The 224,532-nt window shown below is 41.8% G+C and overlaps 3 protein-coding genes across 7 annotated transcripts in view; 2 read left to right on the plus strand and 1 right to left on the minus strand.

The window, feature by feature from the left end:
- The first annotated feature begins 10,594 nt into the window (after nucleotides 1-10,594).
- SNX24 (sorting nexin 24) lies at nucleotides 10,595-160,171 on the plus strand. Of its 3 annotated transcripts, none has more exons than XM_084627712.1 (7): nucleotides 10,595-10,841; nucleotides 93,582-93,665; nucleotides 106,329-106,433; nucleotides 149,072-149,166; nucleotides 151,097-151,129; nucleotides 152,366-152,430; nucleotides 157,429-157,653. In XM_084627712.1, the coding sequence occupies exons 1-7, from the start codon at nucleotides 10,677-10,679 to the stop codon at nucleotides 157,440-157,442; spliced, it is 561 nt and encodes a 186-aa protein (XP_084483838.1). In that variant the 5' UTR covers nucleotides 10,595-10,676; the 3' UTR covers nucleotides 157,443-157,653. The 3 variants fall into 3 exon arrangements, with proteins under 3 accessions (XP_084483838.1, XP_084483839.1, XP_084483837.1); XM_084627711.1 differs by lacking the exon at nucleotides 157,429-157,653 and adding an exon at nucleotides 159,797-160,171 and having other exon boundaries at nucleotides 10,601-10,841; XM_084627713.1 differs by lacking the exons at nucleotides 93,582-93,665; nucleotides 157,429-157,653 and adding an exon at nucleotides 159,797-160,171 and having other exon boundaries at nucleotides 10,598-10,841.
- A 3,205-nt stretch (nucleotides 160,172-163,376) lies between these two features.
- PPIC (peptidylprolyl isomerase C) lies at nucleotides 163,377-174,200 on the minus strand. Its single transcript, XM_084628088.1, has 5 exons — nucleotides 173,982-174,200; nucleotides 170,165-170,278; nucleotides 169,388-169,481; nucleotides 166,976-167,160; nucleotides 163,377-164,515 (listed from the first exon to the last, which is right to left on the minus strand). The coding sequence occupies exons 1-5, from the start codon at nucleotides 174,129-174,131 to the stop codon at nucleotides 164,390-164,392; spliced, it is 669 nt and encodes a 222-aa protein (XP_084484214.1). The 5' UTR covers nucleotides 174,132-174,200; the 3' UTR covers nucleotides 163,377-164,389.
- A 46,539-nt stretch (nucleotides 174,201-220,739) lies between these two features.
- The window catches only part of PRDM6 (PR/SET domain 6), a 94,993-nt gene continuing 91,200 nt past the window's right edge, over nucleotides 220,740-224,532 (plus strand). For all 3 annotated transcript variants that reach the window (XM_084629446.1, XM_084629447.1, XM_084629448.1), the window contains exons 1-2: nucleotides 220,740-220,922; nucleotides 221,684-222,206. In XM_084629446.1, coding sequence (XP_084485572.1) covers nucleotides 221,693-222,206 — 514 coding nt within the window. In that variant the 5' untranslated portion in view covers nucleotides 220,740-220,922; nucleotides 221,684-221,692. The remainder of the gene's footprint in view (nucleotides 220,923-221,683; nucleotides 222,207-224,532) is intronic.

Raw genomic sequence — 224,532 nt, forward strand, 5'->3', positions numbered from 1 at the left:
GTTACTGTTCCAATTTATAATTCAGACTGTATTTTTTATCTAGTTATATCTCATTTGGCTTTTATATAGCAGCATATCATGTTTGGTGGTGGTGTCCATGTAGTAATTTTCATCCTGATAATAGACTGCACTTCTCTTGCACCACTGAATAATTCCCCTGTACTCTGCCCACTAATCTACCTTTCCCACAGTTGACACTAAAACTTTCTAAATGTATTGGTTGTATGCATTAGAGGGCCAGCATTGTCTTCCTTCTGTGTTTGTACAACACCCATCAGAATGGGGCCCCTGCCTTATTAGGGCATTTAGGCACTACCACATCATAAATATTTAGTAATATAAAAGAGGTAGTAGAAATTTTATTTAACACTCACTTAGGATGACTTTGACTTTGCCAAACCTGAATAATCTAGTCATTCCAAACAGATGCTGATCAAGCCTTTATAACAAATTACTCATAATATTCTCATGTTACAGGAATGTGATAGAAAATAGTTTATTAAATTGTTGACTGTATCAAGTTAATAGAAAAGTTTAGTGTGCCAAACTTTTGTTGTCAGGTTAAATCCTTATTAAGTACTCTAATATCCTGCCTAGAATACTTTCCTTCCTCTTCTTTCCTGTTTTTTAAAAGCTCTCTATTCCGTCTGTATCTGCCCAGACACTTGAGTAAAGTTCCTTTGTCTTCAGATGGAAATAAAATAATGAACTTCTTAGTATAGTTACCCAGTATGTAATGAATTTGATGGCTCAGAAATACACTGGTTTGTCTCCAGCTCTGACAGGAATCGGCTTCCTCATCTGCTAGCTGGGATAGAAGAACCTATTTCAAAGACTTGGACTATCCATGGTGCGCAGCTGCTGCCCAGTTAACTGAGACATCTGCAACCCAAGTGTTCCTCCTTTCACATAATATCTGATGTGGAGCTGGTTGAAAACTTTCCAACCAAACATTTTCCATTGGAAAATGCCGGTTTGACGGAACCCAGGCTGGGGAATGGTGGGCTCCCTAGCTATATTTTTCTTTTATTATACCAATTTCAATAGGAAATTGCTGGTTACCGAAACAATTAGCAAACCAATTTTGATAGTAATGGCCAATTATCAGAATACCAATCATCGATTTTATGTAACAAAATATGAAATAACCTAAAATAATAAATAAGTCAGAATGCTTTGTCATGTCATAATATATTAGCTGAAATATTTCAACATTTATTGTAAACTGATATATAAAAACACAAGTCACAGATAGTAAAATCTAAACTGTTTTAGTAAAAACAAAACTTCAGACTTTCCTGTAGAACAGGCATTCTAGTTTCCAGCCAGCTCTAGCCTGACATAATATCTGGCATATGAAGTTCTGCTTTCACTGTACAGGATTGCACTAGAGTAGACCTCAGCCTTTCATTAATCCAAATTTAACTGCAAAAAAATCCAACTCCAAATCAGATGACCTATGGGTCCATAAGGAAGCCTCTACTTTGATTTTTAATAAAGGAAATAGTTATTCTTAGCCCTAGCGCTTCAGGTGTAATTCAGGAGACCAAAGGATAGTTCTGGGTCCAAATTAGAGCCTCATTTCTTTGCTGAATACAAACTTGTATTGTCATCCCAAAGTATAAGGAAGCAGCTAGTTAGTTGTTTTCTTAATTTCTTAATGAAAATCAGGATTGGACCAATAAACATACCTTTGAATTACTTGTGGCCACGACTCATCGAAAGATAGGGGTGAACCAGTACAATACAGTTTGCAGATATGCCAACTGGAACACTAGGTCAGTCCTGTGCTTGAATGAGGTCCGTAATATTGACTTCATTAGCACAGCCAGTTTGGCTAAATTTCTTACTTCCCAGGGCCAAGAACTCCCAAAAGAATTTTTTTTAAATTTGGTTTAAATTCCAAGACATGACTAGGAGTCTAAGGAATCTTGCAGAAGGTCAGGAGGAGAATGTCCTCTGACATCAAAGGGTGAAGGTTGTAAACCATTATTTGATCTTTTTAATTATTTTCCAAATGTTCAGACAACTTTATGTGAAAATCTGACATGTCCATTAACCAGCTGCTGCTTGTTATGGTATTTTGCTATAATTTGTTTCCCAGCCTTAAAGTTTGGCACAAAATTCTGTGATGTTGTCCAGGGAAAATAAATTGAGACTTAAATTTTTGGTTAAGTCAAAGCCATTTTATTTTGTTTGTTTGTAATGCTTGGAAATAACACATAAAGGAGTTGCAAATGGGACACGTTTCAAACAGCCAAAGACATCAGCTTTTTGAATGCTGTCTGACAAGACAGCACTTTAACGATTGTTTGGATACCTGCCAATTTTTTTTTTAAAGTCCTTTAAGACAAATTGTCAGGATAGACTTGAGACAGTTATCCTGCTGGTTACATATAAATCTCTCATGACCAGAAATAAAATACTGAAAATTGTATGAGGCAAAGAACATCTAGAATTTCATATACCCAGATTATACTTCAGTACAGAAGAATTTTTGTGGTGGTTTTGCAGGCAGCAGGGATTATAGTCATCCATCCGTGTGGTCCCTGCTACTGTGCACTAAAAGTTCCATGGTGTATTTTGACATCAGTTGGACCTGCTGGGTCAGAACAGTTGATCAAAATACTGGGCCTTGTGGGAGTGCACTCAGAGACACCAGAATGGAGACAGAGATGCAACTAGTCTGTAACAGTGACAGAACTTACTCTACTCCAAGCCAAAAGTTTGTTTGAACTGTTGAGAATAGCTGAGTATTCAGTGCTGTGAATCAGTCATTATTATGAACCTATGACCAAGGGATGTTTCTACTTGGCATGATGTCTGAAACAGATTTATCAGCAAGGGATTTCAGTTATCCAGACAAAAGATCTGGCCAATATCTTTCTGCTGCTTTGCTTCAAGGCTGAAAAAAGACATGCGTATTCCTAGCCCACTGCAGTTTATTTCAAGGGCTGTGAGGCTAAGATTGCCATACTTGAAAGGCTAGCAAAGAAATGCTAGCATTGGCTTTGCACACAGTCTTAAGAAAAACTGTAGCTGTAAAAACATATCCTATCATCTAGCTGTAAATATATGTATATTGCCAACTATTTAAAAATATTAATAAAGAGAGGGAACCTGCCATCTTGCTTCCAGATCATGGTGAAATCTGTGTAATTTAAAGTTTTAATGTTCTGAGCAAACAGTTCCTCATATCCTATATGAAAAAATTCTGGGTCATGGCAGGAGGAATTGAACTAACTTTCTTTACTGCAAATAGCATATGATTTACTACTTCTCCCTTCCCGAGATTAAGGTTAGTGGGACCTGATCCTCAGTGGTCCAGAGTGCCCTCAGCTCCAGGAGCTGAAGATGATGGAGCTCAGCAAAATTGAGCCCTGGTAAATCTGTTCTTCTCTGAGCGCCTCTGTGCATTCCAAGTAATGGGATTCAGCCCCTTTAGCATTGAGCTGCAAATGTCAAGAGGGATTTTATTAATACTATCATTGCTGTGGACAGACCATAAAGGATGATAGTGAAGTGATTTGATCCCACACAGAACTGGAGGTATTTTGGAGTGGGCAGGTTTTACTGCTACATGAAAGCAAGCATCCTTTAAGACACAAGCTGCATACCAGTCTCTTATGGACAGGGATGGGTTAATGTACCCTGATGACAACATTCTGAACTTGAAAGTTTTTATATATCTGTTGTGGTTTCTGCTGTCCAGGATGGGTCTCAGACCATCTCCTTGCTTGGGTATTAGGAAATATCTGGAGTAAAACCCCTCCTTGGTGCTGCACTGGAACTTCATCTATAGCACCTTTGTGAAGAAGGGAGCTTAGCCCTCCAATAGGAGTTTCTTGTGAGAGGGGGTCCCCAGAGGACAGGGAAAGTGAGGGGGCCTGGTATCTAATATCCAGTACTCTGCAGGAATCTTGAACAAACAATGAAGAAGAAAGATGAGGCCCAAACCATAGGGGGAGAAGTTTCAGCTCTTGAGCATCCCATTAAAACAGATGCTTGGGAGCTGGTGGCTGGGATGATGTACAGCAAAGGATTCTGCTTCTGTGTTGTGTTCTTTTTACAGGAGCCATTTTAGAAAAGGCCAGAGGTTGATATCGCCTCTGAAGTAGGGTACTCTGCTGTTACTGAGCAGCTGGAGATTGGCTTTAGAAAGCCTGTGTAATACGGCTTTTTTTTTTTTTGCTTTTTTTTTTTTTAAAGCAGCAGATGCAAATGAAGAGAGTCCCAGAGATGGAGCTACACTCTCAGACTTGATCTTTTCCAGAGTGTTATCTGACTTCTAACAAAAAAGTTCAGTACCCTCAAAGGGTAGGTCCTCAATTAGCTTCTAAGAGTCTGGCACAAGGCCCAATGTTCAGAGCCAGGAGTATCTTCTCAGAGCTATACCAGTGGTCATAACATTGAACCTGAGGTGTCCTAAGCTGCCCTCCGAGCATACCTGGCTAATGTCCTTCCCTCAGTAACTAGTCACTTTGCAGCTTCTCTTTGCTCTTCAGGTAAATAATCCAAAATGGTGTTAAATAGAGTCCCATAAATTGCAGATGTATCATGACATATAACTACTAGACATTTTGCTACACAGGAGCCTAAGGTGGTAGTGGAATATATCTTTCTTCCATCTGCATCCAATCTATACTCTTCCCTATGCAATGGAGCAGACAGGGATGCTCTGCTATTTTCAGACACTTCCTGAGCTGCAAAATAAACTTACATGGAGTTGGTCCACAGAAGAAGAAAGAGAGGTTACGTACTGGTAACTGTTCTTCAAGAGTGGTCTCCCACTACCTGCCTGCTATCCCCTGTTTTAGAATTTTTTGTATTACAGCCTTGAGAAAAGGAACTGAAGAGGCCTGGCGGGTGAGTTTTCTTATATAGACACATCCAGTTATGCCATCCTAGTGCAAAACCTTATTGCTGTCCCCACCCGCAGCAGACACAGCTTCTCTATACAGCAACTTGTGCGGTGCTGAATCCTATTAGTGTGAATGCCCAAAGACAACTTTCAGAAAACAACTGTTACCAGTAAGTAAACCTCTTTATCTTCTTTCTTAAAATCAATAAATATGCAGTTTTAAAGTGCTGTTCTGCTCTGAAAACTGCCTGTAAAAATGGCACCTTCTGGCCCAACCAACTGGGTATTCAAAGTCTAGCTTGCTTTACTGACTAAAATAAGAGAGAGCTCTTAATTACTCCTATTAGCATAGCTAATAAGGGTATGGATGACTGAACTGACATCTGTGAGTCATGTATCAACAACATTGATGAGTAAATTCAGTTTGCAGAATCTATATTGTTAGGCTCTGAATTAGCAGGCTCATACTTGACTTTCAGATTCTAGGCCTAGTTTGTAGGGCTAGCAGCTACAGAAGGTGGAAATAAATCTTTGTGCTAAAATCGGCAGCTTTGATCCAGAACCCAATGCAAAACATTGACTATTGAATTACCCAATGCCATTTTTAATTAAGAGTAGAAACTAATTCTTAAAAGGGCCTGCTCATTCTCAACGGATGACCACTGGAAAGCTGTTACCTTGTTTCTGGTTCAAAAATTTTGGTGTCCCATCAGTCCTTCATCCTTTTAACAATTTTGCTTTTAAAAATCACTAGTGGGACTTATATATTAATATAGGAATAGCCAAAATTCAATTTTTTGCTTTGGGGTACTTTTTTTTTTTGTCTGCAGACTGACCACAACCAGGTAGGGTGACTCCACTGGATAGGCTAGAATCATCCAGAAATAGGGTGTGGCAGGCACTAGGTGTGCTCATCGGTTGTTTGAAACTACTTAGGCAACTTCCATTGTAGGCAAGTTGCTTGACAATGCAAATCCAGAAAATGGAACTAATGAGAACTCAAGAGGTGGCAAAGGAGTTTATAATAAGAGTGCGAGCCTGCTAAATTGGTGGATTCAGCAATACAGCAGTTCAAGGATCAGAAGGGTCTCCTGTAATGATTGTGTTCCAGGGACTTTCAGTTTTGTTGGATTAAACTGCAGGCTCCCAGTGGAGAAGAGGAGAATGACTAGAATTTGCTCTGGGCTGTGCAAATTGCAGACTGTTGTTGCAAAGACTCAAGGGAAGTTTTGTAGGAGGCTGTGGCACTATCATTTGTTTACCAACTTTGACGAGTTAGAATGCCCTGACGTGGACTTGGACACCATTCCACAGAAATTGAGAAGGGTAAACCCTCCCAGAGAAGAGCGCTAGGAGAGCACCCATAATTATGCTTTTGCATTTGAACTTGTGATAATAACAAGTACTAAAACTTGGAAGAACATCCTCAACCCCAAAAGTGTTGTCTGTAAACAAGTTATTGACAATATTCACAATTGTTTCAAGGGTAATAAATAAATTGTTATGTATGCAAATTATTTAGTAAATATTTTCCTGTAGAAATTTTTGTGTTGCTCTGCTTCTATGAGAGGTTTAACTCTGTATTGTAGATATAGATATATAACAGAGTCCTGAAAAGACTAAATTTCTGGACTGTGCCATAGCAGAGAGATAAGCTGAGGTACAGGAAAGGGTAAAGAAACATACCCAACATTAGCATAGTGCTTTCTCCACGTCTGTTACATGTACTCATTTCTAAAGTAAACATAGATAATTTCATATGTGCAGGTCAACGCCACAAAGATTAATACACTGCTCAAATTATCTAAGATGTTACCATGCTTTTTGGTTCATGAGGATCTTACATTGAATGAAGACTCTCTCAAGTGAAGAAATAAGAATCCCAGAGTGCATCTCCATTCACTCCAGGCTCTCCATGATTTGTATTCTGTAAGTTTTAGTAGGGCAGGTCATATAAATTATGTCCTTTTGGCTTCTTGTTCCCCAAACGTGTTGCTAGTAGTAAACCAAGACAATTTCAGGTCTATCAGTCATGCAGAGAAACGCTGATTTCTATGTTAAATTAGAATTTTAAAGCTTCACATGCTAATGATATACTGTGAAAATTGAATAATATTACAAAATATATTAATGCCTCTTGCTCAAATTCTGCTCACCATATAATTTTCCTTCATCCTCTTGGTTGATTATATATCATCGAATTTTCAACTGGATTAATGTCTCAAAAACTCTTTTCTCATTAGTGAACTGTATTGCTCTTGGGAGGAAAAAACAGACTTTCTGTTGCTTTTAGGAAGAAGAAAGGTAGCCCTTCTAAATTATCAATAAATGACTGACAAACCATAATAATGCCACACAACAAAACTCTTGCACTAGTTTCACACTGATGTAATAACTCTGACTTCAATTGAATCATTTCTGGTGTACATCATGTGAGATCAGAATAAAACTTAGAAGTCAGTTATAGGACTCTCAGGGCTTAACATTTCTGAAGAATCCTGGATACCATAAAAATTATTCTCATTAAGGTATCTTATAGTGCTAAACTAGACAGTTCAGATTTGTTACATAGCTTACCTTTTCCACTGCTGTGAGTTTAATGTCTGAGGCTGGAAAAAATTGGATGAAATTACCTGCAATATAAATCCTCCCAAATACCTCACTAGCAGGTAGCCCATTGTGGATGGGAATGGATTTCTGTCAGCCTGCACCTCCACCATCATGGAGCAGCACCAGAGTTGCTCTAACCACTACTACAGCTTCTAGTCTACAGTCCAGTACATAGTTCAGGTACTGCCTTTGTGCACAGGGGAATGGCGAATGAATTTGCCAGCCCTCATTTCAGGTGAGTGCTTACTGTGTATTGTTATATTGTGTAGATATTTAATGTGTAATATTTAAATGTTTTTATTCTGGTTTTGTCTTTGACTCTCTTGGCCACAGATCTTTCCTGACAGAGCAAAATGTAAAACACGCTTCAGTTAGCTTTTCCACAACAAGGGAAAGATAGAGGGGATAAATAAAGAAGTGGCTTACTACGTCATCTTACTAAGGAAACTTCACACTTGATAATCTTGGCGCTGAGATATGGGGATAGATGTGGTATGAATACTTAGATCATTTACTTAGGTTTGTTTGAAAGTTAATAAGGGGGGGGTTGGTGGGTTTTTTTTTGTTTTTGTTTTTTTGCAACAATGTTGTTGTATTTCGTTTTTATTTCATTATATAGAAACCAGAGCCCTGCAGGGGCATAGTGTTAACATTCTATATAAATACAACGATTACAGGAAAACTCCAAAGATAAATGAGAACAGTGAGGAAAATGACCAAACTGACCACTTTAATAATGAAAAACTTGGAAACAAAAGTGTGTGCGTGTGTGTGCGCGCGCACTCAAGTCTGTTAAGTTGTCATAATTGTAAAGAGGAAAGGTAATATAGACTGTCATCTGCATCTATGATTCCTGTGATGTTGTGGGGTGGTTGTTGTCTTCTATTGCCCCAAGATGGATGGCTGATGTTTGGGGCTAGTAAGCTTTGCATAAGGGAGAGAAAAGTGCTATATAAACTGTTAGTTACAAAGCAGCCTGGGGATACATCAAATGCATCTAATATTTCACTTAGATCTTACCTCCAAAATTTACTTTGTGATCAATTCAGATATTTGCTTTTGGGCTAAATTTTGTTTGTATGAAATTAATCTCGCAAACGAATAAACATCTGCTCCTTCCTTTGTATTTTGTTCAGTAGAGCAAAACTGACATTTTAATGGAAGTTTCATCAGACAGGCGAATTGATTATTCAAAATGTTTCAGAACACAATCCACTTTTTCCTCATCTGTACAAAACAATCATAATTTAATGGATCTGTTAAAGCAGACACTTGGTGTCAGTTTACAAATGAAATGCACTAAATTATTTTGGTTTTGTGTATTTTAGTGACTACAAATCCTGACATTCACTGAAGTCAACAGGAAAGCTCCTGGCCACAATTTTTTCTGGACTCAAAGTTCTACACCAGCAGCTAAGATCGAGAATGTTCAGGCAGATGCTCTCTAGGTTTGTTAGACTGGTGAAAAGGGTGTTCTGAAGAGACTTTGCTCCCTTCTTCCCTCCTGATTAGTGCAACAGAGTTAAAAAACGATTATCTTCATTGCATGTTGCAAGGCCTATCTATTTTCTGAAGCCATGGTTTGAATAGATGACTTTTTTCTCCTATGGAAGACAGAGGTGGAGGAGAGATTCCTTATTGTTAATTGATGTTAGTTCAGTGTACAGTATGTGATTTTATAGTTCTTGTACCTAGGCCTAGAAACCAATATACTCACACTTTATAAACCAAAATAAGCTGTCTGTTGTATGCTTAAAAATAATTAAAAAATTAAATTAAAATTAATTTAAATTAAATTAAAAAATTTATCAAGAGCCTATCCAGCCAAAAATGACCTTTTCTACTCAAAGCAGAATGTGAATTGTAAACAATTTCAAAGTCAAAGATTGTAACTGTTACCCTGACTTGATTCTTTAATAGAGTGTTAAAACTCCAACCATTCACTGATTTGCTTGTCACCTTTTATGTTTGGGTAACCATATTGGGTGACCTTGATGTAGAGTCAACAGTAAACTGAAAATAGTGCCAGGAGATAGTATGACTAGTGAAAGATTTAACAGGATACAGGAGTATTGTTCTGGCCTGGGATAATAGCTACTATCTGCTACCTTCTATTTATCAAATAGTTACTGATGCCTCCTCAGAAACTCTTGTACTTGCTTTTCATAGTCCATCCTACTTGTGACTTTCTGTATTTCTCTTTACTGTTTCTCTTGCAAGTTGTGCCTGGATTTGCTCAACATGAAAGTGTATCGGTGAGAATGAGACATTAAAGATGAATTTAATGTCTACTAATTTGAGGTAGATATTAAAAAAACCTCTCTGGTGCTACATTTGATACTATGCTACAGCTGTTTTTGTTTGGGTTTCTTTGCTATTACTAAAGCAGGTGCATAAAACAATATTGTTTGTTTAGAAAGTGATTTGTTTGTTCCTCTACACCGACATCACAACCAGTAGCTACAGCAATTATGCCAACCAGCACTGGATTTGAGAGCAAATAGCAGAAACGGATGATCAGCAGCAGTGCACAACTGTGACTTCAACGGCAGCAGTTGCCAAAAACCACTTTTGCACATTTCAGTGTTAGGCGGTAACAACGCTGTTTCCGTGGCTGGTTTACAAAGGAGAGGATCTCTAGGAGCGTTGAGGGGACGGAGAAGGAACAAGAATGCAACTATAAGGGGGGGGGGGGGGAACAGCCCTTGAGCTATTTAAGGGAAAAGCCATCGTCATGTTTATCCTAAGGACAGCACGAGGAGAACTGAGTGAGCCACAGGCTTTTAACCAGCACACCATGCTGACCCGGCTGGAGAAGCTACAGGCCGAGCGCGCCCATTTGCGCACACAGAGGAGAAGCCGCAGGAGCTGAGGGCCTGGCACGAGGGTGGATACCGCCGGCTGTGGCCGCCCGGCAGGTACCTTCTCTGCGGGCCGCGCCGCTACCCGGCCGGGACCCCGTGTGGCGGAGCGGAGAGTTTCGGACAGGGAACGAGCACGCCGAGGGGCCAATCGCAGCGCGCCGGCTGCCGCGGCCACGGGCTGGGTGAGCCCAGGGGCCGGCTCCAGCCCCAGCTCCCTGGCTGGGCAGCTCGCGAGCTGCCCTGGGCTGCCTGGCTCGCGCGCCCGAGGCCCCGCGCCGCCTCGGTCCCAGGCCGGCTGCTGCGCTGGGGGCCTTGCCCGCCCCCCGCCGCGTACTGGCGTCATGTGGGCTCCCCGCGCGTCACGTGACGCGCTCGCAGCTGGCTCGGTCCCGGGGAGCTGCTGCTGCCCTGGAGCGCTGCGGTGCCCGGCCCGGCCCGCGCGCGCCATGGAGCTGTACATCCCGTCCTTCCGCTACGAGGAGAGCGAGCTGGAGCGAGGGTACACGGTGAGGGGCTGGCGCGGGGCCGAGCGGAGGCCCGGTGGGGCGGGCTGCGTGCGGCTGGTGCCCTGCACCGTCACCCCGAGGCGGTCCCGAAGGGGCCGGGGGCCCCATCCCCACCGGTGGCGGGTCTCTGCCTCCCTGGGCTGCTGGAGGACGTGCAGCCAGGGAACTGGCTGGCATCGCCGTTGGGGGCGTAGACAGCCAGTGCATGGCTGGCACCCACTCACCAGGAGGCCCGTGGCCAGGCAGCTCGCAGCTGTCCTTTCCATATGCTGGCTCTCTTCATAGACGCGTAGGGCCGGCCCCTTGGAGTGAGGCAGGGCACTGCACCCTGGTGCCATTTGACATCCACGTGCGGTGTGGCTGCTCAGGTCAGTGGATTGCTGAGACCTGTTGGATAAGAGGAGATGGAGCATGGTAGGTTGGAGCCTGTCTTCATGCCCCACCCTACCAACAGTGCAGACAACTGCAATCTGCTCCGTTTTATTGTGACTGTTATTTATTCATTAATTGTAATACAGTAGCACCTATGAGCACTAAGTGGGGACCAGGACCCCGATGCAGTAGGTGCTGTACAAACACAGAACAAAAAGATGGTCCCTGCCCTAAATAGCTTACAATCTAAGTATAAGACAAGTGACAACAGATGGATCCGTACAGATGGGGGAATACAAAGAAACAGTGCGGCAGTATTGGACAACACGCTAGGCTATGGTCCAACAATGGCTGTTAGCCAGGATAGGCAGGGATGGTGTCCCTAGCCTCTCTTTGCCAGAAGCTGGGAATGAGCGACAGGGGATGGATCACTTGATGATTACCTGTTCTGTTCATTTTCTCTGGGGCACCTGGCATTGGCCACTGTCAGAAGACAGGATACTGGACTAGATGAACCTTTGGTCTGACCTGGTATGGCCATTCTTATGTTCTTATGTATGATCTCAGGTTTCAGAGTAACAGCCGTGTTAGTCTGTATTCACAAAAAGAAAAGGAGTACTTGTGGCACCTTAGAGACTAACCAATTTATTTGAGCATAAGCTTTCGTGAGCCACAGCTCGCTTCATTGGATGCATGCTGTGGAAACTGCTGAAGACATTATATACACAGAGACCATGAAACAATACCTCCTCCCACCCCACTCTCCTGCTGGTAATAGCTTATCTAAAGTGATCACTCTCCTTACAATGACAGGTTTCAGAGTAGCAGCCGTGTTAGTCTGTATTCGCAAAAAGAAAAGGAGGACTTGTGGCACCTTAGAGACTAACCAATTTATTAGAGCATAAGCTTTCGTGAGCTACAGCTCACTTCCTCAGATGCATATCGTGGAAACTGCAGCAGGCTTTATATATACACAGAGAATATGAAACAATACCTATTCCCACCCCACTGTCCTGCTGGTAATAGCTTATCTAAAGTGATTTCCAGCACAAATCCAGGCCCTCTCACCCTCCACCCCCCCACACAAACTCACTCTCCTGCTGGTGATAGCCCATCCAAAGTGACAACTCTTTACACAATGTGCATGACAATCAAGCTGGGCCATTTCCTGCACAAATCCAGGTTCTCACATCCCCCCCACCCCCATACACACACAAACTCACTCTCCTGCTGGCAATAGCCCATCCAAACTGACCACTCTTCAAGTTAAAATCCAAGTTAAACCAGAACATCTGGGGGGGGGGGGTAGGAAAAAACAAGAGGAAACAGGCTACCTTGCATAATGACTTAGCCACTCCAAGTCTCTATTTAAGCCTAAATTAATAGTATCCAATTTGCAAATGAATTCCAATTCAGCAGTTTCTCGCTGGAGTCTGGATTTGAAGTTTTTTTGTTTTAAGATAGCGACCTTCATGTCTGTGATCGCGTGACCAGAGAGATTGAAGTGTTCTCCGACTGGTTTATGAATGTTACAATTCTTGACATCTGATTTGTGTCCATTTATTCTTTTACGTAGAGACTGTCCAGTTTGACCAATGTACATGGCAGAGGGGCATTGCTGGCACATGATGGCATATATCACATTGGTGGATGTGCAGGTGAACGAGCCTCTGATAGTGTGGCTGATGTTATTAGGCCCTGTGATGGTGTCCCCTGAATAGATATGTGGGCACAGTTGGCAACGGGCTTTGTTGCAAGGATAAGTTCCTGGGTTAGTGGTTCTGTTGTGTGGTATGTGGTTGTTGGTGAGTATTTGCTTCAGGTTGCGGGGCTGTCTGTAGGCAAGGACTGGCCTGTCTCCCAAGATTTGTGAGAGTGTTGGGTCATCCTTTAGGATAGGTTGTAGATCCTTAATAATGCGTTGGAGGGGTTTTAGTTGGGGGCTGAAGGTGACGGCTAGTGGCGTTCTGTTATTTTCTTTGTTAGGCCTGTCCTGTAGTAGGTAACTTCTGGGAACTCTTCTGGCTCTATCAATCTGTTTCTTTACTTCTGCAGGTGGGTATTGTAGTTGTAAGAAAGCTTGACACTACCCAAGATCCATAAACCTGGAAATCCTGGGCGCCCCATCATCTCAGGCATTGGCACCCTGACAGCAGGATTGTCTGGCTATGTAGACTCCCTCCTCAGGCCCTACGCTACCAGCACTCCCAGCTACCTTCGAGACACCACTGACTTCCTGAGGAAACTACAATCCATCGGTGATCTTCCTGATAACACCATCCTGGCCACTATGGATGTAGAAGCCCTCTACACCAACATTCCACACAAAGATGGACTACAAGCCGTCAAGAACACTATCCCCGATAATGTCACGGCTAACCTGGTGGCTGAACTTTGTGACTTTGTCCTTACCCATAACTACTTCACATTTGGGGACAATGTATACCTTCAGATCAGCGGCACTGCTATGGGTACCCGCATGGCCCCACAGTATGCCAACATTTTTATGGCTGATTTAGAGCAACGCTTCCTCAGCTCTCGTCCCCTAAAGCCCCTACTCTACTTGCGCTATATTGATGACATCTTCATCATCTGGACCCATGGAAAAGAAGCCCTTGAGGAATTCCACCATGATTTCAACAATTTCCATCCCACCACCAACCTCAGCCTGGTCCAGTCCACACAAGAGATCCACTTCCTGGACACTACAGTGCTAATAAACAATGGTCACATAAACACCACCCTATACCGGAAACCTACTGACCGCTATTCCTACCTGCATGCCTCCAGCTTTCACCCTGACCACACCACACGATCCATCGTCTACAGCCAAGCTCTACGATACAACCGCATTTGCTCCAACCCCTCAGACAGAGACAAACACCTACAAGATCTCTGTCAAGCTTTCTTACAACTACAATACCCACCTGCAGAAGTAAAGAAACAGATTGATAGAGCCAGAAGAGTTCCCAGAAGTTACCTACTACAGGACAGGCCTAACAAAGAAAATAACAGAACGCCACTAGCCGTCACCTTCAGCCCCCAACTAAAACCCCTCCAACGCATTATTAAGGATCTACAACCTATCCTAAAGGATGACCCAACACTCTCACAAATCTTGGGAGACAGGCCAGTCCTTGCCTACAGACAGCCCCGCAACCTGAAGCAAATACTCACCAACAACCACATACCACACAACAGAACCACTAACCCAGGAACTTATCCTTGCAACAAAGCCCGTTGCCAACTGTGCCCACATATCTATTCAGGGGACACCATCACAGGGCCTAATAACATCAGCCACACTATCAGAGGCTCGTTCACCTGCACATCCACCAATGTGATATATGCCATCATGTGCCAGCAATGCCCCTCTGCCATGTACATTGGTCAAACTGGACAGTCTCTACGTAAAAGAATAAATGGACACAAATCAGATGTCAAGAATTGTAACATTCATAAACCAGTCGGAGAACACTTCAATCTCTCTGGTCACGCGATCACAGACATGAAGGTCGCTATCTTAAAACAAAAAAACTTCAAATCCAGACTCCAGCGAGAAACTGCTGAATTGGAATTCATTTGCAAATTGGATACTATTAATTTAGGCTTAAATAGAGACTTGGAGTGGCTAAGTCATTATGCAAGGTAGCCTGTTTCCTCTTGTTTTTTCCTACCCCCCCCCCCCAGATGTTCTGGTTTAACTTGGATTTTAACTTGAAGAGTGGTCAGTTTGGATGGGCTATTGCCAGCAGGAGAGTGAGTTTGTGTGTGTATGGGGGTGGGGGGGATGTGAGAACCTGGATTTGTGCAGGAAATGGCCCAGCTTGATTGTCATGCACATTGTGTAAAGAGTTGTCACTTTGGATGGGCTATCACCAGCAGGAGAGTGAGTTTGTGTGGGGGGGTGGAGGGTGAGAGGGCCTGGATTTGTGCTGGAAATCACTTTAGATAAGCTATTACCAGCAGGACAGTGGGGTGGGAATAGGTATTGTTTCATATTCTCTGTGTATATATAAAGCCTGCTGCAGTTTCCACGATATGCATCTGAGGAAGTGAGCTGTAGCTCACGAAAGCTTATGCTCTAATAAATTGGTTAGTCTCTAAGGTGCCACAAGTCCTCCTTTTCTTTCTCCTTACAATGTGTATGATAATCAAGTTGGGCCATTTCCAGCACAAATCCGGGTTTTCTCACCCTTCTCCCCCCCCCCCCCCCACAAGCTTACTCTCCTGCTGGTAATAGCCCATCCAAAGTGACCACTCTCTTTACAATGTGCATGATAAATAAGGTGGGCCATTTCCAGCACAAATCCAGGTTTTCTCACCCCCCCACCCCCACACAAACTCACTCTCCTGCTGGTAATAGCTCATCCAAACTGACCACTCTTCTTACAATGTGCATGATAATCAAGGTGGGCCATTTCCAGCATAAATCCAAGTTTAACCAGAACGTCTGAGGGGGCAGGGGGGTTTAGGAAAAAACAAGGGGAAATAGGCTACCTTGCATAATGACTTAGCCACTCCCAGTCTCTATTTAAGCCTAAATTAATAGTATCCAATTTGCAAATGAATTCCAATTCAGCAGTTTCTCGCTGGAGTCTGGATTTGAAGTTTTTTTGTTGTAAGATAGCGACCTTCATGTCTGTAATTGCGTGACCAGAGGGATTGAAGTGTTCTCCGACTGGTTTATGAATGTTATAATTCTTGACATCTGATTTGTGTCCATTTATTCTTTTACGTAGAGACTGTCCAGTTTGACCAATGTACATGGCAGAGGGGCATTGCTGGCATATGATGGCATATATCACATTGGTGGATATGCAGGTGAACGAGCTTCTGATAGTGTGGCTGATGTTATTAGGCCCTGTGATGGTGTCCCCTGAATAGATATGTGGGCACAGTTGGCAACGGGCTTTGTTGCAAGGATAGGTTCCTAGGTTAGAGTTAGGTTCCTAGTGGTTCTGTTGTGTGGTATGTGGTTGTTGGTGAATATTTGCTTCAGGTTGGGGGGCTGTCTGTAGGCAAGGAGAGTGGTCACTTTGGATGAGCTATTACCAGCAGGAGAGTGAGTTTGTGTGTGTATGGGGCTGGGGGGGGGGTGAGAAAACCTAGATTTATGCTGGAAATGGCCCACCTTGATTATCATACACACTGTAAAGAGAGTGGTCACTTTGGATGGGTTATTACCAGCAGGAGAGTGAGTTGGTGTGTGTGTGTTTTTGGGGCGGGGGGTGTGTGTGTGTGTGAGAGAACCTGGATTTGTGCTAGAAATGGCCCACCTTGATTTTCATACACATTGTAAGGAGAGTGGTCACTTTGGATAAGCTATTACTAGCAGGAGAGTGGGGTGGGAGGAGGTATTGTTTCATGGTCTCTGTGTATATAATGTCTGCTGCAGTTTCCACAGTATGCATCCGATGAAGTCAGCTGTAGCTCACAAAAGCTTATGCTCAAATAAATTGGTTAGTCTCTAAGGTGCCACAAGTACTCCTTTTCTTTTTGTATGATCTCAGTACACCAGAGGCCCATCCACTGTCAAATTTCTTGTAGGCATTGTGGGAAAAAAAAATTTAATAGGGGATTTGAAAGAGGATAATGAGGTCGCTTTGTGGATGTTTATGGAGAGCTCCTACCAAGCATAAGGGGCAAGAAGGAATAGCACAAAAGTGCTTGTTTGAAAATTTAACAAGTGGCTGATGGAGGCTGGCAGCAGCATCATCATCATCATGATTATTATGCCAATTAGTTTCAGCTCTTGGACTCCTAATGATTTATTTCCCAATAATGCCACCTCATTTTGCAACGTTTAGACTTCCATTGTCTGTTACAAGATTACCGTTGATTTTCTCACTTTTGTCAGAGAATCTATATTCTCATCTTTCTTGGGCCTGCTAAATGTCATGTATTTTGTGTGTTGGTGGCACATGCTGTAGGCTTGTCTCTCATTCCTACACAATTGGTAAAATAGAGATAGATTCCTCCAAGTAGTACTCTGTAGCTTAGGGGTAAATACCCTGAGCTACAAACCAAGCCATCTTGGGTTCAAATCTCAGCAATTTTGCTCACTGTTCTTAGTATTTCTGTGCACCTCACACCGATTATTAATGAAGGTCTCATACACCTACCTTAGGGGTGGCAAGCATCTTTGCTCATTTTACAGCTAAGGTAACTGAAAAATTGCACAAGGTCGCTGGAAGCATAGCTGGGGGGGAATAAGTCTCATCTATTTTCAACACTGGCTTTCAGATGAACTGGGCCAAATTATATGCTTATTTAACCCATATCAACACAGTATGAATTTGTGCCCCGGCGTGGCTAGACCATATACAAAGGTTTGAGTCTACTAATACTTGCATGATAATTGGTATAGTAGCAGATCACATGATAGAAGTCCATGGTTTTCGATCCAGAGATCCCAGGTTCAGTCCCAACAGGTGACCCAGATAGGAGTAGTGTTACACTTCGCCACATTGTCTCTAACCACTAGAACATACTCTGCTCTTAGACCCAGGAATAGAACCAATGAATCCTGGCACCCATCATTCTAGTGCTAATTGACAAAAATAGTTGGATAACCAGTGGTGAAATGTGTGTTGTCTCGCACTCTCTGGGCTGCTTATTGAGGATAACAACACACTTTCTGTAGATGAAGTGGTAGAGTTCTGTGTTATGAATTCGGCTCTGGCTGATTAGCCTCACAGTAGCTTTATATAATTGTTGAAATGATTTTATGTCGCAAAACATGTAGAGATGATTTTGGACATTATGTTAGTATTTGTTTTATTGTTGTAGCTAGATACCGATCCGGGTGATGCTTGATCTGCAAGGAGGCTGTGTCTTGCCTTTGGGATTTGCCTTGATGATGATGATTATGGCTGCAGGTTTGTCACAGTGGGAAGATGTCACAGCATGATTTTCCTGTTTTGTCTGTGTCTCATCCTGCAGCAGAGGTTCCTGCAGCTCCTGTCCCATAGGTCTGGACGCTGTGCCGCAAGGCAGGCATTGCAACCTGGTGCATGGAGTAGCAGTGCTTGGCTTGGCTCACCTGCCCCTCTGTCATGACAGGAGCATGGGGGGAATCAAACCTGAGTGGTGCTGTGACCCTATGCACTAGGTCACAATGCCCAAAGTGGGACACTGGGCCTGACCCCAGCCTAGCCCCATGGAACAGGTGCTGCAGGAGCCACCGCTACCAGGAATGAGTGTGGGATGGGCTCTCTCCCCAGGCCCTCCTCACCGGATTGGTCTTCAGGTTGTTGTGCTGGGGCAGAGGTACTGCTGAGGGTGGTCAGTGCCCCCTTAGTCAGGCAACAGGGAAGGCATTTTCTATCAAAAATCGCACAGATGTCATAGTAATTTAGTAAGCTGTGACTGTTCCATGGTTTTTGGTTTAAAAAAAAAAATGTTGTGGCAAATCTGCAACCCTAATGATGATGTATTTTTAGTAACAACATGAGATAGTCTTCTTCAAACAAATCCTATAATATCTGAGAGCAGTGTGCAGAGATGTTCTTGCATATGCATAGACTGGAAGACCCTATCTTGTGTAAGCTCCAAAAAAGTCAGAACTTATTATAATGACTTATCTTTCTAGAAAACAAACCTCAATCTTAAAAGTATAAAATTAGCACTTACTAAGGCACTGGCTGCCTGAGGACATAGGTAATGAACGTCATTGCATTTTGCCTGTCATTCACCAGTAGGAATCCAGCTCAACGCAATGGGGTTTAAAAGTTTTTCCCATCAAATGGATGTTGGTTGCCCCTTTATTATCTTTGATTCACCTCCAAAAATCATCAGACTTTGCACTAACTGGTAGACTTATTAGAGAGGCCATGAACTTCATAGGCCATGGAGACTAAACTATCCCTGTTACCTGTAGGTGAAGTTCTACTTCCCCTCCCCCAACCCACACAAGATCAGGCATACTGCCAGGGCAGTGTGTTGTGTGGGGAGCTTGCCCTGATGCTGCCTGGAGATAAACAGGAGGCTTCATTTTCCAAGGTTGCATGAGCATTAAAGCCAGAATTTGTTGTTATATACAAATTATTTACATCTTTACAACTATGCAAACTAGCATATTAAATAATTTGTGTAAATGCCACACATGGAGCTGCACAAAATTTAGCAGCTATGTTTCCTGCTTATTCTGTTTCTTCAGTGTTCTTTCATTCACCTGAAAACAGATGGATGTGGGGAGAAATATTAATTATTTTGGCCTTTAAGTTCATGACTTGACTCCTGCAGCCCTACCAGGACTCTTAGATTGGGAGGAAGACTCTCTCCTCTTTGGATTCGTTTTAAGACAGTTAATTTTGGACAATGAACATTCTTAAAGAAATTTATACATTAGCAAAAAGTACTAGACTGTTTCAGTTACAAAAGAAAACAAAACAGAACTCCACAACAACATGTCTCAAAGCCAGGAAATTATAACTTGGTGTTTTAAGGTCCCAGGTTCAAATTCCTTATGACAACAAAGTTGTTTCTGTATGCACGATTATTGTTTGTTAAACTTTGGGTAGTGGATCCCAGCCCCAGGGAGTAATTTTGAGAGCGAGGGGCAAACTGCCATATTGATCTCAATGCGATGGTAACGTCAGGACCTACTGTTCTGGGGGTGGGAAGGAAAGCCAAAACCATTCCAACAGAGGTCTCTGTGTATGGCAGGAGGAGAAGAGTGCAGCAGGCCTTGCCCACGCACCCAAGCAGATACACTCTGCCTGCTGGGGTAAGTACTGGCCTACCCCACCCCATTCTCCATGGGAAAGAGGGAATCCCAACTGCTATCCCTGTTGCTCCCAAGAGAAGAGAGTCCCTATTGCTACACCTAGGAGGGAGGGGGAGAGTTTAAGCAAAATATAGCGTTGAGATATATAGTGTGCTTAGGGATCCAGGTTACCTTGATTTGGCCCTAGTTTTTGAGCGCTCAGTTGAAAATCAGGATCTGTTTCAGTAGCAGTGGTATAAGAATCCTTAAGAATTTGCATACACTTTTACCAATTTAGAAGCATTTTTAGCAAAGGATAGAATTTATTACTTCTTTGTACAAAGTTCAGTTTCAGAGCATTTGACATATGTGACCTGTCATCTGTGTCTCTTTCCCCATCAGGAATAATAATAGTTCTCAACCCCACTGAGGTGTTCTATGGCTTAATACAGCCTGTAAAACATATTGGAATTCTTGGATGGGAGATGCTGTATAAGAAAGTACAAAGTAGTAGTAGTATAATCTACACTTCTGTTTGTAATAAATTGTCGGGTTTCCCTTCACATTTCCTCGCCTCCTGGCTAACTGTTCACAAAGTGCACAACTGGTTCTTGCTCTGTTGTAGTTGGCAAATGCTGTATCCATTTGCACCAATCCATTAGGTTCCTCAGAGATCCAACCAGATGCTTAGACACCAAAATCATTTTGATCGCTGGTTTAAAAAAAAAAACCTGTAAGAGAAAACAAACTTAAATCTAGCCTTATTGGTGGGACATGCGGTAGGTGTCTGTTTGCCTTATGTTTTTGCATGATGGAGCCAATTCTTTATCCACGGTTCATCAAAGAGTGGTCCAGAATGGATGAGTCTCCCTAAAGCTTCACAGTATGAGAGATTTTCCTGCTGATATGACTACATGACCCTGGTATATAGCCATGTATAGCTGGAAGCTTCAGGAATGGGGCCAATGGCTAAGTAATGGTCGGTGTGACAATGGGGAGCGGCAGAATTGTCTGGAAATCTTATAGGTTAGTAGACAGTGATAGATATCATGGCTACAAGGTGCAACAGAAAGCGCTTTTCTTTAATAGACAGAATAATGGATCCTGAAGAAGAGGGCTGTCCCATAGGAAACAATTTCACTTTCTGCAATGACAGGTGATAATCAGTTACTACAGAAGTTTATTTAAAAGTCAAGCAACATGAATAGGATCATTGATCCAGGAAGCCACAGTTTGCTGAACTGCTGAATATAAAAGTGTCAGTGTCCAAGTCATGTCTACTTCCATTCTTTTGGATCTTATTGCAAAAAAAAAAAAAAAAAAGGCAAATGCAATTTTAGGTAGCCTTAACAAAGGCATAGCATGCAAGTCATGGGAAGACTCTACTCAGGGCGGGTTAGGCCTCAGCTGGAGTACTGTGTCTAGTTTTGGCCACCAATGTATAGAAAGGATGTAGAGAGACTGGAAAGGATCCAGAAGTGAATGACAAAGATGATCAGAGGGATGGAATGCAAACCATATGAGCAAAGGCTGAAGGAACTGGTATGTTGAATTTGGAAAAGAGGAGATGCGGGGGGGTGGGGGGGGAAGAAGGGAGGACGGGTAGATGTGCCCACGGTCTTCAAATACTTGAAAGGCTGTCATTAAAAGATGGAGAAAAGTTGTTCTCTCTCTCCACAAAGGGCAGGACAAGAGGCAGTAGGTTCAAACTACAGCATAATAGATTTAGGTTAAATCTCAGGAGAAATTTCTGAACTTTAAGAACAGTAGGATAGTGGAACAGACTGTCTAGGGAGGTTGTGGAAACTCCTTCACTGGAGGTTTTCAAAAGGAGACTGGATAGGCATCTGGATGCATCCGATGAAGTGAGCTGTAGCTCACGAAAGCTCATGCTCAAATAAACTGGTTAGTCTCTAAGGTGCCACAAGTACTCCTTTTGGTTTAGACACAACAAATCCTGCATTTTGGCAGGGGGTTAAATCTTGCAGTCCCATCTGACCCTATGGTTTTATGGTTCTATTACATGAGAATCAAGGGTCACATTGAATCTGTAGGTTATAAAAGGGACCAATATGAAATTTGGGATACTGAATGGGATGGAGATGCTGGAATTTGGGGTGAAGTGGCTTTTTACCAGTTACAAGATAGCTGAATATGCTGAGTTGGAAAAAGTTATGGCAGAGTCAGGAGTTGATGAGGTTGAAGCAGGTGGAAAATGAGAAATGGGCTAAAACAGTGAAGAGGGATAGAGATTTGGGTGTCACAACCAAGGTTAAGTTTGGAAAGGAGATGTTCAAGGGGACCCATCTGGACAAACAGGAGTGGAACCCAACAATGAACAAAAACCAGTTACGAAATGATCTGAGACAAAGTGTGATTCAGTCAGGGATGCTGGAAGCTGGAGTGGACAGAATTATTTCTCAGGTGGTGGATCCAAAACTAAACCACATCTTCAGGCCGCAAAAGAAAGAGGAAACTGTGCCAGCTCTTCCATCAGAGCCTGAGAATCAGGATCCTCCTGCTCCATCCCAATATGCCTCGTAAGTGTGTTCCTGGTACTAAAAACAGCTGCAGTTGCAAAATACAAGTTTGGTTAGTTTGGGATTGGATAGATATAATAAGGGATAGAAGCCTAGATTATGTCAAAATTAATATCTCCTTTGCTGTGCTATCAGCTGATGCCGCAACTGATCTGGATGTACTGTGTGTATTAGTGTGAAAGTAGACAAGGTGCTGGAAGTTTTACTTCTATTTTATTCCTCTTGTGTTGCCAGTCTTAAGTAAATTCCTGTGTTAATTTTTTCATTAAAAATCTAAGATACAAAACATAACGGTGAAATCTCTTGTTATGGGACTACTCGTTACCAGACTCTCCCCCTTCCCTGTAAACAATAACTTTTGGATTGGTAGGAGCCCAATCAAAAGAGAAGGATTCTCATAACTCCAGTGAACTGTGTCAGGCAGTTGAGAGAGATGTGACCAATAGTGTCACCTTCAACACCTGGGCGAAGGAGAAGAAGGCTATAATGTGGATCAGAAAAAAGGAAAACTAGTGTGAGAACCATGAGGTTAGTGTGGCATGGAAGGCAGGCCAGACCTTTTTGAGGAGGTTCTGTGGAGAAAGGGCAGATTTCTAGCTGCTGTGAGGAAACTAGATTGAGAAAATTTTTTTTGAGAAGTGCAGTGGTGGTGACAGTCTTGATGGCATCAGAAAAGATGCTAGTGAACAGTGATATTGGTTGATCACTGATGTGAAGTGAGAGGAAGGGAGGAGTGTAAGACCCACCCTCCGGCAGCTCCATACGGCTCACAATATAGATAGAGCACACAGCAAACTGCACTCTTTCCCCTTCTTCCTAATTCCCCCTCTTTCAGAGGGGAGGTTGTCTTTTGGCATTTGCGGAGAATAACCCCAATCCCTCTTTTCTTAATCCCTCCACAGTTTGTTCTCATTGAAGGAGAGAGGTGGGAAGAGCTCTTGACCTTAGCTGTGTGAGCTCTGTTTTCTGCCTTCAGGGCTGCTTTCTGTCTCCTTTGCAAGCAGCTACTGCTCAGTGTTTCCATCTCCTTCCTTTGCTACTATTCTCTGAATCTGTCAGCAATAGAAGGAAGACGTAGACAATGATCTGTGTGGTGCCAGTTGGCTACAGAGGCATAAAGTAACCTTGGAGGGCAGGGACAGAACTAAATCACCACAGAAGCTAGAAACTTCCTCTCTTTTTCACTCTTTCCCAGTCTGAGAGAGGAAACTGAGAAGGGAGGGATGAAGAAGAACTTGCAGGAATGATGATGAAAAGCTTGATGCAGGGAAAGTAAGGCGATTGGGAAAGGAAAATGAAGGCAGAGGCTATAATACAGCACCTATAATTTTAGAATCCCCTCACATCTGTCAGCAAGAATACTGGGAGAATCCACCCCCCTTCCAACTCCACAAACTAAAATTTAGCTCTTGAAACATATGACCTGTTCTCTCTGATGTATCTTTTAAAACAATTCTCAAAAAAATTATAATTAAGCAATGGCTTTGATGTGTCCCAATTTTGTCAGGGGGCCATCTTTCCAAAATACTTCAGTAAATTGAAAATCTACCCCAGATGGTGAAAAAACTTATGGAAAATGTCTGAGTTCCTCATTTAATACTAGAGGACAATTAAACTTCATTGTCAGTTTGAATTGATGACTGTAGCTTCCAAACTATTGAGCCTGTGCTAATAAATGCAACAGTTGTTCATAATTTGGCAGTGAATGACCTTTAAATGTAGATGTTTGCTGAGGATATCCTTAGGGAACAATTTAACTTCAAAATGACGCCCATGAGTACTTGTTATCATTTAAATATGCTTCCTTTGTCAATAACAGAATAACAAATACTAGTTAGATTTCTAATGTTGATTCAGATACTGGGAAACCTGCTGAATAAATTAGTGCTCATTTGATTTATATTGACCAAAAAATTTTACATTGGTATGTTGCAGGTCAAGATGACATCCATTTAAACACATTGTAGAGCAGAGAGGTCATGTTTGGCTGACATATATGCTTACAGTGTTTTTAATTAACTTTTTTAACACTATTCTCCAAATTCCTTTTAAGTAACAGATTTTCTGGAAACAAGATAGATATGAATATATAATGCCTTCAAATATTGTGATGGTTGAAAAAGAAATCCGGAGCCTTTATCTTGCCTATAAAATTATTGATGAGTTGGCTGAGCATTACTCTAACATTTTTGAAACTACTACCGTGATAAATATGCTTTAGATTGTGTATTTGTACTCTTACTCCTTCATTTAAAAGACTGAATGAGAATTAAAGAAGCAAAGACCTGAACATTCCTCTGCATTTAGACTGACTATAGAGAAGCCAAGCTAGCAAATACTTGCTTACATGATTGTATCCTCTGTATTTTTTTCAAACATGGAAGGCTCTAGTGGTTTTGTAAGCATAGGTGATTTCTATGGGAGTGATTATACTAATTAGTTTATGTAAAAGTAGCATTCTAACACTTGTATTAAGCCTCTGAGCTGTGTGAACAAAATATTGCCATAAGCCTGAGCAGACTGAGTCTGACTTGAGTGTTCATTAAATTAATAAGTGCTGGGACTTCTTCTCCACCAACCTATCTTCTGAGAGCTCCCTAAATATGACATTGTGTTACAAGTTATAGTGAATCAGCAATGGAGAAGTTACTTGCACAATTCCATTGGATTTTCAAGAAAATGACACAAATATGGAGTCCATCTTAAACAACAGTTGGCATTTTTTCTCATAGGCACAGCTGCAAAGAAAGCATCTGAATGTCATAGAGTACAATTTCTCCATCTGGCAGTCTCAACAGCACTGTAGGTACATTATATTTGGGAAGAGGAAGAAGATAAACAGGATTTGGCACATCAATGTCAAAGTAATGTAAAGCCAGAAGAATACTATTTACGAAACGCAATTGTTTAATTTCTAATTTCTAAAGACAATATGAATCAGTTGATCTGTATATAACTGACTTAGAGACAGTTTATACCAAAGATGACTGACTGAAAGAGATTTCAGAAAGTGTGTGTGTGTGTGTGTGGGTATTTATACAAAAATAATATTTTCTCTCTTTCCTCCTCTTTTTTTTTTTTTACTTTGGATACTTGGCAGCAGTTTCAGTATAGCTAGTTAAACTCTTTCTTCTGCTTAGTCAGTTTTCTCTCATGTTTGTTCGTAGATTTTAAGGCCAAAAGGGATCATTATGATCAGCTAGTCTGTTAAAGATAGAATAGATAACATTTTAATTTGGGCAAGGGACCTTAAAGAATGCCATGGAAAATTTGCCGAAGACCCCTATCACTGAACGTGGGGAAATGAAAGCAAAAACAATACAAAATCTGTTTGAAAATATTATCTATGTATACATAGCAATCAGTTAAAGACCAAGAGAGATTTTTTTCTGACCTGGGATGAGTGCTCAAATAATAGACATTAGCTCACTAGGATATCTGTAATCACTTGTGAAAGGCTTACAAACAAAGCTGATGCAATGCCATGAAATTGTAGTGAAAAAGCTAGGAGGGTGTTCTGTTTGAATTTGTTTAGGAAACCACTGTGAATTGATTACTTCTGTGAGTTCTTGGAGATTTCAGAACAGGTATACACAAGCAGCAGACTATGACTAACTGTATCAAGTGCGGTGCTGGAACAATTTTGACAGTGAGGGTGCTGAGAGCCATTGAACCAAACTGTAAACCCTGTATACAATGGAAACCACTTCAAGCCAAGGGGTGCAGCAGCACCCCTAGTTCCAGCATCTCTGCAAAGTCACAGTTTGGAAGGCCCTGAATTCCAGATGTTCTGACAATGGATCACAATTGTTAATTGTAGAATCTGAGGAATATTCTTCAGAAATAGCTGTTGGTATTTTGGAGAAAAAATGATATGCTCAGAGAATTAAACAATAGAGCTATTCAGTGTGCATGACAGCAAAAATACATAAATCCATGTTGTGTTGCAGGCTTTGTCTGTATTTGTAGTATGAACTGGTAAAAGTACTGTTGGCATGGTGCCATCAAAAAACTATTTTGGCAGAATGTGTTCAGACTGAGATACTTGTGTCAGCATGTTTTGTCCACACAACATCAAGTAGAAATACAAGAATAAAATGACTGGCTTCTTCACACAGATGCTAGTAAACAGCCAGTTAAGGACTTTACTTCCCCAAAAGAACTGAGAAAATAGCAGTCTTAGGCCTGGTCTACACTAGAAAATTGTCTGCTTAACTGCATTGTTCAAAAGTGTTAAAACTCCATACCCCTGAGCAGCATAGTTAAGCTGACCTAACTCCCAATGTAGACGGTGCTAGGTCAATGGAAGAATTCTACCATTGACCTAGCTACTGCCTCTTGGGGAGGTGGTTTACCTGTGTCAAGGGAGAACCCATCTCATGGGCTTAGGTAGTGTCTACACTGAAGTGCTACAGTGGCACAGCTGTGCTGCTGTAGGGTTTTTTTTTACAGTAGACATACCCTTACAAATACAACCGGAAGAGAAACAAATGATCCATTTTTTTAAAATTATGACTGACATAAAAAACAGAGTCCTGCTTGCCAGCTAAGCTTATGTCAAGGTTCCTCCCCCACTCTGAACTCTAGGGTACAGATGTGGGGACCTGCATGAAAAACCTCCTAAGCTTATCTTTACCAGCTTAGGTCAAAACTTCCCCAAGGTACAAAATATTCCACCCGTCGTCCTTGGATTGGCCGCTACCACCACCAAACTAATACTGGTTACTGGGGAAGAGCTGTTTGGACGCGTCTTTCCCCCCAAAATACTTCCCAAAACCTTGCACCCCACTTCCTGGACAAGGTTTGGTAAAAAGCCTCACCAATTTGCCTAGGTGACTACAGACCCAAACCCTTGGATCTGAGAACAATGAAAAAAGCATTCAGTTTTCTTACAAGAAGACTTTTAATAAAAATAGAAGTAAATAGAAATAAAGAAATCCCCCCTGTAAAATCGGGATGGTAGATAGCTTACAGGGTAATTAGATTCAAAAACATAGAGAACCCCTCTAGGCAAACCTTAAGTTACAAAAAAGATACACAGACAGAAATAGTTATTCTATTCAGCACAATTCTTTTCTCAGCCATTTAAAGAAATCATAATCTAACACATACCTAGCTAGATTACTTACTAAAAGTTCTAAGACTCCATTCCTGGTCTGTCCCCGGCAGAAACCAGCATATAGACAGACCCACAGACCCTTTGTTTCTCTCCTTCCTCCCAGCTTTTGAAAGTATCTTGTCTCCTCATTGGTCATTTTGGTCAGGTGCCAGCGAGGTTACCTTTAGCTTCTTAACCCTTTACAGGTGAGAGGAGCTTTCCCCTGGCCAGGAGGGATTTTTCAAAGGGGTTTACCCTTCCCTTTATATTTATGACCGCTTATTAGTCCTAAGAACAGATGATGTTAATTGAGCTTTGAACTTTTTGTAGTAGTCTGCACTGAACCCGATTTGCTGGTGGAATGAGCACTCCCCCTCCTATTTCAATCAACTTTAACCACTCGAGACTTGTAAATGGAAAAGACTTTCAATGCGATAGTCATCACTAGTCTACTTTGGAATAGGTACTGAATGAGAAGTGACACCAGAACTCTGTCATAGACACAGTGTATGTTTTCAAATATTATTTATTTGTATAACAGTACTACCGACAAGTCCCACTTAAGACAGAGGCCTCTAGATGAGAATCACATAAGTCTCCTTTTCCTTGGCATAGGAGTTCTAAAGATCGCTTTTAAAATATGATCATCTGTTGCTGGGGTTGATACTTGTCTTCCTCACCATGGAAGTTGTGACGATTGGTTAATGTTCGTAAATATCACTTCCCATGTGGTAGCTCCGGCTATATCAGGAGACTGACCTAACATACTTTGCTTTGGCTTATTGTAGAGGTGAAGATGGTATGGAACTTGACTGTAGATGATTTTTTTTCTCCCATCAAAGTAGCATGAAAATTGTGTAAAGATTAATGAAATTAATTATTCTATTTTTTCTGTTTTTGTCTCAGTCTAATTGATTCGCTCTTTAAAGGGATTCAGTTTTTAAACCTGTGCAGAAAATATTCATACACTGCAGTGTATTCAGTTTGGAGAATAATGAAATTTAAAGCTTTCCCCGTCATCTTGTATATAAGCACAAATTAAGAATCTTGATTATGTGGTAAAACAATCAATTGGGTGGCAGTGAGTATTTATTGATTACAGAGAAGCTGCTTTTATGAAATGTGATCAGATGCATTTCAGCTGACTGGCTTTACTCCTGGTCTTCCACAGATCTCTGTTGTTTTTTTTTGTTTGTTTGTTTGTTTTCCTCCCTCCCCCACACCCCCCTTTTTCTGACATCAGAATCTCTCCAGGAGCTGGAAGAAGCATGCTTGGCCACTCCTGAAGCCAAGCTATGGTGATTGCTGCAATCTGACTTGACTTTCTTGATGCTTTGAGGTGGGAAGAAGAATGGACATGTTAATTTTATTTAGATTTTAGGTTAATGGATTAATAGCTGTATTGTAATGTCATTCAGTTTTCCAAAAATATTGCAGTTGCTTACAAGTTGTAAACAAACTCATCTCATAAAGACCAAAGTAAAGTAAATTTGGATGTTGTAGGCCAAGTTATTGTGGAATTAAACAGAAAAGAGGAATGAGATGTTTCCCTAACCCCCATAATATTTTTCCTCTCAATTTATCTTCTTGCTTGAGTGTCAAAGCATCCAGACAAAATATTTTCATGTTTACTTCTTCTCCCAAGTCTCTCCTGGCTCAGCAGTATTCCTGTGGATTCGAATATCCCCATCTTCTTTCTTGATCTATTCTTCAGTAGTTCTAGAGGTCTCAAATCTTTGTCTATGTCAGATCTTCCATGCAGGTTTTCAGTATTTTTGTTTAAACATCACTGATGTCTATGGCCCAGACTTTCAATAATCTTCCTGCAAAGCCAGGTTTTCCAGCAAAATGAATTAATTGCCTCTCATTCCAAACATCATACATCGCAAACTAAAATGACTTCTTAGTTTTTCTACTGCTTTGCATTTGCCACCGGTGCCCAGTCTAAAGAACTAAACAAAAGTGGCACAGATAGGAAGTTCTAGGCAGTTTTTCTTCTTTGGAATATATATTTTTAAATTTGCTGATGTCATATCACTCAGTTTTGACAAATTACCTGTGGGTAAGCAGGAAGGAAAACTTTAAAAGAGTTTCAGTGCGCATTTCAATGATACAGCAGTGGTTGAAGAAATTAGGTATAGCTGCAGAATTTTCAAAAGAGTGAGGAAAAAGCCCTAATATGCTATGATTAAATAACAAGAGCCAAAAATGGTCAGGTCAAAAATATCCTTTTAACAAAAAGAATTCCAAACCAAGTGATACTAAAAATAGAATTTTAAAAATATAAAAAGATCTGACACTTCAATAATCTTTGCTGGTTTATATGTACATTCCTGGTTTATTTTAAATTCAGCCGCCTTGTTCTCTTCATTGATCATCGATGCATCTTAAAAACATTTTATCATTCCTATGTAAACTCTGGACTGTGAACTTAGATTTCTGGAGGAACACGTATTTTTATGGTAACATTAAATTGACTTCATTATTGAAGTGTCAGACAGAAGATTTCTTGAAGCAGTTTTGTGTTCACGTGACAGCCTCCAGTACGTAAAGAAGCTTTCATGTGTTGCTACCTATTTTGATCACATAGTTCTTCTGTGGCTTTTAAATATACATGAAATGGATGATTCCTAATAGTGCATTTTTACATTTATCTGTTGCATAAACACCTGTGACTTAACAAGGCAGTCGTTTCATGGTGGAAGTTGTTTCAAATTTCTTATTTCAGAACACTGAATTACAATATTATTTCAGAATGCTTTCATGACCACAATTAGATCATTTTCTTACGTTATGTATTTACAAAGTCCACATAATTCTATGTAGGTCACCATACAAAGTGTGCTGGGAGAGTTTATTATGGAAATATTATATTTCAAGCTTCAAAGGGGCTGGAGTGAAGTGTGTGGGTCCATGTAGGTGTGTAAAACAAGGCTGGCCATTTCCAGAGTAATAGTTGTTTGTTTATTTTAGAAGATAAAACAGTCTTCATGCTGGGATTACTCGGACATGTGAGGAATATATTGTATAGTAGTAAGACAACTATTTTTTTCTTTCCTCTTGGTACCAGCTTGCTATAATATGTATTTATGGAAGATAAATATGGAGGATACTTCTGATCATTGTTAATCTGTGTTTTAAAAGAGATTTTCCCTTACCATTTCTGTTATCCCTTTATTTTGGGATAATATTATTTAATGGTAAAGTTAAGTTCTTAATTTCAACATTAATAACATTCTAAATATAGTTTTAACTGCTAGAAAGGAATGGCCATGTGAGGTCTCTTTATTAATTGGTAAAAATTTACTTCCTTGAGTTTCCTTGGTTTTTATTAGGTGTTATTAAAGGAATTGTGTCTCCCTCTTCCGATGGGCTGGAGCTAAATATGTGTAGAACCAAATAAAGGCAGCTTGCTGTTTTCTTGATCGAGGGTAAGGAATTTTGACAGGAACCTTTGAGTTTGATGTCAGTTAATACAGTGTAGCTCAAAACCAAACGTTCATCTTCTGTAAGTTAGTCACATGGGTAAACCTGCAAGCGCTACCCTTATTCTTATGCTCTTTCTTTTTCCATTCAAATAAATGACATTTTTAATTTAATTGGTTTCCAGTTTTTTAAATACTTGGTAATGATCAACATAACATGTACCAGAGCAAAACACTCTCCTGAGCTGCTTCAAGGTTGGAGTAGTAGATTTTATAATGCTTCATAAAATATACAGTGACTTTGATTGTGAAGAATACCTTGAGCCTAAGAAGGCTACCAACAACATGCAGCAGATTCAAAACTATTTTCTGATAGTTGTACACTGAATTGCCAAAACTTGTTCATTTGAAGGGGGGTGGGGGGAAGTAATGACAGATGTAACCATTATCTTTTAGGGGCTAAAAACTTAATGGCCCATTTCTCAAATGAGTTTTTACAATAAGTAGATAGCTGTATCACACCCTTAAGTGAAGAGCTCATGGACTTTCCTGCATGGTTATTTCCAACCGCAACTCTTCTAACAAGCTCCCAGCGTTGTTTTTGCTTATAAAAGTGGAAATGGACCTGATAAAAATGTTTAGTCTGCAGGACAGTGTTTTATTTATCATATCTCAAAAGAACAATGTTTTGTTGCATTGTGGTCAAAATAGAAGTGACCTTGCTTGTTCACGAGTGTTTGAAGCCTAGAGATAAGAGGCACAGAATAATAGAGTACAATGGAAAGAGTGTAGTGTAATTATTTGTGGCTTGTCAAGTGAAGCCCTTTCGGGCCCCAAGTGATTCAAATCTGGGAACTCTGCACAATTCTGTAAACTAACCATAGCCAGCATCAGAGAAATCTCGCCCAGCTTCTCCGACAGTACTGAAATTGCATCAGTTTGTCATGCACTGAGCATGCCAGCTCCACACAATATCATTTGCTTGCAAATGGGCCTAGCCCTAAAGCCCTGAGACACATTCTTTGGTATCTGACTCTTGGCCTGTGATTTGTCATGTCTCTGGTGCTATCAGCATGAAGTAATTTTAATAGATTCTGATGGTTTGCTTTTGGAAGGCAAAGAATGCACTGTAGATTGTGTCAGGTAACTTTCTGTGGCATGTAACATGGTAGAGGCTCTCATGCTGGTGATAGCCAAACAAAAAGAGTATGGAGAAAAAAGGAAGCTATTTTGTGTGGTATTATTAAAAACTGGTATGGACAGCTTTGGTAACTCTTCTCAGCATTTTCAATTACTTTGTTGCATAAGTCTTGCTCATGTGTAAATAAGAACCCTTTTTCTGTTAATGGTTTGTCATCTTCAGTTGCAAACTGTAAAAATGAATCAGTGATATTGTCTCTTGCCACACAAGCAGAACAACTGCTGAAGTCTGAGATGTAGAAAATAAAAATTTCCAAAGACTGAAACTGTATATGTTGGTACATAATGTAAGGCAAAAATCTTTGTTAAAGTCAATATTAACAATGTAAAGGTTTGGGATTTTTTGAGTGAGCCATATATTCACTAGCATATTAGTACCAGGCTTCCCCTTGCAGTAACTTTTTATGCTGCAATACCCCCTATTTGCATCGCATAAAACTGAGATTTCATTAACCCACTGTAGTGCAGAGATTATATGGAGTTAATCACTTAATAGATTCTGGATATAGTAATTATGGAAATTGTTCCAGAAATTGGATCTTTTAACTTATTTAGAACAATTCAGCCACTTAATGAAATAAGTAAATGGCATATTTTGTGCTCATCTTTGAAACCACTAAAATGAAATTATTTTGCCATTGACAACTCTGCTCTTTGCATCATTTTTTTTCAACTGACTGCCTTAATTGATTACTTCTATGATGTTAGAGTCTGCAGCATAGATCTCCAGAATTCTGCTGACACCAATTTATTACCGTAAAAGTGCTGATGTTAGTGATTTCATCCAAGAAACATTCAAAACTGTGTCAGTAATCTGTTGCTAAAAACTGTCAGATCATTGACTCCTGTTGTTTTGGACATGCAAGTATTGATTAACAGGGACTTCTCTGGAGAGCAAAACACATTTCTTTGAGTCCTGTGGAAAGAACATTTTTCTGTTTTCGTGCTGTACATTAGTGTGGAGTACATACACACACTTTAATTTTTATCTGATGGTTTTAAAAATGTTTTTATTAATATTCATTGTATCTCTGTGGAATTCACACAAGGAGTGCTCAGACACAGACCATTTCTTCTGACTTTTCCCTAGGGGATGTCTGACAGGAGAGTAACTCTGAGCTGCCCTGCAGCAAAGCAAGTCTGCGTGAGTCTTTGTTAATTCCTTACCCGCCTCACCCTCTACAGGGGTTTAGCAGCTTGCCTTATCTAAGTGAATGTTAAAATGAGGTTGGATTTTCCTGTCTTTAGTATTTACTCTGAATATATTTAGAATACTGTACTGTATTATAAAGCCCCTGGGAAGTATTTTGGATTGCGATCTGAATTAGTGATCAGTAACATAAAAGTAAAAGATGAAGGAAGTGTTTGGTCTTTAAGTTTGAGGTAGGATGTGCAGGGAGAATTCCATGTCTTTCATTTCTATTGCATTTCCATGAATGTTTTGAGGGATAGTATACTTTTCCTAAATTACTCTGCAGGTTGTTATAGTATGACGTGTATTGAGAGTGTGTGTTAATAGATACATAAATAAAACAAGTTCTTCCTTGTTCCCTAATACCAAACCAGAGTACCAAGTTATACTGTCAACTAGTGGTGGGAGGCACAGCATGGAAGATCCCCTTATAAATCGTGTGTAATAATACTACATCTGTTTCATCAGAGACAGAATAACAGGAAGCAGCAAAAGAACCAATTAATTCAGCCAGTTTAATCTCCTGATAAGTGTATGGGGGAAAAGTGTGTATGAGCATGTCGGACCTGGCTACATTGGCAGACCGAAAAAATTGCGTGAAATGTATGTATGGAAACTTTATGGAAGTTTTAAAGACCCAAAGTGGGAGTCCCACTGCATCATCTCCCTAATCCAGTGTTTATCTCCACACAATCCTCCCCTCATAGGCCAACAATTCTTTTTCCTTCCCCACTTCGTTAATTCTCTTCCTCATTAACCCTATCCCTTCCTGCAGCCTATTAGGTCTGCTACATGGTAGTTGTATTCCCTCCTCTCTGCACTCAGCCTATGCTTCACATAAACATTGAGCTGGGCTCCCTGTTCCTCCTCTTGCTGCTGTTCCTATTGCTGCCACTCTCACCATCTCTTCTCCTCCTGTTGGGTTCTCAGGACTTCGAGCCCACAGCTCTGTCTGAGTCTGACTGAAGGACAAGGGAAAGCTGATGTCAAGGAGGCAGGCTAGGGTGACCAGATAGCAAGTGTGAAAAATTGGGATGGGGGTGGGGTGTAATAGGCGCCTGTATAAGAAAAAGCCTTGAATATTGGGACTGTCCCTATAAAATCGGGATAGCTGGTCACCCTAAGGCAGGCTGATTGACTCTGGAAGGAAGGCAGAGTAGCCAGCCATGGGAAGCTGAATAGTAGGGGAGAGTAGGGAACAGACCAAAACCTTCCTCATGCATTGATTGTACTCTTCTGGGAAGAGTTCATATCTCGTGGGTTATGTTCAGTCTGGGGAAATGGAGTGGAGAATTACTTCCCCTTCCCCCTTTTTTTAAACCTGAAAGCTCCTTTTACAGGAATTTTTGCTGCACCAACCATCTCTTCAGTGTCTCTAGCTCGATGTAGGAGAATGGATGCTTCCTCTTTTGCTCTTTGCAAGAATCCTTTTGCTAATGGATTCCTTTTCCCTGGAAAATGAGTATTCTTTTATTTTTTCTCAGTAATTTTGCATTGGGAACTGAGAGCAGTGCTTGGAGCAAATTTGCCTAGCATCAAAGAATTTCCTCTATTCCTTGAACTCCACCAGCCGTATTCAGCAGCTCTTCACTTGCTCTTGCAGTGAAGGGTTTAGCTGCCTCCACCTTTGGTGCCCAATGGGTGAGGGCACCAAGATAGTTTTAACACTTGCCACTGGCCGGCCTGCCTCTCTTTGAGGTACAACACCTTGGAGACAGCAGCAAGGCAGTTTTGAAACAACTCTCTGTCTGGTCCCCACTTGTACCAAGCCACAAAGCCTGCAGTCAAGTTCGGGAAAGAGGAGGAAAGCTCCCTCAATGGAAACCAGTGCAGAGACAATTACCATAAGTCTCCCTTTGTGCTCAGGACTATTGCAGCAACACCTGCTGCGTTCTCTCCCAACCAGTGCTAGCTCCTCTGAAACAGTTACACTCTTACACCATGTGCTCTCTGTGCTAGATTAGTAGTCGCTCACTATCTGGTTATAAGCAGTGTTGTTGTAGCCATGTTGGTCCCAGGATATGAGAGAGAGAGAAGGTAGGTGAGGTAATGTCTTAAGTAACCTCTAAGTGGTTGTAATGCAGTCAGCAGAGGGCAGAAGGAAATTATGTGGCTGTGCTTGTGTGTGGGTGAGAAATTGCTCTAAAATTCCCTTGAACAGAGGATTCTGGTTCTCAAATCACAAGTTCTCCCAGACCTGCATGGCCATAGGCTCAAAGCCCTGTTTTCTTTACAAAGTGCCAGTGACCAAGCCTTTTTGTAGCCTCTCACTTCTACCATATTCACTACCAGTTGCCTCAGTTTTTCTAAACAAGATGGCTTGCAGAGGCAGGAGTTTTAGATGGCAAGTGGGAGTCTGCAGGCTGATACAATTGCCATCTCATTTTGTCTGCTATGAGTAAGGGACTAAGTTAATACCTGCAGTCTTTCTCCTTAGCCCCCTTGTGCCTTTTTAAAACAAAATAATTTGTTCCTCCAGCATGGTTCAGAATTGGATTTATAACAGCAAAAAACAGTAGAAAATCTGAAGAACTAAAACAGGAAGGGAAACTTTCCTTATTTTTCCCTTTGATAGTATAGATACCTTTTATACTTCTTATTTTAAAAAAAGTGACCTGTGCATCTCTAAATGTCAATGCAGCAAATCAAAAACTCCTTCCTTTTTTGAAATCTGATTGCTAATAATAATTAAGAGTTGAAATCCATGAAGTGTTGAGCCTCTCTAACTCCCATCACTTAAGTGGGTGTTTAGGTGCTCAGTGCCTTGCCCAATTTTAACCTAAGGTCAGGGAGCGAGCTTTGCTGGCCTGAGCCAAATGCATTATTCCTGTGATTACAATGGTATTCCGGTTGACAAAAAAATAAAGCCGCCTTATCCTCAAAGAATGCCAGTTATCTTTTAAAATATTAGTTTATGCTTGGTATGTTGGCCAAATGAAAAATGAGTCTGACAGCAGATCAAAGTCCCTACTGCTGGAGGGGTAGAGGAGATTACAATGAAGATATAAAAGTATTCTATGTTTGTTTGCCTTTGAGTAATCCCACGTTTTCACCTGATGAAATAAAAATCACGTGGCATTGGGAAAGAAGATGCTGGATTGCGGAAATGACTTAACCGTGCAAAGATTGTAGGATACTCTCAATTGTTGGATGTATGTTCAGTTTCCCATTCAGGTCCATCCAACTCCTGCAAAACAAAGCAAAATCCAAGCAAATGTCCAGAGGCAAGGAGGTACTGTTGACATGTCTTGATCTTCCAATGCTTCCACTGCCCCTTTCACCAATGCAGGATATTGGTTCAGTATATACAAACTGCATATGTGCACACTGTCTCAAGACATGCGTGGTGAAGTGATCAATATCCTCCCTTGACCATGATGAGCTGCAGAAATATAAAGAGTTATGATTTGGCCAAATTTGAGCCAAATTTTCACAGGCATGGTATCCCAGAGAACTTCATGGCATCCCAGAGAACTTCATATATATAAAATCTCCGTATGCATCTGCTCCGTAGAGGCTTGTTAGAGTTTGGCAGCTAAATTCTTTGAAGATTGCCACTGGACTGTGCATGTGCCATCTGCACAGAGCAACGGAGCATGTTCCATCCTGGGGATTCAGAACTAGATAAACTCATGGAGGATAGGTGAATCAATGTGTATCACCAGGATGGGCAGGAATGGTGTCCTTAGCCTCTGTTTGCCAGAAGCTGGGAATGAGCGACAGTGGATGGATCACTTGATGATTACCAGTTCTGTTCATTCCCTCTGAAGCACCTGGCATTGGCTGGCCACTGTCCGAAGACGGGATACTGGGCTAGATGGACCTTTGGTCTGACCCAGTAGGGCTGTTCTTATGTTCTCTTCTGTAAGCAAATAGCTGGGGAACTCACTCTCACTCTTGTGGTGAATCCACCTAGAGGGTAACGGCCTACTACTATTACTCTCTATGTAAAACAGCCAGTTGCTGTATTAGTCCAAGTGGTAGAGGACTGTGCTGTGGATCTAAAAGTTTAAACCCTGTTGATGACACAAGTTTGGACGTAATATGATGTGTTTTCTGGTTTATATTGTTTTTCAGTTTTTTGTTTTAATTAGGCAATTACACACAGCAACAACAAAAACTATGTTAAAAAAATTAAGGTTGCAAAGTCAAGTATTCCAAAGTTAGGAAATTTCAGAATTAAAGAACCCTGTGTGACCTTAATTCGGCCTCCTTGTGTACACATTATGATAATTTTTAATTACACAATCACATGTTATTTTTGGACTGGACTCCGGCCTCAGTCAGTGCACAGGATGGATGGTGATCTGAAAATGAATCATGACTGCAAAGTGAGGGATGCTAGTGTCTGTGGGACCCCTTCCTTATTTGTTGCAGAAGTGGGAAGGTGTGTTGTAAATGAGGCAGGGCATTACAGAAAGAGAATGTCTTCTGGTTCAAGAAGTTGACGGTCACCCAAGAGAAATTAATTCCATCCCTTCCTCTGCCAAAGTTTCTTTGTGATGTTGAGTATGTCGCATAAACCAAAATGTTCACAGTTGCCTACTAATTGTGTGTTCCTAATTTTATGGATGCCATATTTGCAGAAGTGCTGAGCACTCTTAACTGCAATTGCTGTCAATAGGAGATGTGCTTTATATGTCCCTTAAAAATGCCAAGTATTCTGAAAAATCAGATCATAGGTATTTCCAAAATGAGTAGATAGATGCTTTTTGGTAATTTTGGCCTTAATATAGCTGTGTGTTAGTTCTCCAGCTGTAAAATGGGGTGGTAATGCCACCTAATCTCAGTGGAATTGTGAGGATAAATTAATTAATGTTTGTGAAGTACTTGGAGGCTATGGTGAGACCACCATAGAAATGCCCAGGAGGAAGTTACTAGTTTTGTATTCAGTGTAAGGTTTGGATAGTGTGTGTTCAATGTGTGGCCCCAAGCCTTCTTTAAGGAGGAGGATAAAAAGAAGTATTGAATAAGTATCTATTTGCTGAATGAGGCAGGAGTCCTGTGGAAAAGCTAGTATATGATGATGTAATTAAAGACTGAATTGTAATAGACACACAAGGGGGCTGAATTAACGTTGCCTTGCAATCTTAATTCTGACATTTCCTATCTTTTGAGTACTTGACTTTGCAACTTTAACACTGTCTTATTGTAGGTTTTTGGATGTATAAAAATTTGTATTTAACAGTTAATATTGTGGTACACAGAAGATTTGAGTGCAATCAATAATGAGTTTCACTGAGTTATCCTGACAAATGATGTCAGATAAACTGCAACAGGCTTTTTAAATGTTTTATAACGTGTCACTGTTTTTCTGTTTTCTTCTTTGCTGTAACTTTGTAAATATTTAAATATGAATACCTAAAATAAAATCTTTATAAATGTTCAGCTGCTGTTGAAGACACAAGGGAGTTGGTGCACTGGCTTAGAATCGTACTGCTGCACTTCAAAAAAAAAAATATTTTTGTTTCCACAGTCCATGCAGTTTGCTTCACAGATCTGACTAGTGGTCAAACGGTAGGATGTAGGCCCAACTACTGTTAGTTTTTTGGTAAAGGTCAGAGGTCCAGATTCTGCATCCCTTACATTGAGTACTTGCATTGACATCATTGGTGGGACTACTCATAAGTTACCTAACATGGATCATAGTGACTGCTTGTGGCTTACTATTTGCAGTTGGACTGACTAAATTTAAGCAGTGTATATCTGTGGAAACAATGCAAATGTCAGTAATTATAATTTATTATTATTATTTACTTCTTAGTTTTTAGGAATTTGGGAGGGGGGGGCAGGCTGTGAAAAATGAAGGGGGAGGGGAGGTAAGCTCCCTTTTATGGACACCCAGCCAGCCAGTTAGCTACAAAATCCCTGTTAGTAGCTATTCTCTACTTGCTTTACCTGTAAAGGGTAAAAAAAAACCCAACATAGATAAAAGGAAGGGAATGGGCACGTGACCAAAAGAGCCAATGGGAGGGCTACAACTTTTTTAAATTGTGGGGAAAAACTTTCCCTTTGTCTGTCTGTGGTTGTTCTCCTGGAGAACAGGAACAGGGCTGGACTATGCTGTAAGAAGCTTTAAGCCAGTTATAAAAAAAAAACATCAAATCATACCTAGAAACTACTTCTTTGAAACCCCAGATATATAAGTAGATCAGGAAATGTGTAAAAAGACATAATTAGGTTTATCTCTTTTATTTCTGTAAGGCTTGTGGGCTCCTCTATGCTAACCTCCAAATGCTTTTGTTTTGCTTGTAACTGTTAAGCTGGACCTCAAGAAAACCATTTTTGATGCTTAATTATTATATTTACTCTTTTTAAATCTAGCAATAGCCTAAGTTCCAGATGTATTTTCTTTCTTTTTGTTTTTAATAAAATTTACCTTTTTTAAGAACAGGATTGGGTTTTTTGTGTCCTAAGAGGTTTGTGCATAGGTTGTTTAATTAGCTGGTGACAACAGCTGATTTCCTTTGTTTTCTTTCTCAGCTCTTCCTCAGAGAGGGGGGTGGAAGTGCTTGAGGGTACCCCACAGGGAGAAATTCCCAAGGTGCGCCTTCCTGGAATCAAAGGGGTTTTTTGCATTTGGGTGGTGGCAGCATCTATCCATCCAAGGGCAGAGAGAAGCTGTAACCGTGGGAGTTTAATACAAGCCTGGAGTGGCCTGTATTAATTTTTAGAATATTTGTGGGCCCCCACCTTCTGCACTCGAAGTGCCAGCGTGGGGAATCAGCCTTGACACGGGCTGATTCTAAACTAGTATTGTAACCCCTGCAAGCACACTACCACTAGAGATTGAAACAAAAACAAAAAAACCCTCTTGTGACAGTTTATAGCCACATCTTGAAGAACAGAACAGTTTTTAAAACTGGGGGGTAAAAGTCTGAGTCTGATTTTTGCTGTATGCAAATACTGTTCAATCCTTATACTCCTCTCTCTCTCCTAAAGTACAGTAGGAAAGTTGCCTATGGTTTTCAAGACTGAGATTTAACATTGCTTTCTCCCACTAGACACTTGGGTCCATGTTGTCCTGTTTTCTTCAGTGAGGCAGGATTTCACCCTCAGATTTATTTGGTGGCTTGTTTCCCTCCATCTTCCCTTCACACTTGCATGGTAAACTATACACATGCATGCTTTTGAAGAGAGGCTGATGGTAGAAGTAGCGCCCTCAGAAGACTTGGATAGTAGAAAACTTTGTTTTCTTTGCGTTAACCATGGATTGGGGAATTGTTTTTTAATGAAAAACAATATTTAGCATTTTAAATAACCAGCCATGCTCTGTTTCCTGTCTAGATTGTGTGATTTCTTGAAACAGTTTATTATAGTGTAGCTCTTATTTATTTTATGAGTGGTTTGATGGGCTGTAATAATGGATATTGCATTAAAAGCAAATGTCAAACACTTGACGACTTCAGACTTTAGAAATGACTACGTTTATATCTAGCAATTTTTAATTAATACTTTGCTTTTAAACTAGTAAGAGAGCATAATGGGTTGTGAAGTAAGTGTGTGACAACATTTTATTATTCATTTGGCTCAATAACAAATTTGTATACTAAAACAGATAGGTTAATATTTATACACAATCTTAACCCTAATTTATTTGCATAGCATGGACAATAGAAATCTTAATATGATTCACTGGGTAGATTTTGGTAATAACTGTTCATATTTAATTGGGTGAATACATTACATGCAGCTAAAACTCATTTTAAAATGGCTTTTATTAAATTAACATGACATTTATTTCCATTAAATCATTTTTAAGAAAAGTTCAGTTGTTATTAGTTTAAGATCTATGTGATAACATGCATGATATCTTAACTGTAAATACTGGTATATGGTGTACAGGAACTAAAAGTAAGAGAAGTGTTATGTTCATTATCTAGTTTAATCTTCCAGAAGATTATTAAAATTAGTGATTTTTCTATAACATAATTCTAGGTCTAATCACGTGGAACAATCAGAGCATTATTTATAACTGACCAAGTTACATAAGATACATAAATAAAATCTTTATGTGGAAACTGTCCCTACAAATTAACTGTGTGCTATACAGAATGACTGTACTGTGTTGTGCCATTACTCACATGTCTGACTAACAGACCAGTAGGGGTCACTGTGTGCATAGATTTAAGTCAGCTAAGTAATTTAAATTAATTTTTAAAATTACATGTTCAATTACATTTTAAAATAAAATAAAAGGGAGGGAAAATCCTAGAGGTTGTCAGAAAATGATGTGAACTTTTTGATCAGAAAAAGGCAGCTATCTGATTAATTGGTTTTCTTCTTTTATTTGTTTGTATTTTTCTGTTGTCTTTTAACTTGGGGTGTCTACAAATAGTATATACAACAGTATGTATGGCCAAGATTTTACAAGATGACTACGGAGTTTGGTTTCAGTGTTCCAGCCGTATTAGTCTGTATCCGCAAAAAGAACAGGAGTACTTGTGGCACCTTAGAGACTAACCAATTTATTTGAGCATAAGCCTTCATGGGCTCCAGCCCACTTCATCAGATGCATGGAATGGAACATATAGTAAGAATATATATATACATTCAGAGAACGTGTGTGTGTGTGTATATATATCTCATACAGAGAACATGAAAAGCTGGAAGTTGCCATACCAACTCTAAGAGGCTAATTAATCAAGATAAGCTATTATCATCAGGAGAAAAAAAAATTATAGTGATAATCAAGATGGCCCATTTCAGACAGTTGGCAAGAAGGTGTGAGAAGGATACTTAACATGGGGAAATAGATTCAATTTGTGTAATGACCCAGCCACTCCCAGTCTCTATTCAAGCCCAAGTTAATGGTATGTATCTAGTTCAAAAATTAATTCCAGTTCAGCAGTTTCTCGTTGGAGTCTGTTTTTGAAGATTTTCTGTTGCAAAATTGCCACCTTTAAGTCTGTTACTGAATGACCAGAGGGGTTGAAGTGTTTTCCGACTGGTTTTTGAATGTTATGATTCCTGATGTCAGATTTGCGTCCATTTATTCTTTTGTGTAGAGACTGTCCGGTTTGGACAATGTACATGGCAGAGGGGCATTGCTGGCGCATGATGGCATATATCACATTGGTAGATGTGCAGGTGATCGAGCCCCTGATGGCGTGGCTAATGTGATTAGATCCTGTGATGGTGTCACTTGAATAAATATGTGGACAGAGTTGGCAACGGGATTTGTTGCAAGGATAGGTTCCTGGGTTAGTGTTTTTGTTATGTGGTGTGTGGTTGCTGGTGAGTATTTGCTTCAGGTTGGTCAGCTGTCTGTAAGCAAGGACTGGTCTGTCTCCCAAGATCTGCAAGAGTGAGGGATCCCCTTTCAGGATAGGTTGTAAATCTTTGACGATGCACTGGAGAGGTTTTAGTTGGGGGCTGAAGGTGACGGCGAGTGGCGATCCGTTATTTTCTTTGTTGGGCCTGTCCTGTAGTAGGTGACTTCTGGGTACTCTTCTGGCTTTATCAATCTGTTTCTTCACTTCAGCAGGTGGGTATTGTAGTTGTAAGAATGCTTGATAGAGATCTTGTAGGTATTTGTCTCTGAGGGATTGGAGCAAATGTGGTTGTATCTTAGAACTTGGCTGTAGACAATGGGTCATGTGGTGTGTCCTGGATGGAAGCTGGAGGTATGTAGGAAAGTATAGCAGTCAGTAGGTTTCCGGTATAGGGTGGTGTTTATGTGACCATCGCTTATTAGCGCAGTAGTGTCCAGGAAATGGACCACTTGTATGGATTGGTCTAGACTGAGGTTGATGGTGGGATGAAAATTGTTGAAATCATGGTGGAATTCCTCAAGGGCTTCTTTTCCATGGGTCCATCATCAGTGTAGCCATGGTCACATACAATAATAGCTCATCTTAATTAATTAGCCTCTTAGAGTTGGTATGGCAACTTCCAGCTTTTCATGTTCTCTGATGTATGTATATTTTCTTACTATATGTTCCATTCTATGCATCTGATGAAGTGGGCTGTAGCCCACAAAAGCTTATGCTCAAATAAATTTGTTAGTCTCTAAGGTGCCACAAGTACTCCTGTTCTTTTTACAGAGTTTGGGTGTCTCAATGTTTGGGTGCCCAACTTGAATCAACTAAAAGGTGACTGATTTTTAGAGAGTGAATTTACTCAGCACTTGCTGAAAATCAAGTGCTTTTAAGGTGTGTCTGGGCACTCAAAGTCACTGATAATTTTGTAAAATCTTAGCCATATATGTTTAGGCTCAAGCAGAGTCAAATGCTGAGTGTGGGAGGAGAGAGAGAGAGGGAGAGATTCAAAACAAATGGTTCAGTGCTGTTTTTCTCCTTCCTCTTCCCTTCCGTAAACCAAAACTTAAAATTTTGTTTAACAAACCAGAGTGAACACACTAAACACACTTTTCCTTTTAAAATAAGCATATGGGTTTAATTTTTGGCCAACATGGACTGCCAGTGAAAAAGGGAACACAGTTTAGGAAAGGATATAACAATCCAGAGCAGTATTCTGTCCTTTAAGGCCAAGTGGATGGGTATTGGGAAAACATGGAAAGTCTTTACTCCCTTAATGCTGATCATGAAGTGGAAATCAAGATGACTCTGAATCATGTCAGAGCAAAATGTGAGACCCGTCTGTTTGCAGAGTTTTTCTATAACAGTAACACTTGAAGAATGTCCCAGAAAAAATTTCTGATGATAAACATTAGAATTAATTTCTGTGTGAAACACCCTCTATGTTTATGTGCGTAGGCATTTGCGTGTGTGTGCATGTGCACACACATATACACCCATCTATTAATGGCTATTTCTGAGGGAGATATGAAGAATTGTTCATCAGACCACATGTTACTTAATGTAATATTTTAGGCACCCTGATCTCTAGTGAGCATTAGGAATTCATAGACAATTCACTAAGTTGTTTAGCACTCCAGGATCTGTATTGGTTGTTCCTATTTCTGTTTTTATCCCTTGGACATTCATCTCTTCCACCCTTACTGCCACAGTTTTTGTATATGCACTGTTCTGTCCGGCAATAATGTATTGTGGAGTTCACATATACACCTTGGGTCTGATCCAAAACTTACTGAAGTCTATTTGAGTCTTTCCCTTGATGTCAGTGGGTTTTGGATCAGGCCCCTTTTGCATGGCAAGAGAGAATGGATAGTCTTATGGTTAAAGCAAAAGGATGAGAGTTGGGAGATGTCAGTTCAGTTTCTGGCTCTGGTAAGTCATTTGAGGTGGGATCCATGAAGGGACTTGTGCTTTGCAACTCTGAGTGTCCTAGAGCCTAACTTTTAGGCATCCAGAAAATCACAGGAACCACACTGTGATTCACAAAGTCTGAATTACATGCCTAGGCTACCTATACAATGAATGGAACCTAAAAATGCAATCCACAAAAGCCAGCATGTTAGGTGCAAAGCCACCTAAGCCAGCTAGTGGGCGATGTTGACAAGAGAGGTGTGTGCACAGAGATAGGTGCCTAAGTCCAGGTTGCTGGGAGGTGCCCATTGCAAGCCTAGATAGGAAGATGACAGGAACCCAGCACCTGGAGTTGGATGGCTTAGGCACCTAAGCTGCCACTTGTGGAAATGAGTTAGGCTCGTGCCTTGCTTTACACAAAACAGCAGCAGCAGAAGGAGGTCGTGCTACACACCTTATAACTTTTAGCATGGTGGTTAAAGTACTCACCTGAGATATGGGAGAAGAAGGTTCAATTCCCCGCCTGCCTGAAGGGAAGAAAAGAATTTGAACAGGGATCTCCCACCCCAGAGTGCTCTAACCACTGAGCTATGGCATATTTTAATGTGGGGCTCCCTCAGTCTCTCCTATTGAAGCTATTGCACTGTGGGCAGGAAACTGGACTTGGGGTCTTCCACTTCCCAGGTGGGTGCCCTAACCACTGGGTACCCCTGCTCCAATCACTCATTATTTATCCACAGTGGAACAGCTTCAACAGGAGGGACTGAGGTAGTCCCATATCAGGCTGTCCCATAGCTTGGTGGGTAAAGCAGTGATCCTTGGACTGCAGCTCATGAGCTGCAAGTGGTTCTTTAATGTGTCTCCTGCAGCTCTTTGCAGCACATATTAAAACACTGTGTGATTTAATTATTAACCGATCTAAGTTAACCAATCAGGATGCTTTTACTATGTTATTAACCAATTAACTTACACAAAGTTATTAATTTACGCGATGTGAGAATTTTTTATTTATATATATATATATATATATATGTACACACACACACACACAATATTTCCCCTGTCATACTGTTTAAATATGAATAGTGCTATAGTAAACAAAACAGTGAATTCACACTACTATGGTTCTTCTAGGTAATGTTGGTCTCTAATTTGGCTCCTGAACTACTGAGGCCTGAGTATCACTGAGGTAGAGCATTCTCCCAAGATGTGGGAGACCCCTGTTCAAATCTTTTCTTGCCCACTGGCAGCTAAACGTTATAAGGTGGGCATCACCGCTGCCTCATGCTACTACTCTGGAGATATTTTGACTGGACCCAGTCTGGTAGGTGTGCTTAGAGGCTGCTACACACAACTTAGGTAGGCGAATGCTTATCTTCCCCCTGTTTGTGAATTGCTCTGGGACTTAGGCAGGAAATAGGTGCTCAGATGCCTAGAATACAGCAGCATTACATATGTTTCGGGGTCTAAAACTTAGGTTGCAAGTGAGTTTACATGCCAACAGGTTAATTAGCAGCCAGGCGGGAGTTTCTTGGATCATAGTTGTCAAGGTTCCTTCCACACTGTGAACTCTAGGGTACAGATGTGGGGACCCGCAAGAAACCCCCCTAAGCTTATTTTTACCAGCTTAGGTTAAAACTTCCCCAAGGCGCAAACTATTTTACCTTTTTTCCTTGGATTTTATTGCTGCCACCACCAAGCATCTAACAGATATATAACAGGAAAAGAGCCTGCTTGGAAACATCTTTCCCCCCAAAATCCTCCCCAAACCCTACACCCCCTTTCCTGGGGAAGGCTTGATAAAAATCCTCACCAATTTGCATAGGTGAACACAGACCCAAACCCTTGGATCTTAAGAACAATGAAAAAGCAATCAGGTTCTTAAAAGAAGAATTTTAATTGTAGAAAAAAAGTAAAAGAATCACCTCTGTAAAATCAGGGTGGTAAATACCTTACAGGGTAATCAGATTCAAAACATAGAGAATCCCTCTAGGCAAAACCTTAAGTGACAAAAAGACACAAAAACAGGAATATACATCCCATTCAGCACAGCTATTTTATCAGCCATTTAAACAAAACAGAATCTAATGCATATCTAGCTAGATTACTTACTAAGTTCTAAGACTCCATTCCTGTTCTGTTCCCGGCAAAAGCATCACACAGACAGAGCAAACCTTTGTTTCTCCCCCCCTTCAGCTTTGAAAGTATCCTGTCTCCTCATTGGTCATTTTGGTCAGGTGCCAGCGAGGTTATCCTAGCTTCTTAACCCTTTACAGGTGAAAGGGTTTTTCCTCTGGCCGGGAGGGATTTTAAAGGTGTTTAACCTTCCCTTTATACTTATGATAACAGTGGTGCCACATGCAGGATTTAGGTGCCTACTTCTGGGGTTTAGCAAAAACAACGAGGAGTCCTTGTGGCACTTTAGAGACTAATAAATTTATTTGGGCATAAGCTTTCGTGGGCTAAAACCCACTTCATCAGATGCCACAAGGACTCCTTGTTTTTTTTTTGCTGATACAGACTAACATGGCTACCACTCTGAAATCTGGGGTTTAGGTGTCTGTTGCTTTGTGGATCCCACCTTTAGTGCCTGGTCCTGCAATTGACTCAATAAGGAAACAAGTATCCACCAATATAGAGTCAATTGAAGGATTGGGGCCTTAATCTCTGCCTCAGTTCCTCTTCTGAAAAATAGTAATAATCCTTTCGTATGTCTCTGTGTTGTTACAAGAGTAAAATCATTAATGTTTGTGAGGCTCTCATATATTGCAATGTTTGGGAGCAGAGAAAGCAGTATATAAATGCCTAGATAGAGAGGTACTAGGCAAGTATTTTTCCTATTTTTCTGCGGCTGCTCTGAACCTTCTGGATTTGGCTCATGGTCAATAACTATAAATTTGTGCTTATCCATTCTGACTACACAAAAATGTCTCACAAGATTATCTCTATGGCTTTTTCTGTTCATATAAATTTGTTAAAATTTTAGGTGTATTTGGGTAATTTTGTTTTTGTTTTTCATTTAATTTTGTTTTTTCATTTAAAATGTATCTGTCGGTAACTTTGGAGGTGGTAACTTATACGCAGAGAGATGAATATAGGGAGAGGAGTCCAAGAAATTGATGGCAAAATCATAGGTGCTGGAACTACGGGTGCTAGGGTTGCTGCCGCACCCTCTGGCTTGAAGTGGTTTTCTTTATATACAGGGTTTACAGCTTGCTTCAGTGGGTCTCAGCAGCCCCCCTATAAATTGTTCCAGCACCCCTTGGCAAAATCCACTTAAGCAGGAAAAAAATCCAGTTCCCTCCTCCTTGCCAAACATCCCCAGGACTGCACGGGAGCAAGAAGGTTGACTGGCATAAAACTGAGCCCCTCTTTTTATTATAGTTCATGTTTTATTTTTTACTTGGTAAGTTTTTCAAGAAAAGGTGATAATTTCTGTGCTTGCAAAATGTACCACCTTCAAATGGTTAGTGGTAAATTTTGATAGGAATATAACAACTCTGGCATGCTTTTTACCAGATGCTATGAACAGCTGTCAAGTTTGTTGTGCCATCTCAATGCATTTACAAACAATTTTAATTCGGTGGACGTGAACCTTACAGCATCATGGTGTTGGGTTTTTGTTTCTTTGTTTTTCCTCTTCTGTTTGATGTCTGCATTGTCTGTGGAGTTCTATTTAAATCATAGTTTTCCCTTTTTTCCCCCCTCCGTGTCTGATGGTTGCTCTTGTTTTAGTCTTTTAAAAAAAAATCACATTTCTTGACACTGTTGCTTTAATCTCTATGGCGCTGTTCTTCAAAATGAACACCATACTCAAGTGTTCATTTATGAGACACTAGTAGTCAAAACCCTCTTTGTGTGCGCTGCTATAGCAACAAAAATAAACAGGAAATTAAATTTTATTTGTAAATATTTTTAAACTATAACTGCTGGTACAGTAGACACGAAGCTATTTGCAGAATTCTCTATTGGCCCACATTAATGGTCTCATATTGACATGCCAGAAAACTATCAAGAAAAAATTCATACAGGTAGCTGGTAATACTGATGGTTTATAATCGCACATAGTATATTCCACTAAGTTAGAACAATTAAGTTATTTACTCTGATAGTTAATGTTAATTATTTCTGCTTAGTTAGGATATTATTAGCACCTTCTGCTAAATGGAGGCACATTTAGCTGGTGCCAAGTAATTAAATAGTGTTTAACCAGATGTTATTAAATGTTAAATTTTGAGGCCTAGTGGTTTTTTAAAAGAGAAACTGTGTTCCAGTGTATTTGTTTAGACTGAAATAATAAAAGACATCTATACAAGGCTCTAGACACCCTAACATATCATTAGTAATACAGCAAAATCCCAGCATCATTAAAATATAAATTCAAATAGGATCTCAGCCAAACAGCTACAGGAGAGGAGTGGGAAAGGGAATCCTTTCCAGGCCTTCATCTTTGATGGAAGCATACCCACAGCCCTCTCCAAAAGGCAGATGTCTTTTGCAGCATTCCCAGAAGGTCACCAAATTTGGGCTATTTTGGACCAAGTTGAGGGAACAAGTTCCGTGGTCCCAGAGGAGATATAAGTATAAGTATTGTATTCAGTATAGTATTTTATGATTTCGAGAGCTTTCAGTTTTAAATGACCTCTTAAGAGTGATAAGAGTTGAACAGGTGGTCCACTAGGAAGTCCCAATTCTTTCTGTCTTTCTTTCTCAGTTTCAAGAATAGATCTGCTTCACTTTAAAGTACAGCAGTGGGTAAAGCTGGGCTCTGAGCAACTGCAGCATGTAAATCCTATCTCTGAAGGAGCTGTCCTTCCTGGGTGCTCCCAGAACACGATGCCAAGAACCTGGCTGCAGGTTAAGATGCTGAGGCAGGGAAGAAGAGTTGCTACATCCTGGAGCTGCTCTAAGATGCTAAGCCTCTCGAGGTAGTGGGGTCAGTGTGTAATTGAACCAGGGCAATGGCTGAATATTCTGGGTCTCCCAGATGAGTAGAGTAGGTGGTCTTGCCAGGGAGAGGCATGAGATGGTTGTGAAGATGGGCAAAGGGGCATAATATGGAAGGAAGGTACTAGAGTTGAGTCATGGGGCCCCCTCTTGGAAGTTGTGGTTGGAGATGCTCCGAGTTATCATGCTCCTGCCCTGCTTACTACAGAGTAGCAGTTAAGCAATGAAAACATAATGCTGAACAGTTTGAGCCACCTGAATAGTCATTCCAAACATTACCAGGTTTTAAGTAATATTTTGATGGCCTTTCCCACAGATAACTTACATGTGCTAATAGTACCAGTATAGCTAAAAAGCAATAGTTTAGATGGTCAGGGGGGTCACTATTTATGTCTCTATTAAAAGTTCCTTTCAAACAGAAGTCAAAGTAGTGCAGAACACTTGTGTTTTAGTAAACCTGTCATAACACATCAGCCAACTATGGCACTAAAATCTATTCCTTTCCAATACCAAAGCAAGAAGCCTTTCATGCATAATGAATTGAAATATTAGTTTTTCTTTTGACTTTGACTTAAACTCCATAGAGTTTAACTAGGAAAACAGAAAAGTCATTACTTCAGCTCGTGTGCCTTTCTGGAAAGAAGTAATGATAATGCTGCAGGCGTGCTTTGAGCAATGATCCAGGCATTTACTCAGTTCATATATCCCTGTCATGAAGAGTCAGTTCTGTTCTTTTGAAGTCATATCCAGTGATGTGGGCTTCCTGTGAATCATTTAGTAAGTACAAAAGTCTTCTGTCTCCTTTAAAAAAAAATGTCTGTGGTGTTTGGTTTTTTTACAATGAAATCAAAGAGTGTTGAGATCATGTCATAAATGCAAACAAGTAACTTTGATTGTCATTATGCAGTTAGTACTTGGTAAATGCTGTAGGTAATTGAAGCAGAACATACAATGAATAAAACTGGAAAACTGGGCTAGATTCACAAAGGGACTTAAGTGCCTTATTGCCACTTTTAGCCCCTTAGTCCCAGATTTAGGAGCCATTGGTATTGACAGTACCCCTGATCAGCTGCCGCTGAACCCCATAGGCACCTAAACTTGCTTGGCATCTAAGTGTTTGCAGAAAAATATTCTGGGTGTTACTGCCTCTGAGCATGCACACTGCTGCCTCTCTTTAGCTGCCTGCCTGCGCCCAATAGGGTTTCATGAGCCAGGTGAAGATAGGCGTTCCTTCACCTAACCCTCCTGCAGGGCCTGATGTGGTAGGCGTGTTCAGAGCATGCCCAGCTCCACACAGAATGGCTAGTAGAGGGGGGAAGGCAAAGTCCTTTCTCATAACTTTTAGCTTAGTGGTTACTGTATTCACCTGGAATATTGGACACCCCTAGTTCAAGTCACCCCTTATACCTGAGGAGGAACAAGGAATTTGAACAGGGATCTGCCAGCTCGCAGATGAGCGCGATAACCACTGGACTATGAGATATTTTGAGTGGCGCTACCTCAGTCTCTCCTGTTGAAGCTGTTCCATTTTGGATTAAATAATTAGAGAGTAGTTGGCTGAGAAAAAAACGTGCATGCATGAGAATGACCTAGGATGTGAGAGACCTAGGATCCAGTCCCCCTGATCTGGTGACTTGTTATGCAAAGTGGAACTGTGTCAAGAGGAGAGACAGAGGGAACTTCCTCCTCCAGTCTCTTGAAAGAAACTGTTAGGCGCTGACTCCAGGACAGGGTTTTCAGCTGAGAATCCCAAGCAAAAGAAGTTGCCTTCCCCGCAACTTGGACTTACGCACCGAACTCCCTTAACACACCACTCCCCCTGCTCCTCAGCATCTCTCATTAGCTGGCTTAGGCAAGGAGCCACCTAGCATGCTGGATTTTGTGAACCCTATTCATCTCTTCCATTCAGTGTAGGAAGCCTGAGCACCGAACTCAGGCTTTGTGAATCTCAGTGATGACCTCAATGCCTAAAAGTTAGATGTTATGACACAAAACTAGTCCATTTTATTTTTTCATTTAGCCCTAGTCTACACTACGAGTTTAGGTCGAGTTTAGCAGTGTTAGATCGATTTAACTCTGCACCCGTCCACACAATGAAGCCATTTTTGTTGACTCAATGGGCTCTTAAAATCGATTTTTGTACCCCTCCCCAACGAGGGGATTAGCGCTGAAATCGACATCGCCAGGTTGAATTTGGGGTAGTGTGGACGCAATTCGACGGTATTGGCCTCCGGGAGCTATCCCAGGATGCTCCATTGTGACTGCTCTACACAGCAGTCTCAACTTGGCTGCACTGGGCAGATAGACAGGAAAAGCCCCGCAAACTTTTGAATTTCATTTTCTGTTTGGCCACCGCGGTAAGCTGATCAGCACAGGTGACCGTGCAGATCTCATCAGCAGAGGTGACCATGGAGTCCCAGAGTCGCAAAAGAGCTCCAGCATGGACCGAACAGGAGGTCCTGGATCTGATTGCTGTATGGGGAGATGAATCCGTTCTATCAGAACTCCGTTCCAAAAGATGAAATGCCAAAATATTTGAAAAGAATCTCCAAGGACATGAAGGACAGAGGTTGTAACAGGGACCCGCAGCAGTGCCGCTTGAAACTTAAGGAGCTTAGGCAAGCCTACCAAAAAACGCAAGAGGCAAACGCCCGCTCGGGGTCAGAGCCCCAGACATGCCGCTTCTGTGATGAGCTGCCTGCAATTCTACAACTACCCCACACCTGTACGTGGACTTCTGCAAGGGAGTTTCACGCAACAGGGATTAAGATTTTGGGGATGAGGAAGATGATAGCGCACAGCAGGCAAGCAGAGAAACCATTCTCCCTGACAGCTGGGAACTGTTTATCACCCTGTTTATTACCCTCCCAAGCCGGGCTCCTGGACCTTGAAGGTGGAGAAGGCACCTCTGGTGAGTGTACCTTTGTAAATATAATACAAGATTTAAAAGCAAGCGTGTTTAATGATTAATTTGCCATGAAGACTTGGGATGCATTTGTGGCCAGTACAGCTACTGGAAAAATCTGTTAACATGTCTGGGGATGGAGTGGAAATCCCCCAGGGACATCTCAATGAAGCTCTCCTTGAGGTACTCCCAAAGCCTTTGCAAAAGGTTTCTGGGGAGGGCAGCCTTATGGCGTCCTCCATGGTAGGACACTTTACCACACCAGAGCAGTAGCACGTAGTCTGGAATCATTGCATAAGAAAGCATGGCAACGTGTAGTCCTGGTGTTTTCTGGCATTCAAGCAACATCCATTCTTTATCTCTCTGTGTTATCCTCAGGAGAGTGATATCACTCATGGTCACCTGGTTGAAATAGGGGAATTTTATTCAGGGGACATCAGAGGTGGCCATTCCTGCTGGGCTGTTTGCCTGTGGCTGAAAAGAAATAATTCCTGCTGTTAGCCACGCGGTGGGGGGAGGGGTGAAGCGATCATCCCAGAATATTGGGTGTTGGGGGGGGGGGGTTAGTTGGGTTTGTGCTGCACATTAACCCGAAAATATCAGCCCCTCCTTTTAAATGGACGATGTGTCTTTTTCAATTTTACTCTCCCTTTTTTTCCTCCCATTCCTGCAACTGTTTCAACGCTGCCACTAGTATCTCCATCCCAGAGGCTAGCGCAGATAAGAAGGTGAAAAAAACGCACTCACGATGAAATGTTCTCTGAGCTCATGCAGTCCTGCCGCACTGCAAGAGCCCAGCAGAATGCGTGGAGGCAGAAAATACCGGAGTCCAGGAAAGCACAAAATGAACGTGAGGACAGATGGCTGGAGCAACAGGAGAGGTGGCGGCAGCGTGATGAAAGGAGGCAGGATGCAATGCTGAGGCTACTAAAGGATCAAACTGATATGCTCCAGCGTATGGTGGAGCTGCAGGAAAGGCACGGACTGCCACTGCCGCCCCTGTGTAATCAACCGCCCTCCTCCCCAAGTTCCATAGTCTCCTCACCCAGATGCCCAAGAATGCGGGGGGTGGGAGAGTCTCTGGGCACCCAATCACTCCACCCCAGAGGACTGCCCAAGCAACAGAAGGCTGGCATTCAATAAGTTTTGAAGTGCAGTGTGGCCTTGTCCTTCCCTCCTCTCCCACCCCTCCCTGGGCTACCTTGGCAGTTATCCCCCTATTTGTGTGACAAATTAATAAAGAATGCATGAATTTGAAACAACAATGACTTTATTGCTTCTGCAAGTGGTGATAGAAAGGGGGAGGGCGTTTGGCTTACAGGGAAGTAGAGTGAACCAAGAGGGTGGGTTTTCATCAAGGAGGAACAAACAGAACTGTCACACCATAGCCTGGTCAGCCATGAAACTGGTTTTCAAAGCTTCTCTGATGTTCAGCAAGCCCTGCTGTGCTCTTGTAACCGCCCTGGTGTCTGGCTGCACATAATCAGCGGCCAGGCGATTTGCCTCAACTTCCCACCCTGCCATAAACATCTCCCCCTTACTCTCACAGATATTGTGGAGCACACAACAAGCAGTAATAACAATGGGAATATTGGCTTCGCTGAGGTCTAAGCGAGTCAGTAAACTGCGCCAGCGCACCTTTAAACGCCCAAATGCACATTCTACCACCATTCTGCACTTGCTCAGCCTATAGTTGAACAGCTCCTGACTACTGTCCAGGGTGCCTGTGTATGGCCTGTGTATTAAAGGGTAGGCTGGGTCCCCAAGGATAACTATAGGCATTTCACCATCCCCAACAGTTATTTTCTGGTCTGGAAAGTAGGTCCCTTGCTGCAGCTGTTCATACAGACCAGAGTTCCTGAAGAAGCGAGCGTCATGTACCTTTCCTGGCCATCCCACGTTGATGTTGGTGAAACGTCCCTTGTGATCCACCAGTGCTTGCAGCACCATTGAAAAGTACCCCTTGCGGTTTATGTACTGGCTGCCTTGGTGGTCCGCTCCCAATTTAGTGATATGCATTCCGTCTATTGCCCCACCACAGTTAGGGAATCCCATTGCAGCAAAGCCATCCACTGTAACCTGCACATTTCCCAGAGTCACTACCCTTGATAGTAGCAGCTCAGTGATTACGTTAGCTGCTTGGATCACAGCAGCTCCCACGGTAGATTTGCCCACTCCAAATTGATTCCCGAATGACAGGTAGCTGTCTGGCGTTGCAAGCTTCCAGAGGTCTATCACCACTCACTTGTGAACTGTGAGGGCTGCTCTCATCTTGGTATTCTTGCGCTTCAGGGCAGGGGAAAGCAAGTCACAAAGTTCCATGAAAATGCCCTTATACATGCGAAAGTTTTGCAGCCACTGGGAATCGTCCCAGACCTGCAACACTATGTGGTCCCACCAGTCTGTGCTTGTTTCCCAGGCCCAGAATCGGCATTCCATGGCATGAGCCCGCCCCATTCCCATTCCATGGCATGAGCCCACCCATGAGCCCCATGGCATGAGCCCAGGATGTCCAAATTGCCAGGGCCCGTGCTTTGAGAGAAGTCTGTGTCTATGTCCTCATCACTCTCGTCACCATGCTGCCGTCACCTCCTCGCCTGCTTTTGCAGGTTCTGGTTCTGCATATACTGCATGATAATGCATGAGGTGTTTACAATGCTCATAGCTGCTGCTGTGATCCGAGCGGGCTCCATGCTTGCCGTGGTGTGGCATCTGCAGGAGAGCAGAGTTGCAGGGGAAGCGGTGGTTGGATGACCAGTTTTGCAGACCTACTGCACCGTCTGCTGCAAGGACACAACAGCTGAGTGGGCTGCACGCTTGCCGTGGTATGGCGAGAGAAGAGCAGCCGAGCAGAGTTGCTGTGGAAGAGGCGGATGATGACGGTCATATAGAGGACCTGTGAGACCACCAGGAGAGCAGAGTGGCAGCGGAAGCGGTCGTTCAATGATGACGGTTTGCAGACCTACTGCACCGTCTGCTGAAAGCCATATGGCGCCCGCCCATAAAAAAAGGCGTGAAACGATTGTCTGCTGTTGCTTTCACGGAGGGAGGGGCGACTGACAACATGTACCCAAAACCCACCCGTGACAATGTTTTTGCCCCATCAGGTGTTGGGAGGTCAACCCAGAATTCCAATGGGCAGCGGAGACTGTGGGAACTGTGGGATAGCTACCCACAGTGCAACGCTCCGAAAGTAGACGCTAGCTTCGCTATTGTGGGTGCACTTCGCCAACTTAATGCGCTTAGTGGGGACACACACAATGGACTGTATAAAACCGCTTTCTAAAAATCGACTTCTATAAATTCAACCTAATTTCGTAGTGTAGACATACCCTTAGAGTAGTCACCAGATGTGACTAACTTTTGATAATGTGAATTATCCTAAAAAATTAAAAAAGCAAAGTAAACTTTATTATAATTATATGGGAATGAAATTCACATTCAGATTCCCCACTTCCTTTTTCCACACCATCTCTCTCTCACAGAATCCCTGTTTTCTGATTGGAACTCCCTAACTACTCCTCCGTATTAACAGTTGGTTTCTTGCTTTCTTTATGAGCATTGAATCCAGAGTATGTCCATCAGTAATTAGGACACTGTATACTAAATAGTGGAACATTCTTCAGTTTCAGTATGGGTGAGGATGAATCAGCTTTGTACAGAAATAGAAGAGACCTCCCACTTTGGATTAACTACTCCACCTCACTCCAGGTAGAAGAAATGTCTCTAGTTCCATCATAAATTTTTTTAACAAACCAGAGTGAACCCATTTCTCATAGTCATTGTTATCAGTTGCCATCACCATCATCTATATCAGGGGTTCTCAAACTGGGGGTTGGGACCCCTCAGGGGGTTGCAAGGTTCTTACATGGGGGGTTGGAAGCTGTCAGCCTCCATCCCAAACCCTGCTTTGCCTCCAGCATTTATAATGGTGTTAAATATATTAAAAAAGCATTTTTAATTGGTTGGGGGGGTTTCACTCAGAGGCTTGCTATGTGAAAGTGGTCACCAGTAAAAAAAAGTTTGAGAATCAGTGATTTATGTCAATGCCAAAGCTCTGTGCCCAGTTGATTATGCATATTAGATAGCTAAGAGGATTTTCCTGTTTCCTCTATAAGCACTAAGGGCAAGATTCAGACTTAGAAAGGGCAAAATATAATTTTTCTGCAACTTCTTGTCTAATGCAAATTTTTCTGATAAATTTTAGTTCTCATGAATAAGGAACTAACTAGTGAAGGGTTTTTAATGCAGAAATGAAAAACATATCTGTATACTTTTGATTCCTTTTTAAAGGAAGATCACTGCTAAATGCATGTCTTATCTATCCACAAATGTGCTGGCCAAGCTTGCTTTTCATATTCTGAAGACTTCCACTCTCTCATCGCCTTTAATTAGTCTCATAAGTATGCTAATTTTTCATATTTCGGGAGTCATACAAATTGAGAGAGGACCAAAGCCTTTAATAAATCACTGTTTTAGTCCTCTTGATTTTTTTGCTTTAAAAAACCCTAATAAGACTGTACATATTTAAAATAAATCTGTGCATACATACACTTACAAATGTCTACGGTGGCTGCCATGAAAAAGTCAGCATTCAACAATAATTATCACTCCACGGCATAGTTATTTCCAATTATAGGCAGAGCTGCCAATGGTGCTTATAGTTAGGGTTGCCTAATACTTTCCATTATAAGACTCTGTTTTCAGTTTCTCCTAACTTCTCAATTTTAACTGTTTGGGCTGAAATTTTTCATGCCAAATGATTGCCTTAGGCTGATTTTTTTTTTAAAAGTAAAACGTTTTGCCATTTCTAAGCAAAAGGTTAGGGAAAAACATTGTTTTGCTAATGTAAAAAATTGTGACAATCATTTTGTTGAGAAGCATCTTTGTGCTTTGGAGCAGGGAGTTGAAATTTGGAATGGGAGGAGTTTGTTTTGCTGTCCCTGTGAAAACAGACCCAAATTTTGTCTCTGAAGCTGTAAGACTGAAAATCACACTTTGCGTTTGCTCAATCCAGGTTATATGGAGGCAGGCAGCGAAATTCTCCTAAGATTCTGAAGATTTTTTTGCATTGAGGGCTCCAGGAACGGAGCAGGATTCTGTTAGGAGCTACTGTGGTGCCAGACTGTCTCACCCATATTCTCGATGCTCTCCCTGCTTATTCTGTACTGTTATGTAAGGAAGGTCTGAGTTCTTCCCAGCAAGAGAGAGGAGAGGGATGTGTTCTGGTTGTTTTAAGAGACTCTTTATTTGTCTCTCATTGATATTCTTGAGGTTTCATCTTTCTGGATGTGTATGACTCAGACACAGTAAGTTCTACTGAAGGTCTGGTCTCTCCCTGGAGGTTTAGACCAAGGTTTAGTAGAAGCCCTCTCTGAAAGCTGAGTCTTCTGCCTCACCTAAATGTAAAGAATCCTCTGAACTTTTGGAGGCCCAGACATCTTAATTCTGAGTCTGAAAACTGTTCTAGGTTACAAACGGGTAGCCTGAACTTTCAGCTTAGCTTGGGAAGAGGTGGGTAATAGGTGGTTATCAGTAGTCAGAAGTGATCCAGGTATTAACAGCTGCAACTTTGTTTTTCTTCTGGAGTTTCTTTGTTTTTGTTTTTGTTTTTTCAAATAATGACCATGTTAATCCCTGCTTAGTATGAGATCTCATGAGACCTTAGATGAAACTTTGGCACTTCTTACACAGTCAGCAGTGTTCCTGATGTTCTGTAGGAAGATCCTGAGTTATGTTGGTCCTCAGGGGCGGATTAAGGTTTTGTGGGCTCTGAGGCCAGAGCAAATGGGGGCCCCGCCTCGCCCCTTCCACCTTCAGTCCCCCCTCCCCTCTCCCAGCGTTCGTGCTGGGGAAATGGGGCCAGGGCGTGGGGGCTTGCCCCATCCACCCACCCGGCACTCCTGCTGGGGAGCAGAGTCGGGGCCCGGGGGCTGCCTGACTGGAGCACACTGCCAGCTGGAGCACCGGGCAGGCGGAGCAGGTCGAGCACAGAGGTGCCCATTTTTCTGGGGTCTCCCAATTGGCCGGGGCTCTTGGGCATGGGCCCCATTGGCCCAGTGGCTAATCAACCATTGCTGGTTCTTGTTTCCAAAAGACAGGATGCTCACAGTCAATTACAATTCCCTTTGTGTTAGTGCCATGATCAATTCTTTAGTTAGATTATGAACATAAGCAACTACTTCTTTTTAGTACCTTAACTACTTATTATGCAAATAACCTGTAATTGTTTGCATATACAGAATTATGTAATTACAGGTTTCTGTTTGTGGTGAAAACTAATATACATTTACATAATTGTCTTCATGCTAAAATAATCAAAAGTTATAAAGAAAATTTAAGAACAGATATAAGATAGTTTGTGTTGGGACCCTGTACCAAATAGCAATTTTGCATTTAAATCAACACTGTTGGAGGGACTCTTCTGGAATAATATAATAACCTAAGTGATCAGTTATCACCACCAGTCGCAAGCATAAAAATGGCCTTTTAAAACATCTTTACTACAGAAGTTCTAAAGGAACCCTCCTGAGTAGCCGTTGGTCATGAAATGGTAATTCCATTTTTTTTAAAAGGTCAACTCAATTAGATTTTGGCAAGATTGAGACTTCAGTGTCTCTTGGTATATTCATCAGGACACACTGGCTGGTAGTTTGCAGGTATTCATGAGCAAATCGGGTTAGTAATACGTTGATACCAGTACAAATAGATTGTCCTCATTGCCACGTAGACAAAACAGTCATGAAATCTGTGCAATGCCTTAAGCACCAGTGGCATGATATAATGAAGTTGTATTCCATTAAGCAGTCGTATACAGGGGAGCAAAATGTCATCACCTGAGTGTGGCTGCATTTCTTTGATACAACCTCATCTGTTCCGTCAACTAGTTTTGCTCTGATCAATAAGCAGTTTTCTGTGGCCTTTCACTACTGTCAGATGTCATTGAGTGATGTAAATACACGTCAGAAACTAGAAACTTGACAGCTCACCCAGATTAAGCAGGGAAGGGAGGAGGGGGAAAACCAGTGGAATGGACAGAAATGACAGCTGATGTCTGCTGTGTATAAATGATCCGATCGTGCTACAGATGAGACTTTTTTTTCATCTTCTGTAAACCTGCAGTAAAATTATCATGGCCCATAGACAATACAGAATAAACATTGAAAAAAGCAGAGAAAGATATTTTTTGTGTTTTGGAAGCACAGTGACCTTTATGTGTTAAACTAATTTTTTTATCTCTTCAAATTATCACTGTGGGGGAAGATACGAAAATAATCAATGTAGTTAGTCTGAATATTGGAGAAGAACAAAAGTGTGTAAAACCAGGAAGTATTTTTGCTTGTTTTTTTCCCCTAATTTAAAAATAGCTGAATTGATTTAAGTCAAGATTTGTGGTTAAGCGCTTGGGGGAAACTCCTGCTGAAGTGAAAACTTTTATATTGAGGATTAACCAAAAAGTGAATTTTTTGGGAGAGTGATAAACTTATGAAAACATAACGTAAGTTTTCTGGAGACAACCAGTACACAACAAAAGACCCCCATAAAACTCTCTAAAATTAGTTTCCCTTTAGTCCAAGCAAGTTTGGTTGTAAGATGACTTTCAAAATTACACCTTCCCCCTTTTTAATATTAAACCGGAAACCCTGTTTGCTGCTCACTTTCACACAAATCAGATGAATACTTAAACATTTTCCTGGGCAATGTACCGAATATGGATCAATATTATGAGCCAACAGGCCATTCTGGTATACTCTTTCAAAGGACTGCTGAACTTATTAGTTTAATAATTAATCATGGGATCAAACTGAGTAAATGGTATTTTTTAAACCTTGTAAAATTGTTTAAAACTAGTAACTGTCAAAGCTCACAAGTGCATGTGGGAAACGAGTAGCAGGAAGAATTATTTGCTTTTCAGCAACTGAAAGCTAGATGAAATATGTAACTTTTGTTTGACTAATTTGTTTTTATTTGGTTGGACTTGATATTGCAAAGTGCTGAATGCCTTCAGTTGTCATGGATGTTGGTGGGAACAGAGGACGCTGAGTAGATTTCAGGATTGGATTTATAGGTGGTCGATGGCAGGCATTCCACTGTGGAACAGAAAGGCTCTTCTTGTCCTTACAGAAACACCGAGTACAGTCTGGTCCCAGATTAAGTTGCTGGGAGTTGTCTTGGAGTGGGTGGTTTAATCTAAATAAATTTCATGTAAACAGTTCTAATAATATTGTCATGATTTTGTTTGTTTGTTGCTGCTGTTTTGGATAGAGGTGTGGATTTAGTCATTCCTTTGCAGTGCTTGCAACCTATCTTTTATAACATTGTGCTAGCACCTGAGATCGGAAAAAGTAGAAACTTGACTCAAAACAAAAAATGAAACTGACAAAAGAGGTCTAGTTTCACTGTACAGCTGTCGAAAATGAAAAAGTAAAGGTAAGTTGTAAAATAAAATTTAGAATTTTAAAATCCTTTGTTTTAATAATCTAGTGATGTCAAGAGAGAATACTGGATTAGGAATCAGACCTGTGCTCTGTTCCCAGCCCTGCCACTGACCTGCTCTGTCACCTTAGTCAAGTCACCGCTCCGGTTTCCCCTCCTACCCTTGTTTTGTCTATTTAATGTGTAAACTCTTTGGAGCAGGGACTCTCTGTTACTCTGAGCTTGTATTGTGCTTGTATTAGCTCCATTGTTGGTTTAGACTTCTTCTAAACGCTGCCTTAATATAAAAATAAATAATAATCCATCAGAACAGCCACAGTAGGTATATTATTTTAAAATGTAATTTTTTTAAGGACCACTTGTCTTTTAAAGGGTACTTTTTTTTTTTTTTTTTTTAAAGATTTTTATGTATCTATCATGTGGCCATTGTTCAATGCTTTGTTTGTACTTTTCAGGCCATTCTTTGAGCTGCCCCCTATTCATGGAATTGACCTGACAATCCTAGGGCCTGATTCAAAACCTATTGAAGTCAAGACTTCTATTGACTTCAGTGGGATTTGGATTAGGTTGTGAGTCCAACAGGTATTCAGCATCTACTCACTACTTCCTCATGGCCCACACACCCTACCCCTCGCCTTCTCCATTGCAACTTTTAAGAGAAGAGGGAGGAACATACACAAAAACAACCCATTCAAAATATGCCAAATTAATCACTTTCTCCATTTCCCTGTGCATCTGGTCTTATCTGCATCTGTATTTTAGATGCTGAATTCTTCAGGTAGCTACTGCTTTTAGCTTTGTCTCGTGCAGTGACAAGCACCTGGTCAGCACTTAACTACCATTAATATTATTAATAATTAATTATATGTGCTACAGAAACTAGATTAGTGCTTTAAATCTATAATTGAACAAAGTAATGACGCCTATACTTTTCAGATTCAAATTCATTTACTGTTTGGGGAGAGGTGAGACTGAACATGGGTATGTTTTATGATGGATAAAAAGAACCTCAATGGAAAACTTAAAAGTAGAGACTTTTTTAAAATCAGAAAATTGCTTTCCAATTAGTGGGTCATTGACACAAAATGTGACAGATAGCGCTGCTATTCGTTTACAAATAAGATAGCGTTCTTCTCCCAATAAATAAACTGACGAGTTATTTGACACACACAAGGTGGCTAAGCTCGAAAGCTTGTCTCTCTCACCAACAAAAGTTTGTCCAGTGAAAAGTATTACTTCACCCACCTTGTCTCCCTAAATACTGGGACCAACATGGCTACAACAACACTGCATACAAAAAAATATATTTAAATCATGATAGAGTCTGTTTAGGGAAACCATTCCTAAACATCTAAAGTGAAATCCTGGCCTCATTGAAGTCAGTGTGAGTTTTGCCATTGACTTCAGTGTGGCCAGGATTTCACTCACAGGTTTCTTTCGAAGGCTAAATACACAAATTCCATAATTTGGACATGATTATCCTGCCAAGCTGCACTCCAGGTCAAGTATGAGGGGCACTATGGCTGGTGCAGCAGCTGGGAAGGGGCTGTGTTGTAGCTTCTTTTGCTTGCCTGTGGTGCAGGCTACTTTTTGCCAGAGAAGTGTTTCCTGTGGAATTTTCCTCACAGTTACATTGGTCTGATGCCCAGTATTTGCCTATGAATCAGTGACAAGTGAAGTTCAGATATCTCACAGTTCATCATGTTCTCATAAAATACTCCAACTCCCCAAAATACCCTACCAAACCTCTCCAAACAAAACACGCCACTTCTTCCCCCCAAAGTCCCAGTCTTATTAAAATATAATTTTTTTAAACACGTCTTTAGGACTGTATCTAAAGTAAAATGTGGCATATAATGTATACATTCAGGTGTGGTGTAGATTAACACTTGTTTGGAATGGTGTGTGCGTCCACTTGTAAGTGATGTGACCATCCCAAATACGTGCTGGTTATTCCTCTATTCTACACTACTTCATGGTGTATTCTCTTTTTGTATATCTAAGATATATATATATAATATAATCACCTGCTCTAGTTTAAAAAAATTGCACTGTTTCTGTCACTACAACTTCTTTTTGTTTATTAACACTTCAGAGATACAAACCAGTAGTTCAGTAATTGCTTTCTTGAATCTGCCTTTAATAATTACATTTAGTAAAGCTGTATCGAAAATTAGAAAGGTACAGACTAATGGAAAACTAGATTTTTCACTGAATTAGAAAGCAAGACAATCCATATATTGACAACATTTCAAGTTGAAACAGATCAAGAAAACTGTTTTGGACTGTCTGTGCAAAGAGGCAAACATAGGCCTGATGTGCAATGGCATCTGCATTTTCTAGAAGCAGAGAAACTGTAAGAGATTTCATGTAAATAGGTATCTTGAGAAGGGACAATACAAATCTGATTTGGATACAAGTCATTTGAATTTTTTAAGTCTGAATTTTGTCTTTGTCACTAACAAAGAAGCTAGAAAGTAAAGAATTGTGTTAATGAAGTGGAAATAGCTTTAAATAAAAAAACACATTTGGGGCCAGATGTTGGACTGAACAAAAACATCCAGAAAAATCAGTAGGAAAAATGTTGGCTCGGACTGGCCTCACAGTGATTCCATCGTGACAGAAGTGTAAGACAATCTACACTAGATAGGTGAAATAGAAAAGAATATTTGGGTATTGGTTCAGTTATTACCGTGACACAATGCTTCTTTCCCCCCCCCAAATGTTTTAGGGACTCTTAAACAAAAAAACACCTGAAGATTTTCAGATGTATATGTCATTATTTCCCTAATGAAATGTTTTACATATATATTTCATAAGGTGTTAAATATCTACATTCTTCTTGGTACATGCAAACAATCTCACTCGCGACTGAGTGTTAACCACTTAGTATATGGATACTCATAGCAGTTGTGTCTTGTAGTGATTTGAAGTGTAAGGTGTAAACAGATCCTCCAAGTATTTGTGCACAGTGGTTGAAGTCACTTCTTGAGGTGATTTGCTTGTCCTTATAAAATTACTGTTTAGTTTCTTAATTAGTTTGTTTTCAGGGACAATATAAAGGCATTTAATACTTTAAAATATATTTTGATGTGGGTTTTTTGTTAATTCTGCTTATTCATGAATATTATTTTGCATTTGAAGTAGCTATCTTTATCTGCCTTTCTTTTTTATTTAAGAGTGAACTGCTGTGATGATGATGGAATTGTCTTTGATGTATTTAAATGGAGACTCAGGTTTATCTAAAAAAGCAACTACAATGCAGGAGGCAGCAGTGTCAGTTTCTCCACATTGCCCTTGGCTTGGAGGACCATATGTCACTAGAGCGTTTACTCTCCTTGCTCTCTTTGGTCTCTGATAAGGCTATCAACCAGTGTGCCAGTTGTGGTGGTGGTCTTTGTGATGTCCTTATTTTTCCACAGAGAAATAGATTGAAGCTGGGGCAGGTCAAAAATTTTCCATGAGTTCTTTCTTTCTCAAAAATATTTTCGTTTTTGACTTTCAAATTTTTTGTGTGTGGAAAGTGGCCTTGTTTTCTCAAAAAAATTCTCAGCCAAAATGGTTTTGGCTTTTGACAGTTTTTGGTCAAAAAACTAAGTTTTCATTTTAATGGGTGTCTATTTTTGGATGAAAAATTGGAAACTTTCTGCTAAAAATTTTGATTAAAAGTATATATTTGTTTTCATCAGCATTTTCTATGGGAGGAGAAAACAGTTTTCCAACCATCTTTAATTGAGACCACTCATCTCCTCTTAGACACTAAACATCTGTTGAATGGTAACAGTTTGTCACTGCTGAACCTTGCTGGATTTGACCCACTGATCTAGAAATGAAAGGCTCTACAATCCATTGCCAGTCCACTGCAACATCTACCTGCTATTAAAATAGGTTTTTACAAACTACATATTTTGTGGAGTGTTGTATTGATGTAGATGGAGAAGACACTTTATAGTCCCACTATGTTAAGAGATAATTAGAGATTAACAACTCTCTAAAGCCAAACCAGTCCTATCTTTTCTCAAACCCTTTTGTTAACAGTATTCTCATGTCACAGTAGTTGCAACCACAGAGAAGTGTTATACCTTCCCCCAAGACCATTTAAACAGGATACAAATTACTGTTAGAGTTGTTATTTTCATCTCTACTGCTCTACTGTGGTTTAGCGTGGAGAGAGATAACTGGCAAGTTTTTAGAAAAAAGTCAGGAGCTGAAAAAGTTAACTTGTAATGTAGAAATGAAAAAAAAATCTGCAGTGTGGTTTCTTTTAGTTTTTCATCCATACAGTGTACTAAATTGGGTCATTTTATTTCTTCTGACCTTACAGAATAATGGGAGAAATTAATTCCAATTGGATATCTAGTAAAAGTACAGATACATTCAGTATTACCCTGTAAATGCAGTGACAAAAAAGTTATGACCAAAATGACATTTTTTTCTCCTTGTACAAAATTTTAAGAATGCCTTAAATATAAATAGTATTGATTTTCAATAGTGTAGCGTCTGAACATATGTCATCACATCTTGGAAAACAGTAGTTAAAATAACCACCTTGGAAGTGGTTCATGATTTTGCAAGTCAACACCTTTTCTTGAGACCATTGTTCTTCTGTTATAGCAGAGGTACAAATTACCTGATTATGATACATCATGTAACGTAGAGTCTCTTAGTTTGTGGGAGAGTCAATACAAAATCTGTTGGAACAGCTCTTTTTCTCCCTTTTAACGTGCCCGAAAAGAAGAGATTGGAAAATGCTGAATCCACGTGTAGAACGACAGTAATTCATGCTGTAGAGCTGTTTTGTCAGGGCTCTAACTTCAAACCTGCAAGGCTCTAGCACTGACACATCTGTCCAGCTTTGGAAGAGATAATAATGATATGGGTTCTTTGAACCTAGGATATATATAGGAAAGGAGATTATGCCTTTCTTTTTAATAGAAATTACATAAAAAACACCTACGTGGCAGTGTCAGACAGAAGGTAGGAAATGCCAATATTAAGGATGCACATAGTATCTGATTGTTTCACAAACGTTAATTAATTAATCTTTACAGTTCTTCTGTGAATTATGTGGTGGCATTATCCCTGTTTTACAGATAAGGATCTGGGACACAGAGGTTAAGGCCAAAATTTTCAAGTGCCCCCTAATTTTGGGTGTCCATCTTAAGACACAAAGGGCTTGATTTTACTTAGCATTTTCATAGCTCTTAGTTCCAAGCATAGTGTATTCAGCACTTCTTCAGATCAGGCCCTAGCTGTCTCAAGTTGGTCACATAGAAAATGAGGAACACACACAGTGACCACTTATGAAAAGATTGGGATAAGTGATTGCCTAGTATAAAATAGAACTTTTGTGGTAAATTCAGGGGCTGAATCCAGTTCTCCAGTTTGACATTCAGTTGCCTTAGTCATGAGATCATTCTTTCTCTACCTGCAGTCCCCTGCCTTGTTCACTGTGCACCTTTCAACTTCTGCAACAACTGAGACAAGGTCTTGCAGACAGAAGCCTCCTTAATTGCACAGTGCTGAGCACCATCCTGTGCACTGAATGAGGCAGAGATCCTGTGGAAAAAATAGTGTGTGATCAAGTAATTAAATAAATATTGTGTAATAATGTATATGCACAAGGGAGGGCTGCATTAAGGTTGCACAGGCAACTTTAATTCTGATATTTCCTAACCTTTGAGTGCTTGAATTTGAAACCATAATGTTCTTTTAATATTTTATGAATGTAATCTCCTAAAAAAAATTAAAAGGCAAACTGAAAAAAATAGAAATTCTATCATGTGGAATCATGTTGACCCCGACACAGGTCATCAGCAGGATTGAAGCTTTTTAGATCCACAGCATAGACATCTATCACTTGATTTAACAGGATTACGGATAGCAATAGTAGGCTATCATCTTCCAGCCTGCCCTCTGCTACTCTTCTCCTGTAGTGTCACTCCCATATGTCCCCAAGTGTGTCACTCTTTCTTCTCTGTTTGTATTCTCCCACAGTCTATACCTCCTACCCTGTTCCTGTCCTCCTCTTCCTATTCCTTGCTCCTTGGTGTTCAAGAAAGTTAGGCTACTTTCTCCTCCTCCTCCCTGCCAAGGTGGCAGAGGAAGGAGCATGTACTGGGAGCACATAAGAGACGGTTTCTTTACTCTCAGTTCTGGTGCCTAGCATCTGAGCGGCTCCTGGTGTCCAGATGATGCAGTTACTGGGAAAAGTGCTACTCCCATACTCAGCTGCTTTGTGAGGACAGCATATGCTCAGTCCAGTCAGCATGTGGGAGCTGTACTGTGGGGATGGATCATACTTAGTGCAGACAGAATCTTTGGAGAACAATGCTACCAGCGTCTAACAAACCTCTACTGAGCATATGCAAACTGTGATTTTTCAGAGGCTTATGCTGTGGCTAAATTTGGGTGGATTTTCACGCAAAAAGCACATCCCTAACACCAGGGTAATTCCACCCTTCCACCCCCAAAGTCTCTGCTCCAAAGCATGGTCTTGAGAACATAGTTGTAAGAATTTTTTAACATGGGCAAAACAATGTATTTATCTCTAACTGTGTTCTTAGGAATGGCTGAACTGTTTTAGCAGAAACTTTCCAAAAATGTTTAAGTCTGAGTCAGTCAGCCAGCATGGAAAATTTAAGCCCAAATTGTTAAAGCTTGGAAAAGTTACAAGCAACTGAAAATAGGGTCTTATAATGGAAAATGTTATATAATCTCAATTATATACAATACTACCAGCCCCACATGTAATACATTTTATTAAATTAACTCAGTATTTCAAATGTAATGATCAAGATGTCTAAGTTAGTTAAAAATAGCAATACCATGTTTGGACTGGACCAGACCCAGGTGTCAAGGGAATGAAGTGACAGAGAAGGAGAATGTGATGGGTAGGAGACTGTGAGGGATAAGGGAGGGAAATACGGACATATGAACATAGTGGAGTGGCAAGAGACTGCTTGAGTTGGAGCAGCTGCCTATCCTGTCTGTGGAGGAAGAGGAATAGTGGGGGGATAGAATGGCAGCTCCCTTCTCTCCAGGGGATAACACAAGGCAAGTTGAGTTCCCACCAAGCAGTAAACAGCTTTTGTGTGTGTATTCAAAGTTGATTCATCTAAACAGCACAACTGCTGTGTGGACTTGATACTCCTGCTTACTCAGAAGGAGATTGTTATATCTCAATAATAAGACCTTTGTCATTACAAAGACAATATCTTTTTATTAATTCATGGCAAAGTTTCATGAAGATAAAAGTTAGAAAAGCTTGTCTTTTTCTACAAAAGCCAAGAGAAAGACGAAAACATTGAAAACATTCAAATGTGGTTTGTGTAGATGGGATGTTGTTTTCCATGAAGTTAATGAGCCAGATGAGAGAGACCCATGAAACTTGGAAGTATGGGAAAGAGGGCAGAACAGCTGTTCATGTTATTTGTCCTTATTTCTGTTCCTAGAAATGCTGGCCAACATTTTCAAATATGGGTGCCTAAAGTTTTGAGCCTAAATCCATATTTATGCATCTAAAGAAGTGATCTAATATCTGGAGGTATTGAGCATCCTCATCTCTCAAAGGAAGTTGCTCAGAACCTCCCAAAACCAGGTCACTTCTTTAAATCCTTAAAGATTAATTTAGGAACCTAACTTTAGGAACTTAATTTTGAACGTTTTGGATGTTGTCTTCTCACAAGGCCTTCCTTTGAAATTTTCTAGTTTTTATTTTTCTCATTACTATTTTTAGAGAACTCAAGCCATATTGAAAGAAGCAATCTTATTTTTTTAATTTGTTTTCCTGTAGTTTATACCTATGATAGAGTAGTGTCTTTTGGTTTTTGTTATTTTGAGAATGTGGCAGGTGAAGATTTTATGCTTATGACTGATATCTTTTGACTTTGACACTTCCAGTTTGCATTTGAAGAGACGGGTGTGTTTTATTATCTGCAATTCCAGCGACAGGCAGCAATAAAACATACAGCAGAGTTTTTCATTCATCTGTTGCTTGTCACTTGGGCCAGCTGTGTGCACATTTTTCTTTGATTTCAACAGTGATTCAGCATCAGAGCTGATCATAACATATTTAAAACTACATGTTGAAATGTGGTGGTGGTGCAATACTTAACATGATTTAATTTACATCTTTGCATGTAGTTACACAGTACTTGCCTTTGTAGCTGAGTCACCAAGGGTACATCTACACTGCAATATGACTGGCCCGGGTCAGCTGACTTGGGTTTGTGGGGCTTGGACTGCAGGGCTAAAAATTGCTTTGTAGAGTTTTTGGCTGGGGCTGCAGACCCTGAGACCTGGCCTGAACATGTCCACAGCAATTTTACACTCCCACAGCCCAAGTCCCACAAGCCTGAATCAGCTGACTTGGGCCAGCTGCAGGTCTTTAATTGCTGTGTAGAGGTACCTCAGGAGGGCAGTTACAAATTAAAGTAATTTTCACTAAATCAGTTTTAGCAGTCTTCAAAATTATAAAGTGTGCACCAGTCTCTGATGGGTCATACCTCTGATAGGGCATTCATTCCCACACCATAGAATTGCTGAAATGACACTTGAATTGCACATCCTGTAGTGCAAAGTCATTATTTTAATATTTCAGCTGATTTTGAAAATATGGCCTTATTATAACTGCACTCACTGGAATCCTGACAAGCCATTCACATTTTCCATTTTTCTAGGAGATTGGTGTGTGTGTGTGTACACCACATTCTCAGCTGGCATTAACTCCACTAAAGTCAATGGTGTTATGCCAGAAGAGAGTTTGGTCCATCTATTTAATATGCCTTGTATTTTGGCTCTATACCTTATTCATAAGAAAATGTTTTCCCTCTCCTCCCTCCTAACTTTCCACCACATTCACATTTTGTGGAACCAAATCAGTCTTCATTTGTACTTGGATCGGAATCCTTATTCTCCACTAACATGGAGTTCATCTTGCACTCTTAGGCCAGTTCTACGCTATGTATGACAGTCTGCCAGCATGCCTGTGTTGGTGAGGGGTGTGAAGAGGTGATCCCTGACAGACATAGCTATGCTGGCAAAAACCCTTAGTGTAGTTATAATGACTCAAGTGAGCTTATACCAGTATAGTTTATCTCACTCAGTGGGGGTTGGAGTAAGTGCTTTACTGGTATAGTATACTGGTATTCCTGTGCCAGGAAAGTGCTCCCAGTGTAAACCTGGCCTTAGTCACAAATGACAGGTGGTTATATAGTTTGGGCCCATTCCCCAATTAGAAGTTATATAGTTTGGGCCCATTTCCCTGCTACTCTCCTTGCTATTTATGCAACTTCCGGTGTTTCTTCTGCCTTGACAAAAGACTGTCATGGAAATGAGTGTTTATTCAATTTATTCTATTCCCTGAAATCCGCTCCCTCTCCCCTCCCCCCCCCCCAAAAAAAAGAAAAGAAATACTTAGTTTACCATAGTGGGGGCTTTCTCTCTTCACTGTGCCAGTAATCTGTTTCAGGACCTTCCCTCAGTAGAGGTGGGTTCCTTTCCAAGTATTGGGAGTAAGAATGAGACTGTCTGGCCCCTAACAACAGAACAGCACTTTGCAGCCATTTCTTTATCCCGCTCTGGGTTGCTCAGAAGTGATTAACCTGACAAATTGAACCTTTTTGTGGGGTGCAGGGCTTTACTCAATTGATGTAAAGACGCCTCGTTCAAAAATCAGATAACAGTGCTTGAACGGTGATATCTGATGGAGGAGAGAGGAATGGAGATATTATCTAGTAGCAGAGATTATTCATTCCATAATTACAAAGTGCAGACCAACATTTAAGTAAATAATACAGAGAGCCTGTACAAGTTAATTGCTTAAAAAGAAAGTGCCTAAAAACAACAGTGTGCCTCCTGTCTGCTCTTTTGTCCTACTGATGAAAGGGAGACTTATGAGTCTTCCACTCTGGAAGCTAAGAGCCCAGACTGCTCCCAATATGTTATTGCTGAAGGTTTTCCAAACCCACAAAAGCATTTTAAAAAAAAGCCCCTCCACTAGTCAGATCCTGAGTGTTAAGAAAGAATCTGGGGAAACTTCCTATGCTGGAAGATGAAGAGGAGTTAGAGAAGGCACTACTGGTATGTCCTAGAGCATCACATAGTCTTTTAGATAACCTGGGCCCAGGCAATGGGACATCTTGGTTAGGAACCAAGACCTTGATTCAGTGTGCTGTGGGAAGCCAGTGTAGAGAGCAGCGAACAAGTTTAATGTTCTGAGTAGCCTGTATTGCTGAAGAGACATGATGCAGCATCCTGTACCAGAAGGAATGTCCTAAGAACAGAAAGCTTTGTGTTCAGGTGCATGGCATTGCTGTGATCCAACCAAGAGGTGACAAAGGCCTAAATAACTGAGGCCAGGTCGTCATCCACAAGCATGGGAAGGAGTCTCCTAGCCAACTGGAGATGACAGAAAGCACTACTTGTAGGTGTTGCTATGTGAGGTAATCCTTGCTTCAGGATATATAATAGAATCATCTGCAGAGAAACTGACTGCAATGTGGAATAAGTGCAGTACTCTTGTACGTCTTGTTTGAAATAAACCTGCAGTACCTGTAGCTTCCAGCTTGCTCACCCAATGATTCTGAAGAAGTAAAAACACTCAAGGAAAAACTACAGTTAGCATAGGTTTGTTAGCATTCAGACTGTAGAGTATTAATGAAGAAGTCTGGGAAATATATTATGTACATACGCATCTAAGAGTATAACACAAGTGTTTATTTTGGGCATAATAAAGAAAAAATGCTATTCCTTTATAGGAGTGCTGGGATCTGAAAATACACTTTGTCTAAGGTTTTCAAAAATGATTCCAAAAGTAAAGCGCCTCAATTAATATTTAGATGCCTGTATATTGATTTAGGAGTCTGACATTAGGCACTCATTTTAAAAAAATCTTTCCCAGTTTGATTTTTGGTACTGTCATAACCAATTCCTGCAGATCCCAAAGTTGACTGCAATGAGGGAATTTCATGTTTTATTTTTGGAGGACACATTACAAATTAACTATACTGCCATCAAATGACCCTTATTTTGTTTGTGTTGTCTTTAGTCAGCTCGTTCTTTTACCTTTCTCTCTTACCATCATGTCAGCAAGTCAGAACAATCACCAACCCCTCCATTGTGGCTTCCAGGTCCAGAATGAATTGGGAAAGCATTTAAGCTCATGCCAAACGATGCTTGGAACGTTCATGCATGGGTGCATCCATGAAGCTGTCTTGAACATCTCTTAAGGTTCTAGTGCACACAGAACGCCGCTCTCAGTGTTCAGTTAGACAGGAATATGGAGGGTTGACACCCGCACTTTTTCTTGGCAGGCTGACATACCACTCTAGCACAGCTCAAACACAAGAAGAATTGCTGCACCACCTGTATGGTGATTTGGCCAGCAAAGTTCACCACACATGGAAAGGCAACAGGGGGGGCTATGGGCTGGTGGTATAAGGGAGAACACAGTGAAGCAGCAATTTCCCTCTACACCTGATTGGGTTCTCTTGCTCCTGGCTGTGTTTGCTGGAGGTGATTGAAAAGCTGGATAAACCGCCAAATGGTTCCCCTGCTCCTGCACAGAGGAAAAAAGAGGAAGCCCATTTCCTCCCACTTTCATGCGGAAAGGAGAGCCATTCTTTCCCTTCCTGACAACCTCACAGCCACCCCTTGGCCAGAGAATGGCAGAAGGGAAAGGATAGAAAATGGGGGAAGAGGAAGAAAGAGAATCAGAGAGGAACTAAGGGAAAAATTCGAAGAGGAAAGGAGCAAAATGTTGATGAGAAGGAAAACAAAGGAAAGATTGAACGGCAGAGGGAAGATGGACAGATGAAAGAAAAAAACTAATGAAGAGGAAAAGAGGCAAAAAAATGGTTTGAAGTGCAAGATGGAAGGTGAGAATGAGAAGGGAATTTTTAAAAAATGTACAAAATCAGTGAGTCACAACAGATGCATCTTTAAGGTTAGTTCACTTTATTTATTTAAGTTTTTGTATTTATTGTGTTTCACAAATGGAAAGAGGAAGGCTTATGTTCCGGGAGGAGACAGAGAACCTTCTAGTCAACTGCAAGCCTATTGGTTATGAAATCAGGTAGCGGGCTTACTGTGTTAACCATAAGGCCTATGAATTAAAATAGATATAATGACCAATTCACTATCGACTCTGCTCAAGCTAGTCTGGAGCTCATATGAGCCAGTTGTTCAAGAGCGGGAGACGGAAAATCCCTTCTTTCTGCAAAACATTTGTCTCTACCATCTTTATCTTTTAAATGCTCTAGTTCCACATGCAAGCCAAAAGAGCTAGGCACAACGTTATAGATGAAGGGCAGACCCCAGTGGAAACATCAAGTATTTTAATTACACAGATTCACAGAAGCATAGAGGTAAGAGCACTGTAAATCCACTGAGGTGGTAAAGATTCTGGGATTTACTGATTTTTTTAAAAAATTGCTGTCTGTGCAGACTTTGCCCAGAAGCGTCAAGAATGGATTTAGCTAATGGAGTTCAAGTACTGGTTGAGCTCCTCCAGATTTCTGGGCACTGAAGTCAAAACAATTCCCTTGAAATATTTCTAAAGATGGCAGCAAAGCTAGCACTCTAATGGCCAGAAGATGCAGTACCACGTAAAGTACTGCTTTCTGCTTTCCTTCGTCTATGAAAAGAGAGGATGGTACCGTTACTGGAAGAAGTTCCTAAAACACATCTTAATATCCTTTGTGAATTACATACATGAACCCGCCTGTGACTTTCATCTGCTGTGCACTGAATCACTTGGACCTGAACTTTACTTGAGGGCTCTGACTTGGTCAGAAGCCTATCATGATATATGTAGAATGTTCTTGATCTTCTTCCTCTCTAATAGAGGAAACTAATTGTTGTTTAGTTCAGCAGGATTTAAAACACATGATGAGAACACTGCACTTACATAAACTCTAGTAAAGGAATGTAAAGTTGATGCAATTCAGAATTTTTTGTTGAAAAAAACTGAGCACCCTTGCTTAGCAAAATCCTTGACAGTCTAATCTAGAGAGTTTCCAAAAAGTCATCAAACTGTCCAAAGTGAGGAAAAGACAAGTCAGATGGTCTGGAAACAAAAGAGTACTTCTGACTACAATGAGAGTACCCATACTTCACCCAGCTAGCTTCAGGGAATCCCATTTTGCATCATGGAGTCACTAATTGGACCAGAGCAAGTGTTTTTCTTATACTTGACTGCTGGAAATCTCCTAGACATTCCAAAAGTTCCCTAGTGGCACAGAAACTGGAAGTTTGTAAACAGCAAGGTCAGGTGATGTTGCCAGGGTCTCATTTAGAAAAATGCAACATAGCCGCTCATAGCCTTCAAAAAGGTCATCAGTAGGTACCATTGAATCTACCATGGCAGATTTTGAGTAAATGAAATAACATGAGTGTCTTAGTTGCAGGGCGAGTCTGCTGCACATTTGACTCCTCTCTGGTCTCTCTAAGTGCACCCATCCTGGTGGTAGGCCTCTTGCCTTCACCTGTTGTGGGGTGGAATCCCATGCCCAGGGCAACAGCGCCCTGGGTATCAACCATAAATACTCAGCAGGCCTGACTGGGTTTGATGCCCGGAAGTCTTTCTTCAACTCTTTACAATAAGGGTAAATCTCATCTGTGTAGGAAATGGAACTTCCTTGGGGTTTTGTTCTGAAACCATGGAATGAACTCCCCAAGGAACTAAGGATAATCACAGATCTCACCACCTTGCACTCCAAGCGCAAGATGCACTTCTTTGATCTTGGCTTCTCTAATTACATATTAACGTATATTAAAAAACAAGCTAACAAAATACAGAGCAAAATAAAAACAAACAAAAACACCTCCCATCTTACTAAAACAAGATACTCCACTGCACACATTTCTCCTCTTAGGGAGGGAGGGAGGGAGGGAGAGAACCAATATAGGACAATTGTTAATCACATCATTTAATGCACTACTGGAAAATGTTCAGCTACCACAGTAATCAGCACTGAGAATAGAATAGAATAGAATAGAATAGAATAGAATAGTAGTGGCCAACAAGAGAGTGTATCTGAAATCTGTGTAACTCACTTTCAGGGGTCTGCCTAGCTGGAATTGATTTTCATAAATTGCTGTAACTGAGGTCTGATTTGGAAAAACATTTATCTGAAGTTATGATGCTATTATTTATCTTACTCATTATGTACTGAGTTTTAAGAAAAGCAAAATGCATACTGGCTAAATGGGCAGAGAAATCCCGTTTGGAAATACCTGTAATCTGTTGTTTTGAAATGGGATAACTAATAAAATCAGCACACGCATCAGAAAAGTAGAAGACCTCTCAATCTGTTAATTCAATAAACATCATCTGAAATTGGTTTCTGTACAATTTGAAATAAACCCTGCCTATCACTACTTCTGACGGACCTAAGTGAAGATTGCTGTGTCATTGTAGATCTGAGTATAGTAGGGCTTGGAAGAGGCAGAAGTGAGTAACTCTTTGAAAGGGCATTTCTTTAAATTTGAAGTTGTACTGGTTATTCATAAAGCCACAAAGGAATGAACAGATGTTTTTCTGTTCTATGTCACTTGGCTCTGAAATAGTTCATTATTTTCCACAGACATTTACATCATTTTGAAGATCATTATGAGAGTATTGCAAGATGCATACTTTTAGTATCTCTCATCAGATAGGGTTGCCAACTTTCTAATTGTACAACACTGAACACCTCTGCCCCGTCCCTTTTCTGATGCTCACTGCATCCCCCTCCCTCCATCGCTTGCTGTCTCCCACCCTCACTCATTTTCACCGGGTTGGAGGGCTCTGGTGCGGGCTCTGGGGTGGAGCTGGAGCTGAGGGGTTCAGAGTGCAGGCTCCAGCTGGGGGTGTGCATTCAGGGGTGGGGCCAGGGATGAGGGGTTTGGGGTGAAGGAGGGGACTCAGGACCAGGGCAGGTGATTGGGGTCCTAGCAGCACTTATTGCGGTTCCCAGGAAGCGGCCGCCAGGTCCCTGCAGCCCCTAAGTGCACTGGTGGCCAGAGAGGCTCCACATGTTACCCTCGTGCCTGCAGGCGCTGCCCCTGCTGCTCACATTGGTCACGGTTCCTGGCCAGTGGGAGCTGTGGAGCCAGCACCCAAGGCGGGGCAGTGCGTGGAGCCTCCCTGGCTGCCCATGTGCCTAGGGAGTGCAAGGACCTAGGAGCTGCGCGGAGCTAGAGCAGGCAGGGAGCCTGCCTTAGCCCCAGGCCCCTGCTGTGTCGTTGACCGGATTTTTAACCGCCCGGTCGGCCGTGCATTCCGATCAAAAACCAGACGCCTGGCAATCCTATCATCAGAGCAATTTAACCACAGGAATAATTTGGGAATTATTCCAAACAAGAGTTCAGTGTTTGCCTCACCTGCTCAATTTGTAATACAGAATTTAGAATCCTTACTCTAAAAGCACTTTGAGACCTATATTCTCAGCTTATTCATTATTATTGTTGTTTACATTTGGTTCTAAGGATCTTGACAAAAAGGTGACTGCAGTGTCAACTGGATTTTAAACAGAAGGCATCTGTGCAACATTTGTGCTTCTCATAAAGAAAAACAGCAAAAGTGTCAGATCTTGTAGCATCTTAGTTTGGCTGTATTTCCATAGTCTGCATTACCTTGGCAAGGAGAAGCTTTGTAATTAGGAGAGCCAAGTAAGTTATTTTTCAGGAAATGACAGAGAAGTTCCTATGGGATTTATGAAGCGTGTGTTTGAAAAAGATTGGTGAAAGTGAGTGGGGGGAAAAAAGCGTGAGTGCTGGCTCTTCTATGCCAACTGCCTTCTTCATGCAGTAACAATGGTAGTTCCACAGGAGACTCCCTACAGTTTCCTGCTTAATGAGAATTAATGTCTCTGGGATACCACAAGGAACATATATTGTTCTACCTCTTTCTCTCAAAGGCCATCTTTACAAAGATTGCCCCAGAGTCCTGTTTCTTTTGTACATAATCACTGCAGGTGCCAGTCTGTTTTGTGGATGAGGAAGTTGATATTGGAAAAAGCATGATACAAAGAATATCCATAACTATTTTATTGCACCATTGGCGTATAAGGTACTTTACAAAACACTTTTTAGACAGGTCCCTGCCTTAAAGAAATTACAGTCGAATTTAGAGTGAATACAAAATTATAGGTGAGTGTAGGAGTCTTAGATCAGTGACCTGAAGGTTAAATAAAAGAAGTGGGTTTTAAATTGAGATTTGAAGTAGAAGACATATTTGTGAATGTTTTAAATGCCAGAATATCTTAACACATTCTTATCACAGAATTTCAGTCAGGATAGCATTATGATAGTAGGATTTGTTGAGGGAATTTTAAAGACAACAAAGCCTTCTTGTTGGATTTAGAGTTAATGACAAAATTAATGTATTATATTGTTAGAAATAATAAGAATGTTCCTCCTGATCAATGTCCATGGATTGCTTCATAGACTTGGGAGCGATTTGAATATATTTATTTTCCATGAATTAACAGAACAGTTTTCTGTGATATACCTCCTTGTGTTTTGATTCTGGACAAAGCAATACCATAATAAAAATACCTAATGCAAATAGTAATAAGTATTTAACCCACCCAAAAAAACAGCTGTTGTACCTGTGTGATTATTTATTTGTATTACTGTTGTGCCTAGGAGCCCCAGTTTTGGACCAGGACCTATTGTACTGGGTGGTGTACCTATGTGCAGCTAGGTACATGCTAGAGCAGCCATGGAACTGCTGTTATTTATGCTGATGATTGGATCAGCCCTGGTTTGCTCCAGGATCAGTGAAATGCAGTCTAGATATAAAACCAACTCTGGCTCCACCCACACACCCTGGTCTTGCAGTGAGCATAGTCCAACTGAACCAGAGAAAAGGTGCCATTGTCTGAACATTAATGAAACACTAAACATGTGGAAATCCTATTAGTGCTTCATGGACCGTGGCTGCCATTTCATTTGTTCTGGAATTTCTTCCATATGGCCATGACAAAGGTTTAAGGTTGAGCTGCTTGAGAGCTGAATGCATTAGCTATTCCTCAGTCAAAAAGCCTGTCAGGCATGCTGAGACTTTTAAAGGGATGTATTTATTTCTGTAAGTCATACGTTAAATAGCATTGGTAAGCTCAGTCCTATGTTTTGTTTCTCATTTAATAGAAATATGACTTTTGTAAATTTCTCCTCAGTGCTTCTGGTTTTTGTACAACTCTCCTCATCTTGTACAAATTCTAAACCAGGATGCTACAAGTCTGTCCCTCTACTGAAAGGTTGTTTGTATAAGTTTATATAGTTTATAAAGTATTAAAGTATATATTATACAAATCATATGAAGTGTATAAATGATTCAAACTTAAAAATATTGTGCAATTTAGATATGTGTATAATACCTCTATATTTCCTTATCTTGGACAACTAAAATTTCTGTCTCAAACAGTGTATTTCCTTGCACCAAAACTAAATAGAATTTGTTATGAAACAGTAACATTTTTAATGACCTGCTAACCCCTCCAACCTGTCCATGTCTCCTCCTGTTGTGTGGAAAAGGGGGTGTCTCTGGCCGAACAAGGGATAATATGTAAATAAAACTCATGTTCACTGGTGCATAGTTAACCTGATGCAAAACCACACTTATCTCTTGTTCACTCGTATTGTAACAACCAATGATTAACAATCATTTTAGCTTTTTATTAAAGATACAGGGAAAAAAGGAAAAACAGTTAATACTTCATATTTCAAATTGTTTAAGTAAGATTAAGAATGTACTTTATTCCCTTTCCTTTAGCTGTAGAAAGTTTGTAGAGGGAAAAACCCTTGGTGGGCAATTGGTATTAACTGTCCTTTTGGGGGAAAAGAAAAGAAGTTAGTTGAGATGGTGTGCAGCTGTAGTTGCTGCTGCTGTTTTGCTGTTGTAGAAGTCCAGTCCCATTTCCTTGAAGATAAAAAGACAAACGCACACAAAACGGGAAAGAAAAGAAAATCAAAGATAGAAAATGGAGCTTCTGTCACTGTTGCAATTAAAAGTCAGCACCATCACTGCTGGAGAAACATGGGTATCGTGTTTGGTCATACCAGCCTCTATGGGGCCTGGTAAACAATCTCATGCTGTTTAGGGCAGTGGTTCTCAGCCAGGGATCCGGGTTCCCCTAGGGGGCCTCAAGCAGATTTCAGGGGAGCATCCAAGCAGGGCCAGCATTAGACTCTCTGGGGCCCAGGGCAGAAAGCCAAAGCCCTACCACATGGGTCAGAAGCCCAGGTCACTGAGCCCTGCTGCCTGGTGCTACAGCCTGAGCAATGTAGCTTCGTGTGGGCCCCCAGGGTATGGGGCCCCAGGCAAATGCCCTGCTAGCTACCTCCTAATGCCAGCCCTGGCTTTTATATGCAGAAAATCAGTTATTGTGGTACAAGCGGGCCGTGGAGCTTTTATCACATGTTTGGGTGAGGGGGCTCAGAAAGAAAATGGTTGAAAACCTCTGGTTTAGGGCATTTCTTTTAGCAGCCTCAGTGGTCACAGGCTCACAGCAGTGCTGCAAAGGATGCCGTCTTGTCTGGCTAAACCAGACTGTTGTTAGACAGAAGGCAAAAAAGAGAAAAGGAAAGAGAAGAAATATGACGGGGAAGGAAAAAGTCACAGGGGTGGGATAGGTGGGTGTAAGTACAGGAACCTAAGTTTCATTTTGCAACTATTTGACGATGTCATCAGTTTCCTCTCTCTGGCCAAGTCTGGTCAGGATGCCTTTCAGGATCAAGGATGATAAAGACCCAAAGGTGTCAAGGTAGATCCCAGGGTCCAAGAAGAGATGGAAAGGTGGCGTTTTCTCCTTCCAGTCCAGCTGTCCCCCCTGCCACTCCATTTCAGTGACACCCAAATAAACAATGTCCAAAAATGTGACAGCCATTTAGCATTAACATGAACCAATTAAAACGCTTTTTGATGCTTTCAGCTTTAAACACTTTCTCCCATTTCTGGAATCTTTTAGCTCACTGTCCTATCAACCCATTACTTGTTACCAGGAGCCTGGAAGATGTCTCATCACAGTTCTTTTAACCTATACGGTTCAGTTTGTATCAGTCCGTTTGTCTCAACTTTTGTAAACAATTTTATGTAAAAAGCTGAGTTGGATTTTTTTTTTACCTTGGACAACTTGTCCAAGGTTTAAAAAAAAAAAAGAAAAGAAAAAAGGATAGAGAATAAGATGGAGAATATCTTATTGCCATTATATAAATCCATGGTACGCCCACATCTTGAATACTGCGTATAGATGTGTTCTCCTCATCTCAAAAAACATATACTGGCATTAGAAAAGGTTCAGAGAAGGGCAACTAAAATAATTAGGGGTTTGGAACGGGTCCCATATGAGGAGAGATTAAAGATGCTAGGATTTTTCAGCTTGGAAAAGAGGAGACTAAGGGGGAATATGATAGAGGTATATAAAATCATGAGCGGTGTGGAGAAAGTGAATAAGGAAAAGTTATTTACGTGTTCCCATAATATAAGAACTAGGGGCCACCGAATGAAATTAATGGGCAGCAGGTTTAAAACAAATAAAAGAAAGCTCTTCTTCACACAGCACACAATCAACCTGTAGAACTCCTTGCCTGAGGAGGTTCTGAAGGCTAGGACTATAACAGGGTTTAAAAGAGAACTGAATAAATTCGTGGAGGTTAACTCCATTAATGGTTATTAACCAGGATGGGTAAGGAATGGTGTCCCTAGCCTTTGTTTGTCAGAGGGTGGAGATGGATGGGAGGAGAGAAATCACTTGCGCATTTCTTGTTAGGTTCACTCCCTCTGAGGCACCTGGTATTGGCCACTGTCGGTAGACAGCATACTCAGCTGGATGGACTTTTGGTCTAACCCAGCATGGCCATTCTTATATTCTTAAGTTAAAGTACAGACCTCTGATCCTTGTTCCAGTCCCATTGATTTAGATGGGAGCAGTATATAGAAGGAGTTGCTAGTATTGTGCTGTTCATCCCGCTCTTCGTTTTGCACAGATTAAAGTGTGTTGGACAATCACTCCTGCATTAAGCTCTGTGCAAACAGCTTTGGTAATGGTTGAGCAGGCTTTTGTTGTGGTACCAGAGAGAAAGGATACGTTGTATTTAGTGGCAGAATTTATGGGTTGGTAGCCTTTCACCCAGTGCATTTAATAAAGGACACAGTAACATCACTGTAAACCTACTGTACTTATTGTCCTAGCCAAGACTAAATGTGGATCATTCACTGTAAGTATAATTTCTGTCTGTTGTAAGAGCAGCATTAGTTGTCTGACTCCATGATTAATTATTACATTTTTCATTCTCAGGGCATTTAGCTGTACCGCACATATAAAAAGTGATATGTCTGTTCAGAGTTATCTGGTCAACAGAATGTGAACATTCTTACATAGAAAAGTAATTTCCTCGTACTGTTACAATTTCATCCGTAATTCTTCCTTCTTTATTTTGGCACTTTCACCTAGGTGCACCAGTTTCCTCACTTTGTTTTTCTGTCAGTGCCTGCAATTGCTCAGTTAAATTGTCAGACTTGTCTATATTCACTAGGTATTTTGTGTCTGTTAGGAGATCCCTTATACAAAGATTTCTCTCTCACACACACACACATACATCGCGAGACCCTTGTTGAAAATAGTGACACAAAACTCATCTCTGTGCTAAGATTGTGAGAAGTGATCTAGTAAATGATGATGAGATAAGATTGGAACTTCTGCAACCACAATGAAGTAATTTAACAATCAATACTCATAAGTACAATATGTTTTTCTATTAATTCAGATTCATTTCTGCTTTATGGGCTGCTTTGCTCAAACTTTATTTTACATTTAAGCAAAATATTTAACTTGTAAACATTTGGGGATTGTTAAGACATTTATGGAAGCAGGATGAAAACTTTTATATACTCCTACATTTGACTACTGTGGCAAATTGCCGGCACTACTATGATGGGTCTCACGCTTTCTCTTCTTGGGTGGGGGTTCAGGGCACTGTTTCTTGCCCCTGAACTGGGGTATTAACTGCCCCACTAGTGTCCTAGAGGAGGGGAGTGGAGAAGGAGGGGAGTGGAGAGGGAGGGACCCGGGTCTGCCCTCTCCTCCGGGTCCCAGCCCAGGGGCCTTAGGTATAGAACTAGCGGTTCCTTCCCCTGGGCTACTTCCCTCTCCTGCCCTTCAGCTTGTGGGGCTTCCAGCCCTCCCTCTGCACAAACCAGGTGTCCCTTTACCTAGGGTCTTGGTCTTCTTAGCCCACCGCAGCACTTCTCCAAACTCTTCTCTGCTTCCCTTCAAACTGCTCTCTGCTCCAACACCAATCCATTCTGTTTCAACTCCTCCGAACTGCTCTTTGCTCCAATGCCAATCCAGTTTGGAGGAGTTGAAGCAGAGTGCTCTCTGCTCCAACACCAATCCACTCTGCTTCAACTCCTCCAAACTGCTCTCTGCTCCCACACCAATCCACTCTACTTCAACTCCTCCTCTTGTCTGATTGAAGCAGGGGGGTTTTATCATGTGACTGGCTTCAGGTGCTTTAATTGGCTTCAGGTGCTTTAATTAATTTATAGCAAACTTCCTTCCCTCTACAGGGAAGAAGGTTCCCTTCTAGTCCTCTCCTGCTGCTGCCCTCTGGGCCTGGGCTTTCCTTGCTTTTTGCCCCTGCTTTCAGCTTCCCCTCCCCGACCGGGCCAGACACTCTCCCCCCTTTCTTTTCTTTTTGTTGTTTTTCTGCTGTTCCTAGAGTGTTGGCCAGCTGCCGGCTGGCTGTTACCGCCCTTCCCCGCCCTTGGACGCTGCTGCTGCTCCAGCTGAAACCCGCCCTGAGAGAGGGGGCACCTGCTGGCCCGCTCCCCGGAGTGGGGGAGTGAAGGGACCCAGCCCCCAGACCCAGCCGCTTGCTGTTTGTTTGCGGACCCATCTCTGGCCGAGAAAATTTCTTATCATCTGCTCTGGCATCCCTGGAATGTTGCAGCTGCAAAAAAGAAAGCCTGGAACAGATAGGGAAAAAGCCGTCTACCGGAGGAACACCGCCCGGGGAATCTACAAATTGCCGTGGAGGGGGCCCAAGACTGAGTAACTTTCGAACTGTGCTCTCGTGTGTGGGGAGGCCTTGACTGTGTCTTAACTGTGTTTGTAGGGACACAGGGGGTGTGGCACGGAGCTACCCCCCGATCCATCTGTGTCCTCCCAACCCCCACACTACCATCTTCACAACTGCCTCCTCCACCATCTTTGCTGGCTGTTTAACATCTGCCTCTGGACTTAGCTGCTCGCCCTGATTCCACCATGTGGGCCAGAAGCACCAGCCAACCAAACAGGACTCTCTGGACAAGCGTATGTTGGTTCATGTGCGCCTTCCCCCCCCCCCGAACTTTCCATCCCACAGCCTGTCCCTTTTTACCTGACCCCAACTCCTGTTAACCACCTGCCACCGCCCCTGCTGGGGCATCGGCAGTGGAGGGCACCGGGGTGACCTCCGCCGCTGCCATGCCCACCACCTCCCCAGACTCTAGGGGAGCCCCCCCAGCTGGCGGGAAAGGCCAGGGCAAGAAGAAGGGGAAGGGACCCGCTAAAACCACCAGGCCCTGCATGGCAGGGGCCACTCCCACTGCTGCGGCCCCGCCACCGACCACGGCATCCTTCCCTGCTGCCCCCTCCACCAGCTCTGCGGGTGTCCCTCCCTCAGCCCCCAGGATGTATGCCTGGGCGGCGGCAGCCCCCCCCGCCTGCTGCCTCATCATCTCTCCCACCCACCGCCTCCGCCACCATCAATAGTGGCCAGGGACCCTTTCCCACCATGACAAGGAAGCACGGTGTCCGATGCGTCCTGGTGCCCGCCTCACCCCATGTGGAGACCTACGTGTGGGCATTGGCGAGGGTGGTGGGGCCCTCGGCCATTGTAGTGGCCTCCAAAATGTACGGGAAGGTCGTTTTCTTCTTAGCATCATAGGCTGCCGCCCAGGAGGCAGTGGAGAGGGGCCTGGCAGTGTGTGGGGGGGTGTTTGTCCCCCTAGAGCCGCTGGAGGACCTGGGCGTCAGCCTGGTCCTGACCTCTGTCCTTCCTTTTCTCCCCAATGCTGCCCTGCTACCCGCCCTTTCCACCCTGGGGAAACCTGTTTCTGTTATCAGCCCTCTCCTGTTGGGCTGCAAGGACCGTGCCCTCCGTCACATCTTTTCCTTCCGCCGGCAAGTGCAGCTTCTACTGCCATCGGCGGCGCGTGACGGAGAGGCGCTCGAGGGATCCTTCCTAGTCCCCCACCAGGGGGCCCGTTACCGGGTGTATTTCACCACGGGAGAAGCCCGGTGCTACCTCTGTCGGGGCATGTCCGGAGGGACCGCCTCTTAGCCCGGCAAGGAGGGGCACCTGGGATCCCCGAGACCCAGCAGGACATCAGCCCCGTCATTGCCGACGCCCCTGGCCACCCGATACCCAAACCTGCCCCCCCTCCTCTTCGGACCAGCACTACTCCTGCACAGGCCCAAGGGGCACCTCCCCTACAACGCCCAGACGAGTGGGAGAGCCCTGCCCTCGCTGCTGACAATCTGGCGGGGCCTATGGAGGAGGGTGTGGCAGAGATACCACCAGGCATGGGAGAGAGCCTGCCCCAGGGAGAATCCTCCCTCCCTTATGCCGCCCCACCGTTCCCCCCCAAGTCCCTGAGCCATCGTCTTTACCCCCTGACATGACCCCTACTAACCAGCCCCCAGATGATGCCATGGAGGGCTGGGCCCTAGTCCAGGGGAAGCGAGGCAAGCGGAAGGCTCGAGCTCTGCCTCATCTACCCGAAGCGGAGGCCCCCTGGAAGACCAATGCACTGATGCCAAACCTTCCACTTTGCCCACGAGTGCATCCCATCCACCAGTGTCAGCCGGGAAAGACGTGGTAGCACTGGAAGGTAGTGTCTCCCCTCCACGGGAGACCCTCCCCTCCGAGACCCTCGAGGAAGCCCCTTCTGCCTGACACTACCCGAAGCCCACGTGAATCCCGGGGTAACAGTCGTGGCGGGTGCCAGCGGGGAGAACCCCGGGGCGGTGGAAAGTGTCCTCTCCTCCATGTTTGAGGAGATCGAGGCCCTAGATCTGACCCCGGTCACCCAGGGGGAGGACGACCTTTTGCCAGCAAACCTCAATTTGGGCGACCTCACTCCACCCCTCTTTTCCCCATGCTCCCTCCCCCTAACTGCTGCTTCTGCTCCCACCTCCGAGGAGCCTCTGGACTCCTACATCGACCCAGCCGCTGATGGCACCCCGCTGATGACCACCGAGCCTGCTCAGGTGACAGCCGGCGCCACGCGGCCGGGACACGAGTCGCCAGGGGCACCCCCCATTGGTGCGGAGCAATCGACTTCCTTCCCAGGCAGGTGCCCAACAGAAGATAATCCACCTCCTGGTGCTGTGGGTGCTAAATCTACCATAGAGCCCACACCCAGTATCACTGAGAGCTCCCTCCCCACCCCCTTAACCCTCGAGCCTGATCGGGAGGTGCCACCATCCAGCTGCTTGCCTCCCAAAACCCAGAACCTTGCCTCTGCCCTGCCCCTGCCCCTACCCCTATCCAGTCTACCTCCTGTGATGTTATTGCCACCACCAGAGCTGTCTCCTTCCCTTTTCCAACTGATGACCCCCAGGGAGCGGCCTTTGTGTTTTCCTGCCCCGACCCATTAGGGGCTGCTATTTTCCCTCCACCACCCCCTATCGCCCCAGAGCTTGAGGCGGGCTTAGAAGCTCCAGCCCATCAGGCACCCCGTCGGGGGTCCGCACCCTGCTTACCCATTTTAGTGGGCCACGGGGCGGCACCAAGGGCCCACCGGGGAACAACCGGGAAACTGTAACCCCACCCCCCCATGAGCTGCGAGGAGAACTGTGGAAGTTTTTAGAGGATGTCCATAGCTCCCGCAACAAGGTACAGCTTACTGTCCAGCGATGAGGGGACTTTTTTAAAATCCTCCGGGCCATAAGGGCCGTAAAGGGACCGGGAAGCAGGGTGCCACAGCCTACTGGCGGGTCCACGTCTTCCGTGACCAATTACTCACCTATGGGACGGGTCAAGGACTGTTGCGCGGCCCGCTGGGGGATGCGAGCGTTCCTGCCAGTGAGGATCCCCCCGGCCCTCCCCATGACACTTCTCACCATCGCAACGTTGAACACCCGGGGTTGTAGGATGGCTCCCCGCAGGTCCCAGGTGCTCTCCTTCCTTTGGGAGGGAGGGTACTCTGTGGTTTTCCTGCAGGAGACCCATGTGGATCCGACCGCCAAAGACAGTTGGCGGCTGGAGTCGGGGGACAGGGTCTACTTTAGCCATTCCACAGTTTGGCAGGCTGGAGTGGTGACCCTGTTCTCCCCCAACCTTAGGTCCGAGGTGCTAGGGGTCGCTGAGGCTGTGCCGGGTCGCCTGCTGCATCTCCGGGTCCGTATGGAGGGGCTCGTGGTTAACCTCGTTAACGACTATGCCCCGACATTGGGCCTGGAGCAGCTGCAATTCTATCAGCAGGCGTCCGCCTTCCTCGGCACCTTAGATTCACATGAGTGCCTGGTCCTGGGAGGGGATTTTAATACCACCCTCAAGGAGCGGGACTGCTCGGGGACCGAGCAGAGCCCGGCCGCCGCGGACACCCTCCGGGAGATAGTCGAACATCACTCCCTGGCATCTGGCATGATCACCACCCGGATGACACTTCCATGTTCACCTTTGTCCAGGTGGAAGCCCGTCGGTCGAGCCACTCCCGGTTGGATCGCATTTAATTTATCACGCTTCCATCTCTCACGAGCCCACTCCTCCAGCATTCGGCTGGCCCCATTTTCTGACCATCACCTAGCCACCGTGACAGCCTCCCTCCGTGTGGAAAGGCCGGGGCCAGCCTACTGGCATTTTAACAACAGCCTGTTGGAAGATGAGGGCTTCTTGACGTCCTTCCAGGAATTCTGGCTGGCCTGGCGAGGTCAGTTGCGTGCCTTTCCCTCGGCGCGGCGATGGTGGGACCTGGGGAAGGTGCGCGCCTGGCTTTTCTGCCGCGACTACACCTGAGGCACCAGCCGATGGAGAAATGCGGCAATAGAGCAGTTGGAACGGGAGGTCTTAGAGCTGGAGAGGCGTCTGGCCGCCAGCCCCGAGGACCCGCTCCTCTGCGGAGCGTGCCGGGAGAAGCAGGAGGAGCTCCGGGCCCTCGAGGACCATCGAGCCGGGGCGCCTTTGTTCGATCCCACATCCGCCTCCTTCGAGAGATGGATTACGGCTCCTGCTTCTTCTATGCCCTGGAGAAAACGAGCGGGGGCCAAAAAACACGTCACCTACCTCCTGGCAGAAGACTGCACCCCCCTCACGGAACCGGCGGAGATGTGCGGGAGAGCCAGAGCCTGGACCGAGTCTCTGCAGAGCAGGGTCCTCCCTCTTTCGTGCACGTGAGCTGTGCTCGCCTTATTGCCGAAGAAGGGGGACCTCCGCGATTTATGAAATTGGCGTCCCCTCTCGCTCCTCAGCACGGACTACAAAATCGTAGCGAAAGCAAACTCGTTGCGGCTAGGGTCTGTGCTGGCAGACGTGATCCGACCAGACCAGACCTACACTGTCCCAGACCGCAGTATCTTTGATAACCTATTTCTGGTTCGGGACCTTTTGGAATTCGGGTGTAGAGATGGTCCGTCGTTCGCCCTCCTGTCCCTAGATCAGGAGAAGTCGTTCGATAGGGTGGACCACGGGTACCTCCTGAGCACTCTGCAGGCGTTTGGCTTCAGACCCCAGTTTGTGGGTTTTCTCTGGGTGCTGTACGCTTGTGCAGAGTGTCTGGTTAAGCTCAACTGGACCCTGACCGAACCGGTCAGCTTCGGGCCAGGAGTACGGTAGGGGTGCCCCCTCTCGGGCCAGCTATACGCTCTGGCTATCGAGCCCTTCCTCTGTCTCCTCCGCAGGAGGTTGACCGGGTTGGTGCTGCGGGAGCCGGAGCTGCGGCTGGTCCTGTTGGCGTACGCTGATGACGTGCTCCTCGTGGTCCAGGACCCGGGCGACGTGGCGTGGGTGGAGGCTTGCCAGGCCATCTATTCAGCAGCCTCCTCCGCCCGAGTCAAATGGGTCAAGAGCTCTGGCTTGGCGGTAGGAGACTGGCGGCAGGCGAGCTCCCTCCCACCCGCACTTCAGACCGTCCGGTGGAGCGCAGGTCCGCTGCTCTACCTCGGCGTTTACCTTTCTGCCACGCATCCCTCTCTGCTGGAGAACTGAGAAAATTTAGAGGGCGGGGTGACAGAGCGGCTCCGGAAATGGACGGGACTACTCTGATGTCTCTCCCTCTGAGGGAAAGTGCTGGTGCTTAATCAACTAGTCCTGTCTATGCTCTGGTACCGGCTCAACACCCTGGTCCTGGCTGCGGGTTTCCTGACCAACCTCGAAACATCGATTCTGGGGTTCTTTTGGTGAGGAATGCACTGGGCCCCTGTAGGGGTTCTTCAGGCGCTGTCCTCCTTCCTTCGGGGTAGATGAAGTGTCTGCATACTCAGGTCCGCATCTTCTGCCTCCAGGCCCTACAGAGGCTCCTCTATGGTGCAGGCAGTTCGGTGTGGAGCATACTGGCACACGCCACCCTGCGCCGCATCCGAGGGCTCCGATACGACCGGCAGCTCTTTTATCTCCGTCTGGGAGGTCTTCCGCGAGACCTCTCCGGGCTGCCGGTCTTCTACCAGGACCTCCTCTGGACTAGGAAACTGTTTTTAATGACCAGGTCCGTGGCGGCCACCGAGGGGGCAGATCTCCTCGCAGAGCCCCTACACAACACCCAGTTCCGTGTGCAGGTGGCGGAGTCCCGGTCGGTGCGCCAGAGCTTGATCCTGGCAGAAGTCACGAGAGTCGGAGACCTCCTGAACTAAGACCGGGGAGACTGGCTGGACCCCCTGATGCTTGCTCAGCACATGGGGCTCTCCAGACCTCAGTATTCCCCGGCGCGTACTTCAGGAGGTGATGGCTGCTTTGCCGCCCACTGCTCGAGCTTACCTCGACCGGGTCCTGCTCAAGGGCAGGCGCGCCCACTCTCTTCCCCAGGCCCGCCAGACCTTTTAATTGGACCCCTGCCCCGCAGACCCAATCGATCCCCTCACCCCTTTACTGCGAGCCGGCTGTATGAACTGCAGCCGGTATGCTTCCAAACCGTGCCAAGGAAACATCTATACAAGCTCGTGCTCTACACCCTTCAGGCCCTCACCCTAGTGTCCTGCCCTGACACAAAGTGGCAAGACCTTCTGCCACCTCTGGAGGGTGAGCAGCCCCAGTGGGCCAGCCTATATTCCACCTTGGTTCCGAGGCCCGTCGGGGACATCAGTTGGCGGCTCCTTCATGGAGCTGTGAGCACGGGCACGTACTTGGCGCGTTTCAACCCAATCCCAGATACTTGTCCCTTTTGTGGTGTGAGGGAAACCCTGGCACACGTATATTTGGAGTGCGCCAGGCTGCAGCCCCTGTTCCGGCTCCTCACAAATCTTTTATTACGTTTCTGGTTGCATTTTTACCCTCACTTTTTTATTTATGCACTCCCCATTCGTGGCCTCACAAAGTTGCGGGATCTCCTAGTTAACCTCCTCCTGGCCCTGGCTAAAACGGCCATCTATAAAACCAGAGAGAGGAGGTTGGCCAATGGAGTTTCCTGTGACTGTGGGGCCGTTTTCCGATCCTCGGTCCGTTCACGTATCTAAGCGGAGTTCCTCTGAGCGGTGTCCACCGACTCTCTTGATGCTTTTGAGGAGTGGTGGGCACTGTCCGAGGTTCTCTGCTTGGTGTCCCCGTCCGGTTTCCTTTGTTTGACCCTTTGATGGAGAGAGAGTAAGGGGCCCCAGCCATTGCTGCTGCAAACACCACCACCTTAGAAGGGTTCTTTCACACGTGGGTGCACGTGCCCCGCCCCCGGATTGTCCACCCCACAGCCTGTCCCTCTTGTTGGGTGCTTTCAGAGGAGGGAATTGTTGGTGACACTGGGCGTGGCACCAGGTAACTCGAGGGGGTGACAGACCTTGAGAGTCGATGAAGCCCCCTCGCTCTGGGCCACCAGGTAAGTCGCAAGGGTGGAAGACCACGAGAGGGAAGGAAGCCCCCCACTCTGGGCCCAGGCTGGATGAATGCACTATAAGGTGGGTAGAAAGTTGGCTAGATTGTCGGGCTCAACGGCTCCGTGTCTAGATGGCAGCCGGTGTCAAGTGGAGTGCCCCAGGGGTCGGTCCTGGGGCCGGTTTTGTTCAATATCTTCATAAATGATCTGGAGGATGGTGTGGATTGCACCCTCAGCAAATTTGCGGATGATACTAAACTAGGAGGAGTGGTAGATACGCTAGAGGGCAGGAATAGGATACAGAGGGACCTAGACAAATTGGAGGATTGGGCCAAAAGAAATCTGATGAGGTTCAATAAGGATAAGTGCAGGGTCCTGCACTTAGGACGGAAGAACCCAATGCACAGCTACAGACTAGGGACCGAATGGCTAGGCAGCAGTTCTGCGGAAAAGGACCTAGGGGTGACAGTGGACAAGAAGCTGGATATGAGTCAGCAGTGTGCCCTTGTTGCCAAGAAGGCCAGTGGCATTTTGGGATGTATAAGTAGGGGCATAGCGAGCAGATCGAGGGACGTGATCGTTCCCCTCTATTCGACACTAGTGAGACCTCATCTGGAGTCCTATGTCCAGTTTTGGGCCCCACACTACAAGAAGGATGTGGATAAATTGGAGAGAGTCCAGCGAAGGACAACAAAAATGATTAGGGGTCTGGAACACGACTTATGAGGAGAGGCTGAGGGAACTGGGATTGTTTAGTCTGCAGAAGAGAAGAATGAGGGGGGATTTGATAGCTGCTTTCAACTACCTGAGAGGTGGTTCCAGAGAGGATGGTTCTAGACTATTCTCAGTGGTAGAAGAGGACAGGATAAGGAGTAATGGTCTCAAGTTGCAGTGGGGGAGGTTTAGGTTGAATATTAGGAAAAACTTTTTCGCTAGGAGGGTGGTGAAACACTGGAATGCGTTACCTAGGGAGGTGGTAGAATCTCCTTCCTTAGAAGTTTTTAAGGTCAGGCTTGACAAAGCCCTGGCTGGGATGATTTAATTGGGGATTGGTCCTGCTTTGAGCAGGGGGTTGGACTGGATGGCCTCCTGAGGTCCCTTCCAACCCTGATATTCTATGATTGAAGCCTGCATATTGGTGTAAGTAACAGATGATGTGAAGGCAGCAGATTTCATTGTAGTAGAAATGGCAGCAGCATCATGGACAGACACCATTGAGGCAAATCTCTTATAGCCTCTGTGAAAGCTACCAGCTACTCTGTTCTGCAACTGATGGATGCTGCCTCCTTGATTCCCAATAATTATATGCATAGTTATTAAAACGTTCCTGTTTCTTCCCTGGTGAGAAAATCTGAGCTTAAAAATGAAATACCAATTCTGGGGCCCTGGAACTATTTACATAGTTCATAAACTAGTTCTGAAACATAGATCAGTTGGCGATAAAATAGATATATGCACTGAAAAAACAGCCTGCCCAGAGCTTTTCATTTCCTTTTCGCCCCCACCTTGGGTCAAAATTTGACCTCCTGCAAGAACCATTCAACTCTACTGACTTCAAAGGGAAACAGATTTACTTCACTGAAGTTGCATGTGTGTGACTGAGGGCAAAACTTGACTTACGTGAATTTGTAATTCTCATGAAAATTGTCTGATGGACAGCCCTGGGGACTTGTAGTGCCCAGGGAGCAGCAGCTTAAACTTCCCCACCAATGTGTCTCAACCCGCACGTGGAGTGTTGTTTAGTCTTCATGTTCATTCCTTCCTTAGTTTATGTGTTGAGGCTGCTAACCAGCATGCCAAATGAGACAATATTTTGCGTGTGTGTGACATAGACATGAGTCACTCCAAACTGAATGGAGACTATCAATTAATTTTACACAGATCACCACAGCAATTAAAAGGTAATGACTTTTGATCACTACCGAACTGGTCAGGTTCATATTCCAGTATCCAGTTTTCTCAGCCACTTAATTCTCCAGAGTTCTTCAGATCTAAAGATGATTCATTTTCTGCATATTCAAAAGCATTTTGTCTCTTGTATTTCTGGAATGCTCTCTGAAAGAAATGCTACTTTGGTGAAGTGGTGCAATTAATTGAAATTGACTTACACGCACATTATATAGACAGGATTTCCCTTCCAGCTACTGCTCATTTTAAAAGTTACAGTGTTTATAGCTTAGACATTAAAAATATGTTAAATTAGCAGCTAACTTTAAGTTGATCTTTTAAAACCTTTCTCCATACATATCATTTCATTTACAGCTGTGAATTTGTAAAATATGTCTGCTGATGTCTTGAAGCTTTGCAAGGAGCAAATAATTTCTGGGGACAGAGTTTCTGGTAGCCAAAAAATGGGTTAAGCTGCTCAAAGTGACTTGGATATAGTAAAATTCCTGTTATAGTGAAATAGAATGAAATCCCAAATTGTTTCAATGGATTATATTGTACAAACTAATTCTGGTATTAATGAAGATCTGTATATAGTGAAGTTACCCTGCTAAATATTGTCTTCACTCTGGATCTATTCATATTATGGCTCAAACCAAATTAAAGCCCATGTTTAACATGGCTTCAGTAAGATTCTAACTAAATTGGTTTTTAACATGTTTGGGCAACCAGTGAAAATCATTGCATATTTGAATCATGTTTAAAAAACATGTTCTAGCAGAGAACCCACCATACACTGAAAAATGGGTTCCAACTCACTCCTGAATAGCTTAGTCTGAGCCATGCTATCTGGCCAGACTCTGGTAGAAATCATTTTATCTGGATCTGAGTGTGAACAGTGTTTCCAAACTCATTTTAAAGGACAGTAGAGTGGGCCAAAATCTGGGTCCTTATGTAATATACTGTTCTTTTGTATAGCCTCTCACCATCCTGGGAATAATTACTTCCAGTATTTCCTAAGCAAAACAGAACAAGTGTAAGAACTGCTGGAAACAGCAGACACCCCTCTTTACATTGCTTTTTGACTGATCTTGTCTTCGTTTAATAGACCATGTTTTCACAAGCATTTCAAAATATTTCTCATCACTTGCCCTCAGAACTTGATCCAGTGACCTGAGAATCAAGCAAATGTCATGTGGTCGCCACTAATTAGTGGATCGAGAGAGCTTCTTTGTCTGGCCTTTCAACCTTCCACAGGCAGCAGCAACAGCTGTCATACGTATCATGCAAAGAAAACGAGCCTTTACCACATTTTTTTCCATGGTGTAAACAGTAGAACAAGCCCAGCTGAGATTAGAGATGAATATGCAGGTTAGGAAGAAATTAACCTACAATGTACTGTTCACATTTATTTCTCTTCTGTTGTAGAAGGCATACTACTTCTGTCATGAGGAACATATTGTACATATGTGTGGCAGTTACTATGCAACATTGTATGAGAGAGAGAAACAAAATCCCTGTATCTGTTCTGTTTATGTTTTCATTGCCATTTTGTTTTCTTCTCCCTTCAGTGAAATAATTTCTATAAGGGATTATTATTGTATAATAAAAGCTAAAGATTAAAAAAAAATCCAAAGCTTAATTGCCTTTAAATGTGTTTGCTGAACAAACTTATTAGTAGAGCATTTAGTCAGAGTCCTCATTAATCAATGTTGTACTCCAGTGTCTCCTGAGTCTTCTGGATTTTGGGGGATCAGCTACTGTAATTAAAGGAATGAAATACATCATGGTCACAAAATTAATGTGTTAGATGACTGAATGTTTTGAGTGGATGAAATTAATCTCTTTTTAATTAATATTTTTACAGGTCTTTAAGATAGAGGTGCTGATGAGTGGAAGAAAACATTTTGTCGAAAAGAGGTATAGTGAATTTCATGCCCTCCATAAAAAGGTAAATTATCTCTCTCCTTTCTAGGTGTGTAACTTAGTTGATATAACTTCAGGTTACCTTAGTTGATGTTTGTTTCATTTCTTTTGAAGGTGTCTGTTAGGGTTCCCTCCCCACTCTGAACTCTTTCTCCTTGCTGAGAAACACGACAGGATGGAATTCTTGATCCGGTCCTTCCTGCATTAAAAATGCTCCCACAACACGCTTGGATGCATCTGTGGTTACCAGGAACGGATTGTCAAAATCTGGGGCCCTTAGCACAGGGTCAGACATGAGTGTCGCTTAAAGCTGGTTAAAGGCCTTCTGACACTCTTCAGTCCACTGAACTGCATTTGGCTGTTTCTTTTTGGTTAGGTCTGTCAGTGGGGTGGCAATTTGGCTGTATTGTGGTACAAATCGCCTGTAATATCCAGCCAAGCCTAAGAAGGATTGGACCTGTTTCTTTGACTTTGGGACAGGCCACTTTTGGATAGCATCCACTTTGGCCTGTACGGGGTTGATAGTTCCTTGACCCACCTGATGTCCAAGGTACGTCACTCTGTTTAGGCCTATTTGACACTTCTTAGCCTTAACAGTTAGTCTTGCCTCTTTTGTGCGCTCAAAGACTTTTCGTAGATGTTCCAGGTGTTCTGCCCAGGAATCCGAAAATACGGCCACGTCGTCAAGGTAGGCGACTGCATATTCTCCCAATCCCACGAGGAGACCATCTACAAGTTTTTGGAAGGTGGTGGGTGCATTTCGCAGCCCGAAAGGGAGCACATTAAATTCATACAGCCCGAGATGTGTGGTGAAGGCTGATCTTTCCTTGGCAGATTCATCTAGCGGTACCTGCCAGTACCCCTTGGTTAAGTCCAAGGTAGAGATGAATTGGGCCCATCCCAGTTTCTCCAATAGTTCATCTGTGCGTGGCATTGGATAGTTGTCTGGGCGAGTTACAGCATTTAGCTTACGGTAGTACATGCAAAAACGTATCTCCCCATCTGGTTTGGGAACTAGAACCACTGGAGATGCCCATGCACTGCCAGAGGGGCGGATTACACCCATCTGTAGCATATCCTGGATCTCCCGTTGTATAGCAGTTTTAGCTTGAGGAGACACCCGATAAGGTTCGGCTCTAATTGGGTGAGCGTTACCTGTGTCAATGGAGTGGTATGCCCGTTCAGTCAGTCCTGGGGTGGCTGAGAACGTCAGCACATAGCTAGTCCACAGCTCCTTGATCTGCTGTCGCTGCATACACCCAAGGGTCATGGAGAGGTTCACCTCTTTCACGCCACCATCACTTTTCCCTTCAGAGTAGACACCTTCAGACCACTCAGCATCATAGAATATCAGGGTTGGAAGGGACCTCAGGAAGTCATCTAGTCCAACCCCCTGCTCAAAGCAGGACCAATCCCCAATTTTTGCCCCAAATCCCTAAATGGCCCCCTCCAGGATTGAACTCACAACCCTGGGTTTAGCAGGCCAATGCTCAAACCACTGAGCTGTTGCTCCCCCTCATCTCCTCCCTGGGCTGTAAACTGACAAACCTTTAATTCTCTGGAATGAAAGGGCTTTAGAGAATTAATATGGTACACCTTAGGCTTTTGGTTTGAGGTGGGGAATGCTATGAGATAATTAACAGCTCCCAGATGCTCTTGGACCATGAATGGACCTTCCCACGACGCTTCCATTTTATGGGCCTGGAGCGCCTTCAAGACCATGACCTGATCTTGGAAGGATCGCTCTCTGGCATGTTTATCATACCAGGTTTTTTGCTCTTTTTGAGCATCTTTTAGGTTTTCTTTAGCAAGAACTAAAGAAGTTCGGAGGGTGTTTTGTAGGTTGGTTACAAAGTCCAGAATGTTAGTTCCTGGAGAAGGTGTAAACCCCTCCCATTGCTGCTTCACCAACTGTAATGGCCCCTTAACCTTGCAGCCATATAGAAGTTCAAATGGTGAAAACCCTAAGCTGGGATGTGGTACAGCTCTGTAGGCAAAAAGCAACTGCTGCAACACTAGGTCCCAATCATTGGAGTGCTCATTTACGAATTTACATATCATGCCCCCCAAAGTTCCATTAAACTTCTCCACCAGATTTTTTGTTTCATGGGGTAAGAGTTGGCAACCAAGTGATTCACCCCGTGAACTTCCCAAAGGCTTTCCATAGTTCCTGCCAGAAAATTAGTTCCTGCGTCTGTAAGGATGTCGGAGGGCCAACATACTCTGGCAAGAATGTCTGTTAGTGCCTGGCACACACTTTTAGCCGTGGTGTTGCTAAGAGCTATTGCTTCTGGCCATCGGGTGGCAAAATCCATGAAAGTCAGGTCATACTGCTTTCCTCTGGGTGTCTTTTTTGGAAAAGGACCCAGAATATCCACAGCTACTCACTGAAATGGAACCTTGATGATGGGGAGTGGCTGGAGAGGGTCTTTGACCTGTCTTGGGGTTTTCCTACTCTTTGGCACACCTCACAAAACCAGACGTAGGTAGAAACATCCTTTCCCATTCCCTCCCAGTGGAATGACTTTCCCAAATGGTCTTTGGTTCAGTTCACCCCAGTTTGGCCACTAGGATGATCGTGGGCTAAGCTTAAGAGCTTTACCCGGTACTTAGTTGGAACTACCGACTGTCTTTGAGAATGCCAATCTTCCTGGTGTCCACCAGAAAGAGTTTCCTTGTATAAAAGACCTCTTTCTACAACAAACCTGGATCAATTAGAAGTCCTGAGAGGTGGTGGGTTGCTCCGTGCTGCTGTCCAAGCTCTCTGGAGGCTTTCATCTGCTTCCTGTTCGGTCTGGAACTGTTCCCTTGATGCTGGAGACATCAGTTCCTCATTGGATTGTGGACCTGGGCTTGGTCCCTCTGGAAGCGATGCAGGTGATGGGGCTGTTTCTGGTGACTGTGAACCGCTCTCCGCTGGTGCACTATGTTGGGGTTCAGGCTCCGGCTGAGTCTCTTGTGTAAGGTTATCTGCTGCTGCCAGTGCAGGTTCGGTGGGGCCCTCTGGTGTTGGGGTTGCAAGCACTAGATTCAGTGCTGGCAATGGTTCTGGTGCTGGTTGTTCCGCCAGTTCCGGTTCTGGGACTGGCTCTGTCTGGGTCTCTAGGACTGGATCCACTACTGCTGTCGCAGACGTTGGCATGGGGTCCAGTTCCATCATCTCTGCCTGGGCCCTGGTAGAAGTCTCTGGAACAGAGCTAGGTGTGACAGCTTGCTTAGCTTGGCTGCAGGTGACCATTCCCACCCTCTTGGCTAGCTTCACATGACTGGCCAAGTCTTCCCCCGGCAGCATGGGAATGGGATAATCATCATAGATTGCAAAAGTCCACGTTCCTGACCAGCTCTTGTACTGGACAGGCAACTTGGCTGTAGGCAAATTGAAAGAGTTTAACTTGAAGGGTTGAATCATCAGTTGGACCTCTGGGTCGATGAATGTGGGGTCCACTAAGGATTGGTGGATAGCCACACTTGTGCTCTGGTGTCTCTCCACGTTGTAACTTTCTTCCCGCCCACACTCACAGTTTCCCTCCGCTCTGAGGGTATCTGTGAGGCATCTGGGCCTGAGGATCTTTGGTGGGACTCTGGTGCAATGAACTGTAATCTGTTGGGGTTCTTGGGGCAGTTGGCCTTTACATGGCCCAACTCGTTACATTTAAGACATCGCACAACTGACTGGTCACTGGGGCGAGGTGAGTTGCTGGAGAACAGTGTGGTGGGACGATAAGGTGTCTGGAGTTTTCCTTGGGGTGTAGTTGGGGCCTTGGGCTGCCCCCAGTAGTAGGGTGTGGTCTGAGGGTGTCCCTTCTGGTATCTGCTCAAACTGCGACCAGGGTTGTTCCTTTCTCCTCCCTCCACCCATTTTGTTCTGGTTTGCCGCGCCTCTCTGGCAGTCTGGCACTGCTCGTATTGCTGAGCATAAGAAGCAAGATTTTCTGCTGAGTCCATTTTCTTACCCATAAACACTGTTTATATCGTCATCGGACATATTCAGGAATTGTTCCTGAGCCATCAAATCACACACTCCTTCAAAGCCAGTGACACCCCTTCCTTTGACCCATTTAGCTAACAGATCCTTTATCTGGTTTACATAAGCCACATTACTTAGTCCAGGCCCTCTCTTAAGGGTTTGAAATTTTACTCTGTAAGTTTCAGGTGTAACTTGAAATTGTTTTAAAACCAAATCCTTGAATTTATCTTAGTCAGAAGCCTCCTCAACAGGCATCTTGTTGAATATGTCCAGAGCTCTTCCAGTCAATTTTGCGACCAATGTCATCTTATGAGCATCAGGAATTTTATGGAGTGTGCACAGTTTCAGTTTCTCAAAGGTGAGAAAATATTCAGCAATATCACTGGATTCATCATACTATGGACATAGTCGCTCCCATTTGTGGAATGTTGGGGAAGGAATGTTAGGGTTATTCGGTAATTCTGCTGAGCCCTTGCCTTCTTTATCTCCAGTGCATGCTTCCTCTCTTTTTCCCTCTCCTCCATTTCTTTTTCTTTTGCCTCCATGGCTCTCGTGTGGGCAGCCTCTTGGGCAGCCTCCTCTGTCTTTTCCCTGGCTTTTTCTCTGGCCATTTCTGCCTCCCTAGCAACTTTTTCTTTGGCTGCATGTGAATCAATCTTTATCTGTCCGAGTTCTTCCAGTCTTTCATGTTCCTTCTGTCTTTCCTCAGCTTCAGATCTGGCTAATTCCAGTTTCTGTTGGACATTGCTTTCTGTCATTCTAGCCTCTCTGTGTTCAACCTAGCTATACCTGAGAGTTAGAAAGAAAAAAAAATCTGCTTGTGAATTCCCAGTTCGCTGTGCTGTAACCTGATATCTTTGCCTCTGATAGCTGTTCCCAGCCTACAGAAAAATCCTTTTGTTAAAAAACTACCACCTCTGCCGCCAGGCAAAGAGACAGAAAAAGCTCTAGCTGCTTTCAGTTAAAAAACAAACAAACCTCTTCAGGTCTGTGCTTTTGGTTCAAAATGATCTCTGGTTCAAAATGATCCCACCGCTCTGCCACCATGTCAGGGTTCCCTCCCCACCCTTAACTCTAGGGTACAGATGTGGGGACCCACATGAAAGACCGCCTAAGCTTATTTTTGCCAGCTTAGGTTAAAAACTTTCCCAAGGCACAAATTTCGCCTTGTCCTTGAGCAGTATGCTGCCACCACCAAGAGATTTAGACAAAGAATAGGGAAAGGACCACTTGGAGTTCCTATTTCCCCAAAATATCCCCCCAAGCCCTTACACCCCCTTTCCTGGGGAGGCTTGAGAATAAACAAGATGAGTACAAACCAGCCTTGGATTTTTAAGACCCAAAAAACCCAATCAGATTCTTTAAAAAACCAGAACTTTATTAGAAGAACAAAAAAAGATAAGAGAACAACTCTGTAAGATCAGAATGGAAGATAATCTTACAGGCAGTCAGATTCAAAACATAGAGAATCCCCCTAGGCAAAACCTTAAGTTACAAAAAGACACAAAAACAGGAATACACATTTCCTCCAGCACAGCTAATTTCACAAGCCAAACCAAAGAAAATCTAATGCATTTTCTAGCTAGATTACTTACTAACTTTACAGGAGTTGGAGGGCTTGCATTCTTGATCTGTTCCTGGCAAAGGTATCACACAGAGAGACAAAAGCCTTTTCCCCCTCCAGATTTGAAAGTATCTTGTCCCCTCCTTGGTCATTTTGGGTCAGGTGCCAGCCAGGTTACCTGAGCTTCTTAATCCTTTACAGGTAGAAGGACTTTGCCTCTGGCCAGGAGGGATTTTATAGCACTGTATACAGAAAGTGGTTTCCCTTCCCTTTATTTTTATGACAGCGTCACTGGTAATGTCCTATCTTAACTGTACTCCTTTTCTTTTTAGTCTCTAAGGTGCCACAAGTACTCCTTTTCTTTTTGCGAATACAGACTAACACGGCTGTTACTCTGAAACCTATCTTAACTGTGTGCATTGCACGTCATCTCTCATAAAAGAGATGTCAGTATATTCCATATGTTTTGTTAAGGGAGAGGGAGGTTTCTCAGATTATTCATGCTTTCCTTTCTTTTTGGTTCTTTTGTACTGCCATATTGTTGTTAAACATCAGTAGAACCTTATGTCGGTAGATTTATTCTTGTAAAAGCATGAAATAATGCATATTTCTGTAGAAAAGGAATCTTTTGGAGGAGATCATTTATATCTAGTCAAGCATGCAATTTGTTAACGTTAGAGAGTTGGGTGGCCAAACTCCTGTATGTTGAGTTGAACATGTGGCTCATATGTACCCACAAAGTTAGAGAAGAAAAAGGCCTACTGTATTGTTGCAATATTGAATTTATCCAATACTAAATGAATACTAAGTTTGTTCTTTTCCAAAGGCTAAGAATAGTCATCTCATTTATATGTATGAGATAATACATTTTACTCACTAATTTCCCAACTTGAAATCCATTACTCTTTTTGAGTTGCTTAGAAGGGTGTTAAAGGAGAATGTGATTGTCCCCCATCCAATAGTTGGAGCTGGATGCTTCTATTTAAAATTTCTGTTCTGAAAGGCAAACGTCTTATTCCATAAGTTTCTTCTGAAACAAGAAGTCTGGAAAAGAAGCAGTTCACTGAAGGTGACAGAAAAGTGGAATGCGCCTGCTGAGCTCCTGTTTACTAGAGAGCCCTATAGGAATAAGAATATGATTTGTTGTGTAGATTTTGCACAGTAGTTACTATGTGCATGCATTTCTTAACTTTTTTCTCCTTGGTAGATAGCCTCATTGTGCAACTAGCTGCCATTTAAAATTTTTCAGTTACATTTTCTTTTCAATCCATATTTATCTCCCATATTCATTTGGGGCCTATTTTTCCCCTTGTGCTCATGCTGATTATACCTATCAAAATCAATCACACTACTCACTGAGGCTCCAGTCCTGCAAAAAATCTATATATATTCACAAGCTTAACTTTACACACACTGGAGTGGTCCCATGCCTTACATTTGTGAGTAATGTGTTTCAGGATCAGGTAGTTAGTAAGAAGAAAAGGAGTACTTGTGGCACCTTAGAGACTAACCAATTTATTAGAGCATAAGCTTTCGTGAGCTACAGCTCACTTCATCAGATGCATATCGTTTCCATATGGAAACGATATGCATCTGATGAAGTGAGCTGTAGCTCACGAAAGCTTATGCTCTAATAAATTGGTTAGTCTCTAAGGTGCCACAAGTACTCCTTTTCTTTTTGCGAATACAGACTAACACGGCTGTTACTCTGAAACCTGTAGTTAGTAAGGTACTGCTCAGTGTGGGTAATGGTGGCAGAATCAAGCTGTTGATGTGTAAGGAGTACTCTGCTAAATATAGTCATAACTGTCCTCCAGTTCTGGTTATCTAACTTCAATGTAACTTCTGTAGTTGCCCATTTATTCCCTGCACAATTTAGTTCCTCCCTACTTCTCTGTTTTTGACATCTTTTCACTTACCCATTGCCCTCTTTGCTCTGCTCAAAACTTAGGAATAACTGCAGCATTTATGTCTGTGTTCTGTTCTCAACTGCTTTCTTTCACATGTCCCCCTATGCCTGGATTTGGCATGCTGTGCCTCTACCCTCTTTTCTTCATAGTCTTCCTTAAAACACACTACTTCCAGGACGTCTGTAAATGGTCGTCCTTTTGTCACTCCCCAGAAGTGCTAGCAAAAGAAATAAACCTCCAAACCAGACACTATAATAAGACATGTTCTAGACTTCACTGCTAACAATTACTTGCTTTTCCTATCCCTGGTGTGCTCATTGCCTGTTTAGATTGTACTGTGAGGTCTTCAGGGCAGCAGCCTTGTTTCTGTATTCATTTCCTTTACAGAGTTAAAGCACACAACATACTTTTTATAGCAAGTTCTCCTTCCTCCACCACTTTTCCAGAAACCTTGGTGGAAATCTTGATCTCCTTTGGCAATAACACACTAGATGGTTTCTCAGCTAGTTTTTTCTCTTCTGTTCATAATAGAGGAATATTGGTGTCTCAAATTGGTGTACTAAATGAGTGCATTTGCCTTTTCTATACTGACACCAACAGACCGTGAACCCTTTGGCAGAGAAAGCTCAGTCAATACAGATTCTGTGGATTCTACTCTTCTTAAATATCTGCCTCCCTGTTTCCCTACTTTCCATAAATAACAAAATGTCCTCACTCCTCTTGGAGATTTTTGATAACCCTAACCTGAATAATTACTACAAATAGCTTTATTTTTAAATAACATCATAAAGATCATTTAAAGCAAAACTGAAATTTCTTCTCTTGACAGCTGTCCCATATTAAAGTTAACAACTTGTAAAGATAAAGCCATAAAGGCAGGCTGAAAACAAACTCCCATACCTACAGGTTTTGCAGTTCCCTCAGGGCAGAGCCTGTTGTCGCATTATACCGTTTGCAGTCGATTTTTGCTGTAAAGGGAATTTTTTTAAAGTAACTCCACTTGATTAGACCTGTATTTCACTGTAATGTAAACAAACTTGTTGTCATATGGTTTTCGTTGTATAATAGTGTCCATGTTTTCAGTGTGTGAATCAGTTATTCTATAGTCCAGTTTTTCCCTCTTTCCTTTGTAAAAACCATTACATATCTAGAATCTTTTAGGTACGGTATGAACTTCAGTATCTGAGATTTGTGAAAACAAGACTTCTGTGAAGGTGTCTTTTAAAGTTGTCACATAGCCCAAAGTCCTGGCTTAGATGGACTTTTCCCCAAAGGAGATGAGCCAAGTGGAAGTAAGGAGGCCTATCAGGAATGATGATTTTCTGCTTCCCTCTTTCCTAGGGTTGCCAGGCATCTGGTTTTTGACTGGAACGCCTGGTCGAAAAGGGACCCTTGTGGCTCTGGTCAGCACTGCTGACCAGGCCACTAAAAGTCCGGTTGGTGGCACAGCAGGGCTAAGACAGGCTTCCTGTGTGCCCTGGCTCTGAATGGCTCCCCAAAGTGGCCAATACGTCCGGCTCCCAGGTGCTGGGTCGGCCACGGAGGCTCTGCATGGCCAATTGGAGCTGCGGAGGCAGTGCCTGTGGGCGTAGGCTGCACGCAGAGCCCCCTGGCTGCACTGCTGCCTGGAAGCTGGACATGCTGGCTGCTTCCGGGAGCCACCTGAGGTAAGCACCGCCTGGCCGGAGTCCACACCCTGAACCCCCCTCCCGCACCCAAAGTCCCCCCCAGTGACTCGGGATGGGAGCAGGGCAGAGGGAAAGGCAAGGGTGTTTGGTTTTGTGTGATTAGAAAATAGGCAACCCTACTTCTTTCCCTTATTGTGGGTGACAGGAAAAGGCAAGAGGAGATATTGATGAAACTAGACCATACCAGCAATGTGTGAAGGAAGGACTCCAGTTCCAAGTTGGAATAGGAGATTCCTTACTCAAAACAGTAATGAATGTCCATGTTTAAAAACAAAATAAATAAAAAAGTTCTCAAGATATGTGGCTTGATTATGCTCCTGTCTGTGTCCCCCTCTTCCGACATTCCAGCTACATAAAGGAGCTGATAAATCCTGCTTCCTGTGTTGCCAAGTAAGAAAGAGAGAAGACTTACAATCTGGTGGAGTACATTTGCTCATTTACACAAGTTCTCTGTTCCCACAGGCAGGTGTTTATTATTGCTGGCTTTTCACACATCTGGCTGGCCTTGCACAGAGTAGATTTGGCCACTGTGTAAGTCAGTGGTAGATTAATGATTTTGCCACCCCTAGGTCCCGTCCCGCCGCTCCCGGCCCCCCCGCATCAGTTCACCTCAGCTCCGACTCCACCTCCTCCCCTGAGCGTGCTACCGGGTCCTGCTTCTCTCTGCCAGTGCTTTTGTGCGAAACAGCTTCGCAAAGGAGGGGGGAAGAGGGGGGAATGCGACGCACTCAGGAGAGGAGGTAGGGCCGGGGCAGGGATTTGGGGAAGGGGACCAATAGGGGCAGGGAGGGGCGGGGAATGGGGGCGGGGAAGGGGTGGAGTTGGAGCGGGGCTGGGGGTAGAGGGCGAGAACCGGCAGTAGAGGCTGCGAACCGGCACTGGAGGAAGCAGCCTCTGATGCTGTTGTAAATTTGCCGCCTCTGCAAATTTGCCACCCTAGGCCTGGGCCTTGTTGGCCTAGGCGTTAATACGCTACTGGTGTAAGTGACAAACTAGACTTTGCAGGTTTACACACCTGTAAATGCAGTATGGTATTTGTTTCTGATTAGAATCTTAATTATTTTCACCTAGTCAATCTGCAGAGGGATTGAAATGCTTTATTTTTATACATAAACATATATTAATATAAATATAAAATATAAAAATGTATGCAATTATAAAATAAAATTATGAAATATATATTATAAAAACATATAAAATGTTTAAAATATTCACTTGCTTTTCTCAGTACAAAAAAAATGTAAGGAGTAGATGTGATTACCATTACTAAACTGGAGTCCATAAAAATATGAAAATTTACATTTGGCAAAATTATCCACAAAGTTATTTTTTAATAATTTAAGATAGACAAAAATAGTCTTGATACATCATTTTGGGAAATGATTCCATACTTTTAAATTTGACCCATCTTTCATGGTTCAGGCAACAGCTCATATAGTAAAAGGACTATTAAATGACCCTGAGGTCAGTGACAGCATTAAAAAGAAATTACCCTCGGGTAAATAGTTCTTTTATTTATATGGTTGGCTTCAGACAGTATCCAACAATCTCAGGAACTATTTCATTAACATACAAACATATATGTGTATAGTACATTTACATATTATTATAAGGATCATATATATTGAAATATGTGTGTTATGATTTATATTTTGTCTCTCTGTATACAGATATAATAAATGCGCATACATACACTGCATATACTTGCACCTTTCATCTGTCTTTGTTGATTGGATGGGTTGTGTAACAGGGCCACAGAGCAAGAAGGATTGTTAATCATCAGTTGAAGTGTCAGCTGTACAGTATTTTTTATTTTGTAAGCAGCTAAGCCCTACTGGAAACTTGTACTGTTTCAGGTTTGTCTCTCTTCATCTAAAGCAATTCATTACTCACCTACAAGAGCTGTCATAGACCCCAACAGTTGTGATATTAGTTTCTTCAACACTCTTGACAAATTTAAAGAAAAAATTGGGTTTTTATACTATGACTTTAAGATCAGTAAGTAGAGGTGTTTGGTGGTTTTTTTCTGCTTGAACTTGGACACATTTGATTGTGATTTAGTATATTTGAAAAATAAGCAAGTTGCAAAATGTTTCTAGAACAACTGAGGTTTACTTATTGGACCTTCATAACTTATGATCACAGAGACAGTGATATGTTGGCACTGCATTTTGCTATAGTAACATCTCAGCAAGCTCAGAGATGAAATGTAAATTCTCAAACCCCCATGGGCGTACATGTCAAAGTCAATTTTGAGTTTCTGCCCTTGTGTTTCTCTCTTCACATTTACTCAGAGGCAATATGCAGCTGAAAAAATGTCTAGTGTCACCTTCCATTAAAATGCAGTGGAATCCATTCTAGTTATTGTTTTACCTTTTAGTACTGAAAAAAAAAAGTTAGTTGTTTTTGGAATGAGGATAATTTTTATCTTCTGTGGAAGAAGTATTGTTAGGTATAAATTATTTTTTTAAAATATTTGTGAGCTATCCTGCATAAAATCGTCACAGGAATGACAATAGAAACTTACGTAGGGATAGATTCTGTAGCAGAGTTTTGCTAGTGCTATGTATAAATTATTACAGAATTATGCTCATTTTACTATTACAGTTTTTCCCTTCATCTCTCAGGGTGCCTGCTTTCTGGAAAACCCATTAGTTAGTAAGAGGCTTGTTTTCCACCACCTTTCCCCAAATGCCTGTATGTTGAATCGGGAAGTTGTTTCAATTGCAGTCTGTCTATCTACTTACTTATATAATATTTATCAAGGTAGTATCCGAGCGCCTAGCATCCCTGTCAAGTACTATTCCCATTTTACAGATGGGGAACTGAGGTATGGGGCAGATTAAGTGACTTGCCCGAAGTCACACAGGAATTGAATCCAGATCATTAGAGTGCCAGTCTAGTGCCCCTGTCCACTAGAGATTAGACCATCTTTCCTACCCAGTCATTCTCAGCCTGATTCACAAGGATTCAATAGTAGTTCAGTAGCTCAGCCAGCCAGATTCATAGGTTTTACTGTTCTTTTGTCACTCTCCGGGGGACCCACCCTTGTAAACTGATGAAGTTAATGGGAGCTTGAGAGTACTCAGTATCTTGCAGGATCAGGCCCTAAATGAGACAGCATACACTTCAAAGAAAAGCTGTGTTAAAATATTTGTTGGTGTGTAGATTGGATTGTCCAGTGAGCAATATTCAGCTAACTGCCATGTTGTTGTGTTTAGTCCCTGGCTTGAGTTGGTATCCAGGTCTTCAAGTAGTAGAGCCATCCAGCTGCTGCAGTTTTGCTTTAAATCTTTGGATCAAATGGCATTATCAGTTGGATTCCTCATTGCCAGAAGGTTAGCTAAGTTGAAATAACTTTTAACTGTGACTTGTAGATTTGAAGAGGGATAGTAAAGTCAGTTCGTTATTCTTCAATGAGGTGTTCAGTAAATAAATTCACTGCAGTTACTGATTTTTCTAAATGGCTACCTTTCCCCCCCCTGTTCTGACTGACTTATAGCAGGAATGTTTTTACTGTAAAGAGGGGATATATTTTTATTTTTGGTTTTGTTTGCAGCTCAAAAGGTTTATTAGAACGCCGGAAATCCCTTCCAAGCACGTGAGGAACTGGGTCCCTAAGGTCCTGGAGCAGCGGCGACAAGGCTTGGAAATATACTTACAGGTAAGCTCCCTGTCAGCTCTGTGTGTGTGTGTGTCTGTGAGAAGAAGCAGCGCTCATTTTTAGAGCTGCCCTAGATGCTGGTGTAGCACTGGAGCATTTTAAAATATACCCAGAAAGAAGAGACCTGGGATTTCATTGGTGGAGTTTGGGCCCAGAGGAAAATGGTAGACCTGAATTCTTTGCAGACTATGGCCCCTCTTTGTACTTTCTGCCCTCTTGCAGGGGGAAAGAGGATAGGCTTCAGCTTGCTAGAGGTAGGCAATGGGGAGTCCACCCTGAGTTATGGGCTATATGATAGGTCCCCTGTAAGCCCCCCACTGCCCTCACTTACATGCCTGCTATGGGAAGATTGGGCCGATGACACCCCTCTCTGATGTTATGTTTAATAAAGTTTTGGTCTGCAGCTTAAAATACATTTCTGTGTCTCTCCTCATTCACTTGCATGTCTGGATCAAGAGCTTGTTTTCAGAGTTGACCTGAACACTGGTGTAGCACTGAAGTGTTTTCAAATGTTTTAACTAGATAGTTGAATCCGTTAGGTGAAATCCTGGCTCCATTGATGTCAATGGCAGAACTCCTGCTGTCTTCTATGGGGCCAGGATTTCACCCGCTGTCAGTAGCTACACTGTAATAAGTTAGGGCTGACCATTAGGGGAGCTTTTTAAGCTGGCAAAAGGGGAAAAATGCATTACATAAGTAGTGATCATTTGTGGCTTAGGTTCTTAATGAGTCTTTACCTAATCTTTGCTTAGACATTCATTAATTGTGGGAATTCCTACTGCAACCACATACCACTTGAAGCACTCACTACTTAGAAAATGAAGAGTGCTACGATTTTTGAAATTTCTCCCAGATTTCAGGGAAGGTTGGAAGCTGGGAAGGAAAAAAATCGTACTTTAATTTCAGAGTATCTCCAAAAGGGAAGAATTTTGGAACTGAGGAGGAAAATACACTTTAAATTGTTTGTTTTGATTTAATCTTAAACTAATTCAAAAACTAGGGGATGGTTTTCTGGTGTGGACATCCATATAGTAAAAATGAATGGGTGGCTGCACACAGAACTTTGGGGAATATTATGTTCTGTTTCAGATTATTTTTAAAAGAGAATAGACATTTCATTGTCAGAAGACTATTTCCTAATTTAACATTTTTTTATTGTTCTACACAAACACTCTCCTCTGTCTTTCTTCTTACTCTTTGCCATATTTGTGGTATCAGAAGTAGCTAAGGAATTTAGGTAAATTTCTTGGGTGTTTGTATGTATACAAAATTTGTGGGACTACTCTGGATACTCTTTTTAATAAATTGCTGTTCTCAAGAATGGCAAAGAGAAGTGGAGCATTTTTGATACTCTTGATTTATTTAGCCTTTCCCTACGCATATGTTTAAGGAGCCAGTTTTTGTTTTCCCCTGCATTAATGGATTATTTTGTTTTTACCAAGCTTCTGTTTTTGAAGATGTTCATATTTGTAGAACCCAGTAGAACTTTTTTGTTGATAATGAATGTGGAAAAAAGATAATACAACAATCAGTTGTAACATTATTACACTATAATTATTATGTAAGTTTTATTTTGAGGAGACACTTAGAATTTGTTCATGTATAAAAATGTGATCTGCTTAAAATTAACTGTTGCAGAATATCATTCCTGAGATTGATTGATTGATTTAGGGGTGTATATTTTTGAATAGGGTGCGATATAGATGAAATTACTACCATTATTTCATTGCTGAGAAACTACAAAGACACTATCACCCCCTACTGGAGGAGTTAATTAACTTACATTCCTACTTATATCATTAACTTTGGTTATATTGTCAGTAATTTTGATGTGCACTGATGGGGAAAGAAATTTTAGACAAGATTTTAAAAAATATAAGCTGAATTTTAGTAAAATTCATATTGCACATTGAGGCATTTAAATAAATGGCCGGATTTTCAGAAGTGCTGACTACCTGGCCATTCCCAAAGATGTCAGTCGGGCCACTTATTTAGGTGGTTAACTTTAGGCATTCATTTTTTAAGTTCTTGGCCTTTAATTTCAAACTGAATGAATCTAAAGAGTTGAAGGGAGATCTGTATAAATGTAACAGCAGGGATTTAGTGTTTGTATACTTTGGCTGTTACAATTTACACCTGCTGTATGTGTAGCTGTAGAGTGCCAGCATCTTTTTGATACTAGTAGATTGCTAGTGAATTATGATACTGTTGTAAAAAAAAGTAGTAATTTTTTCAGGCCCTTATGAGGGGATTGAGTGTTTACACAGTTGCTACTGCCAAACCATTGTCTTTATGCTCTCATGTAGTAATTTCTCAAAATATGTGTTGCACCTTTAAAACACACAAAGTTACCAAAATGGTGTTGTACCATGCAGACTGCAAACAAATATTGACCTGTTTCAGTCATTGCCTTATGTTGCTGCTTTATTTTTTTTTCTGTTGTATACTTCAGATAACCGAGTATGAGGGCCCCAGATAATAAAATTTGAATCCATGTTTAATTGCATGAAAATGGAATGTTGTTCTTTGTCTTTTGTGCAGCAAAAGAAACTATGTGTAATTCTCTTACAGTGATGGAAAATGCTGCAGCTGCCACTCCAGTGGATAAAAATGTCCCATCACCTTTACTTTATTAACCCAGCTTCTTGTATTATTTCAGAATAAATTTTAAAAATCCAGGTTCTCATTTTTTTATATTTTTGTATTTTTCTGAAGAATTTAAAAATAGTTAATTAGCACAGGTTTTTAAGAGATCATGCAATTCCAATGTTTGCATTTCTTTTAATATTTATCCCTATTTATTGTATGTTGAAAATTCATTGGATTACTTATTTGTTTCTTGATTTTGAAAGCTGTGAGAGGCTTTTTGTCTTTTCATAATGGATTGATTTTCTGCCTGGAAGTGCTAAAGGTTGAGGTATGTTTTGTTTTAAATGACTGCCACATTTTACAAGTTCAAGAATGGAAGTTACAATTTTCACTTAAAATACTATGGAACAACTGGCTAAGAAGCACCAACATGTATTCAGTAGTTTCAATGGTAATAATAAACAGCATTATATGGCATTGCCAATACTGTGCACACATTGATTGATAGGAGATAGGTTGGAATTATTAGTTCTTATTTATAAATGGGGAAACTGAGACACAACACGTAAATGGGAGTCAGTGACAAAGCCGAGACTAGAGCTCACACAGGTCTAACTCAGAGTCTGAGCACTTGATTGCTAGACTACACTGTCTCAGAAAATACTGTTGAAGGGCAGTTTATCCTGCAGTTAGATATATAAAAAGGAGATTTCATAATCAAGGAGTTTAAGGTGGGGGAAGGTCAGATATAATTTCACATGGGTCCCTTATACGGAAAGTCTCTAATTCTGAGCAGAAAGGGTGGAAGCTTAACATATTTTAAAATTTTATTAAAGCTAATGTTAAAAATATTATGTAATACATAGGTTGAGAAAAGAGTGTCTGTACATCTGAGTATAGTGCTTAGATTATTCACAAATATAAAGTTTTGTTTTTAAAAGTCATATGATACAATCAGCAATAACCCAAATTTAGGTGAATAAATTTAAGAATATAGTTTAGATATTAGCAACCAAGTATTCAGGTTGTACAACTTTTCATAAGTGATCTGAGATTTGGTTGTGGAAAGCAAAATATATCAGTGTGTGAAGATTGTCCTTCAGTAATTGAGAATTTAGGGTAGGTTGTCCATTTAGAAAATACAATCCATGAGGAAAGTAGTTCAGTTACTTTCCTGACTGCACTTCTCATTGACATATTACTAGGAATGTCTGACCTATACTGGTGAGATTGGATCAAGGTTTGTTTTAACCCCTTTACTTTCCTAAGAGCACTAGGAATTAGAAGCAGGGATGGAAATCCAGAGCACCAATTGTTAGTCCAGGGAATGAGGAATACATCTGTTGCTTCCACTTCTTTTTCTTTGATTCTACTGTGCAATCGGTGACTGGTCATTTATCCTTTACCCCAAAGAGGTATAGAAATGGAAATCTCCTTTGATGGCATATCTGCAGAAATACTGATCACTTGAGAGGTCTCCACTCCCTCCAGAGTGGACTGTATATTGGATTAGAAAGCCACTTTTTAGATAAATCTCTTCACTGATGCCAGGGTTCATTTGCCCATTAGATAAATGGTTGGGATTCCAATAATAGGTTACAATGAGGGATTCCACCTAATTGTTTATATAACCAATTACTGCCATGTTGTCAATCCTGATAAGTATTAGCTAACATATAATTCATTCTCAGAAGAGCAGTTCTTGTGACCCTCATCTCTAATGAATTGATAATGGAGAAGTTTCTCTGATTTAACCATCTGCCCTCTACTGCACATTAGATGATTCAATGTCCCGGTAAGATGACATTGGATGTTACTAGAGAGACAAAGTGGGTGAAGTTCCTCCAGGGCAGATTGGAAGAGGCCCTGGAGGTTTTTCGCCTTCCTCTGTAGCATGGGGCACAGGTCACTTGCTGGAGGATTCTCTGTTCCTTGAAGTCTTTAAACCACGATTGGAGGACTTCAATAGCTCAGACATAGGTGAGGTTTTTCTCAGGAGTGGGTGGGTGAGATTCTGTGGCCTGCATTGTGCAGGAGGTCAGACTAGATGATCATAATGGTCCCTTCTGACCTTTGTATCTATGAATCTATGAATATCTTTTATTGAGCAACTTCTGTTGGTGAAAGAGACAAGCTTTCAAGCTGCACAGAACTCTTCTTCAGGTCTGGGAAAGGTTCTCAGAGCGTCACAGCTAAATACAAGCTGGAACAGATTGTTTAGCACAGGTAGTTAACACATTTTCCAAGGGACAATTTAAGGTGAAGTGCCCATTAATACTTCTGCATTCATAGGACAAAAAAGGACAATTAGTGGATTACAGATTGTTGTAATACACCATAAATCCAATGTCTTTATTGAGATCATGACTTTTAGTGTCTAGCAAAGGTATGAATTTAAGCTCCCAGACTCGTCTTTTGAAGAAGTTGTGCAGGTTTCCTTTGAGGACAAGGAATGAGAGGTCAGCTATGGAGTGATCCTTTTGTGAAATGTTACTGTCATCCCAGTTTTACTTCCCTATAGGCTTGCCCTTCGGTAGGTTGTCTTTTAAAATTCAACAGCATAAATATTTTCTAACTCCCTTGCGCAGAAGAAATCTCATCGCTTGCTGATTTCTCCCCCTACAAGATAACAGACATATTTAGCAGAGGTTGCCTGTGGAGTTGCACCTGTAGTTCAGAATCAAAATACAAAGTCACCAATCACAGATGCAAGACGATTTAGTCAGGCAGTGGGATATTGGAGAAGCTGCATGCCTCTGGTGAACATCTGAGTAATGACTCATTTCTTGTCATGTGCGCAAGCTGAAGAAAGCTCTTCTTGCAACTGACGACAATCCAGTGTAACGGAGCACTGATAGACCTTCTGAACTTCTCCCTGTGCGTGGGCCAATACATCTGCTTTTACTTAACCTGCAGTTACTTTGTCCTTGTGCTGAGGAATAACAATTCTGACCACCATTACACTTTTTTTTTTTTAAGTAAATTCAAGGGCTGAGATATGTCTGAAAGGAAGTGCAGTGAAGTGGGTTGGTTGCTGAGGTAATGTAGGTGACCTTAAATTATGCAAACAAACTTCATGTTAAAATACACAAGTGCTGGCATTCTATTTGAGTACATTTATGGATCCCTATCACTATAGCATCTGAATGAATCAAACAATGAATGTATCAACGCAAAACCCACGAGGAAGGGAAGTACTATTAGCCTCATTTTAGTTATCCAAGGTCAGACAAGAAGTATGGGGCAGACCTGGGAACTGAACCCAAGTCTCCTGAATCCCATTTTGATGCCTTCTCTATTTCAGTGTCTGATCCATCCTTTTTCTCCCCTAGATCAGGAGTTCTTAACCACTTTCCTTGTGAGGCCCCCCCAGCATGCTAAAAAAACTCCACGGCCCACCTGTGCCACAACTCTTTTTCTGCATATAAAAGCCAGGGCCAGTATTACGGGGTAGCAAGCAGGGCAATTGTCCAGGACCCCATTCCACAGGGGGCCCAGCAAAGCTAAGTTTCTTAGGCTATGGCTTCAGCCTGGGTGGCAGGGCTTGAGGCCCCAGGCTTAAGCCCCATGCGGTAGGGCTTCGGCTATATGCCCTGGGCCCCAGCAAGTGAAATTCCGGCCCTGCTTGGCAAACCCCCTGAAACCTCACCACTCCCCCCCCCCCCCAACCCCAGTTGAGAACCACTGCCCTAGATGAACGTCATTTTGAACTTCTTGTATTCAGTGACGAAATTGGACCATTTAAAAATCTAGAATTACACTAATCCTCTGACTTTTTTCACACTGTGAAGAATGGAGAAAATCTCAATGGCCCTTAGTGAATAAAGAGCTAGTACTGCTATTCAGATTTTTATCAGGAGAGGTTGTATTCAAAGGTAATGCATCTCTTTTGATTGAGGTGAAGGAACTGATACTGTTTAAGAATGACCTACTAGTCTTTAATTTGATCTCGTGCTTCCATGAAGAGGGCAGTCATGACTCCTAGAGAAAAGACTGGGGGAACTGGATTTTAGGAGTCCAAACCCCTTGGGATTTGAAGGTTTGGTAATTAACCCTGGGCAACAGAATCAACATTTCAGAAGTTTCAGGAATCCAAATCTTCAAAACAAAGTGTGAATCTCCCCTTGAAAAGATATATTAATAAACATACAGTCTTTTCTGCAATTTATAAAGATAACATATGCCAATATTTCTGCAGCTGAAGCATTTCTGAAGCATCCAGTTTTTTCCCCATTCATTGTCTTAGAGAGTTTCTTTCATAAAAGACCTACAGGTGGAGTCAGGATCTGTAAACAGAGGATGAATTTATGAGTATCTGATTTTTTAAAAAATTATTTTAATAATTACCTTCCTTCCTATTTCAGATAGGTTTATTTTTCATTCTTTGTCATTAATATAACCCATTTTTGGGAAACAATTAAACTGCAGGTGAAAAATACAGATACACACTTTGCAAATTGCACCTGCAAAAGGGAGGCTGGAGACCCTTTTGAAAATTCAGCGCCAAATTTGATTTCAACTGATGGCTCTTTTGAGTTGTTCCAACAAACATTGCATCAGGATATTAAAGATGAAATAAAAATAAATGCTGTTTGGATAAAATGTATAGAAAATATTGTTGCATGTGAATGAAAATTTAAAAATGTCTCTGGTAGCACCAATATTAATGTGAGATGGTGAATTCTCAAGTTGTTTCACTGTCTTTTAAGTATAAGAAGAAGATTGAACTACGTGAAAATATAAAAAAAGCCTAATTAAATGTGCTAGAGGGATATTTTGACTTCTTTGGTAACTGTTTTGGATCGTAAATTTCAGTACTCTTTGAGAGTTTATATAATTTTTCAGATTCCAACAGAGTATAGAATCATAGAATATCAGGGTTGGAAGGGACATCAGGAGGTCATCTAGTCCAATCCCCTGCTCAAAGCAGGACCAATCCCCAACTAAATCATCCCAGCCAGGGCTTTGTCAAGATTTTAGATTATGATCAAGCTAAATCTGTTCTACAGTTACAAGCACAAAAATTGTAAAAAAGATTATTTCTGAAGCTTAGTGGATTCTCAGAAGTATGATGATTTGTATAAAAATCCATTTACATTTGAGTTTTAAATTTAAAAAAATTGTGATTGCCTTTTGTGTTGTATAGTAAATTTAGTCTGAATCCATCTAAAACAGCATCACTGGGTAATCTGTTTTTCAGGACATTTTGTACATTTATATCTCAAATGTCTTCCAATCCTAGACCCTTTATTTTTCTGTTGGGAAATTTGAAAACATTATTTGAAAAAAATTATAAGGATTTATACATGTTTTCTCTTATGCCAGTGTTATCAATTGATGTAAGAAATCTATTTTTAAAAATAATTCAGGGGGAACTTATAATTGGGGCCCTATCAAATTCACAGTCTATTCACAGCCATAGGATTTTTAAAATTGTATATTTCATGATTTCAGCTATTTAAATCAGAAATTTCACGGTGTTGTAATTGTAGGGGTCCTGACCCAGAAAGGAAGTGGGAGGGGGCGGGGGGGCGCAGTACTGCTACTCTTACTTCTGCGCTGCTGCTGCCGGTGGCGCTTCCTTCAGAGCTGGGCAGCTGGAGAGCAGCGGCTGCTGGCCGGGAGCCCAGCTCTAAAGGCAGAGCCACCTTCAGCAGCAGCGCAGAAGTAAGGCTGGCATGGCATGGTATTGCCACCCTTATGTCTGTGCTGCTGTTGGCGAGGTGCCGTCTTCAGAGCTGGGCGACTGGCCACCAGCCGCTGCTATCCGGCCACCCAGATCTGAAGGCAGTGCAGAAGTAAGGGCCCCCCTGCAGCTCCCTTTTGGGTCAGAACCCCCAGTTTGAGAAACGCTGGTCTACCCCATGAATCTGTATAGTATAGGGTAAAAGCACACAAAAGACCAGATTTCACAGTCCATGGCATGTTTTTCATGGCTGTGAATTTGGTAGGGCCCTACTTATAACTTGACAGATCACATCGCCAAGATAACAAGACATTATGAATGACACAGTAAGGGCAGCTTCTAGTTCATGAGAAGATAAAGCAACCTTCTCCTTTACAGACTTTTTTCTTTTTCTGTCTGAAATTTCCCCAAAAGTCTCTCAAGAAGAGAGTGTCTCAAGCAGAAGAATTAACTGTACAAAAATGTCCAGAAAAATGCTTTTACAATTTTTGCATTTTTAACTCTAAAAATGTTTAGGTTCATCATAAACAAATGTATATGTTCTTTTGCTTGTCAAAATGAATTCCACCAGTAAGAGAGCTCATTTTCTAGACATAATTAATTGTCACCCAAGGTTGCTCACACCAAGCTGAGTTGCCCAAGCCTTGTGCAGGAATGGAAGATTTGCTGATGCAAGTAGCTTTTCAAGCTCAGGACAGCACCCCAGAGATCCACCTTTATTTTCTGGAAGTTTGCATACCTTCTGTTAAAAATCTTCAGAAGAACTAGAATTTTTCAGAGCTTGTAATACCAGTTTTATTAGGAATTTCAAACTTCGATATTAATACCTTGAGTCATTCCATGAAGAAGAGAGTCACCCTTTTCAGCTTCTGAAGAAGAAGGAAGCTTTGATTTCAGTTCTTTTCTTAACTCTGTCTCTCACTGGATTTGATTGTGAAGAGGAAGAGCTCTCCAACACTCAGCCTGTTGAGGAATTTAATCGGTCCTGCATTGCTTAGCAGATCTAGTTGCTGTTGGCCATTTAGGTCAGTGCTGTGGGTCTTCTGACAGGGAAGAAAGTGGAATGCCCTGTAGTATACTATTCAGTTTGAGCGAAACCAAAAGTTGGCCTGTGCACTGCAGTAGAAAAGTCATCTTGTGCATCTCTTCCAATGCATAATTGTTCTACACTGTACCTTTCCTCGGGCTTTGTCTCTGAATAAAGAATGAGTATTTTGCTACTGCTTGTGGCTGAAATATTGCTTTATTGTCTTCTTCATTGCCGAAGGAACAGAAGATTCCTGAAAATCGAGGAATTAAGTCCTCTGTGACAAATAGAGTATTCCCTCCCCCCACCCCCGTATTTTTTTCTATTCCCTGCCTATAGTTGAGGAAAAAATATCTGTGAGGTCAACTCACAGTAGCATGTATAGGTCAACCTTGTCTCCGCCAAGGCAGAACAGAAACTGTAATTTTTGTTTCTTATATGTAGAATGGAGATGGTACTTAGTGAGTGGGGTTGTTGTACTTCTACATAGTCATATAGGACCAGAAGCAGTCCGTAAACCCGCCTCTGTAACTGGAACAGTTTGACAACTCCACCATTTGTACTTTTAATTATACTTTAAACATTTTTTTAAAAGTTGCCCATCAATATCTATAGGGATGGAAAACCTATCAACCTGTATTGTGGAGTGATGTAAATTACAGTATTGGGGAAAAAATAAAAGGAAGATGTATGTTTATTGATTCAACCCAGTAAAAAGTATCTTAAGCATCAGAAATAGGATAGACTTAGTAACAGTTCCAGAATCAGATAGTAACAAGGACATGAATACAGAAATGTTCAACCATTAGAATCTTTTCTTCTATTTCCATGAGGTAGAATTTATATCACATGTATTAACTCTGAGTGTTCATATCCATTACATTTTCCCTCCTGTGCTGAGATATATACTCCATACTGGTCCCAGTTCAGGAAACCATCCCTATTTTTCGAAACACGTAAGCATGTGATCAAGTGTAACTTTAGGCAATTTTCAGTTACATTAAACGTATACCTAAGTGTTTCTCAAAATTGGGACAGGTGTGTACAATGATCACCTCTGTAAAAAACAAAATACCAAACAGTTACCACCATTATTTCCTATTCTAAATACACAGGGAATCTGTGGAATTTCATATGCCACTGTGTGATGATGGTTGTAAATGCTGACCACTGCATAAATTCAAATGGTTTACATTATAACTCACAGATTTGGGCTAGCCACTCAAGCTCAGACCCAGAGGGTCAGATGGACTCAAGGGCCCAACTGTCACCCAAGCTGCAATGTTCACACTGCTATTTTTGGTGTGCTCGCTCAAGGCGAGCTAGCATGAGTCTGTCTACCCAGGATGGGAGGCTCACTCACAGATACTGTGTAGACATAGCTTTTGAGGCCAAGATGAATGGGATTTTGTTTTAATACTAGGTGAGTGCATGTGATAAGTGGATCTAATTTTATAAAAGGGTAGGGAATATAAAACTTTAATCTTGTGAAATACAGTTTAACTGCTATTTTATCTGGAACTCCCTCTTATCTGAAAAAAAGATTGTGTCACCCAATATCTATTAATCACATTGAAAATTCCCTCAATTATCCAAAATTAGTCAGTGTCTTCCTCCCGCAGCCCCTATTTAGTCTTCAGTAATCGAGACTGCACTCTAGCTATATAGAGCTCTAGAAGCAGTGGTATGGTAAGTGTAAAGAGAGAAAATGTTTATTGTCCTCATTAAAGATTGTAAACAGAGTGTTAAATAATATTAATGGCTGGGATTGTCAGTACTTAACAGTACTTTCCTAGTACAAGTGATTTTATTGATCGATACAGACTCAATATAACAGGGTAGATTATTCTACTGATTTTATCAAAACTTTAACTAAGTTTCTTAGTGCACCACATATCTTTAAATAGATCTAGATGATGATGTAGATTAAGAAAAGCAAACCACCATCCATCTTTTTTTGATCTGTTAATAACTTAAATCCATCATTGTTGCTACAAGCTGTTTTCAAGTTCTGTTGTGCATACCTGTTTCATTGGTGCTTGTAACAGAATCTTACAATTGTTTAGATGGCTTTTGGTTTTAAAGAATGTAGTTGGCAGATGCAGGGTCACATATATGCTAGAGATAAAAGGTAGGGTAAAAATAATGTTACTGGTAACATAAAGGACAGATATTTATAAAACATGCCTTTTGTGAAAACAGTTCCTGAAGAGACTTTCCTGGCTCTTTTTTTTTTTTGTAAAGCTGGCAGTGCTTTAAAAAAATAGCCTTATTACTTACTTTGAAAATAACAGTGCAGTTTTGAAAAATGGTATTATTAATGTGTGTTTTGCAATTCATTTATTTTTTATTTGCTGTGTATTTTAAAATAAGCAAAATGATTTGTTATTTGCTGTACAGAATTGGGCTCTGTGAAGTTTTTCTTTTATTTCCTGAGTGGTTTACTTTTTACTCATATTTCAGGCTTGTTTCAAAGCAAATTTTGTTCATTAAAAAAGCAAAATTTTAATTAAAATTCAAGACAATTTTAGAGACAAAGTTACTGATATACTTAATTCTCATTTTCTTTTCATTCTAGTATTACTAGTTGCTATACAGATACACCTCTACCCCAATATAATGCAGTCCTCGGGAGATGAAAAAAATCTCACTGCGTTATAGGTGAGACTGCATTATATTGAACTTGCTTTGGCCCCCGCTGTTCCTTGTTCCCTGACCGCCCCCTCCAGAGACCCCTGTCCCTAATCACCCCCAGGACCCTACCCCTTAGCCAATCCCCCTGCTCCCTGTCCCCTGACTGCTCTGACCCCTATCCACACCCCTTGCCCCCTGACAGACAAGCAGCGGCAGGAAGCGGAGCAGCCTGGCCTTAGCCCACTCCACTCCGCCAGCTCCCAGCCGCGGCGCTCCACTTCCTGCCGCAGGTGAGTGCGGGGAGGCGTCCTTTCCCCAACCTCCCCGCACTCACCTGCAGCGGGAAGCGGGGCGCCGCGTCTGGGAGCTGGTGGAGTGGAGCGGACGGAGGCCGGGCTGCTCCACTTCCGCCGGTGACTGTGCGGGGATCCCTTCCCCCAAGCCCTCTTCCCCCAAGCTACCTGACTGGGTCCGGGGCGAGGGAAGCGGAGCGGGCTGCTCCCGGGCCCCCGCTAATCTCCCAGGCCACTCTGGGACTGCAGGGCCCCCAAAAATGCCCCCCCAGCTTCTGCCTCCCAGACCCGGGGGGGAACCCCTGACCACCCCTGAGACCCTCTGCCCTTATCCAACCCCTCGACCCCGGCCCGGCCCCCTTAACACGCTGCTCAGAGCAGCGTGTCGGAGCTTTACCACGTTGTTTGCAAACCTGCGTTATGTAAGGTCGCGTTATATCGGGGTAGAAGTGTACATAGTAAGAAACAGTCCCTGCCCTGATGTTCTTACAGTCTAAACAGACAAGACAGAGGGTAGGAGGCAAAACAGATAAATGATCTGGTCACGCCACACAGCATGTCAGTGGTAAAGCCAGGAATAGAACCCATGTTTCCTGATTCTCAGTCCAGTTCTAAAGCCACTACAGTCTAATGTAGAGGTGGGCAAAGTATGGCCCGCAGGCCACATCTGGACCGCTGAACCGTCCTACCCAGCCCCTGAGCTCCCAGTTGGAGAGACTAGTCCCCAGCTCCTCCCCTGCTGTCCTCCCTCCCCCGCAGCCTCAGTGCACCATGCCGCCAGCGCTCTGGCCTGCCGCTTCTGCCGAGCAGGGCAGCAGTGTGGCTGCGAGCTCCTGCCTCTCTGAGCGGCGTGGTAAGGGGTCGGGGTGGGGGTTGAATAAGGGGCAGGAGGTACCGGGAGTCCAGGGATCAGGGGGACAGGGATCAGGGGGCGGTTGGATGGGGCGGAGGTTCTGAGGTGGGGGGTGGTCAGGGGATGGCGAGTGAGGGGGCTGGATAGGGGGTGAGAGTCCCGGGGGCGGGGGTGTGAATAGGGATCGGTGCAGTCAGGGGACAGGTGGGGTTGGATAGGGGGTGGGAGTCCCGGGGGGTTTGTCAGGGAGCAGAGGTGTGGATAGGGGGCAGGGCAGTCAGGGGACAGTGAGCGGAGGGGGTTGGATGGGGATGGGATCCCGGGAGGGGGCAGTCAGGGGTCAAGGAGCAAGGCGGGTTGGATGGGTCACTGGTTCTGAGGGGGGCAGTGAGGGGGCAGATAGGGGGCGGTGTCCAGGCTGTTTGGGGAGGCACAGCCTTCCCTACCCGGTCCTCCATAAAGTTTCATAACCTGGTCGTGGCCCTCGGGCCAAAAAGTTTGCATACCCCTGGTCTAATGGCTGTCAACCTTTTTCCGTACTGTGGCTCGTTCTACAATATTAAAAAGTTTTGGGATCCCGCTTCCATCTAGCTATGAAGAAAGGGTGAGATTGAGAATCCATGTACTAAACCATGCTGTCTTCCATTCATCAGTGTTTACTAGATTTGACAAATTTGCCTGGAGAAAAATGTTTTCAGGCTGTATTACTGCAGGAATTGACTAGGTTTCTCCATATCTTTTTAGACAATCTGACTATGAATGTACACATTTTAAAATACAATCAGTGTTACGGCATATATTGTCTTTTTTGATACTTACATTCCTATTGTTTGGCAAACTCAGTAGTCTTTCTTACTTTTTTGAATACTCCTTTGCAGGGGGAATTTTTAAAACTTCATTTCTTTTTCTTAGTAACTATACGGAATCATTTCTAAGTGAATTATTGGTGAATGGGGAAGTTGATTTGGTAGTGATGCAAATTTCTGCATGTACAAAACCATATATTGCATTTTAAATTAAGGGTAATGAGTAGTGTATTTCATTTTCTTCTCTGCAGCTTTAACGCTGGATATTGTACAGGTGAGGAGAACTGGGATAATTTGTGAATACGCATTATGTTGTCATCTATAATTACATAATCACATACTGTTTTTTCCACAGGACCCCTGCCTTATTTAGTGTATAGAAAGGACTTGCTATTAGGATGAGTCTGGGTCGTGTAGTGAAAGACGTTGTTGTCTGTAAGACCCCCTGCAGCATTTGTTGCAGCAGTTGGAGGGTGTGCAGTGAATGAGGCCAGGGGACAGCAGGAAAAGAAAGAATGGTCTTGTGGTTGAGGCAGATGAATGGCATCCTGTAGAATTGGATTCTATTCCTCCTCCTGCCACAGAGTTCCCATGTGATAATAGGCAAGTCACTTAAACCACAGTTTTTACGGGTGGTCAGTAATTGTTTGCTCCTCATTTTCTGGGTGCCCAACTTGAGACCCTGGGATCTGATTTGCAGAAGTGCTGAGCACTCATAGTTGCAGCTTAAGTTTGTGGGAGCTGTGCTTTGAATATATTAAGTACTGTATAGTGCCACATACTCTGAAACTCGCATCCTAGATGTCTCAGGTAGGCCTTCCAAAATTAGTTGATACTTTTGACGTTAATCTCTCTCTGCCTTAACTCCCTATCTGTAAAATGGAGATAATATTCCCCTGTCACCTCACAAATGTATTGTGAAGATAAATTTATTAATGTTTGTGAAACACTTAGATACTATAATGGTGAGTGCCACAGAAAAGTTCATGAGGAAATTAATAATTCTATCTTCAGAATGAAGTTTGAATAGTGTGCACTAAATACATCCTCAGGCCACACACTGAACACTGAGGAGGAAACAAAATATGGACTAGCTAGCTGTTAATTAAGTGCGCACCATCCACCCTGTGCATTGACTAAGTCAGGAGTTATGTAGAAAAAATAGCATGTGATTATGTAGTTACAGACTGTGTCATAATGCATATGCACAAGAGGGCTGAATTAAGGTTGCACACCTAACCTTAATTCCGGCATTTCCTAACTTTTGAGTGTTGACTTTGCAACCTTAATAATATGCATATTAAAAAAAACCACTCATGTAGTTTTTGTGTGTATAGTTTAGTGTTATTAAATAACAATAAATAATCATGTTATTGCAATATTAAATATATTGCAAGCCATGCTAAAAGACAAAATATGTAAATCACATTATAATGTAACACACGTGAAGTGTTAAATCAAGCCAGCATTAACTCTGGTGCTGCCACTCCAACAGTGGTGAATGTAAAATTGGATGAGTGACATAAAAGTGCCCTGGCAGGCCAAGAAAGGCTGCTTGAGCATGAGGTGAAAACTGTGCTGGTGGTAGTTAAATAACATGTGGGTGCGGGAAGTTGATAGCTGGAGTTGGAGATGGTGCGAAAGAAGGTAGGAATCCTGTTGTGGTCACCAGAGCCCTCTAATATAATGGGACTTCAGTTTATTAAATTATGCATTTTATCCTGAATATAATACACATGTATTTGTCTTCCTTCCTTAGCAATATATATAGCTTCTTTTGAGAAAAATGCTAAAGGCTTTAAGGATGAATTAAGGGAAGATATTCTCTTCCTCGGATGTAGGACAGGAGAATCAGAAATACTTGTTAATTTGCCATACTGTGTCTGATTCCTCAGTCTAAACCTTGAAAATCCAACGTGCAGTAGTAGCTTTTACGTTTCACTGCTTGCTTAATCCAAAAACTAGTAATTCACAATTTAGGATAACAGAATTCATTTTTTGGAGGCCTTTTGGTTTAACACATCTTAATTAAGGTAGGTTTGAATTAACCTGAATGTCAGGGAGAAATAAATACGCTTAGCTTAGTGGTGCCCAAACTTTTTCTGTCATGCCCCCCACCCCCGCTTAATAGTAATGGCATCTGTCTGTGACCCCTCCCCCCTCTATTACTGCACAGTGGCTCAGCAGAGGACCTTGGGCTGAAGGCAAAGCTGAGAGCTGAACTAGGTGTGGGGGAGGGGCTGGACTAGAGGTGGAGCTGGCCTGAGGGCGGAGAGGGAATTTGGACAGAGCTGAGTGGAGCTGTGGCTGGGTTGGAGCTGGGCTGCGGTTGGGGCCAGAGCTGGGCTGGAGGTGGAGTGGAGCTGTGGCTGGGGTCAGAGTGGGGCTGGGTGACGCTCCCTCCCTACACCGTGTGGAGGCTGGTCCAGGTCCAGCCATGTGCCCCCCTGAAGGTTCCTCTGTATCCCCTTAGGGGGGTATGCCCCACAGTTTGGGGACCACTGGCTCAGCTAAATGACTTCCATATTTATAAATTGTGGTATGGATTTTTCAAGTTATTGTTCAGTGGCCATTAACACCCATAAATGTCATGAAGTTTGTTCAGTGGTGCACGTGTAAATACTATCATCCATGCCTAACAAAATCTTCAAATAGTATAAATGTGAAAACTCTCTCACTTTTGCAACACAGTCCCCTATTTTCTACTCTCTACTACCATTGCCTAGTATATTTTTTTATCTAGTATATTTTTCTTGATCTACAGGTGAAATAAAAAGTTTGCAGAAACTAAACCAAGCATGAAGTAGAACTGGAACCTTTAATTTCATTAACTACATTGTAAGTGGTGAAGATTAATGTATATATCTCTTGCTAATTCTTTCCAATTACTTAGTTCATATAAATTCCCAAACCTTGTTAATTATGCTGAAGTCAAATGGTAATTCTTAACAGTATTTCCACAGCAAGGGAATTTTCCTGGCGTAACCTTGCCCTCTTGTAGAAACTCTCAGCCGATTAGGCACTCTGACTCTAGTCCATTCATTTTCAGCTCAAGCCTAATTGCTGCCAACTGACTGCCACAGGTACCTTGGCTTTCGTACATTTAAGGAATGCAGGTTCTTCAGAGAACAAACAAGGAAAGATTAATTGTTTGTTTTGTTTCATCCCAAGAGAAATGTGGGCGCTTAATCAAGAAAAATAATTTCTTCTGTTGATTTGGCTTATTTGGGGAATGGATAATTGTATAAGGGAAGGTATAGAACTCTGCATTTTGTAAGAAACATTGCCATTTACTTACACAGGAAGCAAAGATACAGTGAAATAAATGTAACACAACATTGAAATTGATGGGGATGGTTCACATTTCTCATAGTAAGTAATTTGGCTGTTGGGCTTTTATTTGAACCAATATCGTTAGGTGGTATTGTCATTTGTTTTGTCTGCTTCTTTGGAAATCTAATCAAGGAGACAATAGTAGGGGTAAAAAAACCACTTTTCCAAATTATCCTTAATTACTAGAGCACAAAGCAAGCTAAACACTCTAGTGTTTCCAATTAAAGAACCTGTTTCAAGTGGATACCATTAAATCTATCTTTCCCAATCTGATAAATAAGCTATCAAAGAGTGGAACAGATTAACTGGGATCAATTAGTTCAAGGCTTAGTATAAAAGAGTGAGCCAACATTATCAATGAATGCAAATTTTACATAAAACAAATAAGGACTATTTTAGTACCTACTCCCTACCCTATTCCCCTAGTTATCACAAAACAGAAATTTTGTCTGTGGCTCTAAAATTAGTCTGATTAATTTCTCTTTGAAAAGAGAGTTCTAAACCTCACCTCTTTAAGTCCTTTTCAGAATGTTAGGACATAGATTGTACAGAGAAGGCCACCATTAAGATATATCATTGATATTCCTCCCTTAACACACACTATGTGTTACGTACACAGTAAAGAAGTAAACTCCAGTAGGAAACTGGATGGCTTAGGGCAGGGGTCCCCAACTCGGTGCCCGCGGGCGCACTGGTGTGTGCCCGCAGGAAACCGTGCCACTGAAATGCCACCGAGAAGCGTTACTGTTTCTTGGTGGCATTTTGGCAGCGAGGCTTCAGTCTTCTGGGAATAGGAATATGCTATTCCCACAGAAAGGTTGGGGACCACTAGCTTAGGGGATTTGAAACAGGCAGAGGCTGCAGAAAATAACAGGCATAGAAAATGACAGATTTCACAATTTAGGTCTTGTCACAAAAGTTATTACTTCCTACAGCATTTAAGCTTTCAATAAAGCCGTGTTTAGTCTACAACTTCCAATGGAGTTTGTTGTGTTAGTGGGTGTGGCTGACTGTAAACGTGGTTTGGATCTGTGCATCACATGGTTAATTCGCTGTTAAGTAACCATATAGCTAGTCAATATTACACCCTTGCCCGGGGTCGAAAGTGGGACATGGTTTTATTTCTGTTACTTTTTTCGCACACTGGGTTTTGTTTGATCTTTTTGTTTTGTTTTGTTTCTGCAACATAAGCACAGTTAGGGAGCTCTGTTTAAGTAACCAGTTTGGCCGGTTCTCCTTCCTCCCAGCTGTATGTGCGGCAGGATATCCCAGATTGTATTGCTTTTGGTGTCACTCAGCATACATGTCCTCTGGGCGCTCAGTCCCCAGATAAATTCCCAGATTTTCCCAGAATCTACTGATATAAACATGAGTAAGAAGCATGGTGAGTGCTGATGGATAAACATAGTTGGTACATAGTTGTATTTACAGAAAAGCTGCTGACATTTGTTCTAACTAGATCAGAAGAGGTGGTCTGTTCCAAAATGTGTCTCTACTTTTAGTATAGACAAGGGCTGGAGGGAAAATGATTGTAGTTTATTCCAATTGGAAAAAAGGAGTGGAGTGTATCCATGGTCCTGTATGCACTAAAGAAACTGCTATTTCTAACCAGTTTTATAAAACTGTTTCAGCTAGCATAGTTGTACTGTCAGTGTGAATAGGGTGGAATTTTCTTATAAACAACTTTTCCGTTAGTGTCCAGAATGGATTTTTAAAATTCTCTCTCTATCTGTGGCCCATCTGTACTGGCAGCATAGCTACTTGAAACTGTTTTTCAAAACTGTTTTCCTAAAACAGCCATTTGTGTAGTGCAAACAGGACTTTTAAGGCAAATGTTCAACTGGAATCTACATATTTTTTTTTACGTGGACAAAACTCCTCTTTGCCCTGGTCTACACTAGGACTTTAGGTCGAATTTAGCAGCGTTAAATCGATTTAAACCTGCACCCGTCCACACAGTGAAGCCCTTTATTTCGACTTAAAGGGCTCTTAAAATCGATTTCCTTACTCCACCCCTGACAAGTGGATTAGCGCTTAAATCGACGTTCCCGGCTCGAATTTGGGGTACTGTGGACACAATTCGATGGTATTGGCCTCCGGGAGCTATCCCAGAGTGCTCCATTCTGACCGCTCTGGACAGAACTCTCAACTCAGATGCACTGGCCAGGTAGACAGGAAAAGAACCGCAAACTTTTGAATCTCATTTCCTGTTTGGCCAGCGTGGCAAGCTGCAGGTGACCATGCAGAGCTCATCAGCACAGGTGACCATGATGGAGTCCCAGAATCGCAAAAGAGCTCCAGCATGGACCGAACGGGAGGTACGGGATCTGATCGCTGTTTGGGGAGAGGAATCCGTGCTATCAGAACTCGATTCCAGTTTTCGAAATGCCAAAACCTTTGTGAAAATCTCCCAAGGCATGAAGGACAGAGGCCATAACAGGGACCCGAAGCAGTGCCTCATGAAACTGAAGGAGCTGAGGCAAGCCTACCAGAAAACCAGAGAGGCGAACAGCCGCTCTGGGTCAGAGCCCCAAACATGCCGCTTCTATGATGAGCTGCATGCCATTTTAGGGGGTTCAGCCACCACTACCCCAGCCGTCTTGTTTGACTCCTTCAATGGAGATGGAGGCAATACGGAAGCAGGTTTTGGGGACGAAGAAGATGAGGAGGAGGAGGAGGTTGTAGATAGCTCACAGCAAGCAAGCGGAGAAACCGGTTTTCCCGACAGCCAGGAACTGTTTCTCACCCTAGACCTGGAGCCAGTACCCCCCGAACCCACCCAAGGCTGCCTCCTGGACCCAGCAGTCGGAGAAGGGACCTCTGGTGAGTGTACCTTTTAAAATGCTATACATGGTTTAAAAGCAAGCATGTGAAAGGATTACTTTGCCCTGGCATTTGCGGTTCTCCTAGATGTAGTCCTAAAGCCTTTGCAAAAGGTTTCTGGGGAGGGCAGCCTTATTTCGTCCTTCATGGTAGGACACTTTACCACTCCAGGCCAGTAACACGTACTCGGGAATCATTGTAGAACAAAGCATTGCAGTGTATGTTTGCTGGCATTCAACCAAAATCCGTTCTTTATCTCTCTGTGTTATCCTCAGGAGAGTGAGATATAATTCATGGTCACCTGGTTGAAATAGAGTGCTTTTCTTCAGGGGACACTCAGAGGAGCCCATTCCTGCTGGGCTGTTTGCCTGTGGCTAAACAGAAATGTTCCCCGCTGTTAGCCACAGGGAGGGGGGAAGGTTGAGGGGGTAGTCACGCGGTGGGAGGAGGCAAAATGCGACCTTGTAACGAAAGCACATGTGCTATGTATGTAATGTTAACAGCAAGGTTTACCCTGAAAGAGTGTAGCGACTGTTTTATAAAATGTGTCTTTTTAAATACCGCTGTCCCTTTTTTTTTCTCCACCAGCTGCATGTGTTTCAATGATCACAGGATCTTCTCCTTCCCAGAGGCTAGTGAAGCTTAGAAAGAAAAAAAAACGCACTCGCGATGAAATGTTCTCCGAGCTCATGCTGTCCTCCCACACTGACAGAGCACAGACAAATGCGTGGAGGCAAATAATGTCAGAGTGCAGGAAAGCACAAAATGACCGGGAGGAGAGGTGGCGGGCTGAAGAGAGTAAGTGGCGGGCTGAAGACAGGGCTGAAGCTCAAATGTGGCGGCAGCGTGATGAGAGGAGGCAGGATTCAATGCTGAGGCTGCTGCAGGACCAAACCAGTATGCTCCAGTGTATGGTTGAGCTGCAGCAAAGGCAGCTGGAGCACAGACTGCCACTGCTGCCCCTCTGTAACCAACCGCCCTCCTCCCCAAGTTCCATAGCCTCCACACCCAGACGCCCAAGAACGCGATGGGGGGGCCTCTGGCCAACCAGCCACTCCACCACAGAGGATTGCCCAAAAAAAAGAAGGCTGTCATTCAATAAATTTTAAAGTTGTAAACTTTTAAAGTGCTGTGCTTAAAGTGCTGTGTGGCATTTTCCTTCCCTCCTCCACCACCCCTCCTGGGATACCTTGGTAGTCATCTCCCTATTTGTGTGATGAATGAATAACGAATGCATGACTGTGAAGCAGCAATGACTTTATTGCCTCTGCAAGCGGTGATTAAAGGGAGGAGGGGAGAGTGGTTAGCTTACAGGGAAGTAGAGTGAACCAAGGGGCGGGGAGTTTCATCAAGGAGAAACAAACAGAACTTTCACACCGTAGCCTGGCCAGTCATGAAACTGGTTTTCAAAGCTTCTCTGATGCGTACCGCGCCCTCCTGTGCTCTTCTAACCGCCCTGGTGTCTGGCTGTGCGTAACCAGCAGCTAGGCGATTTGCCTCAGCCTCCCACCCCACCATAAACGTCTCCCCCTTACTCTCACAGATATTGTGGAGCACACAGCAAGCAGTAATAACAGTGGGAATATTGGTTTCGCTGAGGTCTAAGCGAGTCAGTAAACTGCGCCAGCGCGCCTTTAAACGTCCAAATGCACATTCTACCACCATTCTGCACTTCCTCAGCCTGTAGTTGAACAGCTCCTGACTACTGTCCAGGCTGCCTGTGTACGGCTTCATGAGCCATGGCATTAAGGGGTAGGCTGGGTCCCCAAGGAAACATATAGGCATTTCAACATCCCCAACAGTTATTTTCTGGTCTGGGAATAAAGTCCCTTCCTGCAGCTTTTGAAACAGACCAGAGTTCCTGAAGATGCGAGCATCATGGACCTTTCCCGGCCATCCCACGTTGATGTTGGTGAAACGTCCCTTGTGATCCACCAGAGCTTGCAGCACTATCGAAAAGTACCCCTTGCGGTTTATGTACTCGGCGGCTTGGTGCTCTGGTGCCAAGATAGGGATATGGGTTCCGTCTATAGCCCCACCACAGTTAGGGAATCCCATTGCAGCAAAGCCATCCACTATGACCTGCACATTTCCCAGGGTCACTACCCTTCATATCAGCAGATCTTTGATTGCGTGAGCTACTTGCATAACAGCAGCCCCCACAGTAGATTTGCCCACTCCAAATTGATTCCCAACTGACCGGTAGCTGTCTGGCGTTGCAAGCTTCCACAGGGCTATCACCACTCGCTTCTCAACTGTGAGGGCTGCTCTCATCCTGGTATTCATGCGCTTCAGGGCAGGGGAAAGCAAGTCACAAAGTTCCATGAAAGTGCCCTTACGCATGCGAAAGTTTCGCAGCCACTGGGAATCGTCCCAGACCTGCAACACTATGTGGTCCCACCAGTCTGTGCTTGTTTCCCGAGCCCAGAATCAGCGTTCCACAGCATGAACCTGCCCCATTAGCACCATGATGCATGCATTGTCAGGGCCCATGCTTTCAGAGAAATCTGTGTCCATGTCCTGATCACTCACGGGACCGCGCTGACGTCGCCTCCTCGCCCGGTATCGCGTTGCCATGTTCTGGTGCTGCATATACTGCTGGATAATGCGTGTGGTGTTTAATGTGCTCCTAATTGCCAAAATGAGCTCAGCGGCCTCCATGCTTGCCTTGGTATGGCGTCCGCACAGAAAAAAGGCGCGGAACGATTGTCTGCCGTTGCTCTGACGGAGGGAGGGGCGACTGATGACACGGCTTACAGGGTTGGCTTCAGGGAGCTAAAATCAACAAAGGGTGTGCCTGTACATCAAGGAGTATTTCAGGCAGGACTGCACGGAGGGTTCCAATAAGAAATGGTGCACCTAAGTTATCGTTGTTATTGGAACAAGGAGGTTAGCCTGGCCTCTGATTGATACATGGCTAGATTTACCTCGCTGCACCTTCTCTGTGAGTGACTGCAGTGTGATCTAGACAGGGGAGGAGGCAAATGAGTACAAAACAAATCTGGTCTATTTCTTGTTCTGACCCACTCCATCTATCTTTTACATCTTTGGCTGGCAGCAGACGGTGCAGAAGGACTGCATGCCATCCACATCTCATGGCTGCTTGGCAGAAGATGGTACAGTACGACTGCTAACCATCTTCATCTCTTGCCTGCCTGGCATAAGATGGTACAATACGACTGCTAGCAATCCTCATCTCTTGCCTGCCTGGCAGAAGATGGTACAGTACGACTGCTAGCAGTCCGTATCGCCTGCCCGCTCACCATAAGACGGTTCAATAGGACTGCAGGACTAAAGAGAATGACCTGGTCAAGTCACTCCAAATTTAGTCCCTGCGCCCATGTCTGCCCAGGCGCTCCCAGCCGACATGGCCAGGAGCACCTCGGACACGACAAGGACGACTACCAGTCGTATTGCACCGTCTGCTGCCAGAAGGCAATGGGTTGCTGCTACTGTGCAGCAAAGCCGTACCGCGTCTGCCAGCACCCAGGAGACATAGGGTGACGGTTACCTGAGCGGGCTCCATGCTTGCCGTGGTATGGCGTCTGCACAGGTAACTCAGGAAAAAAGGCGCGAAATGATTGTCTGCCCTTGCTTTCACGGGGGGAGGGAGGGAACGGGGGCCTGACGATATGTACCCAGAACCACCCGCGACAATGTTTTAGCCCCATCAGGCATTGGGATCTCAACCCAGAATTCCAATGGGCAGCGGAGACTGCGGGAACTGTGGGATAGCTACCCACAGTGCAACGCTCTGGAAGTCGACGCTTGCCTCGGTACTGTGGAAGCACTCCGCCGAGTTAATGCACTTAATGCACTTAGAGCATTTTCTGTGGGGACACACACACTCGAATATATAAAACCGATTTCTAAAAAACCGACTTCTATAAATTCTACCTAATTTCGTAGTGTAGACATACCCATAGTGACACCAGTGCAACCATGTTGGTTGTATCTGTTCTAGGAAAATCAACATTACCCTCTCTGTCCACTGTGGAAAAAAGTTGTCCCAGTGATGTGCATGTGGTCAATGGAGTTCATACTCCATTCTAGAGATCCTCCTTATTTGGTGATGCAGTTCCCAGTTGCCTGTCCATAACAGAACAAGTGCTTCTGCAGCACCCCTCCCTCAGACTTCCTGTCTGAGAAGCTAAACCATTTAAGGGTATAGTTCCCCATGCCACACCATATGCAGACACAATGAAAAACAAGAAATAATAGTAAGAGATTTATAGAATTTGGGGCCAGCAGGGACCATTATGTTAATCTAGTATGATCTCCTGCATAACACAGGCCATGGAATTTCACGCAACAATTCCTTCATCAAGCTCTTCATCAAGGCCTTCTGGCTGAGCTAGGCACATGGAAAGACATATGCAGTCTTGATTTAAAGACTTCAAATGATGGAGAATCCACCACATCCCGTAGGCTAGTTATTCCAATGGTTAATTACCTTTACTGTTAAAAAATTAAGCCTTATTTCTTGAGTGAATTTGTCTAGCTTTAGCTTTCAGCCATTGGATCTCATTATGTCTCTGTTCTGCTCAATTAAAGAACCCTCTACTATTATAAATCTTCTCCCCATGTGTATTACTTGTGGACCATAATCCAATCACCTTTAAACATTCTCTTCAATAAGATAAATAGATTGAACTTCTTAGAACTCTGACTGTAAAGGCAGATTTTCCTGACCTTAAATCACTCTTGTAGCTTTCTTCTGAACCCTTTGTCAGCATCTATGTAGATACCAAAGTTGGACACAGTATTCTGGTTATTGTCTCACTAATGCTATATTTACTCTGCATTCTAGTGCTTATACATCCATGGATCATGTTAGCGTACTTACTACAGCACTGTGCTAAGACCCCATCCGTCCCGTAGAATACCAAGGAATGTAGCAAAAATAATAATTTCAGTTCAGTTTCAAATTCCAAAACCTGCTAGTAATTAAACCAGGGTCCTTAGTGGCAGAATTTTCATTGGGAAGGTTGCAGCACAAATCACTTACAAATTCCTTTGCCCGGGAAACCCACAGCCAGAAACTGTGCCTCCAGAGTGAGCGACACAGGTGGAGAAGGAGGTGTGACCAGAACAGCCAGAATCTGAGGATGTTTTAGTGAACCAGTGTTTTAGTGAATCTCAGCTTCAGCCTCCTTTGTATTACTGGTGAAGATTCAAATTTCTCTCCCCTCGCTGAGTAAAGGACATATATTGTTGCCAAATATATGGATATTGTTTACAAAAAAAACTGCTCTTTGTTTTAAATATTTAATGTCGTCTCCGTATTCACCAGAAACATGCAGCTTACTGAGAACAGCTTAGGGTATTGTAACTTTTAATGTTTGGGCAATTTGATTTAATTTTAAAAATGCTAATTATTTTATAGGATTTAACCCACAATTTGATTTCAAAATTACTCCTTGGTTGGACAGGTTACATCTCTTTAGTAATAAGAATGTGGAACCTTATAGAAAAATGAGATAAATTACTATCGAACTGCAATGAAAAATGGAGCCCTCTGACTGATGCTATTCATTTGTCATCAGCACAGAAAAGGTTAATAAGCACTTGCTGGTCAAGTTATGTTGGCCTTTTTCACCAGTAATTGCATCATTCCATGTCTTTATCAAGAAATCCCTTGCTAGCGAGTTTTGGGAGGGACAAGTGTCAAGGAACAGAAGCCACAATGAAGTACCTGTGATTGAGCAAGGATTACATTGCTCAGTTCATTCTGTAAAAACTTGTCAGCTTGCTACCCAAATAAATGCCTAGAGTGCGTAAAACATGGCGCAGAGTGACCCTTAGAAGAAAAATCAATTGTAATTCATATTTCATATGTCTATAATTGCTTGTGAAAGCATGGCAGCAGTTTGTTTATAGGGCAGCTCTCCCTTATTGTGGTTTGTTTCTTAAGGTTTTTTCTTGTTCTCAATGCTCATGTTCTTCATGTATTCTGCATTACACCGATCTGTTGCAAAAGACAAGCTTTTCTGTTTCCACATTGCCATTCTTATTACTGCTGCACTGTGCTTTTGAGCTAGTGCACTGAACTAGAGATATAAGCATACCGTGTGCTAAAAGTACAGCAATTTTGCTTTGAATACTCCTGAAGGTTTTTTCGCTCGCTCTTCTTGTTTGTTTGGTTTTGTTTTCTTGTAGACAAGGTTCTATTATCTGTGAAGTTATCAATTTGCTAGTGTTTTAACTGACTCCATTTTTGTAATGTTTGTTTTTAAACAATTTCCCAGGTAGGTAAAGAATCCTTACAGACTGATAATTTAAAGCCGAATTTTGAAAATGCCCTCCTCTTTTTTCTTTTCTTTTCTATTTTTAAAAGATGTTGCTGTAGGATTCCTATCCCCACTGTGGACTGAGATGTCATAGGGATAGAGAAAATGCCGCTCACTTTATGGATTACTGTTAGGTCAACAAAACTTTGGCAGCATTGATTAACTTGACAGTGAGTACAGCAGTACATTTATCACTTATGGCTGTGCTGTAGAAAATCTAATAAGAGGCAAACAATTCCCTTTAGAGCAGTAACAGGTTCACTGTGGCTAACGGTGCATGCACTGGAAATTTCTGCCTTTAAATTATACCCTTGCTGCTAGTTGGGTCATTGACTCAAAGCTACTGCACTTCCACAACCGTGTTCTTATATTATTAATTTGATCAAAATCATTTGGTTTATATAAATGTGGTTAAACTATAGTTTGTACCTGTGGGGTTTTTTTTAAGTTTATATTTTTAAGAAGAGACAGAGAAATTGATTCAGTCCAAGCCTTATGAAGTGAAAATCAGAGCTGACTCTTGTAATTCCTAATGTTTGAGTTCTTGCAAGATTGTAACGAAGAAAATTCTTAATTCTTGCCCCCAGAACATTTAATTCACAAAACTGGCACAGATTTCAAGAAATATAGTTTTTCATTTAATTAGTTGCATCAGTTGATCTATTGTAAGTACATTTATAAAGATACATTTATATATGTGCAAATATGAGGTTTTTATTGAATTACCAGAGGCTCATTCTAAAAAACAAAACATTCTGTACAAATTTGTTTACAATTAGCTAGATGGACACATCTCACTTCTGTGGGGGTTAGAACTGAACAAGTGAGGGACTTATTTTTCCTTGTCTCTTTGAATGTGTGATATGTTCTGCTTTTTGTAATGAAAGCAGTGTTTGAGTCTAATAATAAAGTTTATTTCTGATTATATGGCACTCTCTCTTATGTAGCACTGTTCAGTTGTCTTTTATTAAATCTTCTTTGAAAAGTTTATGGAGGCTGGATTGAGACAGTCTTTACTAATATAAAAGAAAATACTCTAGGTCTCCATTATAGAAAGGTCACTAAGATTTTTAGACTTGTTTTCCTTGATAATCCTTTGAAATAATTAGACTGCATAATTTTTTTCTTATGCACAAATGTAACTAAGGTTTATTACTGTCCAAAGAATAAACATTAATACTTCTACCCTTTACTCAACTTCTGTATACTGAGCAGAAAAGTGTAATGGAGAAAATCTAGTGTCATTTCTGACCTGAGCCTGCAGTATATGGTTAATTTTTGCTGCCTCCTTCTTTGGTAGTACATTTTTTGAAATAGCCATCTACCTATCTATTGTTAAAGTTCATTTTTGTGCAGTATTAGGATACATTGTCCACTTGAATAGGGAGCTTTTATGAGCAACAAAACTTCTGTCATTTTGAGTGCTCTGTATTATTTTAGGAAGCAGCTTAAATTGGAGGGTTTTGTTCTGCAATATGTGTAAAATGATGTAGTTTTCTTTGTTGGGAGAGAAGTATTCTACTTGAATCAATTGTCAGGAGGTTTAATGTAATAAGGCAGTTTGTGGTCTGACTAAAAGAAACACAGTGCAAAAGAAATTCCCATAGCAGTTTGTTTTTAACAGAAAAACTGACTTCACCTGAAACATGAATACATTGAAAACCAAGACTTAATAAGGCAGAGCAGGTTTAGAATGAAACTGAATGGGTTGCTGTCCAAAGCTTGTCTTTTAATGGCTATGAACTAACCAAATATTCATGTTAATGGTACTGTAGCTCTATCAACAGTATTACAGCAGGTTCTTTGTTTTAATAAAAGTACTAGACAGGCTGACACATGTACACTTTGGGTATTGGAAAATTTTACCATTAAAACATTGCAGTCAAAGTTTTGGCTAAAAGTTGGGTTTCTAACTTTCACAAAGTATTGTATTTAGAGACGGCAACACACGTTTCCTCAGATTTCGTGGGCTCATACAATAGGAGTACCCCCACTGCTTGCCTTACTGAACAGAAACCTGATATTGATTAGCTATCACACTGGCATCAGAACTACTCTTAGGATTCAATTTTTTTGTTGTTTTGCATATTTTATTGATCAAAAGTGGTAAATGAGCATCAAGCGTGCAAGAAGACGATGAATTGTTTACTTGCATAAAATAACCTTTCAATAAGAGAAGATGCATTGCTCACACTTTTGGTGCTGTTCTGCTGCCCGAAGCAGATGGCATTCAGCTGCTATTGATTTGCTCCTATAGTTACAGAGCAGCATGTAACTAGGCATGCTCATTTCACTGAAGGAGTGGTGGGGGAGAATGGGGGATGTTTTCAAAAAGGAGTTGGGAGTAAAAGAGGAAGGACTCTTTTTTTCCTCGTCCAAAAAAATAAAAACCTTACAGTGTAACTTCCTTGCTGTATATAAATGAAAAGTTAGATTTATATGTCTCAGCAGAAAGAGAGGTTCTAGCATTTCTAAAAACAGTAGAACCTCACTAATGTAAGATGCATTACAGAGATCCATTGCAGACTGAATTCATAAGTAAGCATAAGGTTTTTTTAAAAATCAAGCATGCTGCATCAGAACACCTACTTTCAGAGTAACAGCTGTGTTAGTCTGTATTTGCAAAAAGAAAAGGAGTACTTGTGGCACCTTAGAGACTAACCAATTTATTTGAGCATGAGCTTTCGCTCACAAAGTACTCCTTTTCTTTTTGAGAACACCTACTTTGTTCATTCATTTTGATCAGTGTGGTTTAGATTTTTGTTCATAGCACTGTACGGTATATTGCCAAATGCTTCACATTATATTTTGCAAAAATATTGACTCCTTGGTAGTGTCTGCAACACACTGGGCTTGATTATGCATACTGCGGACCTCAGTGGCATGGGTTCCACAGGAGCTGCTCAGTACCTCACAGAACCAAACCATTGGGTACCAAATCTCTTCTGAAATGTGAGGTGAGACTGCAGGATTTTTTTGTGAGAGTTATTAGGTTTGCTCGTTAGTGAACTGAATAAAATTCTACTTTGAAGAGGTTTTTTTTTAATCGGGTAGTTTTTCTTATCAAATATTAGTGAGAGAATGTGTCAATTGACAGCATTCAATGCAGCATAGGTAACCAAAAGACAAACTAAAATTAAGGAAGCTAATAAATATCCCATCACATGAACATAGGAGTTGATATGCTGGAGCAAAACATTTTCAGCCACCTAAGTCCAGGACCTTGCCTCTGGCTGTGTACTACACTTGATTTAGAGGAAGGAGGAACAAAAACCGGTCTGTTCCTGGCCACTATATTAACCTGGAAAGAACATTCCCTTCCAAGCTCCACTAGTGAATTATCTTATATTTAGAAGCATGAGTATTAAGAGCCCTCTGCTTCTTGACCTAATTGGTGAAGATACGTATTACTTCTGGTAACATGTGACAGTTACAGGGTAACTGCACCTGTATTCCACCTCCACCCACCATGGTCCACTTTAGGAGTGCCCAAATAGGGCTCAGGGCTCCAGCCATCACCCATCTCTGGGCAGGGACTCTTGTAGCACTTCCTTCTGACCAGAGCTGTTAAGGCTTTACAACCGGAATATACTGTGTTATGCCCAGCAAGCCAAAGGCTTTACACCTGCCATCCATTGTGTTATCCCAAGCCACTCTGCCTAGAGGCCATTCCCTGTCTCCAGGAGCTATAAACAGTGTATTGCCTGCAGTTACAAGTTACCACACAGCTCTTTCTAAGCAAGCATGTTTATTCTTCAGGCAAAAGTATTATAGAGAAAACATACGAACCCCGCCCCTCCAACAACAACAAAAAAAACAGATTTAAACACACCATCAGTCTTCTGGGTCCCTAGCAGGCCAAATCTTTCCAACACATCCACAAGAGTTAGTGCCTCCTTAGACAGAAGGTCCTGTCTATCTGCTGTATCAGAAAGAAGGCCCTGTGTCAGTTCAAGCTCATTGTTTCATACCAAAAACCCTTTCTTTGTTTGTCTCTGGAAAACCTGGCTTGAACCAGTATATGCAAACCACTCCAGGTGGTGGTATGTCTTGAGAGTCGTTTAGTCTCAGTGATCACTTCCCATTGTTTTTAGTTCTTGAGGGAGCTGTGGTGACCCTCCCCCATGGAATAAAACACAGTCATACATAAACCATTCATAGATTTAATACAATATGGTCTTCAAAGATACTGCATGTGATTACAGCACCTGTCACAACATGAATGTTTGTCTAATTTTTTTAATCTTCCTAAACTTTTGTTTTGTCTCTTAGTTCTTGCTTCAGTCACTTCCACAGTTTGACTACTGTTACATTTTTGGTCTTTATTTGAAATTGGTTGCTATGTTGTTTTGACTGTCTCTTTGCTCTTGTATTATTGGTCCTGGAGAATAAAAGCACTTGAGCAGTTACCACTAAATTGTTAGTTATTTGCTTCTATCTTATGTCCTCTTATATTCTTCTCCTTTTTAATTTAAATAATCATCAGTGTTTAAAAGCATGCCTTCTATGCTGTCCCCACAACCAGGTATTGACAAATAATTTTTCATAGCATAGTTCATTTATCAAAGAGTTTTAATCTATTACTTTTACACCGTATGTATAAACTTCCAAGTAAACTTTTTAAAACAAGGATTGCTTCATATGCTTTGACACATCTTTACATTTCTTTCTGCTCTCTGGCTGTATAATGATACCTTGTTTCAGAAGGTCCATCCCAAACAAGTTAAATGTTACTAACCTTTCATGTCAGCAATTTATTTCACAACACTTATGAGAGGTAAAGGATTGCAACCATCATAGTAAATAGAGAATATTTTAATCTTGGCTGTTAAGATGTAGTGATTAGCAGTTTTTTAAAATTTATTTTGCAGAGATTAAACCTTTTTAGTCATTCAGAAAGCAGATGCTTTTGAATCAGTGTTCGTGCTGTCAGTGTAGCATTGCTGCATTGTTGTCACTTTAATTAGATGTCACTTTCTAATGGGACAAGGAAAATGTTTTAAACATAAGAACTAATATAAACAAGAGCTAATTTAATGTGATCCAGTATATCTGGACAAATCTAAATGTTGTTAAAAGGCATTTCATGGTTACAGTTCTTTTCTACTGTAAAACTGTTTGTTTTCACCATGGAAACATTTTCACTTTATTCCTGTTATATCTCTGAGTCATAAAAATTTGTATAAAGAGAAAATAACTTCTGTTTTCCCCAAACTTGGTAGCTCCCACAGCCCTCCAGAGTTTAAAAGAGCTCCATGGACTTTCCTTCTATGAAAACAGTTTGCATAAGGAGCTCCAGAATTCAGATTGCACAAAATACTGTACGGAAGTATTGTCTGTTAAACTGTGATAAATTCCACTTTACAAAATAATAGAATTATTTGCTACTTTTGCTTAGCACAGACAGACCAATTTCTAAAGTAGCCTTTTCTGAATGCAACATGCGTGTTAGTTTGCTTTTTGAAAGATGCTGAAAACTTGAAGTAAGCTCCAGAATTTTTAAAACTGGGGGGTACACTTATTTTCTTTCAGTGGATTCCCTAACACATTACAAATGATAATGAACATCACAGACTCTGGATTCAACCAGATACTTTGTGCTGTGTGTGCTACCATTTTCCTGATAAGATACAAATATTCATACACACCTACATGTTTTTTGTTAATTGAGTGATCCCTACTTTATCTCTGCACAAATGACACAACTATTGAAGTTGTGGAGATTCAGGCTTGAAGTATGTCCTCGGGACTGAGTGTGTTAACCCCAAATGCAGTGAATTCCCTACTCTTTCTGCATACTCTTGTTCTGACTTGGTGTGGACACTTGCTGCTTAATGTAATTAGTTTCAAAGGGAATGTCACATCATTTCTCAGAAGTTTAGTCTGACCCAAAACCTCTAGTAAGGAAATATCAGGGAGACAAAACAAGAAAAGTTACTGTGGAGTTGAATTGCATCTTTGCTGCAGTGCTTTGTGGTTAGCATAGGGAACTATGTAAATGAGTGAATTAAATATTTCTGGGTCTTGTCATGTTTGTGTGCAGATGCATGAAGTTGTCAGTATTGTGGATAGTAATCTCATTTTCTTAGAAGTTGTTGTTTATAATTTTTAACCTGCCACCTGACCCTCAAGGCCCACAACCACAAAATGGATATTGTGGAGTTAAGGCTGTGGAACATCTTCCTGATGAAGTAAAAACCCATCAGAGAGAACTGCCATTTCAGGGCCACTTTTAAACTATGGTCCAGTTGAATTCACACATTTTAACACATTATTTTACTAATAATATTCGCCATGCTACAATATTTATATTTCATCTAAATACAGCTGCACTGGCAGAGGAGCCTTTGTAAGATTGGGGGAGAACTGCCTATTTCTGACTGCAGGAATGTGATTCTCCTGGATTTGGCTTCTCTCCATGCAAATAGTGACTCCTTCTGTGAACCCATTTTTTCAAACTTGGTTTTGCATATACTCTTCATTAAGGACTATTTCCATGACAAGAACGTTTGGGAAAATGGGAAAAGTGTGTTCTAGTCACATTCACAAAACTCAAATATAAGTGAGAGGATGTTGCTCAACCCTTCTGAAAAATAAATTAATCTACAGCCAGAAAGGAGCATGGAAAATTTCAACCAAAAAGTATGTACTGCAGTGTTGATGATTCAGGGTTTAACCCTGCTGAATATGTATGATGGAGGGGTTATTACAGTTGCATATTAAAAAAGCTAGGAAATTACCTACCAAAAATGCATTAAAGAACATTATTTATTCAAACTCTCGAAAGTTAGGAATGACCAGAATTAAGGTTTCTTGTACAACCTTAATTTGGTCCCTTTGTGCATATGCATTATGACACAGTCTTTAGTTACATGATCACCTGCTGGTTTTTTCCACGGGGCCCTGCCTCATTCAGTGAACACACAAGGAATCAGAATTCAGTTGCACAGACAACTGTAAATCTGGTATTGTCCAGCCACGCTGGAGGAAAGACAGGAGGCAATGGATGTGATTAAATCAGGCCACAACTTCATTTAGTTAAAATATCCAGCAATAAATTTTGCAGTGCAGGTCATCGTTTCCACACAATTCCCAACCTGGTCCCAGCCATCCCAGTCCTGGAATCCCACACTCTCCCTTCGTATGAGGGTTAATTGGGCTATAGAAGGAGGGTGGGGGGTCAGCTCCTGGCTGTACCAGATGTAGGAGCCCTGACCCCAACTTCCCCAGCTTCCTTAAGGAATGTTTTCCTCTAAATCCTATTTTATCCAATAACCATATCACTTCCTTTTTCTTTGAGTATGGGCCTCCGGACCATGGCCATGTTGGGATCCCTGGGCAACCTATTGTTGGCAATTCTCTAGGATCCTGACCCTATCCCATTGGGATGATAGGGAGACCCAAGCTTCCCCTCCCCAGCAGCAGGAGAAAACATTTGAGGAGCAGGAGTCCAGGGTGGACAAAAAAGCCACACCTCAGACCACCATCTTGTCCTCTTCTCCAGAGGAGGTCTTGTTGCCTCTTCACCCCCCCTTCACTAGCCGATGATTTTTTCAAGTTCCAGGACCTTGTGAAGTGAGTGGCAGACTCTCTACAGATATGCCTTGAGGAGATCAGAAAAACCCAATACAAGCTACTGGACATTCTGAATCTAGAGTTGCCCTCCTCATTAACAAGGCTCTACTGGAACCCACTAGAACCATCTGGCAAACCCCAGCTATAGTGACACCCACTTGTAAGAGGGCTGACAGAAAAATATTAAGTCCCCTCCAAGGACTCTAAATCCTCTTCTCACACCCAAGTCCCAATTCTCTAGTTGATATGGTGAACGAGCAGGGCAAACAACACCATTATCAATCTACCCATACAACAGAGATCAAAAGTGCCTGGGTCCCTTGGGAAGGAAGGTCTACTCATTGGGTACGCTGCAATTTCATATTGAATATTACCAAGCTTTGATGGTGAAGTACAACTTTACCAACCAAATGAAATTTGGGTCATTTATTGAGTACCTTCCCCCAGATCAGAGAGAACAATTCCAAGCCACTGTTGCTGAAAGTTCCTGGCACGATCATCTTTACTGGAGGCACACAAGGCTGCAGACACTGCGACCAATTCCATCTCTGCAGCAATGGAGTTGCATAGGGCTTCCTGGCTGCAATTGTCTGCCTTCCCCAGGGAAGTTCAAGATATGGTTGAGGATCCCCATTTGACAGACAAAAGTTGTTTGCAGAGTACACTGATGAGTCATCACGTATCCTTAAAGATTCCAGGGCCACAGTATGCTCGTTAGGCATCTGTACTCCTGCAAACAAACAGAAGTTCAGCAGATCGCGAACAGCTTAAAGATCCCCACCCTATACAATTCTCTGGATTCCAGACACCCATGGAACCCCCCTCCCCCCACCAGCAACCAGCACAGGTTCCAGAGAAACAGACTCTAACCCAACTGATGTGGCTCCACAACAGGCAATGTCATCAAAGGGACAGTTGAGGTTTTGAATTCCCACCCCTCATTAGCCTGCCAGTTTCAGTGTTTTGTCCACTTCCCCCCATTTGGAAACTAACTCTCCCACTTCCAGCATGCATGAGAGCATATTGCCTCAGACAAATTGATGCTGAAAGTTATATAATTGAACTGCAACTTCCACTTTACCTCCCTTCCTCCTCCTCATTCCCTTTCCCTGTCCCTCTTCATCAACCCCTCTCACAAGCCCCTTCTGAGGCAAAAAGTAAACACTCTTCTTCATTTAGGAGCAATAGAACAGATACCTGCTCAATGTTGGGGTAAGGGCTTCTATTCAAACTATTTCCACATCCCAAAGAAGAATGGAGGATGGAAACCATTTCTAGATCTAAGGTGCCTACACAGATTTGTGAGACCCCAGAAATTCAGGATGGTGATCCTGGCAACTGTACTTTCTTCTCTAGATTCAGGGTATTGGTTTTCCGCCCTTGAACTCCAGGGTGCATACTTCCATATAGCGATGTACCCGTCTCACAAAAGATTCCTCTAATTTGTGGTAGGCCAAGATCATTTCCAGTATTAATTGCTCCCCTTCAACCTCTTCTTAGCTCCAAGAGTATTCTCAAAGGTTCTGTTGGAAGTGGCTTCCCACTTGGGTCACCAGACTATAGTGGAATTCCCATACATCAACGATTGGCTACTCAAGAGTCGATACTCAAGGACAGTGCTTTTTTGTTTTTGGACTTGGGCCTCCAGTTTGAACATAGAAAAATCCACACTAACACCCATTCACAGTATCCAATAATCTGGATTCCCAGAGCATCTCTTCCCATGGACAGGTTCTAGACATTATTGAGCCTCATCAGAACAACTCAAGACAGCCCCCAGACCTCAGTCAGAAACTGCCTTTGACTTCTGGGTCTAATGGCCACTTGCACTTTCGTGACAGAGCATGTGAAGTTACACCTCCGCTGTTTCTGGGATGGCTCGGAACAGCTTACTCACCAAACAGGCACAGTCTAGAAAAGCAGGTGTTGGTTCCCTAGCGGGTGATGCATTCCCTTGACTGATGGAAGATTCATCGCAATGCAGGGGCAGAGGTACCCTTTAGCCAGCACTGACAGTGACTGTAACCACAGATGCATCTCTCTTGGGCTTGGGGGCACACCTCAGCTCCTTAACAGCACTGCTTCCTGCTGCTACCTGATCTGTCCAGGTAAACTTTCTCCTTCCTTCCTCTCTGCTACCAGTTGCACATGAAGCCCTTAAAGGGGCAATTACCCCTCTTCTTATGGCCAGGCGGACAAGGACCCGCATGCAGTTGCAGCAATCACATTTCCTAATTTTTTAATATTTAACTTTGCAACCTGAATAATGTTCTTTTAATGTAGTTTATTTTTATGTAACATGTATTTAGCTCTTTTAATCTTTCTTCATAAAACAGTATCTCTTATCCCTTATGTATCATTGTTGCTTTTCTTTAAATGCCCTCCAACATCTTTGATATTAAGGTGATCAGAACTGTACACACATTCTGTATATGGTCTCACCAGTGCCTTGGGGAGAGGTACTGTTACTGCGCTGTTCCACTGTGGGAAGGTTCTGTGCATTCAGCAAAAACTGCAGTGATTATTTTATTCTTTTGCCTCCATGCAATATTACAAATTTATACCTACTCTGTGTTTTTGTTTTTTTCTCACATTTCTTTTTTTAAAAGCCTGGTAAAGCATTTGTTATTTTCCCATCTAATACCTCACCCATGACTTTTCAAACATAATTACCTATTTCTTTTAACACGCTAGGATGCATATCTTCTGGATGCACTGATGCGTAAATATATATTGTTTTCTCACGTATTCCAGTACCTGCTTGTTGTCAGCAGCTGTATTGACAAGATCTTAATTACTTCTTAATTGTACATTCTTTTATTGTCAAAGGTTGACTTTTAAAACCATGTTCGCTGCTCAGGCAAAATCAGTCTTGATTTTGTCTTTCTTTATCATTAATAGCCTGCTTTCTCTACTACTTTTTCCCAGGATATATTTATAAAAGCCTTTATTAACATTAACCATTTTGAATAGCATTAATTTATTCTGCTCTTTTGCTGCCCTTATCTTTTTTCATTAGCTACTTGCTTGATTCCATCAACTTCTTAATTTCTAGGAGAGATTTGTTTTAACCCTCTAATCTTTGAGCAGTCCCTCATGAAGCCATGTTGACTACTTTGTTCCTTTCAGTTTTATTTTTCAGAGGAACTGTCTGTTGCACCTTCCCTTTTCTACCTTTTCAGACTACTCTCATATTCTTCTACACTCATAAATTTTAATATTACCTCTTGTCCATGCTGTTTCCGTAAAATAATATTGTATATTTGATTACATGTGGAGTGTACTTGGACTACTAGTTGCATGCACAGCCATTATGTAGTCACTAGCTAGACATAAAGTGGTGCCAAAAACCTATTATTAAACCTTTACATAATACAGCTATTACTGTTACTTAACTTATTTGTTTGTGTATTTAGTCTAAGTAAGTTAATTCATTTCAGTAAAGTGCTTTGAAACTAGAAAGTCTAGATAAGTGCAAAGTAATGTTATTAAGTACCTCGTGGTCACTAGCATGGAGCTTTCAGCTTACCATTACTGTAGATCCAGCAATGGTCTCACCATTATTTGGGTTCTCTTCTTTCTGGTTCAGTTCTCCTTTGCATATCCTAAGAGGGTTTTTTTACTGATGTCAGGCCATATTTGTGACCCAGCAGGTAGTTTAAGTTCTCCAAGAGTAGTCGGTTCAGGAATGTTTTCACTATCCTACAGTCCTGGGAATCTGAGTCAGTTGCCCCCTGCAGTTTATTTTTCATTTCAAAGTACAGCATATCACTGCTATGATAATTATCAGACTATCTCTCACTGGATTTGTAAATGCTTAGGGGCTTGTATCCTCCCCCTACTTTTTGTTCCCCTTCTGTCCCTCCTTCATAGATTGCACCCATCACTCTTAACATTCCATTTGTGAAAATCTAATTAAACTTATGTCCACTAAGGTTGTGCTTTCCATTTAGCATCATCACTTCTACTTCCTCCTGCATATTTTCTATACTACTTGCATTTTCTATACACATTTAAGTGTTTCAGTGCCTCTTTTTTATACCTCTTTTTATTCTTACACAATCACATTTTGCTGAAGAACATTTTTGGGGGGGAGGGGCGTGTGCTGCTTAGTATGTTAATTATGTAGAGGGAAAATAACATTGACCCAGAACAGCATACAGTAATATGCTTTTTTGAAGAAATGAGTGAAATTCTTCACTCTGGAACCATGCTGGGTAAGAAGCAAGTGTTCTGATGTGATTAGCAGAAGCGTATCTGCTATTGCTTTTTCAGGAAAAGAAAAGATCATTCTTAGAAACCAGGTTCTTTCGTGTAGTCTACTTCTTTTTAGTTTAATATGTTATTTTGCTAACCTTTTTATCATTTCATGGGACTGTGTAAGCAGCTGCTAGAACGGAGGTAAATAGAAGAATATAGACTCTAAAGCACTCTAAAAGCTTGTAGGTTTCAGTCCCAGTGGAGACTGACACTCCAGCCTACTTACTATAGCTAGGATGTATTGATTTTTTTCTCCCCCATTTTTAGCTGCACCACTGAATTAGGTATTGTGAGGCATCCTTCCTTGTGAAGAGAGGAAAAACTGTCATGAACTTTTTCACCCTAACAATAGGGCATCTCAGACTAAAGCAGAAAGAAAGGAAAATGCTTTAAGGACTCTTAGAAACTCTGCAACTTAGCTCTCCACACTGACTCTCCTAACTAAAAGGTGCTCCACAGATCTTGAGAAACTAAGATAGATGATTGGAAGCAATGAATTTTTAAAACTGTTTTGTTAAAAAATCATCAATCACTGAAAACAATGCATTCCTGTAGCACAGTCTTGGAAGGTTAGCAAACTGGTCTTGTCCAAGTTTTCAGCCAGATGTTCAGTTACTGTTATAATTGGCTGATGAGTAGGTTTGGACCTAACTAGAATGCCAGTGTTCGATTTCACAGCGTCCTCTGTGAAGATATGTCACCATTTATGCTGGCTTTAGTGACAATTTTCTAAAAAGGAAACTCGTGGGAAATCATTATGCTGTTTATATGTCTCCCTTGTTGGAGGGCATTATCCTGTGATATTTTAGAACTGTTTTCCACTGCATGATGGCATCTAGCTAAGGTTAAGGCAGAACAAGTCCCTCTGCAGTTTTGTGACTATGTTTTACTTGCTGAAGGAGAAAAGATAACTGACAATTAAGTATTTGGGATGTCACTGAAAGAACATGTGCAACTAATCAATGACATCCTGAGGGAACATGATTTTATGAAGCTGATAAAGTAGAAAAATCTGGATTTTAGTGTTATATAATAATAATTGCACCCTTTTGATAAAAAAGACATTTCTAATGATGTAAACACTAGTATTTCCAGTGTTATATTTTTCAGGTGCATGCAGTAGCTTATTAAAATGTGGCAGGAATTGGTAAACAGCTTTTTAAAATATATGAAGAAAACATGGTACTCAACACAGATAGTATTGACCAATTTGAAAAATGTATTTCTGGGGTCACTTGCTAAATTATTTGCTTTCAGTAGGGTTAGGTGTTTTAATTCTCTTCTCATTTTGGAGAGAGAACATATATGCTGCTCTTGTTCCTTAAATCAACTTGTTAAAACAGCACAGGTTTGGAACTGGACTAGCTATAGTCTTGCTAAGTGAGTTCAAATACATTGAAAATTCTAGACATTAATTTATAACGCTACTGTGATCTTTTCCTGTTTCATTGATATGTCTTGGAGTTTGTAACAGAAGTCTTACATAGCTCACTGTGCTCCTATCTAAAATGTATAACCACATGCTGGACTGAAAAATGGGTTTATTTGTATGTGTTTTATCACTCATTTTATATAGTCAAGGAGAAGCACTTTTTCTTCTTCTTATCTGTTATGTAAAGATTAAGGAGAATATGGTTTGTAATATATGCATTCTTTAAATAACTTTCTAAATAAGAAAGTCTAAAATTTATGATTGCAATGGTGGTTTCAGGTAAATGGAACTAGTTATGATTGCAGCCCCTACTTATTTGATTAATTTTTTAAATTACAAGACTAAAAGAAATACAGCAAAGATTAGAATTTTTACATATGTTGGTCAGTTGTCATCTGTGCTGTCTTTCCCTGTTTTCAGTTTCTCTTGCAGCCCTTCCATTATATGGCATACAAATCAAAGGGCCAAATTCTCTACTAGCCCAGTTCCACTGAAGTCAGTGGAGCTGGGCCAGCAGAAAATTTGATCCCAAATTAGGATTATTCCAGAATGTCATGATTTATTCCTTAATGTTTCTGGAAGTACTGTATGTAAAATATAGCTATGACTTTTTGGCATGCATTATCTGGAAAATGTACTGTAGTTCAATGAAACCATACCAAAATATTTTTATTTCATTGCTTCATGACAGTCTGACAAAACGCCACATCAAATCAAGGTGGGTTATGTCTGTCTGTCTTGCAGTTCTGCAGTTTCAGGTTTGCTGGTCATCGAAATAAAGGGCTTGAACAGGTGCTAAACTAATGGGAGTAAGATCCTGAAATGTCTAACAAAATAATGTTCACTGGAGCCTTGCAGTTAAACAAATTTAATGAAATTGGGGCGCTGTGTAACTATTGTCCAGGCTTGGGTTGATTTGACTTGGAATGATAACTGAGTGAGCAGCAGCAACAACAAATAAGTTTGCTTCAATAACATTTTAGCATCATCAGAACAACTTCTCTTGTCAGTGGCATGTCCTTCCCCTTGCCCCACCATCTCTTCTTTCTTCTAAGTTTACCGGCAGCTGACCTCACCAAGTCACGCAAATTGCTCTAACATGGTATGAAAAGCTCAAGAAGTGGAACTAAGGGATTGTGCATAAATTAGAGATGCCCTGAAGCAGCTCTTGCACACACGATTTTTGGTGCAAAATTGATTAATATTAGTAAATTGTTTTGGTTTGAGCAAATAGTGCACATTGTTATGCAATTCACATGTCCTTTGAATATGCATCCCCCTCTACCCCTCCTCCCATGCATAACTTGAATGCAGAGCAAGATGAATTTTACAGCACCGTAGTGCTGATTTCACAAAATGTAAATGAAGAAGCAGTTAATGATGCATCCTCATTTAAAGGTGAACTGAAAGGCTTTGTACCAGCCAAGACTTGAGAACTTTGTTTCTCTTGTAAGAGGTGGTGTCACAGTAAAACAGTTTGGGAGCTGCATTCTCTGATCGAGGGTTGTTTTTATTAAACGTGTTGTTATGACACCAGCTCTTGCTGGAGAAATACAGAACCCTGAACTCAGGTCCTGAAAGAAGAATAAAAAAAAAAGAACTGATGTGCGGATAGCTTATTTTAAAATGTACTTCTATTTTTAAATCTACCCATATTTTATGGTAATGTTTGTGAATCTTAACTAGGTTTTTTGTTACACAAATAGTTGAGTTGCTCTTGCCCCACATGTACTACTGCAGCACGTTGACCAAACTGAAGAGAAAAGCTTTTGTGTTGTGTAAGGTTAGATTACATACAATAGGAATGTTGTCTCATGAGCTTGTATAGTGTAATGCTCCCTCCTATTACCAACCCTTGCCTCTTGTTTTCTCACCCTGTCACAATGGTTCTGTTCTAACCAAGGGCCTAGTCTTGCAAGCACAGTATGCAGCTTTACTTGTGTGAGTAGTTTCTTTTGATCAAACTTTACTCATGTGAGTATAGTTACTCATATGCATTGTTTGCTGGATTAGGCCTCTGGGATGGAAAGCTCCTCAGCAGAGTGACTGTGCCTTTTATCTGTAAGTGCCGTACATAGGTATGACTTTTGTAGTAACAAGTGGAGATGTTCAGCAGTATGAGTGACAAGTGAATAGGGCCTTAATCCTCCGGAGAAACCATGACATGTGTTTGTAAACTCTTTTGTCTTATGTGAGGAGTGGAGACTAGCAACTAACTGCCTCCTACTAGTTACTATAAAACTGTAGAAGTCTATCGCGTTCTTAAAAAATCAGCCTGTCTCTTATGGGGAATGGGTATTTAAAAATCCTTTTCTATTAAATCTATTTCTAATTAATTTACTAATTCACTCATAAAACTACAAATCATCTGTTTGGTGAAAAATATTTGGGAAGGGGAATGGATTCCAGGCCATACATTATTAATATGGAACAGTATGGCAGGTCTAGATAGTACCTCTTTCACCAGGCCTTTGTCATTGGTGACCACACTATAGATGTGACCAGTGCATTGTAAGCCAATCTGTCAAGCCAAACAAACAACTCACCTTGTTAACATTCCCTAAATCTTGCATTAATAACACTGAGTAAGCCCCTGAACACACAGGAGAGTTCCTTTTTCCTACTGCCATGATGGATGGGATACTTCCAAGTGCTGGAAATGAAGTAGCGGAGGTCATTAAGCGTGTGCTGCTGTTTATTTTGATTTTTAAAGGGGACAACAAAATCAAAATTTTATTCTGAAGTGAATGTACCAAAAATCAAATTTAAGATTCAAACTTATAGTAAACCTTTTCTTGGGTAAATGTTTGTCAATGATACTGGCATGGGAAAGGGCAGGGCTGCAGCACCATAATCTGATATAATCTCAAAATTTAGTAACACAGATTGTGGTATTGGAAGATGTTTACTTTAGTAAACTTGTGTGATTAGAAAAGAATTGGAGTAATTGTGGTTTGCTTATTAAAAGTTATTGTTAGAGGATAAATAAAAAAATGAGAAAAGAACTGAATGATATTGTGTATTTTCTGTATTACAGACTATCATTTTAGAAAATGAAGATCTCCCCAAAATATTTCTAGACTTCCTGAATGTTCGGCATGTCCCTTCTCTGCCAAAGGCAGAAAGTTATGGGTAAGAACTCATTAACTAAAACAACTCCAACTGTACAGAAAAACAAGGCACAGCTGAGTCTCCTCTCGCGCTGTATTAGTTCTCTGACGACTTAACACCGTTGATTTAAAATGGACTTGCTGGTAACTTACACCACTGTAACTAAAAGGAGCATTAGTTTCATTGTGGGTGTATTTGCGTAGCTATAAAAAGTTGGTAAAATAAAATACATCCTGTACAAAGACAAAAGGGTGACATTTATTGTATATCCATTGAAAGCAAAGCAGAAACAGGCATAGATGAAAGAAAGATAGAAAAAATGGGATTTTCTAACAGACCTTTGAAATACCTACCAAAAATTTTTTTAAAAGAAATCCACAAGATTTCCAGTTTGTGGCATGTGTGTGGGGGGAGGGAGGGTTGGAATCTGCTTTTATTTATATGGGGGCAAATTGTAACTCACTGCATGGCTTCTCCCATCTCCATGTGGAAATGGGGATCAGCCATCTCCATGGTGTCCACAATTCCCTTCCAGGAAAGGGTTCAGGGTTGGTTTGGATGAAGGAGGCACGAAGATGCACATTATCCTCCCTTAAGCATACCAGAGATTTCCAGAATAATATAGTCAAATTATATTACGTTCTGCTGTACTTTCCACTCTTAGGGTGTGATTCTCTGCTGTGCCTCTAAGAGGTACAACACAAAACTCATAGCCTTGGGGAAGGAGGGTGGGTAAAGAGGTTTAAAGCCATGTTTGTGCCATCCCTATCCCGAGCCTACCTGCAGGCAGCGCAGTCCCTGAAGTAATTTAAAGAGCCCTTCTTTGGCTGCCCTACAGGTTGTATCACTGCCCGGAATCCCTACAGTATTGTGTGCTGTGGCCCTGCCCCTAACACACCCTCCTGCCCCAACCCTTTCCCTAGCATACCAGGGCTTGTGAGATGGTCCTAGGAAAGTGGCCTTATAACTGTCTTCCACAGTTCCTGCATCAGGGGTTCCCCAAGCAGATCTGGGGTTTTGGAGCCTCTTTATTCTGCTACAGCCCTTTTACCTGGTGTAAAGTGGCTGGAGTGGGGGTAAGGATCTCACTCCCAAAGCCTAACTGTGGTCAAGGAAGTTGCCTGCAGAGCTGTGCTATCGGTCAGTGGGGCCAGAGCCACAGCAGACCAGAACTACTGTGGAGACAAAGGGATCTTGGACAGGGTTTGTGGGTCAGGTCCTTGCTTTCTTCCACGCTGTAGTAAACGCTGCCCCCACCTCAGCAGAAGAATGCAAAGGAAACTGTCAGGGCAGCCTCACAGCCTTTTGTATTCCATTACATGGGTGTTTCCAAAAAGACTTCGATCTGGGTCATGATTTTTCACAATACCTTGTAATTGTAGTTCCAAACTGTGAGCTTGGGAAATCATTGTTCACGTTCAGTACATACAGAATCTCTTTAAGATACGTAGGGATTACTTTACTTATCATATACTTGATATTGGTTTGAAAATGCTCATATAACAGCAAACATATGTCACTTATAGCTAGTGTAATGTTATCAGTTATGCTGCTGTCAATATTAATGTGAAACATAAATGTGCTAACTTTATTATCCCCCCAAAAATGTAAATATGCCAGCTTTGGTGATTTAGGGAGAAGCTACTTGACACTCTTCTCTTGTAGTTAATGATGTCAACCAGAATCTCTCAGTGGAATTGTACCCCATCACTTTTATATATTTATGCATGTGAATCTATTCCAGTGAAATATATGTTGTCACTTACAAGCTGTGATCACAGTAAAATCATGAGAGTTCTTCCATATTAATTGCATTGCATTACATAGCCACTGACCAGAAAAAGGGTCCTTCCTTTCGTAGCAATTATTAACAGCTTTCTTTGTATATGGAGTTGTATGTTAATGTTGTTATAAGCAAACATAATCTAATTTGTCTGCATTTTTGTTTTAGTTCTTTTGATGAAACAGAATCTGAAGAATCAAGGTGAGCAACTCACAATTACGGCTAGCATTTCTAGACAACTAAATGTGGTGTAAGTAAATAAAAGCCATGCTTACTTTGACAGTCTACTAATATATAAAATAAGGACACTGAAGTAATTATACACACACACACACACACACACGTACATACGTACATACGTAAAGGGCATCCAACATTTGTTCCAGCAACTGACAAAATTGCAATAGTTTGGCATTAAATTTTGGTGACTTTATTAAACACTGCATCTGGTTTCATAAGCTGGACCAGATCTGTTTGTAGTATGAATTGCACACCTCTCGCTTTAATTTATATTCTGGAATTTCTTACAGAAACATAAAGGGACACCTTCAGCTTAACTCTCTCTGTGAACATTTTTACCCTATGCTGGGTGTTGTTTGTAACAGGACTATAATTGAAAAAAAATTGAGATTGTTTCCATGCTTTTGACAGAACTTTGCATACATTCGGTGTCTCTGGATACTGTCAGTCAGTCAGTTGCTCCTGTTGTTTGCATGGGTCTTTCACATGGGAGGAGATGAACATTTAGTAAAAACTAAAACCAGGAAAATGTGATTGTAAAATCTGAAAGCTTGGCAAGGACATTCAGATATAGCACCTGAAATTACTTCTCTCGTTTAAAAAGGAAAAAACCTACTACTGTTCTGGCTCCTTTACTCTACGTAAAAGAGTCAGCTGTGTGAAGCGGCCTTAGCAGCCTTGCTACTGGCCGGGGAGGGTTCCCTTGACATAGCTATTGTTGGCAGCAGCCATAAGGCTGCCTCCCAGTTGTACACTCAGAAGCCTTGGCATAGGGGTGTGCTGGGGTAGTATCTGGGGCAGGAGTATTGCAAAGATTCCAAGTAGTTCTGTGGTCTGTTGGGCAGCCCAGGAGGCTAACCTAATGTAGAGGTGATGGTAGTCTAAATATTCTTACGTACCACAGAACAGCACAGAATCAGGAGGGCTCAATGTGGCTTAAAGCCATCATCACCACTACCATCACCACAGTGGAGTGTGACCTCTTGACCTCAAATTTCAAGCTGTCATTTTAAGTATCACTAAGCAACAGTGAGCTTTGCTCCCAGAAAATTTTCTCCTTTGCATGGAGTTTGGGGATATAAACATACTGACGTTATTCCTGAGCAGCTTGGGTCACCTCACTTTATCAAAGGTAGTTTGTACTATATCCTGTTTACCATCCCTTGATGCTGACATTCCTGTTCTTGACCTTTCCAGCAAACTGTCCCACCAGCCTGTGCTGCTGTTCCTAAGGGATCCATATGTCTTGCCTACAGCCAACGGTAATCAAACTTGTCATCTGTTAACAGCTCTTTACTGATCTGACCCTACACCACATAAACCACATTATTATTAATACAGGCCTTGCCGAGTGATACTGGTCCAAATTCTACTGATCTGCCAATAAACTAGTAGTTCTTATATAAAGCTCTTTAAAATCCGAATTGGGGCAGATGATTTATACGAAGATATAATTTTTTTTCTCTCAGTTGTTCTCCTAACCAAACCTACTGTGGATGCAAATCATAAAAGGATGTAAAATACTGCTTCTCTTTTTTTGTTGACTGTGTGGGTTCTTTTGCCTGCAGGGTTTGATCTAAAGGTACAGTCCTTTTTTAAGTGCTTTTTCCCTAAACACCAGTCTAGCTGCTGTGAGCATGTTTGTATTTCCACTTGGATTATTGTCATTTCTCCTCATTTCTAAACTGTAGGTTTTTTTTTTTAAAAGATTGTATGTTTTGAGCGTACTAGATGTGTTCGGAGGATATTTACGTTACCCTTGATCGGTTAATATGTATTTCAAAAGCACATTTGGAAGAGGTAGTTGTAATCCACCATCTCTTTTACTCTTCCCCCCTCCCCTTTGTAAAAATAATTCAAGGACTTTTTCTTTGTGTTTTCTTCAGAGATTATATTGTTGGCACATATTTCACAGTGTTCCTACATTGTTCATTTCAATTGATAGATCTTTTGCCTTTTCCACACTTTTGTACAAGAAAATGTACTTTTGTGTATATGTAAATTTCAGTATGAGAATTTTCCACTTAAACTGTAAATTAGGATTTTCCCGTGAGAAAAAAAATTAACAAATTGCTCTAACTTATTTATTAAGCTCTGTTTGCCTGAATGTAGGCTAGTAACAAAAATGAAGCAGACAGCTTTGGAAATAAGATGACACTGTGGAGGTTTCCCCACATGGCTCTGCAAATCCCCCAGGTGTTCAAAGCATGCATTAAGAAATCATAAGATTGTCTTAAATCAGGAAATTTAAAATAATAATAATAAAGGTTGGGTTCTTTGTATTTGCCTTTGGTTTCTCAGCCTTTGGAGTGCACTTCCTTCACATTTTCAAGATTTTTTCCAAAACCATGAGAGCTAAAAACTTTTTTTTTTAAACTGAGATTCTCAAGAAGCCACATGAATCCAGGAGCTGGGACTCTAAACATCAAATATTGTGACATTCATGATAAAATCATAGGAACTAGAATGCTATGTACATGATTCCTATCTTATACTACACCTCCAGTTTCAGGCCTGGATTCCAGCAAAGCAGAGTGCAATTACTGAAACTTTCATTCTTTGAGTTTACCGAATAAAGTATGTGCAAGTGTAGTATACCAATAAACATCAAGGGTGAAATCCTGCCCCCCATTAAAGTCAGTGGAGGTTTTGCCATTGAATTTAAGAGATCCAGGATTCCACCCCAAAACTGGAGAAGAATTTTGCAGACACTAAAAACTAATTCTGCCTTTTTCATTTTATTCTGGAGGAGCGGAATGGCTAAACCAACACTCAACAGTGTTTTTTTCCACAAACTATAATTAGGCTTTGCAGATTTTGATTTTGATTTTGATTTTTTGATCATTTCAACAGATATCAATGTTGATTTTAAGGTTTTTTGGGGGAGGGGTTAGATTTTTCTCTTTTTAAATTTTCACCAATTGTGGGAAATTTGGCTGGGGTCAGACAATAATTATTTAATGATGCTAGACAGTGAGATGAAAATAGTTAAAACTTTATAATGGTTAAAACACAAATTGTCAACATCACGTCAAAATATGCAAAATAAATATCCGTGAATCAAACTCTAATAAGTCTTCAAACAGCACTTCTCTTACTTTGCCTTTTGGTTTCAGTTACTATCTGGAAATATTTTTCATTGGTTTCTCTGTGTGTACAGTGAAATCAGTGTTTACCAACATTTATTGATAAAAATCGAATGCTTCCAAGCCTAACTATACTGCACCATTTCCATTTTATCCACATACTTACATAAGATTAGTTGATTTTGATTTTGGGGCCAAATAAGAAGTCTAGGAAGTAAAGTAATCAGATCCTCATTTTTTTGCACTTCATTTCCTCAAAGATTTGTTTAAAAGTCATTCTGGATAATTGGATAAGCAATTTGCAAGTTAAGCTTTTTTAAAAAAAAAATAAAAAAAAGTTCTGAATGTTGTTAAATTTCATGCAAAATCTTGAGAGACAAAGAATGGAAATTACATATAATTGTCTTAAAATATACAGATAACACCCTAAATTTTCAAATCAGTACACAGGCTTTTAGTTCTATGACTCCTATTAAAGCTTCTGCAACACTTTGACATCTAAATTTTTTATTCTAACTTGTACTCGAAGAATGACCATACTTGCTTTCTTATTTAAGTCACTGGGAATTTAATATTGAATTTAAGTGGTGGTTTCTTTTGAAATGGCTTGTTCTAATGTGTGAGATGTGTTGAGATTTAGTTAATGGTGTTCAGCACAAAGAACTCTTCAGGGCTTCACCAAGGCTTTTTTTGGCCTTGAAACACAGTTCTTAGGTTTTCATATAGCAGGTAAAAAAAAAAGTCAATGCAACAAGTTTTTATTTATACTAATAGTTCAGCAGCCCTTAGCTGCTTCCAGTTCACCTCTCAGAACAATTTTTGATTTATCATACTATGAATCAGCATAATGTGGAACATGATTTTTATTCAAAAAATCTGTAAGAGTCTATTTTCTCCATCCTGTTTTAGAAATTACAAGCTCAGTATTATGATGTCCTGGTTTGTCCTGTCCTCCCTACCTGCCCTGGCTCCGTGCGGCTTCTGGAAGGCATGTCCGGCTCCTAAGTGCAGGGCTGGCCGGGGGGTCTCCATGCACTGCCCCTGAACCCTGCCCTGAGTGCTGACTCCGCAGCTCCCATTGGCCGGGAACTGCGGCCAGTTGGAGTTGCGGGGATGGTACCTGCAGACAGGGGCAGCGGGCAGAGCCACCTGGACGCGCCTCTGCCTAGGAGCTGGACATGCTGGTTGTTTCCGGGAGCCGTCCAAGGTAAGCGCCGCCTGGAACCTGCGCCCCTCATCCCCTCCCGCACCCCAACCCCCTGTCCCAGCCCTGAGCCCCCTCCTGAAGCCCAACTCCCTCTCAGAGCCCGCACCCCCTCCTGCTCCCCAAACTGCTGCCCCAGGCTCAGCCTGGAGCCTCCTCCCACCCTCTTAACTCCTTGGCCCCACCCCCAGAGCCCACACCCCAACCCTCTGCCCCAGCCCAGTGAAAGTAAGTGAGGGGAGAGCCAGGGATGGAGTGAGTGGGGATGGGGCCTTGGAGAAGGGGTGGGGCCTCAGGGAGGGCAGGGAAAGGGTTTGTGCTGCTAGACAGTTGGCAACCTTAACTTCACAGTTTACTCACCACTCATGAACATTTGACTCCATTTTAGTTAGACTCAATTTTTACAGACTGTCTTTTCTATAAATGGGATTTATTTTTGCAAACTAGCCAAACCCACCTGGAAAATCCTGTTATAATTTTTGGAGGTACCTAAAATTTCTATGAAGGGGAGCTATCATCTCCCTGTTGTCAAAAAGAAACCTTTACCACATGAATTGCTTATGTTTTTTTAAAAAAAAAAATAAGGCTCTCAGGAGCTTAAACTGTGATAACTTACTAGTTATTAAGGTTTGAAGCTACTAGTGTGACTTTCAGCTTTCTTGGTTTCAGCTTGTGCTTTGACTTTTCAAAAATCACACTTTTATACACATGCCAAGAGGCACAATTAGTAAACACTGTGAATTGCCCAAAGGGGCTCATAGCTGCTATAAACTGGTGGGAGGCTCTAAAGTAATGAAATCTAAGGCACTATCCCTCATATTTACAAAAATTTTTTATAAATCTTAGTTCGCTCACTGACAACAGTCAGCCCTCTCCACACCATAAATGAATGTTAAATGACATGCATTCACTTTTTTTCCCCTTGAATAAACCACAACTCTTAGACTCTTTCAGAATCAGAAGTGATTTGGACTAAACGGGGGGAAAAAACCCTGCAGCAGTGAGTCTCAGAGACTGACTTGGGCTTCTGAGGTCTGCACTATGGCCCTAAAAATAGCAGTGTAGATGTTCCCACTGGAGTTAGAAGATGGTCTCTGAAACCTGGTGAAAGGGTGGGTCTAAGAACCTGAACAGGAATGTCTACACTGCTATTTTTAGCACAGTAGTGCAAGCCTGAGTCTGTAGACCTTGCCTCTGAAGGTACATCTACAGTACATGCTTCTTTTGGGAGCATGTAGTGTATATATGCACACAGCCCGCCTAGCTGGGTATAAATAGCAGAGCAGCTGGTGAGGCACAGCTTAGGTGAGTAGAGTAAAGACATGACCCAAATGTTAGCGTACATACCCTACATGGCTCTCCTAACCCGGGTCTCCCTGTCTACACTGCTATTTTTAGCAGTGTAGTGTCCCGCTTGCCTCCCTGCTCTTGGAGTCTTTCTCCACCACAGGAAAAGATTCCAGTAGGGAGAAAAGGCTCTGGCGTGGGGAGGCAGCGGGGAAAGGCTTGAGCAGCTCCCTGCTGCCAGAGCCCTTCCGCACCGCAGGGCAAAAAACCAGCAGAGGGGAAACGCTCTGGCAGGGGGATTCCCCTGCTCCTCCCCCTGCCAGAACCTTTCCTTGCTCCAGTGGGAGGCTCTTGGCAGCAAGGAGCTGCTGAAGCTTCTCCCTGATGCTTCCCGGCTGCTGGAGATTTTCACTGATGTGTAACTACACACTACACAGTATGGATACAGCTTGCTTTTCACGGCGGCATGTAGCTACGCATAGACTACACACCACCAACTCTGGTGTGTAGTGTACATGTAGCCTCATACTCACTGCTATGAGTCATATCTTCAGACCTCAATCCTGCAAACACGTGCATATGTTTCAATAAGCATGTGGGTAATCCTATGGACTGCATTGGGTCAGGAAATCAACAGAGCTTTTCACATGCTTAAAGTTAAGCATTTGTGTAATCATTTGCAGGATTGGTGCTTTAATTGGCAAAAATCATCCCTGAAGAGCTGCATATTCTGAACTGCACCAGGAACGATTGGTTGCTTCTTTGTAGATGTCTTTTACTTCTCTGGAAGAGGGAAGAAGTCATCCTCAGTTCCTCCACTTTTGCTTCCATTTCTCTCATTCATGAAAAGGAACCCTGAGAAAGCAAGGTGCCTTATATTGTCCAAACTCCCTAATTAATTTGAATTTGAAGATTCTTGCAGAATGTTGGCTTGTAAACCAGAGAACAATCTCCTGTGTCTTAACCAACAGTAAAAATATTAAATTGGCACTTTTTATATACTTAACTTTATAGCACATAATGACATAGTTCTATGTTGAACTCAGAGCTATATCAGCACTGGATTTTAATATTGTTGTAAGGGAGATTTTCAAAATTGCCTAATGAATTTAGGATCACAAGTCTTGATTTTCAGACTCTGAATCATTGTTGCATAAAGCATGTAACATTGGTTTAACTCTGTGAACACATTCTTCATATAAGATGGGTTCTCTTCTTTTAATTAAAAAAAGTGCAAAATATCTATTACCCAAAAAGTTGAAAGGGGTTTTAAAAGGACCAGAATCTAAACTACTAGCCTAATAGACCAAATTGCTAAAGTTCCTATTGAATAATAGACCTAAACTTCCTGTATCTTCATGGAAAATTGGTCTAATGGTGAATGATGTCTAAAGCCAAGCATTTTCAAAAGTGCCTGTGGGATTGTTTCAATATGTTTACATACTAGAGTTAAAATGATATGGTAGATGCTTTATTCAGCAAAGCCTCAAAGTGAGTCTGACACTGTAAAATGGTATCATTTTATAAAATCAATAACAATTTCCCCATATGTACTGTATGTCATGTATATAATAGAACTAGCAGAAAAACAGGTTTCTGAAACTTCAGGGTTTGATTTAGAGTGAAACCACTGGATCATGTTTATCATGTGTATTCTAATACTGCTGATAACAATATTGTGGAATTATCCTAGAAAAGTGATTTGAGTGTGCAGAGCTTTCAGGACTTGTAGAATCATTACTGGCCTCAAAATGTCAATGAGTGATTTGTAATAATGCTTTATCCACCATCAGAAATCAGGAGAATCACCCATATGCTGCTTATTGAAAAGGTCTCTGTTAGTTATACATTCACCTAAAAATATCCTTGAGTCTATTGGTCAAATCTCTAACATCAATTATGATATATAATCAAATTAATTTATTAGTAATTTACAGTGCTGGTACTCAGAGGTTTATAATACATTATTTGCAGAAACATCCTACTCTATTTGATGGCCCTAAAGTTATTAATGGGTACAATCCAATTCCCATTAAAGTCAAGTATCATCTTTCCACTGATTTTAATGGGAGTTGAATCTGGCCCTATATGCATATCTGTAGGCTGGTGGCTGAAGGAGAAACTTACTTTGGAAGTGTGGAACATCAAAGAAATAATCTGTGGATGTTTATTCAGCTGTATCTTCTGAGTTTAACCCACCTCTTAGTTTGCTGGCACTGCAAGTTTGAAACTCAATTTTAAGCAATAATGTAAGATGGAGTGAGAAATTCTGACTCTTACTGTCAAGGGAGTAAAGAAAGTCACTCTATTTTAGACAGGTAGGAGTTAATACATTTGGAGAATATTTTTCTTTTAGTAACACATAGCCTTCCTGCCTCTATGTGGGTCTATTACTTTCTTTCATCAGGTAATCTGTTTCAATTTTATTTACTAAGGTAAATTTAACATGAAAAAATGGTGTTTGTTTCCTTTGCATTTGCACTGAAAATATTTTGTGTATGGGTTGTTCCCCTTCAAATTTGACAGGATCACTTTTTGTAAGGAACTTGCCTTTTTATGTTGAATAGCCAGTCTACAATCTCACTGCTCTTGAGAAGTTTCTGTGATGGCACAGGCACCTTCAAGTCCACTTGGACTAAACATTGCTATAAACCACAATGGAAAAACTGCTGTAAAGTATTCCCAGTAGCAATCTTGGAATTCCTTCAAGTATATTGAGATTTTGTTAGAAATTGAATTGCCAGTGTAATCCATCTTCCTTGTGAGAAAAGATTCAGATAAAGAGCTGGAGTCTAGCAGCATTAGGTATTAGAACATCCCTTTAAATCAATAAGCTACAAATCTGGCAACGCATTTATGCAATGCCCTACGCTATACTAAAGTGGCTTTAGTGCTGAAACAGCATTACTAATAGTACATTCCCAACAGGGATAAACACTATAGTGATGCAATATCCTAAATTATACTAGTCCTTGCCTTGTTAAATTCCACAAAAGCATTTATATGGTATTGACATACATAAGAAAGCAGTTTTTCTTTTCTGTTTTTCAGATGACTTTCCAAATGTAGTTATTGAAGGAGTTCTCCATGGGATATTTTATCCTCATCTACTGCCCAGGTAGAAGTGGTGCGTGGATAGAAGAAATTAAAGCAAGTCTTGAAAAGAAAATTGACATAAGCAAAATTCTGTGGCATGATAGCAATTCTAAGAGGCAAAAGTCACCACCTTAATTTAATTCCATACATTATAGCTTTTAAAATCAGGGTCACTACAGTTTGGGCTTTTTAAAAAAACAGATAAGCGGAAGAGCTTTGTTTCCATATTTAAACTAATGTATATACATACTCTAATATTTAATACTAAAGAATGACAGTCATACACTGAATTACACTAATCTTTGAAAAGAATTAAAAGCTTTACTAATATTGCTTGTTTTTTTATTACAAATTACACTAATCCTTTTTTACATCAGGATAGTCCCAGTGCATTACCCATTGCTGGCAATGAATGCATTGAAAGTGCTGGCACTGAAGACAGTATGAGAGAGACTACAAAGTAATTTTAAAAAATGAAGTTGCTTAACTGGAAATTAAATGCAACTTAAAGTATTGCATTAGTATTCAAAAGGTAAATATTTCAAATCTACACCTTAATGTTTGGGTAGAACAGTGTCAAGTTCTGTGTGATAGGGAGTTTCCACCTTCTGCAATGTAGCTTTGTTTCAGGATGTTGGTTATAGAGAACTCCTATGGCATTCTAACCACCTGGAAGTTTGGCATAACATTTATGGTAACAACCTCATTCAGTTGTTACTTCTAGCGTGTGTTTAATTTCCAAGCCAATTTACGCTCTGTGTTTAATCTCTTATATTTTGTGAACCACAGTTTACACCACTTTTTGGTGAGATCAAGCAAGGATATCATTTACTAGTAAAATAACTAAAAATTATGTGTTCAGATGAACTTGAAATTTGTTATGTCCATTACTGGATATTACACTGTAAAATAAACTACTAGAACATGCACACAGGAGCATATGAACTGTGAATGTATCATCTGTACTCCCTTTCTAGCCTAACAGGGTACATTTCAAAGCTTCTTACTACAGCTATTTCTCCCCCATCTTCCCCCTCCCCGCCCCCCCTCAACCACTGGAAGAGTGAGAAAATGTTTAACCTCATTATTAGCAATTTTCAGCACCCTCCCCTTGGTGCGTTAAGTTTATACAGAAATATATCTTGAACATCACATTATTCAGTTCTGCTGTATTGCTGCTTCGTTAATAAATATAATATATAAATAATTCATAGGGCTAACTGGAGTGAAGGACTTTTCAGCACAAGTCATCATGGCAGAATTGGGCCCTAACATAATAGTGTAGTCCTGAGGGAGCAATAGTGCCTCCTGCCAAACACTAAACTGATTTTGAAGCTGTTTTGATGATTGATGAGACCGTGCAACGTTTGGGACTTAGGTACGGGCAAAGCTGTCACTCTTTACCAGGCTTGAAAATATAATCTGAAGTCAGGCTATTGGCTATTCATAAATACAAGTATAAGCCCTATAAAGCACCTTGTGCATCTCAAATTGAGATTTTACTCTTAACTGTGATCCAAACAATCTCTCCTGTGAAGTGAATCACAGATCTTTAAAAGAATTATCAGTGGCTGTAGTAAGTACTGAACTGTCAGTACTCCTCATGAGCCCAGAACTTAGCAGCAGAAACAAAAGTATTACCTACTATGCCATACTGATAATTTTATATCTTGATTCATTCTCTCTGTTAAAGTAGTTTTACAGCACAGCTCACAATAGACATCTATATCTTAAGTTTAAAACTAGGGCTGTCAATTGCCATTAACTGGAATCAAATTAACTCAAATTAAAATATTGTAATTAATGGCAGTTTTAATCACACTGTTAAACAATAATAGAATACCAATTTCAATTTATTATAAATTTTTTGATGTTTTTCTACATTTTCAAGTATATTGATTTCAATTACAATACAGAATACAAAAGTGTAGAGTGCTCACTTTGTATTTTCCATTAAAAGTATTTGCACTGTAAAAAACAAAACAGTATTTTTCAGTTCGCCTCATACAAGTACTGTAGTGCAATCTCTTTATCATGAAAGTGCAACCTACAAATGTTGTTTCTTTTGTTACATAACTGCACTCAAAAACAAAACAATGTAAAACTTTAGAGCCTACAAGTCCTCAGTCGCTAAGCCAAAGAAGCTTGTTTACATTTACAGGAGATAATGCTGCCTGCTTCTTATTTAAAATGTCACCTGAAAGTGAGAACAGATGTTTTCATGGCACTGTTGTAGCCGGTGTTGCAAGATATGTACATGCCACATACACTAGATTCATATGTCCCTTCATGCTTCAACCACCATTCCAGAGGACATGCATCCATGCTGATGACAGGTTCAGCTAGATAACAATCCAAAGCAGAGCAGAGTGACACATGTTCATTTTCATCATCTGAGTCAGATGCCACCAGCAGAAGGCTGATTTTCTTTTTTAGTGGTTCTAAACATTCGTATGCCCCTTCACACCTTGCCCACCATTCCAGAGGATATGCTTCCATCCTGATGACACTCGCTAAAAAAATAATGCGTCACATTCTGCCATATGTTTCATGTTATAGCAGTCTCGATGAACAACCCAGCATGTGTTGTTCGATTTAAGAACACTTTCTCTGCAGATTTGAAAAAAAAAACAAAGCGGGTACCAACGTGAGATTTCTAAAGATAGCTACAGCACTCGACCCAAGGTTTAAGAATCTGAATTGCGTTCCAAAATCTGAGAGGGACGAGGTGTGGAACATAATGTCAGAAGTCTTAGAAGAACAAACACTCTGATGCTGAAACTACAGAATCTGAACCACCAAAACAGATAAATCAGCCTTCTGTTGGTAGTATCTGACTCAGATGATGAAAATAAATATCTCAATCCACAGTGCTTTGGATCATTATCGAGCAGAACCCATCATCAGCATGGAAGCATGTCCTCTGGAATGGTGATCGAAGCATACAAATGTTTAGCATAGCTGGCACATAAATACCTTGCAACACTGGCTACAAAAGTGCCATGTGAATATCTGTTCTTATTTACAGTGTCACCTGAAAGTGAGAAATGGGAAGCATTATCTCCTGTAAATGTAAACAAGCTTGTTTGTCTTAGCAATTGGCTGAACAAGAAGTAGGACTCAGTGGACCTGTAGGCTCTAAAGTTTTACATTGTTTTATTTTTGAGCGCACTTATGTAAAAAAAAACCCTCTACATCTGTAAGTTGCACTTTCACAATAAAGCGATTGCAATAACGTACTTGTATGATGTGAATTGAAAAATACTATGTCTTTTGTTTCTGTTTAAGGTTAAAATATTTGTAACCAAAAATAAATATAAAGTGTGCACTGTACACTTTGTATTGTGTTGTAATTGAAATACATTGAAAATGCAGAAAATATCCAAAAATATTTAAATAAATGGTATTCTATTAACAGTGTGATTAAAACTGCTATTAATCACAATTTTGTTGATGTTGCGATTAATCACAATTTTTAATTGTTTGACAGAGCTATTTAGAACAGATTGTGAAAATTAAGGAAAAACAATTTACCTCATATTACAAAAAAGTTTAATATTGCATACATATATAGCTTATAAAAAATTCCATACAACAATCTTTAATTGAGCCTTTGTACATACCTTGTTTAAAAACTATCAATTTGTTTTGTCTACTAGCAATAGCCGGGAAGGGTTACAAAAATCCAAGTCAAAAGTGCAGTCTCGTTAGCTTTTAGCAAACCTTTTACTTGAAAACTTTGGTTTCCTTCTGGTCTGCATGGCATGGATTGCTGTGCACATAAAACCTCTCATGCATTAAGAGAAGGATCCTTTTTAAAATGTGTTACTATAACCACAGTTTATTTATACAAAGTGATCTGCTCTGTCTTTGCTAAATCTTGTATTTAATATATCCTTTATCTGGAAAAGGGAACAACTTGATCCTGCACTTTCAGGAGATGGATTTGAACTGGTAACTTCCATCTCTAGTAATAGTGTCCTTATCTCTAGAAAAGCTGCACCAATGTGTATTTAGTAGAGCCAGTTGACAATTTTCACCCAGAATTATTTTATTGAAAATGGCTTTTTCAAAAAATTTTGAAAAAATTTATCATTGAAATCAATCTGCTTTTCACAGATGATTGCATGATTGTACTAAAATTCTTACAGAAATCATTTGAATATTTGTTTCGTATATGCTGAAAACCAGGTCTTTAATAATTTCAATGAAAATGCCAGTAACAAATGTGGAAAATTTCATAACAAAACAGAAAATGAAACCATTTTCAAACACTGCTAAATGAAAACAATTTTTCATGATTTTCGACCAGCTCTAGGTTTTAGTGAGATGTCCCTTATATTTAAAAGGTGTTGGTTCCCTGAAGTTTCAACATAAATACATAGATGCTTTGCACATCTTACAACTGCTGAGTTTACCACATTGTTTGCTGATAGCATTGAGCATTTATATGGAAATAGTCACTGGATAATCTATATCTGCACCCAAATTTTATCCCCAAAAGAAAAAGCCATTATATTTTCTCTTCCAGGGTAGCTGGTAAGTTCATCAATCCTCTACTTCAACTATAAATGGTTCTTTTACAGCTATTTTGCCACTGTTCACGATCACACAGTCTTGAAGAGGGCGGTCATGTTCATCTGTCTGCTGAAGTTCTACAGCATGCACCACAGACTATTAAAACAAAACACTTAAATTTAGTAAAGAAAACAAGGTTTGCTAATCTCCAACACAAGGCAAAAGACTAAGTGACCTTAGTGTAAAAATAAATTTTCTACAGCTTTGGTACTTGGATCTTTTCATGCTCAGTTCCCCCTACTCCTGAGGGCATTCTGCAAATGTTATTAGTCAAATAAATGTGGACGCTCCAGTGTGGCATTGGGGAGCACAGACTACTGGCTGCACAGACGTGGGAGATCTCTGTGCAGCTCCCCACTCCAGGACATAGACTCAGGGGTGAGCCTGCCCCCCAAACACCCCAGGGCCCTGCTCCTCTGTGCCAGGTGTGAGCAGGCACGTTCAGCAAGGCAGGATCCAAATATGGAGGGGCTTAGTGGGTGGGGATCTAGGTGTGGGTTAAGAGGGTTCTGTGGGGCAATATGGGTGCGAGTGGCTCATTGGGGGATCTGGGTGCAACAGTAATGGGACTCTGCAATGGGATCCAGGTGAAGGTGGTTGGAGTTCAGCAGGGAAGGGAGGGTCTGGGAGTGAGATGCATAGAGCTTGGCAGGGGATCTTGGTGTGGGGGGTCCAGATGCTGGGGGAGTGTGATGGAGATCCAGGTGAAGCTGGTTGGGGCTCATTGGGGTGGTCAAGGTGCAGGGGGAATGGGGATTGAGGGGGTCTGGATGCACAGGGGTTGGGCAAATGGGAGAGCAGCTCCCTGTACAGCGATCCTTCTTCCTGCAGCTGAAGAGCAAAAGGTGCAGGAAGCACAGAGGGAGAGTTTGCAGAGCTTCGTACAGTTAGAGGAGAAATCTGGGGGTAGGTCTGACACAGGCCTGGCTGCCATACAGGGGAAGAGGAAGTCCTGTCCTCCCCAGCCCAGCCAGGATTAGCAGCTGAGCCTGGCCCAGGGTAGGAGCTAGCAGCTGGGTCTTTCCCAATCCCTCCCCCTACCCCACTGTGATTTACCTCTGCCAGCTGTCCTGGGCACCTGAAACATACTGCTGGGGAAGGTCTCATGCCTGCTCTTGTGACTTCCCCATCAGAAAGTTATTTTTCTGCAGAGAAGTAAAGAAATCTGCAGGGACATAAATTATGCACATGCACAGTGGTGCAGAATTCCCTCAGGAGTAGTTCCCACATAAACTAAGCCAGGTTGCCTGCTTAGATAACAACCCACCATCTAGTGAGAAGCCTGAACTCAAATGTTGTGTCCCCTGGTATCAAAGGTGGACCATTCTTAGAAAAAAGAACACCTAATGTCATAGCAAAGGAGGAACTGAAAATATCTTTACAGCCGATCAAGCTAACAAGCACACACAATTCTATCTATGCTCTATCATCAGTAAATAAATCCCAGGATCATGAAGACTGCATAGTAATTTTCTTCTTATCAGAAACCATACTTGTGTTTGGGTTAGGTAAGAAAGGATTTATACAGAGAGTGTGAAAGGAGTTATATGATTACTCCAAAGTATTGAGCGAGTGTCATGACATCCACTCAGGTGGGTATAGGGGAAAACACAAGCCTGAGATCAGGCACATACTTAAAGTACTGTTTTGAAGGACAGAATATATCTAGGATTATCAATCATCTGGCCTGAGATGGTGTTGCCAGTTAATGAAGTTCTGATTTAAAATTTACTCTGAATCCTCCAGAAAAGTTTCAACTGCTATTATGGCTCTTAAAAGATTTGATCAAATGAAGTCTTTGTGCTTTATATAGAAAATATCTATAGAATAGGTTCTACATCTGTCTACTTCAAAACAGAAATGAGGAGAGTGAGAAAACAAGGTGTTAGGGCAAACTCAAATAGCAGTAAGTGAAGTCAGGTATAGGGTGATACAGCAGGGTTGTGTACAGTAATTAGGCATTTTGTGTTTTTTCACAGTAATCAAGTGTCAGTGAAATATTTTGCAACTGTGTACCTAATATTCTGATGTTGTTAGTACATATCTGAATAAATTTATTTTCACTCTAAGATTCCTTATTATAGAAGACACCACCATTGAGAATATTACCCATTTTTACAAAACTGAGGTGTCAGCTTGAGGAACCAGTAAATTCATTATTAAATGGATAACAAGATTAGTGGAAGAGGAACATGAACTCGGATAGCACTCTCCAATTTAGGACATCCAAAGGTCTACGGATTCCAAACACTGTCTAATAGCACTAATTACCTGCCACCAGCCTATAAAGGAGTCAGTCAGAAGCACGCTAGTCACGTGCATCAGGAAATATGAAGGTCAAAGTGACTACTTAGTTTCAATTTCTGCAATGAACATTTGTTATTTCATAGGACATTTCAAAGTTAAGTGCTTTACATTTCTCTGCCTTGTATACATTATAGATAATAGAGACCAAATTCTGCTGTCAACTATAATGGTATAAATCAGATTTACATTGTTGCAACAGCCAAATTTGGTCAGATCTATCCACTTTGATACTATATTTTTTAAACCTACCATTCCATCAATGACTTTGCCAAATACTACATGTTTTCCATCCAACCAGGAAGGTTTTGTTACAGTGATGAAGAACTGAGAACCATTGGTATCTGGACCAGAATTAGCCATGCTGACCCATCCAATTCCATAGTGCTTGAGTTTAAAGTTCTCATCAGGAAACCTCTCTCCATAGATACTTGTTCCTGTGACACAAAACAAAAGCAGGTTTAGAAATGTACCAGCAGCAATATAATTAAAGCTATAGAATTAAACTTCCCTTTGGTTCAGAAAGCAGGAAAAACAGTACAATTTTTAGTAATTAAGATTCAGATGTTGGGTAATCCCAGCTCCTTCACACACCACAGTAAAGGTGTTCTGATCCAAAACACTTCATATGTACAAAGGAGTATCTTTGAAAAACCTACCAGTAGACATGGAACAATACTATTTGTTTAGTGACGACTATGTGCTCAGCCCACTACAATGAGTTTTAAACAAGATAATAAGGGCTACTGAAAAAAGTTAGCCATGTCTTGTGATAGTTTTAACATTTACCTTTATAACTGAACCATTCTTTTTCTAACAGGACTTACTTTTTTTAAACAATGAGTCCGTTAGGCTAACCCAAATTTAGTTACCATCCATGGGAATATATTTCATTACGAAAAGACTGCACTGTTTTCTAAAACAGAGAATTTAGAAGGGAAAAAATAATTGGTGGAGGTTTAAACTCCACTGTTATGAGAAAAGAAAGCTACATGGATCATCTGTCTCTTACTCTGTATATACAGTGCCTAGCACAATGGGACCCCATTCAAAGCTGGCCTCTAGACACTACTATAATAAACATGATTAATGGTAATACAGTGAGAAAGTAGACAGTGCTCACTGCATTGCTAGATTGTGTCTTGAGTGCTCTAATCTTTGGTACTTTCCCTTTCCCCACAGTCTGTTCTAGTGGGGAATCACTAGCACTGTTATATAGACAACTCAAACGGGTAGTGCTTGGAAGGAGCAGGCAGGCAGGCGAGAAAGTACAGACAATAGAAGAAAGAATGCCTCCTACACAAGGGAGACTGCCCTTTATCAGTTAAGTGCTGGCTCCAGAAAAAGCCTGTTCCTGCCACTTCCTGTTGACTGAACTATGTGAATAGCCAGATCATCTGCTGTAAAACAAAAAAAAAACACCCACACACAATGTGGAGCACACTTAATTTTCAAATCTATCTCCCACATTTCAGAAACCAATCCAAGTAACTAAAGGCTATCACAGTGACCTGGGCATGAAGCTTTTGATCAGCTAAGTAGCAGCAGGAAGATGTATGACCATTCTGGTACATTTATTTTAAATGGTTAAAGCAATTCTCACCCTCGACATTTTCAATCTTCTGCTCAAGAATCTGATTGGCACAAACAACTTTACTCAATTACAGGATGAAAAGGATGACTTGGGTACCAGTGGGTTAGGATAGAAATTGGCATAAGATGCTGAACAATGCGGAATTTAGTTCCATGCCTCATCCTTTGCAGTCCTTAAGGAACTTCTCCCCTAGGAGACTGAGAAGGATGGGAAGTCTACCTTCCACTGGAGCACTGAGCAAGGATCAGTTTTTGGAATTAGATGATCTACATGATCAACTGCATGTAGCTGTAGAGAAGCTTGCAGTGCTGACTTTGCACCTGCATTCCAGCATGCTGTACTGTAGGCCAAGTCCAGGATATGAACAAAATTATCAAAAGTTTTCTCCAAAGACTCCAAAAGATTCCCCAAGAAGCCTGTACAGCAAAGTGGCAGCATTACTACAGGCCCCAAAGAGAAGGAAGAATGGAGGCAGGAGTGTAGGCTGCATTCAAATTTTCAGGTGGCAAACCTGCTGTATAGTAATCTCATCCTCATGTGAATACAGCCCTTATTACAGGTTTCGCACCTTATCTCCCTGTAGATAATACTGCCTTTGTTCAGAGCCACTTAACTGTTTTCCTAGAAAGTAGTTAAAAAGAAAATACTTATGCAGGGGGTGGGAACAGAGCAACCCCTTGCCCCACCACATACACAAATATCATGGATCTCTCATATTTGCATAAGAATCCTTTTCAAAACCTATACTATTCTCCTAAGCCATACTATTCTCTGGCGCAGCCCACCACTGTTTTAAAAAACATTCTCAGCACATATCTTTTTAAGATCTATCACCACAGAAAACTTAACATTGTGAAGCTTTAATTGTACGTAACATCTGGCAACTAAAGTTTTGGTAGCTAATATCCCATGACCCCTCATACCGGATCAGTTCTTCCAAAGACTTCTGTATCTACAATGTCTTTGGCAGCCATTTTAAACTCAATTAAATGTTTTGTTCATTCTTTCACTATGCTGAACTTGCATGTAAAGCTATTAGGAGGAGAGTTGAAGGATAATAAGCATATTACCTCCAGTTCCATCTCCAGCTGTGAAGTCTCCACCTTGAATCATGAAATCTTTGATCACACGATGAAATTTACTTCCTTTGTACCCATATCCTTTCTAAGAAAAGCAATAAAGCTCCAATGAGTATATATGCATTTTTATGCAGGAGATTTATCTATGGCAGATGGAAAGAGAAAATCAATCTGAATGTTAGGGTTTCACAGATTATAAACAAAATAAGGGGAAAATTGCAAGAAAAGTCTTTGTAATAGGCCACTACCGTCGCTTTCCAAAACCACAGCAAGACACAAAAATACATGAAACAAAATAATGTAGGATGTGGGTGAGTGCTACTCATGCTATGCTGTGATACCACAGAATCAGGGATGGAAGAAGCATACTATTTACATGATAGTGACACCAAGCTACAAAATTCTTTCTAATTCAAGAGATCCTTATTTGCTATTTGAATGATTATACCACCCAAATTTATTCATCCCAACTACAATCTAGGGATGGATTAACTTCATAGTTTAAGGACCAAGGTCTGCAGAGACCTATCTAATGGCCTGCACAATGAAATTTTGAGAACAAAGCTATGAAAGGAGTTTGGGATTATAGGTAGGAGAGATGGGTCCATAAGATGGTTCTCTTACATTAGTATCCCTAGAATGAAAAATTTGTGGACAATTAATGTGGAAAGTTCACAACTGAAATGTCATTTTGTAAAGCTGTACTTTTTCACCTTTTATTCTCCACCCAAAATTGTACGCTGTGTAAAAGAAAGAAAACAAACATACTTCCCCAGTTGCCAGTGCAATGAAGTTCTCAACAGTCTTTGGGACAACTTTTCCAAACAAGCCAATTACAATTCTGCCAACATCTTTCTCGCCAATCTTCACATCAAAGAACACCTGGATATTTAAGAAGAAAACAAAATTATACAAATATGATAAAAACAGACTAAACTTTATAAGTGTTAAAGCAAATCGCCTTTGGATGGTATTATGTGAACGGAGTTCTAAACAGTATGCACTTTTAAGAAAAACCTCTTAAAGCCACTTTATTCACAAATTATGCAGAAGAATGTGCTAAGCATTGTGAATACCAGTTCTGGAGTTTCATTCATCACTTTAAAATGCTCAGACAGAAAGCTACATAAAGTTACAATACCAATCCTGTAGACAGGTTTCTAAGAGCTTTTTTCACAGGTGCCAATACCGAAACGTATATGGAGATATAACCACTGTTTGCTGGTAAAGATATGCCCACTTTTAGCATTCATGAATACCAAGGTAGGGGGAAAGTTTTAAACAACCAATGCTGCTATTCCAGATATGTGAACAACAACGGGGAATTACAATGCACGGATTCTCAAAAGCCAGTTTTCCATCCACTTGCAGGTAAGCATATACCCACTTACACTAAAGCGGACACTGTTTAGATCACTGAAAGCAATTGGTCATCTAGACAAAAGTGAACACAATGTAGTTTATTTGGCTAATTAACGGTGATAATTATTTTCTGTTAGAAGCCAGTTGCCTTGCTAAAACACAAGTTTAGAAGTCTGCCTAGAGAAATAAACATGTTGACTTGAGAAGTTAGACATCTCACTTCAGAGAATCTGCAGTGTAAGAATGTTTCTATAAAAACCACTTGAAGACAGCTAATGAATTAGAGTATTTTAATGTAGTCCAGAATCTATTAATCAATTTTATTTGAATATGCAGATATTCTAAAGGAATTAAAAATAGGAATAACTCAGAAAGTGAGATATCTTTTAAGTTCACAAAAATCTAAATAAAGACTTGCGCCTGCTAAGAAAACAGTCCTCTTTGCCCCTCCCCCGTCCGTATTTGCGTGTCATATTGTGATGTGGTGTGAGCCGTAGCTCACGAAAGCTTATGTTCAAATAAATCTGTTAGTCTCTAAGGTGCCACAAGTACTCCTTTTCTTTTTGCGAATACAGACTAACACGGCTGCTACTCTGAAACAAAAAATTACGTGGCCAACAACTTAGCTTGGTAGTGACATTAAATGTCTATGGTCTCTTTCCTATGTGAAAAGGTCTTTCATTCTCTCCTACTAGCTGTTTCTGTTATCTCTCTTGACCTTACAAGGGGTTTTGAATATGAAGGTTGACAATGATTACAGAGATGTCCAAAGGGCGGATGGGGGAGGGGAGGGGGACTTTGGTCCACCTAGTCCATTTTCTTGCCACTTGGTATGAACACCCTAGTTTCTGGATGTATCTAGAATTATTCAATACTAGTTAGAGAGCAGGTTTTCAGAACTGTACCCATGAAAACTGGGGTTGTGTTTGCACACTTTGCTGAATCTGGCCCTATGACAAATTTAAGAAAAGGGTGGATTTTTTATCTCCTGTTCCAATGACTGCCTTCAATTATCTATTCCACATTTGTTTCTGATCACCATGGAGTAGAAATCCTGTCTACCCTTCTGCTCTTACAGATTTTTTTTTTTTAAAGGAAGCACAAATGTATCATACAATGAAGTACACCAGTTCCAACAGGTGTGAGCATCCTGAGATATCCACATGGCTTGGCATATTCATCTGGTAGTCAGATAGCTCCACTTACCTTCCATCCTACACATGTCTAAGGCAGATTATTTTCTGTTAATGAGGAGGATCTGCAGAACTGATGCAGGGTTCATTGACTGCCTACTGCTTTTAAAGCAACAACAGAGGCCTATTAAATTAAAGATAAATGTTCTCTTAATTTATACCAGAATGTCAGTGTTTTACTACATTTTACATTTGATTCATATCTGGCTAATCTCATAGTACCTTCTTTTCAAGTTTTGGCAAGTAGCGGTAAGAATAGAACCACCCACTCTAACAGAACACAAGGGAGAGATGGCAAAGCAGTAAACTGATCCAACTTCTCATACTGCAAGATTTAAAAAACTGAGCCCTGGAGGGAGAAGGTAGGGTATGACTGCTCTGACTCACAGATGGTTAAAACACTAGTCAACTCACTGTAAATGCTAGAAAACAGATCCAAATAGTACTTCAATGAAGAGTAAAGCATAAATACAATTAAGTATTGTAAAGTTATTTATAAAATGAATATTATGAAGAGGGGAATACGTTTAGCTATTGAAAGTTTGAATGGTGCAGGTAGCTGCTAAAAGAGGATATTCTGGGACTCGTTTGCTAGTTATTACAAAACACATATAATGGAAATAGTAAAATATTCTTAAAGAACTGCAGCTGTGTCAAATACCTAAAGGCACCTGGCTTTTCCTCTCATTCCCCATAACAAGCTGAGATGAGGTTGTACCAGTGCAACCTCATGCCATTGTATTCCACTTGCATAATATTTCCACGAAAGGCCAACCACTTGGTAGGAGTCAACATTTATATGGATAATTAAAACATCCATTAGATAAGATACAAAGTAAAATAAACTACAGCTATAACCCTCCACGGTTCAAATCATAGGCTAACCACCAACTGATTGGAGCTAGGAAAAAGATTCTCCAAGAAGAAAATTATTCTATAATTATCCATTGCAGAGTTTCTTGCATCTTCAGCTGAAGTTCCTGACAATGGTTGAGACAGTGTACCAGCCTAGAGGATTACTGGACTGATCTGATCCAGAAATTCCTGTGTTTTCCTGGCTCAACTGAAGCAACAGAGATACCAGGCACGAGTACTAACTCCTGTGTCAATTTTGCCTGTTCATTGCATGTACAAACACATATTCACAGCAGGGATCTTGCTAACGTTGCACTCTTACAGTGCTTTACATTAGAAGGGCTCCTGGGAGCAGATCCCAGATGTAAGTTACCATAGCTTTGTTGCCTTCAATGGACTCCCACTGACTTCAGTGTACCCCATGAGAATTTACTCTCTATTCCACCCAGTGCTATATACTCCCATAGAAATAAGACATCAAAAAGGTCATCTAATCCATAACAACAACAATATGTAGCATTCATCTATAAGGTTTTATAAACATCAAATAATAGATTGATTAATATTCACAACAGCCTGCATGAAACCGATAAGTATCATTATCCTCAGTTTATATAGACTAGGGAAACAGACAGATTACATGAGCTGGCTATATGGTGAGGAGGCCTTAGACAGAACTTGGGAGTTCCTAGATCCCACCCTTGAGCTCAGCTCATACAGGCACTGGAGCATGGACATACTGAACATAGGGTGCATGATCTTAGCACAAAAAACCGCTATTAACCACGATCATTCCCTACTTTCCTCCCAACTTTCTTCATCGACAAGAGTGGGCTGGATGTCTCTCTCCGCTGTGGAGCTGTGACACGCTGCAAGAAGTTAGCACTGGTACTACCACCCCTCCCCCCCGATCAGATCCAGCTGTTGCTCTGACCGAGTTACAGGTTAAAACACAAAACACCTGGGAGCCCCAGATGGGGCAGAGGGGACACCGGAGCCCGAGCTAGATGCACAGCAGATGACGGGTTTACACTGAGCCAAGGGTCAGCGGTGCAATTCCCCCGTTGCCCACCCCACGGGAAGGGTTTAATGGGGGGGCGGCGCTAGAGAGGGGTCAGCAACCCGCAACTGGCAGAGCTCCTGCCCCTCCCCTCCTGCCGCTGGGCTGGAGTCACCTTGGCAGTCACGGTGGGCCCCCTCTTCTTAAAGCCCCCAGCGCGCAGGGGCCGCGCCAAGACGCAGAGGCAGAACAGGGCCCAGAGAAGGGGCGGCCGGAGCCCTGGGCGGCGCGGAGCCTGCAGCGACCAGGCGGCGGAGCGGCCCATCTCCTCCTCCTGCTGCTGCTGCTGCGCCGGGACCGCGGAGGGTGGGACGCGTCTAGGGGCGCCTGCGCCCGGCTCCCGGGCCGGCTCCTCCCGCTGACACTGTGGCGGGGGGGGCGGGGAAGCCGAAGCTCAGGCCCATGTGCGCCGGGCAGCGGGCGCTGCAAAGCGGCAGGCGCGCGGCCAGGCTGGCTGCAGCAAGAGTGTCCCGGGCGGGGGAACACGCTTCCTTTGCCCCGCTTTATCAGCCGGGGCCTCCCGGCTCCCGCCAGGCTCTGCCTCCGCGGGGGGCTGGGCTGGGCTGGGCTCGGCTCGGCTCTCCCTTGTGTTTTGCCCAGCAGCTCCCACAACACTGGGGCTCGAGGTGCTGCCTTGTGAGAGAAGGAGCCAGTGGTGCTCGCCCAGCCCTGTCGGTGCGGGAGTCCCTGGCTCCGCTGTGCAGCGAGGAGCCCAAGGGCCCTGCCACGCTGGTGGAGGCCGGACCCTGCACGGGCCCCTGCCCGCTTAGCCTGAGCATTGCCGCCGCTGTCTGCCCCGGAGAGTGGAAGCTGCGGCTTAGTGCCAACCTGGGCTCTTAGCTGCAGATGCTCTTGTTGAAGGCTATAAAGGTGCGCTGGAAATCTTGTATATAAACCCATTTGTCACAGCCCTTTGGGCAGGGGTCGGTGCCTTCAGACTCAGCTCATGGGAGCAGCTTCTGCAATGTGTTTGTACGGCACCCAGCGCAGAGTAACCCTGAGCTTGGTTGGGCCTTTGGGTGGTGGGGCTGAATAAAAACGAGTGATGCTGCTAGCACAGACTAGGTGATCCATAGCAGGGATAGGTGTGACGTCGGAGTAGAAAGAAGAGTACTGTACTGACCTCCTTCAGTGGTGACGCTGAGCCCACACTGCTCCTATCTGGGAATCTGACGGGCTAATCCTGCCATGGACTTCAGTGAGAGATGGGGCTACATCTATCTGCGGCAGGAACTTGCTCCAGAGGAATCCTCCGTTTGTGTAGCTCGGTTGAAGTGGTAGAATTTAAGGAGGCATGTAATTGAAAACTGACCCTTGTTTGGGGTTATTTTGCTTCTGTTCAGTGTAGCTCTTTGGAAAGATACACAAACGTGGAGGTGAGGGAAAATAAAAATTAAAATACAAAAACATTTCCAAAGTTTCCTTCGTGTTATATTCCTGGGGGCATTCTCCACCGAAAATTTTAAAATTCTGCAAATTTTGTCAAAATAACCCTACATCATCATCACCAGTTTCAATTGTTTTGGTAATTTATTTCAAAATGCCTCTCAGCAAGTATGTTTGTAACAATATAGACACACACAAAAATTTCCCCCAGGAGTAGAGAGTTAAGGAAATCCCTATGGCAACCCAGTTCCTGTTTCTCTGCCCCCTTCTCCTGCCACCAGCCCAGCTGGGGGAGGGGGCGAGCAGCCACCCACAACGTCTCCCCACCCAGAGCCCAGCAGCGGGCCCCCCCCCCCAACCAATACACCTGAACCCCCTTCCTCTTTCAGAGCCCAGCGGGGCATCCAGAAACCCACGCTCCCTCCCCCCCCCAGAGCCCAGCCATAGGGGTTCCTCCTTGTCCAGACACCCACTACCTTCTCCTTCACCCCGCAGAGCCCAGGGATCCAAAGGTAGAAACAGCCTGATGCTCAGTTCCAGGCTTGCTTGGAGTTTCCTGTGTGCTGCCCTCTCCTTCCTACAGGGCATGCTGGCAACTGCAGCTACCAGGAGCCTTCTAGCTCAGAGGTTCTCAAACTATGGTCCATCCGTGAGCTCCATTCAGGTGGTCCGTGGATAGTTCCCTCTGAGGTGCACACCTGGGTGGCCACACACAAGAGAATGAAAGGCCACCCACCTAATTAGTGGAGCTGCACAGGCGTGGCTCCACTAATTAGGTGCCTGGACCCTGAAGAAGACGCACATGTAAGGTGAGGTGGTGGCCTTGGGGGAAATAGGGGATAGGTGGGAGCAGGCAGTGGGGTGAGAAGAGGGGGTGGGGGGAATTTGGGATGTGTAGGGCTGTGGTGGCCAGAGAAAGAGGTGATTTTCCCCAGCTCCAGGGCTGCGGCTGCTGGCGAGAGATGACCCTCCTTCCCAGCCTCAGATCTGTGGCTGCTGTGGAGGGGAAAGACCCCCCCTCCTTCCCAGCCCCAGCTCGGGAGCTGCTGCAGCAGGGGAGGGAGGGCACATCCATGGCATAAGAAAGGTAAGACTACTGATATTAAAATATAAGCTGTGTGCTTTTATTTGTAGAACAAAAACAGTGAATTTTTATATATATATAGCGCTTTTATCCAAAGCACTTTACAATAGTTAGCTAACAGTATAAACAACATTTGGAAAGATTATTAAGTGGTCCACCGAGACCCTCGGCAATTTTTAAGTGGTCCACACAAAAAAAAAGTTTGAAGAACCACTGCTCTAGCTCCCTCTCCCTGCTGCCTGCAGTGTCTTCTATGTCCAAGCTGGGCTCTGCCAGGTCCAGCAGCCCCTAGTGGTGGCTAGCAGCAGTGCACCCCATTTCTGTGGGAGAAAGGAAATTCTGCACACACAATGTTAATTTTCTGCAAAATTCTGCATTGTGCAGTGGTTCAGAGTTCCCCCAGGAGTAGTGTTAGCAAATCACTGCAGGGAGCGTGTGTAACCCACACACCTGGGTGTGGTGTTCTGTCTCATCTAGTGGCACCGAGACCACTTGGAGACAGAGATAAAATGAGTCTGTTCTACAGCCTTAGCTAATAGCCAGTTGGCTTTTAGTTCATGCTGTAGAGGCTCATGCTTTAAGCTTCAGAGGCTCTAGGTTCGATCCTATCCACCAACAACCAGGGTCTGTTAAGTGTTACATGTGCACAACTGTATTTGTAGCTGTATGCCTTTCCTTTTAAAGAGGAAAAGGACTGCACCAGAAGCAAGCCATTAGATTTGTATAGCTCTCCAATTTCATCACCACCATGCCTTCCCATTAGCAGGGATGGAAGCTGGATCCTGCTCCAGCAAATCATTTTAACTATGCCTCTGACTAGTTTTCTTATCTGATCAGAAACATTTTGTATGGTATTCCTCCTGAATATTGATGCCCCTCCTATCTTAGACTTATACTGTGTGTCCCAGGAAACTTTGTAGTCTTTGAAGTTTCTATAGCTGAGTAAAAGTGGAAGGCATTCATTAATTTTTCCCTTAATCTTTCAAATGTAATTTCAGATCTCCACTATTAACCCTTCTGCTGCACCTGCTGCTTGATTCTTGATTGTACTGAGATTGTGGTCAGATGGCTAAAGTAAAAAATGTAGTTATCTGGCATGACAGAAAATGGTTGTCAGTGACTACAAGGCAGAACTGAAGCGTAAAGAAATGATCACATTTATCTTACCATTTGATCCATAAAACTCCATTTCCTCAGGAAAGGGGAAAACAGTCGTGGCTCAGAATCTGGAGAGCCAGTTTCTCCTAGTAATGCTGCTGGAGGAGCTGCTGTAATTGAGAGCAGGTATCTGAGAGGAATGCATGTGAGCTGAAGATTCTGCTGCTTCTGGACCTCTGCAGTGATGAAAGGTGAGGGTGATTGCAAGGCTCTTGCAGTTTACAGATAATGGTTGAGTTTGGGGAGTGGGCAGGTGAAATGAGAATGACTTACAATTTTTAGGAAAAATCACCATGACAAACTTACTAGCCTAAGCCCTGATTTTCCAATCTGAGAAAGGTGGGTGGACTCTTGCTCTTGTGCAGAGCCCAGGGCTCTTACAGGAGCATCACCCATGCAGATCACCTGAGGATTAGAATTCCTAGTGAGCTTCAGTGTATGGGGCAAGACATTTATTTGGTTTGGATTCTGCTTGTTAGTTTTGCTTGTTTCACTGACAAAATGATAACTTGTTAATGTTCCTGTAGGTGGTAACAGTATTTCGTTAATGATACCATTAGGGGTAATTCTGCTGCACATGCACAAAAATATTATTCATGTTTAAAAATCAAAGTAGGCTTGAAACTTTACAGTTTCATACATTGGGTGCCCTTTCTGCCAGTGTTCTTTAACAGCAAACAATAACTGAATATGTGCATCTTTTTTATGTTGGTGTAAGAAACCATTGATCCTTAAAGAGGTACGGTTCAGCTGACTGCCCTATGTTCATTACATTATATAATACTGGGCAATGTGACTTTCTACTGAGTTAGGATTTATAGAATCATAGAATCTCAGGGTTGGAAGGGACCTCAGGAGATCATCTAGTCCAACCCTCTGCTCAAAGCAGGACCAATCCTCAATTTTTGTCCCAGATCCGTAAATGGCTCCCTCAAGAATTGAGCTCACAACCCTGGGTTTAGCAGGGCAATGCTCAAACCACTGAGCTATCCCTCCCCCTGTATTAGTTTATTACATTGCATAGGTATAAAGAGCAGTGAGCCATGTCATGTTAGCTTTGTTACAGAATAGTTAATGTTGAAAAGAGTGTATACAGATAGCACCAGCTGAATCAATTTCACTACAGAAATTACACACAAAAGAATTAAAGGTTAAAAATATGGAAGGGATCACTTACTGTATCCACCTTCTTCAACTTACTTTGCCCATTAGTGATAGTTATTAATAAAATGTGTTGCTGGCTGTTGGACTTTGAGAAGAATTATGTTAGTGATGGAACAAGGCTGGATATGTTTTGTCCTTGTTACAATTCTATAGTGGTGGTTGATAGTATTATTGTCTACTTTTGATGTTAATGTTTTTATGCTTTGATGTGGTTGAGATAAAAGCTGTATGGAATAAAAGTATTGTGGGGGAATTATTGTTCTTTGACTGTAAAAACAAAAAATAAATTAAAAAAAATCCAGATACATATGTGTGCAAGTGATGAGGAGAATGCTGACAGTACAATAGAAAGAATCCATACCACCTAGTGTGTGAGTCTGGAAGAACAGAAATACGACTGAATGAAACATTATTTTCTCAAAGTTATTTAATATGCGTCATAAGTAGTTTGTTTCATATAACTGTTGTGGGCAAAGAAAGGGCAGTGCAGTGGATTGGTGTGACACTGAAGGAGAAAGGATGGTTTGACCGGCATGGGCAACATTTCCATACTTTCAGTGTTTACGTTTTTGTGTCAAGTTAGAGTTGAGTGTGAGCTACGTTGTGTTCATATTATGTATCTGGAATTACTCTAAACTCTTTCATTATGCCTTTTAGTAAAGGTTTTTTTTGCAGGGAGAGGGGTTGCCAATGTTTTTTAATATTCAAGTGTCTATCAATCACCCATGTACAGAATACTGTTGTAGAAAAAAGAGAGGAATTTTGTGTAGACTCTAGATAACATTAGGATAAGATCTAATATTTTAGAGAGATAAAAGAATAAGATGATACAGACTGTTTTAAATTCTCATGCAAATGTTATCAGCATTGATGGTTCAGCTAAATAACTTTTGAAAGAAGATTAAATTAAACAATGTTTAAAGAGTGGGACTCCTAAAGAAGGCAAAAACCTATGATGCTACATAAAGTTTATTTTCCCCATTTGAAAAGGAGTATTTTTTTATCGGAAAATTCCTTTCTGGTCCTGAAATGGCAACTATGTAGAATTCCTGGCAATGTATATGTCATGACTATCAAATTGGCAGTAGATACAAGTCAGGCAAAGAAAAAAATGTGATTGGTAGTAATTGTCTGTGGAAAGAAAGAAATCATTATATTTAAATTTGTAATGACTAATTTCTGACATGATTATTCCAAACTAATTCTTAGAGTTGGGGTCCTCCAGGGCCTCCTTCCTGGAAGCTGTTTTGTGCAAACAGACCCTTGAGTCTGCAGTCACTGGGGCTTCACACAGCCACAGGAGTCCACCTGTACAAAGGAATTTGCAGGATCAAGGCATAGGTTTGTGGTGCATTTTAGTTTAAGACCCCAATCCTGCAAACACTCAGCAGAGTAACTTTACACAAGTAGCCCCACTGATTTAAACAGGAATGCTCACATGTGTCAAGCAACTTGTGTGTAAGAGCTCAATCCTGCAAACATACACATGATTTGCTACTGTAAGTAATCCCATTGCAGGATTGGAGCCTATATATTTGTAGGATTGGTCCCTAAATCTTGTTTTCATGAGCACTGTTCATGCCGACCCTGGAATATAAGATTAACGTGTGATCTTCAGTATGTTGATTGTATTTTTTTTAAGTTTATATTAGGGCTGTTGATTAATCACAATTAACTCAAAAAATTAATTGTGATTAAAAAAATGAATCCCGATTAATCGCAATTTTAAACAAAAGAAACAGTATTTTTCAATTCACCTCATACAAGTATTGTAGTACTGTAGTGCAATCTCTTTACCGTGAAAGTGCAACTTACAAATGTCGATTTTTTGTTGTTGTTGCTTGTCAAAAACAAAACAAAGCAAAACTTTAGAACCTACAAGTCCACTCAGTCCTACTTTTTGTTCAGCCAATTGCTTAGACAAACAAGTTTGTTTACATTTATGGGAGATAATGCTGCCCGCTTCTTATTACCAATATCACCAGAAAGTGAGAACAGGCGTTCGCATGGGACTTTTCTAGCCGGCTTTGAAAGGTATTTGCTAAACATTCTAAACATATGCTTCTTCATGCTTCAGACATCATTCCAGAGGACATGCTTACATGCTGATGACGCTCGTTTAAAAAATAATATGCTAATTAAATTTGTGGCTGAACTCCTTGGGGGAGAATTGTATGTCTCCAGCTCTATTTTATACGCATTCTGCCATATATTTCATGTTATAGTAGTCTCAGGTGATGACCCAGCACATATTGTTCATTTTAAGAACACTTTCGCTGAAGATTTGACAAACACAAAGAAGGTACCAATGTGAGATTTCTAAACATAGCTACAGCACTCAACCCAAGGTTTAAGAATCCGAAGTTCCAAAATATGAGACAGATGAGGTGTGGAGCATGCTTTCAGAAGTCTTAAAAGAGCAACACTCCAATGCGGAAACTACAGAACCCGAACCACCAAAAAAGAAAATCAGCCTTCTGCTGGTGGCATAAAAATGGACATATGTCAGTCCACACTGCTTTGGCTTGTTATCGAGCAGAACCTGTCATCAGCATGGACGCATGTCCTCTGGAATGGTGGTTGAAGCATGAAGGGACAACAGACATATGAATCATTAGTGCATCTAGCATGTAAATATCTTGCGATGCTGTCTACAACAGTGCCATGAAAACATCTGTTCTCACTTTCATTGTGAACAAGAAGCGGACAGAATTATCTCCTGCAAATGTAAACAAGCTTGTTTGTCTGAGCGATTGGCTGAAGAAGAAATAGGACTGAGTGGACTTGTAGTCTCTAAAGTTTTACATTGTTTTATTTTTAATGCAGTTTTTTTGTACATAATTCTACATTTGTAACTTCAACTTTCATGATAAAGAGATTGCACTACATTACTTGTATTAGGTGAATTGAAAAATAATATTTCTTTTGTTTTTTACAGCACAAATATTTGTAATAAAAATAAATATAAAGTAAGCAGTGTATACTTTGTATTTTGTGTTATAATTGATATTAGTATATTTGAAAATGTAGAAAACACCCAAAAATATTTAAATGAATGGTGTTCTGTTATTAACAGCATGAATAATCTCATGATGAATCACAATTAATTTTTTTTAATTGTGCAATTAATCACGATTAATTTTTTTAATTGCTTGAAAGCCCTAGTTTATATATCACCTTTGTCTTAAATGTGGGCAGAAGTATTGTTTTGCGTATTAACATGTTTTGTCATTGCTAGCTTTTTTAAATTGATCAAGGCATATAAAACTATCCAGACAGAAATCCTGGAGGCTGTTGAAATAATACATTTCAACTCTAGTTGGGGGTGCACTATGTACTTTGGTTCTTTTGTTTTGGTGCTTGTTGTCCTCTGGTGCAATCAGTGAAACATTTAAAAACATAGTTTTCCATGCTTGACATCCTTCAGTTTAACCAGTCGGGACTGGAAGGAGGTGTTTCTTAGCGTCTGACTGTTTTTTTACAATTTAAAATTGGTAAACAGAGCTAAGCATATAGCAACCTATAGATTTTGATTTCTAGTAGTACTAGTATTGGCAGTAATTTCATGGCTTTCTTTCAGTACTGTAGCATACTAGTGCATTATGATTTTAGGGTTGAGATTTAGGAATATTTCGTACACGAACTGTGCTAATATATCACATTACATGGGTAAAAAGAATGCTGGGCACAACATATATAATAATAATACTGTGCACGTCTATAGCTCCTTTTGTCGTCATTAACTGCTTGACAGCTGCCAGGAATAAAGCTTGAAAGAAAATACTATGTCCATTAGTGTTTCCATGATCAAGCCTTCATTATGGAATTTCCTAACTTTCATGTGGGTTTAATTCTGAACCTTGAAGTCAGTGGAGTTGTGTCAGCTTACTCCAGTCATGAATTTCGCCTTTTATAATTTCAAGCTGCCATATTACAGCTTATTTGTATTTGATTTTAGTATATTGCTCACTAAGGCTACACATGTGGTTAAAGTTAAATGTGTGTATGGGTGATTGCAGGATTGGGTCCTAAGAAGTTAACACCACTTCTTTTTATGTACATTCTGTGTCATAATAAGAATAACAGCTGTAAAAAGTCAGGGCCATAGTATACTTTTTATGTACTTGTAAGAACCAACAGGAAAAAAAATCTAACCAAGACACTATATATGGTCTTCATTGATAATGGTGAAAGAAGTGTGGGTTTTTTTTCTTTCCTTTATGTGACTTCAGAAGGGTGGGGGTATATATCATACTTACTGTCTGTTCTACTAAATCACTCATAAATTGTCTTAGACTTCTCCTGTCATCTGGTGCACTTACTGCAAAATAAATGTGTCTTTTGCTCCAGATGAGTGTGCCTTCCTTTTCATGGATAGTTATTAAGGTTTTTAAGTTCTGTATCCATATACAATTTTAGCTGTCACCCTTCCCCCTTTAATAGTCAAAAAATTATTTAGGTGATCCAAGCAGTATGTTTCAAAAATATTTCAGCTGGAGCAAGCAATCTTTATGGCTTTGGGCACCATTATTTACAAAACATCTGATCCATCTGTAATTGTACCCATTGCTGGAGTTGTGAGCATAGTTAGTTAGATGTCTTCAAATCACCAGGACCTGATGAAATGCATCCTAGAATACTCAATGTAAGGGGACCGTTGCCCCCTTATTAACAGTCAGTGGGGGTGTTTTAGTTGCTAGCTCCCAGTACTAAAAGGGGGAAGGGTCGATGGGGAATCAGGACCTTGAGACTGATAGGCCCCAGGAACAAAGGGGAGAGGCCAATGCTCCAGGTCAGCCTGAATGACAGGGCAGGCAGGCTAATCAGGGAGTCAGGAGGCTAGGGAGGTCCTGTCCTCTGTGTGAGCTGGAATTGCCTGGGTCAGACAGAGTGGGGCCGAGCTAAGAGAAATCAGGGGCCCAAGCTGAGCTGGGGAGCAGAGCTGGGCCAGATCCAGAGGGACCAGAAAAGCAGCCCAGAGAGAGCAGACCCTGTCCTGGGAGCAGACCTGCAGCCCCAAGGCCAGAGGCACAGCCCAGAGAGAGCAGACTTGCCCTGGGAGGAGATCTGCAGCAACCAGAGCCAGAAAAGCAGCCCAGGAAGCAGGTCAGTGCTGGGAGCAGAGTCACAGAAGCAGCCGGCAGATCAGACCTGTCCTGGGAGCAGAGCTGCAGCAACCAGAGCCAGAGCGGCCAGAGAAGCAGCCCGGGGAGCTGGAGGCAGAGCAGCAGCAGCCGTGCTGAGGCAGAGTGGGGCTGGAGCTGGGGCTGGAGCAGTCCGGAGCTGGGTGCGGTGAGCAGCTGGGGAGAGCGAGGGGGACCCTGGGCAGCGGGCCCAGCACAGGGAGACGCCTCAGCCAGGAGGCTCTGCAGGCCAGACTCGTGGGGGGGGGACTGGTAACCCTGACAGGGTGGGGAAGAAGGGTCCTGCCACCTAGAGCCTGAGAGCGTGTGACCACCACCAGAGCGAGTGTCCAACCCACAGCATCCCTGCAGCACAGCCAGGGCCTGAGAAGGCGGCCTGGGACTTACAAGGAACAGACTGTGAACTGCCCTGACGTTCCAGAGACACTGTTTGTGATGTTCCCTGCCACAGAGCGGGGTGATGTGTTTCCTTTAACCTTTCCCATGTTTCCTTATTCTTTTTAAAATTAATTGTTGATTAAATAACTTGCATTTGCTTTAAATTGTATGTAATGCTCAGTGGGTCAGAGAAGTGCCCAGTGCAGAGAGAGTACCCCGGAGTGGGGACACCCTAGCCCCTGTCCTAGGTGACCACAGCAGGGTTGGGGGTCGAGCCCCCCAGGAATCCTGGGCCCAGCCTTGTTGGGGTTACGAGGACTTTGCCAGACAGGAGAGTGGAAGGGGAGTCCTCAAGGGCAGGGAGGCCTCTGGGTAAAGGAAGTGAGAGCGAGGACTCAGATCCTTTTGCTAGCCCACTTCACCAGGGTAGTGCAGAAGCCAGGAAAGTTCCCCACAATAGCAGGACTATTCCCCTGCTTACATCAAGGAGCTGACTGAGGAAATATCTGAGCCATTAGCAATTATCTTTGAAAAGTCATGGAAGATGGAAGACATTCCAGAAGACTGGAAAAGGGCAAATATAGTGCCCATCTATAAAAAGGGAAATAAGGACAAACTGGGGAATTACAGACCAGTCAGCTTAACTTCTGTACCCGGAAAGATAGTGAAACAAATAATTAAGAAATCAATTTACAAACTCCTAGACAATAACGAGGTGATAAGTAACAGTCAGCATGGATTTATCAAGAACAAATCATGTCAAACCAACCGGATAGCTTTCTTTGACAGGGTGACAAGCCTTGTGGATGGGGGGAAGCAGTAGATGTCGTATATCTTGACTTTAGTAAGGCTTTTGATACTGTCTCGCATGACCTTCTTGTAAACAAACTAGAGAAATACAACCTAGATGGCAGTACGATAAGGTGGGTGCATAAATGGTCGAAGAAATTGTTCCCAGAGAGTAGTTATCAGTGGTTCACAGTCATGCTGGAAGGGCATAACGAGTGGGGTCCCTCAGGGATCGGTTCTGGTTCTGATTCTGTTCAGTATCTTCATTGATGATTTAGATAATGGCATAGAGTGTACACTTATAAAGTTTGCGGACCATACCAAGCTGGGAGGGGTTGCAAGTGCTTTGAAGGATAAGATTAATATTCAAAATGATCTGGACAAACTGGAGAAATGGTCTGAAGTAAATAGGATGAAATTCAATAAGGACAAATGCAAAGTACTCCACTTAGGAAGGAACAGTCAGTTGCACACATACAAAATGGGAAATGACTGCCTAGGAAGCAGTACTGCGGAAAGGGATCTGGGTGTTATAGTGGATCACAAGCTAAATATGAGTCAACAATGTAATACTGTTGCAAAAAAAGCAAACATTATTCTGGGATGTATTAGTAGGAGTATTGTAAGCAAGACACAAGAAGTAATCCTTCCGCTCTAGTCCGCGCAGATTAGGCCTCAACTGGAGTATTGTGTCCAATTCTGGGTGTGACATTTCAGCAAAGATGTGGACAAGTTGGAGAAAGTCCAGAGAAGAGCAACAAAAATTATTAAAGATCTAAAAAATATAACCTATGAGGGACGATTGAAAAAATTGGGTTTGTTTAGGCAGGAGAAGACTGAGAGGGGACATAACAGTTTTCAAGTACATAAAAGGTTGTTACAAGGAGGAGCGAGAAAAATTGTTGTTCTTATCCTCTGAGGATAGGACAAGAAGCAGTAAAATTGCAGTAAGGGCAGTTTAGGTTGGACATTAGGAAAAACTTCCTAACTGTGAGAGTGGTTAAGCACTGGAATAAATTGCCTAGGGAGGTTGTGGAATGTCCATCATTGGATAAACACCCGTCAGGGATGATCTAGATAATACTTAGTCCTGCCTTGAGTGCAGGCGACTGGACTAGATGACCTCTCAAGGTCCCTTCCAGTTCTATGATTCTATGATCTAGCATATACTAATTCATTTGAATTCTGTGCTTTAGTATATTTCTCATAACTCCACAGTTAGGTAAGTTTCCTTACAAAAATGTTAGCTGTGGATCTCAGGAAGTGTAGACAGTCAGATTTCTTGGTTTTCAAAACAAATGAATTAAAGCTTCATTCTGACATTTGCAAGCAGTGTTTGCTCTGACTTATCATCATTTACACTAAAGAGTCTAGAATCTGAATTATGGCCTCGACACTCTGGACACTTACTCATATACTTAACTTTAATCATGAGAATAGTCCTATTGACATCAGTTTAGCTCCCATGTTTAAAGTTAAGCACATGCATCAAGTGTTTGGAGGAGCTGGGTCTTTGTTAGCAACTAGTACTAATAGTTGTAGAAATGGCCCAAATCAGGATGGAGCCCCTTTATACTGAGCACTCTACAGACACAGGAAAGACAATCCCTGCACTGAAAGGCTTACCGTCTAAAGCTGTGGTGGACAACCTGCAGCCCACAAACCACACGCAGCCCGTCAGGGTAATCTGCTGGCTGGTTGCCAGACAGTTTGTTTACATTTGCACAGCTGCCTGTAGCTCCCAGTGGCCGCGGTTCACTGTAACTGGCCAATGGGAGCTGCGGGAAGTGGCGCAGGTCTGGCAAGAAACAGCATGGCAGAAGGCATAGAGGTGTTTAAAGAAGAAACTGACTTCCAGAAAGCAAAGGCTGGTAATTCTGGTATAGTGAAGGTAAAGGTGACAGTGAATATCATGATAGGTAAATAAATCAATGAGGTGGGATGGGGCTAAATTATAAAAGGCCTTGGATGCACAGGTGAATGAGGAGTCAATGGAAGGATGCTGGGGGGACTGATGTATTCAGAGCAGTGAGCAATGAGACATGAAGATGATCTCAGCAGCAGTCTGAATAGACTGAGGGGAGCCAGGCTCTAGTAGTCCAGGTTGGAAAAGAGGAGGTTGCAGTAACCAACACATGAAACGACCATGCTTGAGCAAGAGTTTTGGCTGTGTGGACAGAGAGGGAGAAGGCTAGACTTTAGACATTTTTTAGACATAAGAAAAGGTAGTAAGATTTAGAAATGGCTTAAATATGTGGATTGAGTGAAAGAGCCATATCAAAGATGATGCCAAAGGTTTGGGCCTCAGTGACTGAGAAGAGGGTGGTGGTGTCCATGGAGCCTAGTTTGTTTGAAACATGGATAGATGGTAGTTTGCTATTCAGCTGCAATGTTGACTTTGCAATCCAGACAGTAATACAACTTTAGCTTTGTCAGTAAAGTAAAGAAGTAGCACTTAGAAGACACACAGGGCGGCTGTTGCAATGTTTTTAAAGTCAGTTGTTGTTTAAGCCTTTTCGAGAGGTTTCTAAAATGCATGGTTTATAAAATTTTCTCTCACTCTGAGCTTGTGCAGTTGGACTCGTAGTAAGGCACTTCCAACTTACAAGTAATATTTTCAGATGCGCTCAAGTAATAGAGGCACCTAAGTCCCATTTTCAAAAGTGACTTAGGCACTTAGAGGCATAAGCATCATTGAAAGTTAATGGGACATAGGCATCTAAGTCACTTTTGAAAATGGGACTTCAAGCCATTTCAGTAGTGTTGAAAATTTTACCTGAGCCTGTACAGGAGATAACATGTGGGAAAGAGTACCAGTAAAAAAAAAAAATCCCTTCAAACTATCTAAAACATTTCTAAAATAGCATTTCTGACAGATATGTAGTATATACATAATGGATGATGATGGGATGTGAGAGAAGGCAATTGTGATGTGTCTGTAATGACTTGCTTAACTTGTCATGTCATTGCCACTTTTCAATAATTCATTTATCACAAACTTATGCTGGTAAAACCGTTATACCAGACCATCGTGTATGCTCTCTGTATTTACTGTACGGCAAGTCTGCCAAACTTTGAGCAGCCTTAATTGTTAACATTTGCTCTTAACACACTGCCACTAAAATTGTTTTATGTTACTGTTCGTTACTTCTGTGATCCATTAATGTGAGGCATTAAAACACAATACGAAATTGAGGAGATTTATAAATGTATTAAATGGTTTGAACAAAGACAGTTGAAATAATGAGCTGAAGAGTCAGCGATGTTTTATGTAGTTATTTTTATTGCAATATGTTTTCATAGATACCTACTTCACAATGTATTTTATACATTGAAATGTTTTGATTTAATTGTAACACCATTTACAAAACTAGAAGACGTCCAACACTTAAGATTGAGGATATTTTACTGGGTGCCTTGATTTCTTCATGTCTGGAAGCATTCCTTAATTATATTGTGGAAGGTAAAACCATAGTATTATAAAAGGCTAGAGAATCTCACTTTTGTTATCAAATCCATTCCATTATTGACAATCCTGCCCTGTCCTAATGTCTTATAATGGTTATTGTTTTTCTGTTAAAAAATGGTGATAATGGGAGACTCAAACCCAGATCTGAAATGACTACATGGAAGATGATTTACTCCAAAATCCATTTTTACATATGTCTTAAAATATGCCCCTGGTTTCTAGCAGCGGCATCAGACTAGAAGCAGAGCAGATGTTTCTAGATTGTATCTAGGGACATGTCAATGGTATCCTTAGAAACAGAAAGATTTTGGCTTGGCAAAACAACTGGTGGCATTTTTCTCCTCATTAAAACATCAGCTTGATAAAGTCCATATACTGCTGTGTTCCAAAATGTTCAAGCTTTTTCAAACATTAACATTCTTATCATTTCATTGGCCCATTGCAGACTGCTAGCAAACTAGCTTTTTACAGATCTCTTCCTTTCAAATCTTTCCTTCCATCAACTTGACAAGTGAGGGGGGGAAAGTCATTCCTAGAATTGCCAGTAATGGATGCTGCTCAAGATGGAGAAATTACAGTAAACATTTAAAACCAACTCCAAGAAAGGTTTCATCCCTTCTGGGGGCTATGCCCTGGTCTTGCTCCCAGTTGAGGGAAAATCCAATGCCTTCTAAGATTTAGCAGTGTTCTATGTCAAAATTCTCTAACTTCAGACAGCATAGCCAGCAAAATGACAGCTTTATATGTAACTCTTGGTAGGGGAGTTCAGTAGTTTTGTAAATCCAGACTATATTCATAACTGTTATGCTAATACATTTCCATAAAATCGTACTGAAATACCACATGAAGTGCAAACTAGTGTTTTCACACTCAGGACACCAATCTGTAAATTAAAACTATTAAATCTTGAATGTGAAGACAAAATTGGTAATCATTTCATAAACATGCTGGCTATGTGTATATGTCTAATGAAGCAAATGTTCCCATGGAAGATAAACAATGTCATCCTCATCTAAAATACTGTTTTTTAATGATATGGGTCATAAATTATAATGTCATTAGGAAACTGGATGCAAAACTATTTAGGAAAACAAAATGGGTGTTTGAAATGTAAATTAGAAACTAGACCTTTAAGACCAACATAAATTCAGTTTTTTCAAAATGGTATTTGTCAATCTTGGGAGCAGGCTATTCAAGAGCATTTATGAAGCCTTCCAACACTGGTATCCTTATTGGCTGATCTTCTCTCTCTATTTTCTATCTGTAATGTTCCCTATTAATTGCATTGTCTGTGAATAGGTCTGTTAGATTCGATAGTGGCTGAGGTAGTCTGTAAGTACCCATCCACTTGGCAAGGGATCTTGATTGGGGTGGTACTGTGAGCCTTTGCATAGGATCTTGTCTGCCATTGTATGTGAGTGGGAGAAGATAGATTTCATGGGACACAGCTCAGAAGTAATGCTGATCAACTGCTGGACTTCAGCCTCTTCCATCAGTTAAAGAGGGCTTCCGTGGCCTCTCTCTTTCCGTTCAGATGCAGGGGGCTTTTGTACATAAGAGAATAACTGTCTTCCCCAGAGAAGATGTTATCATATGGGGCTATATGAATGAGACTATAAATGCTTCAATCTTCATCTTAGGGTTGCCAACTTTCTGCTCGCACAAAACTGAGCACCCCTGCCCCACCCCCTGTCCCATCCCTTCTCCGAGGCTATGCCCCCCGCTCACTCCATCCTCCCTCCCTCTGTTGCTTGCTCTCCCCACCCTCATTCATTCACCCATTTTCACCTGGCTGTGGCTGAGGGTTAGGATTCAAGAGGGCTGAGGGCTTTGGCTGGGTGTGTAGGCTCTGGTGTGGAGCTGGGGATGAGGGATTTGAGGTCCAGGAGGGGGTGCTGGGCTGGGGATGATGGTTTCAAGTGTGGGAGGAGGTTCTGGGCTGGAGCAGAGGGTTGGGGAGCGGGGATGGGAGGAGGACTCTGGCTGGGGGTGCAGGTTCTGGGGTGGGGCTGGAGATGAGGGGTTTAGAATGCAGGAGGGTGCTCTGGGCTGGTTCAGAGGGCAGGAGGGGTTTCAGGGCTGAGGCACAGGGGGGATAAGGACTCTAGCTGGGGGTGCAGGCTCTGGGGTGGCGCTGGGGATGAGGAGTTTGGGGTGCAGGAGGGTGCTCTGGGATGGGACTGAGGGGTTTGGGATGCAGCGGGGGAGGTGAGGGTGCAGGCTTCAGGTGGCGCTTACCTCAAGCTGCTCACAGAAGCAGCGGTATGTCCCCAGTCCGGTTCCTACACAGAGGTACCACCAGGTGGCTCTGCTACATTTGCAGGTACCACCCCCGCAGCTCCCATTAACCATAGTTCATGGCCAATGGGAGCGCCGAGAGCAGCGCCTGCAGATTGAGCAGTGTGCGGAGCCCCCTGGCTGCCCCTACACATAGGAGCCAGACTGGGGACATGCTGCTGCTTCTGGAAGCTGTGTGGAGCCACGGCAGGTAGGGAGCCTACCTTAGCCCCACTGCACTGCTGACCAGACTTTTAATGGCCTGGTCAGCGGTGCTGACCGGAGCTGCCAGGGTCCCTTTTCGACTGGGCATTCCGGTCAAAAACCAGACAGCTGGCAACCTACTTCATCTACAGAGGGAAAGACTTTAAACACTGCTTAAAAATTAATTCAGCAGAAGAGTTTCCCCCTCCCCTCTGTAAATGGGAAACTTGGGACAGAAAGCAGATTATTTGTCAATTTTAACCTGAAACTCAGACACAGTAGTAGTAAACAGGGAACATGGAGTTAGGACTTCTGAATTTTTTTCCAAATTTTCCCACTATTCTCTTTGTGGTTTGGGCAAGTAGTTTCCCCTTTCTGTGCTTCAGTTTCCCCATCTGGAAACTTAATTATTATAATACCTGCCTGATACTCAGAGACTGGTGATAGCTAATTCCTTCTCTCCAAAGTCCCTCACCTGAAGGGTCCTACAGGGATACATATTAACCCGTCATCTCTTCAATATCTACGTGAAACCATTTTGGGGAGAGAGAGACCCTCGGCGCAGCTGCCTACAATATGTTGAGGACCCTTAGCTATATACTTTATTCTCAACTGAAGCAACCAACACTGCTATTAAGATACCAGAATGCCTATAAGAAATGCTCTTGAATGTTGAGCAATTGGCTCAGACTGAGCCCTGGTAAAACCAGAGAGATGCTGGTTGGAAAGTGGCATTGCTCTGAAGACCTGGCTAAGGTGTTGTCTTCACATCACAGTGGTGCCATTGGGGTCCTGTTTGACTCCTTGCTAAGTTTGGTTGACCAGCTAGCATCAGTATCTAAAATGCCTTCTTTCACCTCCAGTTTGCTAGGAAACTTCCTCCCTGATGAAGACCTGGCATAGTGATCCCTGCAACAACGTACAGGCTGCCTCCGGTACAGAGTATGACTGCCTGCCTTCTCCCTGGCTCAGGCTGCCATGAGCATATCAGGCCTATGCTAAAGTCTCTCCGCTGGCTCCCAGTCAGCTTCCGATCCCAGCTTCTGGTCCTGATATTCAAAGCAATTAATGGATCAAACCCCATCTACATCAAAGATCAAATTTTGATCTATGAACCACCAAGACAGTTGCACTCCTCTGGGACAATGCAGATCACAAAGCTCAGGACAAAGTGTCCTAGCCGTGAGGGAAAATATTCGCTGTCAAAGGGATCTGGCTCTGGAACAAACTGCAGAGGAGATGAGGCAAATCCAGAGTCTGACTGTCTTTAGGAAACACTGCAAAACAGTCCTCTTCAAAAAGACCTTTCCTCATTGGAGAAAGATGTTTCCACTCATTCTAAATTACAGACACACAGAAATCCAGCAAAAATCGTCAACTCAAATAATGAAGAATAATGGCCTTATCTGGAAGAAGTGTAGGATAGAATTACCTTGGAGAATGTAGTCAGTAGCTGACATTGGATAGGTTTTATGTTGGGATATTTAAAGTTATCTGTTTATGTTATCAAGCCACCATCATTTTGAAAAGCAAAAATATGGAAAGTAAAATAACAATGAAAATAAAGGATCCAGTCACTCAGATGAGTAATCACATTTGACTTCAATGGGACTACATGAGTAAGGGCTGTAAGATTTAGTGCGCATCCTGAATTATGGCAGTATGAACTAGTGATAGACAAAGGTGAAGTTAGCTGAGTTAGCTGCTTGATTTAAAAGTTGTAATCTGTTGGTCAGTTACAGATTGTTTATATTTTACTGTCTGAATAACAATTGCAGCATATTTGAAACAGTAGATTTTAAAATAGTAGCATGGGTTATTGTCATAATGCTTTAATTGTTCCTTAAGGAAACTTTTTCAGGGGGTCTTATAAGTATTTGAGTGTCTTTTCATGGAACATTGCTGCAGTAGACGTACACACAAAGAACAGATTTGAAATAACTTATTTTTCTTATGCCTTTATTTCGCTAGCCACCATTTGCCATGGTTTATCTCTTTCCCCCCCAGGTACCGCCATCCCCATTGCTTATTATGTCCTTGGGTTGTCTTTATTAAGAATCTTTTAAAATATGGACCTTCATTATCTCCTAATGCTGACTGTCCAAATGCATAGAAGAAGAAACAAATGTCTCAAAAATGCTGTTTATTCTAACACTTGGAGAACTGAAGCACTTCTAAAATTCTTTGTTTCTAATGTACATAATTATATGGCATGAGCTGATTGCTGCTTTACTGAGAATGTTACCCCCATAAACTTGATAGGATAGTAGACAATAATTGGTCACCTGACATCTGTTAGGCCAGGGACAAAGAGCAGCAGCTAGAGTCCATGGAAAAAGAAGACATCTAAAGCAACTGGTCTCGACACTCTGTGATTGAGGAGAAGGAAGATGGCTTTGTGACTGTCAGAGCCATCTCTGACAGACACAGAGCCATTTATAAAGCGTATGTCAGAAGCTGTTGTAGCAGTTCTTTTTCCTCAAATAAAATCTTGGCAGTAGAACAGAGACTTTGGGAAATTGAGGATTTGGCATCTAAAATGAAATAGAAACTCATGAGATTAGAATTGAGAGTGCATATGCTGATGTAAGATTTTGAAAAGAGTAGCCAAAAGAAGAGTATGAGACAGTGCTGTAGATGGTCTAATGGAGAATATTGAAGGCCTGATCCAATGCCCATTGAAGTCAATTAAAAGTCTCCCATAGATTTCAGTGGGCTTTAGATTAGGCCCTGAAAAACAAGTCTGGTGTGTTTGTCCAAGAGTTGATTGCAGATCTAGTTTAACCTGCTTTTACCATGCCATACAGAAGACATACAGGTCTATTGCTCTCTGCCCATCTGTCCCATTGACATAGAGATGCTTAGGACAATGTCAGTCCATTTTTATAGTTTTAGTTACAAAGTAAATATCTTGAAAATAGCAAAGAAAGTGATCAGTGAGAGTCAGATGAGAGGATTTTTTTTAATTCCTCAAATCTACTCCAAACAAGTGCAAAAGTCAAAGAGAAAAGATGTTTTGATAGAAAGAAGAAACTACGAGAAGCGAGAGAGGTCCCAAATGTGCATAATGAAATATTTTTAATGCTATCTTTTATTACTTGTTTTCATTTTAAAAAGAGAATGTTTCCAGATGACTAGGGAAAATCACAGTGGGCCAAATCCATTGACTCCAGGAAGGGTAAGGATTGTAGGGGCTGACATAAAATCCAGTTTTTATTCAAATTCTAATTGTTACTAGATGTGGCTGAGATACTTTCTTTAAGGGGAAAACTGGCTCATGATTTGCTTTAAAGACTTTTTTAGTGAGGTATGGTTGGGGTAATTCTGGAAATGCTGTTTATTTATGGGAGTTACTGACATGAATTAGGTGGGCATCGCCCTCTTTTGTTTATAAATTTGTATCTGATTATAGCTTTTGTTTTATTTATTTCATTATTTTTTTCTGTTTTCTGCAATGGTACTGTCTTTCATGTCCATCCATATTATTGGGGAAAAATAGGCATAGTCATATTGGACCATGAAGAAAAGAAGACAGAATAGATAAGACACAATCAAATTGATCAGCCTGACATACTGCTTTTAGAGAGAAATTACAGGTGATGGAAGGACTGAAGCTTGTGCAGTAGATACTGCCAGTCAAATTGAAAAGTATGCCTATTTCTACTTTGTTTGTGATTAGATTAAAAGATTCACCAACCTAATGACTCTTAAGCATAGGTTTCTTTCTCTTCCATCAGAATGGCGCTACAGGAGGTTGAGAGAAGAGCACTATGGAAGCCAAGCTTGGTTTGGAGTGCTGAAGTTTCTTTCTGATTGCTTTCCCCTTCATGAGTGTGGCCTCACTGCAATCTTTGTAACTGTTTCCAACAGGGAAGACCTAGTCAGCAAGACAGCAACAGAATAAAAGGGGTCATGGTTTTGTTAATCAAGCTCATATCCAATGGTAGGACTGTAATAACAGTGTCTCATCCACAGCCCATTCAAGTCAATGGAAAGTTTCCTTTTGACTTCATTGGGCTTTGGGTCAGGCCCTTTATGCAAAAAATACTTCAACTTTAGGTATCTGAGGTAAATACAGACTGGGAGGGGAGATATTTAATTGTCATAGAATCTTCCTCAGGCTCCCCTTTAACAATAGTGCCTTATTTTCGTTAGTCTCCTGATTGTTGCTACATGTTAGTAGAGGATAAGACAATAAATAATCTTGACGAGAATAGATGGTTGTCCTCTTCTTACACAGTATGAAAAAGCTGTTTACTTTCCCGAGATTCCTACAGTCTTTACTCCGTTCTTGCTTTGGCCATTTTCCTGATGGCTGTAATGGGAGTTTGGCCTGAGTACAGACTGCTGGATTTGTGTTGTTGTGTTTCGCTTATGTTCCAGTGGACTGAAGAATGGATGGACAGTTAGGAGGTTTTAATCCCAGTTTTATGATTGCTCAGTATGTGCCTTTCTGTGCCTGTTTCTCCTCCATAAAATGGGCCTAATAATGCTTTCCTTTCAACAGTGTTGTGAAGAGGATTCACTAAAATAATGTAACAGTGTAATTCCCAAACATTTTTTGTCAGATAGCTCTGTGTTAGCTAGAAGGATTGGGATCTCCTTGTCCTAAATACCTTTGCTATTGTCGCATTCCCACTTGTTTCTGGCCATTCTCTCCTCTCCTGTTGTCTCTTATGTTTTTTTCCTTCTCGTCTTGTGTATATTTCCTTTCTTTTCCCCCTGCTTTATCTCTCTCTTCACTTTTGCTCCCCTCCCCTCCCCTAGTTGTTCTGCTGCAGGAGGCTACATGCCATTCATTGTCAGAGTGACCATCCTACTTGTGTGTTCCAAGAGACTAGGGCCAGCAAGTTGTTCCCTAAGCCTATTCCCCCTATGGATATGAACTGCTCCTTTGACCAGCTATATTAGGGACTGCTGAAGGAGCAGAGGGAAAAGGTAGGTTCCAAGAAGCTTCCGACCCCTGTAGCCACAGAAGCACATTTACAATGAAAGTTCACAGTGCATTCAGGATCATCTGGTTTTTCCCAACACAACTGCTCCTTTCGCTCTGCCCCACATCCCCTAGGCTAGTGTGGTATGTGTCCTGGAGGGGTTGGGAGAACATTCCCATTGGAAAGCACTGAATTGAAATGATAAAGCACTATACAAATGTTAAATGTTGGCAATGCTGTTGTTATCAAAATGCTCAGGTTGTTGAGCTCAAGAATATGGCTGTACTTATGCACTCATTGTTCATACAGTCAGTTGAGGGTGTTTCTTGTCTCCCTCTGCTTTTCACCTCAGAGTCCCTCTTTGTGGCATTCCCTTCATCTTTTCTGTTGTTGAGATATGAATGATAGGGGAACCCATCTTGTAGCTAGCACTGTAGTCCTCTAATTTTGGGACTGGGATGTACCACAAACTTAAATCTTTGCTAAGTGTTGAACTTTTGGTTCTTTGAGGGCTTTTCTAATGATAAAACTCATAATAGTGGACTTTTTCAGTATCCCCCACAACACTATCTGCTCCATCCACAAGCAGGGGCAGGTGGGCTACTACCATATCTGTATTGCCTTTAATCTTATGAAAATTGACTCTGAAGCCATTGGATGGTGAAGTGAATTTCTCAGAGAGTTTCATAAAATAGGGGCCAGCAGCAACGCTTTATTCTCTTCTTCGGAATGCAGCAGTAAATTGAAGATTCTGATACTTATTAACATGGAAAAAAGCATAAGACAAACAAGACAAAGCCAATATGAATTTGGAGACAATTTGAGAAACATTTTGCAAGACACCATTTGTTGCCCAAATCTTTACCATTCCTATTCTCAGAAGTAGGTCCAAGAACAACGTTATACTCAGTGACTTAGCTGCCATGAATAGGACTTTCAGTGGCTTTAACCAAAGGCTCTATTCATCAAATTTAAGGGCACAGGCAAAGGAAATTGATTCATTTCTGGACCAGTTTGACTTTCCACAGTGAAATTCATAAAAAAGAGAAACAAGTCTGAATGCTCCAGTTCATTCTGTGGCTATTGCCAGCATATAATCCGGTAAGATGCCCGGTCAGTTCCTTTCACTCACACCTTGAGAAGAAGCTGTTGTGCCCCATCTCTTCTGAACAATCTTCATAAATTCACAGATAACTATTATGGTTAACCCTATGCAGGTGCAACATCAAAGCCAGAATAGCCACAGAATATCCTGGGGCCATATATCCTGCCTCCCTCCCTTATGGAGTGTAGCGTCCCCTGGGATAGAAGGAGATACATCTATGGTGTTGAAGTAATTTTGGCAGTCTGCCTTTTCGTGGTCTACTTGTATTGCCCCTTGAATTTGTTCTTATCTAGTTTTAAACTGAGGCTTCCCTTTGGCATGCACTCCTTCTTTCCTTTTCGTGGTCTGTGTTAGCCTACTCTGCAGACCTCTTTCCTGTTCAGTCTGCTAGTTTATGCATCTCTTGTATGAAAAGTCACATAATCTAGCTCTTGCTGCAAGAACCTTCTCCTCTGCAGCTCCTGTCAAGAAGAATAGCCTTTCTGGAGCTATTCTCACCTCACTGACTCTGCAGTTCATTTACCTTCTCACCTCATTGATTTTCTATTTTATTTTGAATACCTTCACAGTATCTCATCTGAAAACATCTCTTCTCCCTTGTATTTCTTAATTTCTTTCTCCCACTGCTGCTAATTTTTATTTTAATTTTGTACTCACATTATTTAACTGGTTTTGAGATCATTTGGATGAAAGACACTATACAAAGTAAAGTTGTTTGAACTTATGTTACTTAAACAGTGCCATAGAAATTTACAGAAATTGTGATATTAGTTGCAAGTAAATGTAATATTCACCACTTCTGTTTGTTTGGAGTTGTTTTTTCTGATAATCTAATCTCTATTTACAATTGATTGTAAAAGAGAGGGCTGAAGTTTAACAGTTAAAGCAAGAGAATCAGGGTCATGAATTCAGACTTCTAATCTTGCAACTCACACTGACTCCTTCTGTGGCTTTGGACAAATCTCTTAGGCCCCAAAACTGCGAACATTTACGCATTTATGCACATCTCAGTAGTTCCATGGACTTCAAGGGGAATATTCATGTGCATAAAGTCAAACATATGCGATAATGCTGACAGACTTGAAGCCTACATGTCACTTTCCCCATCTGGTGGGAAACAGTTTGAGGATCAATTAATATGTGTAAAGTGCTATGGAGATTTTAAAAATTGCTATTTAAGTGAAAAATATAATTAACTGTGTTACCTGCACTTTCAGTTGTTCACTCTTGACCAAACCTTGAATAAAATCAGAGTAAAACGTGAGTAAGGATCTCAGTACCTTATATTCCTTGTTAACTGAACACAGTGGTCCACCACATGGATACAATCTTTGCTTCTATTACTGCCCAACCAAGTGAAATTCCTCATTTTCTTAAATAATTGACACTAACTACACCTGTAATTGCCCTTGCCATTGCTCTCATGTGTTCCTTGGTACAATGGGCACCTTTAAAATGTGAAGGTTACAGGCCATAAGTTAAACACTGTTTGAGGACTTCTTGACTTCATGTACGCTTACAGGTTTGGACCATATAAATGCATACAGAGATGCTTTGAAATATACCAGATCTGCTTACTATTCCAACTTAATTGCAGAACGGGCAGACTGCCCTGCTCTCTTGTAACTTTTTATTGCAGGGAAGCTGTCTAATCTGGCTCTTCCTCCATCAGCAGAACTTTATGAACCGTTCACATTTTGCACTGAGAACAAAATTAAGATCACTGAGAATCAGCTGCCCTCCAATGACCCTGCCAACACTAACAGTTCTGTAATCCCAAATACTGAACTTGTCACAATTCTCAAACCACAAGTACTTTCAGCATTTTATGCTCTAACACCTCAGGGCACTATTATGCTTTGCCAAATCTCTGGTGTAAATAGTTATGTTTTTTCTTCATTCTCTAATCCCTCTGGGTTCTTGTATTGTTTATCTCAATTTGATGGTGGGGAGCTTAATAATGTCATAAAACAACTATTATCAATCCACTTTTAAAGAAAAAAATCTTACTAATAGAAGTCCCAATGAGTTGCCATCCAATAGTCAAACTTCACTTTTTCTCAGTGATAGTAACACATTGCAACTGTGGCAATATCTTTTAAATCAAGATTTCTTGGCTTCTTTGCAGTCTGGATTTTGTCCTCCGTACTTTCAAACACCCCTCTTAAGAGTTTATTTTGATCTTCAGACACTGGTTGATGAATTTTTTGCTGCTGCTGCTTGACCTTTCTACTTCCTCTGATGTTATTTGGATCATAATATTGGGTCTCTTGAAAACCAAGATTGATTTAATTTTCTTTTTGTTGAGTCTAGTATACATATATTATACAGAGAGAGAGAGAATCCACATACAATGTAGGATAAAGTGAACAACATTATAAGGAACAGTTATGAAAATCAAATATTACAGGCATCTGTGTAATATCAATTGTCTGAAGATTAATGATCCCCTCTCACAGAAAAATACATAAATTAATTCACCATGCTACGAATAGAGCGAATCATAATAGTAATTAATATCTAGCACATGAAATTTTCCATCCATGGATATCAAAGCATTTTACAGAGATGGTTAAGTACCACTTTCTCCATGTTATAAATGGGGAAGCTGAGTCACAGAGAACTTGCCCAAGGCCACACATTGAGTCAGTTGGCAGAGGTGGAACACAATCCAAATTCCTGACTCTCAGTCTCATGCCCTGTCCATTGAATCACTCTTCCTCAACAGTTTCATATATACTTTGTGGCATGTTTTTTTTCTAAGATGTTGATATACAATAGAATTCTTTTTCGTAGGATCATTTGTGTCTACCTCAATCCAAGTCTTACATGTTCTTCAAAGTTCTATTGTAGGCCACATTCTTTGAAGTGTGTTTGATACTGGCTTGTATTTGCCTCATGATGTACTCTGATACTACATGGTTTGCCGTTTCTGCTTTGGTATGCAGGTAACAAATCTGTTCCTCTTCCCAGGTTGTTTCTGTTAGCGTTGTTTTTTTCACCCAGCTCTCCTCACAGAGACATAGAAAGCTAAATTTTTAGTCCTTGGTTCCAGAGACAAAGTGTAGCTAATTTCCTATTTGCGTTCTTCATAGATTATTTTAGGCTGACCTAGGTATTCCTGTCCCATTAAGTGCCAATTTTTCACATTTATTATGCTGTAGACTTTGCATAGGTAATATTTTTAGATCTCTTTTTGGTTACGTTAGGACTTTCTTAGAGCTCTGCTTTTTTGAAAGGACTGCCAAAATACTGATTCATTCCTCTTTGAAGATTAGATTATTTTAAATGTGAACCCCTCTTAATGTCAACTTCAGTTTGCCAAAATATTTTGAAATTATCCGGAATATTCCAATAAGTGGTCTGACTTTTATCAAGCTGAAAATGAAATCACCAAAGTGGAGACATTTCCTTCCAGTTTTTTAAAGTTTAAAAAATGAAGTCATAATTCCAATCTGCTTGTGCCATTGTTTTACATGCAACCCATGATTGTAGGCTGAATACATAAAATAATATTAGTGTAGGTAATTGAAAAGATACTTGTGCTGAGTGCAGTAATTAACATTGTGTGTTGTTTGGAGAAATAAATACAGATTTTTCAATTGACATTAAATGGGAAAATGCTTAAAATGTGACTTTTTTTTAAATGACTGTAAAAATAGCATAATGAGAGTTCCATGTTCCCTTCCATGTCTCATTGTTTCTTGATGTTCTATATTAAATTTGCTCTGTTTGAAAATAAAGTGATGGTTTTGATTTAGTGCCAGTCCTTCAAATCCAGCCTGCAGTCTGAAAGTAAAGCAGTGTTTTTTCAGATTGAACATTATCACATGTAATAAAAATTCAGTAATTGAAATGTAGCTAACAGATCTCTTTTATGATGCACAAACCAGAAGAGAATCCAGTTCATACTTCCACAGCTCTGCACACCAAAGAGGAGTTGAATTGTAAAAATGTATTTTAGTCACAAAAAACAAAAGAAGGAAAAGCTGCTCTGACTCAGTACACACATGGAACAAATCTGTTGGATGCCACCATTTTTACATGGTTATTTTTCCAACCACACTTTAATATTTGATATTAATCAGATACAATTGTACTGATTTAGTGCAAAATGGTTTAGAAACATTTTCAGTATAGTGTGAAGTTTTCCATTAAGTGGTTGATACTAAGTAAGCTTGAGTGTAATTAACTGAGCATCTTTATTTCCACCATTAAAGCACATGCTTTCTAGAACTGCTAGATCTGACTACGTTTTCCCCGTTCTCAAACATATTAATTATTCTTCTATTAAGCAGAAATAGATTCCAAAGTTCCTATAAACATACTCAAGAACCTAAGTACAGTGCCATATTATATTACATGCATAAACTGTTGCTCTCAACATGCTTATAATTTAGTTTTTGTGGTACAATGGCCAAATCATACTCAGCGCTCAGCAGGATAAGGCCCAGTGTTCAGATCATATCAGCCCAGGTCTGTTATAGGTATGGATCTGTAAGTGTATGCTGAAGTGAATGAGAAAATATTGTTTCCCAGCTTGAGAATCCAGTTCAAACAGGATTCAGTGTAAAAGATAGTGTCTCAGGGATATGCCATTCTCCTTTCCTGGAAAACTATTTCTTATGTAGAACATTAAAGAAAACAAATGTTGAAAATAATCGGTGGGACTATTCACACACTTAGAGTTAAGCATGTTCTCAAGTGCTTTGCTGGATAAGGGCCTTAAAGGGGTTACTTACATATCAAAGGGTGTGTCTATGCTTAAGTCGCTGCCTCAGCAGACTGCTGCAGCTGCTACACTGTAGCATTTCAATGGAGACACTACCTACACAGATGCTGACAGGATGGGTTCTCCCATTGGTGTAGGTAGCTAGGTTGACAGAAGAATTCTTCTGTCGGGCTAGCAGTGTCTACACCGTGGATTTTTCATACCCTGAGAGACAAAGCTATACCCATGTAAGTTCCCAGTGTAGATCAGCGACGTCTTTAGCCATGACGAAAATCTATATTAAAATGATTTCACAGGTTTTACTCTTACTGTTTTATTCTGTCTAGTACACATTAGCCAAGTGTGCAACTCTCCAGTGCATCCTAGTAATGATATCAGCAAGAAAAGCTTCATTTAGAAAATGAAGGTGTCTGTTACTCTGAATACTTCACTGTTGGCTGGCTACCTTTTGCTCTCAGTTACACACTTTCAACCTGACTGAAATCAGTGGAGTTGTATTGTGTGTTAAGGACAGCAGAATTTGGCCTGTTACTCCTAAATGAAATTTGCATAGGTCTTGCTTATCAAATACTTATTGTACAGAAAAAAAGAAAATGGTAGTATTGAAATGGAGCTTCCCAATGTGTGCTTATAATCAGAACCCTTTGTGTGGGTGTGCAGAGGAGGGTGGGGCTTGGAAATCATTTGCTTAAATTGTAAATGTAGCTTTTTGAAAAAATATTTTCTCCCATTTATCTCTCTTATTATCTCTCCTTTAATATTTAATGTTGCAAAGGTGTTATCTAATTCTGTAAAACATTTATGGTAGGATATTGTTTGCATTAAAGGTAGTAAGTCAGTACATTCTACTGTTTTAATCCATTCTTGATCCTACTCTCTGAAGAAAACTTCCTGGCTCGGCTGCTAATGACACTGCTGCTTCTGTGAAAGCCGGTTCCATTTTCTGTATGGTTCCTGATACTGGAGAAAATAATGGGAAGTTCTGTGGAATGCAAGATCTCCCAGCAGATGCTCAAGACAACAGTGGTAATAGCAGAAAGGAGACATTTTGAAAGATAGTTGTCAAGATTACTCAAGAAAAGAAAGGGAAGGTTAATTGAGTAGGAGAAAAGAATCCCGTCATCAAGATATAACTGAGATCTGTTGTACATGTGTGGGAAGGACAGCAGGGGTGGCATGAAGGGGAAAACATAATTTAAAGTGGGTTCAGCTTCTTTCTGGAATCAATGTGAACTTTAAACGTATTATGGGTTTAATTCAGAAATCTGGGAAGGGTCAAGGTTTAGGTTAGTTCAGATTATTTTTTTTATGAACCAGTTCACCATCTCTACAGAACTGCATTTGAACCATGAGTTTAATGGGAACCTTTTGGCCAACGTTTGCATAGTGCAATGTAAATCTTTGTTAATGCTTGCACATTTTTAATGTTTCCTAAGCATTTTATTGTGAATAAATACGTTACTTTAGAGCTCTGGGCACATTTTAGATCATCTGTGCAACCCAGGAGCATAACTGAGGGTTAGTAAGTTGCCCTAAAGGGATATGAGATTTATTAGACCAAATCAGACTTTGTAATTGACATGGCTGACACATTTAAAGATATGGCTTTACTACCAAAAATATAGTAATAACTTCTAGAGATAGACTGTAATGAATCCATTTCAGATTTATTTATTCACTAACCTGCTCACATTTTAAGAATACAGATTTGCAAACCTCAATTAAAAAGAAACAACACAAATAATGAATATTGAATAGTTAACTTAACCTTTTTAATATAGAAAAGCATTATTATGCTTGAGGTAATCCAAATTTGAAAAAACCCTACTTATCTGCATGCATTGGTCACCATTACATTTCAAGTAATTAACATAACTTTCATATTTGTGGTATTCCCTATAAGGAATAGCATGATAATGCGGTCTTTCTGAAAAGGCAAAACTGTTAAAACTTTAATGGAATCAGCCCTTTTTACAAGCAAATAAATAAAACAATGGACATATATTTTATAATTAATTAAATTATAGCATAGTAGCAATAGCCACATTTTAAAATAGTAGCTAAACATGCTATCTTTGATAAGAATTCTCTTCCTACATAAGTTTAATGTCCAAATGTCTTTCCTGTTGGGTATGAGGGAAAGTAGTCCAGTGAGTGATTCCTTTATATCCACATCTCTTTTTTTGGTTGGACAGATTGCAGTATACATCTTAACCTTCAAATCTGCCAGTGTGTAACACAACAAATCACAATGTATAGCAAATGACCAAAATACGGAACACCTGTATTTTGTCATGTTACCACAGGAATGACAGATTATAATGGCTTTTAACTATGAAACCTTTTTTGAGGGTGTTTTTCTCAAATTTTGAATTAAACCAATTTAAAACAAAAACTGGAAAGACATATTTTATATTATGCAACCGCACAGACCCCTGCCATCCTCCAGAGTAGTCATCAGGTTTGAATCCTGGATCTGCAGAACTCCAGCATAAGTTTTCACCACTTAAAACGAAAAGATTATCCTCTTTATGGACCAGCCACTGGAGGGAGGCATGACACATATTTTGCCAGTGGGTTACATAGCTATTTACTAGGCAGTAGTAAAATGTAAGGGAACAGAAACTCTGTTTTCTATTCCTGGCTCTGGAAGGGAACTGTGGTCTAATGGTTACAGCAATGGTTATAGCCAAGGACACACATTTGGTACACATTCACTCTGAAAGATAGTGTGACTAAATGGAAGAGGCTTTAATCTGCTATATTAAAGAACTGGATTATATTCCTAGCTCTGCTTGAAGTGATCTTGTGCAGCCACTCAACTAATTTATTGGTAAAATAAGGAACATATATATGACCTCTTTCTAGGATCAGATGGGAGGCTTTGCTAAATAATAAAGGCTATATAGTACATAAAAATATGAACAGCAGAGTTGAGACTTGAATTCATGGTCTCCAAGCTCCCAGTTCAGTGCACGTTCCCTAGGTTGTAGAGTGTTCTCAATGGGAATCTCTTGCTCTCTCTCTTTTACCAACCCATCTGTCCCTCTTCCATTTCCCCATGGGACATCACCTACTTTGGCAGTTCAGCAGAACAACTAGCCCCTTTCAGCCAAAATGCAGAATAGTCAACAAAATATTGGTATGCTTGAGTGCTCTGGATTGCAGATTAGTTCTTTTTTATATGTCTGCTCAGATGGGTATAGATAACTGCCTGTGCGAAGGTACAGAGGACCTATTTGTTTTCTCCAAATAAGGAAGTTAACTCACTCTGCAGATTTTGCATAGCTGCACAGAGTGAAGTAATAAGACCCATCCGGTTGTCAGAAGGGAAACAAGAAACTAAAAAAGTCTCTTGGTAGTCAGAAGGAGAGAAGGCAAAACTCCATAGCCAGTTGTTGCAGGCTGGGTTCTAGCCCATTCTGGGTAATGTGCTGTTTGCTAGTGAGTTATGTAAACTGTTTTGGGTCTCTTGTTGTAAATAGTTCACTTGGAAGACATCAAGAATAAAACCCTGAGGAGGAAAGTTGCTGAAAAACTTCACTGAAGAGCCAACTGATCATTCCACCTGCTGACACTACCCATACATACTTTGAGCAGCAGTATCCGTGGGCCTGACTTGGTACTACAGCTTTCCTCTCTCTGTCTCTCTCCAGATTTAGCATAGCTGAACCTGGTGTGGAAACAGGCGCCTTTTGTATTATTACCTTCAGGCCCAGTGATGCACTGGGAATTTTGCCTGAATAAGAACAAACAAAAAAAATTCCTTGGATGGTTTTAGACCTGACTTCCCTGGGTTGCAAGTATGTATTTTAGCACTTGCATGTCCAATTACTGTATCTGATTTACACCCTCATAGTTGAAGTGTAGGTACTATATGTTGGGGACCATGGAGTTGCACTGCTTGCACTGGGTCTACATTTTCTCCCATTACCCAATTGTTATGGTTTATTTTTAGGAAATATTTGGCTATGTAAAGAATTATACCAAATGTTTGATTCAAATAAAATGAGAGAAAATATTACTTTCCTTGACAAAGTTGCAGGAACCCAACACATGTGCAATAATTACCAAAAATACTATAGGGAAGTAGCAAAAGTTCTCTTTTAATTTTCAGGCTTTAGTTTGCTCCTTAATATACTGCTGTAGGATTCTTTAGCTCCATGATGTCCTATTTCATGCCTTCTGTGGTATGCTTGGTGGGTGTGTATTTGATTATTTTGGCCTAAGATGAACACTTATAATAGGCAACATGAGCAGGAGAGGGCACCGTGCCCAGAGAGGCAGAAAACCCTGTCACTCAGTCTTGAAGAACAGGTGCGGGGGGTGTGTGTGTCTCAGTTTGAGATAGAACTCATGAACTGCGGTAAGGGGGAGAATGAAGTAGAAAGAGGGAGGAATGTGGGTGTTGTAGTCCAGCAGCAGGAAGGAGCAGAGAGAGACACATTTGGTTACAACAGAGGTATATACTTTATTAATAATTCACTTGAAGTGAGACAGGTAATCAGCACTACTTCCAGATGTAGTGAGACTTCTAGGATTAACTCTTAATTTTATTTACAGCACTTCCACTGTGAAATGAGTATCTTTTTGCCAGGCAGCATTTCCCAATGGTAGTCTGGAAATACTTTCCCCTGCTCCCCCAAACAAACCTGGGCCCTGATCCTGCAAACATTTATGGACATGCTTAACTTTATACAGGTTAATAGTTTCATTAACTTCCTTGGGACTATATGGTGTGTGTGTGTGTGTGTGTGTGTGTGTGTAAGAACACCACAGGATTTGGTCCACAGAGAAAATAAATGTATGCTGGCCCTTTTGATCACTAAGACCCAGTTACATATTTCAATGTGATACAGCTAAATAAATGACTCAGAAATCATAGAATATCAGGGTTGGAAGGGACCTCTGGAGGTCATCTAGTCCAACCCCCTGCTCAAAGCAGGGCCAGTCCCCAACTAAACCATCCCAGCCAGGGCTTTGTCAAGCCTGACCTTAAAAACTTCTAAGGAAGGACATTCCACCACCTCCCTAGGTAACGCATTCCAGTGTTTCACCACCCTCCTTGTGAAAAAGTTTTTCCTAATATCCAACCTAAACCTCCCCCACTGTAACTTGAGACCATTACTCCTCGTTCTGTCATCTGCTACCACTGAGCACAGTCTAGATCCATCCTCTTTGGAACCCCCTTTCAGGTAGTTGAAAGCAGCTATCAAATCCCCCCTCATTCTTCTCTTCCGCAGACTAAAGAATCCCAGTTCCCTCAGCCTCTCCTCATAAGTCATGTGTTCCAGTCCCCTAATCATTTTTGTTGCCCTCCGCTGGACGTTTTCCAATTTTTCCACATTCTTCTTGTAGTGTGGGGCCCAAAACTGGACACAGTACTCCAGATGAGGCCTCACCAATGTCGAATAGAGGGGAATGATCACAACCCTCGATCTGCTGGCAATGCCCCTACTTATACATCCCAAAATGCCATTGGCCTTCTTGGCAACAATGGCACACTGTTGGCTCATATCCAGCTTCTCGTCCACTGTAACCCCTAGATCCTTTTCTGCAGTACTGCTGCCTAGCCATTCAGTCGCTAGTCTGTAGCAGTGCACGGGATTCTTCCGTCCTAAGTGCAGGACTCTGCACTTGTCCTTGTTGAACCTCATCAGATTTATTTTGGCCCAATCCTTCAATTTATCTAGGTCCCTCTGTATCCTATCCCTACCCTCCAGCGTATCTACCTCTCCTCCCAGTTTAGTGTCATCTGCAAACTTGCTGAGGGTGCAATCCACGCCATCCTCCAGATCATTAATGAAGATACTGAACAAAAACGGCCCGAGGACCGAACCTTGGGGCACTCCACTTGACACTGGTTGCCAACTAGACATGGAGCCATTGATCACTACCTGTTGAGCCTGACAATCTAGCCAGCTTTCTATCCACCTTATAGTCCATTCATCCAGCCCATACTTCTTTAACTTGCTGGCAAGAATACTGTGGGAGACCGTGTCAAAAGACAGACAGCTGCAGCGGCACAGGAGCTAGCAACAGAGCTGTAAACAGGGGAGTTTGTCTCATGGTGCTTGTTTGGGGTTTTGTTTTTTTTTTTTTTTGCTGTGGTGGTGGTGTTGTGGTGTGGTTTGTGTTTCCCAGAGTAACAGGATGTAGGTGGGAAGGCTATGACAGATACAGAGGCAGCAGTGGGAGTGACCCATGTAGTGAAAGACACAATGAGGATGACTGGATGTGAAAGCTGTGGTATGTACATGATCCTGGAGGGGGTACCTGGTAAGAGTTTTGTCTGTATGAAATGCCGCCTGATACAGCTGATGGCGGAAAAGATCCGAGGTTTGGAGATGCAGGTGGAAAGTCTGGTAGAGTTTAGGAAGGGGTTCAAGCAGATTATGGAGCAAAGACATGAGGTATCTGAAGGGAAAAGCTCAGACTTGCAGGTGGAATCAGGGCTGGGGAATTCTGAGGGGAGACTAAGTGAGGAAAGTGGTCAGTAGAAGCATGTGACTAACAGAACTAGGCAGAGGAAAAGACGGGCTAATGAAGGAGAAATAGAGCTCAAGAATAGGTTTGCAGAGTTGGAAATGAAGAAGGGGCTCAGCAGGTTAGCACTGAAGGTGAAAGAGCAAGGAAGAAGAGAAGAGCGGCTAGTCCTATAGGAAAAGGGGAAGAGTTAATGGAGATTACACCAAATTTAAGCCCCAGGAGGATACAGGATGGGTTAAAGAGGATTACAAGGGAGAATAGGAATGGAAAGAACTTGCATCCAGAGGGAACAGGGGATAGACTGGAGAATAGCACCGTCACTAGGAAAAGGCAGGTCTATGTGATTGGGCACACTTTACTGAGAAGAATAGATAGGCCTGTAACCAGAACTGATCCAGAGAATAGGAGGGTGTGCTGTCTTCCAGGTGCTAAGATACGAGATGTAGACCTGAGGTTGAAAAGGATTCTAAAGGGAGCAGGAAAGAATCCCCTAATTATCCTTCATGTGGGAACAAATGATATGGCTAGATTCTCGCTGGAAAGTATTAAGGGAGACTATGCTAGGCTGGGGAAGACGCTTAAGGAAATCGAGGCTCAGGTGATCTTTAGTGGAATTCTGCCTGTTCCTAGAGAAGGGCAACAAAGGTGTGACAAGATTATGACTATCAACAGATGGCTTAGGCAGTGGTGCTATAAGGAGGGCTTTGGGATGTATGGCCACTGGGAGGCATTCATGGACAGTTCTCTTGGGATGGACTGAGTAGGGAAGGAAATAGGCTTCTAGGATGGAGGCTGGCACAACTGATTAAGAGAGCTTTAAACTAGGAATTTGGGGGAGATGGTTGGGAGATGTCCAAGTAATCTCCACGCTGGATTTTAGCATTGAGAGGAAAGAAAACGAAGTAAGAAAGGATACAGCCATGGGCAGGAGGAAGGGCAGTGTAGATACCAGTCTAATAGGTTATACTGGCTATAGAATGACCGTGCCTAAGAGGTTACAGAATGTGAGTGAGGCCAAACAGTAAAAATTAAGATGTTTGTACACTAATGCAAGGAGCCTAGGTAACAAAATGGAGGATCTAGAGCTACTGGTGCAGGAAGTGAAACCCGATATTATAGGGATAACAGAAACATGGTGGAATAGTAGTCATGACTGGACTACAGATATTGAGGGGCATGTGCTATTTAGGAAAGACCGAAATAAAGGTAAAGGTGGTGGAGTAGCATTGTATATCAATGATGAGGTAGAATGTAAAGAAATAAGAAGCAATGAAATGGATATGACTAAGTCCATCTGGGCAAAAATTACATTGGGGAAGAAAACTATTAGAGCCTCCCCTGGGATAGTGCTTGGGGTGTGCTATAGACCACCGGGATCTAATTTGGATATGGATAGAGCCCTTTTTAATGTTTTTAATAAAGTAAATACTAATGGAAACTGTGTGATCATGGGAGACTTCCCAGATATAGACTGGAGGACGAGTGCTAGTAATAATAATAGGGCTCAGATTTTCCTAGATGCGATAGCTGATGGATTCCTTCATCAAGTAGTTGCTGAACTGACTAGAGGGGATGCCATTTTATATTTGGTTTTGGTGAGTAGTGAGGACCTCATAGAAGAAATGGTTGTAGGGGATAGTCTTGGCTCAAGTGATAATGAGCTAATTCAGTTCAAACTGAACGGAAGGATTAACAAAAATAAATCTGCGACTAGGGTTTTTGATTTCAAAAGGGCTGACTTTCAAAAATTAAGGAAATTAGTTAGGGAAGTGGATTGGACTGAAGAATTTATAGATCTAAAGGTAGAGGGGGCCTGGAATTATTTTAAATCAAAGCTGCAGAAGCTATCGGAAGCCTGCATCCCAAGAAAGGGGAAAAAATTCATAGGCAGGAGTTGTAGACCAAGCTGGATGAGCAAGCATCTCAGAGAGGTGATTAAGAAAAAGCAGAAAGCATACAGGGAGTGGAAGGGAGGGATCAGCAAGGAAAGCTACCTTATTGAAGTCAGAACATGTAGGGCTAAAGTGAGACAGGCTAAAAGTCAAGTAGAGTTGGACCTTGCCAAGGGAATTAAAACCAACAGTAAAAGGTTCTATAGTCATATAAATAAGAAGAAAACAAAGAAAGAAGAAGTGGGACCGCTAAACACTGAGGATGGAGTGGAGGTCAAGGATAATCTAGGCATGGCCCAATATCTTAACAAATACTTTGCCTCAGTCTTTAATAAGACTAAAGAGGATCTTAGGGATAATGGTAGCATGACAAATGGGAATGAGGATATGGAGGTAGACATTACCATATTTGAGGAAGAAGCGAAACTCAAACAGCTTAATGGGACTAAATCGGGGGGCCCAGATAATCTTCATCCAAGAATATTAAAGGAATTGGCACAAGAAATTGCAAACCTATTAGCAAGAATTTTTAATGAATCTGTAAACTCAGGGGTTGTACCGTATGATTGGAGAATTGCTAACATAGTTCCTATTTTTAAGAAAGGGAAAAAAAGTGATACGGGTAATTATAGACCTGTTAATTTAACATCTGTAGTATGCAAGATCTTGGAAAAAATTTTGAAGGAGAAGGTAGTTAAGGACATTGAAGTCAATGGTAAATGGGACAAAATACAACATGGTTTTACAAAAGGTAGATCGTGCCAAACCAACCTGATCTCCTTCTTTGAGAAAGTAACAGATTTTTTAGACAAAGGAAAAGAAGTGGATCTAATTTACCTAGATTTTAGTAAGGCATTTGATACCGTGCCACATGGGGAATTATTAGTTAAATTGGAAAAACAGGGATCAATAGGAAAATTTAAAGTGGATAAGGAACTGGTTAAAGGGGAGACTACAAGGGGTCCTACTGAAAGGTGAACTGTCAGACTGGAGGGAGGTTACCAGTGGAGTTCCTCAAGGATCGATTTTGGGACCTATCTTATTTAATCTTTTTATTACTGACCTTGGCACAAAAAGTGGGAGTGTGCTAATAAAGTTTACGGACGATACAAAGCTGGGAGGTATTGCCAATTTAGAGAAGGACCGGGATATCCTACAGGAGGATCTGGATGACCTTGTAAACTGGAGTAATAGTAATAGGATGAAATTTAATAGTGAGAAGTGTAAGGTCATGCATTTAGGGATTAATAACAAGAATTTTAGTTCATAAGCTAGGGACGCATCAATTAGAAGTAACGGAGGAGGAAAAGGACCTTGGAGTATTGGTTGATCATAGGATGACTATGATCTGCCAATATGATATGGCCGTGAAAAAAGCTAATGTGGTCTTGGGATGCATCAGGAGAGGTATTTCCAGTAGGGATAAGGAGGTTTTAGTACCGTTATACAAGGCACTGGTTAGACCTCAGCTGGAATACTGTGTGTAGTTCTGGTCTCCCATGTTTAAGAAGGATGAATTCAAACTGGAACAGGTACAGAGAAGGGCTACTAGGATGATCCAAGGAATGGAAAACTTGTCTTATGAAAGGAGACTTAAGGAGCTTGGCTTGTTTAGCCTAACTAAAAGAAGGTTGAGGGGAGATATGATTGCTCTCTATAAATATATCAGAGGGATAAATACCGAAGAGAGAGAGGAATTATTTAAGCTCAGTACCAATGTGGACACAAGAACAAATGGATATAAACTGGCCATCAGGAAATTTAGACTAGAAATTACACGAAGGTTTCTAACCATCAGAGGAGTAAAGTTTTGGAATAGCCTTCCAAGGGAAGCAGTGGGGGCAAAAGATCTATCTGGCTTTAAGATTAAACTCGATAAGTTTATGGAGGAGATGGTATGATGGGATAACATGGTTTTGGTAATTAAATATTCATGGTAAATAGGCCCAATGGCCTGTGATGGGATATTAGATGGGGTGGGATCCGAGTTACCCAGGAAAGAATTTTCTGTAGTATCTGGCTGATGAATCTTGCCCATATGCTCAGGGTTTAGCTGATCGCCATATTTGGGGTCGGGAAGGAATTTTCCTCCAGGGCAAATTGGAAGAGGCCCTGGAGGTTTTTCACCTTCCTCTGTAACATGGGGCACGGGTCACTTGCTGGAGGATTCTCTGCTCCTTGAAGTCTTTAAACTACGATTTGAGGACTTCAATAGCACAAATATAGGTGTGAGGTTTTTTGAGGAGTGGTGGTTGAAATTCTGTGGCCTGCGTTGTACAGGAGGTCAGACAAGATGATCATAATGGGCCCTTCTGACCTAAATATCTATGAATCTATGAAAAGCTTTGCTAAAGTCAAGGAACAACATGTCCACTGCTTTCCCCTCATCCACAGAGCCAGTTATCTCGTCATAGAAGACAATTAGATTAATCAGGCATGACTTGCCCTTGGTGAATCCATGCTGACTGTTCCCGATCACTTTCCTCTCCTCTAAGTGCTTCAGAATTGATTCCTTGAGGACCTGCTCCGTGATTTTTCCAGGGACTGAGGTGAGGCTGACTGGCCTGCAGTTCCCAGGATCCTCCTTCTTCCCTTTTTTAAAGATGGGCACTACGTTAGCCTTTTTCCAGTCGTCCGGGACCTCCCCTGATCGCCATGAGTTTTCAAATATGTTGACTTTTACCTAGTTTCGTTTTTACTTAAATTGTAGACTTTAAACTTCCACAGGGTTTTCATTAAAATGATATAAAGCAACAGATTTTCTTCGCTCCATTATAATTAGTTTTCAAAGTACTGTACAGTATGGTCCAAATGCTGTAATTCAATGCACAGCCTAACTGCCAAGCTGTGTTCCTAGCTGGGAGCACAGGGAGCCTGAATCTTCCCCCAGGCTGCAGAGTGGCTGTAGAAACATTTTGAAGGAAGGTGCTGTTGAAGGTGAAGGCAGAAGAACTGTGTATAGAACACAACAAAGCACATTTGTGCTGAAGTCTAAAATGACTTTTTATTTTGACTTAGGAAACCAAGAAGGAACAAAAGGGAAGTCTCTGTGTGAAATCAGAAAGTGTGTATCCTCTGTTTCAGGGTGTAGGAATTCTGAAAACAAAATGGCTGCTGAACACTAGAAAAATGGAGAGACCTGTGAAATATAGAAGGTACGGTATGCAGGGGGGGAAAGGGATAAGTTACATAATTACATACACCATCGAAACTATTGATTTCAGTGGGAGTTATAGATGCATAAGGGCTGCAAGATTGGACCTTTAAAATAGAAAATTATTACAGAGCTTGCCATGAAGGGTGAACTTCCCGCCTTGAAATCAGTAACTTCCTGTGTGGATGCTCTTATTCTGGAATGTGGCTTATTTGGTATAAGTCTTATATGGGTAATATCAGTAAATTTCCAGGCGTAGACAATCCCATATATCCAGAGTGGGTAATGAGTCACTTGTCTGAGTAGGTCAGCAGAACCCACTTAGCCTCTTCCCACAGAATCCAAACTTATTAGCCAGGTGGGATGTTTCCAACATACACTGCCAGCCTATTAAAACACCATGCAAACACAAGGAAGATAGGGTTCCTGGCCTGAAGAGCAAGAAAAACTTTGGTCTCCAGGGCTGTCAATCTGTTTCCTTTCACCAGCAATAAATTTGTAATGACTTTTTAAAATATTCATAGTATAGACCCAGTAACAAGCTGGTGAGTAAGCAAGTATGTGATGTTATTGTAAAAAAGCAGTTGTAAAGTGGGAAAGATGGAATGTGAGTTTTTTGTTAAATAACATCCACACATGATTATGATTTCAAGCTAAACCAGAAAAAGACCCTTTTTATTACTGTTTGTACAGAACCAATTGTAATGGAGAAACCACAGTATTCACCTGACAGAATCAAACATTGACTTTGTCATTTTAATATCACATACAAGCAATTATTTTCGTAGATGTCTGACATATGAAAACATTTTTTAGCTAAAATATAGGAAAAACCATCTCACCTGTTTCTATTGCTATTTGAAATACCTGCACACAGTGGATTAAATTTTCAGAAGTGACTAGCAATTTTAGAAAACTCAGTTTTTGGAAATCTAATTGAGTCACTTTAAAAGAACCTTGTTTTCACAGTGTTGGTCCTCTGCACTTTCTAAAAATCAACTGTCTTCAAGGAATTTAAAATAGTACACCCAAAAATCCAGGTGCCTCCAATCCGTAATTACTCTTGAAAATTTGGGTCAGTAAATAAACTAATTTTATTAAGTGTTTCATATGCATATGGTGTGAAATATGGAACTCACTTTGGGTGAATAATGTAGTCCTCACTTATGACTTTTTCATTGGTTTTCTTGTTTCTTAAGTTTCCAGTGTGTTTATGGAATAATATTAGAACCTGCCTTTTGCAAAACAACAACAACAAAAACAACTCACCACTATCTTTAAATTCCCAAGGCTCTTTCTTTCCCAAGTGTCTTTCTTACATTTCAAAGGATAATTTGTTCTGTCTTCCCCAGTTCAGAGCTCCCATATGAGAATTATGAACTGAAAGAAGAATCAAATTAGCCTTAATTTGGCTTGGTTAACTGCTAACTCTTCTGTTTTTGTCTTTTTACAGCTGAACACTTTGCTTTCTAATTTGACTATTGGTACTCATGGCAGACATTTTCTCAGAGTAGATTTTGTTTTGGTGGTGGACACAAATATTTTAATCTGTGTCTTATGAGGACTGGTTGTCTCAGGGAATTGGTAATAGGCTACAGAACCTTTCACCTTTAAGGTCACTGGTTCACATCAGTATCAGGTCAATAGTGGTGAAAAGTCATTACTTGTCTGGCATCTGTTTGGTGGCTGTTGTCAAATTATTTCATAGTCCCAGTCCAGTTCCAAGGACAGGTGCTGTCTAGGCCACCAAAAGGAAAGGCTCACAATTGACATATTTTGACAGTCTGGGAAGAGAGGTAACCTAATGGGTGTGTGACTACAGAGCTAAACTAGCCTCCCATCCCTAGAGGTGACCCTTCCAGTATGGGGTTGATCAGAATGTCATTGTCTACCTAGAGTTGCTGTGGTGTTGGACAAGAATGGAGAGAATCCTGGGTCTGTTGTTGATTAACCAGATGGAAAACCACTATTTATTTAGTCTAGGATGAGCTGGAGAGAGGCCATTTCACCAGCTGCCCCAGCAGCTGGCATTTCACAGCTGCCCCAGCAATCCTTAGCGCTCTGACAGTGCCTTGTCTTGCAGTCTGGGCCCTTGTCCCCTCCTAATCTCATGGAGGCAGCTTGTGGCCTCTTCTGCCCACCTTGTGGGTGCTGAAGGGGAGAGAGAAAGGTCAACAGGGGCAATGGTATGAAATTTGAAGTGATTGGATGTGAGGGAGGAGATAGCTTGGGTTGTTGAAATGAGCTTGGAAACAAGGCAAAGGGGACCCTAGGATCCATGTATCCTTCTAAACCATCACTTGCTTTCAGGAGAGCCCTGCCCCAAAACAATCCCAAAGCCTGAGGTGCAGGGGTCAGACAAACCCTTCCCTAGAACTGCCTTTCTTCTGCAGCTCAGGGGAGCTGGGGCTGGGAGCTGCCAGGTTGGTAGGTTTCATGGTCTGTGGTAGTCAGTAGGAAGTTTGGCCGGCCAGCAGCACGGATCAGACAGAACCCCAGGGTCGCCTAGCCCCAGTGCTGCCCTGGGGGGGGGGGGGAGAGGACGGGCCCCCTCTTGGGTTTCTGTCCCTCAGCAGCAGCTACATCTCACCAAAGCACACACCACAGTGCGAGCAGACTTGTGAGCTCCTCAGGGCTCATAACCCTCAGCTTCCAAATCAGCCTTGAGAAGAGCATTAGTTTGGATCTCGCTTGTTTCCGAGAGCAACAGGAAGGAAGGGCTCTTTTATTATCTGGAATTGTTACCGCCTCCTAGCTGCCTTTCTTTCTCCTGGACTTGTAACTTGCACCGGGTGCCTTGATTTTCTTCGGCCTCACTTCCCTGTTTTCTCTGCAGCGTCCCTGGGTTTCGAGGGTGCTGTACTGTATTGTAAAGAACTGACGATTCTATTTGCTGCTAGGCACAGAAGGTAGCGGCGGGAAACCGAGTCTGTGTTTCAGGAGTAGGGTGACCAGATGTCCCGATTTTATAGGGACAGTCCCGATATCTGGGGCTTTTTTTGTATATGGGCTCCTATTACCCCCCACCCCCTGACCCGATTTTTCACACTTGCTGTCTGGTCGCCCTGTTCACGGGTGTTCCGAGCGAGAGGCTCTCCGGCGAGCTATTGGCAGACGCAGACAGGGCTCAACATGCCACGCAGAGTTCGGGATTTAACAAGTGGGATTTCCTCCCCCTGCCCAGAACCAGGATCTCCTTTGGCAGGAACCTCCCCTGGTCACGAGCATTAGTGGTTGTAATGTAGCCCTTGCTGTTTATGTTTTGCCAGGTATGGTTATTTTTATTACAGCCAGTAACAATGGCGAGCCCTCGGAGATGGGACAGCAGTGAGTCTGGCTGGTGCCCGGGGCCGTTCGCATTTGCTCCCTGTACCGCTGCTTTCTTTGTGGGTCGCCTCGCCCCCATGTAATTCGCGAACATCCCCTCCCCAGAGGCAGAGCCTTAATTCTTGGCTTTGAAAGAAACCTTCAGGAGGTGGGGAGTGCAGACAGCACAGCCCTTCCCCATCGCAGCACAGAGTGTGTCACGGAGCAGAATGGTACCATCCAAAGCAAAGGTCCGAGGAGGCAAAGCTTAAGGTCTGACCCTCCTAATACTTGGGGTTTCGAGCAGGATGATTCAACTGATTCTCCTGCCCCGGATCGGTTTGGGTTTGGATGCTACATCTTTGGCTAGAATAGGCTGTAGGAAGAGGCCACTTATTGTTTAAAAAAAGAAAAGGAGTACTTGTGGCACCTTAGAGACGAACAAATGTATTTGACCATAAGCTTTTGTGAGCTACAGCTCACTTCATCGGATGCATTTTAAAGTCTCCTTCCTTTAGCCCCTTCTCTTCTTCAAGGGAAACTAAATCTAAACGCTGTGATGCAAGGGGGAGTGCGAATGTCTGTGAATCCCATCTGAATAAATGTCTATATGTTAATGAATTATTAACTCAGCCGCGAGTGACCTTAAAACTGGAATGAGGAGACGCCTAGGGCAAGAAAGAAAGCTGCTGAATCCTTTATCGGACTCCTGTCAGAGGCAACCGACCATTTGTCTTCCCCAGATCAGGAGAATTAATTAATATGAAAGGCAAACTTTTTAATTGTGTGCCAAACGATATCAGATAGGGGCTCTCCGATTCAACCCCTCCCTTTTAAGGGGTTTAGTTCCCCGCCCTCCGAAGGATTTTTTTTTTTAGTTCCCAGGAAAAATGATGAATTTGGATAGTTAATTTATCGATCCTGGTTCCTCTTCCTACTTGTTTTATTTTAGAGGTCATTAATCAATGAAGAAAAACACCACCGTGTTCCCCTTTTGCATTTAATACACTTACCCTCATTTATTTCTTTTGAACAAATTCCTAGCAAATATTCACCAATCGATTCGTTAGCGATGGATTTTTATCAAGGTTTGATCGGTTTCTAAACGGTCAATGTGATTTGTTTCAGTGCTCGTCCTCTAAGTAATGAAAAACCCAGAGAGAGGGGGAGGGGGCTAAAAACTCTCTTCTCCGCCTCTGTAAACACAGAAGTTACAGCAAGAAATAATAACAAATAAACCTCCAGAGACAGCCAGCGGGGAAGAGGGGGGGGGGGAATTAAAAAAGACACACACACAAACCTAGAAAGACAAACCGGAGGCTGGACTTGGCTAAGCAAAGCTCAGACAAAAGCTGGTACTAAACTGTAAGCCCTGTTCCCCAGGACTGACACTTACTTAATTTCGTTTGTTTCTTCTCTTTCAGACCCCACATCTGTTATTTTAAATGCTCAGCTCGTGTCCCACTGTTATCTGTTATGACTGAGAAACGCAAGAAGTGTGTGACCCTTCCAAAGCCAGCTCCTTTAACCCCATCCCTGAAGAGGCAGGGAGCAGCTATCACCCCGCTGTGACTTAGTACCACTGGGATCCCTCTGGTTATTTAGTTTAACAGCAATTGCCTGCCCGGTCTTCCAGAGTGAATCGAGTTAATTAGACCGACTGGATTATTTTCCATTTGGAAAAAAAATCCAATCGACAAGGCTCATTGGTCCCCTGGTCATTGCTGGACTCTGCGTGAGTGACAGGGACAGCGGGCAATATTTCCCGGAGGAGCTCTTCCAATCCCAGACAGAGACACGGACCCCTATCCTCCCGCCCTCCCTGCATTGATTTCAGTGCAAGAAGGATCGGGCCCACAGTGCTGCCACTGAGCCCTGCTGCATTAGGCGTCCAACTTTCCAGGCTCTCCAGCCGGCCCTGAGGGGGTGGAGGGAAAGGACAACTTTTTTTAACCCTGTTTTAGTTCGGATTTGATCTTTCTCCCTTCATTTGTCAGAAATCTCGGGAGGAACCTGATCCTCCTGTAGGAGACTCGGTGCCCTTGCAAATCCCCTTCTGCCATCTTGATCACTCAAAGGGAGACTTTCCTCGTTACAAGTATGAGATTGCATTAGTTTTGTAATAGCAAATAAAAATCTACTAATATGAAACTACAGGCATTATTTCTGTAACAGTCCAAGACAAATGGAGATATTGACAATGCACTTAAACTCATTAGCTGTGAGCATTTCCCTACTACTTCATCACGTTTTCGAGTGTGAAACGAATTTTTAAAGATTGCTGCCATTAAAACTCATTTAATATTTGTAAAGACATTTCGTAATAAAAACAATCATCATTCAAAGATGTGAATTTATAAAATACATGTAAAAACAAATAAGAGGAAATAAAAATGTTACCAGGAAAGAACTGATGAAGCGTAATATTTAGTGTTAAAATGAGAACAAAGAAAACCTGTAGCCCTATGCATTTCTGTATATCTATCAACATTTTATATACACAATAATAAGAAAGTGATAAAAAGGTTCTCTCCCTCTCCACACTTTTCTCTTGTTAACTAAATAGCAACATTTCAGAACTTTTAAAAGTAGATTAATAGAGGAAAAGGACTGAGAATTCATTATAACTGGCACAATAGAACTGATCAAAAACAGTGGAGTTTTTTTATGACTAGCTTAATATCCCATAAAATCACTTCTTTCCCCCAGTTGTGTTTGCCTTAACTTAGGTGTTATCAATCTATACAGCACATGACGAATGACCTTGTCAAAATGACGCCAGTCAAAACATTTTTTTGTCCCAGCTCTGTTCAAATTTGTGTTAAAATGTCCTGCCTTAGACACAGACAAAATCTAAACAGCAGCTTTCCCAGGCTCTGCAAGGGTGGGAAAGAAATAAGAAATAAGTAGAAAGTTGAAAAGAAATGTCATTAATTGTTTAAATACTGAGACACAGTACCTAGAGAGAGAGAATATAGTGTGTGTGTAACGTCAATGTGAAATAGAACAATATGAATTATATTGTTGCATTTGATAGGTATTTTGATCTTTTATATTAAATGTATATATTTGGATAAGTATATATTATATAGAACAAATGATATCCCTTTTCTATCCTTTCATAGGATGTGAAAAAGAGCCTGAAGAAACTTGATCTTAAATACTAAGTGATACAGGAAATTTCTCAGTAATTACACGGAAAACAGCCAACCTTGTGATCCTGAATTTTGAGCAAGGAAAAAAATTGTAGTTAAAGCTAGACGTTTAGCACAGGAGGCTACGTCTTGACTACCTAAACTTTGGTTTGTGTGGTGCAGTAGCGTACGTATAGCTTTTCTAGAGTATGAAGGGGCTAACTCTCGAGTCCAGAGAGAACTGAGGCGGAAGTAGAGCAGATTGAAAGCAGCGGGTTTCTCCACCTATCCTGGGAACTCTTGAAATGGACCTTATCAAAGTAGCCATGGAGAACAGAAGGTAAATGGTACCGAGAAATGTAAAAAAGGAGTGTATGCAACCAGATGTGCATCAGGAAAGCAGAGAAGGGGGAACAATTAATAAGGAAACGGACAAGGAAGCGAATCAAAATACACCGTAGCATCTGCAGGATAAAAGCAAAATGTAAATCAAAGGTCAAATACTTGAAGGGTATCAAATGAAAGTGTCATAGGAAACTGACCTACAACAGAGTCCAACCTGAGCACACCGAGCTACAGGGAAGAGTTTAAAGCTGTTTAAACTCTTCTGTCTGAAGTGTCAACCTGCACTGAAAGGAACACCGCCTACTATACCGGTCCCTTCGAGTCGTCCCGCTTTCTCGTTCAAGATGCTGTCTTTTGACAAATCCATAGCAAACAAGTAAAACTTTACACTTCATAGTCCTGCCTTAGCAGGACATGTCTGAACACCCCAGAAGCCCCCCTTAGCCACCGTTCCCTATCTATGGGATAATGGAAACAGAACTGTTTTAAGAACCCCAACTCCCGCAGTTTGGGGCCACCTTCTTTAAGAATGAAACCAGGAACAAAGTGCTGGAGGCTGCCAAAAACGGGGCTCTGTGTTTAGACCCACGGTTAACCGCTCGCTCGCTCCCTCCCTCCCTCTCTCTCTCTCTCTCACACACACACACTGTATTTTGTGCTGTCGTAAAGCCCACGTGTCCAGCGCAGAGTCTGCCAGAGAGGAGCCCGGACGCGCCTGAAATACTCAGCCACAGCAGAGGGAGCCCGGCTGCTCGGATCTCACCAGGTTTATCCCTTCCAGCCGCTACCTGGAAGCTCGTGTTGTCGAGGGATAACAAAAAAAGTTCCCTTCTTAAACCTCGTACGACTTGTGATCTCCCAGGGCTGTACACACAGCACAGACACACACGTAAAGCCAATAGAAATACTCAGGTAAGGGGGAGCCATGCCATGCCCGGCTCTGGGTCGGGTACACCCAGGGGAGCCGTGGAAGGCGGTTTCGTTGTTTGTTTGGGGTTTCTTCCTCCTCCGAGGCCGCGATCTGCAGTTGTGTCTGACTGTGCCAAGTTCCCTGGGCGATTGTTTTTCTCATACATGCAGACCTCGAAATGCAGAATCGTTTTTCCTCTCAGCCTTTCTATAAAGTGAACTTTGGGGTTGTTTGTGGGTGGCAAAAATGCACCGGGGTGGGGGAGATGGAGAAAGGTCCTTGCAGCAGGCAGGGGGGCACAGTGAGCCGCGGAGCTTTGCGGAGGCATGGCGAGCTGGCTGGCTCGTCTTTCCGATTTTGGGGTGGCTCCCAGTGGCACCCCCTCGCTTTGCAGACACTTGGCGTGAGGGGCTGTACATGCCAGACCCCCACCCCAGCAGCTCTGTACTGTGGTTTATTGACGGAGAAGCACTTAGTGTTTGGTGCGGTCGTTGAAAAGTTCCCTGCTCTGCCTGTTTCAGAAGGAGCCGGTCATATGCCAGGCTGGGACTCCTCTGACCCTAGACTGGGGATTTCTCTCGCTAAGGCTGGGACACGGCGGACACCAAACCAGGACACTTCGTTCTGCCGGCTCTTTCAAACAGCCCCCGCACCTCCGCCGCGGGAGGCGGTGTTTGAAGGCGGGCTCGGCTTGGGGCAGGCGGGAGGCACCGCGCGGAGGTAGGAGCTCACGCCTGTCTCTCCCGTTTCCCCTGCTCTCCAGGCTGCGGAGATGTTGAAGCCCGGCGACCCAGGCGGATCTGCTTTCCTGAAGGTGGATCCCGCCTATCTCCAGCACTGGCAGCAGCTGTTCCCGCAGAGCAGCCAGCTCAAGAGCAGCGGGGCCCTCACCCAGCTCCCGCCGCCGCCCGAGAGAGCGGATCCCTCGGCTGACAGCCTCCGCCAGCGCCCAGCCTCTCTCTCCTCCGCTTCCTCTTCCTCCTCTTCGTCCACCCCATCTTCTTCCACCTCCTCGTGCGCCGCCGCCGCCGCCGCTTCCCTGGCCGGGCTGACCTCGATCTCTGTGGCCCAGATTCCCGCCTTTGGGCCGCTACCGAGCTCCGAGGCCCCCTCCGGAGCCCCGGCCTCCCTGCAGAGCAAAGACTTGTGCGGCGGGGGCGCCAAGTGCAGCGAGCGGGCTGCGCCCAGGTTTCGATGTACGGCAGAGGAGCTGGACTATTACCTGTATGGACAGCAACGCATGGAGATCATCCCCCTGAACCAGCACACCAGTGACCCCAACAACCGTATGTACCCCTTCATTCAGCTACCCTCCCTGCCCAGGGCAAGCCTGACACCTAGAGAGTCCGAAATCAGCCCGCTCACGCCCAAGCTTGGGTAACAGCGACCTTGACCCTGCACCCTCTCGCTCTGCTCCCTGCTCTCTCCTGCTGACAAGCGTCAAATGTCCTGCTCTTCCCCGCCAATTACAATTAGTCGCATTGCTTGGTAGATCCAGGTTTTAGTTTCATTGCTTGGTAGAACCAGGTTCCATTTCTGTCGAAGACCCTTCTCTGGGAGGCGCCCTTTACAAAACAAGCTTTTCTGGGAGCAAGTTTTTGAGAGAGTGCTTAGGGAAATGAATTCAGAATGCAGATAAGCAACACAGCAATTCACTGCGAAGTGATTCCTTTCGTTTCTCTTACTTGGTTCCTATATGAAAAGCCAAAGTTTGCAGGACGTTATTCTTAGCTCTTTTACAAGCAATCAATTACTCAGCTGCGCTTGGCAGGGGAAACGTTTTCATTTGAAGGGCTGTGGAGAACTTCCTCCCCCCCATATCTCACCTTGGAATATCATTTACCTTTCAGAGCTTGTTAACATCAATCACACCTTGGTAGTTTATTTTTATTTCTATTGAAAAGTGTGACATAGTAATCTAATAGGACACGTTTGTTTTCAAAAGTATAAATGTCCTGTACCGGATTGGATGTCAAACCCAATTTTGTGCATGGGATTTGATAGGCACTTACTCCTGTTATCACCGCAATTATTTTTTGGAGGTAGACCCAAATCATTAAACAGTCCTTGTTGATTTTTAGAAGTTGTTTACACCTACTGTTTGTAGCATTCATAAACATTAAATATATCTTCAATGGCCTCAATAGATCATATTAATTAAAACATGTTAATACTTTCTCGAAGTATTGACCAAATTGACCCATCACATTTATTAACAATAACGTGCATTTCGTCTCGATGTAAGTAGAACATATCTTTATCTCGTATGTTTTCTGCGTTGTTCCCAAAAGACTGCTTCTTAAAATACTTTTTAAATATAATTATTCTTTGAACTTTTGTTTTAGATAGCCTGTGAAAAATACTCCAAAACACCACAATAGCCCATAAACACATACAAAAGTAAAATGTGGGTTTGTTTAATTTCATTTTAAAGACTGACTTGTTTCGAAAGTTGCCATTAAATGGCACTCTGTTGTGAATTAATTAAATTACATTGATATTAATACTCTTAAAGAGTATGAGGGAAGTTGGTACAAGTTTAGTTCCTTCTTTGCCTTGAAAATGTTTCTGTTTTGGATAGCGGTTTAGTTTTCAACTACTTTTGTGCTTCAATTTTACTCTGTAGCCAAAAGATTTAGTGTATTTTCTACTCTCCAGTGCAGAAAACCTGATCTCATAAATTACATGCGCTTAATGGAATTTGAAATGCACTTTTAATCGCCAACCAAACTACTCAGACAATACATGTTTAACTTCTCAGAGCAGCTCTGTAAATCTACAAGATAAAGGTTTTAAAAAGAGAAAGAAAGATAAAGTGATTTGGAAGGAACATTTTTAAGGAGTGAGTGGAATAAATAGCACGCTGCAGAGTAGCTGGTGAAGTCTGCAGAGTTTCTTTCCAATCACAGCATTAAAGGTGGATTTGATAAAGAATACATCGATCACAAAGGACGTTTGTAAAATGCTCATCTTGTGCCTAACTAGTTTTCGCCATGTGAAAGCAAGGGAGAAACGGTGCAAGAATCATTACATTTTGCAGGTCTCCAGTAAACGCATTGTCATTTAACTTGTTTAGTAGGCAACTTTTTGCAATTATGTTAGATTTGTTATTATTATTTAATACGAAATGTTAAGACTTAGATATGTTTGCTCTGTGATTTTGGGCAATATGTTAACAAAAGGGAAATAATACATACTTTATATGGAAGTTACAATAATATGCTCTTCACTTATTAAGGCACAATTCAAAAGGAAAACTGATCAGCACTGGGGGAGCTGGTACATACATCATATAATATGAAAGAAAATGTACAGAAATCACCGTACTGTGATCTTTGGTAGAACTGATTTTCAACTAGCTTCACTACTTCCTTAATTCCGTATACTGTAGGTGGCTCTCTGAGGGGGAAGGAGAGTGGTTTGTGGATGAGGTGAGAGGTGATTGCTAGTCTTGGAAATTCGGTAGGTTTATTTGGAGCTAGAACTCAAATTAAAATCAAAGAGTCACTTAAAAAGCACAGAAGTTGCAATGCTGTTTTTTTAAAGAGTTCTGTGCCCGTATGATATCAACAGATTGAGGGCTCGATCTGTTGAAGTAAGTGGATAGTACAA

Source organism: Lepidochelys olivacea (assembly GCF_965140295.1).
Source record: "Lepidochelys olivacea isolate rLepOli2 genome assembly, chromosome: 5".
Lineage (NCBI taxonomy): Eukaryota > Metazoa > Chordata > Testudines > Cheloniidae > Lepidochelys > Lepidochelys olivacea.

What these genes read in the sequence shown, in the direction of transcription:
- SNX24 (XM_084627711.1), top strand. Translation starts at nt 10,677, where the DNA reads ATGTGGGCTCCCCGCGCGTCACGTGACGCGCTCGCAGCTGGCTCGGTC. An exon ending in AGCTGGAGCGAGGGTACACG is followed by an intron (nt 10,842 to 93,581) that starts GTGAGGGGCTGG and finishes ATATTTTTACAG; the next exon opens with GTCTTTAAGATAGAGGTGCT. An exon ending in GCTTGGAAATATACTTACAG is followed by an intron (nt 106,434 to 149,071) that starts GTAAGCTCCCTG and finishes TCTGTATTACAG; the next exon opens with ACTATCATTTTAGAAAATGA.
- PPIC (XM_084628088.1), bottom strand. Translation starts at nt 174,131, where the DNA reads ATGGGCCGCTCCGCCGCCTGGTCGCTGCAGGCTCCGCGCCGCCCAGGG. An exon ending in GGCCCACCGTGACTGCCAAG is followed by an intron (nt 170,279 to 173,981) that starts GTGACTCCAGCC and finishes TTAAATATCCAG; the next exon opens with GTGTTCTTTGATGTGAAGAT. An exon ending in GCAAAGTCATTGATGGAATG is followed by an intron (nt 164,516 to 166,975) that starts GTAGGTTTAAAA and finishes TTGTTTTAATAG; the next exon opens with TCTGTGGTGCATGCTGTAGA.